Below are 288,358 nucleotides of genomic sequence, written 5' to 3' on the forward strand. Positions count from 1 at the left end.
ACACACACACGCACGCACTTGCAAACACATACAAATACATACACAAAAATAAGTATTGTTTTTAAAGGAAGAAAGAAAATTTAGCAGAATGAAGTTAAAACTGAACCTGAAAGAAATAGGAGTCTGCCTATTGAGAAAGAGAAGGAAGGACAGGCGCCGGGAAGTTTCTTGACAGAGGAGCGCTCTATCACAAAGAGAAAGTGAATAGAGGGCCCCAAAGAGGCAGAGCATGTCCAGAGCAGAGAGGCTGCAGCTCGAGGTATGAAGGAAGAATTCCAAATGTAAAGCCAGACAGATGGTCATGCACAAGCTGTGACAGGCCACGGAGAGGCAACGTCTTTCAAGCAGACACTGAAGGGGGACCCTGAAACAGGACTGAGCTCCATTCTGCACAAAGGTACTCACAGGTCCCTATTCTGGAGGGCAAAAGGGGCTATGAGAACACACCTGTGCCAATCAACACTCCATCCTCCATTTTCCACCCACACCCAAGCCCCCTAAACAGATAGATGCCTTGATACTTCAAGGGATGCATACCCAGTTAAGTAGAAACTAAGATTCATGTGTGCAGTTTTAAACATTTTCTGAGATCCTAGTGCAACTTTGATTTTCGGAATCCGAAAGGGAGACACCCTCGAAAGCCAACTGTACTACCAGCCTGCGTGACAGAAGCCAATGGATGAGCAGAGTGTGAGGGGACAACAGCATGTCATCCTAGCACTCGGCAGGCAGAGGAGGGAATGATGGTAAGACTGAGGCCACCCTGGGCTATCTATGTAGGCAGATGTCTGGGGCAGGGAGTGGAGGGAGCCGATGCATAGGTCTATGTTTTGACATCCAAATATCAATGTCTTTGGAAAAGTGAATTGGTGGTATTCAAAGCCGACCCTCCCCCCACCCCTTTCCACGGACCTCTTGACCAAAGTTGAGTGAACAGGACTCCCTTAGCCTTCCCCTCTGCCGACAGCCAACCTCCACACCCCCACTCCCATCCTCTCAGCCCCTGGAGATGGAGGAGTCCCCAGGTGCGCTTTCCTGCCGACACCCTCAGGGCTCTTGTGGTGGGGAGGGTCCTGGGAAAAAGCTGCCAGGCTAAAAGAGAAGGGATTAATCTGTCCCCTAGACAGGGCCAGCCTCAGCTGCCTGAAGGCCTCCCCTCTCCAAGGTTCCCAGACATTCCTCTTGAGTACGCTGACTTTTATACAGCACTGTTGGAAAACACACACACAGAATTTTAGTTAATTGGGCAGCAGCAGCCTCCTTCATAGCAACAGGTCTAGTCTACTAATGTGATAAATAATAAATAGGGAAAAGCACATTCATTTTTTTAGCCACAAAGGGCAGTTACTCCCATATTTATTCTTTTTGTTGTTGTTGTTGTTGTTGTTTTTCTTTTGGTTTTTCGAGACAGGGTTTCTCTGTGTAGCTTTGCGCCTTTCCTGGATCTCGCTCTGTAGACCAGGCTGGCCTCAAACTCACAAAGATCCGCCTGCCTCTGCCTCCCGAGTGCTCCCATATTTATTCTTTAAGTAAATTATTACTCCTTTATTTATTTATTTTTTTTAATGAAAATGAAGAGGAGAAAACTACTCTCCTACGCACATCCATCCTTCCATAGGGCATTGCTGAGGTGCATGGGCCACTAAATGTTGAGGGTAATGTTGTCATTGAAGACACCAAGTTTAGCCCTGTTCCCTCCTCTTCATTGCTACCCGTACCCCCTCTCTCTTCTAAAAACATCTCAGAAGAGACTTCTCAGTGATTTTTTTTCCCTATGCCTCTCTCATTACTTTTCTCTGAGAATGGGCAATTGTGATCCCAAAGATTCTGGAAGCTATGTTTCTATACAATCTAACAAACCCTGATAGGAGCCCACAGTTCTACAGGGCAGAAATCCCAGCAGTCTCTGCTGGATCCTGTGTTCTGGGTCTCATAGCAAGACACCAAAATTCCACTGCCAGCCTAGGGCCTGGGGAGAGAGTCCCTTCCAAGCTCATTCAAATTGTCAGCAACATTTCTTTCAGTGCAGCTACAATCCTGTTACCTAGTAGCTGTGGGAGAGGGGTCACCCAGGACTGCTCTGCTGGTATTGCAGGTATCTCCAGGCTAGGAAGGGCACATCCAGCCTTCCCTCCCGCTAGTCTCTCCGACTTGCCCTTTTTCGAACTGTCAATAAACTTTTGCTTTTAATGTACTTGTGATTGGATTAGACCCACCCAGATAACCTCATTTTGATTAAATCTGCTTGAACTGATTAGTGACCTCAAGCACATCTGTAAACTGTTTTTGTTACTTAGTGGAATAAATAGGGGTTTCCAGGCCCTTGGATTAGGACAGGAAAGCTGATGGGTAGAGGGCATGTGAGAATTTTTCCTGTCACAAGGATATGAGGGCATATACAAGAATAGGGGGTACAGGGTAGAAGGATCCCCGCCTCTGCAGCTTCATTTAGGCTTCCCAGCCTGGCAAGCCCTGATCCCACCTGGGCCGCTCATACACAAAGCAGACAGAGCTGGATGTCTCCCCCTCCCCAACATGGGTCCTGGGCTAGTCCTGGCTAGTCCTGGGAATGTCTAATACATAAGCCCAGCAGTCACGCTGGAAAAGGGATGGGACAGAGAAGGGACATCATTCTTTGTCTTTCAAAGAGGCTATTTCGGGCCAATGAGGTGGCTCGCTGGCTAAACGCACTTGCTGGAGGGAACTGTCCCTGTGAGTTGTCCCCTCACTTCCACACAGGCCCATACACTTACATGAGCACGCGTAGGAATGCATAAATATCATTAAACTAAAAGACGATATTTCTCCTTCCACAACCTCATCCCGTAGAGCGGCGGTTCTCAACCTTCCTAATGCTACCACCCTTTCATACAGCTCCTCATGTGGTGGTGACCCCCCCACCATAAAAGTATTTTCGTGGCAACTTCATAACTGTGATTTTACTACAGTTATGAATTGCAATGTAAATACCTGATATGCCTCCCCAGTGAAAGGGTCATCGGACAACCCCAGGGGTTGTGACCCACAGGTTGAGAACCTAGCCTGCTCTGGACAAAGGGTTCTTGCGTGATGGCTAGTACATCCCACTCACCTCCCTCCATCCTTGTTTTCTTGTTTGTTTTTGTTTTTACATTTGTGTGTGTGTGTGTGTGTGTGTGCGCGCGCGTGTGTGTGCGCGCGCGCGCGCACAACTCGCATGCACCCAAGTGTGAGCGTCAGACAACTTGTGGGAGTGAGTTCTCTCCTTCTACCGCGTGGGTCCCAGGGGTCAAACTCAGGTTCTCAGGCCTGGCAAACACCTTCACTCCCTGAGCTATCTCCCAGGGCCTGTTAGGTTTTGAAACAAAAAGGTAACTATCCCGGGCTAGCATTCAACTACCCATCCACTAGAGGATGACCTTGAATCTCCGTTTTTTCTGTCCCTATCTTCTGAGTGCTGGGGTTATAGATACGTGCCATGTGCTGCCCGGTTCATGGGGTGTCAAGGTTGGAACCTAGAGTTTTCTGCTTGTGTGGCAAACACGCTACCAAGTGAGCTGTAGCTCAAGCCCCCTCTACAGTTTTTTTTTTTTTTTGTTGTTGTTGTTGTTGTTGTTGTTGTTGTTTTGTTCTTTAAATAGCTTTGCTCCATAACCTAGGCTGGCCTTGAACTGTCTGTGGACCCAGGATGCACACTCCTTTCGCCTCAAGCTCCTGAGTGCTAGACTGCAGGGCTGTGCCATCTCACTATGCTCTTTTTTAAAGCCTGTGTTCTCTCACACCAGTAATGGAGACTCTCTCTACCATCCATGTCGCCATCCCTTCCCCTGTCTTCCACACCTTTGAAAACCTTTCTTCTCCATGAGCAGGTACGACTGGTCCACTCCCCACCCCAAATGCCTCGATTTCTATTTCTCTCCACAGGTTTTTTTCTTCTGCCGTACAGTAGCCATCCACACAGAGCGTTCAGTCAAAGACAGCAATGGTGAATGAGTCATCTGCGCTTTTTAAAATCATCTATTATCCTAAAATATCAGTACCGCAGGCCCCTATCTAATTATAGGATCCATTCATCCATACACTCATTTATCCATCCTTGGGGATCCAAAGATAAATATGAACAGGATAAACATTTTTCCTAGACTGTTAAAGAATCCGTGCTTATTAGGGAAACTGGGACATTTCCTTCCTTTGGGATAAGGTTTGCCAGCCCCAAAACATCTTTTAAAAACCAACATCTAGAAGTACGAGCTTCGGTCAAATTTAATCGTTAAGACTCTAGGTCTGCCAATCCCCAAAGTGGCCGAATTCCTTTCTTTTGTGAGAAACAGCATTCTCATTGTGTCCCACTCAAAGAGACACTTAAGTTTGCTTCCCACCAGGTTTGAAGCTGGTGCCTAATGTGGCTGAAAATGCTTTGAGTCCAGAGAGGGAATCTAATGCCCCAGGGCTGTGGGCTGAATGGCTGCCTTGTTACCAAGGGGCCTTCTTTGTCTGCCCGGGATCTCAAATGACATGTTTGGACACAAAGCCTCTTAGGTAGAAACGACTACATTTGCCAGAGCTCCTAATTTAGACCTTGGTTTATTATTTCAGAGTCTTTTTTTTTTCTTCTTCTTCTCCATGATTAGATTCAGTGAGATTTTACAGCCGAATCACGACCCTCATTTTTAAAATGTGTCTATTGTGGTGTTTATTAGTATTCTTGCTCCCTCCTCCACCCCCACCTTCAAGTTTCCTCTGACAGAGAACTGTCTGGGCCTCCGGTGAAGATTTCACCTTCCTGCTGTCAAGGTCCTTTTCTTAACCCCCCTGAGATATTTATCAAGAGGTCTTTTAAATCTTTCTGTGTGACAGGAGCAGGCAGGAGCCCCTTGATGGGGTGGGTGGTGGGGGGAAGGCAGACGCCTTGGGGAGCTGTGGGAGAGAGGCCACTTACCTAATAACTTGTCTCAGGCCAACAGATTAAGAGGTTCCTGAGCCACGGCAAGGTTTGGACCGAGGGACCCAGGAATACAGGAGTCACAATCTTTTCATCTGAGATGTTGTCCGTGTTCCCCACTCAACAACATTTAATTGTTTTGTTGTTGTTGTTTATTAACTGTTCTGTGATCGTGACGCTCCGGCCTCTGAGGTCTCATGGATTGCAATTTCAGCAGAAAATAGTTAAAGATTATGTCACCCTTTATCACCTTTTTTTTTTTTTTTTTTTTTTATCACCGGCACCCTTTACCAACAACTAAAAGGCTGAGATGTTAGTTCTCAAACCCAGGCTAACTGAGGTGCCCATTGACATATCAAAGCTGATGCTGGCCACCAGGTTCTCCCAGCATCCCTCGGTCCCCACCTGTTACAGGGTCCTTGTGGCAGGCATACCCTGCCCCTTACCCTAAACTTCTCCAGCCTAGGGACTGGGCTGGGCTTCCCCCCGCCCCCCTTTCCTGTATAGCCTACCCGTTTTGCCTACATGGTCCTTTTCGTCTCTTGGTCTCCTAGCCTCTTGGCTTCTGGCTCTCCCCTCTCCCCTCTCCCCTCTCCCCTCACAGGGCCTGGCTCAGTTTGCTGGTCATATTCAGTCCAGACTCTCCCTGATGCCTTTACCTCTGGCCATGCCCTTTCCCTTTCTCCATCATATCTGCTATAACTTTCTCCTCCACTAGACCCAGGAGCAGTCATGTCCCCCTTTATTTTTTTTTCTTTATTCACCCACTCAACAACCATGCTAACTCTTTTGTTGTTGTTTATTAAATAATCTGTGATCTTGTTGCTCTGGCCTCTGAGTTTTCCCTGACGGCAGAAAGATATCTTTCCCAGTGTTATTTATTAAGCGGCACTGTTTACCGTGCGAGAAAAGCCACGAGGTACAACAAAACCCACTGTAAGAGAAGGGAACAGAAGTGGGGGGCTTAGGCCTATGGAGAGATTGTGCAGGAAGAAAGGGAAGGGATAGGTGGAACCCCCTTTTTATAGGTTTCCCCTGCACATGCGCATATGGGCTTATAGAGCTACACCACGCATGTGCATAGATTGCGTGATCACACAGCGCACAAGTTACGTAATCACGCAGTGCATAGATTACCTAGGATGTAAAGTCCTGGGATGACTAAGCATCTTGCCAGCACTTTCGTGGTCATGGGGGAGTGGCTAGGAATTCTAACACCCAGGGATAGCCCACTCTTGGAAGTAGCATCTAGGCCGCCTTTCACAAGTACACTAACCAATATAGATCCCATACTGGAAGCCACCTTCTCTATCTGGTTCTCACACTCCAGGGGACCACGTTCCTCAGCTCATCCCCCAAGTTCCAGGTGACTAGTGACAGCCCCCATGTGAGGGCACTCAAACCTGCCTTTCCTGAGCCCATCCACCCTCCTCAGCCCACCTCGCCTGCCCTTCCTGTGAAAACCACCCACCACCAGCTCTCCAGGGGGCCCCAGGTGGTACTGTATGGCAAGCCGTGCCTCCTGTTGCTAGGAAACCGCCAGCAGAAGAGGATTCCTTCCTTGTTTCCCTAGAACCCCACAGATCCCAGGCTGACTTCAAATTGATTCTGTAGCCAGAAGATGTCTGTCTTTGTTCTCTGTGGCTGTGATAAAACACCATGACCAAAAGCAACTTAAAGAGGAAAGAGTTTATTTGGCTTACACATCCCCATTACGGTCCATCGTGAAGGGAAGTGAGTGAAACATGAGGACCTGAATTTAACTGCCAGAAACCGGGTGTTGGAAAGCAAGTTTATCAAGCAGTAGAACTGTCATCCTTAGCCACAAACAAGCTGAGAAGTCTGTTCCGTCTGGGGCCACAGAGCCACACGGGGAGGCAGAAGAGCTGAAACTGAACCTTGTTTGTTTCGTTGCTACTGAAGGGCAACCCAACTCTGATCTTTTGGTCTCGTTGCCTGCTTCTTACACCTGCCACTTTATAAGGTGGCTTTTCCTCTGTTTTGTTCCAAAAATACCTTCACTGTCCACCAAATTGTGTCTGGATTTAAGAGATGGAGATTTGGGGTGTCATGTGTCCTTCTCCCTCCCATTAACATGGCAGCCATTAACCACCTTCATCAGAAGCAGCGGAGACTCTCAAGATTGAGCTTGGTAGCAGTCCATCATTGGAGGGGAGGTCACTAAACCCCCATCTGAGAGTCAGCACCCCCCTGCTGCCCCCTCCCAACTGTAGCTCACTCTGTCCCAACTTGGGTGGTCTTGGCAGGTGCTAGAGGAGCCATCCTCAACTTGTGGGTCACGACCCCTTTTGGGGGCCCCGAACAACCCTTTCACAGGGGTCGACTAGGACCATCAGAAAACACAAGTATTTACACTACAATTCATAACAGTATCAAAATTACAGTTATAAAGTAGCAATGAAATAATTGTATGGTTGGGGGGTCACCACAGGAGGAACTGTATTAAAGGGTTGCAGCATTAGGAAGGTTGAGAACCACTGTGATAAAGCATATATAGGAAGAAAGGCTACCTGAGGGAGGAACTCCTGTTATCCTGCCATGAGGAAGTCCTCCTGCACGTTGAGGCAAGGCTTTCCAGGGGTGGCTGCTTTGGAGTCCCTGAAACTCCTAAAGTAAGCCAAACTCACTGGTTCACCATACTAGAGTCATGAAGAATTCTTTGGGTCTATGTCCCACCCTCCGACCCCGTTCCCCGAAATTCCCTACCTGCCCTGGAGTAAGTGGATACTGTTGTAGAATATTATTTTAAGGTGTGTTAAATTTTTTCATGTTGCATTTGTTTAACTCTGTGAAGCTGTGTTACTGTGCCTGTCTAAAACACCTGGTGGTCTAATAAAGAACTGAATGGCCAATAGCAAGGCAGGAGAAAGGATAGGCGGGGCTGACGGGGAGAGAGAATATATAGAAGGAGAAATCTGGGTGAAAAAAGAAGTAGCCAGAAGGAGAAGGACTCCAGGGGTCAGCCACCCAGCTGCACAGCAAGTAAGAGTAAGACTTACAGAAGTAAGAGAGCGGGAAAAGCCCAGAGGCAAAAGGTAGACGGAATAAGTTAAGGAAAGCTGGCTAGCAACAAGACAAGCTAAAGCCGAGCATTTATAATTAAGAATAAGCGTCCGTGTGTGATCTATTTGGGAGCTGGGTGGCAGGCCCCCCAAAAGAGTAATAAAACAACCAACAACAGGATGCTTGTTTACATTTTTCAGGAAAAGTACACTCAGTGCCTCTAATGGTAATTCAAAACATCAGTGGCTTCTCCAAACATCAGTGTTCTCTGAACTGTGAGCAGTGGGGCATCCTGAGCATGACATGGCCTCTGAATCCAGAGTTCATATTCTAATCCAGGCTCGATGGCTATAACAAGAGGAAGACTGCAACTCACGTAGAGGGCTGCCAAGATGGCTCAGCGGGTAAAGGAGCTTGCCACAAAGCCCAAGGACCTGAGTTCCATCCCCACATTGGTGGAAAGAGAGAACTGACTCCCACAAGTTGTTCTCTGACCTTGATACATGGTCCCACCAAGCACAACTAAGTAAATGCAATTAAAAAAAAGGATCCAGACAGAAAAACTGGAGGAGATCTTCAAGGATTTCCCAGGATAGAAGATTCTGATTGAGATGTTGAAGGATGGGAGTATTTGGGCAAGGAGAGGATAAGGGGGTGGTGGGATAGCTCAGCATGAAAAATAACATACTCCATAAGCTTGACAACCTGGGTTCAACTTCCCGAACCCACGAGAAGAGCTGGATGTGGTGGCACGTCCATGATGCCAGCACTCCTACAGCAAGATGGAAGCCAAGACTGGAAAACTAGCCGGAAATCACAGGCTGGCCAGTGGGAGTGTTTCATAGCTGGGTCTTCATTGTGATTTGCATACGTGGAGGGAGTGCCTTCCAAAGTTGCAAATTTTATCTTTTTAATCTTGGGAAGCATGGCAGTTGGCTTTTAACTGGTGAACCTGTTATGAAAGTAAAAGTGTTTAGAGAAAGTCAGTTAACTGGAAATTATAGGTGGTATAATTTACAATAGAAATAGACAGTTTAGAGCAAAGAACAAGAGCTCATTTCTAATTTGTGAACAAGGATTGGGAGAGAAGGAAAAAAAAAAAAAAAGAAAGGAAGGAAGAACAGTGGAAAAATCCAGAAACACAGAGAAAGTTGGCTTGCTACCAGGCTGCGTGAGGGAGAACACGCACGCAGTGCTTACGAAGCACGTCGAGCCTCCTTCTGAGTTAGTGCCCCGTCTTCTCTTTTTGCCATTTCCTATGCGGTTTTACATGTATCACATTCCCAAGAATGGCATAAGAGATGCCAGAAGTTTTGTTGAATAGAACCGAGAGGAACATGTACCCCAGCTCTAATGAGAGCCCTGGCCAGCTTCCCTCGAGATGAGAAAATGCTTGCTTTAGCCAAGTACAGGAAGGTCTCATCCATTTTCTTGGGTAACATTGGAAAATAAGTTTCTTCATGAAAGTAAGACTTCAGCCACATCTATCAGGGTGGCTATTTGGAAAACAAACAAAAAATCGCAAGTATTCATAAGGCTGTGGGAAAATCCTTGGTGGGAATGCTGGGAAATGCTGATTAGGAAATAATTAGTAGTGGCCTCATTGAAAAGCCACTCTCACGTTAGGTATTTCAGAGGGATGGATTACGGGGGTGGGGAGGTGGATTGGGAGAAGGTGGCCATCTTGCCTCATGTATTACAAGAGTGCAGGAACCACTGGACCATGGTTCGTAACAGGCAAAATCTGGAATATCCTCAATGTCTGGCAGCAGGGGACTGCCCGAGGAGGCTGTCACATGTTCATAAAGCAGAATAAGACACACCAGAGGCAGCACCACAGGGACAACGGTGGAGCAATGCTGAGCAAAGAAGACGTGGCATAGTGCGACCCTATCCGTATACAATTCCCAACCACACAACTGAACATTAAGGGGGAAGGGAAGCGTTCACTGTGGAGCTCAAGGTGCCGTGAGCTGGTTTCAGGGCAACTGTGGGCTGTATATATACAGTGTGTAGGGTAGGGTCTTGTCATGCAGGCAATCGGACTCCTAACAGCTCTCATCTTAAAGGGAATATACACCACGGATGATCTCAAATGTGGTTTTGAGCAAAGGAGACTTGACCTGGTATGACTCTGCCTCTGTAAAGTTCCCCAAATGGAGCAGAAGAGATAGCTCAGCCATTAAGAGCACTTGCTGCTCGTCCGGGGAACCTGAGGTAAGTTCTCAGCTCCTATACCAGCCAGCTCACAACTGCCTTCCATTCCCGCGTCAGGGGATCCAGTGCCACCTCCCGGCCACCTCACGGACCTTTACACACAGTGCGCGCACTGACAGACATAGAGATACATACTTCTGAAAGTCTCAGTAACAGATCTAAGCATTATTTAGGTTCATCCCTAGGAGGGAAGCGACTGTGAATCTTAAGATAATGGGAAAGGGGACAGGTGGGCAGTTTCTTTAAAAATTAGCATTGTCAGCATGGGAATAGTGGCACATGCATTTAATCCCACCACTCAGGAGGCAGAGGCAGGAGAATCTCTATGAGTTCAAGGCCAGCCTGGTCTACAAAGCAAGTTCCAGGAAAGCCAGGGCTACACAGTGAAACCCTGTCTGGAAAAAAAAAGAAACCAATAATAACAATAAATAAAAATTACTATTTTCATATGACCTAGCAGATCCACTTCCCAATCTCTACCCAGGAGAAATCAAGGCAGGGATTCGCACAGGTACTTGTGGTGTACTGTAGCAAGTCTTTCTCTGTACCACCACCTCCCAAATAATGACGCGGAGACTTCTTATCAGTTATGGAAGCTTGACCTTAGTTTAGGCTTGTTTCTAACTAGCTCTTATAACTTAAATGAACCCATTTCTATTCATTTACGTGCTGCCACGTGGCTTGTGGCTTTTACCTCTCCTTCAGTATGCCCTGCTTCCTCTGCATCCAGCTGGTGACCTCGCCTTTTCTTCCTCTCAGAGTCCTCTCTGTCCCCAGAAGTCCCACCTAACCTCTTCCTGCCTGGCTATTGGCCGTTCAGCTCTTTGTTAAACCAGTCCTAATGACATGTCCTCACACAGTGTAAAGGAATCTTCCACAACAGTGTACGGCAGGTCTGTCTTCTGTCATTGCTGTCTCTAGTCTACTGTATGAGAACATGACAGTCTCTTTGTGCTCTCTGCTGCTGACTAACATGTAAGATGTCTTGGGATTTACCTGTTATAAAGAGTGGCTCAGTAGTTCCTAGACTCTGGTAACACACAGACAAGATGGTTGATTTCTACTTCAAATCCACAGCCTTGTATTAAAATACCTAAGGTGTGTGAGTTCAAGGCCAGCCTGGTCTACAGAGTGAAATCCAGGACAGGCACCAAAACAACACAGAGAAAACCTGTCGATTTTCGCCAAGCAGTGATGGCACACACCTTTAATCCCAGCACTCAGGAGGCAGAGGCAGGCGGATCTCTGTGAGTTCGAGGCCAGCCTGGGCTACAGAGTGAGTTCCAGGAAAGGCTTCAAAGCTGTGCAGAGAAACCCTTTCTCAAAACAACAACAACAAAAATACCTAAGGTGGGTGTTGCTTTCTGAATTGTTCTTACGCCAATTCCAAATCAATGTTTCCCTAAGTTTCTAATGACTGGACTCATGCATTAATCATGAAGGAGAACTAACTAAAAGCACAAATTTCAGGGTCTCAAACCCAAAGCCTCACAAATCAGACAACCCTGGGAACATATAGAGGACTTTTTTTTTTAAAACACATTGGTATTTTGCCTGCGCGTGTGTGCGTGCGTGCGTGCGTGCGTGCGTGCGTGCGTGCGTGCGTGCGTGTGTGTGTGTGTGTGTGTGGTGGCTGTTGGATCCCCTGGAACTGGAGTTAAAGACAGTTGTGATCTACCTTGTGGGTGCAGGGAATTGAACCTGGATCCTCTGGAAGAGCAGCCAGTGCTGCTGAACCATCTCTCCAGAACATGAGGCCCTTTTTTTTTTTTTTAAGTGCCCTAATTAACTCCATGCCCCAAGAAGTTTAGGAAATGCCATCTTTCTTACATCCATGTTACATTCACTGCTATCTTTTCTGAAATTTTTGTTTTGGTTTGGTTTGGTTTTTGGTTTTTGGTTTGTTTTTTTTTTTTCGAGACAGGGTTTCTCTGTGTAATTTTGGTGCCTGTCCTAGATCTCACTTTGTAGACCAGGCTAGCCTCGAACTCACAGAGATCTGCTGTGGGGTGTTCTGTATGTTAAATGTGTTGCTCTGATTGGTTAATAAATAAAACACTGATTGGCCAGTAGCCAGGCAGGAAGTATAGGCGGGACAAGGAGAGAGGAGAATTCTGGGAAGTGGAAGGCTGAGGCAGAGAGATGCTGCCAGCCGCCGTCATGAGAAGATGTTAAGATACTGGTAAGCCACGAGCCACATGGCAACTTATAGATTAATAGAAATGGGTTGATTTAAGATATAAGAACTAGATAGCAAGAAGCCTGCCACGGCCATGCAGTTTATAAGTAATATAAGTCTCTGTGTGTTTACTTGGTTGGGTCTGAGCAGCTGCGGGACTGGCGGGTGACAGAGATTTGTCCTGACCGTGGGCCAGGCAGGACCAGAAAAACTCTAGCTACAGAGATCCGCCTAGTTCTGCCTCCCGAGTGCTGGGATTAAAGGCATGTGCCACCACCGCCCGGCTCTTTTCTGAAATTTTATTTTATCTATTAACTCACTTCTAAGCATGTGCTCACCATTGGTCTCCAACCGGCTGTTTAGCCCAGGCTGGTCTCAAACTCAAAGCTCTCCTGCCCTAATGCCTCAAGTGCTAAAGCTGAATGAAGGACTGTGCTTCCACACTAGGCTTTTGGACTCTCTTTCTTGCCCTTCTCTCTCTTCTTTCCTTTGGAAAGGTCCCCTTTATTGCAGGCTGGCTCACAGCTGAGGATGACCTTGAACTCATGCGTTTCCTGATTCCACCTCCTAAATTCTGTGATTACAGATGTTTTCCACCAAACCCTATTTATGTGGTGCTGGGCTTGAACCCAGGACTTCACACATGCTAGGCAAGTGCTCTACCAACTGAGCCACATCTCAGCCCATGGCCTGTTTTCTTTATTCCCATCAACTTGTCTTTAAAATGTCTGTGTCTGCTGCCTCAGTTTCCCTGACTTCTACTCAGTCACCTGCTGTGGGATGGTCTGTATGTCAGATGTGTTGTTGATTGGTCAATAAATAAATCACTGATTAGCCAGTGGCCAGGCAGGAAGTATAGGCGGGACAAGGAGGAGAATAAAGCTGGGAAGTGGAAGGCTGAGTCAGAGACACTGCCAGCCGCCACCATGACAACTAGCATGTGAAGATGCCGGTAAGCCACGAGCCACGTGGCAAGGTATAGATTTATAGAAATGGATTAATTTAAGCTGTAAGAACAGTTAGCAAGAAGCCTGCCACGCCATACAGTTTGTAACCAATATAAGTCTCTGTGTTTACTTGGTCGGGTCTGAGCGGCTGTGGGACTGGCAGGTGAGAGAGATTTGTCCTGACTGTGGGCCAGACAGGAAAACTCTAGCTACAGTCACCTGCCTTACCTTCATTATTCTCATCAGCTCCACTAAGATCCTAGAAGATTCCCTACTTTGACCTCTCCGTGCCCTTCACTCTCTTTCACATTTTGGCAGCTTATGCCTTTACTATCTCTTTCCCTGGTTTTGGGGGTAATTTCTATTTCAGATCCTTACCTTTCTTGTCCACTCACTCTCCTGTGTCCTATCAAAAAAAAATCATACACACACACACACACACACACACACACACACACACACACACACAGAGCGTATGACTATGATCTATAATGTGTGAGTGTGGAAATGCATGTCCCTCAGTGTTTGTGGTCTGAGGACAACCTTCGGGAGTCGGCTCTCCTCCTCCTATGCTTTTAATGCAGGATTTCTCTTGTTTCTGATGTGCTGCGTACTTCAGGCTAGCTGACCCATAAGCCCACAAGTTTCCAGGCTACTCTAGGAGTCTTGGCCACACTAAGATAGCAGATGTATACCCAACTTTTCTCTGTAGGACCTGAGGACTCAGCCTGGGTCATCAGGCTTGCATAGCAAAGGTTTTTTTTTTTACCCTCTGAGCAATTTCACTCACCCGCTTCATCCTACTTCTCCTTTGCTATCTTACAGTCCGGCTATCCTCAGGGTTCTCTTCCTGGGGTTTTCCCTTTCCGGACTGATGTAGACGACTAGCTTAGGAGCATACCCCTGAAAGAGGTAAGTCTGGAGTACGATTGTCCATCCAGCAGGCTTTCTTTTCATGCTGTCCTCTGACTCTGATTCTCCCTATAGTAACTGACAGTGGGTCACCATTGTGAGTAGAAATGAGAGGTCTGTACCCAGCACACCGAGGCTTGGAAGCAAGCTTTAAATTTTGCTGATCAAATTTGACTCTGAGGAGATGTCCATCCTCCTCCTGGGATAAATGTCATTAATCCACCCAAGTGATTATGTATCACTCCTGAGACACATTCTGACAAGAGCATGGATAGAGCTGGGTGTGGAAGTGCACTCCTGTCTAATCCCAGCACTTGCGAGGCAGAGGCAGGAGGATACCTCCAAGTTCTAGGCTAGCCTGATCTACATAGTAAGTTCCAGGCCGGCCAGGGCTGCATAGCGAGACCCCATCTCAAGCATGCATGCAAGCAAACAAACAAAGCATGGCTGGGCAGTCTAGTCACCATGCAGACATCATAGAGCATCCTTATGCAATGTAAGAGAGCTGCGACATACCAGGCAGCATAGTTTTTGTGGAACCACTTTTGTGAATGTAGTCCATTACTGACCAAAAAACATTGGTATGCAACACGTGATTGTAACATGTGATTCTGACTCTCTCTCTAGAACCCCAAGTCTACAGATTAACTTCTTTTGTTTTTTTTTGTTTTTTGTTTTTTTGGTTTTTCGAGACAGGGTTTCTCCGTGTAGCTTTGCGCCTTTCCTGGGACTCACTTGGTAGCCCAGGCTGGCCTCGAACTCACAGAGATCCGCCTGGCTCTGCCTCCCGGGTGGTGGGATTAAAGGCGTGCGCCACCACCGCCCGGCCCAGATTAACTTCTTACACCCTCTCTTTTTGGGTGTTTCATCCACACTTCAGATTCAACCCAATCAAAAATAGAATAATCACATTTCCTCTCAAGCCTGCCCTTCCCTGGCATTCCTTGCTCTGGCATCCCTGGCATCCCTCCCTGTCTCTGCTCCACCATGTCTGGGTGAGGCTCTGGCCTCCTCCTTACAACTGCAGCTCTGGTCAGGCCATCCCTACTGCATTCCCACACCACTGCAATTAGCTGTGGTGTGTGGAGGATGCACAAGGGATGCCAGGGATTTGAACCCAGGCTGTCTCACTTTAACAGCAAATGCTCTTAGCCACTGAACCATCTCCTTGGCCCCTGCAATAACCAGTTCTTCAGACTTACTCTCGCCTCTCTGCACCTCAGAAGGGCAAACTGTAATCCTTGTTTGCCATTGACTTTCCTTCCTGGCAATAGCTCTAAATGTCAGTCAGCCCTGCGCTCACAAGGCATGAGTCGTCATGGCAACAGAATAGGCCCAGACTCATGCCACCATATGACCCAGTTCCTGTCTTACAGTTTTCCCACCCTCAGCTTCTTCCATGATACTTACAGTCATCCTGACTCAGTGGGATGGCAAGCCTCCACATTCTCACACTTTTTTTTTCTCCTTCTTGGTAGCCTATCTGTCCTTGCCAAAGGAAACTGCATGATTCTCAAGTCCCATTTCCAATGTCTCATTGGTTAATCCCACATCACTCTCTACCCACGGTTAACGGCACCCTGCTCAGATCCAACTTATTTGTCTGTACCTCGGATGGCCTTTGCACAAACAGCTGACAGCTTGGCTTGAAGGAGGCTGTGGGCAGCGTAATCGTGCAGAGTGTCCTGTCCAATGGCGGAACTGTACATCTCAGCAGCTAGCGCGGTGCCTTGAGCGGAGAGACACAATGTTCGCTAAGTGGACATGTCGTGCAGATTAGGCAACCGAGTTTAGAAAGGGGCAGGAATGATTTCGGACTCAATAAATTGAATGCAATCACACCTACGAACATCGTCTCTGTGTAAAAATTTACTGGAGGAGTTGGGAATGTATTTTGAGGCAGAATAATGTTGTTCTGTGCTCTTTGCCTATTTGGCATATCCCACAAAGGGAAATACAGTGTCAGGGAAGCTGATGTTCACTGTGAGTTTTTCATTTTGTCACCTCCTTGGCACAGGGAATTCCAACTGTTTAAGACAGGAACACATTATGGATACATTTCTAATATTTCTAATGCAGCTTTCATGACTTTGTATTGTTGGCTTTTTTTTTTTTTTTTTTTTTTTTTTTTTTTTTGCTCTTTACTGTTTTTACTCTTTGGGGGGCCCACCACGCAGCTCCCAAAAAAATACACACAGAGACTTACCATGACTTATAAATGCCTAGCCTTAGCTTGGCTTGTTTCTTGCCAGCTTTTCTTAAATTATCCTGTCTTTGGCCTCTGAGGTTTTTACCTTTCTCTATTTCTGTATATTTTTTCTTTCCTTCTTAGTCCATGTCTGGCTGTGTGACTGGGTGGCTGGCCCCTTCTTTTCTTGCTCCTTGATTCTTCTCCTTTCAGATTTCTCCTACTTTTTATTCTCTCTACCTGCCAGCCCCGCCTATCCTATCTCCTGATTTGATACTGGCCATTCAGTTCTTTATTAGTCCAGTCAGGTGTTTTAGACAGGCACAGTAACACAGCTTCACAGTTAAACAAATGCAACATAAAAGAATGTAACACATCTTTGCATCATTAAAATAAACATTCCACAACATAAACAAATGTAACACAAAAGAATATTCCACGATAACATTGGGTTATTATTATTGCTTGCTACAAGCCGCAAAAATATATGAAGTGGGATTTCAGCTGACTATGACAAACTAATACCTGGAAGAAGCCAAGGGCCTTCTAGAGGTCAAGCTGAGGAGTCTTGGTGATATTGGCTTTTGATTGTTAGCTGTTTCCTGCTATGAATTTCTCGTGTTTTTGTAGCTTTTCCATCATCTATTGGGCACCATTTCCCTTCTAATAAAGAAATATTTAAATAACCTTCTGTACAGTAACGCAGCCTGGATCCCTAATTTCAGGCCTTTCTGTCATTATCGTCATTAGCAGCATCTGGCCAGGACCATCCCCAGATGGATGAAAGTATCTTACCTGAGATACCTCACAGATTCTCGCAGAACAGACTTAAGCATCCAGACTATCTGTTTGAGAAGGCCTGGTAGATGTGCTAATTAAGCTTAACTTTCTCCTTTCCAAAGTCTTATCTCTAGTTTTAGAACCACCCTTAACAATTAACTCAGAACTAAAGGGTTCCCACTTACAGGTACATCCAGCTGTGAGGGAAGTTGCCTAGCCAAGTTGCCTAGCAACAGAGCACACTTACCAGAAACAGCAGGAACAGAGATAGCTTGGAGAGATAAGGGCCAAAGAGATAAAAGGCAGTTTTATTTTCAGAGGAAGAGATGGAGAAGAGAAAAGAGAATGGGAGAACTAGATGGATGAGAACTGGAGAGGAATGAACTAGATGGGGAAGAACTAGATTGAAGGGCTAGAAGAGAGTATTAGAAGAACGAGATGGAAGATGAGGAAGAGCCAGATGGGGAAGAACAAGATGAGAAAGAAGGAGATGGGAGAGGAGCTAAGATGGGAAAGAGCTAGATGGATGAGAACCTAGATGGGGCAGAACTAGGATGAGAGAATTAAGATAGAATTTAGAGGGATCAGCAGATAAATGTAGAGAGAAATCAGGCACGAAAGGAGCTGAAAATGAGAGCAGAACTGAAGCTGTATAGAGAGAACTGACACAGAATAATAAAGTGTATGGACTAAGGAGCTTTGTGTATGTAGATTCATTTCTTATCAACAAAGATTAGATTATCAGCTGGTTGTAGATTCTTCCCAAACCCTGGGAGAGGACTATGGAGAAGCTGGGCCCCAATAGTCCCCGTTAAATGCTTAAAATTTCTTTCTCAGGGCTGGAGAGATGACTCAGTGGTTAAGAGCACTGGCTGCTCTTCCAGAGGTATTGTGGATTTTTGTTTAACTAGGCAAAGATTATGTTGCCAAATATTACTTTAACTATGTAAAGATATGTTACTTTTGTTTATGCTGCATTTGTTTAATGATGTAAAAATGTGTTGCTTTGCCTGCCTAAGGCACCATTGGCCTAATAAAAAGCTGAATGGCCAATAGCTAGGCAGTACAGGGATCAGTGGGGCTGGTGGGCAGAGAAGACAAGTGGGAGAAGGAATCTAGGCTTGAGAGAATGAGAAGAGAGAATGAGGGAGATGCCTGGGGCCAGCCAGCCGGGCAGCTTCCAGACAAACAGGCATGGAATAGGACATACAGAAGGAAAGAAAGGTAAAAAGCCCGGAGGCAGAACATAGATTGTTATGGAATATTCCTTTACACTGTATGAAGATGTGTCACTGTGATTGGTTTAATGAAGAGCCGAGTGGCCAATATCCAGGCAGGAAGAGGTTAGGCGGGACTTTTGGGGACAGAGAAGGGGAAGAAAGGCGGGGGTCGCCAATCAGACCAGAGAAAGCAGCATAAGTATGTAGAGATGAGGTAAGAAGTCATGTGACAGAATGTAGATTAAAATAAATGGGTTAATTTAAGTTATAAGAGCTAGTGGGACAAGCCTAAGCTAAGGCCAAGTTTCCATAATTAATAATTAATAAGTCTCTGTGTTGTTATTCGGGTACTGGCAGTATAGAGAAAGACTTGCTACAGTAGATGAAGAGAAACAGGTTAAAATAAGTTATAAGAGCTAGTGGGACAAGCATAAGATAAGGTCAAGCATTAATAATTAATAATAAGTCTCCGAGTCTTGATTTGGGAGCTGGTTGGTGGCCAAAACAAAGCCTGTTACACAGAGGACCTGGGTTCAATTCCCAGCACCCACATGACAGCTCACCACTGTCTGTAATTGCAGCTCCAGGAGTCCTGACATCTTCACACAGACCCACACGCAGGCAAAAACAGCAAAGCACACTAAAAAAAAAAAAATTCTTTCTCCTAAGTCTGACAGTTTCCTTAAAAAACAGGGTTGCTCACTGTACCTACCTCACAAGTATTCGACATGGTGACATTTCAGACGAGCTATTATGTTTCTTTCCAGCTATACCGTCAGAAGGACATGGCTCTGTCTCTAGGTTAACCCGCAGGGCCCACACACCACAAACCAGTCCATGTCTACTTTAACCACACATTAGGCTCATTTGAGGAAGCTGTCCAGAGAATATAAACCACAGCCTTTGAGGAAGGGAGTCTCAACTGTATTTTTAAAATCCTCTTGATGATTGTAATACACATCCAGAGTCCAGAACACTGCTGGTCATGATGCACACCTGCGACCCTAGCATTTGAGAGGCAGAGAGAGGAGAACTGTGAACGTTCAGGACATAGCAAGCAAGACCCTGCATCAACTCGCACTGCCCTCCCCACCCCCACCAACCCTAACCCATTTACAGTGTTAGTCACTTTATTTTGTTTTCATGTTTTTCAGCAACACGTCATAGAGGTTCCTCCCTATTTTAATATATAAGAATGGGCTCTTTGAACAGCTGCAAAATATCCAAGTGGACGGATATAACTTGAGGGGTCCACGGTCTTTAGTGGTACTCAATAATCCTGTTTCTACAAATGCTGCTGAAACAAATACTCACTAGTTGTGCTAGCTGGCTTTGGCCTTTTGACACAAGCCAGGGTCACCTGGGAAGAGGAACTTTAGTTGAGAAAATGCCTCCATCAGATTGACCTGTAGGCAAGCCTGTGGGCTGTCATCTTGAACACGATTGACGATTGATGTGAGAGGGCCCAGCCCACTGTAGGCGGTGCCACCCCTGGGCAGGTGGTCTTGGGTTGTACAAGAAAGCAAGGTGAGCAAGCCATGCATAGGAAGCAAGCCTGTAAGCAATGTTCCAGGTTGCTGTCCTGCCTTGGTTTCCTTAAATGATTTGGACTGTGTCTAGGGCAGGTAAGCCAAATAAAACCCTTTCCTCGCCGGGCAGTGGTGGTGCATGCCTTTAATCTCAGCACTCGGGAGGCAGAATCAGGCGGATCTTTGTGAGTTCGAGGCCAGCCTGGTCTCCAAAGCGAGTTCCAGGAAAGGTGCAAAGCTACACAGAGAAACCCTATTTCGAAAAACCAAAAAACAACAACAACAACAACAACAAAACCAAAAAACAAACAAACAAACAAAAACAACAACAACAAAAACATCTTTCCTTCAGAGTTACTTTGGGCATGGTCTTCATCACAGTAATAGAAAGCCGACTAGAGCTGGACAGTTGTGGCACTTGCCTTTAATCCCCAGCACTCGGGAGGTAGAGACAGGCAAATCTCTCTGTAAGTTCGAGGCCAGCCTGGTCTACAAAGCGAGTTACAGAAAAGGGGCAAAGCTACACAAAGAAACCCTGTCTTGAAAACAAAACAAAAGAAACAAACAAAAAAGAAATAAAAATAATTGTAGTTTCAATAAATATATTTAATTTGCTATTTGTAGTTATGATAAATATTTGATAGTTATTACTAAGCTGCCCTGTGAGGACTTAGTATTAATACAAGTTTGGGAAAGATTTTTTTTTGGAAAGGGAAAATGTGGTTACATGTTAGAGACACATGTACTAGGCCACAGTTCCTGTACTTGGGTCTAAATTTCAAAAAGTGAGTAGAGAATGCAAACATGGATCATCCATTGTAGCCAAGGCTCCCAGCGTCCTTCTCCATAGCAATTGTTGGCTGGAAGTTCCCAGTGCCTCTCCTGACAACCAGGATTCTTGTTCTTTCTGGTCACTGTTCACAAAAAGACAGCCGTCTGTGCACTCTGCTGTGGTTCAGGAGGAAGATGAAGCCACATTTTGAAGCCCTTTGTAGACATATCCAGACTAGAAGCGTTGTTTTAGAAGCCAGGCCAAAGGCGAGCGGCATGGGGGGGGGGGGGGACGGGGACGGACGGACGACTTGGAGGCTTCTGCCTCTGGAGGAGCGTCTCATTTGTGAAGACAAGAACCAAAGAGTGGAAACTTTAGACACAATTATGTTCTCTAAGATGGGAAGAACTTTCCAGCCCTGGAGAATCTTTACTTTGAGGCTCCGCCAGGAGCTGAAGACAATGCAATCAAGCATTGGATTGGAAACACACTCTTCTACAAAGGCGAAGGATTCTTGAAGCAAAAAAAAAAAAAAAAAAACCAGACACTCTATGGGGAGGACTTTGCTTTTACGTAATGGGAGACTTTATTGTACAGCTTTCTGTTCTGCTTCTGTTTTAAATCCTTGGTCCTCCTCCAAGTCTGAAAGACAGAAGTAGAAACAAAGATAGACGCATGAGCTACAGAGAGAGGCAGAATTCTACCTTTCTCTCTCCCCGCTCTCTCTCTCAGGAGTTTTTGTTGTTGTTGTAGGGGATCTTTGCACAAATCCTAATTGGTCTTAATAAAAACCTGGAGCCAGATATCAGGGTGAAAGCTGAAAGATCAGAGAAACAGAGCAAGCCACAGCCACCACCTCTTACCTCACCAGCTCCTCAACCTGAAGAAAAAGAAAAAAAACCAAAACTCAGAGTTCCTGTCTCCTCCCATTTTATATTTCTTTCTCTGCCCAGCCATATCACTTCCTGTCTCCACCTCCCTAGTGCTAAGATTAAAAGCCTGTGACTCCCAAGTGCTGAAATTAAAGGTGTGTGCCACCACTGCCTGGCTCCTGTTTTTCTTTTAGACTGGATTAATCTCTGTGGCCTTGAACTCACAGAAATCCAGACAGATCTCTGCCTCCGGAGTGCCAGGATAAAAGGTGTGTGCCGCCACTGCCTGACCTCTGTGGCTAACTCTGTGGCTGGCTCTGTCCTCTGATCTTCAGGCAAGCTTTATTTCCTAGATTACAAACACTATATCACCCCAGGGAATTGTTGTTTTGTTTGTTGGGTTTGTTTTGTGTTTTGGTTTGAGATATGACTTGGTTGATCCCTTATTGGTGGGAACTCATTGTGGAGGCCACACTGGCCTCGAACTCACAGCAAAACTCTTGCTTTAGCTTCCCAAATACTGAGATTATACACGTGCACACCCCATTTTGGCCAGATTTTCTTTTGACTATGGCATGATTTTGTTGTTGTTGTTTTGTTTTGTTTTTGCTGTATTTCTTTGCTGTCTATCTGGTATTTTGTTTGTTTGTTCGAGACGAAGTCTCACTACTGTGTAGCCCTGGATGACCTGGAACTTCCTATATAGACCAGGCCGACCTCAAACAGAGATCCGGATCTTCCTGCTTCCGCTTCCTGAGTGTTGTGACTAGAAGTATGACAATGGCATGTTTTTATAAAAGCTGTCAGAACTTCCTGAGAGAAACAAACCATTTAAAAAAAAAAGAAAGAAAGAAAAAAGAAAAGATGATTGTCATGCATGGTGAGTTCTCAGAGATTTCTCTATTTCTTGGAGAAATTCAAGCATCTGTCTTTGAATAGTCTGTCAGTCGAATGTCTTTTTTTTTTTGTTTTTGTTTTTCGAGACAGAGTTTCTCTGTGTAGCTTTGCGCCTTTCCTGGGACTCACTTGGTAGCCCAGGCTGGCCTCGAACTCACAGAGATCCACCTGGCTCTGCCTCCCGAGTGCTGGGATTAAAGGCGTGCGCCACCACCGCCCGGCCGAATGTCTTTGAGAGAAGACAAAGTAGGAGATTCCCAAGAGGGAGTCAGAAGTGGTCATTTATTTTTCAGTACCATGAGCGGCTTGTGGACTTAAGAGTCCCAAACAGTGCTGCAGGCTTGGAAAGTGCTCCTAGGCTTCTAGGCCTGAAGAGTGCTTGCCTAGCATGGATCCCATACACACCCCAGCATGCACATGGAGCCCAGAGGACAAACTGAGAAATTCAGTTCTCTCTGTCCTCCATGAGGGTCTCCAGGCTCAAACTCAAAGTCTTCAGGCTTTGCAGCAAGCACTTTACCCACTGAGTCTCTCTGACCCACGCTTTTCATGATGACTAGTTAGGATAACAAATCTCATTCAAAGGGGAAGGGGCTTTAACCACACGGTGAGCGAGGACCAACTGACTGACCAGTCATTAAACTCTAGCTGCTCAGCTAGGACAGATCCAAGCAGCTGTGGATTATGTGAAGTCAAAGCCAAGGTTTGAGGCCGAACTTTCTAGAAGATCTTGAAGAGATCCAAGCAATGCACAAATTCCCCACCGCACTCTCATAAACATCCTGAGTAGTCATACATGCTGTATCCCAGGCTGGGAGCGCTTCCCAGGTCTGGATACTTCCGAGGTCATGTATCTACAAGCTTGTATAGCTCAGGCCTAGTTCTGAAGCCTGTCCTCTTAAGGACACTCGGCTGTCTCCTGCCTGTAAAAACACAAAGAGATCACCACGCAGATGGAGCTGGCAGTCCGTCTGTGCTGGTTGATAGTGAAGTACACTATTCTTGGGGTGTCTTGTTGCTAACTCTATGTTAGCCATGTTTTGGTTTTTGTGGGTTTTTTTTTGTTTGTTTGTTTGTTTGTGTTTTTTTGGTGTTTTTGTTTGTTTTTGAGACAGGCTTTCTCTGTGTAGCCCTGGCTGTCTTGTAACTTGCTCCATAGATCAGGCTGGCCTTGAACTCAGAGATCCAACAGCCTCAGCCTCTGAATGCCGAGATTAAAGGTGTGTGCTACCACCGCTGGTCACTAACAGTGTTTTTATCTTTGTATCTCCTGCTGTGTTGATATGATGTGGGAAGGGGCTTCTAGATGAACAACTAAACTTCCCTTATGGAGTATTGAAGTTCTAAAGAATTAGGAATTACAGGGGCCCCTCCGGATGACACAGCAGGTAAAGGTGATTTCTGAGAGGCCTGCCAACCTGAGTTTGATCCCAGGAACCCATGTGGTACAAGGAGAGAACCAATTCACACGATTTGACCTTTGACCTGTACCTGTGCTTCTTGGCATACTTGGCACTTACACACACACACACACACACACACACACACACACACACACACACACGAGAGAGAGAGAGAGAGAGAGAGAGAGAGAGAGAGAGAGAGAGAGAGAGAGAAATAAATCAGTAATAGCAGTACTAGGGAGATGTCTCAGTCATTAAGTGTCTCCTGCTGCAAAGGTATGAGGACCTGAGTTTAGAACCACAGTGCCTGTGTCAAAAGTGGGCAGAGTGGCACAGGTCTGTAATCCCAGCACTGGTGAGGCCAAGACAGGCAGATCCCTAGAGTCCACTGGCCAGCCAGACTAGCTCAAATGGTGAGTCCAAGGTTCAGAGGAAGACAATGGCCTCAAAAGAATGAGGAAGAAAAAGGGGAATTAGGAAGATACTGAGTGTTAACCTCTGGCCTCTGTTGGAGCCCACCGAGGTTTCCTAGTGGCTGTACCCAGCAGGTCTGCATAAGAAAATGATTGGGCCACGGGCCTGGGTACCAGGTGTTTGGAAGGGTCTATATTTGGTTGTATCTAGCAGGGGGAGATCTCTTTGCCTCACTCCTTGGCATTGTTATAAAAAGCCCTTTTGAATAAAGTTCTGGGCTGGTGGGTTTTGACCCAGGCCCTCCCGAGGCTATTCTGTGTTTCTGTCTTTCCTCTCGTCATCTAGGTATCTCTAGCTAAATATTTCCCACTTCTCCCTGCTCAAGAGTACCATGGACATAAAAGTGGGGGCTGGTCCCCCACAGGCCTCTATATGCCCTTGCACAGTTATGCACCCACACTCCAATACACACATGTACATGTACACATACACACACACTACACACACTCACACACAATTAGGAATAAGCCCATGAGTGTGCCTTTAACATGTAAATCTGTAAGTCTCAAGGCTGCAGCTGCACCTGCCCCTTATCCAACTTGTAGTTGGTTGGTTTTTTTTTTTTTAATCTCTTGGCTCTTGGCTCTTTGGGGGCCTGCCACCCAGCTCCCAAATAAATCGCACATGGAGACTTATTACTACTTATTGTTAGCATTCTGGCCCGCCCCTTGGGGACCCACCCAGTGTCCTGTTGTCATCTTACATAAAGTCCCCTTAAGAGAAAACCTCTCCCCCTTCTTCCTCTTCTCTCTCTCTTTCTCCATGAGGTAGGGCACACCTCCACTCTCCCTCTTTCTCTCACTCTCTCTCCTCTCTATTCCCTCTCCCCTCCCCCCTTAATCATAAAACTTTCCACATGGATGCTGTGTCTGCATGGTATGAGTAACTTTCCACCATGCCGCGCCTCCACCTGCCACGGCTGCATGGTGTGTCTCCCTCACCCACCGGGCACCGTGGCTCAAACCCTCCAAGACCCTTTGAGAGCCATTTCACAACACTTAAGAGTGCCTGACCTTAACTTGGCTTGTTTCTTGCCAGCTTTTCTGAACCTAAATTATCCCATCTATCTTTTGCTTCTGTTCTTCTACCTTTCTCTATTTCTGTATATCTTTTCTTTCCTTCTTATTCTGCATCTGGCTGTGTGGCTAGGTGGCTGGCCCCTTCTTATCTCACTCCTTCCTCATCTCTCTATCTGCTCTCCGCCTGCCAGCCCCGCCTATCCTTTCTCCTAACTTGCTATTGGCTGTTCAGCTCTTTATTAGACCAATCAGGTGTTTCAGGCAGGCAAAGTAACACAGCTTCACAGAGTTAAATAAATGCAACATAAAAGAATGCAACACATCTTTGCATCATTAAACAAATATTCTATAGCATAAACAAATGTAACATGCCAGGCAGTTTTATCCCAGCACTCAGGAGGCAGAGGCAGGTAGATCTCTGTGAGTTTGAGGCCAGCCTGGTCTACATACGAAGAAAGTTCCAGGACAGCCAGAGCTGTTACACAGAGAAACCCTGTTTCAGGGGAAAAAAAGAAAAAACAAAACAAAAAAACAAACAAATCTTACACATCTTAAAATAATATTCTACAACACAACTCTGAAGCCAGTGTTTCGTCTACCCTAATTTATCCGAGGGCCAGGTACCAGCTAGCTATCACTTCCACAACCCAATGCCTGCTGAAATTACTCAAATACTCTGACTCAAAAGCTGGTTGCTCTGACCTGCCTTGCTTTACACCTTAGAAAACCCAAATAAAGGCCTGCCTCCACATTCCCATCCCCTGGAGTTATCTGTTCCTGTAGCCAGGGGTGGCATTGTTACCTGACAGCAGGAATTTGTGGCATACAAAGCCACTCATTACAATCAAGACAGGCAAGGCTTCTTCACTTAAGCCCAAACTGGCCGACTTCCACTCTCACTGAAAGGAGAGCAGAGAGGGAAAGGCCGGCTGCTATTCTCAGGACCAAGGAAATGGCAGACGCTTGCCGACTTTTCCGAGTACATCTACGTTTGGTGATTGTCTGGTGGTCATGGGCCCATATTTTTCTTTTCTTTATTTATCCTATTATTTATTTATTTGTTTATGTGCTTATTTAGGGACAAAGTCTTACTATGTAGCTCAGGCTGGCCTCTAATTCACTTCAATCCACTGCCCCAGCCTGACCAAAACTGAGATTCCAGGAATGTGCCATAAGGCCTGGTTTCGGTTTTTCTTGTGTGCAAGCGTTCCAGCATGGAGGTTTGCAGGCTGAGAGCCGTGACTCATCTCAGGAACTGTGGAGTATCTCCTGTTGACATCATCCTCTTTCACAAACTTCCGGGCCGATGGTTTGTGGGGCCGTTAATGATAAGGCTGGGGGGCTGTCCTGGCTTGAGCTGCCCAGAAAGCACAGAGTAGGGTACTCATACCAGCACCAGTGGACAATGATGAGGTTCAGCTTGCAGCATACTGGGCGTGATGGTTCATGCCTGTTAATCCTGGCTCACACAATGCTGAGCGGGAGCATCACCCTGAGTTATACAGGTCAGCCTGGGCTACAATGTGAGGTTCTGTGGTAAAAACAAAAACTGTATTATAGTCTTCGACAAAACGTGTGAGTGTGCATGCATTTTGTGTGTGTGTGTGTGTATGTGTGTGTGTGTACAGGTTGCATGCATGTGTGTGAGCACAGGTGTGGAGATCCAAGGCTGATATCAACTGTCTTTCCTCCATCTATGTTTTCTGAGATCGGCTAGGATCCCTGGCTTCAGAGATCCACCTGTCTCCACCCCACAATGCTCCCACACACCCAGTTATTTATGTGGGTTCTGGGGATCTGAACTCAGGTCCCCAGATTTATAGGGCAGACACTTTACCAACTGAGTCATCTCCCTGGCTCTTGGGCACAGCATTTTAAATGATCGCCGAGTCTCCGTGTAAAGCTTGGAAGAATTTGACCCCAGGGTTAAGGAGCGAAGGGAACAGACCCGATTTAAAGAAGGATGCCAAGCCTTTTATGTCACGTTAGGCACCCATCAGATATTATCTGTAGGTTACAGTGAAAAGCCAGTGTTTATCAAAGGGCTCCTTCAGGTTCTGAGAAGTAACCAAGGCAACTGTTGCCATAACCCACATCAGAGGGCTTATCTCCTGCAGGCCAGTGGGAAGTCGATAATGTATTGCCCAGCTGTGGGGCCTCCAAAATTAGGAATTTTCAGGTCAGGAAAGAGCAAATGCTGTGATTTAGCTTTGACAGGTTGATCCTGAAGTTGGTTCTGGGGCGGCTTACCACGAGCGTTTCATGGCACAAGGATTTTCTGGTTAATAGTTTTCCCTGCTTTCATCGGGTGATTGATTGTGTGACTGCCTTGAGCCACACTGTTTTAACTTGGTTTAGTCATATAGGCTCCCTTGTCTGTAAACTTTCTAGCCTTGTGACTTTATCTACTATTTTATCACAAAACTATTGAAAGTATGCTTTCAGTGGGTTTCAAGGTAAGGGCCCAGAGTTAGGCCTTTTGTCCCCTTCAAGTGGTCCCTAGCTCTTTCAACATAGTACACCCCATTATCAACCCATGGGTACAAATTTATAAACCTACAGGTACATGGACTGAAGATGTAGCTCCGTTGGTAGAATGCTTGATGGGCATACACAAAACTCTGGGTTCAATCCCAGACATGCATAAACTGGATAGAGAGCACACATGTAATTCCAGCTTTCAGGAGGGAGAGGTAGTAAGATCAGAAGTTCAAAGTCATGTCCAGCTACATGGTGATTTCAAGGCCAGTTGGACTACCTGAGACCCTGGGCTGGGGAGCAGGGTGGGGGTGGTGGTTGTTGCTTTAAGAAGAAAAGAATTAAATATTGTCTGGCTTGATGATGTGTGCTTTTAACCTCAGCATTTGGGAGGCAGAGATAGTAGGATTTCTTTGAGTTTGGAGCCAGCCCGGTCTACATGATGAATTCCAGGCTCCTGAGGGATACATAATGAGATTCTAGAGTCTAGAGACTAGACATCCAGATGTAATTCAGGAGGAACTGATTTAGGAGGCTTCCACTAGAACAGAACTGGTGCTTTCTGTAAGTCCCCTTTGATTGGGCCACAGCAATGCTTTCATAGCATCTTGCACAGTTCTGCCTGTTTCCATTCATCTGGGAACCTGTGAACTCTGAAAGCATGAAAATAATCTTGTGTGGTATGTGTACCTGTCTGCGGTGTTTGTGGGCGTGTGTGTGTGTGTGTGTGTGTGTGTGTGTGTGTGTGTGTGTGTGCAGGTGTGCTCACTCATTCATGCACCTATGGGCACCAAAGGTCAATGTCAAGTGTCTTCCTCTATGACTCTCTATCTTGGTTTTGTTTCCAAGACAGGGTTTTTCTGTCCTGGAACTTGCTCTGTAGACCAGGCTGGCCTCGAACTCAGAGATCTGCCTGCCTCTGCCTCCTGAGTGCCGGGATTAAAAGGATGGGCCACCACCACTCACCCCTTTTTTTTTTTTTTTTTAATTTTGTTATTTGTAGGAGTGTGCATGTGTGTGGGTACATACATGCCATAGCATGCACGTGGAAGTCAGAGGACAGCCCACGGGAAGCAATCCTGTTCTTCTACGGTGCGGCTCCTAGTGATTGAAAGCAGTTTGTCAGGCTTGGCAGCAAGCACGTTTGCCCAGGAAGCCATTTTACTGTTCTACCTTGTTTCTTTATATTGTTTGTTTTATTTGTTTGGGTTGTTTTTAAGATTTATTTATTTTATGCTGGGTGGTGTTGGTGCACACCTTTAATTCCAGCACTTGGGAGGTAGAGGTAGGTGTATCTGAATTCCTGGCTGATCCATATGCTCTCCTGTCTCCATCATACTGGAAGCATGGGCTTACGTGCACTACCATGCCTGGCTTTCTAAGTGGGTGTTAGGAATCCAAATTCATGTCTCCATGAATTTGCTCAGCAGTCAGTTTACCCACTGAGCCATTGATTCAGCCCTAATGGTTCCTTAAAGAGCTAGGGATATGGCTGGCTGATAGAATGCTTGCCTAGCATAAACAAGACCCTGAGTTGGAGCCCCAACACTAGAAAAAAAGAAGTCATTTTAAATATGAAGCTATACCTATTAAAGTTTTTGTTTGTTTGGTTTTTTTCCTCAGTCAACATCTTGGTTGATTCTCAGGACTGCAGAAGTCCAGAACATTTCAGGGACCTGTTACAAAGCAGATTCTCAGTTCCTAGCAACGTTTGCTTTTCTCATGTTTCCTAGCAATAACAAATTTTAATGGCACACATAGACACCCATGTAGATGTAACCAACCGTCTTATTAAATAAGAAACACAGAGCCGATTCAGAGAAGAAATGGGCTAAATATAAGAGTAAGAGCTAGACAGTGACAGGCCTGAGCTAATGGCCAAGCAGTTTAAATAATGTAAGAGTTTGTGTGTTTATTTTATAAGTGGGCTCTGGGACTGGCGGGACTTGGTGGCGGGAGCTGGAGAGAAATTCTCCAGCTACACACCCAGAATGGACATGACTCCTGGCTGCCCTTGTAGGGCAAGCATGGTCCATGGACTAAATCAGGGCCAGCAGGATGGATGGATTGATGTGAGATCCCTATGGCTTATGACCCTTTGCTTTGTTCTTCTTCTTTTTTTTTTTTTTTCTCTGTTTTGTTGTTTGTTTGTCCCTTCCTCACATCCTCACAGGTCACTGGAAGGACTGGACCCTAAAGATTTTCAGAAGCAGGTTGCTATTGTTCAGTTTGTCTGATTTGTTAAGCAACGGTTATTTTGGATTTTCGTTCACTCACAGCCAAACCAAACCATGACTAATTCAGTGGCAAATGGTGTACATGAAGGGATCGAGGGGGTGGCCCTTAGTGACAAGATTCATGGCTGCATGAATTAACCAAGACTGCATCACTCGGGCAATGAAAGGCACGCTTTTTTTTGTTTGTTTGTTTGGTTTTTCGAGACAGGGTTTCTCCGTGTAGCTTTGCGCCTTTCCTGGAACTCCCTCTGTAGCCCAGGCTGGCCTCGAACTCACAGAGATCTGCCTGGCTCTGCCTCCCGAGTGCTGGGATTAAAGGCATGCGCCACCACCGCCCGGCTCAAAAGCCATGCTTTTTAAAGTGCATGGTTTTACTAAGTTCACATCAGTTCTTCTGTGGGCAGAGAGATTAAAGGTCCACAGGGACACCTCTAAGCTGAAGCCTTCCCCCACTGGCCCGAGAGCTTCTTTCCGTCCTGCCCCGCCGCCTGGTCTGGCTCAGTGAGTCAAAGGTAAATACAATAGACAGTGCAGATTTTACTTGTTATTTCAATAAGTTTTGTGGTCATCATTTTCCTTTAGATATTTATTTTATTTCACCTATGTAGGAGGGTTTTGCATGTATGTTTATATGGGCATGAAGTGTCAGAGTCCGCATGGTAATGAGCCACCATGTCGGTGCCGGGAACCGCACTTGAGTCCTCCGGAAGAGCAACGAGTGCTCTTAACCCCTGAGCCAAGTCTCCCATGTTGATTGTAATTTATTTACAGTGATGATGAGGTCAAAGTTCAGGGAGAGGCTGAGGGCTGTCCCTCCAGAATTCATGGTTTGAAACTCTACCCCTTAGTATGTGTGGAGATAAGGCCTTCTGAAGTAATTGAAGTTAAATGATAACAGTGACGTCCTCATATAGTGTGACAAGCATCCTTACAAGAAGAGGAAGACACCAGGGATTGCACAAACAGAGCAAAGGCCATGGAGAAACCATGCCTGTCCACTCCTTGACCCGGGACTTCAAGCTTCCAGAGCTGTGATAAAGTCAATTCTGTTACTTAGGTATTTATTTTGTGTAGAAACCTCAGCTTGAGGATACAGGGACCACATAATTCTATCCTAGACATAATCCTGACCTCTCCTCTGACAATACTAGGATCTTGGTCCCAGCAGCCAACCTACTTCTTCGTGGAGTCTGTTGTAACCCCTGACCCTACTGGGCACAGCTCCCAAGATCTTGCATTACCACAATGAAGACAAGTCTCCCACTAGCCCAAGGCTGGATCCTGTAATTTAGGGGCTGGGGGTGGGGGTGGGCTGGAGATAGATCTCAGCTGGTTGAGTGCTTGCCTACTATGCATGAAGCCCTGGATTTGATCCCCAGCACTGTATGAAACTGGGCATGGAGGTGCATACTGGTAACCCAGCACTTAAGAGGTTAGAGGCAAGGGAATCATTAGGGACTTAGTGAGTTCAAGACCAATTTGAGCTACTTAGAAGAAAGATAGGAAGGAAGGAAGGAAGGAAGGAAGGAAGGAAGGAAGGAAGGAAGAAAGGGAGGAAGGGAGGGAGGGAGAGAATGAGAGAGAAAAAAAACCCAAGTAATAATACCTGATTTAGGAAGATGGCATAAGATGAAAGGGTTAAGATCAGCAGTCCAAGGTCATCCTTAGCTACATATAGAACTTGAGGCTAACCTGAGCTAACTGGGCCAAGTGAATGGCTTGTCTCAAACAATGAATGGCTAAGCCAGGTGTGGTGGCACACACCTTTAATCCCAGCAGTCAGGAGTCAGAGGCAGGTGGATCTCTGAGTTTGAGGCCAGCCTGGTCTACAGAGAGAGTTCCAGGATAGCTAGGGTGACAGAGAAACTGTCTCAAAAAAAAAAAAAGAGAAAGAAAGAAAGAAAGAAAGAAAGAGAGAAAGAAAGAAAGGAAAAGAAAAATGAAAAAGAAAAAGAGGGACTAAAAATTGAATTCAGTTGGTAGAATGCTTGTCTAGCATGAGCATGAGGCCCTGGGTTCAGTCCTCAACAGCACATAAAGCCAGATGCGGTGGCACATGCCTCTAATCCTGGTACTCAGGAGGCGGAGGGAGAAGGATGAGGCATTTAAGGTCATCTTCAGCTACATAATGAGTTTGGGGCCATCCTGGGCTAACTCAGACTCTATCTCAAAAGGGGCAGGGGAAGGGTAGCCCAGCATGGTACTGCAGGCCTATAATCTCATACTTGGGAGGCAGAGGCAGGTAGATCTCAATGAGTTCAAGGCCAGTCTGGTTTACATAGTTAGTTCCAGACCAGTCAAAGCTACATATTGAGACAAATCTGGCCATGGGGGAGAGGCAGCAAGGACGTTGGGGACATGGCTCAGTTGGTAAATTGCTTGTCATGTAAGCCCAAGGACCTGAGTTTGGATCTCCAGTGTCCACATAAAAAGCCAACACACCTTCTCCCTCCACCTCCTGAAGCACACAGCTGTAATCCCAGGGTTGGAGAAAAAGATAGGAGGAACCCTGATGCTCCCTGGCAAGCCAACCTCGCTGAACCGGTAAACCCAAGGTTCCGTGAGAGACCTGTCTCAAAAAGGTAGGTGGAGCCGGGCGGTGGTGGCGCACGCCTTTAATCCCAGCACTCGAGAGGCAGAGGTAGGTGGACCTCTGTGAGTTCGAGGCCAGCCTACAGAGTGAGATCCAGAGAAACCCTGTCTTGAAAAACATAAAAAAAAAAAAAAAAAAAAAGTAGGTAGAGAGTGATTGAGGGAGAGGCCTGATGTTGATCACATGCTCAAACACAAAATGTGCAAACATGTGTGTGTGTGGGCACACACACACACACAAACACACACTTTAAACGGCAGGTGATTTACACATCAGAACCAGTCTGCCCTGTTCTGGACTAACAGTATTTTGGAAATTTATTCACTTTGGAATTTGTATATTTACACAGCCAGGCTCCAGAAGGAGCAGGGTGAAGTGTTGTTGGCTTTGTGACCTAATCTTGCCTCAATCCTTCACCTCAGCCTCTCAAATGCTGGATTACAGGCATGCTCCACCAAACTCACACCATGCTTGGCTCCATGCATCGTCGAATCACTGATTCCCTGTTGCTGCAGCCATGGACACCATGACCAAAACTATTTATAGGAAGAAGCCTTGGGCTCACAGAGGGACAGTCTGTAATGGCAGGGAGACGTGGCAGCAGGCAGCCAAAGCAAGAGTCCTAGAGAGCACATCTCTCCCTACAAACAGAAAGAACAAATTGAAAGTGAGGTCAAACTATAAACTCAAAGCCTGTCTCCAGTGACGTCATTCCTCCAGCGAGGCTCTATCCACTTACACTTCCTTCCTTTAACCTCCCCAAACATCACAACCCACCGGGACCAGGTATTCAAATTCACGAGCCTATAGAGGACATTTCTCATTCCAACCACCATCCCCAGGGCTTTTGTTTGTTTGAGACGAAGTCTTAACTATGCTGCCTAAGTTGAATGGAGCCCTGGAGCCCTGGAGCCCTGGACTCCTGGGCTCCAGCTTCTTCCATAGCTGGGACTGCAGGCAGGGACCACCATGCCAGGCTTGAAAGGGTTTTTGAATGATGGAAAATGTCAAACGTATACAAAATTCTAAAGCACATTCTGCCGAGATGTCATGTATTATCACCCAGCTTCATCAATAATGGACTCAAGGCAACATGCCGGACTCCCTGCTTCCCTTTATCCCCCCAAATTATTTTGAAGCAAAAACTCAGACCAGGTTGTTTCATCTGCAGATATTTTGGCATGAGTCTCTAAAAGACAAGAAATAGTACCCATCTTTGTTTACTTCTTGGTTGGGTTTTTGTCAGCTTGATTTACGGGATTATCTCTATCAGGTTGGCCAGTGGGCAAGCCTGTGGGTGGTTTTCTTGATTGATGATTGAGGCGGAAAAGCCCAGCCCACTGTGGGTGGTGCCATCACTGGGCAGATAGAGCACTACAAGAAAACAGGGTGAGCAAGCCAGTAAGCAGCAGCCCTCCAGGGCCTCTGCTTCGGTTCTTGCCTCTAGGTTCCTACTTAAGTTCCTACCTTGACTTCCTTTCATGATGGAGTGTCTGTGACCTGAGAGTCGTAAGCTGAAATAAATCCTTTCTAACCCTAAGTTGTTTTTGGTCAGTGTTCATCACAGCAGCAGAGAAGCCCAGCTAGGACAGTTTGCTTCTTTGGGTTGCCATGGCCTGTGAGCTGTGTGAGAAGCTGGCTTTAACCTCTTGCTTTTGTTTCCATGGAGCCAGGGCTGGGGCCAGCTTCAAGCAACCTGCTCAGAGAACTCAGCACTCAGGAGGGTTCTCTGCTTGGTTTAACGCTCTGAAGTTGCTAGCTTTAGAGTTTTAACTTTGGAACAAGGGCTTTGCATTTTCAGGGTTTTTGTTTGTTTGTTTGGTTGGTTGGTTGGTTGGTTTTGTTTGTTTTTTTTTTTTTTTTTTTTTTTTGGTTTTTCGAGACAGGGTTTTCTGTGTAGCTTTGTGCCTTTCCTGGAACTCACTTTGTAGCCCAGGCTGGCCTCGAACTCACAGAGATCTGCCTGCCTCTGCCTCCTGAGTGCTGGGATTAAAGGCGTGCACCACCAATGCCCGGCTGCATTTTCAGTTTTTAAGATTGTATTTTACCCAGCACTTGGGAGGCAGAGGCAGGCGGATCTCTGTGAGTTTGAAGCCAGCCTGGTCTACAGAGCGAGTTCCAGGACAGCCAGGGTTGTTACACAGAGAAACCCTGTCTCAAAAACCAAACCAAACCAAAACAAACCAAAAAAACAAACCAAACAAACAAAAAGATTATATTTTAATTTTTGGGGTGTGTGTGTGTGTGTGTGTGTGTGTGTGTGTGTGTGTGTGTGTGTGTTGGGCAGATACATGCCACAGCATGTCAGGGGACAACTTGTGGTAGTTAGTTCTCTCCTTCTACCATGTGGGTCCTAGTGATGAAACTTAGTCCGGCTAGGTGGCAAGCACCTTTCCCTGCCTGAACTACCTCACTACCTCTTTATTTTCATCCTGCCCTGGACTTCAAAAGTCGTATTTCTGGTTCTGGCTGTAGCTACTCATGAAGTAAACATGTAACAGGCTCTCTATGCAAGGAAATTAGCACACTCTGGGTCTTTACTGCCCATCCTTCAGCAACCCCTAACTCAGGGGTGGTAGCATTGTTCTTCTAAAATGGCTGGATCTGAAACTCAGGGATCAGACTGGGGATGCAGCTCAGCAGAAAAGAATAGTGTAGCACAAAGCCCTGGGTTCCGCCTGGGCACCACATAAACCAGGTGCAATCATGCCCACCTATACTCCCAGCATTAGGAAGGTAGAGGCAGGGGAACCGAGTTCAAGGCCAAGTTCCGCTACACAGTAAGTTCAAGGCCAGCCTGGGATCCAAGAGATCAAATCTGAAAATTAAGTATTTGAAATATAGAACCTGGTATCATCTTTGTCTCCTTCCTCTCCTTCAGCCTCCCATGCCCCTACCATGCTAGTGACTGCCACATCTGGCCAGCTTCTGTGTGAGATGAGCAGGGAGGGCGAGTGTTTTGAGCTGCCTTTGCAAGGCAGGCTTTGTATTTGCTCAGGTTTCAGCTCGCTTGGGTGGCCTCCAGGGTTGTGACTTCATTTTGGATCCTTCAGGTCCTGGTGGCTTCTTTGGGAAGCGACTCCAGGAAACGTGGTGAGTTTATGGGGGAAGTAAAACAGGGAACACAACAGAGACATGAGCGTGTGTTCCTGATGGCTTATCTCTTTACACAACTGGGGGGCGGGGGATGGTGTTCATCCTGTACAGTAACTCCTGAGAGACTGTTATAGGGGACTCACAGAGAATTGTCCACTAGACGGAGAGGAAGCCAGAGGATGTATCCACCCACTCCCGTGTCCTGTTTGGTTTATTGGGGTTTTGCTGGGTGGTGCTGGGGATTCGTAACTGCTAAGCGCACATCCTACCACTGGGCTACCCCACCAGTCCCCTGAAGCCTGTGCATTTGTGTTGCTCCAGGGAACTTAGCTCTACAACCGTCCATTTGTGTGCATGCTAGCCAGGCACACATCTGCAGCCAAGGAAGAGCGGCAGGCTGGGAGGCAGAGGGCCTGAGGCAAGAAGCCGTTGGGTAGGCTGGTGATGTAGTTCAGTTGGTAGTTACTTACCTAGCACTTGTGAAGCCCAGGATTTGACTCCCAGAACCCCACTAGCTGGGTGTAAGGGTGTGTGCACAATTCCAGCATTTGTGAGATGGAGACAAGAGGGTCATCCTTGGCTACATAGCAAATTTGAGGATGGCCCAGGCTACATGAAACCCTGTCTCAAAAACTAAAATCAAACAAAAACAGAAGGCATTGGACACAGGGGACCTGTCTCTCATAGGTCTGAGGAAGCTCCTGTGGGCTGAAGAGCTATGGGCAATCTGCATCTTCTACAGAAGGATGGATGGCAAATGTAAGACAACCCCATCTCTTTCCTAGAACTCTTTGAAGTCATAACTTCATGGTTTTTTCCCTGTCAGCATCCCGGGTAGAGCCAGCAAGTCTCCATCATTTGGCTGTTTCCTCATCATTCACGTTTGCCTCTTGTCGGTCTGAACAGTGGGATCGAGGAGGTAAGGACGTAGTTTAGACATCCATAGGGAGATTTTCTTTTTGGACTAGAGAATATTTCCCTATCTAGAAAAGGACCTATTGTGTTTAGCCCCAGGAAATTCCTCCACGAGTCTAAAACACCCATGAGATCTTTGTAGGACAATATGGAGGAAATGGTAATACTGTTCACTCCTTTGTCTCGCTAAGGATGTCTGAGCCATTCCAGCATCCCACTTCCTTTCATAAAGAAGAAGTTGGCATTTGGTTTTATTAGATTTATTCACACTCAAAGCAGGTACCATTGTTGACTGGAATAGTCTGCGTTTATCAGAAAGCAAGAATACAAGGAACCTGTTTGGGGGTTTTTAAATGGTAGTTTTGTGTTGATTTGGTTTGAAGACAGCATCTCTTTCTGTTTCTTTTTTCTGTATTTATTTATTTGTTTATACTGAGACAGGGTCTGTCTAATGTAGGTCTGGCTGACCAGGCTGGCCTCAGACTCCCAGAAATTCATGTGCCTCTGCTCCCGAGTGCCGGGATTAAAAGCATGTTCCTGACTTTAGAAAAAAATTAATTACATTTATGTATTTGCTTTTTTTTTAAGTATTATTTATTTGTATTTGCGCCCCACCCCTACCCCCATAGTGGGAATGTGGATTTCAGGGGACAGCTTCGGAGAGTCATTCTTTCTTCATATCTTGTGGGTTCCAGGGATCAAACTCAGGTCAATGTAAAAGACAAAGCTTCGTGTTTATTATGCAGTACCAGGGACTGAACCAGGGATGCCATGCAAGTAGGAACTGCTCTCACAGACATGCATCATCAGCCCTAAGATTTTTGTTTTTGCTACCAAGTGTGTTTTCTTTCTCTCTGTGTGGGTGCCTGTGGAGGCCAGCAGAGAGACACACACACACACACACACACACACACACACACACACACACACACACACGTGCCCGGAGCTGGAGTTAACAGGGGATTGTGAGCTATGGATGAGGGTGCTGAGAACCAAACCCCGGTCCTGTACTAGAGCAGCAAACCCTCTAACCACCAAGGCACCTCTCCAGGCCCCTGTGCTTCTTTTGGGGTTGAACTATCTAAGAGTTTTGTCAGACAGCAAAGTAGCTGTGGCAGAGGAACAAGGACAGAAACCTTCGGGAAGGTGTCACCGCTCCGAGTTCATAAAACACACGCTGGGATGAAATTGCTGGACCTGTGATAGGCATTCCAACCGTGCCCCCACGGTCGTGCATGTCGCATGCTCGGTGGGACACTTAGTCATCTCCGCCTAGTCATTTCTGGGTCATACGTCCATGCCCCATGGTTACGCGGTCACGTAGTCGCGGACGTGACCTTGTGATCTCTGCGAGTGGACCTGTGTCCGCAGGTGCAGGTGCATTCTGGCCTTTATAAGGCGGCGCCATGTGTCCCCCCCATCTCACTTTCTGCACCTCTGTATCTGTGTTTCCTCTCCTCCAGCCCTGGCGCTCTCTCTCTCTCTCTCTCTCTCTCTCTCTCTCTCTCTCTCTCTCTCTCTCTCCCCTCCTCCTAATAAAGCTCTGAAAGGTACCACTGGGTTCTGTTGTAATCGTGACCTTTCCACGCAGTGACCAGCCACCAGTGCCATTTTCCTTTCAACCTGTCCTCAGCTAGGGTGGCTGCTCAAACCTGTGCTCATCCATGCTGGTCTTTATTAAGCTGAAATGCTCTGGGTATACTGTGCGATGCCTCTGGAGTTCCAGATGGGTTGCACATACACAAATAATTTGTACTTTGAGCTGATGGCTTTCTAATGAGCAATATAAATGTCACCCCAACAACAAGAAATTGAAGGCATCTCATTTCTGGGATGCTGCTGGATTTTTTGCTTGGTTAAATTCAATTTTCAGCTATATAACTCATGACACCACTAAGAGACCCAAATTGTATGACATATTGGGCAGGACAGCCATGTAAAATATTCCATCATGCATTTATATTTTTTATTACATTTATTGGGGGAGGGGAGCATGCCACAGTGTGTGTGTGTGTGTGTGTGTGTGTGTGTGTGTGTGTGTGTGTGTGTAGACAATTTGAGGGAACCAGTTTTCTTCTTCTCCATGTGAATTCTGGGATCAAACTCAGCTCTCCTGGCTTAGCATCATGTACTCTCAGACAGTGAGTCGTCTTACTGGCCCCCATCAGGCTTTTTTTCTTTTTTTCAAGACAAGGTTTCTCTGTGTAACAGCCCTGGCTGTACTGGCACTCACTTGGTAGACCAGGCTGGCTCCAGAGATCCACTTGCCTCTGCCTCTGGAGTGCTGGGATTAAAGGCGTGTACCTACCAGCACCCAGCTCCGGCTTGATTTTCTTAGCGATGGGACTGACCATTCGACAGCTCAGGGCAATGAGAGGTGAACAGAAACTTTAGGAAGCTTCTGGGAAAGTTTTCCATTTCCTGATGAAAGGGAATAACTGGTACTCCTAAATTTTCCCGTTGTCCCCTGTTCAAGCGGTGATGTGACTCCTCCAGCTTGTGATGTGTGCATCTCCAGCAGCTCCCGTCCATCATGAGGGGGTTCTGGGCCCTGCCCTGGGCAACAGCCCCGGCTGTGTGCTGGCTCCTTTAACTCGGCTTGTGTTGCCTTCTGGAGTGAGTCACACTGTTGCTGACTTGATGTGAGAAATGTAGAGGGGCTTGAATGACCTAACACTGTAAATGTCCCGGAGACTGTCCTAGACTTTAATGTCACCGGCTTCTAAATAGCTCCAGACGGTGTTGCAAGCTGCTCACCAGGGCAGCCTGCAGACTCCCCGACACAGGCCGGACCTCTGTGTTTAGAGAGGGATTACAAACCTCTGAACTGGTCTGGTGGGCCTCACGCCTACCCCCCTGGCCCTTCTGAGCCCTTTTGAATCAAACCTTGTCATTTAAGAAAGAGAAGACAAGCAAATATATAGGGTTAAAATGAAAAAAAAAAAAATTTTTTTCCCCCCCGCTAGGGTTTTTAAGCCAAGTCCTGAGGTTAAGACTTGTTAGTGGGGCCCACCTGCTATCCTTTTAAGTAGATAAAAGACTACATCCTCCATCACCCTTCCACTCTCTTCCAGTCCACTCCCCCCACCGCAAACCCTATAATTAAAAAGGCTCTTTTCAGACGGGGCTACAATTCAAGCACCATCATTATGAAAGCCCTGCCCCGTTTCTGTGGTTACTGACAACCCCCTTTGTGTGGATCTCATTAAATCAAACCAGGGATTCCTGATTAGAGGGATGTGTGTGTGTGATAATTTCTAGCAAGAGAAAGCCATGTTGATCTAAGAAATAATGTTACAAATACAGGTATGACACCACTTTGGATTAGAAAGTAATATTATTTCTCTTGCTGGAGCCGCTAACTAATCAACCATGAGAAATTGATAATGGTTTTTGTCTCCATACCCTTTCTCTGTCTTGGCAGCATTCTCTGTCACCCTCGAAAGGGAGACACATAGCTTTCTCTGAAAAGCTATTTTATGGCCGGGCCTTTACGGAGATAACTGAAACTCTACTTTCATCCTGTGCATCTTGGGTTGTTAGGAGTAATCTACTTCTCATAAAGAAAATGACTCTTGGCCAGCCCATAAGCAATAGCAGATTTTCCTTAAACCTTGAAAAGTAAGATGTGGGCTGGGGAGACAATCCAGCAGGTCAAGGCACTTACCACTAAACCTGAAAAATTGAGTTCCGTTCCCGCTACCCACATGGCAGAGGGAGAGGACTTCCCATAAGTTGTTCTCTGACTTCCACCTGTGCAAAGTGGCACGTGTACACACACACACACACACACACACACACACACACACGCACACACACGCACACAGGCATGAATGCACACACACGTACAAAATCAACTGTAATTTAAACTTCTAAATTGACCTAACAGGTGAGATGCTCTCACATTTTAACCTAGGCCCAGCTTGTGCTAGCTGCTATTATATTTTCCCACCTTAAATTTTGCCCTCCCAGAATTTCTAATATCTTCTTCTTATTTTTTTTTTCTCGTCTCTGAAACCAAATACCTGGAAGAAGCAGCTTAAGGAGGAACAGTTTCTTTTGGCTCGTGGTTCAAGAGACAATAGGGGCTGGAGAGATGGCTCAGAGGTTAAGAGCACCGACTGCTCTTCCAGAGGTCCTGAGTTCAATTCCCAGCAACCACATGGTGGCTCACAACCATCTGTAATGAGATCTGGCGCCCTCTTCTGTATACATAATAAATAAATAAATCTTTAAAAAAAAAAAAAAAAAGAGACAATAGTAGGATGTATTGCAGGGAGGGGGTGAAGTGCTGGGCTGTTCCACATTGGCAGCAGAGCTCAGGGAACAGGCTACTTACATCTTGGTGGTAGCAGACAGAATGCAGAAAGCTCTGGTTGGAAACAGAGTCACCGACAACCTTTAAGACCTGCCCTCCGGGACCTAGGTCGGCCCCATGTTCCAGTTTTCATGACTATCCAAAACATTGTCACTGGCTTGGGACCAAGTGTTTGAACACCTGAACTTGTGAAGGACATATCAAATCGAAACCTGGATGTGACATGGTGGTGCACACCTTGAAACCCACTGGGGTAGAGTCGAAAAGATCTCGGTGAATTCAGGGCCAGCCTGGTCTACAAAGTGAGTTCCAGGACAGCCAAGACTGTTAACGCAGAGAAACTGTCTCGAGAAAAAGAAAAAAAGAGAAAGAAAGAAAAAAAAACCTTTTTTTTTTTTTTTAAGGACCCTTCCTTATCATAAAATTCCCAATGCCCTGCCTACTTCAGACAAAGGATATTTGTCTAAACCAACCTTGCATTCTAATTTCTCTCAGTCTTTGTTCTCTTGAATCAGGGCTCTTTCTTGTCTCTGAACCTAGTCTTAGTGGCTGATCAAATCGCTAGATGACTTCATTTTTTAAAAAAGATTTATTTATTTTATGTATATGAGGGCTCTATCGGCATGTATGACCCTGTGCCCAAAGAGGGCATCAGACCCCACTATAGATGGTTGTGAGCCACCCTGTGGTTGCTGGGAATTGAACTCAGGACCTCTGGAAGAGCGGCCAGTGCCGTCTCTCCAGCCCCTAGAGGACTTCATTTAAACACTTAATCTCCATAGACCCACCGCTCTTTTTTTTCCAGAGCTGAGGACTGAACCCAGGGCCTTGCGCTTGCTAGGCAATGGCTCTACCACTGAGCTAAATCCCCAACCCTGACCCACTGCTCTTTAAGGGGTCTTTGTGCCCCTCTCTCTGCTTAATTCATGCCTATTTCTAATTTGCACCCATTTGCTTCAGTCAGTCACAGGAGGCCATGTGAAAAAAGAAGGAAATAGCCTGTGGGAGGATGATAAGTGGGGCTGAGGGCAGAGCTCAGGGGTAGAGCATTTACCTAGCATCAGTTAGACCCTGAGTTTGGTCCCTAAGCCCTGAGACTGAGGGTGAGGGGGATGCCAGGTGTGATTGATGATGGTTTACATCCATGATCTCAGCACTCGGGGAGCTGAGGCAGGGAATTGCAAAGAGTTCAAAGCCAGCTTGGGCTACACAGTGAATTTCATTGACTGCAGAGTAAACACTGTCACACACACACACACACACACACACACACACACACACACACACACGTTTGCACATATTTCGCTGTGCACCTTATTACAGAACACCCTTTCTTGTTGTAACATAGTCCATGAAGGAAGCTATGGGAGAATTCTGAGCCTGTGAGAAAACTCCAAGTAAACCAGAGTCTTGTAACCTCTGTTCCTCCATAGCATGGATCTGTGTCATGCCCCTCTCAGGTGTAGTAAATAGGAGTGGGTTTACTTTAGATTACCGATCGTCTTTCCTGTTATTATTCAAAATGATGCTTTCAAGCATGAGTTGTCCTCCTGACTTATACAGTCAGGAGGACAACTAAACTCACGTGACCTTGCCCTTGTGGTTGTATACAACATGAACTGAAGTGAACTTTGCTCGCATGACCTTGCCTAACTCTTAGAATACCCTCAGAATATAAATTGTCTGATGCTCTGAATAAAGATGGCTATTGCATGAGACTTTAGTCTGACTCATTTTTAGGCTCCACTCTCCCAGGTTCAGGCTACCCAATAGAGCATTAACAGTTTCTCTTGTCTTCTTCTTCTTTTTAATTGTATGCCACACGTATGCAGGACCCACAGCAGCCAGAAGAGAGCATCAGATCTCTCTGAGGTTGTTAATGAATTTACAGACAGTTGTGAGCTGCCAAGTAGGTGCTGAGAACCGAACCTAGGTCACCTGCCAAGAGCGATAACTGCTCTTAAAGGCTGAGCCATCTGTTCAGCAGTACTCCCCACTTTTTGAGACAGGGTCTTGGTGTGTCTCAGGCTAACTGGAACTCACTGTCTAGTCCTGGCTGGATTGGAATCTGGGACTGTTGACGAGATTACAGATACAGGCCACCATGCCCATGCCCTGCCGCTCCCCTGTCTTTCCTGGGCACCATGCTTCAAGGTGTCCTGGTTCTGGGTGGCCCCCAGCCCTGGCACCATGCTTGGTAAAAATGCCCTATGGTGAACACATCCTCCTTCTCCATCACAGGGAGCAGCTAGAAGTACAGATGCCTGAACAGGGCAAAGGTGGTGCAGGCCAAGGCTTCCAGGACTTGGGAGGCTTAGGCAAGAGGATTGCGTATTGGAGGCCAGCCTGAACCACACAGTGAAACACTGTCTTTAAAAAGAAAAAAGATGGGGCTGGAGAGATGGCTCAGAGGTTAAGAGCACCGGCTGTTGTTCCAGAGGTCCTGAGTTCAATTCCCAGCAACCACATGGTGGCTCACAACCATCTGGTGTGTAGGCATACATGCTGGAACTATGCAGATATAATAAATAAATAAATTAAAAATAAAATAAAATAAAAGAAAAAGAAAAAATGAAAAACAAACAAACAATATGAAACAAACAAACAAAAAACACAAAAAGATGATTACAAAAATGACAAAGGCTGCCGGGTGGCGGTAGCGCATGCCTTTAATCCCAGCACTTGGGAGGCAGAGCCAGGCGGATCTCTGTGAGTTCGAGGCCAGCCTGGGCTACAGAGTGAGTTCCAGGAAAAGCGCCAAAACTACATGGAGAAACTCTGTCTTGAAAAACCAAAAAAAAAAAAAAAAAAAAAAAAGACCCAAGGGCTAAAGAGATGGCTGCATGGTTAATAGCATTTACTGTTCTTTGGATGATTCAAGTGTCAGATCCCAGAACCTCCATCAGGTGGTCCACAATCCGTATGATTCTAGCTCCAGAAAATCCAATACCTCTATCCTGCTCAGACACATGCATATACATACATACATACATGGAATTTAAAAAACGGATCTTGCTGGATGAAGTGCCACCCATGTTTAATCCCAGCACTTGGGAGGCAGTTTGAGGCCAGCCTGGCCTACAGAGTGAGCTTCAGGACAGCCAGAGCTACAGAGAGAAACCCTGTTTTGAACCAAAATATATAAATAAATAAATATTGAGAAAAAAGGGGGGTAGCATTTCCCAATATTTTCAAGGCCGAGGCAAGTGGGTTTCTGCAATTCTGTGGCCAGCATGGTCTATATAATGAGTTCCAGGCTAGCCAGGGCTACACAGTAAGACCCTGTCTCAAAAAAAGAAATGGAATAAAATTTTACACAGATGCCCGAGAACCTGCTGCAGCTGTTAAGACCTGATCAGTTACACTGTGCAGAAGGCTAGCCTCCTGGTGGAGTCATCTTCTGACAGAGATAAATAAAGCAAGCTTTACCTCATGAACCAGAAATATCTTTTCCCTGAAGAAGATGGTGAAGACCTCAGGAGACGTTGGGAGGTGCAGGACTGGAGGGGACAGAGAAGGAGGGGGAAGAGGGGGAAGAAACAGGGTTGCCAGAGCACATAGTCCTGTGAGATTGCAAGTGATTAGCCTGGTAACAATGAATATTTATGAGAGTAGCACTGGCTGTTTTGCAGGCCTTCATTTGAATAATCATGAATATGTTTCCATGTATTTGCACCTAATGGGGTGCTTTTCAGTCCTTAAAGAGCCAGGGAGAGAGTGGGAGCAGGGAGACAGGGAATGCAGTGGGGTCATCACCCCCCAGACACCTTTATCTGAGGTACTGCCCTCATCCCTGCCACACTGTTCACATAGAACTAGGCTGGAAAATGTCTAAAATCATGTGCCCGGTGCCTAGCAATGCCCCGTGGATACTGGCTGCAGCATCTTCTGAACCTCTTTTTTTGCCCGGGAAGACAAGGGCATCGGGATGCTGCTGTCTCCCGGTTCGGTCCTTCTGAATTTCAGGGAGGTTAAATGACTTTTCCGAGTTCACAAGGCTGTCTGATGTGAGTCCAGGCCATTGCTCAGGTCTCTTCCAAGGGCCTGGGTTGAGCACGTCCCCTTTGCTGGGGTGGTCAGTCCTGGCTTGTATCTATTGTCCCGTCATGTAGCAATGAACTGCCTGCCCCTGGCACACTCAGAACAGTTGGATGTTAAACCCTTCGGTTTATTTGTTCAGTGGTTTGAGGGAAGGATCATTTATTTCTTTCACCTGCAGTCCTGTATTAGTTTTCTGGTAGCTGTGACAGAAGCTACTTATTATGAGAAGTCATGACAAGAGGAAGAGGAGGCAGTTAGTCTCATTGCATCCACAGTTGGGAAGCCAGGAGAGATGAACACTGGTGCTCAGTTTGCGGGGGTTTTTTTTTTTTTCCCCTCTTTATTCAGTCTGTGATCCCCGACCCCCAGCCCCTGAGACGGGACCACTCACACATTCAGGGTGCATCTTTCCTTCTCCACTTTCTGGAAACACACCCAGAGATGTATTCCATAGTCATTCTATACCCCATCACGTTGGCAATCGGGGTTAAGGATATACGATACCAATAAGGGGTGATAGTTGTTTTGAAGGGATTGATAGCAGGAAGGCAGGGTGGCGAGGGCAAGGAAGACAGAAACATGGGAACAGGGCTGTGTTCCCGTGGGCGAGCAGCTGAGGGCAGAGGAGGAGAGCTGTGGTCTATGCAGTCTACGCGTACTGGAAAGGAAAGGCACATGAGAAACCCTCCCACAAGAGGTATAAGCCAGAGGGGAGCCAACTCAGTTATTTTCTACAAACCATCCAGGCATCACTTTGGGGGCAGGGCTTGCCCAGAAGAGGTGAGATCACCCTATCTTGTGCCTGCAGCTGGCCAGTGGGAGTCCAAACTGCTGTTCTAGCCTTTTCTGGTGCTGCTGAGGTCGAGCAAGCCCAGTAGCTGTTCCAGACTCCCAACCCTACTCCAAACTGGGCTGTAAGGCGAGGGAGGGGTGTAGGCCAGAGCCTAGCACAGATGCAGCCCAGCACGTGGGAACTATTATTAGGCAATCCCGACGGGCGGAAGCGAATGGCAATGGACTTGCCGGCACTGGATGGGGGAGGCAAGCGGGTGACTCAGCTGTCCCTGCATCCTTCCTGTGCCAGGCCACACCTGCCACATCAGCCTGCCCCTCCTGCCTGGGAAAGTTCTGCATAGGAGTTGCAAAAGCAGGATTCCAACCTCGAGTTTATTTTCCCAGATCCCACATTAACCCATCCCCCGCCCCCCCCCCCCCCGCTTCTGATTTACATTTTTCTTCTTGGCTATAGTGATACCTTCAATTACATCATTGCTTCCTCTTCCTTGGGCAGCAGCCTTTGTCTTTTAAGGATCCTTTGGCTTTCATGGACCTTGTACACTAGGTTTTTTAGCAATTCACCTGTAAGGAGCCATATCTCCAACCTTGTCTCTGAGTGCATTCCTTCCATGGTTATCTTAGTCTAGATGACCCCATCTGGGCTCATCCAGAGGTCCATGTATTTGAGGGTTTACAGTTACTTCAGGTCAATTTGTTTTTACCTGAAAAAGTAACATTTCATTTTCCTAAAGTGTGAATTGTCAGGGCACCGATACAGAAGAGTCCATGAAATACTAACTGTAGAGGCACACGCTTTTAATCCCAGCACTTGGGAGGCAGAGGCAGGAGGGTCTCTATAAGTTTGAGGCCAGCCTGGGCTACAGAGTGAGTGCCAGGACCACCGTGTAACAGTCCTGGCTGTCCTCAACTCCCTTTGTGGACCAGGTTGGCCTAGAACTCGTAGAGAGTCGCCTGCCTCTGCCTCCGAGTGCTGGACTTAAAGGCATGCGCCACCACTGCCCGGCCCACATCGACATTTTTACTTGGGTTCTGAGAATCTGAATTCATCTTGTCAGGCTTGTATGGTAAGTACTTTGACCCGCTATGTCATCTCCCTGGTGTCAATCACCTTCTTCGTTCTTATTCTTTCTTTCTTTCTTTCTTTCTTTCTTTCTTTCTTTCTTTCTTTCTTTCTTTCTTTCTTTCTTTCTTTCTTCCTTCCTTCCTTCCTTTCTTCCTTCCTTCCTTCCTCTCTCTCTGTTTCTCTTTCTCTCTTTCCTTCCTTCCTTTTTTAAAAATTTTTTAATTTTTTTTTTTCTTTTGGAGACTGGATGTCTTGTATCCCAGACTGGCCTCAAACATGTTGTGTAGTTGAAAATAACTTTGACCCGTCCGTAAACATCCTGCCTCCATCTCTCAAATCCTAGGATTACAGATATGTGCCAGCATGTTCTATACCTGAGATTTTGTTTTGTTTTGTTTGGGGTTTGGGACTTTTTGTTTGTTTGTTTGTTTGGTGTGTGTGTGTGTGTGTGTGTGTGTGTGTGTGTGTGTGTGTGTGTGTGTGTGTGTGTGATAGACCTATGACGTGTGTGTGTGCATAAATATGTGAAAATGTTCATATGTGGGGAGTGTGCTGGCATGTGTGCACATACAAGGATAACCTCCAGTGTCTGTACATTCCTTCCCCGTTGTCTGAAAAAGGGTCTCTTTGCTGTTCCCCCCAGTGTATGCCAAGCTGGCTGAGCCACAAGCTTGTGTGGGTTCTCCTTTCCATCTCGCATCTCTTGGTCGGAGCGCTGGGGTTACAGATGCACGACTGTGCCGGGCTTTCAGTAGCTTCCGGGGATTCAGACCAAGGTCTTCATGTTTGCTTGGTACCCCCTGAGCTATCTCCCCAGACCTGTTTTTGCCTTTTCTTTTTAAATTTTATTGTATTTATTTGTATCACACATAACTGTATTTACTGGGGAGCACCCAGGCATGCCACAAAACACATGAAGGTCCGTGGACAACTTGGGGGAGTCGGTCCTCTTTCTGCTACATAAGGATCAAACTCAGGTGGTGGGTGTCGGCAGCACATCCTCTCCTACTGAGCTGACCCCCACCCTGGTCCTGGTTTATTTAGAATGTTTCCTGTAGCTCAGAAACTTTTGCCTTTCCTGCCTTCGCCTCTCTGAGACACATGCCACTGTTGGGAAGGGAACAATCTGGATGTCCCACAAAGAAACGCTGAACAAAAGGGAAGCCATCCAGCAAAGCAATTTCTTTTCTTTTTTTTTTTTTTGAGCTGAGGATCGAACCCCGGGCCTTGCGCTTGCTAGGCAAGCGCTCTACCACTGAGCTAAATCCCCAACCTGAAGTAATTTCTTTTTGCAAAAGTGGGTGTACCACAACACAAGCCTTGACTGGGTCCCCACTGTTCCAACTCCTGGAAGCCATGGGCCCTGTTGGGCAGCTGTTGGGGATGGGGGAGGGGAGGGCAGCTGCAAACTGATTCAAGATGGCTCCGTCTTGGTTCTTGCAAACTACCGGGTTTCACTGGCTGTTCAGAAAAGGAGCTAGGGCTAGAAAGACAGCTCTGTGGGTAAAGGCCGTTGCTCCAACAAGCCTGACAACCGAGTACAGCTCCCAGAGCCCTTGTAAAGAGGAAGAGGGAGAATAGACAGCGTCACACACCTTTAATCCCAGTGTAGATGTAGTTCTGAACGGTTTTATTAAATAAGAAACACAGAGCCAAATGCAGAGTTAAAAGCCCAAGAGGTCAGAGCAGCAGCCAAGAGCTGAGACCAAGACCGCCTTCTTACCCCTCAATGTCGTCCTTCCCCTCCGAAAGAGACCTACTTCCTGTGTGTCTATCTTTTTATTGACTTTCTGTTCTGCCTTCTCATTGGTTGTAAACCCAACCACATGACCTCCTTGTCACTGCCTGTCTATAAAGACCTCCAGGCTCTATGGTTGGTATTGAGATTAAAGGTGTGTCTCTCCATGCTGGTGGTGTTCTTGAACACACAGAGATCTGCCTGTCATGTGATCGGGGATTAAGGGCATGTGCTAACACTGCCAGACTTCTGCTAAATGGCTTGTTATTAGCTCTGACCCCCCCAGGCAACTTCATTTATTAACATACAAATAAAATCACATTTCAGCACAAATAAAATATCACCATATCCCAGCACTGGAAAGGCAAAGGGAGAAGAGCTCTGTGAGTCTGAGGCTAACCTGGTCTACATATGGAGTTCTAGGAGGGTAAAAAAGAAAAAAGGAAACAAAGAAATAATGATATATTAAAGAGAAATTAATGGATTCACAACAGGCCCAGTGAAAAATAGCCCAGTATAAGGAATATCTAAACCACAGTTCCAACTGGCCTAGCCATCTTTTTGTTGTTGTTGTTGTTGTTCCTTTTTCTTTTTTTCTTTTTGGTTTTTCGAGATAAGGTTTCTCTGTGAAACAGCCCTGGCTGTCTTGGAACTCACTCTGTAGACTAGGCTGGCCTCGAACTCACAGAGATCCGCCTGCCTCTGCCTGCTGAGGGCTGGGATTAAGGTGTGCACCGAGGAAGCCAAAGGAGGATGTCAGGTCCCCTGGAACTGGAGCTATAGACAGTTCTGAGCCACCATGTGGGTGCTGAGAATTGAACCCGGGTCCTCTGCTAGAGCAGCCAGTGCTCTTAACCACTGAGCCATCTCTTCAGTTCCTTAAAGGAGATTTTTAAGGCGGGGGGAATCACACCATCCATGGCATTTATTTCTGTAAAGGCTGATGCTGTGTAGTGTCCCACCTACCCCCACCCCCATCCCCAACCCACTCCTCCAGGAATGAAAGAAGAAAAACAAAACTTGGCTTCCTTCTGGAATAAGACTCCTAAAACTTCGCATGGTGGCAAGAAACTAACAAATCTAAAGGGGTGATTTGGGGGGCTTTTACCCCCTCTCTGGCTCCCTGCCTTGGGGAAAGTGGCCATGAGAAGAATACCTTGAGTCACAGGAGTTATAAAGCTGGCTAACTACCCATGAATGATTGGGAGAAGATTCCAAAGTCCTCCCTAAGTAACCGAGTCAGAGCTGACAATACTCAGTTGTCAGAACACTGGGCGAGGCTGTCCTACTTATCACCTCAATGCCTGCAAGTGTTTTAAAGGCTAGCTGTCGAGGACAGTATCCCGAGATCATAGTTCTGTCACAGCTTAGAAGAACAGAGGGGCTCCATGCCAGAAATGCAGGGCTTCTAGGTGAGACTATTCAGCAAGACAAGATGGGAGAGGAAAGGGGTACCCAAATCATTTATTTCCAGGGCCAGTTTTCTGGCTCTATTCTGACTTGTGTTGGTTGTAAACTGTCATTTGCCAGAGTTCACTAGTTCGGCATGATCTGGTAGAAGACCAGAAAGCAATATGTGTGTGTCCTTGGGAATCCCCACGGCAATTGAGACATTTCTGAGGAGACAGTGGAGGCTAGAAGGGAATGTGGCATGGATTGCCTGGTTATTGCTGACACCTCGGCCAGTGTGGCTTGCCTTCTGCAGTCTACCTTCAATCCTCGACACTTGTGGATGCTTACCCTTGGCCAAGCCTCATGAGGCCCAACGCTAGGTGACGGGAATTCAGAGCAACAGATCTAAGAGACCACGTCTGCACCCTCACAGCATTTGCCTTGAAATGAGAGAGAGAGGAATTGAACAGAGACTGTTTCTTGGGTTTCTATGTTTAACAAAAACAACAACAAAAACCCAAGGTGACCAGTTCAATCAGAACTTCAAATAAACAATAAGTGATTTTTTTTAGTATAAGTATGTTCAAAGTTTGTTGAGACAGGATCTGTGGAAGTCATGCTGGCCTTAAAGCACTTTGTAGCCAAGGATAACCTTGGACTTCTGATTCTCCTGCCTCTACAAGCACGGGCTACCACACCCAGTTTATGTGGCGATGGGGATTGAACCCAGAGATTTGTGCATGCCAGGCAAACACCCTACCAACTGAGCTACATCCCTAGTATGCTTCTAGCTCTTGGGTGCTTGGATAGTGTACATGCATCAACAGGCCCAGCTTCTTGTTCTATTTGGCTTTGTTGTGTAATGCTTGGCCCTGGAGCCTCCTCTGTGCTGAAGATGTGCAGCTGAGCTACATTCTCAGCCCACATTTACCATATGAACTCTGGTTACCTAAGGGCTATGTAATGAAGAGCAGTTGGGTAAAAAGTGTATGATAGTTAAGGAGTCAGTGTAAAAACTCAGGGAGGATGCTGGACACGGTGGACTTTAGTCCCATCAGGAGGCAGAGGCAGAGGCAGGCAGATCTCTGTGGAGGCTAGCCTGGTCTACTAACCCTGTCTTAAAAAACTAAATACAGAAGAAGAAGAAGGACAACAAAGAACTCAGGTGGGGAAAATGGCTTCCTTAAGATACATTGACTTGGAGGCTGGGTGTGGTGGTGAATGACTTTAATTCCAGTACTTGGGAGGCAGAGGCAGGCAGATCTCTGAGTTCAAGGCTAGCCTGGTCTACAGAGTGAGTTCCAGGACCGCGAGGGCTATACAGAGAAACCTCGTTTTGAAAATCAAACCAAAAAAAAAAAACAAAAAACAAAAAACCCAAAAAACCCAAAAAACATTGACTTGGCGAGGAACAGGGCAAGGGTGCTAAGGAAACTGCCAGAAGAAATGTGCTCTCACCCCTTGAGTGTGAAGGGAAGAGATGGGAATGACCTTGAGTGACGGGTTGTGGTGGAGCAAGAGGCCCTTTTGGACCTCCTGAGTTGTGTAGTGGGGGAACATATATATGTTACTTGGCACCTTACCCGTGTAGGATTAGAACAGAGATCATATCTAAAAATTCAGATTTTGGGAGTCATCCAATTACATCTGAAGCCCCGAGAGCAAACGCATTCCTTTAAGAAATGCAGATTTAGGAATGAGGAGAGCCAAAGATAGAACCTGGAGCACAGTCTGTATTTCAGAGAGGAATGCAGAAAATGAGCCAAGAAGAGAGGCTGAGCGGGAAGAGCCTGTGGAAGGAGCGAAGATGTCACCGAAGCTAAGAAACGGGAGGTGTGAGAGAGGCTTCCACAGTCTCGCAGCGTCCACCAGATAATTCTTCATCAAGGAAGGTAGCCATCACCAGCCAGAGGTTTATCTCAGGTGCCAAGGGAGAGGGCTGCATTCCTTTCCATTAAAAAAAAAAAGTTTTATTTTAATTATGTGTACATTGGCCGGGCGGTGGTGGCGCACGCCTTTAATCCCAGCACTCGGGAGGCAGAGCCAGGCGGATCTCTGTGAGTTCGAGGCCAGCCTGGGCTACCAAGTGAGTTCCAGGAAAGGCGCAAAGCTACACAGAGAAACCCTGTCTCGAAAAACTAAACAAAACAAAAAAAAATTATGTGTACATTGTGTGTGTGTGTGTGTGTGTGTGTGTGTGTGTGTTGTACACATGAGTAGAGTGCCAAGGGGGGCCAGAAGGTAGGTGTGGATTTCCTGGAGCTGGAGTTATAGGTGGTGATGAATGCTTGAAACAAAACAGTACATGCTCTTAACCTCTGAGTCGTCTCATCAGCCACGGTAATTTGTGTTGAGAACACAGGCGTCAGAAGGACCAGTTACAAGGGTAGACTTATAACTGGTGGGCAGCATCAGCCAAGGCTTATAGAAAATTCCCTTTGCCAGTATCCTAAGGATTGTACAAGGTACAGGATAGGAGTACTTAAGGGTAGCTTAACAGGTGAATATACTCTCTATCTATCTACTTATCTATCTATCTATCTATCTATCTATCTATCTATCTATCTATCTATCTCTATCTCTATATTAATATGTTATAGTCAAGTTGACCTAGTATCTAGGACAAACATACTCAAAGGTGAGAAGCTTGACATGATGGCTCATGTCTGGAGCACTTGGGAAGCTGAGGCAGAAGGATTGGTATGAATTCAAGGACTCTGATTCACAAAACAAAAACAAACAGCTGGCGGATGGAGCTCAAAAGGTGGAGTGCTTGCTTGGCATTCGTGATGTCCTGGGTTCGATCCAAGCACTGTGCAAAACCAGGTGTGGTGACTCATATCACATCTGTAAGCTAGCACTCCGTCGGGGGAGGCAGAAGCTGAGACTCTTCGTGTGTCTGGGCCGAGGATGTTATGGTGGGTCAGTACTTTTCTCAGTGCTAGGATGAGATGGTTGATAAAAAAAACGCAAACAAAGAAAGAAACAAAAAAGAAAAAACTGCTGGCCCTCAGCTGACTTCCTCCTTTTCACTTTCTTTGGTCCAGGCCTCAGCCCACAAAACAACCTGCCCACCTTTCGTGAGTATTCCCAACTCCAGTTAGTCCTCTCTAGAAACACCCTCACAGATGTACCAAGACACGCGTCTCATCAGAACCCCTGCCCCAGTTTCTATCTGTTTTTTTTTTTTTTTGGGGGGGGGGGTAGGGGGACGTGCAGAGTCTCATGAAGTTCAGGCCGGCCCCAAACTTGCTGTGTAGGTGAGCATTTCATCCTCTTGTGTCCACCTCCCAACTGCAGGGATTACAGACTGCACCATGGTACCCAGTGAGTCTAAAGGATTCCAAATTCAGTCACGTTGACGACGACGAAGATTGACCACCAGCCATGCTGATGGTCAGCCTTCCAGGATCCAGACTCACCGACGACTCCAACCTCTGGGAGTCTATGAGGGAAATTCTAGGTTGGGGTTGTAGGGTAAGACGATCCGTCTCAACTGTGGGTGGTACCATCCCATGGATTATGGTCCTGGGGCATAAAAAGGAGGAACATGAGCTGAGGACCAGAGTTGCTCTCTGCCTCCTGCCTCGGGCTCTGCTGCCATGTTCTCCACCATGACAGACTACCCTCACACGGAGCCAACAGAAACTTTTCTCTTTTTATTGCCACAGAAAAGAGATTTAGGGCGGCTCGGGAAGTGCCTTGGAGGCTGCACTTGGGGCTCAAACATGTCTCTCCTTGTAAATGGGTTTCTTGTGAGAGTCCTAGAAAATTGTAGGTTTACAGCTGGGAAAACCCATTTGGTCTTACACATGGTTCATTACTGTGTTAATTTTTATTTTTTTATTTTATTTTTATTTTTTGTAAACAGGCTCTCACTGGCTGACCTATAACCCAATCTCACAGGCTGGCCTCAAACTCACATTGATCTGCCTGCCTCTGTCTCCTAAGTGCTGGGATTAAAGGTGTATGCTACCACGTGTGGCTCTTATTCTTTTTGAAACAAGGTCACTTGCTGTACCCGGGTCCATCCCTTTGGCTAGGCTGGTTGACCATGGAGCCTCAGAGAGCCTCTTCTCTGTCCCCGCCCCCACCAGCCTTGAGATTACAGACTCAGCTTTTCCCCGGGTGCTGGGGAACCAAACTCAGGTCCCTCATGCTGTGTGGCAGACACTTTGCAGTCTCAGCTATTCCCCCATGTCTGATTACTATCTACTGCTTCCAACATCACCCCAGCCCACAGTGAGACCCCAGGAAAAACAGAACAAAAAAGTCCAGAAGTAGCCAATGTTTCCTTAAGAAAACCTCAAAACAGACTTCAAATATTTATTAAAAAGTTTAGCAGAAAATTATAAAGGATTTGATCATCTTCCCCATCCATCCATCCATCCATCCATCCACCTATCTATCTTTTTTCGAGATAATGTTTCTCTTTGTGTAGTCCTGGCTGTCCTAGAACTCACTCTGTAGACCAGGCTGGCCTGGAACTCACAGAGATCCACCTACCTCTACTTCCCAAGTGCTGGAATTAAAGACATGCGCCACCACCACTACCTAGCTTTCATCTTTTATCTTTAAATACTAGCAGAAAACAAAACAAAACCTCTATAGGTGCTAGTCTAATGCTCCAAATGACTACTTTAAAATGTCAAGCTAATTGTGATTGCATGGAGTTGTGGAGAGCGGGGTGTGTGGAGGGGGATCCAATGTGACCCATCATGTCATCATCTCTGTCCTTAACAGGCTTCTTGTCTCATGGTGACAGAGTTATAGAAAATTTACATACCATGTAAAAAGGCAAATTAGTGGGTCTAGAGAGATGGCTCAGCAGTTAAAAGCACCAGCTGCTTTTCCAGAGGACCCAGGTTTGATTCCCAGGACCCACACGGCCGCATACAACCATCCCGTTTCAGGGGATCTGATACCGTCTTTTGGCCTCCAGAGGAACCAGGCACATACTTGGTGCAGAGACATACTTGTAGACAAAACACATGAAATAAAATTACAGAAGAAAAAAAAAAAAGGGACTTAGGAGTGAGTGTATGTTAGGAGTTCCTCAAACCTGAGAAACCAGGGAGGGCTTCCGTGAATGACATACATTTAGACCTAAAGCTACGCAGGTGTGTTAGTCAGACAAAAGTGGAGAAGGCCAGAGACTCTTTCAGAAAGAGGCAACGATGACATGTGTAGACTTGACAGCACGTGGAAGTAGGTCACATTCAAAGAACGGAATGTTCGCCAAGCCTGGTTCTTACAGTGTTCAGTGGATGAGGCAGGGGAGGCCCTGTAATGGGTTACAGGATGGAAGCCCTCCTAAGTTATGTTTACAGTCTAATGAGGAGCGGTGCAAAGGTCTGAGCAGAGGGATGGGGGGATGGTGTCCTTAGAAAGACTCCTAGAGCATCAGCGTGGAGGCTGCTCTGGAAGCTGGCCAGGCTGGAGATGAGGAGAGCTGGTAGTGATCATATCTAAACTGACTGGAGGGGCTGGAGGTTGAAGGTGGGCAACGGACATGGACAGTCGGATTGTAATCAACAGGGTGGGGATGGAGGTGGCGTAGGGATTCTCACAGCGTCTGGTGATGGAGTGGATAAGGGTGAAGGATGGATACAGCCAGTGAGAGCTGTTTCTGAGACTGTATGCCTTGAACTATAATTATCTGGAAAAGGAGGATCGATCCAACAACCTCTGGATCACATCTGTGGGGGAGTGCTCAAGGCAGGATTAGAAAGAAGTTCACCCCCAGTGCCAGCCATGGGGAAAGGCCTCAAGGACAGGGCTCTGGAACTAGATGAATCTTGGAACGAGGTGGGGTCAAATGCACCCAGAGGGCCGAGTCTTCCCAGTACTCGTTACTCTGACTTTGGTTTCCCCGGGGAATGTATTCTATACCCTCTTGCCAGACAGTTCCCAAGGACTGTCATTAACCAGAGATGGAGGCAATTTGCAGTGAGGGACCGGAAGTCAGAATTCCCGGAAGTGTCTAGAGAGATGGCTCAGGGGCTCCAAGTGTCAGCTGTGTAAGCCTGAAGGTCCAAGTTCCTGCACCTTAGAACCTACATAGAAAGCTGGATATTGTGATGTGTATGTGTAAGGCCAGCATGGGCACTCAGGTCTCCTCCTCCCCACACATTCTCGGCAGCTAGAGGCTAGAAGTGTACACCCTGAGGAAAACAAAACCCGACGGCATCCACGCCAGTGGCAGAAGACCTTAGTTTTACTGAGAACACATTTACTTTTCGGTGCTTGAGGATCTAATGAATTCACGCCACCCACGGGATGCACAGAACACTGTGGCATCCGCCGATGGTATGGACGGATGCAGGGGGCAGGTAGGAGGTTAAGATGAAGATACAACACAGTGGCCAGGCATGGTCTTCACTGCAGGAGATTCACCCATAAGATCCCCTCCAGGAAGGAACTAAGACTCCAAGACTTGAAATCTGGGAACACCAAGGTTTTTTGATGTTGGTAGAGGACGGGGGTGGGGGGGTGGGGTGTCATATCCACGGATGGAGCCCCATGGCGTTTTCTTCCCTCAGATGCTTTCCACACTTTCTCATTCCCTCCTCCTAGACTCAGTAGTTGGAAACAAGCTGGAGCATGGGTTGTCACGGGAGTCAGAAGCAAAGGGTCAGAGGAGCATCTTTCGTTCTCAGCAGAGTTCTTCCCACCACCATTTCTGAACAGAACTCTTAACTTTCCCTCAAGCCCCATACTTCTGACTCTCTTGATTCTTCAAGGTAGAGCTTACAGACATCACCTCTGCTCTCTCCTTTGAATAAGGCTAGCTGTCTTTACCAGATAGGCAGAGTTAAGAATTAATGTATTTAGTCACTCCTCAGGACCTGAGGCCATTCAAACATTTAGGAGCCCCCTAAAGTGCTGCCCACTAGGAAGGAGCCCCCCCCCCCAGGTCTTCTAGTCAAAGGCCTTTACTGGGGGTGGGGGGTGGGGGGTGTTCTGGGCTGAAGCTCGGGAAAGGGAAGGAGGTGTTCCCACAGAAAGTCTGAGATCACAAACAAAGACTACGTATGGAATCTGTTTTTCAGTCCAGTTCTGGCGGATAACAATGAAAAACTGGCGATGACTTCTTTTAGGGGTATGTTCTTGAAAAATACATATGAAAAGAAAAATCTCCATTCTATCAAGTTTGCTGTTCTTAATAAGAAATGCTCCCCGACTTGGATGTGACCATCTACACATCTGCTACAAATCAGTCAATTACTCTTCTAGGGTTAAATATTGTAATGATTCCTTTAAAAACAGGCTAGCAAATGTTACATGTTAAACCCTCTACAAATTACACATACCTAGGCCTATCTTGGTTTTGAGCTTAAGAAAAAAAAAAAGAAGGGCAGCTCAAAACCTTCAGCCACAATTGAGGAGTGAGCCTGCAAGGCCTCTGACGGGGAGATAAAGAACAGGCTTCTCTCCACGCCCCCCTCCCTCCAGGAACACACCTTTTGTGTGCTCTGCCTAACCGAGGAATCTCCCAATTTCACAGTGGAAGGAGGGAAAGCATGGGGCTACAGGCTCTTACAGAGCTGGCTTCCAACCACAAAAGATTAAATAAAAACAAAAAGCCAAAAACGAAGCTGGGATTCTCCGATCCACCGGAGGGAACACAGGGCTTTCCGTGTTAGCAATAACACCATCAATAACAAAAATCCCAAAGGGCTTGGGATTCCTTTGGTTTCTATTTGGCATGAGAAGGGTATGTTTTCTTTGTCCTGTCCTTATCTACTGTACTCAGATAATCGTTTTACTTCATTCTTATAGTCAGATTACTACTTTATTGTTGCTCAGAGCAGAACGGTATACAAAGTAGTCTTACATATGTAGAATGTTAGAATGTACCTTTTTGTAGGGGTTGTTTTGGAAGAGTGGTCGTGCCTCCCACCCCCAACTCAGAAGCTGTCTCTGTAGCTGTGAAACTCAATGATTTTGCAAAATGGGTTCAAACGGGTGCTTTGTTTTTTAACTATCAGTTTATCTGGCCAAAGAGGTTTCTCTGAAGCCCTCATTGTAAAAATAGAAACGAGAGAATCTGCTAGAAATTGTTATCTTTTACTTTTTGGTTGTTTCTGGTTTAAAAGCTAGACACAACGCTAGCTCCTGTCTTTTGTGCAAATGATGAGTGGGGCCGTGTAACCAAATTCCCCCAGCCAAGGGTTGACCAAGAGACTGGGCTTGACAGAGCCCCGCTCACAAAGTCTTTGGCATTACAAATCCGTGGGGCAGCTGCACAGCTGGAGTCCCAGGATAAGCAAGTTAGACTTTGGTTTAGGGGGCACAACTCTTGTAACCATTTAAATGCGGTTTCCCTAAGCTTTCAGGGCTATGGAGGGAGTGGGGGAGGGGCAAGAGAGCCACTTTAAGTACAAAAGATTTCAAACCAACCCATGACCTTCCTCGGACATCTGCACGATCAAATTCCATATATTGTAACAGGGCGCCAGCCTATCAGGATCTCCGATTAGCAGGTCCTTGTATGCTCTTCAATGCACATAATTTTTTTTTTTTTTTTTTTTTTTACATGCAGATTAACAACGGCCTACCTTCAGAAGAAGGAAAAGGCTTCCTCTCAAATGAAATCAAGTCCAGGCAAGGGTGAAACTCAACACACAGAGTGTGTGTTGGGTGGCATTGTTCTCTGGCTCCAAGAGGATGAGAGTTTCAATTTCATCATCTTGTAACACTGGCAAACAAGATGCTGTGGTTGGCAAAATCTGCCGACTGCCTAGGTCTTCCCAAACCTGGGCCGAGACGCGCTGCAACGCGTGCATCATGGCACAGGCACAGGCTGAAACTAAAGAACTCTCATGTGAGACAATAATTCAACTCATTTGCATGAAAAGTCTCAAAGAGCAGAAGATCTTTTACAGTGTCCATCCTACGGCGCCCTAGCACAGAGAACAATGGCTTCCTCAACGGAAGCTAATGCAAGGGAACACTGAGATTTCAAAGGAAAACCTCCTCTGTCCGCTTTGCAGACATTCACCAGTCTGTTTTAAAATAAAGCACCCGGGAGTGCTTCTGCTGGGAGTCTTCACGGCTCCTCCACTGATAGTTTTGTCTTCAGAGTACAAGCAAACAAGAGAGAGCCTTTTTAGGAGGTAATGGTGGCAGGTTTTTTTTTTTTTTTTCAGATCCTTCCATTTTGTCCGACTCCCAGTCAGCACAATTAGCTCGACATGGAGGTTTCTCTTGTTCTAAAAAAAAAAAAAAAAAAAAAAAAAAAGAACCCTTTCATGGCGTGCTCGACTGTGCACAATATGGGCACCAGGACACAGGGCTGGAAAACAGCACACTTCATCTGGCATAGAAGGAATCGCTCTCTCTCTCCCTCTCAGACGGGTGACGATCATCTCCCTTCCTGGCCTTTGGCTGGGTTTCTGCGTGTATCTTTTTGCCCGTGTTCTGTAAGCCATGACCACCTGCTGTATGTACAACTTGTGCTTGTTAACATTCGTGCACCATTTCCCTTATAGAACTTAAAAGACCCAGCTATTACATCGTGTTTACTCAGTATCATTCCCCCAGTTTAAAAAAAAAAAAAAACACCACCACCCTACATGAACCGAACGTGCCATGCTTCAATCTGGCCCCAGTGGCTTTTTCTCTGAAAGCAAAAACGTGTGTCTTTTACACCAGGGCTTTCTTCCCACCCCAGGGGTGTCTTCCATTCTTTTGTGGCTCAGTTTAAGGCAAAAAGGGCTCCAAACCACTAACCAGCAGAAGGGAGCCCTTTCTTCCACCTCCTGGGAGAATCTCAGATTGAATTTATCTGAAGATAGCTTGCTCTCTTCTTACTTATTTGCCACCATTACGAGGAGGACAGCACAACCACCACCTTGGCTTCAAGATCCCGGGTGGAGAGGCTCACGGGCATTTTTTTTTTTTTTTTTTTCCAACCATCTTTGGCGAGGCCTTGCTTCCTTCCACTCCAGTAAGTCGCGGCTTGGGGCCATGGAAAAGGACTGGGTGAGAGTCTCAAGTGTCCGTTTGCAAAAGACAGCCAAACAGCCCCCCGCTCGGCCCCGTCCCCAGCACCGCCACCAGCCCCTCCGGGCCGGGCCGGGCCGGGCCGCAGCGCGCGCCCGCAGCCGTCTACCCGGGGGGACGAGGCGCCGCCGGGCCGGTGGGGCGTCGCGGCCGCGGGCTTCGCGCTCCGCCGCCCGGCTCGGGCTCCCTTCCCCCACGGCGCCCCCTCCCCCTCGCCGCGCTCCCTTTTGTTCGCTCGCCGCCCGCCCGCCCGCCCGCCCGCCTGCCCGGGCGGCCCGAGCGCTAGGCCCCGGCGTGGCCCGGGCCGAGCCACCGCCACCGCCGCCGCCGCCGCCGCCGCCGCCGCGCGGCCTAGAGCCCGCGCCCGGGAGCGGGGGCCGGCGTCCGGGCGCACGGCGAGGCCGCGGCGGCGGGGGAGCCCCAGGGTGGCGAGGCCCGGCTCCCGCTCTCGCACACAGACCCCCGGCGGCGGGGAGGCGCGACACGCCCGTAGCATGGAAGCCGCCGCCGCCGCCGTCGTCGCCGCCGCCGCCGCTCGCACGGCAGCGGGCGCAGCAGCAGCAGCAGCCGCCGGCGGCGGCGCGCGGAGCAGAGGTCGCCCGAGCCGCGGCCCGGACGCTCGGGCTTGAGCGCTGCGGAGGCCCGCCCGGCCAGGGGGTGGGTGTGCGCTGGGGACAGGGGGCCGCGGGGGTCCGGGCGGACGTGGGCGGGAGAGGGGGGCGCCGGGCCCCGCGTGCCACCCCGCGGGTCACGGCGAGCGCGCGAGGCTCAGGCCATCCCTCGGCCTGAGCTGCGGCGGCCTGTCCCACCCTGGCCTTGGGGACGGCCGGCCTTCGCGCCCAGCCAAGCTTCTGGAGGGGGGGGCCCCCCGAGGCCAGGCCGGTGTTGCTAGGCCCCACCGGCTCCAGAGGGGGCCACGTGAGCGCGGGCTCGCCTCCCCCCGCCAGAGCTGGTTGTGCACAGATGATATTTTTTTTTTTTTATCCCCAAGGCCTGGGTGCCCCCTCTTTCCCTACTGCCCCTGGACTGGTCCCCCAGCGCCCCACACCTCACCAGTGTACTACCCAGAGGTGAAGGGATTTGGACTTCTCCCCCCCCACCCCCCCAGGTGCTTGAAAGAAGAGAAGGTTGGAGGAGGAGGAGGAGGAGACTGGGGGGGCTGCTGCTGGTGGTGGTGGTGGTGGTGGTGGTGGTGACAGGGCTGGGAGAGAGAGGAGAAGGACGGAAGGGAGGAGGGGGCTGGGTGGGGTGGGGGGTGACAGGCAGAGAAGAGCCCTGGTCAACAAACCAGCACCACACTCTGCTTAGGAGGCCAGGCCGGCTCGTGCAGCCGACGCATCCCGTGTGAGGAGGACACACAACATAGATGGCTTTTCTTGGGGGCTCTTTGTCAGCCACCAACACAGAGAACACACACTTGACACACACGTACACAAAGATCTGAGCCAGGTTGTGGGAGGTAAGTGGGGGAGAAGAGAAGGAGGGGGTAAACAGTGTCTGCGGTGGGCTTCAGGGTGGAGGGGAGGGGGGGGATGAGCCCCGAGAGGCGGTGGGGGGCTCGTGAGGTGAGCATTTCCAGGGTTCTGTGCTCGTGTGGAGGGGGCACACACAATGACCTTTCCCTCCTCAGGAAGCCCTAAAAGGGAGAGGCAACTCCCCCCACCCCCCCCACCCCCCAGCCAGCTCCCAACCCTGTGCTGATGATTTTCAGGGACTTGTTGGCAACTCAACGAGGGTTGCCATAGCTTTTTTATGTAGGGTGACCAGAACCGGCTGAAACTGGTTTGAGGCAGATCAGCTCCTGAACACAATGCAGTCACTGAGCTACTACAGTGGGATAGCAGCTTCCTCCCTTCATGGCAGCCAAAAGCAGAGGACCTTGCAGGAAGGTACCATCCCAACACAGTATGTAAACGCACACGTAGACCCCACACAGCACTGGTACGTGACTAATGGAACCCTAGAAGAGCCTGTGTAGAGATGATGGGAGAAAGGTGCAGCTTTGCAGGGTCTCAGAGGAGTTGGGCTTTTCCTGCCTTTTTTCTTTTGCTTAAGGGATGGACAAGGAGCTGAGATTTATGACCCTTATTAAAGAAAAAAAAAAGTATGTGCCTTATTAGGGTGGGGACACTTGGTTTGAACAGTCTCTCTCTCTTTCTCTCTCTCTCCGTGTGTTTTTAAGGAAACAACCAGAATGAACTGATGGGTTTGTAATGGCAGTTTGTTGCTACTTTGCATGCCTTTTTTTCTCTTGCAGCCTATGTTCTGTTTTGTGCTTTTCCTTGTAGACGCTACTAAAGGGTGTTGGGGATACTTGGGACTATTATGAAGGCCAAAAGGTAACAATATTGTTCTAGGACACGAGCATAAATGCGTTCCAGTGATGCTGTCAGCCATACATGCTGTCTTTTTTTTTTTTTTTTCTCCCTTGTAGGCCTGTTGACTGGGGCTGCTTTTAACCCTTTCCTATTTGCAGAGAATGCAACCGTGTGACAGTAACTGAGCACTGGTCCAAAGTCTTTTCAAAAGGTCAAGGTTCACAAGGTGAGATATGCTATTTTTAGCATGAATTTAAATATTAATTTGCACATCCATTCTGACACAGACCGACAGTGGATTGGTACCCTGGAGATGAGTGGGGTTCAGAGTGGAGACCACATACCTTTCACATTATCCATGTTTAACGGGTCCCACTGACTTTTTTGATGGTGTTGGTATCAAGGAGCCATCTGAATGCCTTCATTAAATCGCATGTGCCTGGGCATCTGAAAGACGCAGGCCTGGAAAGGCATGTCTAGAGGGTGGTAGGCGGCTGGGCCTTGTGGAGAATGCACTGTTTTTTGCATAGAAGCAGTCCACATGGCACATTTTGCCCACGATTGTAAAAAAAAAAAAGGAAGAGCTTCATCAAATCGAAGTAGTCCAGCCAGCTTTTTAGGATTGGAGGAGCCTGGAGGTAGATTCGTCTTTTGTTCATCCATCACCTCTCCTCTTTCCATGCTCTCCGTGTTGACCTGAAAGGTTTTCCAGTCAAGTGGTGGAATGTCTTTTATTGATTTGGGGGGCTGTCGACAGTGAGTTTGCCATGGGATTATTTGTGGCATACATTTCAGTGTGGAATACTAGCGAAGGACTAGGAGGAACCCAGGTCTGTCTGGTTTTATCTGTGTAAAAATGACTGTTAGCTTGCAGCTGTACGGTAGTGGGTGGTAGAAAATGTCTAATGCTTTACTGCAGTTAGAATTGGGCCGGCAAAAAAAAAAATGGAGACTGGAGAGGAGAGGAGAGGAGAGGAGAGGAGGGCAGCAAATTAGCGAGGAACAAAGACTGTGGGAGCTTCCAGGAGAACACTAAACATTTTGCCTTGGGGGTTCCTTGTGCAAAGAGCTGCAACTTCCCCAAACAGGAAACCAGTCACACCAGTCAGGTCCAGTGTGAGCTCAGCAGCAGAGCTGGTTCTGTCTTTCTTTCTGCTGGTTTGGTAAAAGGGCAGTCAAGAGGAGCCCCTGGGAGACCTGATTGCAAATACATTTTCTCTCTTTGAAGTGCGTATCATGTCCTCTCTGGCTTCAGCAGACTAGTCTAGTCAGAAATGCGAAGGATCTTAGAATTGGTGAAGTTGTATGCTGGCAGTGGCGGGCAGTCTGTCAGCAGTGAAGGGCATTAAGTATCCAGGGGTTTTTATTGTTGGAATTTTTAGGGGCGGCGGGGGAGGGGGGGGGACGGGACACTGCAGAGAGTCGCCTGTGTGCTAGCACTGTCAGAAAAGGGGGAGACTAGAGTGCATGGCTAGCTCGGAATATTTTATGTAGTATTTAATAGAGATAAATGTGATCTCAGACGGATATACCAGCAAATAGCTTCCACGATGAACAAGGTTCTTTGCAAATCACTGTGCTAAAATTGGTTTTCAATTCTACCTCATTTTCGACTGCCAGAGTTCTGCAGACAATTGTGGTAGAAATAATGCTTGTCGAGCATATTCCAATCTATACTGCATGCTGTGTTGGCCCCTGCATTTCTGGTGCCAACGAAAACTCAGATGGCTAATGTGATAAGCCTTAATTAGCTTAATACAATAAGCTATTCTATCATTTAGTCCTTCATTCCTGTCTTTCTAGGGGCAGGGGTTTTTATTTAACTTTCACAGCTCGCCCCTTGCAATGACCGTTTCTTGAGAATGTGTTTTAAAAGCCCTTTTTAGGTACGGCATGTCATGGAATGTTCTGGTCTGGTGTACTCTCTTGGTGGTTTTAGCTTTGTTCTTTCCCCTCCCCCCCAGAAGTCTCTCCTGAAAATAGCATTTGTTTTGCATTTAGGCCAGTCTTTCCAGCTGCAAATGCTGTTGGAGGCTGGGGAGCTGGTTCTCCGCAGCAATCATGAGCTCATCTTGGATTGGAGCTGGCCTCAGGTGTTGATCTCACGCTGGGCTGTAACAAGGTAGCAGGCCCACATCTCTGGGGGGGAGAGGGACCCAGGGACCCAGAGACCCAGAGCGTTCTGGAGAATAAGCAAGGGCATGTTCATTCCTGGGAGAGCCAGGAGGGAACACGATGGCACCCATACTGGAGCTACAGCTGGCGCCTGCTTGCTGTTTCCTGAGGCGGTCTCTGAGGCGGACCTTCGGGCCTTCCCTGTCTGCAGCAGGAATGTGCGGGTTTGTGAGAGCACACTGGAAAGAGAGTGTAACTGGGCGGTGAACACTTGCCTGTTTTCATCCCTTGCCTGATGTTGACTCATATTTTCCATGTTAAGGAGCACTCAATGCAAGGTTGCTGCCTTTTTTTTTTTTTAAACAGCTCACACTAACCTGGTTCAGGATTTCATTCTTTGTTCATAGACTCCCTTTCTCACTGTCCTTCCCTCCTGCCCTTCCTCCTCTCCTCTCCTCTTTTCTCTAACACCCTCACCTACCTTGGAGACAGAGTTTTGATATATAGCCCAGGCTGCCCTCAAACTTCAGCCTTCTACCTGGACTCTTGAGTGTTGAGATTACAGACATGGGCCACCACACTTAGCCCAGCCCTGTGGCTCATTTTTAAGAACAGTCTAGGAAGGAGGTAGACCCCATTTAAGTGGGTTTTTTTTTGTGTGTGTGTGTGTGGTGTTTTTTTTGGCTTACACTTTTGGCTAGGCTGAGTTACAGTGTTAGGATTTGGTCCCTGCCCCCCTGTCTTTGAAATCCTTCTTGAGCTTCTGTGTTCTGTGGGTTTTGAGTAACCTTGCCCATGTCCTTGGTAGAGCTCAGCCTTGCTAAGGACAGCTGGTGCAGAAGTTGCCCTGATGTGGAACCTTAAAAAGGAATGGTAGTACAAGGTGACAGGGATCTGAAGGACATTTGGGGCTGCTCCTTCCTCAGCCCCTAGAGATCTTTCCTTCACAAACGGCCAGAACTGAAACAGCAGCTCTCACAGACAGCAGCACAGAAGCCCGTATGATGGTGTTAAGTATGTTTTAGGGATGATCACTAATGAAGGTGTGGATTTAAGATGTTTAATTTACACCCAGTGACATTTGCTTGGGTGTACAGTGTGTTAGGTTTTGACATGTATGCAGAGCCACCTCTGAGTTGACATAATCCATTCGGAATGACCCCGTCATGCTGAACTTGTTGCTGCCCCTGAGAGCACCTCTTCCCACCCGAGCCCCTGGTAGCCACAGTCGGTGTCCCTGCAGTTCTCTGCTTCCCTGGCCATGTTGTTTGAGTTCCCCAGGATGCCCCCAAATGGCGTCTTCACTTGGCAGGATGCACCCAAAGTGCATCCTTATTGCATTGTGTATTGATTCTTGGTTCTTTTTCCTGCTGAGTACTATTCTGCTGTGTGGATATACCACAGTTTGTTCATCCTTTCTCTGGTTGAGGAACAGTATTGTTTCCAGTTTCAGGTGATTGTAGGAAAAACAACCGCAAGTATCTGGGTACAGGTTTTTGTATCAGCATTTTTTATTTTATTCTGTTGTAAATAGTTGGCAGTATTTGGTACATGCGTATGAATTTGAAGTGAAGGGAATCAATTCAGCTCACTGTGTCGTACAGAACTGACCTTGACAGCTGCAGTTAAGACTTTGCAGAGACTAGAGCTGGTGGCCATGAAGACACTGGAGAGATGCTCCTGATAACAGACCGCTCTAATGGGATGACATGCTTTGTCACCCGGAACTAATCGGAGTTAGCCAAAATGGACACAGAAAGCTGCAAGTAGTGAAACGGCCTTTTATTTCCTCCGGCAATTGTTTTTCCTCTCGAGACGAGTTTGGCAGTTTCACTTGTTTGCAGTGAAACACCACACACTAACAGAACTGAAATTCTGGAAAGTGATACCGCAGATCTCTGTTGAAATCTTGATTGTCTATGGTTTTCTTCAAAAACGCCGGGAGTGTCTACCATTTGAAGTCACGGCTCCCTTGTAGGGAGGTGAAAGGACTTGGGCCCTGTCATGGCAATGATGGAGTGGAGAGATTTGAAAACAAGTCCTTCATTTTATTATTTTATTTTTTGAGACAGTCACCCTCGTTTATAGCCCAGACTGTCCTGGAACTCATTTTGTAACTGAGGCTGGTCTCTAATCCTTAGTGCTAGATTTCTTTCTTTCTTTCTGTTTGGGTTAAAATCATTTGAGTTCGTGAGGGAGGGAGGGAGAGCTGAGGATCAGATCACCCTTTGGGTCAGGCAGAATAGGCAGAGGCAACGGTGGTGCTGAGGGAGATGAGCCCAGGACGTGTCAGCTGTGCAGGTGTGAGGAGGGTTCCTGCCACCAGGTGCCAGAGGCTTGATGGTTTTTTGAGCAGCAGACAGACATCTTGCCGTGTTCTGGGAATGCTGAGGAAAGAGTAGGAAGTGGTCCACAGAGCTGTCACAGAACTGTGACTGGCCAGCCACCATTACTGTCTGGGAGAAGCCCTGAAGAGGGGGCTTCACAGTGGAACCTGGAAAGCCCATGAATGTGTGAGGCTGGCCAGGAAGAGCATGTACGCAATGGAGCAGTGATAAGGTACAGAGAGAGCCTGATAGGTGTATGGTATTGATGCCCATGAGGCAGAAAAGGGCAAGCAAGACAGATGAGGATCTTTCTGTGATCTGGACACAAGTATTAGCAGAAAGTTTTAGCCTTCATCCCCGAAGTCTCGTGGGAATACCTGGAAATGGAATGGAAGCTGTAGGCTAGAGGCAGGGAGATCAAATGGGTCACCTGCAGCAGTTTAGGGAGAAAACCTGTGTCTTTACATTGGAGGCTAGGTACATTGCTTATGAGAACGGAGTGGAGGGGTAGTTATGCAGGGGTCAGTGGCATGTGGTGGTACCTGATGGGACAGGAAGGCTGACGGAGGGTCCTGGAGGTGACATGTAGGTTTCTTGGCAGCTGGTCCTCTCTGTTCTGAGGTGACCATGTCAGAGGCAGAAGAGTGGTGCTGAAGAACCCTGATCTGTTAAGTTCAGGTTTGGGCACGGTTGCCTGGGACAGGGCCCTCTGCCTCTTAGCTCTTTTGGTGTGGCTAACTGGGCTAGAGGTCAGACTGGGCGGATGGCAGCATCACAGCCCTCAGTGGAGGAACCAGTTTGAAGATTACCTGTGGGTGCCTAAAACTCAGCGTACCGAACCTTCTGTGTGGTTGGTTTTTCCTATTCATATATACTTGTGAGGAAATGAGGCAGTTCTGGGCACAAAGTGGAAACGAGAAGGAATAGAGAGATGCTTTTGTCTTTATGTGCTCTGAAAACGAGAAAGGTAAAGTGAGTTGAAAGCAATGAGAATAAGAGATTGACAGTAGTTTCTAATAACAGGGCAACATTTATAACATACTGTAATAAAGATTATTTAAAGCAGGAATTGTTTATTTTCTGGAATTCTCGCTTTAATATTTTCAGACTTGTTGACCTTTGTAACTGCAACCTTGGAAAGTGAAGTCACAGATAAGGGGAGACTATTCTCCTTAGCATAGAACAGTTGGTAACAGAAGACAGGTGTGAACAGTTTGGGACTCCCTAAGATAATGGCGTGGGCATTAAAAGCCAAGAGAATTTAAAATGCGCTGTTTCAGAAAGTTGAGGTGTAGTTCAGGGGTAGCTTGTATGGGGGCGGGGGGGGGGGGCGCGGCGGCTCTTGGATTTCGTCTTTAGCACTGCTAAGGAAACTGTTGGAGAGAGAACATTTTTAGGGAGGTACAAAACAGTTTCCACAGTTAACATCTGCAAGCACCCAAGTATCTGGTGGGGTCTTTGTTGTTATTTGTTTGTTTGTTTTTGAGACAGGGTCTCACTCTGTAGCTCTGGCCTCCAACTCAGAGATCTGCCTGCCTCTGCCTCTTGAGTTCTGGGATTAAAGGTGTGCGCCTCTACGCCCTGCTTTTATCCTGTGAGTTTTAAACTTAGATGATTTTAACTAATGCTGAGGCAATGAGATGAGCCATCCCATTGGATAGTGAGGAAACTGAGGCAAAGACTTTGGCTAAAGGAACCAAGATCATGAGTGGTGTTAGAGGTAGGATTTGGGACATGCTCCCTGTTTTCTACTACATGGATAGTACTGGGGTATGATGGCTCAAAGGAGGGTCCCCAGAGATGGCAGGTACCACAGGCAGAGCTCCTGAGCTGCTGAGGCTGGTGGGTGACTGTCTCCTGAGCTGCTGAGGCTGGTGGGTGACTGTCCTCTGAGCTGCAGAGGCTGGTGGGTGACTGTCCCCTGAGCTGCTGAGGCTGGTGGATGCCTGTTCCCTGAGCTGCAGAGCCTGGTGGGTGACTGACCCCTGAGGCTGCAGTGATGAGTTCGAAGATACACCAAGAGCCTTCTCAGCACACCCAGAGGAGAATATGTTCTCTGTACCAGAGCTGGCTCTAGAAATAGCACATTGGAAGGACGGAAGTTCTCCTGGGCACAAATTGGAAGCAAGAAGGAATAGAGAGATGCTTTTGTCTTTATGTGCTCTGAAAATAAGAGAAAAGCAAAGTAAATTGAAAGCGAGATGAGAATAATGCAACCATAAATAAACATAGCATAAAGAATCATCTTTTTCAGGCAGGACATTTGAGAGGGAAGAGCAAATTCTGTTTGATCGACATTTGCAGACAGAAACATAATTTTAGAGAAATGCCCAGTGGCTTTCTTTTTTTTTTTTTTTTTTTTTTTTTTTTGGTTTTTCGAGACAGGGTTTCTCTGTGTAGCTTTGCGCCTTTCCTGGAACTCACTTGGTAGCCCAGGCTGGCCTCGAACTCATAGAGATCCGCCTGGCTCTGCCTCCCGAGTGCTGGGATTAAAGGCGTGCGCCACCACCGCCCGGCACCCAGTGGCTTTCTTAGCTGTCACATGCCTACCCACTAAGGCTGCTGTCTGCTTGATGGTCTTTCGGCCCCCACACCGGTGTGTATGGTTTTCACTAAAGTTGATTGTTACGCCTTTACACAATTAGAACTTCCTGGCATATAGAACAGTCCTGGAGACCTAAAGATAAACAGGTGTTTGCTCAACTTCAGCCTTTTCCTTTTGAGATACAGACTCATTTTGGAGGCTGATTCTTGGGGCTAGTAATTGGCATTGTTTTTTGTGATTTCTGTTCGAAGGGATAGATTATACCGATCTGAATGCTATGACAAGAGTGTTGACAAGCTACATAGGTTGGATCATTCAAAGCTCACTGCTTTAACAGATCTCGTGGCTGGACATAGTTCAGATGTAATTTATAATTTTTGCCTCATTTTTTCAGTTAACCCAAATGGAGGGTGGGCTTATCAGGTAGTTCAGAGTAGATAGGGATCCAGAACCCAGTGTCTGGACCCTCACCTAAGACTCTCCTTCCACCATGACTTTCTACTGTATCCCAGGTTTTTATATTTTGGTGCTATATAATTTGGCTCACATTTGAAATTTGTGTTAGATGAACCTGAAAACATGAGTAATAAACTTAAGCCTCCTGGGGACTCTGCTGAGCTGAAGTTTAACAATTCTGATTATGTTTACATACTAGGACCAGGAGATTAAGTGGGGATGGTAATGCTTAATGTTTGGTTACTTCTGGGTGGGAAGCCATGGAAGTGTTTAGTTGCCTTTGTCAAAATCTCTGGGATGTCCTATTTGTGTAACTCTCTGTAATACAGACCTGTGTTCCGTCCTTATGAGCTGTGGGATCTGGAGCTGCTTACTCCAACTCCAAACCAGACTTTCCCCGAGCGTGGTTGTGTACCTTACAACAGAGTGCTTGGTAAAGGCATGCACCGAGTCCTTCCCCAAATTGTGGCGGGGATTCTGTGTTCCCTGGTCTTCCCATTTGAGGACAATGCCATTGTTTTGTACTATTTTGGAGAAGCTTGTGTTTCTGTACTATCTTACCTCATTTGCAAGTACACATTTAATTTTGACGATGAAAATTCAGAGGATATGTGTCATCTGCTTGTGCCTAGGGCTTCAGCTACAGCTGCCTCAGAGATGGTTCAGAACGGGTAAAACATAGGCAAGGGGATGGTGTGCATGGCCCAGCTTGGTTGGACTTTCTTCTTAGTTGGAGTTAACCCTTTGGTATCACCTCTCTTCCCTCATGGAACAACTCAACTAATTCATTAACTGTGGTCAGGACTTCTGTTTCACCTTGAAACAGAGCAAAACTTGTGCACGAGAATTTGCCAGCTTTGCTGGGTGTGGGGTCTCAGGCCTTTAGTTCAAGTGTTTGTCGGGGAGAGGCAGGCTGATTTCTAGGAGTTCCGGCCAGCCAAGGTTACATAGTGAGGCCCTGTCTCTAATAACCAAATATTCCAGTTTAGCAAATGTCTTCCTCTGGCATTCTCTTCATGTATTTATATGACAGCAACTACATGTTCATGTTTGCACATGAACCATAAATATAAGATACACTTGGAAATTTGGCCTGGTGTGCCTGCCTGTAACCCTAACACTAGGGGCTGAGGTAAGTAGACTGGGCCCAAGGTCATCCTCTGTTACATATGGAGTTCAAGAATAGCCTGGATTACTTGAAAGAGACAGAAAGAGGTACATGGTTTAAAGACTTAAAGGAAATGTGAACTATCTCATTAATTTTTTTTATTGGTTATATGGTGAGCGAATAATATTTGGTTAAATACCCTCATACATTCCGCACACAGTCTGCCACATCCCACGACCTGGTGTTGAGTTTCATTTTACCCCTTCTCTCTTTTTTTCCTCTCAAAAGTACTACTATTAGGAAATTTAAAACTACATATGGTTCTCATGTTTCTTTTGGACAGGATGGTCTAGGATGTTGGGTGGACATCTGTCAAAATAGCTTTAGTGGTGTATGTAACTCCTGGGGCCATCCATCATTCATGCTGGTTTAGTGGCCCTTTGGTTGGAAGACAGTAAGTACAATGACTGTGTTAGTGTCCCCTTGTGAGAGAAGTCTTCTCTTTCCTAGATGGAGCTAGCTTTTCTCCCCCTGCGTTCGTTCCTGATCTCTCTTGGTCACAGGGTCTGCACAGCTACCCCTCAGTGTGAGTTCCCGAATGGGAACGAAAGCATGGCTTGTAGGTTCCTAGGTGTGTGCTTCATGCTTTAGACTAATGTCCTGGAAGATGTACTTGCCATTCCTGTGAAGACTCAGCAGGAGAGTGACTAGCTAGGATTGTACTATTCTGCTGGGTGTGGTGGCGAACGCCTTTAATCCCAGCACTTGGGAGGCAGGTGCATTTTTGTGAGTTTGAGGCCAGCCTGGTCTACAGTGTGAGTTCTAGGACAGCCAGAGTTACATAGTAAGACCCTGTCTCAAAACAAAAACAAAAACAAAAACAAAAACAAAACAAAACAAAACAAAACAAAAAAACAAAAAGCAAACCCCAAAAAGATTGCCCAATTTTAAGTGATGGATGGGTAGATTTGAACCAGGTCAAGTCGTCCTCTATTCAGCACAACCTCCCCTACCCCATGCACCACTTCCTCCTGTTTTTGCATGTAAAATCTCTGCTTGCTCATGGTGGTCTGTGTCTGTCACCCATGGCTGGGTGCCTGTCTAGTTGTCTAAATCACTTGTCACACTTGAACTAATACACAAGTCATGGAGGGATCTTGTTACAATGTTTGCATTGCTTGATTGAACCCAGGGCTTGCGCTTACTTCCCTAGCATTCACTCGAGGAACTGAACTCTATCCTCAACCCCTTTTTTGTTCTTGTGTTTTTGAGACTGACTTCTAGTCTGAGTTGGCCTTGAACTTGTGGCAACCTGCCGCGTCCTCCTGAGTGCTGAAACTGTAGCCCCCACGCCCAGCTCCCCTTTAGCCCTTCGGCACCTGTAGTCTAATAAGGTGTCCTAGGGCCGTCAGGGCTCAGGTCCGCACATGAGCAATGCCGGCCAGTTCAGTTGACTCAGTGATTTGGGATCTAGCAAGAGATGGGAATTCAGTCTATAATCAGTCACCATTTTTGTCTCTATACCTGACAAGGAATTGAAGTGATTGATGACTTCTAAGAGCGAGTTATAAGAGAGCCACCGCACAGCAGCTTTGGAAGTGACTGACACTCCTTTCCAGCACATGGTAAAGGGCTGTCAGCAGTGAGTCCTGGGGACAGCTCTCTTGGGAAGGTCACTCCGCAGTCCCAGCCAGCCAGGAGATTGAGCTGTAGGAAGGGGCAGATGTATGACTGAGCTGTGAGAGACTGGACTAGTGGCTTCTTACTTTGGGAAGGCACCCCGATGAACTCTGAGATAGTAATACGGTAGTGTCCCATGAGGAAGTTTACCCCATCTCTACAAAAGCCTGCCTTAACACACAAATCATAATGCAGTTTATATCGTGTTGGACATTTGGCCACAGTTCGATGAAATATGAACCTGGGGCTTTGACACTGATTTATTAGTTGTTGGCTGATCCTGCCATCTCCTAGTGTAGCTCACAGGCTTGATCCTTGCATGGTGGGAGTCTCTTCTGGGCTGGTGGGTTGGGCTGCTGTGGGGTTGCAGTTTGCTGCAATGGGACTGGACTGGGGTTTGGTGGAATGGGGACAAGGCTGGGTAGCCTTGGAGAAAGGAGAGGAATTTTGAATATCAGAACCATGGACAAATTCAGAATGTAGCTGGAACAAGTTAAGCCCAAGTTGAAGTATGCCAAGAATCAGGGTGAGCTAGGAGCCAAAGACCAGGAGTCAGCCCACAGAGGACTTCAGAAAGCACGTCATCGATGGTGGTCACAGTGCATTTAAACAAGCAAGAACGTGGGGATACAGAGTGGATGGTGACATCAGAGTGCGGGACGGAAGGGATTGGCCTAAGTCGTGCTAAGAGGAGAGGCTCCCCAGTGCCAATGACTGACTAGGTGAGGGAGGGAGTCTTAGGAAGGACCATATCACAGACTACAGCCTCCATGTGGGTGGTGACAGGATACTGGTGTGGCGGAAGTGGGCATGTGGACAGAGAGCAGCAGCAGTTTCTTGGAGGGGGTGCTTCATGGTGGAAGACATTGAAAGACCTGATGGTTTGCTGTTTGTGTGGCCTAGGGCTCATACGACAAGGACACAGTTTTTGAGGTAACAGAATGAAGGGAGTTCTTTTAAGGCAGAGGCAGAGGTGAGCCCAGGAAGTCACCTGCTGTCCTGATAGAACTAAGTTTTCTTCTTTCTAATACACATGGCCAAATATGACTGTTGTTCAGCCCTGTTTCCATGGCCTCATTTATTTGCTTATTTATTTTTGAGGTAAGCTTGCTATGTAGCCCTGGTTGGCTTGGTACTCACCATATACCTTAGACTGGCCATGAACTTGTGACAGTGCTCCTGCCGCAGCTTTCTAGAATTATAGCTGTCTGCCATCATGCCTGGTTCTGTGTCCTCATTTGAAATGTAAGTGGGCGTCACCTGTACTCGTTCAGTTCTCCTTTCGCTTGTCAAGACCAAGCATCCAGCTGTCCCTGTCCGATGTGTCTGTGGGGCAGGGCCACTGCCTGCTCTAAATGACCAACAGTTTTCAGTGGACTTGTGAGACTTCTTCCCATCCTCCAGGACTGCTGTGGTAGGAGACATAATGGTGCAGCCGCTGGTCTGGGTTAGTTAGCATGCTCATGCTCTCCCTCTTGTCCTCCTCCCTCCCCCTCCACTGCCCTCTTCCCTTTCTCCCGATGCTTTTTGTAGTTAGCCTTCTCTTGTCTTAGTTATGTAACCCCTGCTACAGTTAAGATTCAGTGCCTTTGTTTAGACACTGGCAAAACAATTATGTGAATGGGTCAAGTGGTGAGAAATGAGCTACATGTGTTCATTAAAGTTTGCAAGCTGGGGAAGAAAGTGTTCCATTTATAGTCTTTTTAAAAAGTTTAATCTATGTCTATGTGTATCTCTGTGGCTTTGTGCACATGCAACGTGGTGCCTGTAGAGGCCAGAAGAGGGCATTGGGGCTGCAGTTACAGCCTGTAATGTAACATGGGTACTGGGGCAGAGCTCTGGTCCTCTGGAAGAGCAATAGGCACTTTTAACCACTGAGTCATCTTTTTAGTCACCAGGTGCTCTTTTAAAATATTTTTTATTTATGAAGTTGGACAGATGGCTCAGTGTTTAAGAGTACTGTCTGCTTGCTCTTCCAGAGGACCCAGGTTCAATTCCCAGCACCCACATGGTGTCTCACAACTGTTTGTAAGTCCGGACTCAGGGGATCTGACACTCTCTGGCCTCTGTGGACACTAGGCATACATGTGGTGTGTGTGTGTGTGTGTGTGTGTGTGTGTGTGTGTGTGTTGATACGGAGTGGGGTCTGGGGGGGTATGTAGGGCTCTGTGTGTGTGTGTGTGTGTGTGTGTGTGTGTGTGTGTGTGTTGAAATGGAGTAGGGTTCTGGGGGGGTATGTAGGGCTCTGTGTGTGTGTGTGTGTGTGTGTGTGTGTGTATACGGAGTGGGGGTCTGGGGAGGTCTGTAGGGCTGCGTGTGTGTGTGTGTGTGTGTGTGTGTGTGTGTGTGTGTGTGTGTTGATACGGAGTGGGGTCTGGGGAGGTCTGTAGGGCTGTGTGTGTGTGTTGATACGGAGTGGGGTCTGGGGAGGTCTGTAGGGCTCTGTGTGTGTGTGTGTGTGTGTGTGTGTGTGTGTGTGTGTGTGTTACGGAGTGGGGTCTGGGGAGGTCTGTAGGGCTGTGTGTGTGTGTTGATACGGAGTGGGGGTCTGGGGAGGTCTGTAGGGCTGTGCGTTCCACAGCAGGCTTGTGAAGATCAGAGGACAACGTTGTGATACTGGTTCTCCCATGGGTTCCCTTCATGGGTTCTAGGCTTTTGGGTCTACTGAACCATCTCACTGGCCTCCTAGGAGGTCCTCTTACTAATGTGTAGGAGGGACATTGTGGCTGGCTGCTGGAGTTTCTAGTGGTAGGAGAAGATTTTCCTGGTTCACTAAGTCAGTTCTTACCTCCAGCATAGAGCTGTTGTGTGATAGCTCTGACTTTGGCTTTTATAACTTCCTGTGGGGCATGGTGGCACACACCTCTAATCCCAGCACTCGGGAGGCAGAGGCAGGTGGATCTCATTGAATTCCAGGCCAGCCTGGGCTACAAAGTGAGTTCCAGGACAGCTGGGGCTCAGTTACACAGAGAAACCCTGTCTTCAAAACAAAACAAAACAAAACAAAACAAAGAAAGGATGAAAGACAAGAGGTGACTTACGTCATGTTGGGAAGATGCAATTAGAAAACCGGTTGGAGCCACTTGACTTCCGAGTCGTTAGGGGGCGCAGCGTCTCTGAGGGGTGTCTTTCTGTTGCATGCTTAAGGAATTGAGGCTCAGCAGCAGCATGGATGAGACCAGCTGTTCTGATCATAGCCCCACTCTTCACCTTCGCTCAGGAGCTGGGGTGCCTGAGCTCTTTAGTTTGGAACCTGAGTCTACATGAAGCTGGGTGATGGCTCAATGCCTGTAAATCACGGCAGTCTAAAGAGTGAGAGAGAACGGCAGGCATTTCCTGGGCTAGAGTGTGAGACTCCCAAAACAAAAACAAAACCACAACTACAGAAACCAGAACCAAAGGAGTCTGTTGTCTCTTACCCCACAGTAGGGCAGATGTGGCGGCTCCCAGGGTAAAGCACTTGCCCCCAAACAGCCTATGTGAGTTCAGTCCCCAGTGGAAGGAGAGGACTGACTCCCACAAGTTGTTCTCCTGCCTTCGTGTGTGCCTGCCACATACACAATAAATAAGTAAATTAATAATAATAATAATAATAATAATAATAATAATAATAATAATAAAAACTGTAGGAAGCATTTAACCTGAGTGTTTGCTCCACAAGCGCATGGCTCATGTCCTCAGATGCTGGACGTAGGAGATGTGAATCACTGAAGGAATTGTGTGAACCTATGTTTAGGGTCTTGCACAGGCACATCAATGTCCATTTGAGCCCTTAGATAGTCATTCATATGTACGCATGCCTGGAATCCTCATACACAGTATCTGGTAAAGTCCATGTCTGACGGTCTGGTAGGCTTAGTTTGGGGGAGTAACAAGTACTTAGTTCTGCACTTGACATAGTAGCGATTGGCCTCCCATGGTTTTTATTGAGATGGGTCAGAATTAAAGTTGTTCCTCTAATCCTGAGCATTAGGATATATCCTTGACTCCAGCTGGAGTTTCAAATTGAGCTGTAGTGTCTTTGATTACACTGTGCTCCAGTTTCAGGTCATTGAGGGTAGGAAAAATCTTCCTCTGTTGTGCTTCTTAGAAGACTTTGCCAAGGTGCCTATTTGTTAAGGGGGCTTAAGGACACTCTTTGTTACCCCCCCCCGGATTGCTGGGACTTTGGTAGCATCTGCCTTCATATTGACTGTTGAGAGCACCAGCATTGTGGCTTAGTTTGTTCTGGGACTCTGCTAGAATCCCCAGACTGGCCTTTTGTCTTTTTCTGTCTTTGTTTTCCAGTGAGGTCTAACTCTGCCAACTGTGGGTCACCCAGCCTGGCCATTGAACTTGCAGTAACTCACATTTAGACAGTGCTGTGTTCTGGGTATTGTGGTGAGCACTTACTTGGTTTCTTTTGTTGCAGTTGTTTAGATTTATTTTATGAGTATGGCTTTTTGCCTGCATGTAAGTGCACAGTGGGTGTGCAGACAGAGGCCAGAAGAGTGTCAGATGGCCTGGAACTGGAGTGACAGATGGTTGTGAGCCACCCCGTCAGTGCCGGGAACTGAGCCTGGCCCTCCTTCCAGAGCAGCCGCTGTCCTTGACCACTGAGCCATCTCTCAGGAACCCACTTGCTTGGTTTCAGTTAACTCACAAAAACTCTCTTTAAAAAGAGAATACTCTTTGACTAGTTCTTTGAGAACTTCATATAATATATTTTGATCATATTTACCCCACTCCTCCCAGATTTAACCCTATGCCTCTAAACATACATAATAACTCCTTGGAGTTAGTTATTCTTATCTCTCTTTTACATTTGTGAAGTTTTTTTGTTTTTGTTTTTGTTTTTGTTTTTGTTTTTTATTCTTGAGACAGGGCCTTGCAATGTAGCCTAGGCCAGTCTTGAACTTCCAGTGATTCTCCTGCCTCAGCATCCAAGTGCTTGGATTATGAGTATGCAACACTGTTTCTGACTTGAGGAGTGAAATCTTAAAGGATGATGTGACAAGACTGGGGTGTAGCACAGTGGTAGAGTGCCGGCAGATCATGTGCAAGGCCCTGGGCTGGTCCTCGGCACTGTGAGAACCCCCAAAGGGACACTCTGCTCTGTCTGTTAGCTTTCCTCACCTGTCAACCTTACCACACACGTTGGAGTCTTACAACACAGATGCCTTGTTTTGGGCAGTACTTAGAGAGCCAGCTAAATGAAAGTTTTATTTTATTTTAGTTTTTGGAGACAGGATCTCACTATATATCCCTGGCTGGTTTTAGAACTCGTTATGTAGACCTGGCTGGTGTTGAATTTAGTTAAAAAGATCTGCCTGCCTCTGCCTTGAGTGCTGGATTAAAGAGTATACTACCATCTCCAGCCTCATGGGGTTTTAAATAATCACTTCTGTGGCATTGAACTGCAGGCAAAATCCTTTTAGAAAAACTGAATGTTTATTACTGAACTTATTTTTTAAGATCATTTTTATTGTTTTTAATTATATGCATGTGTCTGGGAACCTGAGTGCAGCTGCCCTTGGAGGCCAAAGGCATCAGATCCCTGGAGCTGGAGTTTTCGGCTGTTGTGAGCCATCTGACAGGGGTATGAGACTCGAACTTGGGTCCTCTGCGAAAGCAGTTAACCACTGAGCCATCTCTCCAGCCCCATTACTCTTTAGTAGTTGAAGATGTGGTCACTTGCTTATTGATGACGTTGTCCAGGTGTTCCTGAAGGGAAAGCATGAAATTGTTAGAGAAATGGGCAGGCAGTGCTTCCATCTCACTCTAAATACAGAATTTACCCCTGCTCCCTAAAACCAGCTCCCATAGAGAATCATTGTTTAAGCAGTATGTCTGTCCTGTCCTCTCTCCCTCTGCGTGCGTGCGTGCGTGCGTGTGTGTGTGTGTGTGTGTGTGTGTGTGTGTGTGTGTGTTTAACCCAACATTCCCCAATTCCTTTTAAAGATTATTTTTATGTGCATGGGTGTTTGGCCTACATGTACACCACATGCATGCAGTGTCTATGGAGGCCAGAAAAAGGCATCAGAACTGGAGATGCCATGTGGGTGCTGGGAATTGAACCCTGGTCCTCTGGAAGAGCAGCCAGTGCTCTTAACCACTGAGCCATCTCTCCAGCACCTCTGCTAATTCCTTGATGCTAGATCCCTTTGTGGGGTAGTTTGAGTAATTGGTGGCATGTGACAGCAGGAACATTGTGATGACGTTAACACAGAGAGATGACTTGGCTTCTGACGAAAACTGGGGGGCCTCATCTGTCTCCCCTTCAACAACAGCAGCCGATGAAGTGCTGTAGATCCTCCTCTGCTCACCCCCAAGTCTGTTTCTACCTACTTCAGGAAGTATTCGGCACATGGCGTCTAACTTTTGGGATGCTCTTAGTCGTGTTTACAGATGAAAGCGTGCAGGAGCCCACGGAAGTGGGTATTGGATCCCCTGGAACTGGAATTTACAGGTGGTTATAAGCTACCTGTGGGTACTGGTAACCAAATTCTGGTCCTCTGCAAGAGCAGCAAGTGCTGTTAACCCCTGAGTCATCTCTCCAGCTCCAGGAGTCTCCCATATTTAACAAAACAATTTTTAAATTGCATTTCTATGTATTTAGTTTGTGTGCCTGAGCTACTGTGTGAATATGGAGGCCAAAGGACAAGTCGGTTGGTGATGGCGAATGCCTTTACCTGACGAGATGCCTCACTGGCCCCGCCTCCGCATTTTTTAGTGTTAGGAATCTCAAAAATGTTTGCAAGTATTTTAAATTTAAGATTTAAAAATTGTCACGTTGTAAAAGCATACAAGAAGAAACAGCAAATGTGAGCACCTTGGGGGCATTTGAGGAGAAGAGGCTTCTAGACAGGACTTGGGACTTAGATACAGAAATTTGGAAGGTCTATTCAGGTGAGAAGGGGAAGTTTCTTTGAAGCTCTCATTTCTGTACTCAAAATATCACTTCTAATTTAGGAGATCTATATTTCACCTCCAAGTAGAATTGTGGAGAAGCCACTGAAAAGCATGGCATTTATAGACAGCAGGGATTGCATCTGGAGTCTGTGTGTGTGTGTGTGTGTGTGTGTGTGTGTGTGTGTGTGTGTGTGTGCGCTGCCTCCTGCCTAGGAGTGTGCTGGGGCCGCTTTTGACTTCGTCAGGAAATACTGGAATTCACTAAATATTAGGTTTTATCAACTCAAAGGCAGTTCCTGTCGTAGTATAAAGAAACTTAGGGAAGGTCTCCTTACTTCATTGTAGAGCCCGCTTTAGTACCCACTTGAAGAGTGTCTGTATGGACCTGGCTTTGGAAGGAGAGGCGGAAGAGTGCTGCCGGTTCAAGGCTGAGAGATGGCTCAGCTGCCCTGTATGGTTACAGACCTGAGTTTGGATCCCTGTCATCCACATTAAAAAGTAAAATTGCTGGGCACCGTAGTGCAAGCCTGTAGTAGTCCCAGTGTGGGAAGCAGAGCCGGGAAGATACCAGGGCTCAGTGGCCAGCCAGCATAGCTGAATTAGTGAGTTCCAGGTTCAGTGAGAGACTGTCTCAAAAAATAAGGTGGACAGTGATTGATGCTCGAGGAAGACATGACCTCTCACCTCCACACTCGTGCCTATACACATGAACCCCCAGACACATAGGCAAGTACACACACAAACACATGCACACAGTCTTAATGAATTTTTCTGAAGTTTCTTTATGGAAACAGGTCTAGCCCAGACCCTTTCAGTGGGCTAAAACTCATGGAGGAACAGAAAGAATGTGGTCCATCTGTAGAAATAGAGCTTGTACAGAAGTACCTTCAGCAGAAGGCTGTGATTGTAGGAAATTGAAAGTCCCACCTGCTTCCCTTTATTTAGTAAGAGTTTGGAAACACAAAATTACATTTATATGAATGAGCTTCCTGTTTTGTTTTGAGTCTGAGTCTTAAATTCATGGCAATCCTTCTGCCTGAGCATCTTGAGTGCCACCACATCTGGCTGTTTTTCTTTTTTCCCCCCAGTTTTCTAAGAATACAAAAGGAATGTGAAGGAGCTTAGCACTTGTGATGTATGTGTTTACAAATGGCTCACAGGAGACTGGGTGTGGTACCTTTCATCCCAGCAGAGGCAGGCTAGTCTTTGAGTGTGAAGTCAGCATGGTCTACAAGGGAGTACCAGGCTAGCCAGAGCTACTTAGTTAGATCATGTCTCAAAAACAAAACAAAACAAAGAAAATGATTCTGATGTCCTGTAGCTCAGGTTAAAACACTTGACTGATGGGTCTGTGGGATTCGTCTGAGTCAGTCCTAACACCATGAAAACAAAATGGTTAAGATGGTAAAGGTTTCTGGGCGTGGTGGCTCCCGCCTTTAATCCCGCTGGGGAGTTGGAGGCAGGTGGATATCTGTAAGTTCAAGGCCAGCCTGGTCTACATAGTGAGTTCCAGACAGCCAGAGCTACATATGAAACCCTATCTTGGGGAGGGGATGGGACACAAAAGCCAAAACCAAAAAGAAATAGAAAGAAAAAAAAAAATATATATATATAGTAAATATTATTTGTATTTTACTCTAGCTTTTTGTTTTTTTCTTCTCATTTTACTGATGGTAATTTACATAATTTTTAGTTTTTCTATGTTACAAATTACTGCTCCTCAAATATTTCTGTGTAGATGTTCTCCAGTTTGATTTTAAACATTGCCCTTGTATCACAAGATCAATGGCTTGTTGTCTCGATGTGTCAAATAGGGTCCTTGCTGCCCGGTTTTCTTTGGGAGTAACTAAGAAAAGAGCATTTTTCCTCTTCCTGGATTTTAAGAATTTATTGGTTCTAGAGGCTGCCGGGGGAGAAACTACACCATCATAATCTTCTTAACTGAGGATTTTCTTTAATTAGCTGATGAACTCGGTGAGTCTGGGCAGGCCCTGCCCCGTGCACTTCTTACTAGTCGTATGCCAGGCATGTGCAGGTGTGGTCTTTCAGGTAAGGTAGTTCATGGAGGCAGGATAAAGGATGCTTGAGGGGGCACAGTTACCAGGTACCCATGGCTGGGCTGCGGGTCGTATTCCACGGCTGTTAGTGAAGGACCTGGGGCCTGGGGCAGACCCTGGACTTGACTCAACTGTCTTCCATGCTGTAGTTTGGTATTAGTACGTTCTTGTCCTGTCCCCGCTCACCCCAGTACTGGGGATTGAACCTGGGGCCATGAGTATAGGAAGGAGCATAAGGCTCTGCCACTTACCTGTGTTTCCAGAGAGCTAGCATGCTCGCGAGCATGCTCTCTTTCCCTCTCTCTCCTCCTCTCTTCAATTTTTGAGACAGGAGTTTCTCTAAGTTGTATGGGGTGGCCTTGGACTCACTCAATAGCCCAGGCTAGCCTCAGACATGATCCTCTTTCTCCTGAATGGCTGAGATTTCAGGCCCAGCTGTAAACACCACCCCTCTCCTCTTCCTTTGGAAGATCAGCAAAAACAAACACTGAACTGCTGAGCCGTCTCTGACCCCTCAGCTGTAAATTCTTAATTCTGTATTTGAGTTTTTCCTGCAGACTGTTCCCCTTGAAGTGCTAACCTGAGGGAAATCTTACCCTTTAAATTCATTGTTTTCTACAGGAAAACACTGGCTAGGTATTTTGGGACACTGTTTCTTCAGTGAGTAGATATTGCCTGTCCAAGAACCTTTGTCTCAAAGCCAGTCAGCGCAGTTCTATTTCTGAATGCAGCAGAGAAAGAAAACACGTCAGCACGGTGCTGACCCTGCCACTCATGGGCTTTGGGTGGGTGCTGTGGTCTGAAGGGAAGGGAACTGTGTAGGACCTTCATCTTCCACCTGGGGTGTGACCCAGGGCCAGCAATGCCCAATTCCCGCAGTCTGCTCAGGCAGGCCTGCTCAGGACCGCTGCTGTGGTTCCCAGGTGTCTGGGTCCTGGTGTTGGAGACAGGCTTGGGGAGGTGCTGTGGTTGTACCACTTCCTGAGGAAGTGACTGAGGCCCCAGGCTGGGGAAAGCTTTATCCCTGAGTTCCCCTGGGGCTGGTGGGGAGTAGAAATAATATGCAAATAGCTCTCTTTGAAGCCAGAGCTTGGAAGGCCCCCTTCAAAGCCTCTGATTGGTCAATGCTTGGTTTTAATTATCTCTGCGCTGCTAGTCTACTTTGAGACAATAGAAAGAACAGCACTTTGTGTCTTTCTGTAAAGGAGTGTATGCTCTGATACAATGTTGAAAATGGAGTATTTTAAAAGAAACCAACTTAGTTGGCTAATAGCACACAGCCCCCGCAGAGTATTTTCTGTAAGCAGAGTCTGGGGGAAGCCACAGGGCGGCTCATTAGAGGGAAATCAAGCATTTTGAGACTTGGATGTGCCTTTTAGAAACTACAAATCAAAGTCAAATTTTAAATCGATAGACTCCATGTAGAAGAATAGTCAATGAACTCTAGGCTCTCTGCTACACAATTTCTGATTTTTAAAGTTAATATGAAGTTAACTTTTCATTTAGAGTTTTGTTTTCTTGCTTCAGTGTGTGGAGGATCTTACCTTGCTTCCCTAATTTTTCCTGTCTTTCCCAAGCATACTAGGTAGACCTGCTTAGTGGTTAGTGCGTTTGAGTTGAAAGCTGCAAGGTTAGCTAGGTAAAGGTGGATGAAGTCACCATGGCTACCACGAGGAAAGAGGCACTTGTGGACCCCAGCTGCAGCAAGTTGTTTATCCGTGTAGCATGTATCCACATCCCTTATAGTTTCTGTAAAATGCAGTTAGAAAAAAAACAGCACTTACATTAACTGGTACATTTTCCTTAAAAGGAAATTGTTCCAGAAGTGAAGCAGGTCCATAAGAAAGGCAATGTGCTAGCTAAATTAAGTACCTGTCCCTCTTAACTCCCAGCACCTGGGCCATCCAATTGTGTATGTGAGTAGGTGCACACATGCCACTGCATGCGTGTGGCGGTCAGTGGACAGTTGTGGGAGCTAGTGTTCTCTTTGTGCCTGCCGTGTGGCTCTTGGGGATTGCTTGGTTTTGACTTTAATATGTAGCTGAGGTCTATCAGCAGGTCTCTAGGTCTGCAGTAATGATTGTGAGAAATTTAAGATCTAAGATAGGGAAACAAGCTGCCAGCCACTGGGTTTCAAAAAACTATATGATGGCCAGGTGGTGGTGGCGTATGCCTTTAATCCCAGCACTTGGAAGGCAGAGGCAGGCGGATCTCTGTGAGTTCAGGGCCAGCTTGGGCAACAGAGTGAGTTCCAGGAAAGGCGCAAAGCTACACAGAGAAACCCTGTCTTGAAAAAACAAAACAAAAAACAAACTGTATATGTGTGTGCTGTATGATCATTTGTGTGTGGCTGAAGTTTTCATGTGTCCTGCCTGGTCTGCAGCCGCTCAGATCCAAGTAAACACACAGATGCTTATATTATTTACAAACTGCTGCTTGGCCATTTAATCTTAAGTGTAAGACTAGCTCTTACACTTAAATTCAGCCCATTTCTGTTAATCAGTATGTTGCCACGTGTTCCGTGGCTTTACCTGTGTGCCATTACATGCTGCTCCCTAGATGGCGGGCTGGCATCTCCTGATTCAGTCCTCTTCCCAGAATTCTCCTCTCTGCTTATCCTGCCTATACTGCCTGCCTGGCTCCTGGCCAATCAGCATTTTATTTATCAACTAATCAGAGCAACATATTTACAGCATACAGAGCGACATCACCATCATTTGTGTGTGCCAAGCACATCACTGTGACTGTGCCCTGCTCTGTCATTCTCTTCCTTCCCTTGGTGTGTGTGTGAGAGGGGGGGGCGGGGGTGTGGGTGTGTGGTGGAGGTGGTGGTGGAGCGGCAGGCTCTCTCACTGAATCTAGGCTAGCGGCCATAAAGCCACAGCGATTCTCCTGTCCCTGCCCTCCGTGGCACTAGGGTTACAGACATGAGAACAACCACATGTGACTTTTCCCAGGGGTTTTGAGGATTTGAACTTGAGTCCTCATGCTCATACAGCAAGTAGTCTTACGTCTATTGAGTCATTTCTTAAGACCTCCAGCTACTGTTCTGTGAGCCCCTGTCCTCCAACTTGTCTTTCCCCTCTTCCTTCCCTTTCCCTCCCCTCTTCCCATGAGCTAAATGTCGCCTCTCTTTCCCTTTAAAAGGGACCTAGGACTCCTGTGCTTATAAACATGGAAAAAAAATCACAGATAAAGTGAATCATACTTTATAGCCAAGCTTAAAAATATGTCTCAAATTGGGTGCAGTGGTGCATGCCTTTAATCTCAGCACTCAGGAGGCAGAGGCAGGCAGATCTCTGTGAGTTCGAGGCCAGCCTGGTCTACAGAGCAAGTTCAGGAACAGAGCTATGTGGAGAGACCTTGTTTCAAAAAAAACAAAAACGAAAATATGTGTCATGGTCTATTTTTGAAAATGTTTTAAGAGTTTCCTATTGGGCATCAGTTTGACTAGAGATACCTTAAAAGGCTAGCTGCCGTTCCCACACTCGCCCCTTTCCTGGTACTGGCGATGAAACCCAGCCCTTCTGTCAAGCTTCTCTTGACATGGACGTAGTTCATTATTTAGGACATTTCCCTCTGGCTAAGATCTTGAGGAGGGAGAAGGCTCTACTTCCTATAGGCCAGCCTTTTCACTCTGAAGTCCAGAGCACACTGTCCCTTGGGATGGCTTTCTTCAAGCTGTTCCTTGAGACATGCTAAGCATAAATGTTGGATTTGTTTGTTTGGTTTTTGGTGTGATGCTGGGATTTTAAACCCAGGTCCTCATGCATGCTAGGCAAACGCCCAACCACTAAGCTATTTTCTTATCCTTAAAGGTCATGATTTACGGGTGAGCTAAGTATTTTAAGGTATCCACTTCCCTAATCTTTCATTTTACCACACGAGTTAAAAGTATAAATCTGGATTTTAAAGCAAACGTGTGAAAGTCAGCACTGTTTGCTAAAGGTTGTTTTTTGACACGTCCTTACTTTTGGAAGGACTCTGAGGAAAGGTTCCTTGGGGTTCTTTGAAAAGGCTCAGGCTCTGAGTCTACCAGGTGCTCTCAGGTAACTGCAGGTTTCGGATCCCCATGGAAGGGTGTGGACGGCATGGTGAAGCATTCTGACATCCGAACTGTGCCTGTGACGCATTGTTGACATGTCAAAGTGGCTGTGATGTAATTCTAGCACTCGGGGCTGAGCTGGGAGGACTGCATTTGATCTGAGGCTAGGCACTGAAATGGAGAGAGCCTGTTTCAAGTACAAAGCAACAACACGGAGCTTGTGATGTTGAGAGTTACGTAGGCATGCATATACACGCTCATGCATGTGCAAAGCTCTCTATCCCAGATGTTACCACAGCTTCTCTCACGTGAATTAGCGTCCCCCGGGCCTTCTGCTGGGTTTGGAGTGCTGGCAAGGAACATAGCACACAATTACAGTGGAAGAGAGCTCCCTCCTGCAGTGCTGCGCGGGTGTGGAATTGAGAGTGGACTAACAGAACAGCTGTGGTCATTGGCTAGGTGGGCCTAAACGGGGGCAGGGTCACCCTGGCTGCAGCAGAATGAAGAGGTGGGATTTGGGTCCTGCCGCAAGCGGGTGAGAGGATCATGCGTGGCTCGTGGTTTCTGCAGTGCTCCACGCACATGGCATCGTAAGGGCAGGCTTGCCAGATAACTGCAAGCATGTCGTCGCCGCTTACCGACTCAGCACTTCCTGATTTGTACTTCAAAGAGGAAAAACCTCCCAAAAATTAGAAGTTTCTGTGGGCTGCTTTAGACACCAGCGACCATTTCCCTATTATTAAGTTAATGATTAGCTTTTAGAAATGAGGTAATCGGGGAAACTTCATCCAGTTTTGGGCCCAAGTGCTTACTACTAAATATGTTGATATTGCTTGACCTAACGCTGCCTGTGAAATGGCTTGTGAATGTGAAATGATATTTTGTATATGTCTGAAGGGTTTGCCTCGTGCTGCTGTTGGTGGCATAAGCCAGAGAGCTGTGTCCATGGGGAGAATGACTCCTGCCTTTACTTAACTGTAACTCCCTTGGGTGATACCTGAATTTTCTCGTCCTTCAGGAACACTAAGAACATGTGCTGGGCGGTGGTGGCACACGCCTTTAATCCCAGCACTTGGGAGGCAGAGCCAGGATCTCTGTGAGTTCAAGGCCAGTCTGGTCTACAGAGTGAGTTCTAAGACAGCCAGGACTGTTTCACAGAGAAACCCTGTCTTGGAAAACCAAAAAAGAAAATGTTTCTTGGGCTAGGTGGCTTTTCCTGGCCTGTGACCGTAGTCTTTGGGAGTAGATAGAGGAACCCCTGTTAGACTCCAACACAGAGGAGGAAAGTGCTCAGCAGTCTGTCTCTCAGCGCCTGCTTGGTGCTCTGCTGGCCTGGCCTGGCCTCTCAGCCCCTAAGTCTTGACTGTTGATTTATTTTTCTTCTTTGCTGTATCGCCCTGACTGGCCCGAAACTCACTGTGTAGACTAGGCTAGCTTTGCACTGTGGCCTCCTGAGTGCTAGACTACAGGTGTTTACTATACCCACCTAGCCCTGTGCGCAGAAGTATACACGAGTGATTTTCATCTTGCCATTGAGAATGGAAAGAATTCCTCAGTCTAGGAGTTTAAATAGTAGAATGATGAGTACTGTTCTTACTGCTCCAGCCAGGAACCCCTTGCTTATTTTGGGTATTACAGGTGTATCTTGTGGGTGTAGGCATACCAGCCTCCTTATTCCTCCCCAAAATCATTGACCCCTGTTGTTCAAATCTTAGATGGTTTTTTATTAAAAAACCCAGAGCCAGATATCAGGGTGAAAGCTGAAAGATCAGAGAAGCAGAACAGCCAACCACTAGTTCTTACCTCTACGAAATCCTCAACCTAAAGAGAGTGAGTTCCTGTTTCCTCACGCCTTATATACCTTTCTCTGCCCTGTCATATTATTTCTTGGGATTAAAGACATATGTGCTTCCCAAGCAAAGGCATGAGATCTCAAGTGCTGGGATTAAAGGTGTATGCCACCACTGCCTGGCTCTGTTTCTCTCCTATACTGGATCAGTCTCACGTAGCCCATTGTGGCCTTGAACTCAAAGAGATCCAGATCTCTGCACCCCGAGTGATAGAGTGATAGGATTAAAGGTGTGTGGCACCACTGCCTGACCTCTGTGTCTAATCTAGACCCCTGTTGGAGCTTTGATCTCTCTCTTACCTTTTCATTAGAAGCTAACTCCTTGGTAGGTTTTCAGGCATTCCTTGGAATTTTATAAACAGAGCTGGCCTACTATCTGTTTTTTGGTTTTTTTTTTTTTTTTCCTAGTTCCTTACTTGGGTTATTTTAGAAATTAACATATATTCCAAGGTTTTGATAACCCCTTGAATCCTAGGAGTTTGTGGCCTTTTAAGTGTTATATAACTCAGTATTGGAGAAAAGGACTTGTGCATGTCAAAGAAATTGCCTTCCCTTTCCCCTTCCTTCTCCCTCTGTCTGCATGGCTTGAGGCTATTGGCAGAGGCTTCTGTTTGGGTCTCTCTATAAGTGACTGTGTGGTTTGACCCAAACCGGCGTGCACACCTTGGCCCATCCATGGGGTGCCAGACACAGAAGGTATCGGTGGCTCACTGCTGAGCGGTAGCCACGTCTTCTCCTGGAGGAGACTTGGCTGCAGACTAGCAGACCTGTCTGGAAGGTGGTATTCCCCTGTCCTTGTTAGGTCACTGTTGCTGTGATGAAACACCTGACCTGAAGCAAGTCGGGGAGGAAAGAGTTGAATTGGCTTACTCCTCCATAGCACTGTCCATCATGAAGGAAGTCAGGACAGGAACTCAAGCAGGGCAGGATTCCAGAGACGGGAGCTGATGCAGAGGCCATGGAGGGGTGCTGCTTACACTTGCTCATCATGGCTTGCTCAGCCTGCTTTCTTATAGAACCCAGGACCATCTCTGCCCAGGGGTGGCCTTACCCACAATAGGCTGGGCCCTTCCCCATCAATCACTAGTGAAAATGCCCAACAGCCTTGCCTGCAGCCCAGTCTTATAGAGGCATTTTCTTAATTGAGATTCCCATCTCTCAAATGACTAGCTTGTGTCAAGTTGTCATAAAACTAGCCAGCACACTTCCAAACCACAGCTTACCCTGAGATGCCCTTAGGAGTGAAAGGTCAGATAGATTTGCTAAGCATCTCACCCCCCAGCTCTTTTCTGCCCATCAGACTGCACATTGACACAGTAGAAGATCCAGAGCGCGTGGGAAGACTTGGGCAAGAGCATTAAGAAGGCAGAGGCTGCAGGGCTGGGGAGAGACGGCTCAGCAGGTAAAAGCACTTGCTGCTCTTGTAAATGACCTGGGTCCAGTTCCCAGCATCTGCGTCAAGCAGCTCACAACTGCCTCTGACTCCTGTTACTGGGGATCCTATATCCTCTTCTGACCTCTGAGGGTACCCGCATACACATGGCACACAAACATACTCAGGCCCCCCCACACAAACTAAAATAAATCTTAGAGGAGGAGGAGGAGGAGGAGGAGGAGGAGGAGGAGGAGGAGGAGGAGGAGGAGGAGGAGGAGGAGAATGAGGAAATCTTGTGCTAAAAAATCCAGTTGAAACCCTGGGCCTTGGCTCCTCAGTGCCTGTATATAGGAGACACTTTGGAACTGGCAGGTGACGTGGTGGGTGGTGCTGACTCTGGCCTGAGGTTGGCCCCCTGTGTCTCTTCCTCTTTGTGCATATGTCAGCATGTGTTTCTAACATCTTCGCTTCCTTCCTTCTTTTTTGTGTGTTAGGCAGTCAGATCTGGGGGGCTCATGCTTTCCAGGTATCACCCCACTGTGGGTCTGCACCCTTCGCTCCTGCAGTCCTCAGTGTTAATCCAGTGTAAGCTGACCTCCCCCTTCTGTCTCACGTGTCAGTGGTGGTTTTGGGTTTTAGGGTTTTTTGCCTAGGGTTGCTCCGTGTGGCTCAGCTGCTTTTGAACCCTCAGTCCATCTGCCGCAGCCTTCTCAGTGCTAAGTTTCAAGTTTGTGCCACTTGGTTGGAAAAACATGGTCCTCTTTATTTTTTGTGTTGTTAAGGATGGAAACCAGCTCCTCCCGTGTGAGGCAAATGAGCTATCACTGAGCGATGTCTCTAGTCCTGGCTGTTTTCTGTTTATATATTTATTTTTTTCTTTTGAGACAGTCTTATTGTGTAGCTGTGGCTGGCTGGGAACTTGCTGTGTAGACCAGGGCGGCCTCAAACTTAATCCACTGGTCTCTGCCTCCTGAGTGCTAAAGGGTTTTTTTTGTTTGTTTGTTTTTGTTTGTTTGTTTTTGTTTTTTTTTTTCGAGACAGGGTTTCTCTGTGTAGCTTTGTGCCTTTCCTGGAACTCGTTTTGGAGACCAAGCTGGCCTCGAACTCACAGAGATCCACCTGCCTCTGCCTCCCGAGTGCTGGGATTAAAGGCGTGCCCGCCCCCCCCCCCCCCCCCCCGGCGTTGTTTGGTTTTTTATTAAACTTTTTTTTTTTTTTTGAGACAGGGTTTCTCTGTGTAGGTTTGGCTGTCCTGGAACTGCTCTATAGTGTAAGATGGCCTTGAACTCAGAGATCCTCCTGCCTCTGCCTCCAGAGTGCTGGGATTAAAGGTGTGTGCACCACCACCATCGGGCTTCTTTTAGATTTTTGCAATGCTGAGGATTGAACCCAGAACCTTGAACAGTTAACAAGTGCTGTATTGCTGAGATACAGCCCCAGCCCAGTTTAAAAAAACCTTTTTTTTATTGTAGTCAAATATACATTGCATAAAATTCATGATATTTAACCATTCATAAGAATATAGTTCAATTATGTGATACAAGCTACTCACAATAAACTTTTTTTTGTCATATTAACAAACAGACCATATTGAACTAAACAGTCCATCATCCTCCCTTCTCCTTCTCCCCGAGCCTCTGTGGGGGTTCCTGTAACCAGCTAGACTCCACCTGTATCTGGGATGAAAAGGTAGGAAGGCAAAGAGTGAGCTGTATCCACCCACCTACCCATCCATCAACCTGTGCCCTTTGACCTTAGTGGGAATATGGCTTTACAGATCCCTTCCTGTGCTTTTCTTTTGTTCCTCACTGATTTGGCTGTAAACCACCTCAAGTTAAATACCTCTTCTAAAGGTATTTAACAGTAATAAAAAATGACGCTGATGCATGCTTTATATCAGTATTTAAAGCATAAGTAAATTGAAAGGACCTGGAGCAGATTGCAACTAGTCTGGTGGTGATGTCACAGGCTCTGGACGGGAGGAGGAGGCTGCCATACGCAGCAGATGATGGCCATGACGAAGCAGAATTGTGAGGGAAGAGACCCCAGTGCTGTGTGGCTGGTTATCCAGGGCTGGCAGCCTGGCCTTTGTTCTAGGATCAGGTCTTCGGTTGTAAGGTTTTTTTCTCTTTCTTTTCTGCTTTTCCCCTAGGACTTGAGCTAGGTTGGATTTCCCCTTTGATTTGGGCTTGGTCTAAAAGGGATTCTTATTAACATTTCATTATGTGGGCTTTAGATTTGGAAAGTTTAACACCAGTGTACTCCTGTGTCTGAACTAATAGATGATTTCTAAACTGTGCAGTTTATCTGGGATATAAGTAAGGTAAAACACTTCGATCTTACAGCTTTCCCCTCTTCCCACCTCCTTCCCTTTATAACCCCCCAAACCCCCTTAGTAACTGGGTTGTAAATGCCTTGAAGGGGGCGGTATATATATATATATATATATATATATATATATATATATATATATATATATAATCTTTTCTACATATTCATGAAATTTGATTTTGCAGCCTGAAATCTCTATTTCTGAGGTGTGTCGGGTGCTTAACATTGTCTGACAAATAACAGAATTTGTTGTCAGTTTTAAGACAACACTCAGATGCTCAGGGAGTTATAGGGGTGAATTATTCACAGGTTGGATTTGCATTTGTGTTTTGGATGAATGAGACTCAAGAGCAGTCTTTTAATCTTTAAGTGTTTTACATGGAAGGAAGACACAAAAGTTAAGCTTGTTAGGTATCTTTTCAACACATTTTTTTGGTAGGAATAATGCATGTATGGATATTAAAAAATGAATAAACATTCCATTCATAATCCCCATAGGTAGTGAGTGTGAACTTTTTGATCTATTTTGTTATTGGCTTGTCATTCTTCTGTTTGGACTTGGTTTGATGTCCATGTGGTAAGCCTGGACTGATGAGGAAGACCTGGACACTGTCCTCTGTCTCCTACTGTGTGTCCTGGAATAAGAGGCCTCCTCTGCCTGATGCATTAAGTAAGAGTCACAGGGACAATGATAGCTGTAGTCTCCCTGCCAGCTTGGTCTTATGACCTGGGGCAAGAGCACAAATGGAGAGCAGATGGCTAAATATTTAAACGGTGAAATTAAATATTTAAAACGGACATTTAAATATTTAAAAGGTATATACCATATACCTAAATATTTAAAAGGTTTAAATCATGCTCTGTTGCCTGGGCCTGGTGTCCACTCAGGACTAAAATGCCTTTCCAAGCAGCTCCCTCCATGCCAGTGTCTAACTACAGTGTCTAACTTAGGCTTGGCCAGCATGCCTGGATTCCCATGAGCTGGAATGGCAGTGGGATCAGCCGGGCAGGCCCCTGAGAGCACTGCTGTCTGAGCCGAAGCCTTCCAGGGAGCCTGGATAGCTATTCTCCATCTGGATAACTTCCCGTGTTTTCCCCTTGTGCTCCACCCCCGGCTGCCTTCTACATGCTGAGCTCCAGTCCAGCCAGGGCTACATGAGACTCTGTCTCAAAAGCAAAACAAACGAAATACCCCCCCAAACAAATTACCCCCCCAAAACCCCGCCCCAATGAAAACAGAATTGGACAAATAGAGTAAACTGAGCTTGAGATGGATGGATTGTCCAGAGCATGGGTGCGGTGTGGGGATCTCTTTGTCCGGGCAAAGTTTCCATGTGTGCTTGGTTGTGGGGACAACTTGACACCAGACACCCCTTCCCGCTGTGTGCGGGACAGGTCCGGGCCAGCGAGGGCTGTGTCATGTGCTGTGTTGCTTTGTTGCTGGGCTGTCAGGTTGCCAGGTTGGGCAGATTGTTACGCCCAGATCGTGGGGACACCCAGAAGACCACCGCGGACACCAAATCCCATGTGTAAAAGCAAAGAGCCTTTATTCAAGCTCAAGCTTGGACCTTCCATGTGTGTTCAAGGCAGCAGTAAGTTCGGAGAGTGCAGAGCCCAGGCAGGGTGGAGTTTTTATCATAGTAGGGGTTTCAGGTGAGGAGATCAGCATTCAGGACCCTGATTGACTAGGGGCGTCTTGGTAAAAGGGAATTGGGTGTGTACTTGGGCTAAAGGACACCCAGTGATATCTTATAATGGTTGGAACAGAATGTTTGCAATGTCAGGTACTTTCCCCTCAGATGCTGGCCCTCCCTGGGTGAGGTCAGCTTATGGCTTTTCTTGGGGACCCTATATTACCTGCCAGTAGCCTGTCATGGCAGCTGTGTGGTCAAGCTGTTTTGCGCCCCCCCCCCCCCACAGATGAAGAATACAAGATGCCCAGATGAACTAGGGGACACACTTAATACAAAGGCTGCTTATCTGAAGCTCCCATGTTGTTGGGCCTCCTGCATCTTCTCTGCTGGCACCTAATAGGTATTCTGTACCCCATAGTAGGTTTCTCCACCAACACAGTAAGCCAGAACAAGCCGAATTAAAAAGTTCATGTGGCGGTTGGGGGCTATGATGCATCCTCCACAAGCTGGGTTTGTGCCCATCATGGTAGACTGGGTCTTGAGCAGCTAGTAGCCTAGGGGAAGAGCCACCGCCATGGCCCAGAATGCCCCCATGGCCCAGAATGCCCCCATGGCCCAGAATGCCCCCATGGCCCAGAATGCCCCCATGGCCCAGAATGCCCCCATGGCCCAGAATGCGGAATCTGGGCTTTCTGGGCGATTCTCTGAGAGGGTGGGGTTTGGAGAGAGAGAGAACTGGAGATTCCACACAAACAGCACCATGTTGACCCCTTCAAGTTGGCTTTGGCTGGGAAGCTATCCTTTTAATTAATTTCTGTGATACCTTCCTTCCTGTACTTTTTATTTTCTAGAATATTCTAAGCTAGCTGTATTCAATTGTTGATTTTCATGCATTTTTTATTCCTTTTTTTTTTTTTTTTTTTTGAGATAGGGTTTCTCTGTGTAACAGCCCTGGCTATTCTAGAACTTGCTCTGTAGACCAGGCTGGCCTTGTGGAGATTCACCTGCCTCTGCCTCCAAGTGCTGGGATTAAAGGCGTGCTCCACCACCATTGGCCACTTATTTTTCCCCTTATTGTCTGTGTTATTTACTTTTCTATTCCTTGATAAAACATCACGACCAAGGCAGCTTATAAAAGGAAAGGTTTATTTTGGGCTTATAGCTCCAGAAGGATAAGAGTCCATCATCCTCACGGGATGGGAAGCATTGTAGCAGGCAGCCTGGGGTTGGAAGCTGAGAGCTATGGACTCATCTTGAATCACAAACAGGAAGTGGGGAGCGAACTCAAAATGATGGAGTCCTTTAAACTCTCAAAGTCTGCCCTCAGTGATGTATTTCTTCCAACTAGGCCACACACCTCCTGGGCCTTTCCAAACAGTGTCACTAAATGCCAGAGCTTATGGGGAACATTTCATTCAAATCACTACACTGTCCATATTTCTCTTCCCTCTGATAGACCTTGGTTTCTCTGACCCTGTCCTCACGCCCAACCCACCCTTTTATCTTTTATTTCGTTATGAATGCTTATTTCTAGAGGTTCCTTCAGAGCTCCTGTTTTCTCCAGGGTACTGTTAGGTGCAGTAGTGATCACCTTAGAGCCACGTTTGTTCCCTCCTTTTTCCTACCTTTTGCTTTTCATTTATTTCCATCTCATCTTCACTGGAGGCTCCCTCCTGTTGATCTGTGAAAACCTGCTGGGAGCTTCACCTGCGGGTGGGGCCTGTCCTGTGGTGGAGGGCTTCTCTGTGGTTCCCCAGGAACTGGCCCCTCCCACCTGGAAGACCTAGGATCTCTTCACCAGACCTGTGTCTCCTAGGACCTAGGAGACATTTTAGATTCCTGCCATGCAACCTAAAATTGGGCTTTTGTGGAGGAATGGACGGTGACTTTCCATGTTCTTTCTCATCTCTTTCTCTTGTAGGGCCTCCTTGGCGTTGGTGGCCCAAAGAGGTCCCCCTCTCTCTGCATGGGTGTAGAAATGGGCTGCCTAGTGGAGTCCCTTCCATCCAGCCCAGCTCTCAGCCCCACTCACTTCCTCCTTCCATGCTTTGTTTTCCTCTGCTGACTCTGAGGCCTTCGCTCTACTTTGGGAGATCAGAGACTCAGCATCCTCTACCTGTGCTGCCTCTCTGAGCTCTGGCTGGGGTGAAGCAGGTGCTTCCTGATCTCTTCCCACACTTTACCCATGCTCATGACTCCATTTTATTACCGTGGCATTCAGCACCTAGAATATATTCTGATAACACCTGCTTAGACTTAATTCACGTACTATACAATACATCATTAAAGTGTGTGTTCAGTGGTTTTCAGCACATTCTTCATCACTGGGTCAATAATAGGACATTTTGATGATTACCTCATGAGGAAAACCTGTGCTTTTCACTCCCACTGGTTCTCCCAAGGCCCTGCCCCTAAGCAATTACTTAAAAAAATTACTTACTATTTTTATTTCTTGTGGTGCTGGGAATAGAACCTCACATAATTGGTAAGTGCTGTGCCCCTAAGCTATATCCACAGCCCCTGATTACTTGTTTATATTTTTCTATTTTATTTTGTTTTTGTTTTTTGAAACAGGTTCTCATTATGTAAGACCTGGCTGGTCTGGAACTTACTTGCTGTGTAGACCAGGATGACCTTGGACTCAGAGATCCACATGCTACCTCCTGAGTGCTGGGATTAAGGGCGTGTGCTGCCACACCCAGCCTTGTTTATATCTTTAAACAGCAACAACATTTTTAAGTATATGTATCTTGCATGCGTGCACTCTATGAACTGTGTTCATGTATGGTGCCGTTGGAGGCCAGAGAGGTCATCTGATGTATTGGAACTAGAGCTTCAGACAGTTGTGAGCTGCATGTGGGTGCTGGGAATTGAACCAGGTCCTCTGGAAGAGCAGCTCTTAACTACTGAGCCATCTTGTCAACCCCTTGTTTATATCTTTAAAAATACTTTCAATATTTTTATAGGGTTTCAGGAGGAACAAGAAAGGAACACGTGAGTTCATTCCTCTGTTTCTGACCTTGAGGTATCATAGTGGTAAGAGGAGATGCAAAATTAATCAGCTGTTACTTAGACAGTTTGGAAACCATTTTTTTTCTCTGTCTTCTCTGCCTTCGCCTCTCTCCCTTTATTTTCCTTTCCTATCTCCTTTCTACTGCTTCCCTTGGTTAAAGTGTGTGTGTGTGTGTGTGTGTGTGTGTGTGTGTGTGTGTGTGTGTGTTTTGCTTTCATTTATGTCTGTGTACTATATATGTGCTTGGTACCTGAGGAAATCAGAAGACAGCATCTGATCCCTGGGACTGAAGTTCCGTACAGACAGCTGTAAGCCACCATGTGGGTTCTGGGAATTAAATCCTAGGTCCTCTGAAAGAGTAAGAGCAGCAGTGTTCTTAACCACTGAGCCATCTCTCCAGTCCCATTCCTTTAACTTTTTTTTTTTTTAAAGGCAGAGCCCTGGATGGCCTGGAAGGAACTTGGTATGTAGACCAGGGTGGCCTCAAACTCAGAGAGAGCTAGCGGCCTGCCTCTGCCTTCCATACTTGGCCTCAATTAATCTTTTGAGACAAGGTCTCATGTTGTATCAGCTCACCTTGAACCACTGTGTGTTTATTTAGTCAAGACTGCTGTGAACTCTTGCCCACATGTCCCCTTCCACAGCTTTGCAGACACACAGTGCAGCTAGGCCTGGCTTTAGACGTGGCTGCATATTTCCATGGCCTTTTGCCCACCGTTCTTGGGAAAGAATGTTGTGGTTTTAACTTTACTCGACCTAGAGGTCCTTGCTCTTTCAAGCTCCCTCGCCTAACTATTTATAACACCCATATTGCTTAAGAGTTAACCAAAGTCCATGCCTTCTGTGGATTTCCTTTATTTTTACCCTCATGTCCTTTTGGTTTCTGGAGCTGTCTAATCTCAAATCTCTGCAGGCTCCTCTGGGCTTGTCCAATTTGATGACCCTGACAGTTTTGAGGAACGGTCAGGGATTTTGTGAGTGTCCCTTGGTGGCATTTGTCTGATGCTCAGGCTAGATGCTGTGCTTCTGGGAGATAAATGTGCCATTCTTACCCAAATACACTGTAAACATGACTGTCCTACCTGATGGTGACCTTGGTGACCTTGCAAGGTAGTGTTGACAGGTATCTACACTGTAAAATTCCCCCTTCCCCCTTTTTCCTCTTTCTATACTGAACTTTTGGGAAGATAAGTGGGTAACTGTTTTCTGTAAGTGGGTTTCATTATTTATGTTATTTATTTATTGGTAGTTTTGTTTGTTTCTTGTTTTATCTTTGAGACAGGGTTTCACTGTGTAGCCCTGGCTGGCTTGGAACTTGCTTTGTAGAACTTGCTTTCGGGAGGTGGTGTGTTTAAGTACTCTATAAAATGTGAATGAGTATATTGCCTGCATGTGTGTCTGTACACATGTGTGCCTGTTACTGCAACTTGTGGGACATTTGTCTATTCTGGAGGAATATGCCTCTGTGAATTCGTGCTTTAATCGTGGTTCAGGGGCTGCAGAGACTGGAGCTCTGCTGGGCCTACTGCCTGAGTTTGTAGTTCAAGTTCAACTGGCCTTGAACTCAGAGCCTCTGCCTCCTGGATGCCAGTATTAAAGGCTATCACTACTGTGCCTAGTGTTTTGTTTTTATTTTTTGATAGTGCTGGGTATGGAACCTAAGTTCTTCCACAGGCTTGTAATTCTGCACAGGAGATAAGTCAACTTTAAAAAATTATCATTGTTTGTGATCGTGATGTCCATATGTGTGTCTGTGCCGTGGGTGGGTGGGTCAGCGGACTACAGAGAACAACTTCGAGAAGCCAGTTCTCTCTTTTTCACCATGGGATCAAGGGGTTGAGCGCAGGTCAGCTGGTCAGGCTTGCACAGTGTGCCTGCCCCTTGTGCCCTTTGACCTTCTGAGCTAGTCTCTCCTCATTGACTTTCATTCTGCTTCTTCAGTCACTCAGGTCACGTGGGCGCACAGCTTCTTACTGCATCCCGGGGCTGTAAGCTGCTGTTGCCTTTTGTGTTCTCTATGTAGGTATTTTTTTTTTTTTTTTTTTAAATTCGGGAGGTGGTGTGTTTAAGTACTCTATAAAATGTGAATGATTATATTGCCTGCATGTGTGTCTGTACACATGTGTGCCTGTTACTGCAACTTGTGGGACATTTGTCTATTCTGGAGGAATATGCCTCTATGAATTCGTGCTTTAATCGTGGTTCAGGGGCTGCAGAGACGGGAGCTCTGCTGGGCCCACTGCCTGAGCATCCTTATCCATTTCTCTGGTCCTTTGTGTTGCAGCCTCTTTCTGATCCCTGCTGAGGCTCACATGGACATTCCCCTGGCCTCATTTCCAGATCACAGCCATGGCAGTCATGCTCTAGGATGTGGTCCTGACTGTAGGCCTGGGTCTTTCTGTGGTTATGGTATGGATGAAAAGGGTAGCAGCCCTGAAATTCTCTGACCACTGGTCTTTACTGTTTGGGTTTTTATTTGCTGTCTTTTGTGTATGTGTTTGATCATCACAGGTTCCTTCAAAGACCATCACCCATCTCTATATTCCAGTTACAGTCACCCTGTTTTTTTTTTTTTTTTTTTTTTTTTTTACCGTGTGTGTGTGTGTGTGTGTGTGTGTGTGTGTGTGTGTGTGCCTGCACGTGTATACGTGTCCCGTGTGTGCCTGGTGCCTGTGGAGGTCAGAAGTTGGATCTTGTGAAAATGGAGTCACAGATGGTCATTAGCTGTCATGTGCTCAGCGTTCTCTGTAAGAGCGGGCTGCTCTTGACCACTGAACCATCTTTTTAGCCCCCTTGTTTATTTACTTACTTGTTTAGGGACAGAGTCTTGCTGTGTGGCCCAGGTTAGCCTCAAACTTTCATTTTGCCACAGCCACCTTAGTTCTGGGATTACAGTGTGGGCTACCATGCCCAGTTTATCTTTCAAAAAAAAAAATCCTTATTTTTTTAAGTAAAAAAATTTGGTCAGAGCTGGGCGGTAGTGGTGTATGCCTTTAATCACAGGCAGAAGCAGGTGGATCTCTGTGAGTTCAAGGCCAGCCTGGTCTACAGAGTGAGTTCCAGGACAGGCTCCAAAGCTATACAGAGAAACCTTGTTTCAAAAAACCAAAAAATAAAAAAAAATTTGGTCAGGAAGTCAAGGAGCGAAGCGGGTCCTGGAGTGGACTCTTCCTGGAAGGGGTACCATGCCCTCCACCTGCCTGTGATGCATTGGTAGCTGGGACATTCAGCGTTCATTCCCTTTCCTAGGGTTTGTCTGCAGATGCTCGAGGCTGCACTGCTCTGAGAGGTGATGGGAGTGTAGACTGGTACTCTCTGTAGAACCACAGAATGAAGGAAGCGGAAATGCATCGGGTTCATTCCCTGAACAAGTAATCCTCAGCTAGTAAGGCAAGGCCAGGAGAAAGTTTTAACTTTTACAAGAACTACATTTATTTATTCATTTTTTGATTTTATGTGTGGGCACATTGTGGGGTGTGGAGGTCCAAGGACAATTGGCAGGATTTGGTTCTCTCTTTCTACCATGTGGGGTCTGGGCATTGGATTCAGGTCCTCAGACTTGTAGGGCGAATGCCTTTACCCACTGAGCCATCTCACCAGCCCGAGTTTAAACAAATAATGATATGGAAATTGAAATATAAGGCATCCTTTGTGGCCTTCAGCATTAGCTAATCAGTATTTGTAGGTTGGGGTTCAAGATGCACTGAAAATAACTGATGTACACTGGCAGCAGCGAACATTTTTGTAGCCTCTTGTGAAGTCATTTTGGCATTTGTGTTTATGGGTCTGGAGAGATGGCTGACGGTGCAGCCCAAATCAGGGAGCTGTTGGCATTCCTCTCAGGGAGATTCATAATGTTCAGTAGCATAAGAGAGGCTGTAAATGAAAGCTGATGGACTCAGAAGAAGTCAGCATCGCTCTTATAATCTCTGTGTCTTTGTGAAAGCCTCGAAACGTCTTTCAGAAGCAGAACCACGCTAGTTCCCGAAAGCCTGCTTGAGGGCTCAGATGTTTCCTAGAGAAGGGAAACGTCACTGGCACAGCACAAGTAGGGCCTGAAGGGGGAGCGGGTTTGGGGTCCACAGGAGCTGCTGATGTGAGCAAGAGAGTGTGGTATAATGTCAGACGGGCTGTTGGTAGCATGGCTCTTGGTTAGAGCTAGGGCTGACCACAGAAAGGTGTGAGAGCCTGTGAGATTGCTGTGACGTGTAGGGTGCAGAGGTTGCCTTGGAACAGGAGAGAGAGGTAGCTAGGAGACTGAACAGATCTTGGAAGTGGGAGAGAGCAAGTTTCCAGGAAGTTAGTTAAAACTAAACAGGCCTCTGGTGGTGGTGTTAAGCTACAGGAGGAAAGCATTCCTGGAAGATAGAATTCTACAGAAAGGCTATAAGCAGCCAGAAAGATCAGGGGCAGTCTGAACAGGGACGAGAGAACATGCGCACACTTTGAATTCATCTCTTCAAGTTGTTTTGAGTGGCATTGGAGGTCACACGACGCTCCCCCCCCCCCCCCCCCCCAGGCTAGGTCCTTGGGTTCTGTAATGCCCATGTGAACTTTGCTGGTGGACACCCGGGTTAGTCAGCTCTGTACTGCTTGATGAAATACCCGAGAAACCCACAGAATAGGAACAAGGCTTGTTTTGGCTTGTGGTTTAAGAGGTTTTTCTCTCCGGACCCTATTAGTTCCGGCCTATGAGGAGGAGGAGGGACTTTACGGCAGGAGGCATTGGGGCAAATCTCTAACCCCATTGTGACTAGGAAGCAGACAAAGAGGCTGTCTTGTCCTCTCAAGGACACATCCCAATGACCTAGTTACTCCAGCTAGTACCCTCCTGAGGTTTCCCTGCACCTCTGAAGAGTGCCCCAGCTGGGGTGAGTCCTTTAGTATCCTAAAGTTTCTTCTACCACGTGGGGAAGAATCCTCCGACCCTTGCAATCTAAGCGGTTATATTCCTAATCTTAAAATCCCCAAATCACAGAACTTCAAAAGAACTTGCAGTGTATTTATGATGCTCAATGCTTTAGGGTTGAGAGCATTTAATAATTTGAGTTTCCAGATTAGGAATGTGCAGCTTGTGTTCAGTGACAGGATGTACTTGTTGAGAAGACGGTTGTGTTGTTTTGATGGTCAGTGTGACTGGAGTTGAGAAGTGCTTAGCAACCTCTGCGTATGTCTCTGGGGGAGTTTCCAGAGAAGACTAAATGGGCAGCAGCATCTTGAGGCGGGAATCACAGGTGAAGTGAGAGGAGGAAGGGGAGAGCCCACTAATACAGGCCTCCTCCCTCTGCCTCCTAGGTACCGAGAGGTAGGTAGCCTCTTCAACATGCTTCTGCTGCCAAGGACCTAGAGTGAATGGAGTCCAGGATTGTGGACTAAAACACACTGTGTGCAGAACTAAATCTTTCCTGTCTTCATCACAGAGATCCAAAGTCTGCTGAACCCAGGGACATTCCGGGAGGTGTTAGGGGACCACCCTGGTCACCAGCTGGTTATAGTGTGTAGTGCAGCCAGATCACACAGCCTAGAGGTTTCTGTTTGAGCTGGGGTCTGTTGTAGCCCAGACTGGCCCAGAGTTTGCAATCATGCTTCAGATCTTTGCAGGCTGGGACTTTTGTTTTTTTAATTTTAGAATAATTTTTTTCTTATAGAAAAGTTGTAAAATTAGAGTTTCCAGCTGGGTGGGGATGGTGCATGGAGAGGTAGGCAGATCTCTGGTGAGTTCAAGGCCAGCCTGGTCTACAGAGTGAGTTCCAGGACAGCCAGGACTGTTATAGGGAAACCTTGTCTCGAAAAACAAACAAACAAGTTTCCATTGTATCCTTTACTCAGTTTACCCTAAAGTGTCTTGTGTTAATTATCGTACATTTAGTAACAGCAGAAGAATGTCATTGTATAGTCCTGCTAGCTATACTCCGGCCTTTATTCAAATTTCACTAGTTTTCCACCAACCAGAGGACAGCATCTGTACTGGGTCCCCTTTGCAGCCTCCTGGTGTACAGTCAGGGGTTGGTTTTCCAGGTGGCTTGATCACTCTACTGGGGTCATGCATGTGATATAGCCAGGGTTCCCTCTCCTACTCATTCTTGATTGATTTTTGTTTGCTTGTTTTCCACGACAGGGTTTCTCTGTGTAGCCCTGGTTGTCTTGGAACTCATTCTGTAGACCAGGCTGTCCTCAAACTCAACAGAGATCCACCTGCCTCTGCCTCCCAAGTGCTATTAAAGGCCTGTGCCACCAACGCCTGGCTTGATTTTTTTTCTTTTTCTTTTTTAATTTTCGGGGTATACACTGTATACTATTCAGCTACTTAGGTCTGACAGATGTGTAGAAGCCTGTTTCCATTACTGTGTCTGGGATATAAAACACTTTGTCATTCCCTCCTTCCCCAAATTCTTAGACTGGGTTTTCTGGAGAGTGGATTGCCAAGGGCTGGGAGGTTGTGGGATTTACCTATGTTGAGGTTCAGCCAGAGACAACAAGGACACGGGACAAGGGGCCAAGTCCTGAGTTGTCAGGTAAGGCTGGGAGCTCTCTTTGCTAACAGGTCTGGTGATAGAAAGAGAAGGAGGAGGTTCGCTGGAGGACTGACTGAAAAACCAAGCCCGAAGGGACAGACATCCTTTGACATTTGACTAGAGGGAGGAAGTGCTTGGGGAGAGGTCTTGCCTGGTGACTTCTTTGAGTTAACAGTAGGAAGACTGGGGGTGGAGTCCGGAAAAGGGAAAGATCAGAAACAGTCTTTATTCTGTCTGGGTCAGGGTGTGTTAATATGGAAGATCTTTACCCAAGAGCTGGAAAAAAGCACAAGAGGGAGGCCTCCCTTGCCTGTGCTTCCAGTGGAGGAGGGGAGAGCCCCGTTAGAGAGGGCACAAGGGCCCAGCATTGGTGACCTCTGGGGTGGGCTAACGTTTGTCTGGGCCTTTGCTTCTGTGGAAGGCATTTTCCTTGCTGTTCCTGAATGGGTAAGGCAGGGCTTGTTTGTAGAGCCTTGAGGGAAAAGTGTAGCTAACTGCAGGTAGGACTTGGGATGGGTGTGTGCCTGCGTTTCCCAAGGTTGTGAGCAGTGGCTTTAGTGAGCAGTCCCTGTGTGTGTTTCCAGAGCAGTTTGAAGATCATGTCTGTCAGGTTTAAATCAGGAATATGGTAACTAAGGAAAAAAGCACACTGCCTAGGCAGTTGGTATCAAGTGATTTGTGGCCAAAACAGTGTGCTTCCTCAGAGGCTGGGAGAAGCTGACTGCGCCGACCTGGTGTCGGGGGTGGAATCAGAGACCCAAGTCAGATAGAAGCAAGAGGTTGACTGGAGTAAAAGGTGTGATTTCTTTCGTTTTTTTGGTTGAAGACGTCATGTGGTTATCTCTGAAAATCCTCAAGTGAAAAGAGATCGGTGGTGGAGGAGGAGCTAACGTTTTCCTCATGGAGGGGGAGAAGGGAGGAGTGTAGAGAATGTGGGTACACTGTTCAGTTCGGGGAGGAGTTGGGTCAGTGTGAAACCTTGCATAATATAAGCATGTGCTGTTAAGAACATTTTGCATCTGAAGGAGAATGATAAAGTCATGTGCTAGGTCCGTTACTCTAGTTTAGTTGCTTTGAAAATTCAATGGAATAAAGAAACATCACGACCACGCAGGGCTAGGAAACGACAGCAGGAGAGTGATGCCCGTGTGATCACAGTTGTTTCCTGGGGAGTTGGTGGAACGCTGGGGACAAGCACGTCAGCTTTCCTCTCTTTAAGCAGCACAGTTGAGGTTTATAACAGTCACTGATTTTCATTAAGGGGAATGTCAGTCTTTTCATCATATGGGGAATCTGACATGGCTCCTGGTCAGGCTAATTTTCGTATTTATTTTATATTTCATTTATTTTTGTGTGTGGGTGTGCTCATGGAGGTCAGAGGACAACCTGTAGGTGCTGATTCTCTTCTCATGCTGTGCTGGCTCCAGGACTGAACTATGGGTGTTCAGGCTTGGTAGAAGGTACCTTTATCCACTGAGTCCCTTCTCCAGCCCCTGTCATGTTTTTATGTTAAGGTAGAACTGTGGCTGGATCTAGGCTTGCATCTTTTCTCACGGGACTAGTGTGATTGCGATTTAGTGGTGGGTTGTCCCGAGCCTTAGCCTTGACTTTCTCTTGCTTTGGCCTGCCCCTCCCCTTCTTTTTGCTTCTTTCCTTCCTTCCTTTGATTGATGAGTTTATTTTTGAGATAGGGTCTCACTATGTGACCCTGGTGGTCTGGAGCTCACAGAGACCCACTCGTCTCTGTCTCTCAAGTTCTGAGATTAAGGGAGTGAGTGAATTGCTCTGTTTGTTTTGAGCCTGGGTCTCTGGTGCTAGGCTGGCCTGATCTCTCTGTCTCCCGCCTTTAGTGGCGGTGGTGGGGATTGTAAGCAGGTTCCATCGTGCTCCAAACACTTTCTAGTTGAAATTACAAAGCAGCTTTTATTACAGATAAAATAGGCTTTTTAAAAAATTGAACAGATTTTTATTGTTAAGTATAAGAAGTATGATTAAGGGCTAAGTAGGTTTTTTTTTGAAGTTTTTCTTTTAACTTGTTAACTCTTAGGTTGTACCAAAAAAGATAGGAGATTTTCCTGTAATTCCAAAGGCTTTAGTAAGAAAGGAAACATGGGACTGGAGAGATGGCTCAGAGGTTAAGAGCACTGGCTGCTCTTCCAGGGGTCCTGAGATCAATTCCCAGCAACTACATGGCGGCTCACAACCATCAATAGTGAGATCTGGTGCCCTCTTCTGACACACAAGCATACTGTATACATAATAAATAAATAAATAAAAGGAAACATGTTTCTTCCTCTGTGTCGCAGGAGGAAGCAGAATGGTCACTGGGCAGTCTTTAAATTCTTTCTTTTTTTCAATGTAAACCTGCCTCCCTTTTTTTTTTCTTGGCATTATATATTAAGTACATTATGCTATTAGTACATTATGGGTATTTATAAATGACCATTGGTCTTTTTTGTTTGTTTGTTTTTTGTTCTGTGTAGTTTTGGTGCCTGTCCTGGAACTTGCTTTGTAGACCAGGCTGGCCTCGAACTCACAGAGATCCTCCTGCCTCTGCCTCCCAAGTGCTGGAATTAAAGGTGTGCGCCACCACTGCCCAGCCTTTTTTTTGTTTTTGTTTTTTTTTTTTTTTTTTTGAGACAAGGTTTCACTGTGAAACTCTAGCTGGCCTCAAACTCAGAGAGACCCACCTGCCTCTGCCTCCCACTGGGATTAAAGGAATGCACTACCATGTCCAGCCTGATCATTGGTCGTTTTAAAGAAAGAATCTTCCTTAAAAAGGAACTCACTCATAAGCATACACATGTAAATAAATGTAATAAAAGTTAAAAGGACTGAGATTTGTTTTTAAACTGATTTTAAGCAAAAGAATTTTTTTTTGAAGGTAGTAATGCTTAGTCAGGGTGGAAGTGAAGGAAGCTGAGACGAGGCATCCTCTTTGTGTTCAGAGTAACAAGCAGTTTCCTCTCTAAGCAGGTAGGTTATTTGCTTTTGCCTTCCATAATATAGGAGGGGTCGGGTGATAGGACGAGTGATTGTGGGTATGAAACATTTCTATCAACCAAAAAAGAGGTGTGAAGTTACAGAGCGGTGTTTCTTACATTAGTTATACAACCCAGGGAGGTGAGCCTGCCCGCCACACGGTCTCAGGTTTCAGGTGCTGATGGACTGCCGCTGGACTTAGCTTAGCCGCAGGCCTGCTGAAGGTGAGCCGTTGGTGACTGAGCTTTAAATCTGCAGATTGCCCAACTGTTTCTCCATGTGTTCTTTTACTGTTCCCAGGAGAAGAGGGCGAACTGTGTGTGGGGAGAGCAGGGGACAGGAAGCTGTGGCTGGTTCCAGTGGACGGGACCTTCTTGGCCCCGGGGATGTGTGTGTTGCAGACAGACACAGTCTTTTCTGAGGCTGTCAGACCTTAGCTGTGCTTGAGGTCAATGTGCAGGGAAGCATGGGGAGTGTGGGGGCCACAAGCTACCGATGACTAGATGATCTAGTCCTGTGCAGTGTGTGAGGCAGGTCCCTTAGGTATAACAGGAGACGGTCATGATGGACAAATTTGATTCTTAAAAAGACGCTTAAGAACACCTGCCACAGTGCTTCTGAGCACCTGCCAGACTCAAGTTTGGTTTCTCATAGTGACCTTTTGTCATTTCTTGTCATTTTCTGTCCTGGGCCTGTCACCAGTGGGTAATTGAATTATCTGTCTCCTGCTGTTGTTGTTTCTGAACTGATTGCCCTCTGACGGACAGTGTGCAACTGTGATGTCTTTTGATTACGTCATCTTGAAGAAAGAGTGAGACACAGATCTCATGTTCCTGTGAAGAAAGCCTAGAGATACTTAGGACCTAGCTACCACTGGGGGTGACTCCAGACTGAGTCCCAGCTTTTATATCTTTTAAAGATCTGCCTTTCAACTACGGTGCTAGGTGAAAGGGGTGGTACGTGATTCTGGGCCCCTGCTTTTTTTCTTTAATGGTGCTGGGTGGGTATCAACCCTAGCGTGCTACCACTGAGCCCCAGCCTGATTCTGTGTACTGAGCTTTCAAAAAATGGAGACCTACAACATGGAGCCGCCTGGTTAGCAGCTTTATTATGGGTGTTGAGTCCACAGCAGCAGTGTGATGCTTGGGGTGGAGGTGGTTACATGCGGGGGCTGTTCTCAGGTGGGTGGGTTTTTGTAAGTGGCTGTTATAGCCGGCAGGTTGCTTTACATGCCCTCCATTTTGCTGTTTGAATGCTTGATGCCATTTGGAAAAAGGAAATCACATCTACAGGCCTTGTTCCTGTGGGTGACTTCTCAAGAGACATTTCATGTCAGGCTCACTCTTGGAGTGTTTGTATTCTGTTTCTTGGGTGCATGTGTTGGAGATAGTGTGTTGCTGGGGATGTGTCATTGTTTGTCTGGTCCACCAGTAAAAATACAGGGACCTCAAATATATATAGTTTGCCCCAAGGTAAGGAGATCACCAGGAGAAAAGTTCCTGCAACTTTCCCAGCTGTGTGTGTAACGGTTGAACTTGTATTTGTCTCTTCCTCAACAGTCTTAGTGGCCTTTAGATCTGTCCCTGGAGTGGTAATATGATGAGAACGTGCATCTCATCAAGCATGCATGACCTTTTATAGATTGTGTAAGAAAACAGTTAAGTACTTGAATAAAGTGTGAAAGACGGATCTTAGAGAGCAGTAGGGCAGGTTGAAGAGAGGAACAGTATGGTGAATACTGAAGAGCGAGGAGTCCAGGGCGTATACCTTCTAGTCCTCCAGGCCATTGCCCATCACGGGGTTCCCGAACCAGCCTCAGCCTGTTCCCTTTTGACTCCTTTCTTTTTCCTGCTTTTCCCCCCTCCTTTCTGTTTTCCTTCTCTTCTTGGCTGCTGGCCCTTACTTCTGCAGGAAGGGCCAGATCCAATGAATCTGTTACTTCCTGGGGTCCTGAGCTAGTGAGTGCCAGAACTGAGCCCACACATTCTGTTACAAATCTATCTTTGGCCTCTGGTGTATGGCTTGTTCATTCTTTAGCATTTATGATGTAAAGATGTGTGACACATTGCCTGTCCTCAGGATGACAGAGGACAGGACAAGTGTACACACAGTGGCTATACCAGAAAGTTACAGAGCCCCAAAGTGGAACTGTCCAAGTTCAGAGGTGGGGGACCCCCTGTCCCCACTCTTTTTCCTCTGCCAGTGCGTTTCCTAAAGAAAGACTCCAGCACTGCATCTCTATAATGGCTTGACTTGATCTTTTTTCCTCTAAACCCCCTCCGTCCTACCCCAGAATACCCTGTATTCTTTTTCAATACAGTAGGTAAGCTAGAGTTAAAAATGGATGGAATTACTTCCTTAGAGATTAAAAAGAAGACAATCCCAGATGAACTTAGTGAACACCTGTGGTAGGTTTATGTGGCATTTCATTCTTCTGTGGATAAAGTTTGAAATCTGTAGTTGTTTTTATTGTACTCTTCAGTTAGTGTAGCATCCCAAAGCTGATGGTGACTGAAGTGATCAGATTGTGCTAGTAGAGTTAAATGTTATCAAGATGAAAATATTTGGAGAAGTAGCTTTTTATGAAAACTGGGATGGATCTGGTGATAAATGGCTTTTTTGGGTGTTACACTAAATGGATTTTCTGTGCTACTCTGCTGAGATCTATTGGTGAAATTATTAAGGCCACTCCACGTAGTTAAAAGGAGATTTATTTAATGGCGTAACTTACAAATTAAGGGATAGGTAGGTCGCGGGGAAGGTGTACCGCAGTCCAGCGGTGTTCTCTGGAGCTCTGCTTGGCCCACCTCCACCATCCAGGGTCCTGGAACAGAGTGAGAGTGCAGCCCATCCAGATCTCAGGTCCACGTGCCTCTCTTGGCCCTGCCTTGTAGGTGTGACAGTTGCCAAAGTCTCAATGGAGGTTAGAACTTCCAAATCAAAGCTGGAATGGCTACCCACTACAGAGATCTGCTGGTGATCCTGTGCATACTCTGGAGCACATCCCTTTGCATCTGTGATTGTGTTAGTTTACACTTAACTTTCTGGCTGTCACTGACTCACATTTCTGTGGTTATACAAGGTGGAGTTGCTGTTGTGAACACTTGGTAATCAGCCTGTGTTAGTTGAACTGACTTCATTATTAGTGTTAATTGCTGATGAGATTTTTTTCCCTTCCTTTAACAGAACATCTGATCAAATTCATGACCATGGGGGATATGAAGACCCCAGACTTTGATGACCTCTTGGCAGCATTTGATATACCAGATATGGTCGATCCCAAAGCAGCGATTGAGTCTGGACACGATGACCATGAAAGCCACATTAAGCAGAACGCTCATGTGGATGACGACTCTCATACCCCATCTTCCTCAGATGTTGGCGTGAGTGTGATTGTGAAGAATGTTCGGAACATCGACTCCTCTGAGGGAGCTGAAAAAGACGGCCACAATTCCACAGGCAACGGCCTACATAACGGGTTTCTCACAGCACCTTCTCTTGACAGCTATGGTAAGGAGGGAGCGAAGTCCTTGAAAGGAGACACACCTACCTCAGAGGTGACTCTTAAAGACCCAGCGTTCAGCCAGTTCAGCCCTATCTCCAGTGCTGAAGAGTTTGATGATGACGAGAAAATAGAGGTGGATGACCCACCCGAGAAGGAGGAGACACAGTCCACTTTCAGATCAAATGTACTGACTGGCTCAGCTCCCCAGCAGGACTACGAGAAGCTAAAGTCTCTTGGAGGGGAAAACACAGGCAAGACTGGAATCTCTACATCAGGCCATGCAGAGAAAAACAAAGTCAAAAGAGAGACAGAAACAAATTCCATAGCCCTGAGTGTTTACGAGCCTTTTAAGGTCAGAAAAACAGAAGATAAGTTGAAGGAGACCTCCGAGAAGATGCTTGAAAACAGGGTCCTTGATGGGAAGCTGAGCTCTGAGAAGGACAGCACCCTCGCTGCCGTCACATCTTCCAAAGCCAAGTCGGCCTCCAAGCTGTCTTCGTGCATCGCGGCCATCGCAGCCCTGAGTGCTAAGAAGGCTGCTTCCGATTCCTGCAAAGAACCTGTGGCCAACTCAAGGGAAGCTTCTCCTTTACCAAAGGAAGTGAACGACAGTCCCAAAGCTGCCGACAAGTCTCCTGAGTCCCAGAATCTCATTGATGGCACCAAGAAAGCCTCCCTGAAGCCATCAGATAGTCCCAGGAGCATATCCAGTGAGAACAGCAGCAAAGGATCCCCATCTTCTCCTGTGGGGTCTACCCCAGCAATCCCCAAAGTCCGTATCAAGACCATCAAGACATCTTCTGGGGAGATCAAGAGGACAGTGACTAGAGTGTTGCCAGAAGTGGACCTGGACGCTGGGAAGAAGCCTTCGGAGCAGGCGGCCTCTGTGATGGCATCTGTGACGTCACTTCTCTCGTCTTCAGCATCAGCCGCTGTCCTTTCCTCTCCCCCCAGGGCCCCTCTGCAGACGGCCATGGTGACCAGTGCAGTTTCCTCTGCAGAGCTGACCCCGAAACAGGTCACCATCAAGCCCGTGGCTACTGCTTTCCTTCCTGTGTCTGCTGTCAAGACGGCAGGGTCTCAAGTCATCAACCTGAAGCTCGCTAACAACACGACAGTGAAAGCCACAGTCATATCTGCTGCCTCTGTTCAGAGTGCCAGCAGTGCCATCATCAAAGCTGCCAATGCCATCCAGCAGCAAACCGTCGTGGTGCCAGCATCCAGCCTGGCCAATGCCAAACTCGTGCCAAAGACTGTGCACCTTGCCAACCTTAACCTTCTGCCTCAGGGTGCCCAGGCCACCTCTGAACTCCGCCAAGTGCTAACCAAACCTCAGCAACAAATAAAGCAGGCAATAATCAATGCAGCGGCCTCACAGCCACCTAAAAAGGTGTCTCGAGTCCAGGTGGTGTCATCTTTGCAGAGTTCTGTGGTGGAGGCTTTCAACAAGGTGCTGAGCAGTGTCAATCCAGTCCCTGTTTACATCCCCAACCTCAGTCCTCCCGCCAATGCAGGGATCACGTTGCCGATGCGGGGGTATAAGTGCTTGGAGTGCGGGGACTCCTTTGCCCTGGAGAAGAGCCTGACCCAGCACTATGACAGGCGGAGTGTGCGCATCGAAGTAACGTGCAACCATTGTACAAAGAACCTTGTTTTTTACAACAAATGCAGCCTCCTTTCCCATGCCCGAGGGCATAAGGAGAAAGGCGTGGTGATGCAGTGCTCCCACTTAATTCTCAAACCAGTCCCAGCAGACCAGATGATAGTGTCTCCGTCCAGCAATACTCCTTCTTCTACTCTGCAGAGCTCTGTGGGAGCTGGCACACACACTGTAACAAAAATCCAGTCTGGCATAACTGGGGCGGTTATTTCAGCGCCCCCAAGCACACCCATCAGCCCAGCTATGCCCCTAGATGAAGATCCCTCCAAGCTCTGTAGACACAGTCTCAAATGTTTGGAGTGTAATGAAGTCTTCCAGGATGAGACATCTCTGGCTACACACTTCCAGCATGCAGCAGATACAAGTGGACAAGTAGAGTATCATTTAAATTTGGGTGTTTCGGTGATGAGTCTGTAGCCACGAGTGCTCCATCAGATACCTTGAATATGGTGTGGCAGCACAGTTGCCTGGAGGTGTGTGTGTGTGTATGTGTGTATGTGTGTATGAGTGTATGTGTGCGCAAGCAAGCTTGGGGAAGGCAAAGGATTGTTTTCATAGGATAGGTGCAGTGTTGAAATACAAGGGTGATTCTGTTAGCCAGGGTAGGAAGGGTGTGCTCTGGTTGAATTAAGTAATTGTTCAGGCATTGGAATATAGTGAAGTCTGAGATTTACTGTAAATGTAGAGGGTCAGTCCATCGTATTAAGTGTTTATAGTTTGGATTACATTGGCATGGTATGAGTTTTTACTCACGGTTTTAGAATTTTGACAGTTACTGGTATATATAACACTGAAATGATTTATAAACACATCTACTGGGGACCGACTCTAAGGCACGTTTGCTTAGGGAGTATGGTTCAAAAGCGTGTTCAGTAATGTTCATGGCAGTGGGTTTTAACTATAAACTGCAAACCATCTGGCCCAGTAAACCTTTGTGTCTTTGCAGCTTTTTTGAGATAAAGTACAGGCTGCTGTTGGTGAAATACATTTTATAATTTGCATCAACTCCTTGTCTTTCTCATTTACTTTCTCCATGAAGCAACATTTGCCTACTATATAGCCTCATAGCGAGCATTCCTAACATGCTGAGTGAAATAATTCCCAAGTAGAGAGAACATGGTATATATATAGTTGGGTGGGAAAAGTTGTATGGCTCGAAGTGGGGGGGTGGTGGTGGCTAGGTTGAGCTCCCGTCTGAGGCATCTCAAACTCCTTGTCATGGAGGTCCAGTGGTAGGTGGGCTTCCCTGTGTTTCCCCCAGTATTTTGTTACCTTGGAACCCTGTGCTGTGGTCAGAAGCCTGATATTACTGTCTGTGTAGTTCTTCAATGTCAACTGCTGACTTAAACCATTTGTAGCATTGTGAGTTTAGGCAAAGAAAGATGATAATACCTGTTTTGTTGTTGTTTTGTATTTCCCCACTCTGTGTTTTCTGTCTGGTTGAAGTAGAAGCAATGCATTTTGACCACATTTTTGTAGGTTGGGTGTTTCATGTATCCCGGAAGAGGGTGAGTTGCCATCCATACCAGCTGTTGCTCTCAGAGAACGACCTAGTGATGATAGTTGGGTTCTGTCCATGCACACACCCCTATCTTGTCACCAATTCCCCCTAAGGGCAGTCTTCCCTCGTCATGAAAATAAAAGCCCCAAAGCCATTTCCTGAGTGGTTTGTGCTGTTGTCTGTCAGTGGGCAGGGAGTGGTGGGCTGGGTCCTGGCCCAGAGTTTGCACGCTGTCATGGTTGTGGGTTCTTAGCTCGGAGCCTCCGTCAGTCAGTTAGGTCATTTCTTCGGGACCTGGAAGGACACAGGTGGAGTAGCATCCCGTGCTGCCCAGCTTTTGTTCTCAGACAAAAATTTTCAGGATTGACATTCGGGATAGGGTCAAACAGAGGTAAAGGACTCTGCCCTGAGAAGAGATGTCTCCTGTTACTCGGTCATCATTTTCTTGTGTTTTGCTGGGACAAGTAAAACCTGCTGATGATGTACATCACCTGCAATCCAAGGGAATGAGTCATGGCAGCTGTACATTAAGTAAAACATCTATACTCTTTCTCCAGTTCTGCCAGGCCTGCCAGGCCACCCACCCAGCTCTTACTAAATAAAAACCAGGGGGTGTTTCTGTAGTAAGCCTTTGCTAGCTGTCGAACCAGATCTTCAGGGCTGGTGTCTCAGCGCTGCCCTGCGTTAAACTCTCCTCCTGGCACTCATTCCTTGTCTTGTGCCAATCATGGTCCACAAGACCTCGGGTCTCCTGTGATGCACAAACAGCTGGTCAGCAGCTGGGTCCCGGGCTAGCTTTGCAAGGAATGGCTCTTCTCCTTGCGTCTAGTTTGAGCCACGTGGAGAGTTTTCTGAACCTGGAAAAACACTATGGCCTTATAATGTAGGGGGCGCTCGGGTGGCCCTCCACCAGCACCTCCATAGCAGCAGAAGGCAGGGCTGCAGTATTCAAGAAGGGATCATAGTTTGTATCCGTCGTTAACCTTGACAGCCACGGGAATTTTAGTCTCAGTTCAGGAACTACCTACCTATTGAAATAGTATCCTCTTTGAGAATGGTACCTCAAATTCTTTTTCTTAGAAGTTTTGGATGTTGAATCAGGATACCTCTAGTATCAAAAGCTTTTGCAAGCCAATTTCCTGTTCTCTGCTGTGTCCATGGATTCAAAACCTACTTTCGGTTTCCATTTTCCCATGAATCTCCACACTCCGGGTTACTCCTTGGTGGATTAAGAAACAGGGTTTCTGCACAGTTGTAGAAACTCCCTTGTGCTCATGTCCTAGCATGCCCTCTGGAGCAGGTTCCCAGTGCCATCAAAGTCTGTGCTCCCAGCTCTTGGCTCCCTCGAGATGGGTGGGCCCCAGTGTTGGGTCGTTAGTCCTGGGGTGACCCTGCTGGCTCTGTTAGATTCTGAAGGTTTGAAGGTGGCCTCAGGGGCCCTTGACCAGCAAGGCAGCTTTTCAGTTTGGGTTAGCTGGGCCTGGAGAAGGGCCACTGTTTCATTGGTAGCAGGGTCTTATTTCTTTTATTATTTCGAGATAATTGTAGATTCACGTAAGAAATCAGAGAAGTTCTGTGCGTGCCCTTCATTCAGTTCCTGATGGTAACAGCTCACCCACAAAATCGTAGAACAGTAGTATCACAGTCAAGACACTGACATCAGCTGGTCAGGCAGCACAATAACTCTCCCCTCATGAGATGAGCTCCCACTGCTACTCCGCTGTGTTCCAGCCCTGCCTGGCAACGGCTGCCTGTTTGGATTTCGATAATTTTGCCAAGTCACAAACATTGAAATAAGGAAGCCATGCGGTATGTAAGTGGATTGGCCTTTTTCACTCAGCCCAGCTCCCTGGAAATGCATCTAGGTTGTTGCCTGTATCTGTACAGATGCTCTTTGGCTTAGGATGATGAGTTTTGTTCTCATAAGTAAACCCATCATAAGCTGAAAGTCTAAGAAGATGTCCAAGACAAGACCAAGTATCCTAGCTTTGAAACACTGTGGAGTGTCAGCTGTTGGCCTTTGTGACTGTGTGGTTCTGTGGCCGCTGTTGGCCTTTGTGACTGTGTGGTTCTGTGGCCGCTGTTGGCCTTTGTGACTGTGTGGTTCTGTGGCCGCTGTTGGCTTTTGTGACTGTGTGGTTCTGTGGCCGCTGTTGGCTTTTGTGACTGTGTGGTTCTGTGGCCGCTGTTGGCTTTTGTGACTGTGTGGTTCTGTGGCCGCTGTTGGCCTTTGTGACTGTGTGGTTCTGTGGCTGACTGCCCAGCACTGAACAGACTGTAGCTTGAGCCTGGGGAAGGTCAGGATTCCAAGTGTGCTTTTTCTGGGTGTATTACTTTCCCACGTCAATATTCTGAGCCAATCACAGCTAGCTTGGGACCCTCTGTAGCCCATTCTGGTTTATGGCTGTGTAGTAGTGTAAGCATGTGGTTGTACCATAGTTCTGTTTTTTTAATTACAAAAACGTTGGGTTGGAGAGAGGGCTTAGCAGTTAAGAGCACTTGCATAGGATCTTGATCTGCTTCTCAACCACATGGAGGCTCACATCTATTAACTCTAGTTCTAGGGCATCTGATGCCCTCTTCTGATCTCTGTGAGTACTGCACACATGTGCTCATATACACATGCATGCTGAACACTGATACACATTAAAGTTAAATATTTAAAAAATGGGCTCAGCAGTGGGTTGCACACGTCTTTAATCCCAGCATGGCAGAGGCAGAGGCAGGCGGAGCTCTGTGAGTTCAAGGCCAGTATGGTCTACAAAGCGAGTTCCAGGACAGCTAGGGCTGTTACACAGAGAAACTCTGTCTTGAAAGAAAAAAAAAAAGGGAAAAAATTTTAAAAGTGTGTTGTGTTCATGTGCATCTGTACGTGTGTTCATGTACATGTGTTTTCATGTGTGCACGTACATGTGTGTGCATGTGTGTACGTGTGTGTACATGTGTGTGTGCATGTGTGTACGTGTGTGTGCATGTGTGTGCCGTCAAGGGGTTGACATCATGTTTTCTTTTATTGCTCTCCACCTTATCGCTTAAACTTTTTTTTCAAACATTTATTTCTTTTGTATGTTGGAGTGCTTTGTGTACATATGTGTGTGTGTACCCCATGCATGCCTGGTACCCATGTGGGTGCTGGGGATTGAACCTAGGTCCACTGCAAGAGCAACAAGTGCTCTTAACCACTGAACCCTCTCTCCAGACCCTCCACCTGATACCTTGTATTTATTTTTTGAGGCTGGTTCTCTGTATGTAGCCCTGCCTGTCCTGGAACTTGCTATGTACACCATCTCGAACTCACAGAGATCCACCTGCCTCTGCCTCTTGAATGCAAGGATTAAAAACATGTGCCCCATGCTAGGCACCCTAAAGGTTTTTAGTTCTGTGTTTAACCTTTGTGTCTGTGATCCGCTTTGAGTGTCGGTAGGGGCTTGACTGTGTGGTGGGGTTCAGTTTTTGGCCCATGCAAGGCCCCTTCTCTGGTACCACATGTGGAAAGGCTGTCTTTCCTTCTGGGAACAGTGTGCACCTTTGTCCGATGTGCTTCTGATCCGTGTGTCCGTTCCTCTCCCCATGCACCCGGGTTTGCCGCTCATGGTGCATACTCTCATCAATAGAGTAGACGCTTCTTTCATGATTCTGCCTCTCTGCCAGGGTCACCTCATTTGCATCTACACAGAAATCATGTCAGCGCTATGATAGGAGATTTGTTAAAAGGAGTCTGAGGGGAGAATTGGCATCATGGCGTTCTGAGTCTTTGAGGCCCCAAACACAGCCTCACCCCATTTATTTAGGGCTTTAATTGCCTTGTGCTTTCCAGCATGTGAATTCTGTTCATGTTTTGATAGATTGCGGTTGCTTGATCAATTGATCAGTCAGTCAGTTGTTTGTGGTACTGGGAATGAAACTCGGAGGTCCCGATGTACTTGAAGTACATCCCCAGCTGAAATTTATTATTTTCAAACAATGTAATTTTGGTGTGCACAAATTCATTGATAGTACGTAGAGTGATGAATGTTGTTTATTATTGTGTATGTTGTGGTTCTCTTGAGCTTACTGGGTTCGGAGTTTGAGGGTTTCAGCTACTGATTTCCCAGGTATGGGAACAGCCACGCCCCATGGAGTGGGTGCACCTGGTCAAGCTGTGTGATCCTTTTGCTGTACTGTGATATTACTTTATTTATTTATGCCTTCACAAATTTATTTATTTATTTATTTATTTATTTATTTATTTATTTATTTATTTATTTATTGTTTTTTTGAGACAGGGTTTCTCTGTGTGGTTTTGGTGCCTGTCCTGGATCTCGCTCTGTATACCAGGCTGGCCTCGAACTCACAGAGATCTGCCTGCCTCTGCCTCCCAAGTGCTGGGATTAAAGGCTTGTGCCACCACTGCCCGGTGTGATGTTACTTTATTGAGATTCTTTTGCATCTATATTCATGTATGTTTACCACCCCCTGCCCTCTGCTGTCCTTGTCTGGCTTGGGGTAGGTTGCTCATAGCTTTGTAGAGTGAACTGAGAAGTTTCTTCTTCCCCTGTGTTCCATATGAGAGTGAGTAGAATTGGAGTTAGTGTCTCTTTAAATGCTTGGTAGGTTCTCCATTGAAACCGTCTGGGCCTGGAGATTTCTTTGGACACTTTCCATTCTCACAGGATTGGTGAAGGGGCTCCTGTTCCTCTTGCCTCCCCCTCTTCTGGCTGTATCTGGGCCGGGCCTTTGGCACAGTTTCAGGAGGTGGGAATTTGGCATGGCCTGGTAGCTACACTATTTCCTGGGGGCTTGGTACTCACTCACCTAGGTTTCTGTGCTGCCCCTGGCTGCTGCTTCCATGTTCTCTGGACACCAGAGAGCAGGCTTTGGGGTGTGGGGGGTGTGTGGGGGTGTTCTTCAGCTCCAGTCCACAGATGTGGATGCTCCCAGCCTGTTCTTTATCGCAGCTCCCTGGCCAGGCTGCTTTCTTGCTCTCTCCTTAGTCTGCCATAGTTGTTCTTTGTGCTCCATTTTCCTGGAAGCAGAAGTTGTTCCACTTTTCTTTTACCTTTTTTGTTTGTTTGTTTGTTTTGAGACAGATCTTGCTTTGTAGTCCAGGCTGGCCTTGAACTCAGGATCCCTTGCTCCCCGGTTCTGAGATTGCAGGCATGCACCAGCACATCTGCTCCCTGTCCCCTTTTGTTTTTGTGTTTTCGAGACAGGATCCCTCTGTTATGTAGCTTTGGCTGTCCTGGAACTCACTGTCCTTTCTTTAATGTGAGATCTGGAAGTGTTCACCTTCTGTTCCACCTGAGCCTTCCCAACAGCTCTTAGAGGTGAGACTAGGTTCTTGTTGGGACTATTTTTTAATTGTTTTTTGATTAGCACATAAAGAAATGAATTCACTGTGTGGCTTTTTCATGTACATCATTCTGAGTTGGGTCCCCATCCCCCCCCCCCCCCCCCCCCCCCAAGGCACAGTTTCTCTGTGTATCCCTGGCTGTCCTGGAACTCACTCTGTAGACCAGGCTGGCCTTGAACTCACAGAGATCCGCCTGCCTTTGCCTCCTGAGTGCTGGGATTAAAGGCGTGCGCCACCACTGCCTGGCACTCCGTTGTGTTTTTATTTATTCTTTGCTCGTTCTCCTCCTGTGCTGGCCCACTTCCTCCTGGCAGATGGCTCCCTTCTTCTTTCATGTCTTGCACATTCCATTTGGATTTTCTCTTTGACTGGCCATTCCCCACCCAGTGTCAGTTTCTTCCCGCTCAGCCCCATCTTTCAGAGGAGAGACAACTTCCTCTCTTCCCTCTCTCTCATGGCTTGTAAACGCCCCCCAGCCTTTCTCCTGAAACCTCAGCCATGCTGAGTAGCTCGGCCCTGGTTCCCCTCACTCTCTTTCTTCCCAGCGCTGGGGACGGAACCAGAGCCTCCTCCATGTTAGGAAGTCTCTCTACCCTGGTGCCACACCCTTTGCCACAGGTTTCCTTTCTTTTTATCTTTCCTCTTTTGCTTTTTGTCTCACGTGTATTTTCAGAACAGACCTTCCATTTCCTGTGCTTCTCTGAACCCAGCAAGGCTTTTTTCTGAGACTGCTGCTGTGGCTGGACTGGCCACAGCTCTCTCCACTGACTCCCGCTTCAGTGTTAAACCTTTGGGGACCGTGCCCATGTCACTTGGCTGACATTTGCTGAGTTTGTCTCTCTTGTCCTTCCCATGTTTTAGGAACGCTCTATAGGAAAATTACAGTCACCCCAGGGCAGCAGAACATCTCTGTTGGGAGCTGGCGCCATGTTCAGCCATGCCCCGGTAGTCTCTGGAAATAGCTGGCTTGCCATACAGAGCTTATACAGGCTTCTTTGCCTCACACTGCTCACGTCTGTGCCTGTGTCATGGGGTCTTACCATATGCTGACAGGTGATGTGGTCCAGGAATCCCAGCAGTTGCTTGGGTGGGTTCTGCACCTGAGGGAGAGGATAGTCTCTTCACTGCAGCATGGAACCAAGCAGTGTAACAGAAATGGAGCTGTGGGTAGGCTACACAACTTACTTATGCACTAACGTGCACTTGAGATACACACTTGTGCTCACGTCACACTCAGTCACACTCTTGCACTCATGCCCATTCACAGATTCACAATCCTTCTTGCACTTACACAGACTCATAAACTCACTTATGTATTCACAAACACTCACAGGCTACAGTTTGGGGCTCTTTTTCACTGTCTGATTCACTGTTTCACTGAAACAGCAAATACCTGTTTCAGGCGCCTTGAACAAGGCGGTGGGTAGAGAGGCCAGAGAAGCGCTCCTGCTGGTGAAATGTTCAAGTGCGGATATCTGCAGGTTTAGTAATTGATGCTGAGATGCCCTGGAATGCCACGCCTCACCTCTTAGTCAAACATGGCTAAATTTAGTCAACTGCAGGCTGGAAATGCATAGTGTGAGCTCTTAGTTGTGAAAACATCTTTTCTTTCTATAGGTTCCACATTAGCTGTAAAATCAGAGACTTAGCGGGCTCTTCGGTATACTCCTTTATTTGGCAATTGGAAACAACAGATGTCTAATTAGTGGCAGAGCTGGGACTTGGGGCAAGAGTTGTTCATTGCCAGCTCACTGTCTCTCCTTTATGTTGCTTCCCTAGGACACAGAAGCTTAGGACTTTCAGTGGGGACCTGAGGAGCCCAAGAGTAGACCCTTGGGCTCATAACTACCTTGGCCTCAGGAGTACAGCAGGTGAAGGAGGAGTGTCAACTTGGTCCTCACTTTCAGAAACTGATTACTCATTTCAGTTTCAAGAACTTTCTGGGCACTAACATCTTTCTTTTGAATACTTCAGTTACATTGTGTATATGGTGTTTGTTGTGTACCATGTGCATGCTTGGTGCCCACAGTGGTTGGAAGAGAACATAGGACCCCCTGGAACTGGAGCCACTAATGGTTGGTTGTAAGCGGACGTGGGAGCTTTTAACTGTTGAGCTACCTCTCCAGCCCCTCTGAGCAATTACAAAATTTATTGTGTGTTTTGGAGCTGGTGAGATGGCTCAGCAGAGAAATGTGCCTGTCACATCGAGCTGGAGGATCCAGTTTCATCCCTGGAACCTACATACTGGAAGGAGAGAGCCAGCCCCACAATTGTCTCTGGTCTCCACGTGAATGCCTCTGTTCCTCTGTCTGTGTGTGTGTGTGTGTGTGTGTGTGTGTGTGTGTGTGTGTATGTATGTTTGTGCACATGTGCACGCAGATGTAGCACCCCCTGGCCAGAACGCCCCTGGAGCTGGAGGTACGCTCGCTTGTGAGCTGCCCCTGATAGGGGTTCTGGGATCTGGTCCTCATCCAGAGCAGTGTGTGCTCTTAACTGCCGAGCCCTCTCCTCAGTCCGCTTTCTGGGAATCTTTCACCTGGCATCCTATACAACAAATTCTTTTGAACAGTATCTGCCTGTTCTCATTTCTAGATAAACTTCTCAAGAGCTTTCTTGGAGAAGTCGTGGAGCATCCCACCCACCCATCATCATCAGAAGACTAAGTTTCCTTTCCTCCACTCCTTTCCACCCTCTTCCCTGAGCACGTTGGAGACTAAACCCAAGGCCTGAGGCACACTAGGCAGGTGCCTCACGGCCGAGCTGTACTCACAGCCTTTGGCTTTTATTCTTAGACAGGCTCTTGCTGTTACCACGATGGCCTCGGACTCGTCACGATCCTCTTGCCCAAATGCAGGGACTACAGATGTGGGCCACTGGCTTTCAGCTGAGACTTTTGGCACTGCTCCCCAAACTGCTAACTTTGTCTTGTTTGAGCCAGTCCTGCCTCAGTTTACATGGTAGTGTCACCAGTTCTTAACAGATCTGTGTTCTCTAAAGTAATCGTGTGAGTAGTTTGTATGTGTCTGCCGTACAGCGTCCTGTGAATATCTTCATTTGCTCAGCCCTTGCTAGGGGCCCTGACTGTGGCAAGGGATTTGGAAGCGACTGTGTTAACTAACTAGCTCTGGGAACAAAGGGTTCATGCAGTCAGTCTGTGACACATGCTTTGTGTCACTCCCATTTAAGTGAGACCTGAAGTAAAGCTGTTTTCTCTTCTCTTCTAATTGTGAAACTGTGAAAGCCAGGAAAGAAACTGCTATGCTTTATTATGGCCATTAGAAACGTCGTCTTACTGTCGTGCAGTTTATGGAACTGTGTTAAAGGGCGCAGTAATTGACTTAGCATCTGGGCCCCACTGAGCTGCAGTGGTCTGGCTTTGGATCTAGTTGATTTACCAGTGAGTGGGTGCTTTGTGTAGTTAGTTGTATTCTCTAGCTTCTCTCGCCTTCCCCTTTTACTTTTCTCAGGCTGCATTTCTCCCTAAAAGAACAAATTGAAACAAAGAATTGTTTTTCTTGATGCCCAGGTAATTCCTCACTTATGCAAAGAGGGTGCTGAGTCCCACAGTCCAGCTTAACAGGACATCCGGCCCCACCCCCTCCTCCAGCCTGTGATGTTATGCCAGCTGTCAATTTTAGGCCTCTGGCTGCTGGCCCACAGGCTCAGGAAGGACTGTGACCTTTTCAGCTCCCCTTCCTAGTCATCTAGTGCTGCTTTACTATTGACAAGTAGAATTAATTGAAAAATCATTCCCTGAGCAAATGAAATTGCCCCAGAGAAGAAATTAGCCGCTTCACCTGAGCATCAAAACCGTTATGCACGTTCTGATGGCATTAAGCCTGATGTCCAGAGACATAAATCCATGTGCATGCAGTTCTTCTGTTTGTTCTCTGTGTGAGCCACACACCGCTGGGTTTGGCTGCTGCTTCTCCTACTGAGTTGCTGAGCAGCCTTAATTTGTGCCAATTAGGAGAACTTTCTTTGACTTAAACAAAAAGGGAGGGAAAGTCAGACCACAAAGAATCCGGATGCTCTCCTGTGCTCAGTGTGCCCTCTGAGCCCAGACAATGTGCATTTTGTCATGAATTTAGAGCATCCCAGAGAGCTGGTGGAATCCCCCCCTTGGTGCTGACGAAGCCCATCTCCATTGTCTGCAGCAAGGACAGTTATGCAATCTGGGGCCCCCTGCACAGTTCAGGAAACAGTGTCATCTGAGTTCAGAAACATGGGTACTGTGCAAGCATCAAGGAGAGAGAGTGCTTACGACCACAGTGGAGTGGAGGCGAGGCACGCACCAGTAAGCCAAGAGAGAAACCCTGGAGTAGTGTGGGGTGTGTGCACAGATGCGTGTGCACCTGTGTAAAATGAAGGTAAGATCCCTGCACATCCGCTGTGACCAGTGACACCATATCCTCCCTTTTCAAGAGCTCCAGGATCGATGCCTTTGGAGGCTGGAGTCCTTACACTTTCTTCTTTACTTCTGGGTGTGACGTGGGTGGGGAGCCTCATCTGGTGGCTGTGCTGGTTGGGAAAGAGGGGGTTGTGATAATGGTGATGGTGATGAGCATAATAAGTTGTGCATTTTATATGTATTGTAAAGAGCAACCACTCATTATTACTTCTTGATGGATGATAATGTTAAGGGCTTTTTTGTTTGTTTTGGTTTTAGCTTTTACTCAACACGTGCCCCTTGTTCTTCTAGATTTTCTTTTCTTTCGGCTTTGTGTTATTACAAAAGTAGTATGATCACGTTGTAGATATGGGAGAAGCTATGGGGAAAGAAAAACTAATTTCTTACCTTAACATAACCGGGTCATCTTCTTTGACATTCAGGTTTATTTGTTCATGTTTCTCAACTCTGTATTTTTTGTGGTTGTTCCATTCACATGACCCCATCCCACTCTTTCCACTGCCCCACCACCAGAGCCTGATTGAATCCTGGTTCTTGCCGTTAGCAGTGGGGCATAGAACATATTTCTTACGTCATTAAGTCTTATTTCCACCTCTGTAAAACGAAGGTATTATTGACTTCATAGATTATGAGAAATAAATGTTATGATGTGTTTAAATCTATATAAAATTCCTAATGTATTTAAAGGACTTAATTCACTGCTTGGCTCATGGTGAATTGAAACCAATCCGTATCTATATTTATATCTATATACATACATGAGTATGTGTGTGTATATACCTACGAATGTGTGCGTATGTGTATGTGTAGACATATATGTATAATGTTTTTTGACTTCTCTTAGAATTGAAAGTATGAGTTTTCTTTCCAGTGAGTGCACACTAAGATGCCGCCATGATTCTCAGGTGGGAAATGGCTTGTGGAGAAGGAGGAAGACTAGTTCATGGAGGAGTGATTGCCACTGACTGTACTGATAGCAGGCCCTTGTAACCAGTGACTGTTGACTGGTTGTGTTGTTGCATGCTTTAACCTTTGAAGGATGTGTTCCTAGGAGTGACGTCTTTTAGTGACCTTAACCTCATCAACACTGCCTGTAATGCTCTTATTTTGTGATTACAATAAACGTTTTATGGGATAAAACTTGTATTTTAGTCCTTTCAGGAGAAAAGCCAAGAGATAATTTTCTTTCTTTCTTACTTTCTTTTTGTTTTTTCGAGACAGGGTTTCACTATGTAGTTCTGGCTGTCCTGCAACTTGCTCTGTAGACCAGGATGGCCTTGAACTCACAGAGATCTGCCTGCCTCTGCCTCCCGAGTGCTGGGATTAAAGGTGTGCACCACCACCATCTGGCAAGAAATAATTTTCAAGTGAGTTTTCTTTTTCTCTTAGTATAAATCATTTCAAAACTTAAATTTTTGGGCTTAATTTGAAATAACTGAAGAATTAAAAATATGTTTTAAGCTGCTGTCAATCTGAGTATTTTTAATCTCAGAAAAATCTATAGTTTGACACTTACTTTGACTTCAATACAGATGGTTTATTTAGAGTGTGCAAGAGGTAGTTGTTTCTGCACAAATGTCCGAAAAGTGTATTGATTTTAGCTCACACTCTGTTGGATTTGTTTTGAGGATGGTAGTTTATATTGACTGAGGGTTTTTTTTTTATGTTTTAGAAATATATTTATACTTATATTTAAGAGAATGAAAAATAGAGTATTTGAGGGGTTTTTGATAATTAAACATTTTTCTTCAAGGAAGGTTTCAGTCTTTATTTTAATACAGTCAGATTTTAAGCTTTGTAAAATTCCTTGTACTCTGCAAATTTCAATTTAATGTCCAAATTTATTTATCTGAGCTTGAGTTTTTCTATTTTAATTATAAATCATGTTATGGGCAGTTCATCCATTTGAAGGCCAACTTAGGTACAAAAAGAAAACTAGTCCCTAAGCCATACAGGGAAGAAACTGGATCAACCTGGGTGAATTTCTGGTGTCCTGAGGCAAGTTCTGGATTGTGGGAAGTACAGCTCCTGTCGGGCCCGGGCTCGGAGATGTGTTGGTCTGCCAATACAGTTTGCAAGAGGACCTTTGCTCTGGACAAGATGCAGGAGAAGCAGGCCTGGAAGCAGTTAAAGCTGCTGGCGTTTTCTTTAGCTCACACTTTGGCATGAGTCTGCCTCCATAATGCTGATCACGTTTATTTTACAGGGTGAAAAATTTCCATTAAACATGTTTGCTCTTCCCTTGGGCTTTAGAGTCATTGATAGCCGTGTTTAAAATGAGACGCGTAACTACTGTACAGCTTAACTAAGGTACTTGCCTATAGCCATGCTTAGCAGGACCAATCGTGTTTCCCCCTTTGGTTTATCTAGAAGACTTGCACTATCTGCCAGATGCTGCTTCCTAACCAGTGCAGTTATGCTTCACACCAGAGAATCCATCAGCACAAATCTCCCTACTCCTGCCCCGAGTGCGGGGCCATCTGCAGGTCGGTGCACTTCCAGACCCACGTCACCAAGAACTGTCTGCACTACACACGGAGAGTTGGTTTTCGGTCAGTATGTCGTTCACTTCTGTGCAAGTTGTTCACTGGTCACCGCACTACGATTTGAAGGGCCTGTGCACACACCTAGTTCTCAGGGCTGTCTGGTGATACTACAGCTCACAGATCTCTGGGAACTTAGCTCATTTGTGGTAGAGTTGATCCGTTTGAATCCAAGTTTAATGTCATGCCATTATCCATACAGATGAGGATAAACTGGGCGATCCTTTCAGGTAAATGTGCATGTTATGGAGCTCGGCCATGACTGACAGCCTGCACAACCCTCTTCCCCCACCCCTGTACATGTGTTGTTGCCCTCCCCTTATTTATCCTCCGCAGGAATACCATGCATCTCTGCACCTCTTAGTAGTTCCCTTCTAATAAATATGAACATGATGAATTGCCGTAACCACACGGAAGGGTCAGGTGAACATTTTTCTCTCATCAGTCTTCGGAGCCTCCCCTCCAGAAGTCCTTCCCTTCTGCCTCCTCCACCTCAGTTCCGGCCCTTTCATCTTTTCACTGGCCCTGGAGATTCCCAGATGTGTATTCTTTGACATCTGGCAACTTTAATGTTAATTTATCCAGTGTTAGGGGATGATGTGCTTTGCTCTCAAACTTCGTTACCTTCTGAAATGTGCTCCTGTCCCATTACACTTGACCGGATGGAAACCCCTCAAGGGACTGTGTCATGGGTGACGTGTCTTTGTTTTGCTTTGTTTCACTGTGGCATGTGTTTATCTTACCATGTTTGGTTAGACTGTTAATGTGCAGTGGTTTTGCTTAGTCGTAATTTGTCACACGGTTTATAAAAGTGAGGTAGCATTGGTGTGTTTGATGATTTTACTTCATTTTAGTTTATGTCCCGAGATATGTTCTGCCCAATTGTTTTTCTTTTTCTTCCTCCTCCTCTTAGGATTTATTTCTTTTTATTTTTGGTGTGGGTATTTTGCCTGCATGTGTGCATGTCTGTTCGCCATGTATGTGTGTTGCCTGAGGAAGTCAGAAGAGGACCTCAGTTCTCTTGAAACTTGAGTTACAAATGGTTGTTAGTTGCTGTGTGGGTGCTTGGAATCGAACCCTTGAGGAAGAGCCAATGCTCTGAACTGCTGAGCCTTCTCTCCAGCTCCCCTCTGCTCAGTTTTCTAACACTAAAATATGAGGCAGATTCCTGTTTTTATTCTTATACCTTCAAATTTATAGTGTGCAAATGCCTTATGGTTTGAGATCTAACCTGGTAGGAAACTAGAAAACAAGAAACCAAGGTTTTTCCTTTGTGCCAGATTTTCTTGTCATGATTTGTGTGGAATTCCTGTGTCCTCTCTCCTTTTTGTACTCTGTAACTTGGGTGATGACCTGCCGCCAGCCCTCAGAGATGTGACAGTTAAACAAGATGGTCCGCAGAGCTATGCAGAATAGTACTTTGTTCTTACCACATGCCTGGGAACTGTGAGTGGATGGATTCTGCCCACAGCCAGGGAAAGCAGCAGTGAGACTTGGACGCTTGCTGCTCTTCTCTGCTATGTGTTCCCACAGAATTCCTCTCAGTGAAAACAAAGTTAGAGCGGAAGGAACAGAGGACAGCCTCTGCACTCTGAGTCAGTCCTGGTGTCTTTCCTAAGTTAAGACAGACGTCTCACAAGCAGGCTGGGAGAAGATCGCTCTGCCCTTCCTTTGCCCCGGGCAGACTTGCTTAAATTGGTGCTTTCAATTTTACATTTTAGATTTTATCAAGTTTTTATTAACCGTGGATTTTCTAGGCTAGACTTGAGGGTATACAGACTGTGAGAAACATCATGCTCGGGCGTTTTCTATATTTGCTTTTGATACAGGGTCCTGCTATGACACCCTGGCTGTCTTGGAACTTGCTGTGTGGACAAGGCTGGCCTCACTCCTGAGCCTCCAGAGCTGGGATTACCAATAAGCATCACTGTGCCCATCTCCCATGCTTGTTTGTTGTGAAGTTTAGTTCATGCTGACTTCTTTGGAAAAGATATAAAAACTCAAACATTTTCCCTGCCCATCTCCCTTGTGTGTGTGTGTGTGTGTGTGTGTGTGTGTGTGTGTGTGTGTGTGTGTGTGAAAAGTCTTATACTGTAGCCCAGGCTAGCCTGAAACAGTTCGGCCTGGGGTTAGACACCAGTGCTCATACCCAGTCCTCCTGCTGTTTTAAATAATGGGGTAGTTCCTGACTGGTCTTGGCAGCCTGTTGGTCCTGCCCTGTTTCTCTCTGTCTCTCTGTCTCTCTCCTCTCTGTCGTCTCTCTCTTGTCTCTGTAGTTAATCGTTGTAGGTATGATCTTTCTGTAGCCAGGGAAGATTTTCTGAGGGCTCCCACTCCTGCCTCTGTTCCTTCCTAGGCAGGTGCTTGCCTATCTTTTCATCCTGTTGTGTCTCTTAAATACGGCTATGCCTGGAGCCTCCTTAACTTGTGAATGTCAATTATGAATAAAAGTCAAATACTTTTCTGAATTTTCCTACCTCCTGATACGTACATTTAAGGAGACATTATTGTCAGATTGTATAGTGTAAACACTTTTTAATTAAAAATGAATAATAAAGAGAGCTGGGCGTGGTGGCGCATGCCTGTCACCCCAGAGCCTGTGAGGTAGATGTTCGGCAGCATTGTGGTAGTGTAAGGTGTCTGAAATCCGTGTTCCATGTGCCTGCTTCATCTGCCGTTGTCGTGACCTCTGCTGCCCTCTCTCTGCTTTCTTTTGGTTTCTGTGGTCCCCTTTAGACTGAGTCCCTGTCACATCTGCTGCCAACTCAAAAACCTCATTTTACTGTTGGCAGCCTGGGAAGCTTTTCTCTTGCTCCAGTGGCTCTGGAACATGGGGACCATTAGTGCACTTCTCTTGGCTTTAGATAGATTCTGGTCCTGTGTTTGGTGGGAAGCTGTGTGTGGTCTGCAATGTAGCCCACCCTTGGGCAGCATTTGGGTGGCACCGGGACAGGTGGAAACGTCAGACCCCAGATTCTAGCATCTGTCTGTGGTCATACTTGCCTGGGTGTGTTAGATCTCCCCAGATGGGAGTCCTCCCTAAGGCCAGGAACCAGGGGAGCTGGCAGGACTCTGACTGTGACCTCATCCCCCCTTACCTTGTAGTCACTAGTTTCTAGGGGAAGGTGGGACTAAAATGATCTGTCCAGTTCTTAGTTTACAAATGAGTCACGGCAGACAGGCGCATTAGGCGGCCCAGGAGACTTTCAGTGTGCTTGGCCGACTCCTGTATTGAGAGAAGTTCCCTGTCAGTAGGACATCGAATCTTTCTTGTTCTCTACTTACAGTGTTTTAGTTTCTGTGTTGGTGACCACTGTGCCTTAAGACAATAAAACAGAATACACCTTGATTTTTCTAAAGATGCCTACAAAGCCTTCTAAGTTCTGTGCTCTGTAGAATACACACCCTCTGTGTGGCTTTACAGGGGTTATCTCCATGAGTCCAGGTGTGCCTCTAAGCCTAGAAGGGCAGGAGTGTCTGTCTGACATGGTGTCCAGGAGGACAGGGCTCTGTCAGCAGATTTCTTCCCCAGGTGACTTGCTTATACATGATTAGGTGCATGTGTGTTCAGTCACAAGCGAGGCATGCTCTCTCAGACAGTTTCCAAGAGCCATGGTGAACATTCTTAAATGTTTTCCATATGTGAATCAAGAAGAAAGACTCCATCGTCAAATGGAGATGTTACAAGTATTGCTGTGAGTCCTTGTGACAAGATGAGCTGGGGGTGGGGCTAGTTTTGAGGTTGTTTCTATGGGATTAGGTTTGAGCAGCGAATGAGCTAATTGTCGTACTTAGACATTCAGAAGCTTGGAGTCAGTCGTTTTTAGAGATGCTGATTTTTCAGAAGCTTGTGTTGATGTAGTTTAAAGGCCAAATACAAGCACAGTCAGGTTGTCGTCCAGCAGACAGACACACAGGTGGCTGACTTCCACCACCTTCTGGGTCACTGTGCAGCGAGAATATATTGCCCATACCAGTGTATGCTAGGAGACCATGGGCCATGCCCTCTCCATGTGCCCCTCTCTGTCCCTCTGTTGAGGGCATGTAGGTGCAGATCCCAAGACCTCTCCCATTGGAAAGGTCTCCCATGTGGTATGAAGACAGGTGGGAACATCAGACCCTAGTGGCAGTCCAGTACATGAACGTCCTTCCCCAGTTCAGGATCCCTGTTCTTTCTGGGTCCCCTCACGGTCTGTTGGCCTTACTATATATCCTTCCTCAAAATGTTGAAGATGCTCCAGACACTGACCATCTGTACATTAATTTTCTTCATGATCTTTCCTCTTAAACACACAAAATTAACTTTACTCTGTTGCAAGCAGAGAAGTACTTTCCAAAAGCCACGCGAAACCTCTGTGGGCTGTGAGATGTGTTCGTTTCGCCCTGTCACGCAGTGATGTCCCTCACGGTGTTCCGTAGTCTGTGCTAACGACAGTGTTGTTTCTCTAACAGATGTGTACATTGCAATGTTGTGTACTCTGACGTGGCCGCACTGAAGTCTCACATTCAAGGCTCTCACTGTGAAGTCTTCTACAAGTGCCCTATCTGTCCAATGGCGTTTAAGTCCGCCCCAAGTACACACTCCCACGCCTACACGCAGCATCCTGGCGTCAAGATAGGAGAACCCAAGTAAGTCACCCATGGCTGAGTTTCACTCTGCTGCCGTAGTGCCATTTAGAGGAGGTTGTCATTGCAGTGCATCAAACGTAAGGTCTGAACATGTGTCGGTCGGCTGTGTTGACTGGATGTGTGGTGTTCTGCTGGTAGCTCACCAAGTCACTGTACTTTCTCCAGGTAAAGCCTTTGTCCCAAATGGTCACCTGTTATTCATGCTTTTAGCATTGATTTCTCCTCAACAAATGAATACTTATCCATTTTATTCCGAGGATGATTTTTAACAAATAAGTTTTAGGAGAATTATCAAACATAAAAACAGAAAACCCAAACGATGTCATGGTCCATGCTGTCATTTGTTTATTGTAGGACACACTTTCCCCAGCAGTATTCAAAAGGTGAACTCAGCTTGAGACACTAGTTACTGAATTAACCTTATAGCTAGGGCAAGCCATTGATTAGTGGAAGTAAATCTAATTTTACTTAATGTTGTTCTTGCTTTAGGGCTGGTAAACAGATAGGGCTACCTGCCTGTCTGCTGCAGGGGTCAGTCAGCAACGGAGAGGGGGCAGTGTGGGTGCAGGGGCAGCTCAGAGTTCCGCCAGCTGCCAGTTGTGAGGCCTGTGAGGCCTGTGAGGGATTGTTACCTGTCTCCACCTCTCCTGTAAATGCAGGTCATGCTTGTGTCCCAGGGTTGGAGTGAGATTAGAATAAGGTGATGTGGCTGATATTTGTGGCCTGAGGTGTCTGTTTGGGGTGGAGAGGAACTCTGTAAGCATTGTTTCTGTATTTACTCACTCCTCTTTGTGTACACACAGTGTACCACCTGGTGGTGGTCATGTTATTCCTGATTCCTGTGGCCATGTGCAGTGTGATGACTAGAGGCTAGGTTGGCTTGTCCAGTGTTTAGTGCTTTTTCATCTGCAACTTCATTATCAAAGATCCCTGAGGGAAAGAGGTGGAGATATGCAGTGTAATACCTGTACTTCTTTATATGTCCTTTTTAAAAAAAAATTTGGGGAAATACTATTGAATATATACAAATGACTTTACTAAAACAACGCTGAAATCTACTTATTCAAATAGGTCTTTTCCTTGATGTTTTGTGTATTGATCTTCAAAGGGAGGCAAATTACAAATTAGAGGATTCGAATTCCACTGGATGTCTTCACACAGAGACAAGGATTAGTGAGATTAATGAATGTGTCTCCAGCGTTCATGATGGGAAAACTTGTGCATACTGACAAACAGCCTTTGCCTCGTGATGAATATAGCCCCTTGATTCTTTACTCAAATAAGGAACATATCCTGTCTGTACAGTAGTTGTAAACTGAAAAGAGAGGATAGTAGATTATTAAGATAAGTTAAGACAATATTGCTCACATTTGAGTACAGTAGGTCTAGAATTTTCATAGCTTTACTTAAAAGAAGCCCTTTACAGGGTGCAGTGGTCCCTTGCCCTTTATCCACAATTTTAATTTCTGAAATTTCCATTAACCAAAATCAGCCGTGGTCTGAAATTATTAAATGGACAATTCCTGAAGTAAACAAGTTGTAGGTCTAGATTATGTACTACTCTTCATAGTATCATGGAATGTCTTAGTGTCCTGCTTCATCATGACACCCGCACCCTTTGTCCAGTGTTTCTATACTGTATGTGCTACCTGCCTATTAGCCAGTTAGTGACCAGCTTGGTTATCTGATTGACAGTTGTAGTACTGTGCACAGTACTGTGTGCAGGTAGCCCTGAGTGCACTTCACAGTACCCCCAAAGTGAGAGTAGTAGTACCAGCCCCACCTAGAGAGGCAGAAAAGTGCCTCCCTTAAGTAAAGACGCTAAAGTTCTAGACTGGTAAAGAAACAGGGAAACAATCCAGTGCTAAAATCCATGGTGAGAGCAGATGTTCTACCCGTGAACCGGTGAAGGAGAGAAGTGAAGTCAGCCATGATTATCTGTCACACCCAACCAGGAGAAGTGACAAGCGGAAGTGCCGTTGAGATGGTAAAGGCACCAGATTAGAGTGTTCAGTGTTTCTGTGGCTTCCGGACCCCACTGGGGGGTCTTAGGATGGATCCCCACAGATAAAAGGGAAATTGTCTGGTCCAGTTCATTATTCTTATAACCCACTCTCCCTTTTATCCCTGGGAGTAACAGGACATTATGACCTGATACTTCAGCATGTTCTTCCCTGTGCAAAAGCACGCTCCTAAAAGTCACGAGCACACAGCTCCTGCTCAGGGTAGTGGTGCTGATCACCTGGCCAGCCAGTTCACAGACTGTATTCAGATCGTCCCAGTTGCCTAGACACCTAGACAATGTCTTTATCCTTGCTTTCCAAGATGCTGACCAAACCCCCACCCCACCCCCCATGCAAAAAAAAAAAAAAAAAAAAAAAAAAGAAGAAGCAACCTTCCATTCTGGGATGGCCTTCTCTGTCTGTTCTGCTTTATCGCAGTCAGCCCAGGACCTGCTCTCATCATCGGGAATCTTGCAGAAATGACGCTGTGTGTCTTCTGGGTGGGCCACATGGGCACCGTCGGGGCTTAGCCGGTAGTCACCTCTCCCGATAGCGCTGCTGTCAGCTTTCATTGACCTGTTGGTTTCTGCCACATCTCTGTCACCTCTTCCCCCTTCACGTTCTTTAGTATTTTTTGTTTGTCCTGCTTTTTGAGATGAGATCCTGCTGTGTAGCCAGGATAGCCTGGAACTTTCCCCTTTCTGCCTTTGCTGTGACTATTGAAGCTTATCAGTGCTCTGCGCTCATTAGTGTTTCATGGGAAGGTTTTTTTGATAACATATCAACAACTTGTTCCTCAATTTCCTCAACAAAGGCTAAGTTACTCATTGTCTTTGGTTTTATATTTTTCCCCAAGAGAATGTACCATGAAGAAAATGGTCGTTATACCTGTTTTTTTTTAAGATTTATTTTTAATTTGTGTGTGTGTGTGTGTGTGTGTGTGTGTGTGTGTGTATGTGTATGTGTGTAATGTGCATGCACATGTGTGTGGATACATGCATTATCAGAGGTGTTGAATCTTCCTGGAGCTGGAGTTAAGGAACTGAACACTAGTCCTTTAGAAGAGCAGTATAAGCTCTTGATAACTGAGCCATGCCCCCATGCCTGGTTTTATGAAATATTGAGAAAGAGAATCATAAGTGAATAATCAGTCCAACTAATAAATCTCAGTGCTTCTCTTAAAGCTCTTCTCCCCTTCACCAATTTTTCATGTATTTTTTTAAATTAATTTTTTAAACAGACATACAAAGTGAGAGGTCTCATTATGGCATTTCCATATAGAAACCATTATGAGGCTATTCCCCCCCCCACCCCCCCGAGCTGAGGACCAAACCTGAGGCCTTGTGCTTGCTAGGCAAGTGCTCTACCACTGAGCTAAATCCCCGACCTTGAGGCTATTCTGTTTGAAAGATTTATTTTTAATTGTGTGTGTGTGTGTGTGTGTGTGTGTGTGTGTGTGTGTTCATACACATGAGTACAGGAAACCAGAGATCCCTGAAGCTGGAGTTAATAGGTAGTTGTGAGCTGCCTGACATGGGACCATGATGAGACCAAACTTGGGTCCCCTGCAAGTGCATTCCGTACTCACAACGGCTGAGTCGTCCTGCAGCCCAGTCCTTTTCTTTCCTCAAATGCTTGTCCTTTGATTATAGGAAAGCCATAAAAGAAAGATAAGCAGAATAACAGCATGCACATACTATCCATCCCTAGAGGTAATGATAATTTTATGCTTAGCAATGTGATCTTGAGGCTGGAGAGATGGCTCTAAGGTTACGAACACTTCCTGCTCTTTTAGAGGGCCTGAGTTCAGTTAGTAGCACTCATGTCTAGAGGCTCCCAACTGCCTGTAGTTCCAGCTCCCAGGGATCCAGCACCCTCTTCTGACCTCCAAGGATGCCTGCATATATGTGGCATTTACGTATACACACCCCAAAATAAAATAATTCATTAATAACAAAGAAATGTGCCCATATCATAATATACTGCCTTGTTTTAATTTTCCTGAAAATCTTTATAAGCAATTTCTTTTAAAAATGACCTTCTGTGGTTGCTCTATGTGAGGTTTTAGTTCACTGGACATTGAGCAGTTTCAAACAGTAAGGAAATGAGCATCCCTGGGTACCTGTTGCTGTGATGGTGAAGCATCCCTGGGTGCTTGTTGCTGTGATGGTGAAGCATCCCTGGGTGCTTGTTGCTGTGATGGTGAAGCATCCCTGGGTACCTGTTGTTGTGATGGTGAAGCATACCTGGGTACCTGTTGCTGTGATGGTGAAACACTGGGCTGTGTTAGGAAAGCCTGTCAGCAATGAGCTGGATCTTTCTCCCCATCTTCAGTTGAAGGTGAAAAGTGACTAATTTAGCAAGACCTTGGAAAAACATGTGGCCTTCTGGTTACATTTGAAAGTTTTCTGTGAGAGTTAAAGATAAAGTCACAGCGTTAAAGCTATAATTTTAAAAGAAATCAAATTATTTATTTATTTATAAATAGTCTTGCTGTTTAGCCAGAATGATATTTGCAGTGTACTGAGCTGGTCTTTAGTTCATAGAAACTTCTCTGCCTCCTCTTCCCAAGTGCTGGGATGAAAGGCATATACCACCATGCTGGCCTAAATGACAGTTTTATTTATTTTTTGACAGCATTGCCCAGTGGAGTGTGGAGCTCTGTGAGGAGCTGTCTTAAGAACATACTCAGGAGATACAGATGGGCGTATGGGGCCCCCTTCACTCACTTCGCTGTGCGGCGTTTAAGTTAGACGTCTACACTTCCCCTGCTTTCCTCTTCAGTCAGCTTACCGCCTTTTCTCAGCTGCTCCCTAGGCTTCCTGTTCCTGGTCCACAGTTCTTCAAAGGGGCCAGGTTCCACAGGCCTCCCTAAGGACCAGGATGACCTAGAGCAGTTGCTAAGGAAGAGGGTCTGCTGTGTCCCAGCTGCATACACCCCAGTGCCACCAAACACCTGTCCCCGAACTTCAGGAGAGGTCTAAGTGGGTGGGAGAGGTTTGTTTAGGAGATTCCAGTCTGCTGAACAGTAAGGAGGTGGCTTTGGATAAGGCGTTTGGTATGGAACAGTGTCTAGTATCCGGGTACTAAAAACCATTTTTAGGAAGCTTGGGTTTTCCTGTGCTGTGTGTTTTTGTCTTTTTATCTCTGTAATTGTGTACTGGTGTATAGTTTTCTGTGTTAAAATTGGTGTAGAAAGGTTGATATTCAAGTGTGAAATTGCTGATTTTAAATGTAAATTCGAGGCAGGTTGTCCAGGTATTAGAGTTTGGGTGTCTTCAGTTCATTAATCAAATTCTTTTCCTAGTTAGGGCACCACATTGAGCTGTATTGTTTTATTTGACCTTACAAAAAAATTGCCCCCACATCTTTTTTCAGGTTAGGATGCCACTGTTTAGATGTGTTGCCTTTTTCAAAAGAAGGGAAGGAGGGAGGGAGAGAGAGAAATTTTGATTGTTTCTTGCTGTGTGTACCAGTACTGAGAGGTTTTGTACAAACGCCCATCGTAGCCTTGTGAGGCAGAAAATGGTCACCGAGATTTCTAAACAAATGTTGCTGAATGTGTCTTAGTCGGAGCTGAAGCCTTATGTGTGTGATTGAGTGATGCCAGTTGTCTTGAAAAGTTTGTATCACAGCTAAAATGTTCTTTTGTTTGTGTTCTTTCAATGGCTTCTACCTCCCGAGTTCCTTAGATGCTAAGCCATAGCTCCTTTGACTGAGACGAGGCTGACTGACTGTATCTCGCTGCGCTTCTTCTGTTCTAGAATAATCTATAAGTGTTCCATGTGCGACACTGTGTTCACCCTGCAGACCTTGCTGTACCGCCACTTTGACCAGCACACTGAGAACCAGAAGGTGTCTGTTTTCAAGTGTCCAGACTGTTCTCTTTTATATGCACAGAAGCAACTTATGATGGACCATATCAAGGTGTGTGTGCGCGTCTCTCCTCCGTCTAAGTGAACTGCAGATACATGCATGGTTGTAGGGCTCTGGCTGAGCTGCAGGTTTCTGTAAAGCATGCTGCTATCTAGGGAAAGAGATGGGCACTGGCCCATGCCACAGTCTGTCCTTGTGTTCAGTTAGCTTTGGGGTGCCCTTTTTCCAGGAGTCAACGACTGCTGACAAAGTGTGCATGCTCTGGTTTAAAAGAATAATAAAGTTATTAGAGCTCTTTTTTATTTACGTGAAAATGATGACTGTGAAGTTTTCTTTAAAAAAATAAGGTTTATTTTTGTTTTAGTTTGTGATATATGTCTGTGTGTGATATATGTACATGGGAGTGTGCTTGGAGACCAGACTTCAGATTCTCCTGGATCTGGAACAGGCAGTTGTGTATGGTGTGGCGTGGGTGCTGGGAATTGAACTCAGGTCTTATGCAGGTGTAGTGTGTGCTCTTAATCTTAACAGCTTCTGTAGTTTTCTATTTTGAGAACTCTGTCATATGGGATTAATAAATAAAAGTTTGAATGAGTTATGCTAATTTATACAAATACTGGTACATTAAAAAAAAATCAAGGTTTAGCCTTGAAATTATATAAGCACTTAAATTTGCATTATATTTTATTTAGTCTTTCATTTTTTTCACCCTATAAAGATAGCATGTAATTTGGTCATGATGGCACACACTTTCAATTGATGGTAGAGGCAGGAGGATCCCCGTGAATTCTAGGCTAGCCAGGGCTGCATAGTTACACCTTATTTTTCTTTTTTAATTTTAATTTTGTTATGTGTACGTATGTTTTGTCTGCATGTATGTATGTGCACTCTATTTGTGCCTGAGGTCAGAAGAGGGCATCTGTTTCCCTGAAACTGGAGTTATAGATGGTTGTGAGCCACCATGTGGGTGCTAGGAACCAAACCCAGGTCCTCTGCAAGAGAGTAGTAAGTGCTCTTAAGCACTGAGTTGCTGGTTTTAAATATTTAGGGTAGATTGGGTGTTGGACCTGATGTGGGTGTTGGTGTAAGTGTCTTGTTTGGATTCTTGTATCCACCCCTCTAAAGAGGCACCATGCTCCATTTTCAGTCTCAAAGGCTGGTACGTAATTAGAGCTTTCTTTCTTTTGAAATGGACAGGGTCTTACGATGATACTCTCGCTTGCCTAGAATTTACTATGTAAGTCATGCTGACCTTGATTTCCCAGAAATCTTCCCACCTCTGCCTCCTAAGCGATGGAATTAAAGGCTGGTGCTGGCCCTGTTCAAGTCTAGCTTCTTACTCTCCCCCTGTGAATGGAAGGCAGGCATGGAGGGAGGAAGTGGCCTCTTCCAAGCTGCTTATTGGCTTTCTGGAATGTAGTCTTGCATCAGGAAGTGGTGTGTGTGGTGGTATAGGGGATTCTTCTTGTAGTAGTGAATGTGGATGATACAGTCCCCAAGGAATAGAGATTGAGGAAGAATGGTATAATCCTGTGTCCATAGGAGGAAGGATTGTTTTTAGTTATCCCAACCTTTACCAGCCTATATGATAAGAAAACAGTGGGACTGTTTTCATTTTAAGCACATTCTGGTGTCTTAAACTCCTGTTACATTATGCTTGGTAGGTAAGAATAAATACAATGTTTTAGAGGCACCTTTATGTTTAAAATGATGCGTCTCTTGCTCCATGTTTATCTTGCCTGGTACCTGTGATGCAGTCAGGAAGGAGGAGAACTGGAATAGGGATGTTGGAGAGAGTGGTGCTTTCTCTCTCTCTCTCTTTCTGCCTTGCTCACTCTCTTGCTGTCTTTCTCTGTCACACACACACACACACACACACATTCTCTTTCACACACACTCTCTCACATACACACTCTCTCACACACACTCTCTCACACACTCTCTCACATACACACATTCTCTCACATACACACATTCTCTCACATACACACATTCTCTCACACAGTTTCTCACATACACATACACATTCTCACTCTCACACACACATTCTGTCTCACACACACACACATTCTCTCTCTCTCTCACATGCACACACATTCTCTCTCTCTCTCTCTCTCTCTCTCTCTCTCTCTCTCTCTCTCTCACTCACTCTCACTCACTCCCATGCTGTTAGGTGGCCCTTTATTACCTGATTCATAGCGTGTGTCCATTCCCCCAGGATACGTATTTATTTACTTTGTAGGTCCTTACCCTCCATATATTGACATTCGCTGTCTGTCAAACCTTTAACTTATAGTCATCCTGGTTAGCTGTTCTCTACAGGAACTAAGGGAAAATCATTTCTGAAAGAATTAAGTTGTATTAGTATTTTTTAAAAATGCTTCTGGGGATCAAATGTGGGCCTTGCATATGCTAGGCATATTTGTATTCCTTTCATTGCATTACTATTATTTGCAATGTGTAAATAAATGCACAATAAATAACTTAGAAACCTGCATTTCAGCACATATCTGCTCTTGTCTTGGCGGAATCCCCATTTCTTGGTGATTTCTGTCCCCAGGGTTATTTTACAGAGGAGACATACATCCCTGCCCTCTCTTCCATTTGCCTTGAAGCTTACAGAAAGTTTGAGGCTTGAGGATTTGTTCCTTGTGTTTTAAATGGTTAGAAATGTTAAAAACCCAGGGGCTAGAGAGGGAGTGCAGTTGTTAATGGAGGGAGGACACCTGGGGTTGACCTCTGGTCTCCTCATGGACACACACACACGGACACACACACGGACACACACACACACACACACACACACACACACACACACACACACACACCAGGTAAGTTATGTACTGAGGCACAAACTAGCTGCCCTCTGTGCACACAGAAGTCTGTCATGTGCATGGAGAAAAGCAGGTGTGACCATAGGGAAACTGTCTGCCCTGTTTTCCCCTGCTCTCAGGGCCTGGTCTGACATTGCTCTCAGCCCCTTGGATGGGCCAGTTGATGCTTGTATGCATGGAGAGCTGTGGCCTCTCCTGGTGAGAAACCACACAACTCCCTTTTCCTCCTGGGAAGGACATTGTGCAGGAAGGCCACTCAGGCTATGCTGTTTAGCTAAGCCCTCTCTTAAGAAAGCATCCTGAGGAGTTAGAATGATGGATGTCCTCCTTGACAACTCAGGAGGAACTTGGGGCCAAGCCTTCCACAGAGCCAGTCTGTTGACCACGAGGACCTGGGTGCCAGAGCTCCTGAGGGACAGCTTCTGTGAATGTACTCTTGTAGGCACAGGGCTTCCGAGACAAGCCACCAACCTGCCCCCTTATCAGGAGGAAGGCCCCAGTCACAGATAACCTGTGTCTTGAAGCACAGACTCATTGCCTTTAGTATACAGACAACAAAACCCAAAGTCTTTAGAATCAGTTGTATCAGTAGGTCCTAGTGGCACTGGCCCATCACCTGAGTCGCAAGTTCAAGGCTTGCCTGAGCTATTGAGTGAATACAAGGCCAGACTGGGCAACTTGGTGAAATTGTCTCAGAATAAAAAGTACAGAGGTGCGTATCTCAGTATGGAGTGCTTGTCTGGAAAGCTCGCAGCCCTGGATGCAATGTTTAGGACTGCAAGGGGCAAAGAAAGAATCATTGTGCTGACTTTATCTCACCCACGTTTGAAATCCTGTGGGTTGAGGATGTCAGTTTGCTGACTGTTGTGTTAATGATAATAAACAGCCACACAGTCGTTAAAGGCTTTTCGGGTACCTCCTGGGTACACTCCTCTAGTAAAAGTGACTGAGAGGTGAAAAGTCCCCCAAGCCCTGGCAGTACCCGTACCTACAGGTTACAAGTATTCCAAGAGTATGAAAAGCAGTATGTCTTGCTGGATCCTGGGCCTTGGGTACCTTTTTGCACATCAGCCTGCGTACAGAGCTCTGCAGGAAGCAGGAAGGTAAAGCCATCTCCAGAAATGGTCAGCCACACAGAGGACTTGCTCTTGGCCAGCCAGGAGGGGGGCACTAATATGTTCCAGTACAGGGGCCTGTCTTCAGAGACTCTTAAAATGGCACTGATGGATAAGCCCTGAAAAATTATTTGGAACTATGGCCAGTAAGATGGCTCAGTGTGTAAAGGCATCTGACAGCCTGAGTTTGATCTTAGGAGCACCCTGAATTCCATGTGGTGGAATGAGATGCTCAACTCCCAACAGATCCCTGACTTCCACATGTGCGCTCTGCCACGTGTGCACCCACGCACATAGATACACACACACAAAATAAAGAAATGTCAAAAACATAGCTTAGAGCAGTCATTTAAGTTGTTTGTTATGCTTCTTTATGGGGCTGGTGAAATCACTCAATGGGTAAAGGTACCTGCTGCCCTCCTGATGGCCTGAGTCTCATCCCTAGGACCTACCTTCACACATGTGCCGTGACATATGAGCCCCCCAACAAGTAAACAAGTTGATGTTCCTTTACACCTCCCCGCCCCGACACTTTTTTTTTGAGACAGGGTCTCACTATATCATCCTGGCTTGCCTAGAATTTGCTATGTAGACCAGGCTAGTCGCAAATTCACAGACATCTGCCTGCCTCTACTTCCTGAGTGCTGGGTCTAAAGTTGTACACCACCACGCTCAGCTCTAGTGTTTTTAAATTCATCTTGATTTATTTAATTTTTTTTGTGATGAGAGTTTCACTGTGTAGCCCAGGCTGGCCTGGAACTTGCTGTGTTGTATAGCCGAGGCTGGCCTGGAACTTGCTGTGTAGAGATCTTTCTGACTCTGCCTCCTGAGTGCTAGGGTTACAGGTGTGTGCCACCATGTCTGACCACTCCTTTATGCTTTTAAAAATGTATGTTTTCAGTTTAGGATATATTTTCTGAATGATTGTCATTCTGTTGAAACGGTGTGATTTGTGATAGGCATTTCTTTTCTTTTTATAATGCAGTCTATGCATGGAACATTGAAAAGTATTGAAGGGCCTCCAAACTTGGGTATAAACTTGCCTTTGAGCATTAAGCCTGCATCTCAGAATTCAGCAAACCACAGCAGAGAGGATGCCAAGGCCATGAATGGGAAAGAGAAATTGGAAAAGAAGACTCCATCTCCTGCAAAGAAATCCACAGAGTCTAAGAAGATGGCCAGTCTCGGGTGGACGTGTTGGGAGTGTGACCGTCTGTTCACACAGAGGGATGTGTATCTCTCTCACATGAGGAAGGAGCATGGGAAGGTCAGTGAGAGTGACGGCCATGCTCCGGCAGCAGGAGGAGCATCTGTGCTGGCGAGCCTCTGAGATTCAGTCTGTGGCTCTGTCAGGAGTTAGGATTAGTGTGACCTCCATGTCTGTGTGCCTTACTTCCTGTATCTGTGGGTCGGACATTCCCAAACCCTCCCAATCTCAACCGCTTCCCTTGCGTACTCAGCGGTAGGAGTAGCTTGTCCGTCAGGTCTGTTGGTGACTGGAGCTAAGGCAGGGATCAGAGTGTGCCGGTTAGCTCTGGGACCAGCAAGGAGAGAAGGGTGGAGAGGCGGTGGTGGTGCCGGTGCTGCTGGGGGCCTTGCACATCACCTGTCCTTCCTCGAGTCTGTGTACAAGGACCAGCCTCACCCCTTACGAAGCTTTGCAGTCCGACTCCTCAGTCGCCAGATGACTGCGCTCTCTCTTTTATGATTTGTTTGTTTTTACTTCGTGTGTATGGGTGTTTGCCGGCATGTCTGTGCACCACGTGTGTGCAGGGTTCACAGAGGGCGTTCACTCATTCCCTCTTGTGAGCTGTGAGTGCTGGGAATTGAACTGAAGCTTCGTGAGAGCAGCCAGAGCTCTGACTGCTGAGTCATCTCTTCAGCCCACGGTCTCTTTTTAAAATAATAAATACACATTTCTCACTGATAAGAGTGTTTAAAAAACCACCCAAAAGGGCCAGTGAGATGACTCAGCAGGTAAAACACTTACTCTGAGTCTGCTGACCCGAGTTCAATCCCCAGGACCCACATAATAGAAGGAGAGAGCAGACTCCTGCAAGTTGCCTGTTGACTGCCATACTGTGGACACATGCATGTGCATGCACACATAGAACAAATCAGTGTAAATATTAGACTTAGGAACATAAGCAGAATTACTTTTGATATTACCTATTACTGTATTTGGATAGCATATCAGGCGGTGTTCACATTTTCTGATTGCTTATCAGAATCTTTATTACATTTAGTTATTGTATGACTCCATGTCAGGATTCTCTCAGTTTTAATTTTGAATGTGCTATTGGATTATTGTGAAAATTAAATTGTTTTTGTGTTTTTGAGACAGGGTTTCTCTGTGTAGCCCTGACTGTCCTGGAACTCACTCTGTAGACCAGGCTGGCCTTGAACTCACAGAGATCTACCTGCCTTTATCTCCCGAGTGCTGGGATTAAAGGCATGCGCCACCGGGTAAAAATTGAGTTGTCTAACTGATGGGTTATCTCTGTCGTACTGGATTTGAAGTCTTTGTGTGCGTGTGTCTTCCATGTGTGAGTGTGGGTACGTAGGTGCTGTGGCTGGTGTAGAGGTCAGAGGACAACCGTGGGTGTTGGTCCCTCCTTCCCCCTTGTTGAGACAGTCTCTTGTCCACCGCTGCGTACACCTCACTAACTGGCCCATGAACTTCCCGGAGTTCTCCTGGCCCCGCCCCCATCCAGCTCACTGTAGGAGTGCTGTGTATGTACTACAGGTGGAGCTCTCCATGGGTTCTGGGGGTCCAGACTCAGGTCCGGTGCTTGTTCGGCAAGTGCTCTGTCCACCGAGCCATCTCCCGAGCCTCAGGGTGAAATCTGTAGATCAGAATAGGGCCTGGGTACTTTATTATTTTTATATCACATTTATGAGGAATATAGCTTGTCTCACTTTTGATGATTCTAAAACTGATTTGTGGGTTCAAAGGCATAATATTTTTAAAGGCAAAACATCACCTTATTGCTTTAACTTTTATCTTGCTATGTCCTTGGGAAACTATATAAAGATATGCAGGAATTGATTAGCAACTAGTTTATACTCGACCTTGGAGAAGTTATTGATATGGGGTATTAGTCACATTTATTAATCAATCTCATTTATTTATACTGTTTATTTGAGCCACTCATAAAACAACCGTGTTACTTTTTGACCACCCAAATGCTATAACTTTTTACCCATCACAGGGATTCCCAGTTGTTCACAGCATTTCTATTGCATTCCGTTGAGGACATTGTGTCTCTAGATGAAGTAAGCGTTCATTGTGGGATGTGTCCAGCTTCTTCTAGGCAGCTATGCATTCTTGTGTAGTGTTCTCACTGGCAGCAGAGGACATCTTCTTTCTAATTTTCCTCCTGAGAACATTTTCTAAGGTAAAGATTGGACCATGTCTCTTTCTTTCATAAAGCGTTGTGTTCCCGTCATTCTCAAGAGTCGAGTCTTGGTTCAGTGCCTTCCTGGGTCTGTTCCTTCGGCAGCCCTGTTGTGTCTTCACAAGTTGCACTCTGGGCAAAGTGTTTAGTGTTCTGAACACTGATCATTTGTTTCTGGATCTCTTCAGGTGATAACCTAGTAGTGTGAGACCACACTACTCTTGGTGGCTAACTTCTTATCCTTCGGGTCTCAGCACCTCATCTAGAAATTCCTTCTCAGTCTCTAATACCAAATAATTCTTGAATGCTTCTGTGGCAGCTCTTACTTCGCTCCTCTGTTGCATTGCAGGCACTCTGGTACCCACCTCACAGGAGGTGGAAAATCTTTCTCACATTAATGAATGTGAGTGAGCTCTGACTTGGAAGGCATCTCACCCCTTTTAGACTTAACTTTCTCTTTGAGTTATACATGCTGTCATCATCTCCAAGCATCCTGTGTTGTAGGAACCTAGAAGGAGTTGTGTGTGAGGTGACAAGCAGCTTTCAGTCCCTTTAGGCACAGATGAGCCGAGGCTCTGAAATATGCTGTTCTTATATGGGGACAGTGTTTGGAAAGGCTTCAGGGGAACACAGTTGTCGCCCCTGTCTGGCCAGAAGCATCCAAGTTTGCTAGTTCACCTGATGAAATGCCATTGTACATTGCAAGGACCAGCCACCCTGCAGGTATACTTGACTCCAGGACTACAGTTAAGACTGGAAAGTAAATGTTTGCATGTGTGGGATAAGTTTTCAGTAGCCCAGGCAGTAGTGCCGGCCACAGTACAGTCACTGCTTGGCTGTTGGTGCTGATAGCATGGTTATTTTAACAAGGTTTGGGGAAGAGACCTAAGTTAGGGGTATCCTCAACTGGTATAATTATGTCACAATAATCTGCTCTGTGTGTGTGTGTGTGTGTGTGTGTGTGTGTGTGTGTGTGATGTGAGCACCCACATTTTGTGACGTGTGTGAATATCAGAGGGACAGCCTTGTAGAGCTTCTTCCCCTTCTACCTTTACAAGGTGTTTTACTTTTTGTGCTGTGATAAAATACTCTGACCAAGGCAATGTATGGAAATAAAGGTATATCCTAGCCCCGTCATGGCACATAAAGTCAGGGCAGACAAGCCAGTAAGAGCTCACAGCAGCTGGTCACCTCACCCCATACTTGAGAAGCAGAGGGTGATGAATGCTCACTTCCGTTCAGCTTCTTTTCTCTGTTTATACAGTCCAGGATCCTAGCGGGGAATGACGCCACCCACAGTGGGCAGACCGTCTTCCCACCTTAAGTAATGCAATGAGGACAGTCCATCTCGGGCTTGCCCAGAGGCCCCATCTCCCAGGTGATTCTGGATTCTTCAGTTGACAGTTAACACTATTACCCTTGGGTTTAGGCATTGACCTCAGGTAGTCAGGTTTGCATGGCCAACATCTTTACCCACAAGCCACTCTGCTGGCCCAGATAGTATATATTAAAGGTTTAATAAAAAACTTGTAAACTCACTGAATTATTACTTTAGTTGTTTTAAAAATCTTTAAAGTATTTTATTTTTGAAAGGATAAATAGTTAAAAAGAAGATGGTCACAGGAATTCCTCAGACAGTCAGTTAAAAGGCGGGCCAATTGCCGAGGTTGGCATCATCATTCAGTGTGGCTGGATTTAACACGCTCTTTGGTGATGAACTCTTTTCCTTTTGAAAATTTGGTTATAATTGTGTTTGTATGTGTGTGGGAGGAGGAGGTTTGTTATAGGGGCCAGAGAGCCTGTGGAGGTATGTGTGTGTTGTGGGGGACTTCTTACCCGTGCTACAGAAAACTTGTGGGGGTCAGTGTGTGTGTGTGTGTGTGTGTGTGTGTGTGTGTGTGGTTGTTAGCCGTGTGTGTGTGTGTGTGTGTGTGTGTGTGTGTGTGTGTGTTAGCCATGCCCCAGTGAGCCTGTGGAGGTCAGTGTGTGTGTGTGTGTGTGTGTGTGTGTGTGTGTGTGTGTATGTATGTGTGTGTGTGGTTGTTAGCCGTGTGTGTGTGTGGTTGTTAGCCGTGTGTGTGTGGTTGTTAGCCGTGTGTGTGTGTGTGTGTGTGTGTGTGTGTGTGTGTGTTAGCCATGCCCCAGTGAGCCTGTGGAGGTCAGTGTGTGTGTGTGTGTGTGTGTGTGTGTGTGTGTGTGTGTGTGTGATTGTTAGCCATGCCACAGTGAGCCTGTGGAGGTCAGTGTGTGTGTGTGTGTAGGGTGTGTGTGTGTGTGTGTGTGTGTGTGTGTGTGTGTGTAGGGGGGGTGTTATCCATGCCACAGCCAGACTGTGGGGGTCAGAAGAGAACTTTCTGGAGTCCACTCTCCTTCCACCTTTTTGTGAGTTGTGGGAGTCCAGCTTGGGTCTTCAGGCTTGCGTGGCAAGTACCCTTCCCTGCTGAGTCATCTCGCTGGAACCCAGTCGTGAACGTTTGGTGGTGAGTCCTTCTTTGTCTTATAATGCGGTACATTGCAGAGTATCTCTGAAGTCACTAATTGAAGTATTTCTCTTTGGATCAGCACTTCCTGTGTGGAAAGGGGCTTTTGTGGTAGTCACAAGCACAGAGTTGAAGTACAGGTTTGTGAATCTAAATAGTTTTTTAATCATACAGCTCCTTTCATGTTTGGGGTCTCTGTACTCTTTGCTGTAAAATTTGCTGGTCAGTGTCATTTACCTAAAGATCTCCAAGCTATGAGTCCTTCCTCAATTTCAGGTGGGTTATGTATCTCCTGGTGTTTTCTTTTAGTTGCTCTGTATGGTCTGTCTAGGGACTTCAAATTAATATCTACTAAATGAGATCATGTCTGGGGTCATTCTTACAGATCAACTATTTATTATGCAGTTATAAGAGCTAATGCTATATAACACAAAAAGTAAGTTGTCTTTATTTATTTAAATCTTTAAGATTAAAGTGTGGTCTATGATAATTGTCATTTTCTCATTGATTGTCTGGTAATACAAATACAAAGGAACAGTTACTAACTTGTTGATAGGAAGATTCTGAAATGGGCAGGTATGGATCACGGGACTCAGGTCTCAGATGGCGCTAAGAGCCTTAGAGTTTGGCTGTGTGGACATGGTTCTGTTTTCTCCAACTTGGAAGGGGCCTAGCAGACTTGGGGTTGAATGGTGTTCTACACCAACCAGCAGTGTGGCTTTGTAGAATAGTAACTACCCGACTCCCCTTTGTGTGGCCTGCGGAATAGAAGCAGCAGTGGTCACCCACAAGGCTCTTCTGAGACTGATGACATGACATTTCATGTCTTGAATGGTGCGGTACTATAGCTATTGTTTCTTTGAACCCTATATTAATTAAAAATGATTAACTTTGTGTCTCTGTGTGTACTGTGGCATAGAGGGGATGGGGGATGTCCAAAGACAGCTTGCAGGAGTCAGTTCTCTTCTTCTACCACGTGAGGTCCAGGGGTTGAACTCTGGTCATCAGGCTTAATTGCAGGTGCCTTTACCCGTTGAGCTACCCTGCCAACCCTAGGATCCTTGACCCCTCCCCTGAAACGGTCTTGCTATGTATCTCAGCTCTATGTCCTGGGCTAATAGGTGTGCACCAACACACCAGCATTAGAGGTTTAAAAATTGAAGTTTACACAAAAGGATCTTTCCATGATAAATGTTTTTTTCTACCCTTTATCATTTCTGAGAAAGGTCTCACATAGGTCTTCATCTTGATGGGTAGCCAAGGATGACCTTGAACTCCTGATCCTCTTGCCTTAACTTCCAGAGTCCTGGGATTACAGGCATGACTGCCCAATTGGTTTATGCAGTGTTGGGGATTGAACCCAGGCTTTGTGCTGAGGTACATCTCCAGCCCTAAACTGTGCTTCATGTACTTTATAAATTTGTAACATTTACAAATTTCCATTTTAAAATTATTTTAGACTTGCAAAAATTGGGTAAAACTTCCATTTGTCCAGTATCCGGCTTGACCACTGTTACCATTTTTGTAATTAGAGAGCGTGATAGAAACTTGGGTAGACGTCATCACTGATAAAGTGTGGTCAACAGACCTTCAGACGTAGTCTAGTCCTACAGACATCCCCTTCTCATCCTGTACCTAGTCTCGGTCTTCGGTTTGTGTTCCATTGCTTGGTCTTCCGACTCGGCTCCATCTGTGACCATTTGTGCCATCCTCGTGATGATTTAATATGATGTCCTATAACTTGGGCTTGTCTGGTGTTTCCCTTGGGATTTGCTATTTGGTTTGGGTAAGGATGTCACGGAAGTGACATTGTCCTTCTCAGTGCCTCCTGTGAGGAGGTACCGGTGGCTCTACTCACTCGGTTTGTCCACCCACTCGGTTTGTCCACCCTAAACACTTGGGTGTTGAGATGACTGCCAATAGCCATTTTCCCATTGTAACAAATGTGCTTTGTGGGGAGCTGACTTGGGATTATGCTAATACCCTTTTCCGGTCATTTTTGTACCTTCTGCTGTGATCATCTGCCTACTTCATGTTGGCCACAGAGGCCATTGCCAGGTTTGCCTCGTGGGGACTTCCTTCTGTCATTGTTTTTACATTTACTCATGGGGGGAGACTCTCTAGTTAGAGTAAACTCAGTTTTTATCAAGAGCTGTGTGGGCTTATGCCTGATAATTTTCCAGTGAGTTAGAATCCACTGCTGTTACCCGCTCCTTGTGGCCCTAGATGTCGTGGCTTCCAGGGACAAGCCTGTCCCAGGAGCGTCCCCTCTGTCATGGTCTGTGCTTTCTTCCCTGCCCTGCAGCCGGCCAGCCAGTGGGCGCCTGGACCCTTTCACAAAGAATGACAGCAGCATGCTTTACTTTTTATTATTTTTTATGTGTATGAATGTTTTGCCTGCATGTATGTCTGTGTACCACTTGTGTGCTGGGTTCACAGAGGCCAAAAGAGGGTGTCAGATGCCCTGGAACTAACGTTACATACAGTTGTGAGCCACCCTGTGGGTGCTGAGAACCGAACCTGGGTCCGCTGCAGGAACAGCCAGTGCTCTTAACCACTGAACCGTCTCTCCTGTCTTTACATGGGTTCTGGGAACCTGAGCTCAGGTCCTCACACCTGCACACAAGCACTTCACCCTGAGGTGTCTCACCAGCCCTGGAAGGAGTTTTAAATAAAGACATTGAGTCAAATAAGGACCACAGCATGCACATGGTTTTGAGGGAAAGTAGGTGTTGCTTACAGCTAACTAAAAGGAGATATGATTGGCAGAATTGGCAGCATATTATTTATTCCTGGGAGGAAAAGAGTCATTGTTATTACATGGGATTTAAAGTGTGGCATGAGGCTCACCCCTGTAGTTCAGCACTTAGGAGGCAGAAGAATCAATGCAAGGTGGAGGCCAGCCTGGTCTGAGTAGTGAGTTCAAGTCAACCAAGGTCACACAGTGAGGCTCTGTCTCGAGAAAACAAACCAAGATGGTTGGTTCTTTGAGCCCTACTATCTCAGTAATGTAGGTGTTAGTGAGGACATTGGAGACATCCCCATCCCTTATTCTCATATTAACAATCAAGTTCTCAGTAGAAAGCATTTCTTTTCACAGTTGATCTAACCTGTGGATGGAAACATCTTCTAGGAAGAAGTCATTGTGTCAGCGGGAGAGCTGCAGGAAGAGCCGGGGCTCGGGGCCTCCTGTTGGAGCCCTGCCTTACCTGCTCCTCAAGGCAGGTCTCCATGGGAGGGGAGCACAGGTGGCCGGTGTTTAACACTCCCAGGTGATTCCAGTGAATAGCCAGGGTTTAAAACACCCAAGGTCCTCCACGCAACGTCCCTCATCGCCAGGGCTCTTGCTCATGTGATTGTCATAGCACTAGGCACTTTTGCTGAATTATATTCAGGGAATGTTGATCCCAAGCACATTTGCTCCCAAAGTTCCACCTTGCATTTCCTCCTGATGGTGAATTGGGAAAACCAAGCCCACAGAAGTAGGACATTTCAAAAACAGTGAGTAGAGGAGTAGCTGGACTTGAGTCTGATGCAGTCTACTGTCTGATTATAGGTGATCATGGGATGTTTAATGTTGTTCCCTAAGGGTATAAACCCCAGTTTAAGGTGAAGCTAAAGATGGCATCACCAATTTATTTATTTATTAATTTGGGTTGAGACAGGGTTTCTCTGTGTAGCTTTGGAGCCTGTCCTGGAACTCACTCTGTAGCCCAGGCTGGCCTCGAACTCACAGAGATCCGCCTGGCTCTGTCTCCCGAGTGCTGGGATTAAAGGTGTGCACCACCGACGCCCGGCTTCCAGATTTTATTTTTATGTGTATGTGCATGCATGCATCTATAGGCAGACATGTGCTACTGTGCATGTGTGGAAGTCAGAGGACAACTTGTGGGAATCTGTTTTCTCTTTCTACCCCGTGGGGCCCAGGAGCTGAACTCAGAACATAGGTTTGATGGCAGTGCCTTTACCCACTGAGCCATCCTGCCGAAATGCTGCAGATTTCACCTCCTGCTCTTTCTGTACTGGGTGTGGGTGATGTGTAATACTTAGCATTTTTCAGTCTTTTGTGGAATAGACTTTCAGTTGTAGCTAAAAGAAGGAGTAATCAGAGAATGGTAGGTGGGTGCTGGGGCCTTATCAGAGCTGAGGCAGCACATGCTGCCTTGAGCCTTTGAAAATGATGGTTGTATGTTTTCCAGCGTGCAACAGCCATGTCCAGACTTACATAATCCTTTACAGACTTCACACTTGCCACTCTCGTGTATGTGTGTGTGTGTGTGTGTGTTTGTTGTATGTGTACACGCACACGCCTGTCTGCATGCATGTACATGTGCATGTGGGTATTAAGTATATATATGACTTTTTAAAAGTCATCTATCTAACCTGGGTCCCACTCACATTTGTGAAAGGGACAGGGCACAGTTCCTCTCTCAAGCTTTATTAAATGTGGATATAAATAATTTGGCCAGATGGTTAACAGGTATAGTTTATACTGTTCCCACAAGGCATGAATTACTTTAATGTAAATGCAGGACAAAAATAGTTTGTTTTTTTTTCTTCTTCCCAACTTACGTTTAAATTGTGAGGATGTTGACTTTCAGCCAAAATCATGTTATCTTAACAACAGGATAAAAATTCAGTTTTTCTTGTCCTTTGATTTAGAATATGTTATCACTCAAAGGTTAGGAGGAATGCATTTAAACTAAGTGCACAGGCCGGGGTTCTGAGTGTGGCATAGTGGTAGATAGGCTGGACATGGACTCCAGGTCCGTGTCCATGCCCACGTCAGCAAAAATGCAAGAATGTAACAGCAGGATGGTTGCTGCGGCTCAGCTCTGTCCCTGCTTAGCTATGGAACAGCTACTACTGATGGGCCATAGGTTTCCAGACACATAAATTGGTTTGGACATTAATGCTTTGTGCTAGAAATATGTATCTTATAGTAATATTCATAATATTCATTATAGCTACAGACCTTGATATTTTATTATAATTTTGTTTAGAACATTTTACAGTATATGTAATTTTATGGTTAATGTAATGTTTATAAGAATTGTTATAATTTATATAATTGTATTTTATTGGAGGATAATTTTATGGAAGTCCCCACTTTTTAATATAAGGATATAAATGCCTTGCAAAGATGGTATTGACAATTTTTAGCTTAAAGAGCACAAAATACACATCCAGTCTGGATTTTGATAACTTGACTAAGTTAAAGGGAGAATACTTACAGGGGCAGGACCCAAGGCTGGTCAAGGACTGTGGGCAGCAGTTACTCTAATCTGGGACTTGACGCTGGGCTGTTTTTGCAGACGGAGAGCTTGGGGAAAGCTCAGAACACCCTGTCCTGCAGCAGAGAAGGTCTGTGGGCAGGTTTCTAGCCGACCACGGTGAGCAGGAGCAGATGCAGATGCAGATGCGCAGGCTACATCTTGGTGGTGGGTTATCTCCTCACTGATGTTGAGTAGCTGTGGACCAGTTAGGAAGGGCGTCTGCTGTATCTGGTTTCTAACCCCTGGTGGATTTTTTTTAAGCTTTTAAAGTTGGGATACAAAAGCAAGAGTTTCATTCTGGCGTTTTATGTTGGTGTTCATCCCTTCTCCCTGCTCCCCTCTTTGCCCTCCTGCCCCTCAGCGGTGCCCCTGTCCACTTGCCCTCCTGTCCCTCAGTGGCGCCCCTGTCCACTTGCCCTCCTGCCCCTCAGCGGTGCCCCTGTCCACTTGCCCTCCTGCCCCTCAGCTGTGCCCCTGTCCACTTGCCCTCCTGCCCCTCAGCGGTGCCCCTGTCCACTGCCCTCCTGCCCCTCAGCGGTGCCCCTGTCCACTGCCCTCCTGCCCCTCAGCGGTGCCCCTGTCCACTTGCCCTCCTGCCCCTCAGCGGTGCCCCTGTCCACTGCCCTCCTGCCCCTCAGCGGTGCCCCTGTCCACTGCCCTCCTGCCCCTCAGCGGTGCCCCTGTCCACTGCCCTCCTGCCCCTCAGCGGTGCCCCTGTCCACTGCCCTCCTGCCCCTCAGCGGTGCCCCTGTCCACAGTTGCTCCTCTTCTGCCGCCATGGCACGTGTTAGTTACGTACTTCTCCCCTGTCTCTCTTCTTCCTTTCTCTTCTGTTCCTTTACCTCAAGCGCTCTCCCTGTGCTCCCACAGCTTTCTACTTTCCTGACCTACACACCCTCACACATAGACTGAAATTTGGGATCACCTATGAGAGAACACTTGTGATTTTTGTCTTTCCAGGTCTGGCTCCTTTTTTTTTTTAGCATAACCATTTCCCATTCCATTAGTTTGGCTGCAAACTAATTTCATTTTTCTTTACAGTAGAATAAAATTCCATATGTACATGTACCATTTCCTTTATCTCCTCATCTGTTCGTGGACACCTATGCTGTTTCCATTTCTTAGCTGTTGTGAATAATACCAGGAGTAAACATGGCTATGTTAGTATCTCTGTGATGGCCCTTCCTATCCTTTGGATGTGTGCCCCAGAGTGGTGTAACTGGGTCAGATAGTCTGGTTCTGTTTTTAGTCTTCGGAGGAGCCTCCATATGGACTTAGGTAGTGGCTGCACCAACTTACATCCCACACCCTTGCCAGCATTTATTGCCATTCATTTTCTGGGAGTTAGGCTTTCTGATGGGGCGTTTACTCCAGCTTTCCCTAGTCATTTCCTTGAGATGCTGGCAGGTTATGTCATCACCAGGGAGCCCACGGTTGTGTCTGTAGTTGCCAGGGAGCCTTGGGTGCGATATCCTGCTGTTCTCAGCTGGGCCCAAGGCTTTTCTGGGTTGTTTGCAGTTGTGCTGAATAGCACAGCAGGGTGTCAGTTAACTGGGAGATCTCCTGGAGACTCACACCGGGTTTTAGAAAGGCCTGTCTTTCCTAGCAGCTGCCCAGGATGTATTTGGATGTTGAATGGATTGCGGCCATCCTGGGTATGGTTTTGAGTAGTTTCTAGAGAAAGTTTGAGAACCCTAGAGACATGCACCAGGCAGCCCCGGCCTAGCAGCATTGGCACTGTCTTTCGGATGGTGTGGTTGTTGGTGTTGGGGCTAGGGCTGGGGCGCCAGGCAGGACACCAGTGGGAGCTCCTCATTGGTCACTGTGATATTTATACTCACATCTTCCCTTTTGCTTGCCCGACCTTTCTTTCCCAAGAACTCTGCCATAGGAAATAGGTGAGTTGACAGTGGCAAGAGAAGCTATGTGGGGTGATTACCTATCTCTTCATTTGCAGAGCTTGGAAAGCTGTCCCAGTAGGAAGGGGGTTTTGGAGTATGACTTCAGTTTTCAGTATAATTTTCTCTGGTGCTGGAGATGGAACCGGGCCCTTGAGTTATGTTGGGATTATCAGCCCGAATCTGGAAAGCCCCAAGCTTGCCTATGTATTACTGCACTGATTCTAAACAAAGGGAAGGATACAGAAAGGGGCTCTGAGCGCTGAGGTCTAGCTCAGTGGTAGAACACTTGGCCTGGTTTGCACAGGGCCCTGGATTCAATCTCCAGAGCACTCCTGCCCCCACCACCAAGAGTCCAACTGTTGAATGCCTTCACCTAGGAGGAGAAGCTAGAAGATTGGGAACACTGAATTGAAAGAAAAGGAAATGACAAGCAAATGACCAATTTCTGCTTGTAAAATACACTGATTATTCTGGGAGGCATAGACAAACAAAATGAACTGGATCTCTCAGGAAGCATGAAGTTATTTGAGAATGTGGCACAGATAAGCCCATGGCTCTCATTCCACTTCCTGTTTGTAGCCAGAGGAGCTGTGTGTCAGACAGGGGATTTACCGTTGGGATGAACTGTGTCTGGTAAGATGTCTGCTGGAGCCGTAGGAGAGGCATTTCCTGTAAACTCGTGTGAGTTTGTTGCAAACAACATTGAGTGGAGTTAGGCCTCTATTTCTTAGCACTCATTTGTGTCCTAAAGGAAAGGATATGGCTTTATTTGCTGATTATGGGTGGTTTCTGATGACATTGTGTTGAGGGTATATATCAAAGTGCATTGCATGGGTTATTGAGCATAAAGCCCCCGCATCCAAGGATGAGCAGCCAAGTTATAACACAAAGCAGTAAAGCAGAGATGTTGAGCCCCAGTCATCAAGTCAGTACCTTGTTCTTGAAAGTATAATTGGGGGTCCCAGTAGGATCCCCCAAAGAACTAGTCCCTTGTGATTGGACCTCAGTGTAGTGGCCCCTCCGTATCCGTGGGAATTGGTCCTGGAACAGATTCTGCTGCTTCCGCCAAAACACAAAGATGCTCTAGGCCCTAGGTAATGTGATGCAGTAACTGTGTTTGACGAGCCTCACCTGTGAGGGTTGAATAGCCTCAGGGTGACTGAAAAGGGTCACCAGTGGAATAGCATGCAAATTGTTGTTATGCTAATGGTGTTATACTATTGCTTAGGAATATTGGCAAGACAAAAGGGCCTGCACTTGTTCAGTAGGAACAGTGCTCCCCTCCCCCGACCCTCAAATTTTGAATTCTGTGGTAGGTTGGTTCAGAGTTACAGAACCTTCTGTTTGGGAGCCATAGCCAAAGAGCCCATTGTGAATTCCCCTGGCAGATCCCAGAGTGCTCTCTAGCCACCCAGTGGAGCTGCCAGAGCAATTCTGTAGGTCCTGGCACTTCCGCATGTGTGAAGCCCAGCTGAGGCCTGGGCGTGTGGACCTTGCCTTCAGTTGTATCAGTGACAGAGGGTTGCTTGTAGCCTCCTGACACACACCATTGTCTTCATCATCTTTAGTTTATTAACTACTTTAGTTCCTTCACCCAGGAATTGGCTCAGAGCTCACTGTGGCCACCAGCAAGCTCCCATTTTCCTGTGTCGCTGCTGTAGCCTTGGGGGCCTGGGATGACCTCCCTGGTTATGTCTGCATTCTCTTGGTAGATCACAGTGTGCTCAAGGGCAGGGAGCAGCCTTGGATTAAAATTAGAGCTCAGTAGATGTGGGAGGGAGCAGTCCAGATGTACAGCTGTTGTCTTTCCAGTGTTTGAAGCTGGTGAAGCTGGTTTAGACTCTCGGTTTGGCCAAAGTCTATGACCATGGCCATCTGTCCCCTGATTCGGTAGCTTTAGATTTGCGACTTTAATTTTATCTTTCTGTTGGACAGACTGAGGCTTTGGCTAGAACTGGCTGAAAGGGCCTTGATGGGACAGTATGGGCTCACTTGGCAGAACCACACAATTCAGCTTTAGGTGGCATCTTTGCACGTGAAGTACAAGAGCGCACATGGCACTCCCTGAAGAGTCTGCACCCTTTGAGACATGCAAGCAGTAGCTGCTTAAAAGTGGGAGCTTTCACCACAATGAGTAAGATGTTTACAGACTTCCAGACTTGCCTGCTGAGGTGCCCGCAGGGCTGATGGAGAAACAGGTTTCCTCCCCAGGCTTTCCTGTTTATTTCTAGTATGCTCAGGAGGTGGAGGGTGTCTGGATTCTGGGCGGGTGCTGGTGCCCAGACAGGCATCCTGCCATAGTCTGCTCTGGGTCAGCGTTCAGGCAGGGCTTGCTGGCGTAAGAACAGTTCTTATTAAAAACACCACCCACAGTCAGGCACTGAGTTCAGCTCCCTGGCACAGACAGCTGTTTGTTTTCAGCCCTGCTTCCGTCATATGTAGCCAGTGGCTTCAGCTTCCTGGTGGCCTGGTTCCTTGAGCTTGGCTGTTGCTGTCTCTATGCTGTGCCCCATGCTGGGAGCTTATATAGCAAGGTCTTGGCTTCTCATTCTGCCAGATAACATATACCAGTACCTCCCCTTTCACCCAACCTCACGTGCACCCTGTCCCTGAGATCCCTGCGATGTAGAGTATGGCAGCAGGCCCCATGGAGTGTAGATGGAGAGTCTAGTCTTTGTGCCTAGAAGAGCTCACTGTTAACTGTGCTGATGTGGGAGACGGTTGTCCGCTCTGTTGTGTCCCAGGATTGGGGTTCTGCTGCAGTTCAAGAGGTTCACGTGAACTTGTCTAAGACTGCAACCATAATTTGTCATTTCTTCTGGAAAATGCTCTTCAGTCCAACTGGCAGAGCAGTTTGTAACTCTGTAGCATTTAGCACACACACTTCTGCCTGTAGATGGACACTACATTGGGAATCTGATGAGCTGATGTGTCAGTGGGGATGTGTCAGTGATGAGCTACTCTGGGCCAGGGTTGATTTAACAGGGATTTCTTAAAATTATTATTATTATTTTTTTTTAGTGGCACTCACTGGTCCCTGGGAGGTCATAGATTCCTACTTAGCTTTATTCTATAAATAGGGACAACTTTAGACCCAGGAGCAAAGGAGGGATAAAGTGACCACCTGCTAGGAAAGGGTAAAGAAGTGGGACCTGTGGATAGGCTCAGGCATCGAGGGAGGTTCGGCATACCAAGGGGATGTCTGGCATGTATCCCAGGGTGACTCGGGGGAGGAAAAGGGAGCCCCATGGAGCCTCACCCCTGCAAAGCCTAGTAGTTCCTTTACAGGAGTCTACAGGAGCTGCGGCACAGCCATCACAGAGAAGTCTCACACAGGGCATGTGACGCTGGCCAGGACTACCTCCAGGGTTCCTGTTTCTTTACCCAGCATGCTGGTTGATTGTACCAGCAGTTCTTCATAAAACAGTCATTTGGACAGTTGGGAAAACTCTACACGTGTAGGCTTTGAGCACATCCTATGGGCGTGGCCTATCGCTGACCAGTTTTAATGTTTACTTTGGGACAGTCAAGTTTACTTGCTTGTTTACTTTTTAAAGTTATTAACAGATTTCTTACAAATCATCTGATTTTAAAATGGTGATTGTCTTTAGAAGGAATGATTCCTTTCTCTTCTGGTTTGAAATGAACACTATTAGAAGTCTACATCTTTAGACATATAAAAGTCTATTTAGATCATTTTTAATTAAAAAGGATGAAAATTATTGTATGAAGAGTTATGTTAGAAGGCAAATAGGAAATGGAGATGTAGAGTGTGTACCTGGTGTGCCAAAGGCCCTGGGTTCAGTCTAGGACCACATAAACTGGCCTTGGCACACACTTGTAGTCCCAGTTTGAGTTGGATGCAGTAGGATCAAAAGTTCAGGGTCTAGCTACACTGTGAGTTCAGGCTTGGTTGGTCTCCAGGAGACCCTGACTTGAAGAAAAGAAAGGAAGGAAGGGGAGACGGACAGGCGGTTTGTCTGTGATTCTTTCCAGCAGTTCCTCTTTGAAGATGGGTTCTCTGAGAATAGACATAGGACACATGTTCCCCATCTGTAGGCAGACGCTGTAGAAACAAAAGGCAGCTCAGAGATAGGACCAGCCCCTGTGGAGAGGGGCAATAAGGCTGGGAGTGAGCAGATGATGGGCAGTGGAGACAGACCTCACCGTCATGTGGTATGAGCAAACATCGAGAGTTCAGAAAGCACACAGCACAGCACATGGCTGGAGACCTGTCTGTGGCCCCGGCCACATCCATTCTTTTAGTGTTCACCTGCAAGAGCCCTGTGAGGAAGTGGTAGTTCTATATCCAATGGGAGGGCCTCCTGAGAAGGGTTTGTGTGGAAAGATGGACTCAAGCTGATGGCAGGAGGGTAGAAGCCCAGGAGTTCCCTGACAGGGTAGAGAAGGGATTTCTTTAGTCTTGGAAGAGGAACCCCAAGCCCTTCTGTGTGCAGCCACTGTTGAGCAGGAGAAGATGCAGGGAGCCGAGGCAGGCATTGGTGGTTCTACTGCCCCGGTGCCCAGGGCTTCCCTGGAAGTGAGTCCTTCTCTCAGCTAAGTGTCTGGTAGTGCCCTGATGCCCTGAGCTTGGATGCTGTGGGCCTGCGTGCTTCTGTTCTTTCTACTCCGGATGTGGCCTTTTGTTATTGCACATTTATCAGCATTTGGATTGCAGTTTTTCAATTGTACAATGTCATCAGCAGACCAGAGTTTTATACTTACTTATTTTGTAGGTATGTGTGTGTCGGGGGGAAGGTGTTTGCATGTACATATGCCGCAGTGGATATGGAAGCCAGAGGACAACTTGCCTGGGTTCTTGCCCCCCCCCCCCCCCCCCCATTTGAAGGCTGCTACTTTCGTAATCTAGATCACTTTCAAAGATACACCTAGCCTGGGACTCTGTTTAGAGTGTGCTAGCATGAAACAATAAAAGCACCCCCTTGTGTTGCAAGTAAGTTTGCGTTACTTTGTTCTAACTTGGAGGTCACAACTTGTGCCCAGGTCAGGGCTGGCACCTGTCCTCAATAAGACAATTAAAAGAGCCAAGTTAAAGGGAGAAGCAGACAGTGATTTATTTGTTCAATGTCGCCACTCTGGGAAGAAGAACAAAGGGATCCAGTGAACTCCCCGAGTTTGTCTTTGGAGGTCCTGAAGTGAGGTCAGAGTTTAAATAGAGGGCCGAAGATAGGAACTTCTAAGCAGTCCTGGAGGTGTGGTCCCACCCACCACCGACCTGCCATTATCGGGGCTTCAGTCTTACTTTATAAGGTGGTCTGATAAATTGTTAGAACTGTATAAAATCTTTGGGAGACAAACTACCCCTCTGGCGGGTTCCTTTTCCTTCTTCCAGCCGGAGATTCCGGAGAAATTCCCATGGTGGATGACATTCCATCATTCAGGAGTCTGCCGTTCACATTGAAAGACCAATATCTCCATAGAACACCCTCGATTTTGCTGGCCCCTTACTTTACCCAGATTAATTAGCCACTTTGTTGAGTAGGTTTGGTTCTGCAGGGCATTTTCTATTGAATGTGAGATAATGGTCTAAGTCAAGGACCAGGAACCCACATTTCTCATTTCCGTAGTCTGTGGAAGCACGCTCCTGACATTTACATCTCACTGCTGCTCCTCAGTCTGCGTGCAGAATCCAGTGGTTACCGTGGGAACGTTATGGCCTGAAAAGCCTGATATGAACTTGGCTAACCTGTAGTCTGAATTCACACTGTTCTCAGATGTTTCCCCAGCATTGCTCAATTTGACCTGCAGAAACCTGGGTATTGTGATTAATTATAACACCCTAATTATATTTCTCAAAGCTTCCATGTGTGGGCAGTTGTTCTGAGTACATCAAACATACTATCTTGGTCTATTCTTGGAAATGACGGAATTGGAACAGAAAAAAATGACACCATTTGCCAGGGTATCAATGTCTCCCTGTGAGGGTTTAAGGGTTTATGACCATGTTCCAAATATTAGGGGAAGGCTGTTGCTTGTTTGTGGAAAGGTCATTTGCCCAGTGAGCAAGGGTCACAGGGTCACAGCAGGCTTATTTCCTATCATTTGGCATTAGTAACTGGAGGTAACATTATGTAGCGGGGCCCAACAAGAAAAATCAATTTTTTTTTATTTTTATTTTTTGTCTTTCAAGACAGGGTTTCTCTGTGTAACCTTGGCTGTCCTGGTACTCGCTCCGTAGGCCAGGTTGGCCTCGAACTCACAGAGATCCACCTGCCTCTGCCTCCCGAGTGCTGGGATTAAAGGTGTGTGTCACCACCGCCTGGCTCAAAAAACAAATTTTAATACCCACACAGCATTAGTTTTCACTTATCCAGGTATCAACCTTAAAACTGAACAATACTTGTAATACTTGCTCACTTAGGTATGTCAACAATTTCAAGTGGATTTAAAAATGAGCTACCAAGGTTTTATCTATGTAAATCTCAGTGCCTTTCTTGTAGAAATCCTCATTTATTTTGTAGAAAACTTCATTTTTAGGAAATATACTAGATTTTAGACTTAAAAAAGAGACCAGTTTGGATTTGTCAGCATATACCACAGGTTGAGTAAGGGATTATCTAAAATGTTAAGGACCAGAAGCATGTTTCAGATTTGGATTTTTATCTTATTCTATTTTTTACTTTGGAGTATTTGCATAGACTTTCTTGGTTGGTTTTTCAGATTGGAGATGCTCAATCTTTTTTTCTTACTTATTTATTTATTTTTCTATTAGCAGCTTGATACAGCATACATTCTTATCCTAATAGTGAAATATTTCATTGAGGCTTGCCCAGTAAACCAAAACTTATTATAAGCCACAGTCATCCTAGGGTCCGCCCTGCTATATAGCCTCTCTGGTTCTGTGGGTTGCAGTCTGATTGTTCTTTGCTTTATATCTAGAATCCACTTATGAGTGAGTACATACCATGTTTGTCCTTCTGGGTTTGGGTTACCTCACCCAGGATGATATTTTCTAGTTCCATCCGTTTGCCTGCAAATTTCATGCTGTCATTGTTTTCTCTGCTGAGTAGTACTCCATTGTGTATATGTACCACATTTTCTTAATCCATTCTTCAGTTGAGGGGCATCTAGGTTGTTTCCAGGTTCTGGCTATTACGAATAGTGCTGCTGTGAACATAGGTGAGCATGTATCTTAGTGGTATGATTGAGCATTCCCTTGGGTATATGCCCAAGAGTGGTATGGCTGGGTCTTGAGGTAGATCGATTCCCAATTTTCTGAGAAACCACCATACTGATTTCCACAGTGGTTGTACAAATTTGCATTCCCACCAACAGTGGAGGAGTGATCCCTTTGCTCCGCATCCTCTCCAACATTGACTGTCATCAGTGTTTTTGATCATAGCCATTCTGACAGGTGTAAGGTGGTGAGATGCTCAATCTTTTTCTTTCCCTCTTGAGTACTTATGCATTCTGGGATTGTACAAATAGGCCATTTCCATGTCATTTTTCTTATATGTGTACCACTTACTTCTGTTCAGTAAGCATTTACCATATTGCATAGTACCCGCTATGAATAGTATAAGGCATGAAAACTAAAATAGTTTGTAGAGGGGAGGCATCTCGGAGGAATCACAGACAGTATGAAAAAGTAAGTATTCGGTGAGATACTTTGAATTCAGGTTCCAGCCAGGAGTTTGCTTGTTGAGTCCCCATGAACATGGTGAGCCATAAAATACCAGCCTGCTGTTAATGAGGACAGGATTAAAAATTAAAATCCATAATGATCATTAGAGGAGAAGTATTGGACTTGTAGCTAAGTGCAAGGAAGCAGAGTTGAGGGCTGCATCTCGTTGGAGATGGGTGGGGGTTAGGAAACTCCAGGGTAGGCTCCTCAGAGGAAAGACTTCCCACAGCATCTTTGAAGGATGTGTGGGAGGAATGTGATTGGTTGTCAAGAGCGTGTGGGTGTGGCACAGGCACAAACGGGCTGGTGGCTGTCAGCAAGGAGTGCTTGGGCATGGGGTGCCTGAAAGTGTGTGTGTGTGTGTGTGTGTGTGTGTGTGTGTGTGTGTGTGTGTGTGTGTGTAGAGGGGGCAAGTCCCAGGGCCTCATTCTTTAGAACTGCAGAGCACAGCACATGCGGTTTAGGCAGAGGAGAGCCCAGCTGTGCAGTTTGTAGAGGGAAGTACAGTGACTGCAGAGAGCTGATTGTTAGTCCGGAAAGGTTTTCAGGGGCCTCTGGGAACCTGTGCCAAGGAAGGGTGGTGCACCACTGTCTCCAGGAGCCAGGAGTGAAGCTTGGGTTTTGCCCTGCACTTAAGAGACGGTCCTGGAAGGACTCCCGAATCTGAATTCACACCCTTGGCCTCTTCTGTTCCAAGGGTGATGGTGTCCATGTCTTCAGCCCCTCTGTGGACTGTTCAAGGACCTCAAAACCTTACCCACTCTCATTTACATCTTCAGTTTTCCCCAAACATTTACAAAATCATAAAGCAGCTACAGTGTCTCATAATGTAACAGCAGAACAAAAATCCTAACTTCCTAGCTGCCTTTTTTCTCTTTGTCTCTGTCTTGAACATGACTTACATGTCACAGAGAGGGGCAGGTAGTCAGGTGTCATTTTCAAATGCACGGCTTATTATTCACATAAGAAGAAACACTTCACAGCAAATAAATTTAACACACTGAAGTTAATGCCACCAGTGCCCTTGGCAGAACTCACTGACAGACAGCGGATGAGTTAGCACACAACTGGTTCTAGTCCCATCTCCCCGTGCACAGCAAACCACCATGTCCCCATTCACCGGTCGGGAAGGACAGTGTGTGGATGCTGGCTTTGTATCAGGTGTCCTTGGAGAGCAGTGGAGCTAGCTGGTCAGGCCAACAGTGTGTCAGAGATGGGCAGGCAGGAGATCCTGGTGTGAGACTGGTCGCTGGAAGGGTCCCTCATTGCTAGAGTGCCAAGCACCCCTGCAGTGAGGTGTGTTGGAGACCAGCAGAGACCGGTGTCTGCTGAGCTTCCCGGGCCTGGGTTTTTACAGCCCTTCTGAGGCTTATCTTGCCCTTGCAGGCTTTTCTGCCTTTGTTCCCAATTGGTGCAGGCTGCCTGTTCCTAGGGCCTTGCTGGTTATACCCTGGCACTGAATTCATTAACCCTGTTGTGTTTATGGGATGATGCACCCACCTAAGCGTGTTCAGTGCTTTGCTTTATGGATAAGCTTGCCGTCAGCACATTGGGCAGGAGCGCCTCCATCTTGTGAGCCCCCCTCCTTTTCCGTTCTAAGTATTTACTAATGTCCCTTCACAACCAGTCTCCTCCAAGTCAGTTCTTCTCCTCATAAGCTCCATCCTTCCAGTAGGCCTGACCCTGTGGTTCCATCAGCGCTGACCTGTGGGTCTCCCGTGGCTTTCTTGACTTCAGTTTCCCCATGATTATGTCTTGTCCAAGGCAGTTGTCTGGCCTACAGGATGCTGTTTTCTCTTGGTTTCTTCCTCATTGCGGGCCCCTGCGTAGTCCTTCCTGTCCAGTACGAATGATGATGTGTCTTTACTCTCAGGAGGTTCTTTTAAAAAGCATGTGTGTGTTTTGCATTCATGTGCACAGGCATGAGTGTGGCGGTCTGAGGACCACGTGTGGGAGTCTTTGCGTTCCTTCCACCACGTCGGTTCTGGGAATTGAACTCAGGTTGTTAGGCCCTGCCACCATCATCGTTACAGACCCTCTGAAGGTTCTCTTTCTTTTTTGACTTTCTTTTTATTTATTCTTTGTGTCTTTTACATCATGCATCTCGATCCCATTCATTTCCTCGTACCTTCGTATCTGCTCTCTGCTCATGCAATCCCCCCACCCCCAAATAAAATAAAATTTAAGAGAAAAAAGAAAAAAAAAAAAACGAAAAAAGGGAAGACCTCATCATGGAGGCTGCAGCGTGACACAGCGAGTCACGCAGTAAACCCTTTTGTCCATGTATCTTTTCTTGAATGGTTGTTGCCAAGAGTCATTGGTTGCTCAGAAGGTTCTTATCCAGCCAGTAGATTAGATCCTATTGATCCCAGATGTGACTCCCTGATTTGGCTCTCTCTCCTATATCCCAGACTTGACCGACCACCTCTTTCACATCTATTTAGATTGTCGACGGGCCTTCCATAGTCTATCTAAAACATTTCAACCCAGCCCCTCGCGAACATCCAGCAGACGCTCTACCACTGAGCTGCATCCCCCAGTGTAACTTGGGTCCTCTTTGTTCCTAACTCCACTTTTCTCCAGACCGTCCTTAGTGTCTAACTGGGAATTCTCTGCTGCCGGGTGCCCGTGCCAAAGAGTATGGAAGGATGCTTAACTCATCCCCTCTCCATTGTCCACATTCAGCCTCCCCACAAAGGCTCCCCACAGCTCTCCACCTTTGAGAAAGAACTCTGCTAAATTCAATCATCTTCCCTTTCTTCCGTCACTGTCCAAGCCAAGGACCATCTTCTCTTCCTTGGAGCCTTGCAGACGGCTCAGGTTTCACACATGGCAGCCAAAATGACCCACTTACCATAAGTTAGTCACGTGACCCTCACCACGGAGCCCAGGCCTTCCGGTCTGTTCAGTGATCTTCCTTTCCCCTCCCCTCATCTGTAGAGAACTGCATGAAGGATCTGATTGGGCAGTTCCCAGATGGTCTGAGTATAGGGTTGGGCGGTCAGCCTTCCTTAGCATCCAGGGAAACGGAAACCCATTTCACCAATACGGGCAGCACTAGAGGGCTGGAGGAGGGGGCACAAGCACCCACTTACGTTGTTAACGGGATCTGAGGATGTTTTGTGAAGGAATCCCAAAAAACCTCGATGCTTTTCATAGCTCATCTGGTCCTTTTATGTATAATAAAATCAAAAGAAGCCAATGCGAGCCAGAGGATCTGGGGGTGCCATCTTAGGGATGGGAGTTTCCCTTGGGGACTGAAGGCTGGTATGGAGGATCTGTCTGCCCCTCTGTCTCAGCCTTCCTACCTCCCTGCTTCTCAGCTCACCCTGCCTCTTGCAGTCTCTATAGCCATGTCTGGCTTGCTCACACTTCTGACATCTGAACACTTGGTCCTGATTGTCACCCTGTAGGGCTTACTGGTATGTTCCTAGTGAATACACACGGATTATTGGCATAGTTAATATGACCCAAGTATTTCTGAAAAACAAGCCTCCGATGATGAGTAACTGGCAGCTTCTGTCTCTAGAGAGCTTATGGAGGATAAAAGCACCCAAGTACTCCTTTAAGGAAACCCAAAACATTAGGGATTAGATACACCGGCAAGTAAACATCATATGTATTAGCTGAAAATTTTTGCCTTGGACCTAATGTTTATAACAGCTTTATTCATCATTTCCTCCAAACTGGCAGTGTTGATGTCATCAACTGGTAAATGGGTCAGTGAACTAGGGTATAGGTATAAGTGGACATTTCTCTGATGTGAAAAGGAATACACAGGCGAGTTAACCGTGTATTGTGCTGGGTGCCTGGTATGCTGTGGGGTGGCCCACTTCATGACGGGTGCACAAAGCAAGCCGTTCGTATAGAAAAGAGGGTGTGGGCTGGGCAGACAAAGGGCTTGGGGGACTCTGGAGAGTAATGTACCTCTTCTGTACCGTGATTGGTATGGCCTGACTCAACTGTATCCATGTTTTTTTTAATATTTATTTGAATGTGTGTGTGTGTGTGTGTGTGTGTGTGTGTGTGTGTGTGTCCGTCCACTGAGGCCAGAAGAGGACATCAGATCCCCTGGAACTAAGTTACAAGTAGTTGTGAGCTACCTAATTTCGATGCACTCTCAACCGCTGACCCATTTCTCCAGCTCTCACATCCTGTTATTTTTGAGACAGTCTTACATAGTCCATGCTGGCCTTGAACTCCATCTTTTGCCTCTCAAATGCTGGGATTAGAAGTGTGAGCTATAATGTTTAGGGCTCTATAATAAATATAAGTAAAACTTTACCTTAATAAACTTTACCTAACTTACAGTGATTTTTTTTTTTTTGAGGCAATAGATCAAAAAAGGTTTGATTTACACGTATACTGTATCACATGGTTGAAAACTGAAGAGGGAGGAATTCAGCAGGGTCTTCCTCCTGCCCCTACACCCTAGGTCTCTTACATACCTTAAGTTTCTTTATAAAAGCGCCATGTCCTTCCGTCTCTGTGGTTTCACTTTCTGTGTCCTGTTACCTGTGGTCAACTGCAGCATGAGAGCGTTAGGTTGACAATTCTAGATGTGAACAGCTCGTAAGCAGCATGATGAAATCCTGTCCTGTCCACCCAGGAACTGCATCATCCCTTTGTCTAGTGTGGCCTCCATAGCTGCTGCCCACCAGGAGTCACTCAGTGCCACACACTGCCCTGGTGATCAGACTGCGGTGCTGATGTTTAACTGACCCTTGTTTTGGTAATGCTGTGTAGGAAGCTGCGGTTCAGACAAGCCGTAGAAAGGCCATAACACGCTCTTTCAATGCAAAGCTGGAAGTACTGTGAACTCTTTGAGGCTTAAGCACACTCACAGAACTGTGAGGAGCATGCGTTGTAGCAGTTGTTTGTCGGTTCATTTCTTACCATAAATTTAACCCAGGAGGGTATGTACAGCCTGCCCCCGCCCCCGGTGTGCTCTGAGAAAAGAGCACCACCCACACAGGCTTCCGTACTGTCCAGATATCAGGCGTCCTTCGGGGGACTTGCAATGTTCATGGTAATAAAGTGCTGGGGTGGAAGTGTGCAGGGGAGACCTACCATATAACTGGACCAGACCCTAAGTGAACAGGTTCAGCATTTAGAAGTTAACTTAGGAGGGGCTGCTGCTCTGAGGTTTCTTGGAAAGCATTTTGATTGAGTTGACGGCATGTGCCACTGTGGCTGGGGAACAACTGGGCACCCTTTCGTCAGTTGGCATTCTGCTATTTCTTTTTTCTTTCTTTTTTTTTTTTTTTGTTTTTCGAGACAGGGTTTCTCTGTGTAGCTTTGTGCCTTTCCTGGAACTCACTTGGTAGCCCAGGCTGTCCTTGAACTCACAGAGATCCACCTGGCTCTGCCTCCCGAGTGCTGGGATTAAAGGCGTGCACCACCACCACCCGGCAATTTCTGCTGTTTCTTGATGGCTGTCAAGGGGGCTTCTTGAACGCGGGCAGAGCATGGGCCTTGCCCTGTTTTCATTAAATTCTAAACCCTCGTTTTCATTTAATCCTGAGAGGAGTTTTGGTCACCCTGTGCTCAAAGCCCTCAGGAAATAGGGGAGTAGCTGTTTCCGGAGATGAGCCTGTATGTACCACCACACTCGGTTTGCGTGGCGCTGAGGAGTGAACTCAGGACTTTGTGCATGCCAGTGAGCACTCCTCTAGCTGAGCTCCACCCCCAGCCCCGTCTGCCATTTTGAAGTACAGTTCAGTTTTCTGTGTTTTCCTAACCTCGCAGGTTTCTAGCTCTGTGAAAATGGACTCAGCAGGGCTGCTTCTCACTTACTGTCCCCTGAGGGTGTCCCCACTGGCTTCTCTTCAAGAGTTTGCTTTGCCGGGCAGTGGTGGCGCACGCCTTTAATCCCAGCACTCGGGAGGCAGAGGCAGGTGGATCTCTGTGAGTTCGAGGCCAGCCTGGTCTCCAAAGCGAGTTCCAGGAAAGGCGCAAAGCTACACAGAGAAACCCTGTCTCGAAAAACCAAAAAAAAAAAGAGTTTGCTTTGGTGTTAATATATTGGGGTGCTGATATATTGGTGTGATGGGGGAGAACACATTAAACCCATCCCGCAGAAAGAGTCCGGTCCCCTCTCCCTGTGCCCTCCTGCTGTGCCACGCTGTCACGTGTGCTTCTGCTCTGAGTCTGTTCCTTGACAGAGCTGTCTTTTAGAAAGCAGTCTTGTGTCGTCTTAGCTCCAAGTTCATCTGATACGTACAAGATTAATAGGGCGATCAGGCCTTGCCTTTTTAAATACTACTCTGAAACAACTATTTGTTGATGATTCTGTGCTTAAAGCTTTCTTCTGAAGTGGACACTTGTTGCTTCTTATTCTGTGACTGTATAAGTAGAGATTACTAATGGTTTGCTCTGTGTAATCAAATATCGCTGTGGTACATGCCTGTAATCCCAGAACTCAGGAGAATGAGGCAGGGGAAATGTGCATCTGAGGTCAGCCCAGATTACATAGCAAGAACTTGTCTCAAAAGAAAACAAGAATTATGGGGGAAAGGCCTTGGGAGATATCTTAGTTACTTTTCTGTTACTGTGACAAAATACCATGACCACGGCAACTTATAAAAGAAAGCGTTTAATTGGACTTTTGGTTTAGAATTTGGTCTTGGGTTAGACTCAATAATGGCAGGAAACAGGAACAGCTGAGAGCTCACATCCTGATCCATAAATAGGAGACAGAGAAAGACGTGCTGGGAATGGCACCTGAAACCCTAAAACTCACCCCAGTGATAGCCAAGCCTTCCAGTCCTCGCCAAACAGTTCCACCAATCGGGGACCAAGTATTCAAACAAGTATTCCAAGTGGCCCGTGGGAGCCATTCTCAGACCACCACAGGAGAGATGGCAGTTTGTCTCAGAGGCCACTAGTGCATGGCTAGTTCTTTATTGTCTCCCTATAAAATATTGATACTTTTATTGTTAATACGGAGATGAGAATTCTTTGCCTGGGTCCAAGACTCTTCTGAACACTTGCCAACCCTCTTTGCTTTATTTAAAAAGCTGGGCATGGTAGTGAACATTTTTAACCCTAGCACCTGGGAGGCCGAAGCAGGAGGATAACTGTGAGTTCAGGGCCAGCCTGAGCTACAGAGCTTATTTCATAAATAAAACAAGCCTGTTTCCCCAGTCTTTTTAAATGAACCGCGGACATGTAACTGTGCTAATGAGACAGAGAATGAAGGAGAATTTTGTGCGTCTCTTTAGTTGTTCTGTGTTTAGTCTCTCTTAGGTGCAGTGTTTCCACAGCACCCCACAAGGAAGACATGCTTGTGACCTTAGTTCACAGTTGGGGGAGTGTCTGCTTGGGGCCACACAGTGAATCACAGAGACAGGGGACCAGCCCCTCTGTGGTTCTGTAGAGTCAGACTCTCGCCAGTTAAGTGGGTTTGCCTGTCAGTTCACATACAGCCGATGATTAAGTTTAAACAGGTATTTCTTCATCCTTTGTTCTGCTGAAAGTAGCGTCTCTCACATGAGAACTGATTCTACACAGCCTGACATAATGAAGGCTGAGCCACATTGGCTCCGTTCTGGGGAATGGCAGCCCTTGTGATGTGGCAGTGTTTGCTTTGGACCGCTTGGTTCTCGTCAGGCCCGAGACTGCCTTTTCAGCTCAGCTTCCAGTTTGCTTCAAGGGTCCTGCACAGAGGGACATCTAACTAGCACAACTGTGTCCCTAGTCAAAGTGGGAAGCTTTTGTGTGTGTGCGCGTGCGTGCGTTTGTGTGTGTGTGTGTGTGTGTGTGTGTGTGTGTGTGTGTGTGTGTGTTTAGTACTTGGAATTGAACTGAGACCTCACATGTTAGACAAGCATTCTACCTCTGAATTCTATATCCTCAGCCTGGAAACTTCTATGAAAAGAGTTATTTTTACCAGTAGTTTTAAAGTATCTTTATCAAGTATAATAGCTCATATGTAAACATTCTCTCATATATGTTAAGGGGCAGACTTAAAGTACCCTTCAGGGTTCCATGTTCCCAAGATGACCACATACACCACGCAAGGGTCTTGTGGTTGCTTAATTGTTGAAGAGCAAAGGTTTTAAATGTTTAAAATCAGTCAGTGATTTAGTATGGCTCATTGAAAAGGACAAAATTCCCCATTCACAACAAATCAGGTGATGGTTTTACTTGATGTTGAAGTAGTTGAGGTTTCACATATTGTCTACTTTTAAAAACAATAATTTTCATGAAAATAATATTTCTATAACGAATACCTGGATATTTGAGTTAGATAAAAATTGTAAGTATTTAGAGGGTGAAAAATTCTACCCTCCTAAAGTAAGCTGCTTCCTGGATGACCCAGTACTGCACTGTAATTGCTTTTTTTTAAATGTGTATGAGTGTTCTGCCTGAGTGTATGTCTGTACCATATGTATGCAGTGCCAAGAGACCAGAAGAGGGTGGGCATCAGGTCCCCTGGGACTGCCGTTACAGACAGCTACGAGCTGCCCTGTGGGTGCTGGGAATTGAACCCTGGTCCTCTTAACCACCCAGTGGTTCTTAACCACTGAGCCATCAGCTCAACAGCTCTGTAATTAGATATTTCCAAAGAACTGCATAGTTTTGTTAGTTTTTCACTGTCTTAGGGCTGCCGGAGCTCAGCGGCAGAAGAATCACTTAACACGCGTGTGTCCAGCACTGAGCAGCAGTGCTGCGGAATGCCAGTTTAAGTACAGTAGGTGACTTTGCCTCCCGTCTAAAGGGCCCTTTCTTCTCTCCTGCGCAGCAAATGAAGAAGCACCCTTGCCGCGAGTGTGACAAGTCCTTCAGCTCCTCCCACAGCCTATGCCGCCACAACCGCATCAAGCACAAAGGCATCAGGAAAGTGTATGCCTGCTCGTAAGTCTCACATCCGCGGGGGACTCCGAGAAGGGACTGTAGTCACAGAGCTTCTCGGGTTTCCCGTTTACTTTGATTCCTGCTCTGCTCTGGCGTCCAGGCTCTGCCGTCTTACCTGTATCCCACTTCGGGGTGTTTGTTTCCAGGGTCACATGTGAAGTGAGCAGCTTTCTTCACCCACGCTTACACTGTATTCTGTTACTAAGTGGGACAGGTTTGTGTTAGAGTGTGGCGGGTGCACGGGGGATGAGACACCTCTTAGGTAGTGACTGGACCGTGCTGCCGTGTAGATTTGGGGTTGATTTACTCCGGTGCAGTGGAAGGCCGTGAGCCCTCTGACTGCAGTCTGCCACCTAAGTTAGAGAAGCTCTGACTGCTGGCTGAGATCAAACAAGTGTGAGGGACTGAGGGGCCAGTGTGAATCACCACCAGGAGTCAGTCCTAAATTGCCTCTTTGTATGAGGTGACCCGGCTGTGGCTATTGCTAGTGGGGAATCTGTGCCACCCACCCAACCCACATGCGCAGAGTGAGTGCATAGGGCAAAGCTCTGCTCATAAGAGACCGCAGAGGGGCTGGAGGGATGGCTCAGCACTCAGGAGCGCTTGTTGTTCCTGCAGAGGGCTCGAGTTTGATTCCTGGTGCCTTTACAACCATTATAACTCCAGTTCCAAGGAACCCAGTACCCTCTTCTGAATTCCTCAGTCACCAAGCGCACATGCGGTGTACGTACATACGTGCAGGCAAAACCCTCACACATAAAAAGTAAAATGAACAAATCTAATTGAGAGAGAGAGAGAGAGAGAGAGAGAGAGAGAGAGAGAGAGCGCGCGCGCTAGTGTGGAACACAGTTGATTGTGGTCAGAGTCAGGCCCTGTGGGCTTCATGGTGAGGACACACATGATGTTAGCCATCAGATTAATGGGAATTTTCTGTGCCTTGGGTATTTAGGGAACATTTTGTAAGTAGGAAATCAAAGTGGGGAGTGCTGGGTGAGATGAAAACATTCCATCCAGTCTGTGTGTTGACACTAAGAGCATCAGGTACATGGTGTCCCAGGTTGAGAAGATGGAAAAGCGGCTGCCTGGCATGGGCCCTCCACGTTCCCTTTTCTGTTGGTTTGCTCTGTTTCTTCTTTTCTGTTTTTTGCCCCTTTTACTGAAAGGCAGTAAAATGGAGAGATTTTTTCCCCCCCAGCTAGTTTACTACCAGCCACAAATGTCATGAGGGGACCAGTGAGGTGCCTCAGGGAGTGCAGGCGCTCCATAAGCTGACAGTGCAAGTTCAAATCCCCAGGACACCGCACTAAGGGTGGAAGAGGAGAACTGACTCCACAGGTTGTCCCTGGCCCCACACACGTGCATTGGCATGCACAGGCACCGCGCGTGCGCGCGCACACACACACACACACACACACACACACACACACACACACACACGAACACGCATCTACGCCCTCACGTGCACACACACTCACAGGAAAAGCCTTTCATGCTTGAGAACATTTGCTGTCAGGCTGGCTCTTGCTGCCACCCCACCCCACAGAGGCTCTCTTAAGATGGAGTCACCAGCATCTGGGGACTGTCATTAAGATATCCCCAGATGCCTTTTCAGGGTAACAAATGTGGTTCTAAAGACAGGAGAGAAGATATTACCCTTCACAATGCAGTAGGTTTTATGTTTGTTTGTTTTTTGGAGGGCTGCATTTAGACAGGGTCGCACCCTTTAGCCTAGGTTGGCTCAAACTCGTAGTACTTCTGTCTCTGCCTTCCTGCTTTTAGAATTATAGGCGTGGACCAGCACATTGGGTTGTTTCAATACTGTTCTTGAGGTCTGACATAGCATCCATAATCACTGTGGTCATTAACTTGTTTAAACTTGTTTTTGGACTGTTTTCTTAGGAAAATAGTAAATTAAAACCTTTCCAGGAGATCATCTTTGTAGTGTACAAAATTTAAGTAATGTACCTCTGATGAATAGCCTGCTTTCTGAATTTTAATCTCCCAAATGAATAAAGCATTTCCAGGTACAAACAAGTTGCATTTGTACTCTGAGGAATCTAGGCTAACATTCCAGTTTTGAAATGCAGAGGGGCCAGGGGTTCTGAAGGGACCACCTGCAGCCCGAGGTATCTCTTACGTAAATTCTGAGGGCTGCTCTGAGTCACTGGAAAGAAAACTCAGAGAATTTAGTATTCTCCAGTTTTGTTTTGTTTTGTTTTGTTTTTAAGATTGAGGCCATCTAGAAGTACAAATTAAATACTGCTTTAGCCAAATCTAGAAAAACAAATACCTGCCTGCACTAAAGTAGGCTGTTCCTGTGACGACCCAAAAGTCAACAGAGGCCTGGAGAAATGTCTCAGCAGTTAAGAGTTCTCGCTGTTCTTCCACAAGCCCCCGTAACTCCAGCTCCAGGCTGTACCTGCACACCTGTGGCCTGCACACATACACAGAAATCTTATTTTGAATCAACCTCTTTTGTAGAAGTCTAGGGGTAGGCCCTTTTCACAATAGGGAGTGGGGGTCACAGTGGTGTTTTATGTGGAGGCCCCAGTGGCAGTCTGTCTTTCTGGGCCTCCTGCACGTGCTGCTAGCCAGGTCCCTCTGCAGAGAGCACTACGTGGCAGCCATAGCTCCCGTCTTGATCTTGTGCTCGCAGACACTGCCCCGACTCCCGGCGGACGTTCACGAAGCGGCTGATGCTGGAGAAGCACATACAGCTGATGCACGGGATCAAGGATCCTGACGTGAAAGAACTGACTGACGACACCAACGAGGAAGAAGCCGAGATAAAGGAAGACGACGCCAAGGTCAGACATCGCAGCTCGGTTCTTTCACTGTGACCTGTGCCGATGCGTGTCCCCTGTTCATTCTCACCTACATCTTGGGTAGTCATAGCTTAAGTTCAGCCTGTCAAGACTACAGCTCCCAACTGCTCCTGAAAAGGAACCTTTTCTAAGTTTCTTCTGTATCCTTCCAGATACAGCACACAGGATCTCCTCATATAACTCACAAAATTTACACATTGACTTGGGGAGGTTATCTCCTCATCAAAGAAATGGTATTAAGCAGATGCTTTTCACTGGCTGTGCCAGCCGTGGCATGTGTTCAGAGTGACTCTTTGATTCTCTTTGGAATAGTAAAAGATCAAGTCCCACAACCACACCTCTTCTCTGTGTGGGTGGTGAACCCCGGTCCGCTGACACTGTGTATACACAGGAGCCCATGCACAGGCATTGAGTGTTCTGCTCGCTGTTAGAGTTACGGAAAGCACCACAGAGCAGTCACTGCTGGCTTTGATGTCATGATAAGTCTAGAATGTACATGGGCTAAAGCAGTTTCTCAAGACATGCATTAGTGGTTAATCATCGTGCATGCCCCTCATCCAGACAGAGTTAGGTAGGTGTGGCATTAGGGCAGGTCTTCCCCACAGGAAGTTAAGTGTGTGTAGATGTAGCTGCAGGTGTAGGCCATCAGAGCGGTGCCCTAGTACAGAGGAAGTGGAGGCATTAGGGATTTAGACAGCCAGGGGAAAGGAAAAAGGCAACTCCAGAGGGGACATGGTGTGACAAGGAGGACCAGAAGGACAGTTGCCAGGGGCAGCAGCAGGTGCTGGGTCCATGGAGTCTTGTAGTCATCCTCTCTGGTCATAATGAAAGCATGTGCCCCATGTTCTCTCCCGTGAGGTGCTCCACTCTGCCTCTCTTGTCCCAAGTCGTCTCTACTTCCTGTCTCAGTAAGCACACAGGCCTTGCTCCCACCTGGGCTTTTAGCACTCAGCTTCTGGTGTCTGAACCAGACCCCTGTCCACATATCACCATCACCATGGCCCTCCATGACCATGCCGTATCATCACCTGACCCCTCCCAGCATTTCTCACATGAACCCTTTCCATGCCTTAGCTTTGTCTGCCGAGGTGTGGAAGGCCTGGGGTGCTGCTCCCCTGTAGCCCATGATCATGAGCTCCTCAGTCACTGCTGTGCAGTGGCTCCTGGAAGCGCAGAAATGCTTTCTTCGGGGTGGGGTGGGTTTGGGGGGGAAGCTGCAGTGTGCATTCACACCGTTAAGGCCCCCAACTCCCCTGCGTCCAGTGCCTGCTCTCCCAGCGGCTGCAGCATTGCTGCCCGCCCCAGAGCCCACCACCTTCAGCTCTATCTTTTTTTTTTTGTCTTCGTTCCCCCTAACAAAGGTCCCCAGTCCCAAGCGGAAGTTGGAGGAACCGGTTTTAGAGTTCAGGCCTCCCAGGGGTGCCATCACTCAGCCACTGAAAAAGCTGAAAATCAACGTCTTTAAGGTTCACAAGTGTGCCGTGTGTGGCTTCACCACCGAGAACCTGCTGCAGTTCCACGAACACATTCCTCAGCACAAGTCGGACGGCTCCTCCTACCAGTGCCGCGAGTGCGGCCTCTGCTACACGTCCCACGTCTCCCTGTCCAGACACCTCTTCATCGTGCACAAGCTGAAGGAGCCTCAGCCCGTGTCCAAGCAGAACGGGGCCGGCGAAGACAGCCTGCAGGAGAACAAGCCTGGCCCCGAGGACGAGGCTGCCGAGGACGCGGCGTCAGACCGGAAGTGCAAAGTGTGCGCCAAGACTTTTGAAACGGAAGCTGCCTTAAACACGCACATGCGGACACACGGCATGGCCTTCATCAAATCCAAAAGAATGAGTTCAGCCGAGAAATAGCCACAGCTCCTCCGCAGGAAAAGCCCTCGCCACACAGGGACTGAAAACAAGACTTTTTTTGTTACCAAAAGTTTGCAGTATAACAGAGTTAACAGTTCTGTCTAGGCTGTCGCAATATATTCTCTGTCCTGTCCCCTCACCTCCTCAGATGTACCCCTCCCCGTAAGTATTAAGGCAGTATTTGAGTTTTAAAGAGTTTGTATATATTTAAATAACTTTTTATACTCTTTGTTACATGTTTGTATCAGTATTTGGTGGAAAATGTTTTGAGTTTTTGGGGTTTTTTTTTTGTTTTGTTTTTTTGTGTTAGAGTTTTCCTTTTTTGTACCGTTTCTTTAAAACAGAGTTCTTCGTAACAGGGGCAGTTCCTGAATTCAAACCAACCATTTTGTATGTTACCAATTTGAATGAGTTCAGTAATTACAGGCTAACATGCCTTTTTTAGGGTTTTTAATTTTTAGGACTCACCACATACATTTTAGGTGATTGTGGTCTCACAGCACTAGCAGCTCTTAAGTGTCTTAGCACCACACTCAGTGTGCCTGCTCCTAGCAACAGGGCTCCGAGGACAACGGCACCCTGGGGAGGGCCTGGCCTGAACCCTCCCAGACAGCATCTGAAGCAGCCCTGCAGATCCCTTCTTCCTCCAGAGTGAGTAAAAGAGGCCAGGAATCTGGTAGGAGGCGTCCTTAACCCATCTGGAAGAATGAGGAAGAAGGGATCCATAGGGAGAGCCAACAGCTGGCCATGTTTCTGGGTGAATTTGCAAGGCTGATCCACAGAGCCTGAGGAGACCGGCTAGGAAAAGGCCAGCCTACTGTCAAAATTGAAAGCCGTAGTTAGACCTGTAGCTCTCTAGTCGGGCTTTGTCATGTAACTCACTAACTATTACAGAGACACGTATTCCAAGAACATCAAGTCTTTCTCTGGCTCTTGATAGGAACATAAAGGCACGGTTGACCTAACCCTTTGCTGTCTACACAGTTGGTGTTTCCTGTTCTGGGTGCTACTGCCAAATGTCCTGGTCCTTAGAGTTGGGATGCACAACTTTACCACCGACCTAGCAATGCAGCAGCCTGTACTCTGCAATTGGCCCTAGAGAAGCACTGAGCCACCAGGCTTCTAGAGTCACGTCAGTCCCTCTCATGGCCACCGGACTGGAGCACCGGAGAGGTGCTCTCCGTCACTTCCCTGTAGTTCTCTGGGAAAGCTATCTATTTCGGTTATTGTTTTGTGTTTTCTGTTGCATTTTATATCTTGTATTTATCTTCAGATAGGTTTTGTACTTTTTTGTTCTGTTTTCCTAAGCAAAGAAATTCATTTGTGTATATAGATACTTGCATGCTAGACTGTAGTCAACGTTCAGTTCCTTGGAAGGTCTTGCTGCTGTCGGGTGTGCGCACTACATCCATTGTGACTGTATTCAACCCATTTCACGTGTAAATAAACGAGGAACATCTGGCCCTTGAGCTTCTTCAAGAGAGTTATTGGTGGGTCTCTGACATCAGGAAGTTTGGGAAGTGACTCTTTACCGGGACAGGCTACAGAATATTGCAGAATTCTTTCCACTCTGAAGAATGGCTCGCTCGTTCTCATCAGTGGCCAGCTAGCTACTCTGCCACTTTCTGTTGACTCCGTCGGTACAATCCAAGGGTGTGACAGTATTCCTCAACTTGAAATTTAATTGCTGTTCCTTGTTGCATCTGTATTGCTCCCAGTTGTGTTCATGCACTTTCACGTGTCCCTGCATTTGAACCTTGCAATAAGCCTGCGTGGTGGCCACGCAGGTCTGTCCAGCCTACAGTTGAGGAAGCTGAGCTCAGGCTCAGCTCTTCGCCTGAGCCCTCACAGCTGGTAAGTGGCTTTGCATATTAGAACCCAAATATTTTGCTCTCAATCTAGTACTTGCTCTTTGTGGTTATGTACATATTGACAAATATTCATTTATTCAACAAATAAAGTTATGTGCGAAATACAACAGTCAAACTTTCGTGTGGGGCACTATGGCTTTTTAGAAATTTTATTTTTACTTTTGTCCTTGTGTGTGTCCATGTGAAGGTCGCGCACAGGTGCTGCAGAGGCCAGAGATTTCAGGTCCATGAAGCTGGAGTTACAGGTGGCTGCACACCGATAACCTAGGGGAACCAGACAGCCGGTCTGCAGGAGCAGTATGAGCTTGGAAGCCCCGAGCCACCTCTCCAGTCCTGCGCTGTGTTATAAGATAACCGGAAGTATTTCTGCTTTTTAATAACCAGAATAGTTTGACACGGTGGAATTGATATCTGTTAAATGTTTCGTTTTGAAGGGTTACAAGAATGACTTTTTAAAACTCCCAGGGGTTCAAAACGGAGAAACCAGAATCCTGGTCACAAGCCCATCACTCAAGTGCTGCACCCTGCAGGGAAATCTAAATCTGGCCAGTCAGCACCTCTGAGAAAGATCCGTGAACTAAAGGATAGGTCTTGGGGAAGTTTCCCAGAATGCAGCAGGGATTAGGAGCTGGAGTTTGTGGTAGTCAGGGAAGAAGTCAAGAAGGACACAACGAGAGGATCCCGTGTTGGTTTAATAGACGTTCCAAGGGGGAATAGGGACCCGGAAAAGTCAGAATGGACCATCCTTTACATCCTTGCATCAATTAAATCACGCACATTTGAGTTAACACAGAATGCTGACCAAGAATCCATATACTGGAACTCAGTCCCATTCATCATTCATGAAGTGTGGGTGTTTGAGAGAGAAGACACACACAGCAAGTAAATGACTTGTCCAAGGTTTTTTTTTTTTTCTCCTTATTTCCAGTGTCCACTGTGAGTAGACTGAAGGAAGTATGCTCCCTAATACTTGACCCCATTTTCTCACTGGGACAGAAATGGAAAGGGCAAAGTGCATTTAAATGCACTGGCCTAGAAGTAACACTAAAAGCAGTGAGTCATCTAAGTCATCGACCAAAACCAGTCCTGTGGTCCCCAGAGGTAGGAAGAGCAATCTCCCTGTGTACTCAGAGGCAGCATGACAGCCATGACAGGAATCATTGCCAGAGCCTTGGTGCTAGCTCGGGCTAAGGACTGGACACAGCTGGGCAGAAGCCTCCATTGGTTGTGAGCCAAATTCCTGAAGTAGGGAGGAGAGGGGTTCCTGCAATGAGACACAGAAAAAAGGAACTACATCAGAAAGTTCAAACGGAGGTGATTTCAGGATTTCTCCTGGCTACTAAAGGATGAATTTGAGTTTTAGGTAGGCATTTAAGACAGGGTTGTGTCTAGTTGGGCAACTTAGTTTTATCAGTTATAATAACTGCGATACCCAAGGAAGAACAGCAGCAAAATGATCCAGAACACGAAAAGGAAACGCGTAGGCTTGGTCCACATGGCCACATTCTCAGCAGATTCCTCCATCCTCCCACAGTATGAAGACAACTGTATACTCCTGCCATGGCTTAGTCACCATTTCACCAGCATCTCTGGGCTTGTGTGACCCCATCTCAGTATCTGACCAACAGTGAGATTTCTAGTGGACAACTCGGGGCAACTAATGTGAACATAAAACAGATTAATAGACTCACGCTGTGAGCACCTAAGAAAAATGCCCACTTGGAAGGGGAAATAAAGAAAATGTGCTGAAGAGCTAGCTCACTCTGACTCCTAGAGCTTTTAGCCCAGGAAGATGGTCTGCAAATACACAGTGTGCCAGCTGCACGGGGCTTCTCTTGCTGTGGTGCGTGCAGAGCAGGCTACAGATGGTAGCTGCGAACCTCAGGTCCTCTGGAAAGACCTTGACTCCCCTTCAAGCACAGTTTGACCTTGCTTAAGTGCCTCTTTCAACCTGCTTCTCCTTGGTGCCCCACCCCACCCCCACCATTAGTCTCACACTGAGTCAATCGTGAGCATAATGGTGTGATTACATAACCTGCAGATGCACAAACCACGAATGGGGATTCAAAGCCACCACAATGGAAAACCACTAAACCACAGGGGAAGACAGCAAGAGGAAGACAGTGAAATAGAACTCCCAAGCCAGAAAACAACTGACCTGCTGTAACCTCAAGTTCTTAACCACTACTGCTGCTTTGTAGGCAAACTGATTATATTCTCCAATGAAGCAGCATGCTGAGTGGCTTTTTTAAAAGCTCAGCTGTGTGCTGCTTACAGGAGAATTGCCTTTACAGGTGCACAAAGATTGGAAGTGATGGGTATTCATTCAGGAGAAATGAGAGAGGGGTGGGGATACTTAGCACAGACAAAGTCAAAAACTAAAGAGACAAAGACATTCTATAATAAAAAAAAAAGTTCATCAGCAGAGTGTTCCAGTTGTAAATGTAAATGCACCCCTGACTCTGAGCCCCTATGGATATTAATGAAATGGCAAAAGATTTGGAGGGAAAGATACTATATTATAAACATATCAGGGGACTTTCATGCCTCATGGTCAACAAGGACCATTCCCAGACCAACTGATTAGGAAAACATTGGACTTTAGTTACACTTTGGACCAAATGGACCTAAAAAAAAGACATCTACCATACATTCCATCCAGCACCAACAGAATACATATCCTTTTGAATACTCAGGAGACAATCTCCAGGACAGTTATGATATTAGTTACAGAACAAGTCTGAGCAAGTTTAGAAGGACTGAAAACGGTAAGTGTCTTTCCTGACTACAATGTATGAATTAGAAGTCTTGAAATGTTCAGTTAGAAATTAAAAGAGAAATCAAGAAATTGGACACATGAAAATGAAAGCAAAACCTGTGGCACACAGTAAGAGCAGTTGGAGGAGGGAAGTGTAGATCAATACATGCAGCTCTACTGTTACGAAGAACTTCTGGACTAGCCAGTAATTCTATAGGTATCACCACCCCCATAACGCTCATTCTCAACACATGGGCCTTGGTCCATGTGGCTTGGACATGAGGCTGATTTGAAACATGGTTACTGTCAGCCTTCCCTGAGTGTTTTCTTTTTATATCCACTTCAACCCTCTTCGCAGCCCTGGTTTCTGGTGACTGTTTTAGTATGCACTCAAAACATCACACCTGTAAGCCCAGAACTTGGAAGGCCAAGGCAAGAAGAAAGCTATTCGTTTTTAAGCTGATCTGGGCTATGTCATGATTTCAAAGTCAGCCTGTGCTATACAGAGTGAGACCCTGTCTCAAACAAAACCCAAAACCCCTCAATATATTATGTGATGAAACTTTTTTTTTTTTTTTTTTTTTTGGTTTTTCGAGACAGAGTTTCTCTGTGTAGCTTTGCGCCTTTTCCTGGAACTCTCTTGGTAGCCCAGGCTGGCCTCGAACTCACAGAGATCCGCCTGGCTCTGCCTCCCGAGTGCTGGGATTAAAGGCGTGTGCCACCACCGCCCGGTGATGAAACTTTTATAACCAGCTTCCCCCACTTTTGTCCTGGGCATCTGCTCACTTCCATTCTCTGTCTTCTTGGAAAGGGAAGCTCTGGGGTATCCAACACAGATCTTGTTTTAGTTGTCCCCCAGCAGAATGCAGCATTCTAGAAAAGCTTTCACTTTAATGATATTTTAAAATCTTATTTTAGCATTAAGATTGGTTGCATCTATATGTATGAATTTGTGCCCATGAGCCCTGTGCCAGTGGAAACCAGAAGAAGATGTAGGACCCCTGTAGCTAGAGTCATATGGGGGTTGAAAGCCATCTGATGTGGTTGCTGAGAATCAAACTCAGGTCCTCTGCAGGAGCAGAATATGTTCTTCTTAACCACAGAGACTTCTCCCCAGTCCTGGAAAGGTTTAACTCTAAGAGAATTCAGAAAGGGACATCTACAAAGATGTTCACTGGAACAAGGGATTGTAGCTAGAGTTTTCCTTCCTTGCCCACAGTCAGGACAAATCTTTGTCACCCACCAGTCCCACAGCCGCTCAGACCCAACCAAGTAAACACAGAGACTTATATTGGTTACAAACTGTATGGCCATGGTAGGCTTCTTGCTAACTGTTCTTATAGCTTAAATTAATCCATTTCCATAAATCTATACCTTGCCACGCGGCTCATGGCTTACCGGCATCTTCACATGCTGCTTGTCATGGCGGCGGCTGGCAGTGATTCCTTCTGCCTTCCTGTTCTTTCTTTTCTCCTCTCTGTTAGTCCCGCCTATACTTCCTGCCTAGCCACTGGCCAATCAGTGTTTTATTTATTGACCGATCAGAGCAATTTGACATACAGACCATCCCACAGCAAGGGATGTTGAGGCACTTAGGGACTAGCCAAATGCAGACCTACCGTCAGGAGTGAGAAGACTAAGCAGTTTTGGGTAAACAGCCATGGAACAGAGCCCCTCAGTAGTAGGCATGGCAGGAGCAGGCCATGTCCATTGCCAGAACCAAGGCACAGAAGAGGACAGACGCAGTGGTCCGAGGCTACCTGTATTCTTCCCAGCATGTATCGCATCTTTCCAGGTAAGGTAAAGATGGACAGAGCCATCAGCTCGCCAGGTTTGTCCTGGAATTACACCCTTCCTTGCCCCAAGTGGATATTTTTACTTGAGGAAATAGAACAGTGCTTCCCAGAAAAACATCCTTTGCCAGCTTCTAAATTCAGTTCATAAGGCTAGCTCGGAGTCACGACACGACAGTTTATATTACTCGTATATTACACTGTTTAAAGGATTACACTCTTTCTGCAGCAAGTTGTTTATCCTGGAGCTTTTCTCAGAGTTGTACAGTGCACTGCCATGACACATCTGTCTCCAAACACAGGAACAACCACCACGTTTACAAGACTACGTGGGAAAATACTGCATTTGGAGTCCCCTGTGACAGATAATGCCTCTCTCAGTTCTAGAAACTGTAGGCTTAGTCCAAGCTATTCTCTGATCTTCATGTCATGTGAGGCTTAATCAGACCAGTTATTTCTGAGACTATCGTGTGTGGCAGAGAACAGGGCAGGCACAGGTCTGCTGATAGGAGGGAATGATGTCAGACTGATAAGAGCCCACAAAGTAGATCTGCGTTAGGGAGCCTGCTGTTGTATGGATGGATCTTGGCAGGAGACAGCTGTGGACTACTCCTATGGAGGCCAGAAGATCCCTCACCTGGCCCTCATTCTATTCTGACTCTCCTGTAGAAGCAGGGGTATTTTAAATGTATCCATGCTGGTGGCTGTGACTGGGGTGGCTGCTCTTGTTTGGCTGGAGGGAAAGAGGCTGGTCACCTCTAAGGGACCCGTGAGCTGGGGTTGGAGAGACGGCTCAATGGTTAAGAGTGTGTGCTTTTGTAGAGGACTGGTTTGTAGAGGACTGCTGGTTTGGCTCCCAGCAGATATGTTGGATGGCTTAATAAACACCAGCTCCGGGGGACCTAGCATCTTCTCCTGGACCCCATGGGCACCTGCACTTGAATGTGCATAGTCACACACAGACACAGACACACATGTATTTTTAAAGTAAAATTAAATTCATCAAGGGATCTTTGGAGCCATCTTGGATGTGCACATTGTGGGACAGTGAAATTTAAACTCTGCTGCCCTCTGAATATGACATCCACCAAGCGACATACCCATGCTGGCTATTTTAGAAGAGACTCTTCAGGATAACTGGAAGTGAAATTGATCCCCATCTCCTTCCCCCACATCCTGTCACTTGGAAGGGCCTCATCGCCCACTGCTTCCTCCCACCCCACCCCCCTCCTTCGCACACACATCCTCACATTCCCATCCCACGGCTGGCTGTTCGTTCTCTCCTCTGCAATGCTGTCCCACAGTGATTCCCAGGAAAGCGGCCCATAGCTTTCTATTTAGCTCAGAAGAGCTCGGCTATGAGAGCTTGTTCTGTTTCCCTGGCTAAAACGTGAGCCTGCCAGTGGACAGTTGCGGTGCCCTCCTGAAATCCCAGCACTCAGGAAGGAGAGACAGGAAGATCATGAGTCGAGGGTAGCCTGGGCCATTTAGCAAGATCTTGTTTTGAAGAATGTCTGACTGACTGACTGACTGACTGACTGAATGAATGAATGAATGAAGCATGCCGGTCAGCCGCCCACACACCTGCTACACGAACCTCCCTCTTTGTGTTGTGTTCTTTTTCTCCACAGCATCCCCCCCTGCCTGATGCTAGTTGTCTCTTTGCTGACTGACTGTCACACTCTGGATGAGCCTTCTCGGCTTTTCCACAGCTCTGCTTGTTTCCTACTGCACAGTCCCATTTCTTCTCATGTCCCCACCTCAGGGCAGTAGGGACTAGCTACACTTCGTCCATCACATTGACATGTACTTATGTCAGCAAACACAGAGCCTTGTTTTGCCCATCCCACCCCCAGATGATGATGCCCTGTGGCCTTCCATTTGGCATAGCCAGCTTTAGAAGGAAATGACCTTGGCATTCAGAACATTGGTCAGCTGATGGCTGCTGCCTCAGGAAATGATGAAGGCCTGTTGGCAGGAAAGGAAGGCAATATTTATTTTCCGGTCCTATTTTTGTGTCCAGCATGGTGTCGTGCCTAAATCAGGGGCCTAAAATATCCTTGTGAAATGACTGAGTTTCTTTAAACCTCGACTAGTGATAATTTTTATTTTTTTTTAGGAGTTGGGAGAAACATTAGAAGGACCTTAAACCATTAATTATCCAAAAGTAAGGTTTCACTTGTTTGTTGAGACTGTCTGGTGTAGCTAGGCTGGCCTTGAACATCTGATCCACCTTCCTTTATCTTCTCAGGGCTGGGATTCCAGGCGTGTGCCACCATGCCTGGTTTGTGTCATGCTGGGGATTCAGCCAGGACCTCTCGTATGCTAGGCAAGCGGTCTCCCAACTCACCTGCAGCCTCAGCCCCAGTCATTCTGATTTTTGATGAGTGTATACCAGCAACTGTTTTATGAATAAATCCAAGGTTCAGAAACATTTCTGTTTAACCATTCATAACTATTCAAGTTAGCTAAGCCTCGTTTGTTTGCTTGTTGGTGTCGTTTCCAATTCCCTCTTCACATTTTGGCGTGGGGGCACAGGACTTGGTACTGAATCCGGGACTTCGTTCTGGCATAGAAGGCAAACAGTCTATCATGACCCCAGCCTTCCATACACTTTGAAATAAGACAAAACCAAAACCAGTCGGCATGGAAAACTAACTGTGATGTGAGGCTCAGGACAGGAGAGTTTAAAAGTTCATGTGTCCTGAACGCTATCTTCGTTCTACAAACGCTTACGGGAGGCCAGTGATTACATGATGTTTACAGACGGCAGAACTGAGCTAGCTCCTGACGGGCCTGCATCGCGAGCTCGTGATCCCAGTTACTTGGGAGAATGAGGACGGTGGATGGCAATTCAAGGACTGCTTAGTGCTGTGGGATGTTCTGTATGGCAAATGTGTTGCTAATTAGTCAATAAATAAAACACTGATTGGCCATTGGCTAGGCAGGAAGTGTAGGCGGGACAAGGAGGAGAATAAACCTGGGAAGTGGAAGGCTGAGTCAGAGAGACACTGCCAGCCGCCACCATGACAAACAGCATGTGAAGATGCCGGTAAGCCATGAGCCATGAGGCAAGGTATAGATTAATGGAAATGGATTAATTTAAGCTGTAAGAACAGTTAGCAAGAAGCCTGCCATGGCCATACAGTTTGTAACCAATATAAGTCTCTGTGTTTACTTGGTCGGGTCTGAGCGGCTGTGGGACTGACAGGTGACAGAGATTTGTCCTGACCGTGGGCCAGGCAGGAAAACTCTAGCTACAAATGGCGTCCAACGTGGTGGCAAGAGTTTCCACCTAAAAACTGAGAAAAAAGATTCTAAAATGGAGCTAAAAACAGTTCCTAATTGTCTCTCTCAAATGAGCGGCAGCTGCCGGTTTGAGCTACTGGTGGGTTCCTAGCCTACACCGTATGGCGGGAATGAGGCCTCTGCAAGTGGCACATTAAGCTGCATGGTGGATTTAGACTTTGCAGGTACAAAACAAAAAAAGAGGTTTCTGGACTACATGCTGCTTGGATAAAAGCATAGACCCACGATAGCTCCCAGAGCTGGTGATAAATGTACCGTACCACTGCCATGTTGGGAAGCTGAGGTGGGCGGAGCCAGCAGCCACAGCTGCTGCAGTTTAAAGCAATAGATTTACAATAAGACAGATTCAGATGTAATAGGCATGTAAAAATGTACGTAGGCTTGAAAGAGAGAAAAAGGAATATATACAGTTATATAAAGAAATAAAGAGTTTTTAAAAATAAAGTCTTCAAAGAGACAGTAAAGGTAGTATATAAAATAAGCCACGTAAAGATGGATATTACACAGAGAATCTGGATTGTGTTGTCTTTGAGATTCTTAACTGCAGAGAGATATTTGATTGTAAAGGAAGCTGAGTTAAACCAATATGCATATTTTAAAGATATCTTGACTTCAAAATTTGGATGTAAAGATATGTTATTTTGGAAAGGAGACTCTGCTTTTGTTCCCACAGAAAGTCAGAGGCTATGGATTTGTTTAAGATTAAGATACATCAGGTTTGACCAGCCAAGAACCCCTGAAAGGTCTCCGATGACACCATGGCCCAGATGATCCAACATCCAGAACGGTTTGAAGGCAACTGGCTCAGACGATACAGCCTCATGGACTATTCCATAATCCTAAAATTTTCTTTGTGTCCCCATAAGATACAGTGCCCCCCTCCAGCAGGAAGTAGTAAGAGAAGCTACGCCCAAATTCCCAAATTATATGTAATTTTACTTTGTTAAGGTTAAAACCTTCTTTTTTGAAAAAATAGGGGAAGTGCTGTGGGATGTTCTGTATGGCAAATGTGTTGCTAATTAGTCAATAAATAAAACACTGATTGGCCATTGGCTAGGCAGGAAGTGTAGGCGTGACAAGGAGGAGAATAAACCTGGGAAGTGGAAGGCTGAGTCAGAGAGACACTGCCAGCCGCCACCATGACAAACAGCATGTTAAGATGCAGGTAAGCCACGAGCCATGTGGCAAGGTATAGATTAATTTAAGCTGTAAGAACAGTTAGCAAGAAGCCTGCCATGGCCATACAGTTTGTAACCAATATAAGTCTCTGTGTTTACTTGTTCTGGTCTGAGTGGCTGTAGGACTGGCAGGTGAGAGAGATTTGTCCTGACTGTGGGCCAGGCAGAAAAACTCTAGCTACAGCTTAGGCTACAGAGTGGGTTCCAAACCAGTCAGGGCACCTTGGTAAGCCCATGTCTCAATATAAAAAGCAAAATGAGGGCCCACCAGTAGAGTGCTTGCCCAACATGTATGAAACCCTAGGTTCAATCCCCAGAACCATGCCCCCACCCCCACCCCCAAAAAAAGAATTTAAAAAATTGAGCTAGCACCAGACAGAGCTAAACCTTGTCATGCGGACTAAGGAGCGTGCAAAGCCAGTGTGTGGTACAGGAAGTGGCTATTCTGGTGGGAGGGAGCCCAGGCGGGTTTCCTAAAGCAGCCAAGAGTGACTTAAAGAATAAATAGAGACGGGGCGGGGAGATAGCTCAGAGGGTGACATGTTTGTCACAGAAGCCTGACAACCTGAGTCTGAGTCCTGGAACCCACATAAAGGTGAAAGGAAAAGACAGACTCCACCGAAGTTGCCTGCTGACCTCCACATGTGTGCACACTGTGAATACACAGATCACACACACACACACACACACACACACACACACACACACAACTTTAATTTTTTTTTTTTTTTTTAAGTTTTCAGACAGGGTTTCACTACGTAGCCAGGCTGGCCTTGAACTCACAGATCCACCTGCCTCTGCCTCCCCAGTGCTGGTGTTAAGAATGTGCACAACCATGTCCAGACATAAACACTATACTTTAAAATTTTTTATTTTATTTTATGTGCATTGGTGTTTTGCCTGCATGTATGCCTCTGAGGAGGCTGAGGGGAAGGATTCCCCAATAGGGTGGCCCAAGAGAACACAGGAACCCAAAGAAGAACAGGGGAGACAGTGTGTGTGTGTGTATGTGTACACGTGTGTGCATGTAACCTTTTGAGGCTGGCCGAGCAGCCTGGGATGCTAGAGGATGTTGTAAACATGTAGCAGGATGTGCAACTGAGTCTTGACTACCCACACATGTACTCAGGCAGTGTAAATAGGTGTGCAGACATGCCACTCTTCACGTGGACATGCAGCAGCTACTATTTAAAGACAGCCTTTCTCGAGTGAGAATATTTACCTTGTGACCCACACATTTTGTTTTCTTAAAGCCCAATCAACACTCAGCATCACTTCCTTTCCCGGATGTGTGTTCTGAATCTTCATGTGTGGGTGGGTGTGTGCATCTGCCGGGAGCAAGAACTCCTTCCTGTGGGCTCTTGAGTCATGCCCAGGCTGACACTGCTTTCAGAGTCCAGTAAATCCATTAAGAGTTGTACAGCCTTTCCTGATGATCACGGAGCAGCCCTGCTTTGCTTAACATCCAGCCAATCATTTTACAGGTTGGATTTATCATCCCTCTTGGTCAAAATCCAAATATTGCTACTTCACGTCATCAACATGTTTTGTTTTTAAGCCCAGAGAGATATACCAGACCACCTAGCCAGAGAGAGCCCGAATCTTATTCTCGTGAGCTGGACATGTTAATCTGCATAACTAAAGGAAGCCAGGTGGCCACCGGCGCCACATCCACAGCTCTGTCTCACTCGACAATAAAAAATTGTGTATAAACTGGTTTCCATGGTTTATCTGTCCGCTTTGCAGGTGGCTGAGGAGATGCGGTTTGTCTCTTCGCTTGTTAAGGAGTGCGAGGCGTCACATTTACCCCCAACACATTACAGACAAGGGCTTCATAAATATTAGGCTCTTTGTCCAAGAAAGAGGTCGGTCCTGACAGATTGAGAAATGATGGCCTTCACTTTGCTAGCCTGCCTGCACTTCATACTACCTTTTGTTTCTCCTGCAAGAAATATTTCTCTCAAGTGCATGCAAGATACTGATGAATTCCTTTCTGATCTGAATTCACCGAAGCCCAAAGAATACGCTCTGAGAAGTAAGTAGGTCTCCCTGTCCTTCTCGGTAGCCGAGCAAAGAGCAGTCTGCCATATTTGCTAGACTAACCCATGACAAGCAGGAAAGAGTAGAGAAACCCGAGACAGGGGGAGAGTTGTCACTGCAGAGGGCTGTACAGTCAGTCTAGAAATGCTATTGTAATGAGAAGAGTGTTCCTAAATACTGTGTGCTTTACTAATGAAATCAATAGCATTTTATTTTGCACCACATGCCTGGGTTTATTTCCTTTTTGAGACATTTGATCTGCTTCTGATAGTGAGTTGCTTTCCCCTTTACTGAAACCAGCTCATCTGTGCTGTGCTGATAGCAGCAGATTCTAAGGTGTGTGATGGAAAAATGCATGGGCTCCAGTGAGCAATGAGACCTCTTTGCGTGTTCCTTGTCTGGCCTTCAGATATTTGCAATTTGTTTTTTTTGTGTGTTTCTCAAAATTATATGCGTACCTTTCTGCCCGACAAAGGCTGAAATCAAGGATACCTTCGCTAGGAGTGAGATTCATTGTTGTTGCTGATGGAAATCATGAACAAGAAAAATGCAAAAGCTCTTTTTTAAAGCCAGCTAGGCTAACAGAGGCCTTTCCGTTTCCATTTAGAACACACAGCCGCTTTGTTCTGTGTTTAAAACCACCTGTATCCTAAGAGAGAAGAAAAACAGAGCATTTGGATAAGTCAAAATGCCATAACACTTGAAACGACTCCTGTTCTCCACAGGGTCACATAACCTAGGGTTTGATGAAATGGTGGCAAAACGTAAAGCCAGTTCCTTCCACAGCTATTTTGAAATCGATTGTGTTTCATAACCAGACTTGGTGAGAGTAATAGGGCTGTTGTGACTGCACCAGGCAACTGGCCAAGGGGCTCCAGACGGTGTGACAGCAGGCACAGATTCTGGTATTGAGATGGCAGCAGATAGTCATAAACAGTCACAGCCACGTGCACACTGTCCACCTTGCAAGTTTCTCTACCCATGTTCTGCCTGTAGGCACCTGGAAATTGAACATTTTCATTAAAATCGAGATTTCTCAGGCTAGGGAGATAACTCAGTTCTAAGGTAGTGTACTCTGCAGCTAGACCAAAGTTCGATTCCCAGCACCCACACAAGAAAGGTGAGTGTAGGGGCCACACTTGTAATTCCTAGGCTGGAGGGGCAGAGACAGGTAGATTCTTGAGGTTCAATGGATGGCCATTCTACCCCATCAGTGAGTCCCAGGCCAGTGAGAGATCTGTTCCCCAAATCCAGATGGATGACTCTGGAGGGACAACTCTAAGGTAGACCTTTGGTCTCCATATTTAAGTACACATGTACACCTGCATACACATGAAATCACCACACCCCAATATGAATGGGCAGATGGCTGTCAGTTTACTGCAATGGATAAATTTGTCTGTCTGTAGTTACACAGTTGCTTTGACATCTGTCTGAGATTTTTGAGCACAGAATGTGCTGTTTACCTTGGTTCTCATTAGGATTCTCCTGGTGGACATATGGAAGGAGAAATCAGAAGAGTGAAGAGTGAGCACTTTGACATAAGTAGTAGATACCCTTTAGAAACTTGTATAGGAATTGTCCCTTTTGGTCCCTTTATGAGAGGGGAGAGCTATTGCTGCCTAGTTTGTGAAGGAGGAAATAGAGTCACAGAGATGCCAAGGGTTTGTGTGAAATACGTGGTAGAATTAGGGGTTGAACCCTGTGTCATCTGATTCCAAAGCCCTTCCTTCCCCTGTCTCTGTCCACATATATGTTCCTAAACACATAAATACAACCTTCTCAGTCTGTGTGATGTTACTTATACATATGTTTGGAGGGCTGACTGTTTGGCATTGGATAAGCAGTTGGTGTGCTTAGCCCTGGGGAAAACTGTTTGTCCTGCCCCACATTCCTGCATTGCCTGCAGTTCTTTGTGTAGGGTTCAGACCACTTTAGTGTGTCTATTGGCATCATCCCTGCTCATCTCATCTTTAGGCAGTCCTGCTGGCGAGACTTCATGTGTGCAGCTTCTGACATTACTAGGAGGCACAATCTCATAGCAAACTCCCCGACCCTCTGGCTATTACAATCTTCCCGCCCTACTTCCACAATAATCCCCGAGCTTTAGCTTTGGGAGTTGTGTTGTAGATGTAGCTGTTGGGTCTGGGCTCCACAACTTCGCATTTTGATTGTGTGTGTGTGTTTAATGGTTTCCTTCTATTGCAAAGAGAAGTTCCTTGATGAGGGTGAAGACTACACTTATCTGTGGGTATAAAGACAAATATTTAGTATGTACTCTGTTGATTTAGTAAAGTGGTGGTTCTAGGTTCTCCTCTAAGATCCATGACGTCACTGGCCCTGAGGAGTTGGCTGAGTTTCCAGTACCAGGTACGGTTTTCCTCTTTTTGAGCAGGTATTAAGTCCAATTAGAGAGCTGTTGGTTACTGCAAAGATACATGCCACAACTGCATCCTGAGGGTTATCATGCCATGCTGGTTGATACTGTGGTTCACAGCCATCGTAGCTGGGTAGGACTGATGGTTATTTGCTTCCTTTGGAAGCTTACAGGGTGCCTTCTGATGCCATGAAAGATAGTCCTCCAGGAGGAGGCTTTCAAATTACCAAATCCTTACCTTTGATCATTGCCTAAAATAAGCAACCAGAAAAGAAACAAGGAAAGACCAAGACAAAATGCAGCCACACAAAAAGGAATGGGAGGTACATCTATCAATACTGATCCAGCCAGAGAAATGGCATCAAGAGGGAATAAAGTACCTAAATTTAAACCAATTAAGGTAATTAAGGCTGTCTGCTGCTTAAATGCATGCAGTGCAAATGTTAAGGAAGGTATGAGAATGAGAGCATCCACCTGTAGTTTGGGGTGGCATGGCGGTGGTGGGGAGGGTGAGGTACAGCTGGGGCCACACTAGATTTCAAATAATTGGTCCTGGTTATTTGTTTCAAGTAGATATCTGTGAGAACATGGGTGTTTCTGTTATTCTTTATGCCTTTTGTTGTATAATTATGTTCTAAAACACCTTCTCTAACCCAAAGCACAAAGATGGTAATGGGCTTGGGTTGTGTGGGGCTGGATAACACGCCATGGCCTGAGGAGATGGTAAGGGAAGAAGACCCTTGATATCTGTGTGGAGATGCTTGGCTAGTCTAGAAAAGAAAAGGTGGTGATTTAGAGAGACTGAGTGGGAAGGATGGATTAAAGGGCATACTCTTTTTCTTTTAGCAGCCTGGCACATGTAGGCAAGTGCTTTACCACTGGGCTACACACCCAGCCTACTCTAATCTGTGATTGGGAAGCTATTGGCTTGGACTGTGGCAATCCCTGCCACACCTGGCTTCTCCTTCACAGTCGGGTACATCACCTGGGGAGGCAGAGTCAGCGGGTTAGAGAGGGACTGAGCAGTTCCTGCAGCTCGGGACTTGTTTACTTTTCAATACCAAACAAACAAACAAAAAAATGTGAAATACTCTTTGGTGATCAATCTGTTACTGGATTCAGTACACAAGTTGCTCAAGTCGCAAGCAAATGAATGCAGTTTTGTCACACATTCTGTTTCAACTTCGTATTACTTATTAAGGCAAATGAAATAACCACCAATATTCGTGCTGGCATTACACCTGTTGGTGAGCAGAAACCATATGGCATGGCTACAAGAGATAACGAGAAACTCATTTAAGTAGTCTGTGAGAACTAGTTGTCTACATTCAGGGTTTATACTCAGGGGTATTATGGATTTCATTTTTGTTTGTAACCTGTGGTGTTACAGATTGAATTGTGTTTCTTCAAATTCATATATTAAAGTCCTACCCACAACATCACAATGTGTCATTGTGTGTGGAGATGGGGAAAGGTGTCTTTAAGGAGACAATGAAGCTAAAATGAGATAAACAGAGTCCAAGTCCAATGCCAGGTTAGGACACAGGCCTGCTTGGAAGAAAGACTGTGTGAAGATATGTGCTGTATATCTGGGCCCATTTGAACCAAGGAGATTAGCCTCAGAAGAAACCAGCTCTGCCCACAATGCCATCCCTGATGTACCAATTTGCAGAACTATGAGGAAAAGTATGCCTGCTGGTGAAGGTGCTGTGTGGCACCTGCTGGTAAGGGTATCATGTGGCATTTGTTATGGCAGCCCTTGCAAACTAATCATGTGCCACATGCCCTTTGTTGTTTTTTTTTTTTTTTTAGATTTATTTATTTATTATGTATACACCATGTATGCCTGCAGGCCAGAAGAGGGCACCAGATCTCATTACAGATGGTTGTGAGCCACCATGTGGTTGCTGGGAATTGAACTCAGGACCTTTGGAAGAGCAGTCAGTGCTCTTAACCTCTGAGCCATTTCTCCAGCCCCATGCCACGTGTCCTTTGTATCAGTATAATGATAATATGCCTTCTTGAAAGATGTAGGTTGAATTGTGTCTTCACAAAAAATATGTTTATAGTCCGGGAGATAGCTTAGTTAATAAAATGCTTTCCTTGAAGGACCTATGTTCAGTAGTCCATGCTTATAACCCCAGTGCTGAGGAGGCCAAGAGAGAGATCTCTGGCTGGGCTCTTTGCCCGGCTAGTCCAGTCTATTTGTCAAGTTCCAGGTTAATGAGAGACCTTGTCCCAAACAAGGTGGACAGTGCCCAAGGACAATCAAGGTTGGCCTCTGGCCTTTCCCCACATGCAAATGCATTCACACACCTGTGCACCTGCACACACGTGAACATGCATGCACACACAAAAATACCCCTGCTTACACCTTGACTTTTAATTTTTATGCGTGTGACTCTACTTAGAAATAGTGTCTATGTTGTAAATATAGTCAAATAATGTAACAGTCAAACAGTGAGGTTCGAGTAGGTCCTGATACAGTGACCATTGTCCTTAAAAGAGAGAGTCTGGACACAGACACATACAGGAAAGAACAGTACGTAATGGCAGGGGTGCCAGCAATCAGCAGCTAGCAGATGCCTGGAATGGACTCCCCAGGGCCTCTGAAATGAGCTGCCCTGTCCTTGCTTCAGACTTCTAGGCTCCAGGAGCAGAGGATGGATTTCTAAGCTTTAAGCTACTCTGGGTGTGGGGACTGTTAAGACAGCTATGGAACAGGAAGACAGATGCTAATACAGACTGCTCTGACCTCCCAAACACACTCTGCAGAATTAAATCATGTGTTTATCACCTGGAGAGGAAGAACAGAAGCCCACATATCTCTAGTGAGGGGCCCGGGCCTAAAATACAGTGGCGCTGCTTGCGGCCTTTTCTCAAAGTCCGAGCTTGCCCATTCCTGATGCTGTCCACGGCCGAGGCCTTGAGTGGAAGCTATACCACGTGTACACCCCAGACTTCCGACCTCGCCTCCCTGTCGTTTCTCCAGACAGAGTTGGGGGTGGGGGTTAGGCAGAAGTTCCCAAGCAATCTGCAGTACTTTTCTTGTCTGGCTTCTGATCATCTCATCCTCACAGCTTTCCAAAACAGCACTTTACCTCTAAAACATTTCGTAACCCTGCACATCCCCGGGCCCTGCCTCAAGTTTCTTAGCCTGCGCTATGACAGGATGCCCAGCTTCCCATTTGGATTCCATTGTCTCTTTGGCTTCATCATTCATTTTCTGTAGTCACTGTTTTATCTGGTCTGTATGCCTCAACTCTTTCCTAGACACCCAGCCCCCCAGGGGACCCTTGTCAGAGGAGGCAGTCCATAGTAGACACTATGAAGGGCGGCACCAATCTGAGCTAGGACTCTGGGAAGAAGCCTGCTGAAGTCTACCACAGCATGGGCATTTTTGTTGTTGTGTTGTTTGTTTGCGTGTGTGTGTGTGTGTGTGTGTGTGTGTGTGTGTGTGTGTGTGTGTGGTGCTGGGGCTTGAAGCTAGGGCCTTTCATCTGCTAGGCAAGAACTCTACCAATGAAGGTATGGTCCAGCCAATCTATCTGACTATTCTGAGTTTGGATAGTGCCTATTTTACCTACCCAGCTGTCTATTGGGAAGGGTTTTGTTTATTTGTTTTTGCTCAGGACCAACACCACAGAAACCAATAAAACATCTTACTAGAAAGAAGGTGATATAGTAGATCCCATAGAAAGTTCTAGGTTCTGTGACTATCAAACATCCATGCAAGACTGAAGGCTTGGCTTGGTGGCAGAATGCTTATTCAGCTCATGAAAGTCTTTGGGTTCAATTCCCAACCTCCCCCCCCCCCACAACCAAAAGTTCTGCACAAAATAATAACAAAGCATTCATACTGTGGTGGGATAGTGTGCTCCATCCTGAAAGATATCTGCATCCTAGGTGAGCATGGTGATGCATGCTGCAGTTCCCCACACTTTGGGGATAAAGGCATGTGTCTGTAATCCCAGGTAGTTAGGGAATGGAGGCAGGAGGATGAGGTCTTAGGCCATTGAGAGAAACCTTGTCAAAAATAGCTCAGTAGTAGGGTGCATCCTCACTTGTACCAGGCCCTGGGCTTGATCCCAGAACTGTGAGAAAACAAACCCAGAAACTGCATTTTAATATCCACACGTCATCACCACTGCAGGAGAAGGAAGCATCTGCCAGTTAGCACAGCTGGTTGAAACATATTGCTTTTAGTCATTTGGACATGAAAGCTCAGAACAAGTGTGGTGATGTGCAGCATTGTGCCCTTCGTCCTGATCCGTTCCTCCCTCCCTGTGACACAGCATTTTAATCTGGCCCGTGCCTATGTCCTGGTGTCACTTAAGTTTTCGATGGCATCTCAGTAGGGTGGAGGCCAGAGAAGGGCAGTTTGTCTGTGTGAGCCCATGATCAGAAAGGAGCGGGATGCATTTGAAAACCGGAGCAGCTTAGCTGGGAAAACCATCAAAGCGATGAGGAGAGGAAGCAAGAATGGAAGCCAATGGGACTCCAGGACATGTGCCTTGCAGATGCTACCCCAAGGGCTTAAAGCTCAGTAGGGTTATCCATCCTGTTGCCTTCCTTGCTGCTCTTACAATTCCAGACCCTTACACTTCAGGGCACAAAGCTTGGGAGATTCTGTGATAGGAAACATAATTTGAAAACCACTCTAGTCTAGCTGTAATGAACACATCTGGTATTCTGGGATTCAGGGAAAACCTCCGAATAATCTTTTGGAGCTGGATTTGGGCATTTGGACTAACCTTGTCAAAGTTTGATTCAATTGGGCCAACATCCACAAAGCGCTTTCTCTAAGATGTACACTGGCTAACACAGGGCCCAATCTCACCCTCATGGGAGACAGACAGGACACAGTGACATATCTTTCAGTGTGACACACTGAGCAAGAGTCTGGATTGTTTCCTGGGAGAGATAGCTTTCTAGTCCAGACTTGAAGGATGACTCGGTTATTTCCAGCGGACTGGGAGGAGGCACTGCCCAAGCTGGAAGGTCGACAAGTGTTAGCCCAGGGCACCTCTAGACTGGAGCAGAGGGAATGTTCTGGCTGTGGCTGGCAGGATGAGGCCAGAGGGCAAGTCAGGGCATGAAGGGCCCCTTGAAGTCCTGCTCAGGAGTCCAACAGGAATCTTAGTGGCCAGGGAAGTCACACAAGGCTGCATATTAGTATCACCTGGGAAATATTCTTGTCCAAGCATCACCCTTGACCTCCATTGACCTCCTCATGCCTTAGTCTCTTCCCACAAATAAATGAATAGAGTGTAACTAAAAAAAAAAAAAAAAACATCTGGAGCTAGAATAAAGACAAAGAAAAGGGGCTAGGACATATGCTTGCCTAGCCTGTAAGAAGGCCTTATTGAAACCTTGTTTATTTAAAGGGAAGGACAAAAGGAAGGAAGGAAGGAAGGTAGGCAAGCCACATTTAAGACACCGATGTCAGCATTGTGAGAAGACCCTGGATTCTGCAGGCTGTGCCTGGAGTCCCGTGGAGTGTGTGTGTGTGTGTGTGTGTGTGTGTGTGTGTGTGTGTGTGTGTGTACCTGCGTGTGCATATGTGCATGTGTGTCTCTCTGTGTGTGCATGTGTTCACTTATCCACCCAGGAGTACAATCACCCTCCATCTTCAAAATGAAGTCAAAAGCTGCTTGCAAAATGGAGTCTCTCGGGTCAAGGCACATCCTGGGAAAACATCATTTTACACAATGCGGAGTAACTTAGAATGGGACATAGCTTGGTCTCAAGGAACAGATAAGTCATAGTGAGAAGCAAAGAAAGGAGATGTACTCAGTGTAGCCACTCTGGGAAGAGGAGCGAAGTGGTCCAGCGGCCTGCTCTCCCTCTGCCCCCGCAGCCTGTCTTCAGGGTCCTCATACAAAGTTTAGGTTTAAATGGAAGGTAAACGGTGTGCGCAGCTCAGGGTCTTGGTCAAATGGTCCTGCTCACCGTTTCCCTGCTGTAGACCAGCAAGGTGGTCTAACGAGCTCCCAGCTGTGGGAAATCTCTTTCCAGGAGACAAGCTCCCTGTGGCTGTTGCTCAGCTCAGCCTTTTCCTTCTCCTAGCATGAGTTCCCTGGGAAAACTCTGATTTCTCACAGTCCATTGTCTCAGTTGTCTGGTCGCTGAAGGGAGGGGCACAAGCGTCTCCTAATATTTTAGAGATGGGACCACATGTCAGAAGTTTTTTTTTTTAATTTAAAATTTAAAAACTGATTATATGTGTATGGGTGTTTGGCCTGCATGTCTCTGCACCCCATGCACGCAGTGCAAGAGGAGGCCAGAAGAGGACTTCGGACGCTCTGGAACTAGAATTACAGACAATCACAAGCTGCCATGTGGGTGCAAGGAGTTGAACGCGGGTCCTCTGGACCCCGGTGCTCTTAGCTGTGGAGCCACCTCTCCAATGCCACAGACATGGACTTGGTGTTTCATTCCTTCGAGGACAGTTACAATCTTCTGTCTTCACAGTCCTTAAAATCCTGAGGGGAGGGTCCAGCTGGGGCCTGGGCTGCACACATCCCTCACTGTCCTCAACAAAGGGAAGGAGTGTGCATAGGCCACAGCACAGAACTCCCCGGGGTAAACACAGAGAGGAATGATAGTGAATGAAACAAATCTGTGTGCTACATGAACTAAATCACTGGAGCCGATGGGCTGACGAGGAATAAAATAAGCAGATAAACGTGATCGAAGTGATGAAAGAATACTGGTAATACAAAGTTACGCATATGCATGTGTGTGTAAAGTCGAGAACCATTGGATATTAAAGAGAGTGAAAATATTGCAGTTGATCCATAGTCCATAGAGTAAATATTGAGATGGATAGAGATGAAGAAAATTTGGTGAGCTAGCTCAATTAAATAGGCCTCTCAAAATAGAACAAGAAAAGATGAATATATGGAAAATGGAAAAAAAAAAGAAGGGGGCTGGAGAGATGGCTCAGCAGCTAAGAGCACTGGCTGCTCTTCCAGAGGACCCAGGTTCAATTCCCAGCAAGCACATGGCAGCTCACAACTGTCTGTAACTCCAGTTTCAGGGGATCTGACACCCTCACACAGACATACATGCAGACAAAACACCAATGCACATAAAATAAAGTAAATTAAAAAAAGAAAAAGAAAAAAGAAAAGAAAAACGAAGAGACGGGGATTAAAATGACTACGCTCAGATGATAATAGGAACCAGATATAGAAATTCAACAAAGGGAAGGAAAGAATATTAACAAGTAACAGCCATGCTTTCTCTGGAATGAAAGGGGGATGAGGCTCACACAACACTGGACAAGATATGTAAAAGAAATCTACCCCAGTGTGTCCAGACAGAGCTGAAATTAAGATTATCATGAACAATGAGAAGGGGCGGGTGAGATGGATCAGAGGTTAAGAACACTTGCTGGTCTTTCAGAAAACCAGAATTCCTCACAACTGCCTGTAACTCCAGTTTCAGGGGATCAGAAGCCCCCTTCTGACTTCTGCTGAAACCCACACACATAGTTACAGGTACAAGCTCCCAACTAAGCTTTTCACATGGGCTCTGGGCATTCAAACTCAAGTCCTCATAATTCATTTCCAAGTGGCATAAGGAAATAATTTTACACACTTCTGCTTTGGAATTCAGTGTACGACTCGGTGGGGAAGCTTGGAAGCAACGTTCTTAGTGGCAACCTGGACAGGTTGGGATCCTATAGCGAGTGCCTTTCCACCCGGGCCCCCGAGGGAAGATTCCGAGGCCAGTACTGCAAGCTTCATTTACTGCAGGTGAGTGGAGGGGACCCGTGTGCTCTCAGCATGTAAGACACACATCGTAACGTGACTCCATCAATTGCTTTTCCTAACTGAAACCACAAAAAGACACTAAGAGGCCTCATCAGAAGCGGTGATCCTCTGCTTCTTTGAGACAAGAGCTCTCTGTGTAGAAAAGGTTGACCGGGAACTTGCAAACCTAGCCCTACTTTGAACTGTGAACTCTTGATCCTCTAGGCCTGTGGTTGTCAACCTTCCTAATGCTATGGCCCATTAAAACAGTTCCTCATGTTGTGGGTTCTCCCCTCCACACATACACACACCATAAAATTATTTTCATTGCTTCTTCATAGCTGTCATTTTGCTACTGTTTCGTAATGTAAATTTCTGATGCGCAGGGTATATGATATGGGACCCCTGTGAAAGGGTTGTTCAGCGCCCTCCCTGCCCTGCGCCCACCAAAGGGTTGCAACCCACAGATTGAGAAATGCTGCTCTGGGCTGTCTCTCTCAGGTGTTGAGATTTTTAGGCATCTACCCTCATGCCCAGCTGAAACGTTATTTTAATAGTTAGTTTAATATATTCAACCTCTTTGGAATGAGTGACATAGGACGCCCTTGTCAAAAACCATGTAGGCTTGTCCAGATATTCCTCCCTCCACACTGGAAGAGACCTCCTGGCTGACCTTTAAGTGGAGGACCCAAGGTCAAAGGTGGCCAGCAATTTGAAGAGCAATCTTCCATCTTTGGGCTTATTGGTAGGTCTCTCTGCCCATCTCAGTTTACTCCATTGGGGTCCTGTCGGGGGATCTCTGCCATTTTTCAGCTTTCAGAGTTCTTACCCCCCCTAACCCTGCAAGTTTCAACTTTATATCCTTTCTACCAAGGAAGCAGCCATTTGCTCGGTGGAGTGTGGATCAAACCAAGAGGGTCAGAACCTAGTGGCTGAGCTTGAACCCCTGAATGCATCAATTTCTGGAGCAGCACCTGGAGTCCAGTTACCTGTAGCCCTGGCCCCAGAAATGGAGCTCTGAATGTGAATTTGAGTGATCCAAGCAGACGAGCTGTAGTTTTTGAATACCCACTAACCCAGCTGACTAACATTTTCGGGCTCACTCTATCTTTTTAAAATAATATAAAATTTTAGTATTTTTGAGAATTTCATAATTCATACATTCATATATTAAAACAACATATTTCAATCCCCCCAACTCTTCTCAGATCCACCTCCCATCCCCACCCTCTCCCAACTTAGTGTCCTTTAAAAAAAATTCTTTTTAAATAGCTCACCGTTTACAATTGGTTTGACTTACCTTTAAAGCATATCAATCCTCTGACTGCTCAGATAGAAACCTAGGCATCACGCAACCTTTTATTAAATACAAAATTGATTTGACATGTGTCACACACAGCTGAGATAAAATGACATTGCTGTCTGGCTGGAAAGCACAGTCTGAAGTGGAAGGAAACGGGCTTCTTGTCCCTGGTGCTCTACGAGCCTTCCAGCAGTTAGCCATGGAGACGGGGGTGTGGTTCCTGGGCCTCATTTGCCCCACTGAAGGTCTGGATGGCTCTTTAAGGGTCATTTTCAGACGAATGGTTTTGCTATCAGAGTAGGTCAGGCCTACACCGTCATATACATTGTATGCTTTGAAGAACTTGCTCAGAAATTGGTATTTATGATTTGGCCTATCTTTATTAAGATGGGCATTCTAGTTGTTGACTTGGCTTTTTAGAAATAAAAATCTTGACTTGATATATGTGCCATGTTATTCAGAAACTGCAAGTTGACCACTGTTTAGACAATTCTAGGGGAGCCAGTTTTTATGACCGTTAATATGGAGGAGGAATGCACTGCTGGGGTAAATTATCCAAAACCATTGACCTTTAATCTGGAGGAGGGACGTGTCCAGTAAGTTATCCAAAACTTCTTAAATTGTGACATTGAACCTGGGTGCGTGTTCAACCTAATTTAGGTACATCTGATAAGCTACATTCACCTGGACCATCCTGTATTGGCAAGAGCCTGTCTTGAGAAGTCAGAATCCTTTTTTCTTTCAACAGATTTCCTTCTGTCCTTCTCCCCTCCTGCCTGCTGTAGGATAGGGTAGTGACAGCCTTCCTGAGAAACAATCATGCCTGTGGTGGCTTATGACTGTAATCCCAGCACTTGGGAGACTGAGGCAGGAGGATTAGGAAAGCAAGGATTTCTTGAATTACGTTAGGCCTGGCCTCAGAAGACAAAACAAGGACCTGATTAGATGACTCTGTGTGGAAAGTGACTGCTTCAGAATCCCGAAGACCCATGGGGGGATTCTCCAGCACCCATGTAAATGCTGGGTGAGGTCTATTACCTCAGCTCCTGGGTGGTGTGCGTGTGTGTGCAATATGTGTGTCCTATCTAGCCAGTCTAGCCCAAACTGATGAGCTCCAGGCTCAACCCTAACTCAAAAAATAAGGTGGAGCGTGAGCAGAGAAGGACAATCTGTATCAATATCTGCCCTGCTTGCCCATTTGAGCACATGCGCGCGCGCACACACACACACACACACACACACACACACACACAGAGGCATGTGTGTATACTGTAAGCACTAACATTAAAGGGCATTGTGGCATTGTGTTTCCCAGGATGGAGCAGACTATAGTGTGGGTGTGTGTGTCCCTGACTCTTGCGGTGAAGAGGATGTGACCGTGATGTCTCAGCTGGGTAAGTATGGAAAAAAACACAAACTGCTGTCTCAGCATGAAGTTTGAAAATTCCAACGGCTTAGAGACAAAAAAGGCGGCACCTTCAGGACCTCCAGGGCCTCCAGGACCACACCGGCTCTTCATCTTGGTCAGTCAGCCTAACTAGGAATAACAGAGGGGAGGAAAGTTGGGAACAGAGGTGGTGGGCTGGTGGTGGAGAGGCCTGGGGAAGGAAGAGAAAGACAACAGCCAGTAGATAACTGCTGGATCTTGATGTAATAAAGACGGAAAGTGAAACGGTCTCCCCACAGCTGCCTCATTAGGCCTGGAGACAGGAGTGGGCGGTGTCTGGTTTCCATACTGTGAATTCTCTGCTCTGCCCATGTGGCTGCCAACTGTTGGGTCAGGAAGCCATTTGGAACTTGGATTGGGTGAGGCCAATAGGTTGCAGTGGATTAGCTCTGAGAGCCCAGCCTTTGGGCCTGGTTGTCACTTCCCAGCTGTGTGACCCCGAGCAAATCATTTAATCTCCCCCGAGCATCAGTCTCCTGTCTCTGTAGCAGGGGACAGACAGCTTCTGAAGTTCAGGGGCTCCTAACGTCCTACCTCACAATCATGTCTGACATTTGGCCATGCAGAGGAAGACATTTTAGCCCATGGAAACTAGTTTGATCTTTTATAAGTCTTTCACAATTGTCCAAGCAAGCGCTTTAAAGCCTAAAATTTGTTTTTATCACTAGTGATTGATATTAATTTTGGTCATTTATAAAAGAACTAACAGCTCATGACTAAGTTCTCCTTCAAAGTGTTGATAGCGCAGCTATTTTTAGTGACTTTAACTTGTCCTCTAAGTTTATAACAACACTCACAGCTTTGGGCGCATTATCTATCTAGCCTGGTGTTTCATGTGCTGTTTAAAGACAAACAAGACCGACCAACCAACCAACCAACCAAACAGACAAACAAACAAAAAACCAGGCCTGTGGTCATATGTCCGCAACCCCAGCACTCCAGAAGATAAGGGCGGAGTGTCATGAATCTGAGATCAGCCTGGGCTACAGAGCAAGATATTTTTGTATCAAAAAGAAGAGCTGGTGACCTATCTCAGAGGCCTAGCCCTCGCTCAGCAGCTGTGAAACCCTGGGTTCTAGCCCCAGTACTACAAATCAAATAAAAAAAATGTTATAAATCAAAGTCACATTTGGGTTCTTGATGGAGAAGTGATGCATAGCCTAAAAACAAAGACAGGTGTAGGTACTATGACATTAGCCTTTCAAATGAGTAATCAAGGCCCCAAGTGTAACTATTTACCTGGCTTAGGAGATTTATCAGTTACTCCAGTTTTTCTAGCTAATGCTAAGCTGGCTAGCCAGAGCTGACTAAATGGGATGAAACGATGATAAAAAAAAGATATTTTGAGACACTCATTTTCAGAGAGACATGAAGAAGGCGCTCTGCGAGAAACCAGAAGAACCGGCCCAGGCTAGGGTGAGCCGAGCTGACATGGGGCAGGCAGTGCTGGGGAAATTAGAATTGGACAGCAGAACCTCTCTCCAGCTTTGGCACAGACAGGGCTTGAGATCAGAGCTTCTTTGCCCTGGGGAACATTTCCCCATCTGGAAAGGATTTGTCAGTTATTTCTTAGAGCCTTTTGATGGAATTGCTAGTATCTCCCCTCCAGATGTGGGGGCAAGCAGTTCAGGAATGCCAGGTGGCTGCTGTTGGCACAGGTTCTGCTCGCTGGAGCAGAAGAGGAGCAGCCGGGGCAGACAGGCCAAGGCAGGATGATCAAAGCATTGCTGGGGGGCGGGGGGGGGGGGGAGAGAGAGAGAGAGAGAGAAATAGACAGACAGAGACAGAGAGGCACGGTGAGAGAGAGAGAGATATCGAAAGACAGAGAGAGACCGGGAGAGAAACCCTGGATAGGTAGGAGGGACGGACGACCAGCAGCCAGAGGCTGGAGGACCTGCTGCACAGTGGTTTCCATGGGATGTTAGAGCATTTCAACTAACAGACGGTGCGTGATGTGATAGTTAACTTCCATTGTCACCTCCGAGTGTCTGGGAGGGTGTGTCTAGAGGTTATAGGAGGACTCATCCTGAATGTGAGTCTTTGGTCTAATGTGTGGCTCGGGGTGTAGACTGAATAATAGAGGGGAAAGGAGGAAGTAAGATGAGTGCCTGCATTCTCTTTTTCCGGGCCCACAGACATGTGAGCAAGCAGCCTCACGCTCCCTCTGTCACAGCTGTGAGGGACTGTATCAAGCCATGAGCCAAAATCGTTCCTTTCTGCCTTCAGTTACTTATTGCCAGATGTTTGGTTATGGTAATGAGAAAAGGAATGAATGTGCATGGCTTCCTGAGAAGGAAATGATGTCATCCCAGGGTAGACAGAGTCCAGACTAAAGCTAGATTAAAAAAAAAAAAAGATAGAAAATTCATTGCAAATCTCTTATTGTATTCATTTCTCAAGGCTCTTATCACCAGACTGTGGTGCTTCAGATGACTTCAGAAAAATTTTATTTTCTCACAGTTCTGGAGAGCAGACATCTGAAATCAAGTGTTGATGAGGTTGATCTCTTCTGGAACCACCTAGGAGAGTCTAGCATAGGCCTCTCCCTGAGCTGGGACCTGCCAGCAGTTCTCAATGCTCATTTGCTTACAGACAGACCTTGCCTCCTTGGCTTGGAGACAAACCACGTTTCTTTGGCCTATAGACACACCATGTCTCTTTGGGTTGTAGATACACAGTACCTCCTCGGCTTGCAAACACACCATGCTCTGTTTAACACCAGGGCCAGCAAATTTGATCTGCCATCAACAATTTGGAGCTACACATTTCCATTCTCAGGGGCTCACTCTAAGTCTGTCCTTCAGAAATGTGCTGACATTTTATGATGCTCACACTGTTTGAGATCTGAACTGCCTGGCTTCAAGGCTCACCAGGCTTTCCCATCATTACCCTCTTTGACGGTTGGCTGACTTCGAACCCCCTCACCTGTTAAAAGAATCAAGCCGACCTGTGGGGCTCAGCCAAGGCTAGTTTCCCCTCGCCTCTCCCAGCGCTGACTGAGAAACTGGAGTCATCTAGGATCCAAGAGGAAATTTTTTTTTTTTTGTCCAGTAATCTTTTATTGAAACATTGTCTCTTGTTGCTTCTTAGTTACTGAAGCATTCCACTGCGCCACTGCTGATGTCACTATCGAGTCATAAGAGTGGCAGCCACACACACTGCAGCCCCCAGGATCATCTTCTTCTTTTTTAATTTAATTTCTTTATATTTTATGTACCAGTGTTCTGCATATATACTCGCAGGCCAGAAGAAGGCATCAGACCCTATTACAGATGGTTGTGAGCCACCATGTGGCTGCCGGGAATTGAACTCAGGACCTCTGGAAGAGCAGTCGGTGCTCTTAACCGTTGAGCCATCTCTCCAGCCTATCTATCCCAGGATCTTCTTCATAGTTCCTGAAAGTTCTTTGACTAAAAACTGGTGAGGCATCTGCAGGGAACTATGGACAACCTCATCAAGAGCGTTATTTCCAACGTGCTTCCTGTTTTCTGGTCCTTTCTGTTTCCGTGGCTTCCTGTGAGCTTTGATGGTGGGGCAGAGGTAGAAGGTACAACCTTATCTGGGTCTGTTTGTTCTGAGTAGTCAGTTTCATCCTCATCCTCAGACCTTTCCAGTCACTGGTTGCTATGACAATGCCATCAGCAGCTTTTTTCTTTCTTTCTTTCTTTCTTTTTTTTTTTTTTTTTTTTGCTACTGCTGCTGCTGGGAATTGAACCTTGGGTTCCCTGGAAGAACATCATGCTCTCTCACAGCCACCTCTCCAGCCTCCTGAAACTGTATTCTTCACTAGTATGTTCAATGTGATGAACGTATCCGAGGCAAATTCTCCCATGTGTAAGATAAGGTGGACACTTCTCGTAGGTTGGTAAGAGTTACAAATAGTGATGGAACCATGCCTCATGTCTTGTAGGCACTCAGTGAACTGTGGTGTTTGTGGCTGTTAATAATTGGTATTACCACTATTTGAACCCATGTGTCTTCAACGTTGGCCCAGGTCCTGATTCTGAGTGTGGCCCTGGGGAGTTGCAAGAGTCTAGATTCCAGATCACTCCCAGACTTCCAGTTCCGAAGCCTCTAGGGAGAGGGCCAATAGTTGTCCCTTCACACTCTGGGTCACTCTGAGTCTCACTAACATTTGAGACAGAACACTAATCTCACCAGTAAGATCGTTACGTATCAATTCTTCCAAGGATTCATCAGCCCTGTCCTAAGCCGGTGTTTCTGAGCTTCGGTTTTGAATGGTGCCCATCCCAGAGTGGCTGTCTTCCGTTGTTTTTTTTTTGTTTGTTTGTTTTTTTGTTTTTTTGTTTTTCGAGACAGGGTTTCTCTGTGTAGCTTTGCGCCTCTCCTGGAACTCACTTGGTAGCCCAGGCTGGCCTCGAACTCACAGAGATCCGCCTGGCTCTGCCTCCCGAGTGCTGGGATTAAAGGCGTGCGCCACCGCCGCCCGGCCCTTCCGTTGTTTTGTTCCATCTTTTATAGAATATTTTTGTCTCTCTTGTAGAGACTTGCTCACAAATAGACTGGAGTCCGTCCCAGCCCCTTCTTAGATTTAGCATTCCCAGGGCTGTGGGCCAGAAGGGATGTGAGAGATCAATGGACTGAGAGTTCAGAAGAGTCTGGTCCATTTCTGCTTGGGTCAAATGCCTAGTAGTTCTGTGGTGTGCTGGTTGGTTTTCTGTGTCAATTTGACACAAGCTAGAGTCATCAGAGAGGAAGGAGCTTCAGCTAAGGAAATGCCTCCATGAGATCCAGCTGTAAGGCATTTTCTCATTTAGTGATCAATGTGGGAGGGCCCAGCCCATGGTGGGTGTGGGTGGTGCCATGCCTGGGCTGGTGGTCCTGGGTTCTATAAGAAAGCAGGCTGAGCAAGCCATGGGAAGCAAGCCAGTAAGCAGCATCCTTTCATGGCCTCTGCATCAGCTCCTGCCTCCAGGATCCTGCCCTGTTTGAGTTCCTGTCCTGACTTCCTTCAGTGATGAGCAGCAATGCTGAAGTGTGAGCCCAATAAACCCTTTCCTCCCCAACTTGTATTTTGGTCATGGTGTTTGTCACAGCAATAGAAACCCTAACGTGGCTTTCAGCGTCTTTTTATGTTTTAAGCATTTATTTTTTTTAAGGTGTGTGTGTGTGTGTGTGTGTGTGTGTGTGTGTGTGTGTGTGTGTATGCATGCACAGGTGCCTGTGGAGGCCAAATGAAGGTGTGAGATTCCCTAGAACCGGACTTAGAGGACGTTGTGGACTGTCTGATGTGATGGTGGGAACTGCCTCTGGTCCTCTGGAAGAACAGTGTTCACTTTCAATCCCTGACACATGTCTCTTCCCCCTTTTGGGATCTTTGTTTCTTATTTTCCCTCCCACTATTCATAAAGCAGATAAATTTGGTTTTTGGTATTCATGGTGGATTGGTTTTAAGACCCCCAGGAGACTGAAATCCACAGATGCTCAAGCCTTTATATAAAATTTCATAGTGTTTGCATAGAACGTACACAATCCTCCTGGGCACCATTAACCATCTCTAGCTTATTTATAACACCCAATGAAAGGCTATGCACATAGTTATTTTATAGTCATACTGTATCGTTTAAAGAATAATGATGAAAAGTCTGTACATGTTCGGTATAGACGCAACTTAAAAATACCGTCAGCCTTGGAAAGCCAATGCACGTTAAAATGCCAGCTTTGTGTTTCAATGAGAGGAATACACTCGGAAAGGTCTAATGCAGTAACATGGCTTCTTCTTCTCTCTTGGCAGATATGCTAAGGTTCAGAAATACTTCATTTTTGGCACCTTCCCTCTCCCTCTTTACAAAAAACTCTTCCTCCTCATCTTGTGAAAGTGTGGCCAGATGCGCTGCTGGGGTGTTTCGGCTGGATACGTTTGCCTCCGTGTGTCTGTAAGTATGGGCATCAGAGGTACCCAGCTGGGGGTGATGTCAGTGTCCTCTCATCAACCTCTCTCACCAACTGCATTTAGTGTTGGATTTAATTCACTGAATGATGACTGGCCAATGCAGTCTGGGTTCAAAGTTCAGTGATCTGAGTTTGGTGTCCACACCAGTATTCCTGCATTGAAACTTAATCCCGAATGTGATGGAGTCAGGTGGGGCCTTGGGTAGGTAACTAGGCCCTGATGCACCACCCTTACAGATGAAATTAGTGTCCTCTTAAAAGGTACCCGGGGAGGTACCTCACCCCTTCTACCATGCGAAGTCAACTAGAAACCCAAAGTCTGCTGCTGGTGACTTGATTTGGGGACTCCCAGCTTCAGTCATCATCATCATCATCATCATCATCATCATCATCATCATCATCATAAGTTACCAGCCCACAGCATTTTGTTACAGCATCCTGTGTTGACTAAAATACAGGGAGATACCATTAAACAAGGAAAATGAAAGCACTCCAGGGCACAGACCAGGCCCCAACTTCAGTGGGGTCCAGGACCACCAGCAAATGCATCCATCTGCAGTCGGTCCTGAGCTGAAAACCCCTTTCTCTGCTTGGAAGCCTGGCCTCTCCCCTGACTGTTGCACCGAAGTGCCCTTTACCTTTCTGTATTTTGATTATTTCTTGGCACACATTGAAAAGAAGTATAAGTCTAGGTCTTGATAACTGAACCATTTGTTTATAGTGCCTTAGCAGGGATGTCCATACATGCTACATTATTAGCTCCTCACCAGGATCAAAGCCATCCTTGTGAATATAGATGTTTAAGTCATGTCTTTTTTAAAAACCGGGGAGGAAGGTTTCTTTTCCCCTGAGATTATTTGTTACTTGTATTTTTCTTTTGTAAAATTTCCACCCTCTTCTCTGTCTGTCTGTCTGTCTGTCTGTCTCTCTCTCTCTCTCTGTTGAGCTTTTCTTTTTTTTTGTTGTTGTTTTTTTTCAAGTTCATCATCTTTATATGGGCTATTTATCCTGAGATATACTGCTACAAATGTTTTTCTCAGTGTTTTGGTTTTGTTTTGTCTGTTTATAATAATTTTCACTCCACTTGAGCCCAAATGCTGAAAAGTGATACTTACGATAATTTTCTAAGCGGAGAGTGAGTGAAATTTATTCATCTTTTCTGTTGTGATTTTTCCCCCATTACTTTTATTCTTAGAATTTTTAAAAGATGTATTTTTTTAAAAAAAATTATGTGTATGTGTATGCCTGTGTGAGATTATGTGGACCATAGGTGTGTAGGTGTCATGGAAGGAGTGGGCATTAGATCACCTGAACTGGAGTTACAGGAGGTTGAGAGCCCCCATTGCGGGTGCTGGGAAAATGGAACCTGGTTCTTTGCAAGAACAATGTGCATTCTTATCTCCTGAACTTTCTTCAGCCCCTTTTCTTAAGTTGTTAAGTATTCCTATGTGTGTTTTTCTTTTGGAGACAGCATGTTTCTTTGTATATTAGCTAGCCTTGAACTCAGGAGCCTCCCGACTCAGCCTCTTATATGCTGGGGTTACAGGAGTGCCTCCATGTCCAGTTGGTGATTTTGTCTCGCATGGCATTGTTTTCTTGGCATCTTTGGTGCTATGTGAAGGCCTGGCCAGGTGTCTTCTTTCTGCAGGTTCATCACCTTGCTAGGCCTTGTCCTTCCTGTGGTGGGGACTGTTTACATGGTGGCCAGGAACTGGGGCTTGGACCTCAGGCCATCACCTGCACATGGGACTTCGGCAGGCTGTGAGAATCTGCCTTTGAGAAATGTGGAGAGCGATGGGCAAAGAAGCAGGAGCCCACAGACCAATTGCCAAGTTCATCTCTCCCCGCCACGACCCCTGAGCAGAGGAAAAAGTAAGCATTTTAAACTAGGACCACCCCAGAGAAATGACCTAGAGAAGTGTGTGGTTGGAAAATAATTCCTCCGGTTTGGATTCTAGTGAATGCCCAGCAGCTCCTAAATGTCAGCAGAGGCTGGATCTCCACTGTTTACAATTCAGTCTTTGTTTACCACCAGGGTGCTAAGGCAAGGCGAAGTCACTAACAATGATGAATTATGTCGGGTACAATTATCCAGTGTGTTTTTGTGCTGACCAAAGCCTGGGTCAGTCGAGAGTTAAGGGGCTCACTGTAGTTATGCCCCTGGGAACAGATTTTATGATCAAGGCTATTTTTAGTTCTATAGATTTATGTAAATTCATGTACAACTGCCAGGGGTGAATGTGCAAGCAAAGCTAATCAATGTATCTGAGTCCGAAATAGATGACTCAACCCCAATGTAACAAAATGATGATTTGATTGGGCCCTCGACGTTATGCTTTGGTGAATAATGAAGAATATTAGTTTCAAGGGCCATGGTGACATACTCCTTTAATGCTAAAATTCAAGAGGCAGAGGCAGAGGCAGAAGAATCTTCTGTGGTTTTGAAGCCAGCCAGGACCAGTACATATTATGACTCAGAGAGAGAGAGAGAGAGAGAGAGAGAGAGAGAGAGAGAGAGAGAGAGAGAGAATATCAACTTCATTTCGACCTGCTTATATGGAAGGGAAAAACATAGATATATAGATGATAGATAGGTGATAATTATCTATCTATCTATCTATCTATCTATCTATCTATCTATCTATCTTTCTATCTATCTTCTATCTTCATCTATTATCTACCTATCGACTATCTATCTACTTACCTACATACTTACCATCTTCACACCATTCAAAAATTACCTGTTCATGCAAATACCTTTCATCTATATGGAGTAATTTTCAACCAATTCCCCTCAGGTTTTCAAAATGGTCTTTCCTTGCTCTAAAAGGGGCTTAAAAAAAAAACTCAAAAATCTCAGGGAGTTGGCAGGGTAAAGATGAATATGTAATTAAGTAGCTTCAAGGAGTATGTCCCACATGGGAAGCATAGCAATGATTTTTCTCTGATCTTATTTGAATTTTACACAAAATCAGCATTGACAGTGACTTAATTATAGTAACAGTTGACATAAACCCCAATATCAAAAAAGCAATAAAAGACAGAGCTAGTCTGAAAGGGTGCTCAGCAGGCATAGAGTTCTGGGGACCAGTTCCCATGCTGAATGGGGTGCAGATCTGCCTGCAGGGGGGCAATGTCAGTCTACACATAGTATCAGCACAGAGCCCTGGAGGTAAGCCCACTCTGTTGGTTATATTACAACCCCATCACATGTCACGATGGGCTTTCCCAGGTTCCAGAAGCCTATGGTGGCCTCTTGTGATGTGGCTGTCGATCTTTCTCTGCACCTGGCTGTCCTATAGACAGGTCCAAGTTCAGCACGGTAGAGAGAAGAGGTGCTTAGCTATTCCCAGTCAAAGCTGCCTTGACTTCTAACCCTGACCTCGGTCCGATTGTTTGGTCTTTCTGAACCTCGACTTCCACCTATATAAAATAAGAGACAGCATGGGGTAAGGTGATGGAGTTTGGTGCAATAGTATGTGCTTGCCTCCTAAATTCCCCCTTTCCCTAGTCTCTGTAGTTTAGCTGGAAGAGAGAAAAGAAGGCCTGTGCCAAGACCTCCTGCTGGGCTGCCCCGATCTTGCTGAGCAAGGCCCAGCTGTGTTCCAGAGGCTCTGTCTCACTGTAGTGAACTGACAGACAGCACACCTCCACCGCTTTCAACAATGCCAGGCTGGACCTCAGATGCCCATCTTAGGACCCATCTCTGACGTAAAGCAGATATATGTATTAAGTATCAGGCATCAGCATGGCCTTTAGGTTCCTCCCCTAAACTGAGATCCCCCTGATCTGCATGAATTTTCTTGGCATTTACTCTGCCTGCCTATCTATCTATCTATCTATCTATCTATCTATCTATCTATCTATCTATCATCTATCTATCTATCTATCTATCTATCTATCATCTATCTATCTATCTATCTATCTATCTACCCTCTTATATATTACATCCTGACTACAGTTTCCCCTCCCTCCTTTCCTTCCAGTTGCCTGCCCCCCACCTCTCCCAGATCTACTCCTCCCTTCAGAAAAGAGCAGGCCTCCCAGGAATATCAACCGAACACGGCATAACAAGTTGCCGTAAGACTAGGCACATTCTTTCATTTCAAGGCTCCAGGAGGCAACCCAGTAAGATGTCCCTGGGTGCCTGAACTCGGGCAACACAAGGCATCATGGAATGCCAATGTCAGGTCAAGAATAGTAGGGGGAGTCAAGGTCCAAAGGACAGGTACAAGAGCCCAGAGACAGATCTTGAGGGGACTGTGGGAAGCCTGAGTTGAGCACTCCAGTTTTTGAGCCAGAGTCTGAGGTCTCTGCATGCGTTTTGGGTTACCTTAGGGTGGTGTCTGGATGGGTCTGGTTTACATGAGGGCTGGTAATAGCTCCTCCTTTTCTCAGGGTTTCTAGGAGCCGTGGATGGAGCTCTACAGTGCTTTTCTTGGCAAAAGAACATGCCGGCCATCTGTACCCCAGAGCTGCCAGAAGGCACCTGCCAGACACTGAACGGGATCCGAGTCCTGAGTCTCCTTTGGATTGTCTCGGGACACACCAGTCAGATGACCGCTTGGCTGTCTTTGGGTATGGGGAGCTGACCGGCTTCTTCTCCGGCACCCATGGGAAAGAGAGCCCCTTCTATGTGGGCTAGTGGTGGGCCATGGGATGGGACCCTGACAGCTGTCTCAGAAACAGCCAGCCTTCCTTCTGTTCTAGTGACACACTGAGACTTCCTATGCCAAGTTTCCCAGGGCTGCAATCACTGCCACTTCCCTCGGTAGAAATCAGGTACCCGGTGATATTTGGCCATTGTGTGCTCCCTCTGTCTACTAAGACAGGAAGTAGCTTTCCCCCCATTACTGAAGACCAGGCAAGTATAACCAAATGTGGTACATCCATGGAAAATCACCATTTCTGGACATTGCCACACCCTGAAGTCCCTCATCCACACTTCAATGTCCATCATCCTGTAACAAAGGTCATCTCTCAGCAAGGGACCAAGCAGGTGAATCAGAACTAGAGACCGGGTCACCGAGGGCAGTTACAGGGAGACTCTGAGATGATGGGCACCTGCCCTCATGCTGTGAGAGTCCCAGAGGACTCTGGGCATCATAAGAGCACAAAGGAGCACACAGCCCGGGTGACGGGGGCCTCCGTCACCCCTGACATTGTTCCTACAGCTCAATGCAAACAGATGTTGATAGCATACCTCTTGCTTTTTTTCTCAAAGTGAAGTCCTCTGGTTTCCTTCGGCTGAACTAAACGACGTTGCTTTTCTACGTATCTGTTATAGATAACGTGCTTGAATGGAGGGCCAGAGTGCCGGCAAACCCGCTCTACTTCTACTCTCGGAGTGGCCCGTTCTACGTTGGGGTGGATACGTTTTTCCTGATCAGGTGACGAGGTCGACGTGTAGTCTCTGCTGTGATGCTTGTGAAGAGATGCGGGTGTGGGGGAGGGTTGTCAGTCTCCCCTTCCCGGGAAAAGGCAATTGGCACTCATTAATTCACCTGGGGCTCGGCTTCTGGTTATTTCTGGATAGGGCTGTTGTCACAGCGGCCCTCTGGGGTGTCTTCAGCTTCGTCCATGAGTTAAAATGATGCTGAAAAATGGCCTTTTATGAAAGTTGAATTTTGAAAATGTTTTTGTTATCTTTTATTTATTTGTGTGTGCATGTATGTGTCCGTATGTATTATGTTGGTATGTGTGTGCCATGACATATGTGTGCTGGTCAGAGGAGATCTCACAGAAGGTAGTTTTCTTGTTACCGTGTGGGTTCCGGGAGTTGAACTCCGGTCATCGGGTTTGGCGGCAGGCACACCACTCCGCTGAGCCATCTCGACAGCCCACACCTGTTGATTATGTTTGTTAAAATCATTCATTTCAGTGGTTCTCAAGCTCTAGGAAGTGGTGTAGATTCAGACTAAAATTTCCAGTTCTCACTCCAGCAAAATGTGAAGGAAAAGACATAACAAAACAGTGTGAGGCTCACAGAGTCACACTCTCTTAAAGGATTGACCTAAAATTTCCCAATCTCTTTCTTAATTTTGTAACTTCTTAAAACTATTAAGAGTTTGATAAATGGCACAAGAAGCCACTGGGTAACGTAGGGTCCACCGGGTGGCCCAGGGCAGGGTTGTAAATACCGAATGTCTGGGAATATTGCAAGCAGAGAGAGATACCTTCTGCTGATATGGACTGTGGATGGTGAGCCTCTTATTCCTGGAATAATTCCTGCTGGGGATGCAGGCTCACAGGCCCCTCCCCAGATGCGCAGGGTGAGACCAGCAGTGCAGGGTATCACGGCCCTCCAGATGATCCTGATGCACACTCGGGTCTGTGAAGCACAGGGTAAACCTGGGTGTTGGAGCGGAGGAGCGCAGAGGCAGTGGGAGGGCACAGTGGGTCAGAGACGAAGAAAGACGTTTCTCTTTGCTTTGTCTCTTGGTTTCCATTCCTCAGCTTCATTCTGTGATTGCCTGCTTCCCTCTAGTTTTTATTTTATTTTGTTATTATTTGTTTTTTTAAGACTGGGTTTCTCTGTGTAGCCCTGGCTGTCCTAGAACTTTTTTGGTAGACCAGGCTGGACTCGAACTCTCAGAGATCCACCTGCCTCTGCCTCCTAAGTGCTGGGTTTATGTTATTACTTCAGATGGTTCCCATATTCTTTCATTTCAAATTTACACATATGTGATGTGTGCATCTGTGGTGTATATGTGTGTGTGCATGGCTCACTGGGGAGTAGGATCATGGGGTAACAGTCTTCCTCTGCAAGCAGGATGATCTGAGTTAAACTCTCCTCTACCCATGTAAGAAGCCAGGCAGGGGATGGATACACTGGCCTCTATATGAGTACCTGCACCGCACGTGTGCACACACACACACACACACACACACCATATACATACATACCACACACATATACATACATGTATATACCACACACACCACACATATACACATACATACACACCACACATACAAACACACACACCACACATACAAACACACACACCCCACACATATATACCCACACACCATATGCATACATTATACACATACACATGCATACACATATACAAACACACATATACCACACACACACATCACGCATATACACATACATAACACAACTCACATGAACACACACCAACACACACATCATACCACACACGTGCATTCCACATACATACACTATACACACATATATTTCACACACACAACATATACAACACATATATAACATACACTACCTACACAATGTACACCACACACCACATACACAAAACACATATACCACACATATTTATTTAATTTTTATGTATATGGGTACAGTTTTTGCCTGCATGTTTGCCTGCATACCACACATGTGCCTGCTGCCCAGGAGAGCCAGGAAAGGGTGTCAGGTCCCCTGTCTGTAACTGGAGTTACAGACAGTTGTGAGCTGCCCTATGGGTGCTGGGAATTGAACCCAGGTCCTCTGGAAGAGCAGCTGGTACCCTTAACCACTGAGCCATCTCTTCAGCCCTTCACATTTACTCTAAAAATTATTTTTTTAAAAAAATATGTTTGAGTGTTTTGCCTGCATATATATTCATGTACCATGTGTGTGCCTTGTGCCTGAGGAGGCCAGAAGAGGGCATCAGATCCCCTGGAACTGGAGTTACAGATGGTGTGGACCGCCTTGTGGATGCTGGGAATTGAACCTGGGTCTTCTGGAAGAGCAGTTAGTTTTGTTAACGGCTGAGCCATCGTTCCAGCTCCCACTTCCCACAGTTACTATTGAATAATGGAGTATCATCGTCATTTTTGCAGATAATAAATTCAAGGTCCAGAAACAAAATGGTTTGCCCATACTATTAAGGTCAGAATCAGAACTTAAGAATACAAGTTGAGTATCCCTGGAAATCCGAAACCCAAAATATGTCAAAATCTGCATCTTTTTAAGTGCTAACAAAATACCCTAAGTGGGAAATTCTATAGGTTATAGGTCCCAGACAAAACGTAGGTGTGCCAAAAATATTGTCTGCAATCATCTTCAGGCCTATAACCTGTAGAACTTGTTCTTAGTCTCGGGCCTCATCTCCAATACCTCATTAGATGTGTGCAAGCATTCCCAAATGCTAACCCACACCGGGGTCCACACATTTCGGATTAGGGCTACTCTGCTGTAGTTGTTTCATGGGTCTCATGTCTGACCCTTGATCACCAATACTTATCACTGATACACAGAAAAAACAGGGTTCCAGTTACCCTGGAGGAGAGCTGGGCCACTCTTTTGAAATCCTTTCCTACCTCTTGGGTTAGCGTCATACTAATCTGTGACAAGTGATTTCCCCTTCCCCAGTCCATTCAGGACTCTGGGACTCACAGCCTGTTTCCCCTCGTTTTAGTGGCCCCTCCTCGTGGGCTAAACAGTACATTCCCACACATGGAACAAGAGCCAGCTCTGCTTAGCAAAGGCTGCCTGCCAGTGGGTGCCAGGCACTCTGAGAAGAAAGAATGGCCCAGATTCATCCTTTCCTGAGATGAAGAGGAGGCCAGAATCAGAATTGGCTGCCCTACTTCCAGCTCTCAGGGCTTTCATTTAGATGTCTTTTATGCATTTGGTTCCTATTATAAGGAATCCAGCTTGCTGCTTTTCAAAGGAAGTCGAAGAGGCATTCCCCAACCCACCAGGATCCCTTCCAAGTAGGGCCCAACACAGGCATCCTTGCTGTGCAACAGGAAACACATTTGCTATTCCGAGGAATCCCATAAGGATCAGAGGGCTGAATGCCAAAAGGTGAAGGAACTCACAGTCCTGCTCACCACCAAGCTGTAACTCAAAGCTGACGTTTGGGTGGTGAATTGACTATGAGAACGTGCCTGTTAAGAAATCTATGATCTTCCTGTAATCCCTGTACTTGAGAGGTAGAAGCAGGAAGATCAAGGGTTCGAGGTCATCTTCAGCTACATCAGGGGTTTGAGGCCATTGGGAGCTATGTGAGACCATGTCTCAAAATCAAAGAAACAAAACTGGAATTCTGTGTTCTTCAGCAGCCCGATTAGTAATCTGAGTGTCACTTTACCTGCTTGGAAAAACAGGAATAATAATGTTTCCTCGATGGGCAGTGGTGGCGCACGCCTTTAATCCCAGCACTCGGGAGGCAGAGACAGGCGGATCTCTGTGAGTTCGAGGCCAGCCTGGTCTACAGAGTGAGTTCCAGGACAGGATCCAAAGCTACACAGAGAAACCCTGTCTCGAACCCTCCTCCCCCCAAAAAAAAGAAGAAAAAAGGTTCCCTCTTGCTCCTGGTAGGATTCAAACATCCGTTTACCTGTTTACTCAACAAATGTTTATTTAGAGGAAGTTGGGTATGGTCGGAGAACTGAGACAATCTTGTTAGGGAAAGCATTTTGAAAATGGTGTGGTGCTATAGCATTGGGAGTCCTTCACGGCTTTACTTTAAAAGGCCAATAGGGCTGTGGAGATGGCTCTGTGTGGAAGAGTACTTGAGCTCCTGCAAGCCTGAGGAGTCGAGTTCAAATCCCTAGCATACATCAAAAATCTGGGCATGACTGCCATGTGCCCCAGCATTGTGGGGCAGAGAGGGCAGATCCCGGGAGCCCACTAGCCAGCCAGTCTACCCCAAATAGTGAGCTTCTAGTTCAGTGGGAGACTCTTCTCAAGGCCATAAGGGGGGTAGTGACAGAGGAAGACGCTGATTTCTTTGCCTGACTTCTGCACGAGTAGCATGGGCGCATGTATTTACATATTAACATGCATGAACCATACAACCAGAGAGACAGAAACAGAAAGAGAGAGACAAATGCGCGCGCGCACACACACACACACACACACACACACACACACACACACACACACAGAGAGAGAGAGAGAGAGAGAGAGAGAGAGAGAGAGCACAGCATGGCAGATATTGGTATTGTTAGCCCAATATTCGTGACCTTTCATCCTCCAAGTCAGTGGTTCTCAACCTTCCTAATGCTGTGACCCTTTAATACAGCTCCTCTTGTGGTGGTGACCCCCAACCATAAAATTATTTCATTGCTACTCCATAACTATGATTTTGCTACTATCTTAAATATCTGATATACAGGATATCTGTATATCAGATATCATGGGGATATGTGATCTCCATGAAAGGGTTGTTTGATCCCCAAGTGGTCGCAGCCCACAGGTTGAGAACCCCTGCTCCAGGTGCTTGGGTCTGTGGATGGACCACATTACCAGCTCCAATCAACAAGTTATACCTCGTATTGCCACTAGCCTTCTGTTGAAACCCTCTAAAATTTATGCCAACAGCTTTCATGTGCCACTTTAGGCTAGAACATTGAGTTGTTGGGTTGAGACACTCCAGTGCTCTCTTGTTTCGTTGCTGTGGTCATTTGTAAGCACTCATTGTCCCGTTAGCCCATAGTGAGGAAGACTCTGAGACTTGGCCAACAGGCTATGAATATACTGTATGAGAAAAACAGAACCAAAGTGAAACAAAACACAGAATCAAAAGTCTGCTGCTTTAAGGCGTGGGGCTACCTTGTCATTGCAGCATCCCTTAGCCTGTCCTGACTGAGACAACCGAGGCAGCTCACTGATGAACTCTATTATTGCTAACTGACTTCTGAGGCTACTCTCTTCTCTCTCTTAGTGGTTGGTTAAGTGCAAGGTCATTTCTAAAGATGCACCGGAACACAAACACGGGAATAACCCCTAAAGTCATGCTCAGATACTTTCTCAAACGTTTTACAAGGTAGGTTAACTTATGTAATATTTCAATTCATTATTGGCTATGAAATAGGTATTTCTCAATGTTTAACCTTGTTTAGAAAGAGTCTTTGAAAGAAATAGTTTTCTTCCTTAATTATGTTTGCATTTGACTGGCTTAAAATAGTTCAACTTCCATGATGGCAAAGGTCATGGAAAGCTGGTATCTTCCATCAGCAAACACATTCTCAGCTGGCTGGAAGTCGAGTTCCATAGATGTCCTATCCATTTCCATGGGATCTGTGTTCTGCAGAAGAGGTATAGCTGCAAGTGATCCTGGAAGTCAGCGTGCCAGTCTGATGATAAAAATAACACATGACAAAGAACAGTGTTAGGTGAGGCTTGGGTCGTGGTTGTGCTTCCTTATTAGGCAATATGTGGTTGGTTGAAGCAGAAGTACTTCTGATATTGGTTTAGAGTACAGAATAGTGATGGCAGTGATGTAATGAGAGAGTTGGAATTAAAGGGAGAGGACACCTGAGCTCCCGCTCTCCAGTCCCTCCCTTTTCTCAGACATGGCTGGACTGAACCAGAACCCAGCTCCCTGCATTCCATCTTGCTATACTACACTATAGAGTGTTCCCTAGAGAAATAGAACAAATAGGATGAATTTATATATATACATATATATTCACATATATGATAATATATATATCACATGTCATATATCAAAAGAATTTACTAAACCCACTCTCAGTGCAATAGTAACTATAGTTGTCTCACACCTGAGAGGCTGAGAACCAGGCAGTTGCTCAGACCACAAGGCTGGTGACTTAGCAGTCCCAAATTGGTGCTGAGAACTGGAGAGCCACTGGTCTTCAGCCTATGAAGGAAACCCGGAAATGTGGGTTCAGCTGTCAGTGAAGGAATCAGCAGCAGCAGCAGCAGCAGCACCAGGGTGAATTAACTCGGCAGCAAGAGGGAAGGCCAAGTGGACTGAAGGCAAACACTATGTCTTCTGGCATCCTTTGTATCTGGACTGCCGCCAGAAGGTGCCACCTACATTTGGGGTGGGTCTTCCCACATGGGTTAAGGCAGTCAGGACAATTCTCGAGTTGAAGCTCCCTTACTCAAGTGATTCTAATTTGTAATGAATGGATATTAAAACTAACCACCACTCTGTCAGGAAACAGTTAAAATGATCCCCAGGGCTGGGGAAATGGGCGTGGGCAGGAACAGATACCATGGTTCCACTGCTGGCCTATATCCTGGCTTAACTATGCACCAGTTAATGCGACTGTCCCAGCCTTTCTGTACTTAGGTTTTTTGCGGGGTGTTTACCCACCAACCCCCACAGTTTCCCAGAGTTTTCTTGAGTATGAGCAATCAGGAAATATTAGATAGAAGGATTTAGAATGTGGAGATAAACAGATAGAAAATAAACAATAGCAATCAAGAGGGCCTGGAACCTATTCCTGTCTCTGCCCCAGGGTATTGATAGAGATGCCAAGGGGTGGAGCAAAAGACCTCCCCCCAGCACAGCCATGTGCAGACCATCTCAGACACCTGCACTCAGGCCTGTGGTCCTAATCATCCTCTCTATGCAGACCTGCTGGGTAAAGCCACGAGGAACCTGAAAATGGGCTCCTGCAGTTTTCTTATCTATAAAATGAAATTAGGGACTGGGCATGTAGATCAGCTGGTACAATACTTGCCTCAAATGCCTGAAGACCTGGGTTCAGTCTCAAGCACCACATAAATCTGGAGTGATAGTTTCTGCCTGGAGTCCTAGCACTCTGGAGAAGGAGCCAGGAGGACTGGAAGTTCAAGACCATCCTCAGCTACATGGAGAACTTGAGGCTAGCCTGGGCTTCCTGAGACTCTGTCTTAAAAAAAAAAAAAAAGAAAAGAAAAGAAAAGGAAAAAAAAAAGAAATCAAGGTGGTGGTAGTGAAACTAGTGTCACTTTGTAGGATTCTTGAGAGATGAGAAAATGTACACGAAGAACTTGGAAAGGTTCAGGATAGACAGTAAGCCCCCAGTGAGTACACACATCATCACAGCTCTTGCTGGTACCCAAGGCTTTTCTGCCTTTCTCTCTGTAAGCGAAGAAAGAGGAGGGGCTAGGAGTAGACCAGCACTGCTTCTTTTCACTGTGGTTTGTGGTTTCTTCTGAGCTTTATCCATGCAGCCCCCCTCCTCCTGGTGACAGGGGTGGGGGATGGGAGGGGAAATGCAGGATTTCCGAGTCTTTCGAGTATGAGGCTCTGGTTGAGCAACCTGTCCTGCCTGAGGTTTGCTGGAATGGAGGGCTCGCCACCCCGGCCCCAGGTTCAGAACAGCTTAGTTCAGGGTGAGGGAACCAGGAGCGTGGAAAGCTTGTTTTGGAACAGAACAACTTGGGAAATGGGAGAAAGTTTTTTCCGGGCAGAGAGAGCCATGGTTGGGGGGCACAAGGGCACTGGGTGGGAGCGGGTGATGATGATATGACTTGTGAGCAAGATAAAGTGTGGAACCCTGGAATCTGGCCCCTGGCAGTGGGAACGGGGACATGGGAACTCAAAGGCAGGTGAATTTCCCAACCTGAGTAATAAGGCTGAGCAGACATGGTGGCGTTGTTGAGACAAAGAACTCTGGAAGTGTAGGGATTTGAGTCAGAGCGAGGAGGATGACTCCAACTTGAGCCAAAACTTTATTGAAAAATGGAGGTGGGTGGTACTAACCTCATCCTGGCCTTGCCCATCCCAAGATCCTCAGGGACAGGATAATCATGCCCCTGGCAATTAGGATGTTCTCATTTATGAATTCAGAACTCGTTGTTCCTATTCATTTAGGATTTATCCCTTCAAGAGGACAGGTGACAAGCTGGGCATGGTAGGGCACACTTATAACCCCAGCACTCGGAAGATGGAAGTTGGGAGATCAGGAGTTCAAGGCTAGCCTTGACTACCTAGTGAATTTGAGGCCAGCCTGGGCTATATAAGAAAAAAAAAAGTACAGGAGACAAGATAGCTAAGACGGCTTCATTATTAACTCATCACAGGCCACTGTGTATCGGGCGTGGTTTTAAGATCTGATGATTCAACATTTTATTAACCCAACAAAAATAAAATCCTTCCAGTGGAGGTTACATTCTAGTAAATGCAGATACATAATAAATAAATAATCTATCATTAAAATGCAGTATGCAAATAAACACAGAATAGACCAGTGATCTGAGAGCCATAAAGTGAGAATTGGGAGACAGAAGTGGGGTGGGCTGACCTCCTGAAGGGGAACAAGGGAATGTGACTTTCGCCCAGGATCTTGATAGAAGCAAAGGAATGTTCCACACAAAGAAAATGCTAGAAGCCAAGAGCAATCCATTCAGGGGTAACAGAGTGCAAAAGCCCCGAGGACAGAGTGTGGTTGGAGTGGCTGGGGAAGCTGAGGAGCCCCCCTCCCCCCAAGCTCTTTGCTGGCAGATGGGGTGTGGAAGTTGGGGGTGTGGGGAGAACAGCCGGGGTGAGGTCATGGAGGGCGAAGGTGAAGGACTAGACCCAGGGGCAACCACGCTCTCCGCTCTCTCCACGTTCTTCTGAGGTTATTCCAGGACAGAACCCTCTAGAGAGCACCAGCAGGAGAGGCATGGGGTCAGATGTGCAGGCTACAAGCATTCCTCTGCCTGCCAGGCAGCAAGGGCACTGGAATGGAGCAGGGGTGGGACATCAGGAGGTGGGCTGGAAGCTACTGCTTCATAAGAAAACCCAAGCTGGGCGGTGGTGGCGCACACCTTTAATCCCAGCACTCGGGAGGCAGAGGCAGGTGGATCTCTGTGAGTTCCAGGACAGCCAGGGCTGCATAGTGAGACCCTATCTGGAAAAAAAAATAATAATAAGAAGAAAATCCACCCACTCGCCCACCTTCTGGATGTAAACTGGATCGGATATTGTCAAATGGGAAGTAGAGGAGATGTTCTGGGGTCTTAGTGCTGCCTGATCTCTCCAACTAGGAGTCACACTTAAAAGTTCATAGCTAGGGGGCAGGGAGGTGGCTTAGTTGACTTAGACACCATCCTGTTCTGCATGTGGCCTTTTCATTTAATGTCACAGCCCCAGCATATTCTCTATTGACAGGACCCAAACCACTGACGTGACCTATGGGGCTTTGTATATATGGACCATTGTGTATTTAAGTTGACCCCACTGATGGATATGGAGGAAGTTTCCAAGATTTTTGCTTTCTTAGATTAGAAGGTGATATATATGGCAGATCTGGATGGGAAGATTTGGGTGGGCAGGATGGGATGGGCAGGTCTGAGTGGGGAAGTTTTGGTGGGCATGCTTATAGGGTAAATCCCTGCAAATGGAGTTGGTACATGTATGATTTTTCTTGTTTATCCATCTTACCCACCAGATATGCACATGTCTGCTTCTCACACTTCTGTGACGCAGGCCAAGATCTTTCATTCTCTTAGAAACCAGGACAAAAATGTAGCACAGGTATAATTCTGTGGCATCGAAGACATTTCACTCTATTCCCTTATTTACCTCACAGGATTCTCCCAGGATCTTAGGAGGCAGTGACCATCACCCTCTTTGTATGGGGGAGGAAAGAAACAAAATTGAAATGACCTTCACACATGTGAATGGTTTAGGCAAAACTTAAACTTGCCTTTCTGGTTTAGTTCCCTAGCCCACCTAATTCAGGATTGCCACCCACCCACCCAGAGGCTCAACCTCACTCCCAACTATGGCCCACTGGCTTGAAGACTTCATTTTAACACCATCCTCTGGAGGGATTGCCAAGGGGTGGAGATGCTAGAATCAGGGTGGGTGGGGTAGCATGTGCCCTCCCAAAGCATGTGTCTTAAGCCCAGCTTCTGAAAGGTGCAGGGGCTGATTCTCTCCCAGAGAGGAGGAAGAGACACGTGACAGGAAGGGAATCCAGGCAGGTTGGAGACAGAGGCCTGCAGTAGCAGCTGCAGGGACTTCCGTCTGCTAGCAAGCTTGGCTGGCCTCAGGCTGCAGGCCTCAGGGAGACTGGCTCCAAAGCAAATGCAGGTGAGCAGATCTGGGACACAGTTCCCTGCTTTTCCTCGGTGACACTGCTCAGTAATTCCATCCCTGTGCCTTGAGTGCTCTCGGGGTACTGTGTGTATATGGAGGATGCTGTCATTGCAGGGAAGGGAAGGCAACAGGCCTGTTCCCCGGGTGACCGGAAGAACAGGTTAGTCCTCCACTGTTGTGGGCATCTTTAAGTGGGGCTGTGCCAAGACCTGCCAGCTTCCATCTGTCATACCTCACCCAGTCCTGGGCTCTTATCCATTTGTTTGGAGGGGCTGTGGGACCACAGGCTCTGCTCTACTTGAGTGAAAACCACCCTAACTTTCTAAATGTATTCTTTGTCTGTCTGTCTGTCTATCTTTCTATCTATCTGTCTGTCTGTCTATCTGTCCACCCATCTGTCTGTCTATCCTGTGGCACTGGGGATCTCACCCAATGTTTTGTCCATACTAAGCACTTGTTCTACCACTGAGCCACACTGTAGCTAAAAATATCTCTTAAAAAGAGGACTCCTGGGGCTGGGGATGTGGTCAGTGTTACCTAAGTGACCGACTCCCCAGGGACCCAAGTAAAATGCCTGGTAGGCATGGCAGCCCCAGAAGATGGCGACAGGGGATTCTCAGAGCAAGCCGGCTACCTAGACCAACTGAATCAGCAAGCTCTGGGTTTGATTGAGATATCTTGTCTCCATAGATAAAGTGGAAGAGTGATAAAGGACAACTCCCTTACAATCTTGGGCCTCCACATCAGTCACACAAGTGCACATTGACCCTGACTCACGTGTGCCCACACACATGCAAAAACATATTGTACACACATGCACACCTCATACACACGTGAAAAATGGAAAACCATAAAAGAGGGCTTCTGTGGGGACATGGTGGAGCACGCCTGAAATCACAGCACCAGGAGGGCAGAGGCAGGAGGATCAAGAGTTTGAGATCATCCTGGAATACATACAAAAGAGTCTGTCTGCAGAACCCAGCCAACCAATTAACAAGGGCTCTGACTTTAGCCCCACCCCATGCCACAATCGTGCATCCCTTCCAACCATGCCTTCTCTTCCGACTTTCCATATGTGTGGTCCACTCTGCAGATACCGGACACAGGGGTCAACCTAGAGATACTACGTACTCAAAGAAGCAGCTAGCGTCTTGATAATTTTATGTTGATTAATATTCTTTAATGATCATATTTTGAGTCTATCAGCTAAAGAAACAATATTTAAGTTCGTTGTAGTTGATTTTTCTTTAGCTTTAGAAGTGTAGCAACTGGGAAATGCCTGGTGAGTGGCAGATTGTCTTATTGTATTTCTTTTGCATCCCACTGATCTGGACCATGTATGTGGTAGTTTGAATGTAATTGCCCACCCCCTGTAAACTCAGAGGGAGTGGCACTATTAGGAGGTGTGGCTTTGTTGGAGTGGGTGTGGCCTTGTTGGAGGAAGTGTGTCATTGTAGGGGCAGGCTTTGAGGTTTCCTGTGCTCAGGATACTGCCCAATTTTCAGTCAACTTCCTGTGGCCTGCATATCAAGATGTAGCCAGGACCACATCTGCCTGCATTCGGCCATGCTCCCCGCCATGATGATAATGGGTTGAACCTCTGAAACTATAAGCTGCCAAGAGTTGCTGTGGTCATGGTGTCTCTTCACAGCAATAGAAACCTAACTAAGACAGTGTATATATGTATTTTTTACTTTTCCTTGTTTCTTTATTTGGGACAGGGTCTCATGTAGTCCAGACTGGCCTCTCTCTCACAGCATAGTCAAGGATGGTCTTGAACTTCTGATCCTGCTGAGTTGTGGGATTACAGGCCTGTACTAACATAACATATCCAGTTTATGTCGAACCAGGGATCAAACCCCAGGGCTCTGTGCACGGTACAAAAGGACTCTACCCACTGAGTCACGTGCCCAGTCCTGGACCCTGTGTATTAATCATCAGTCTGTAGCTGTGTCAAATCCTGATTAGAAGGATGAAAAAGTGTACAGCCAAGAAGGAAGAAAGGAAGAGGAGGGAAGGAGGGAGGAAAGAAGTTTCTGTCTCATGAGGCACATGGGAAGAACATGAGCTGTACCCATCTTACGGATGAGTGACTGTGGACGAGTCTCTCTGACTTCTCTGGGCTGTAATTTGAGATGGAATAAGAGCTACCGGCCGGGTGGTGGTGGCGGCGGCGGCGGCGGCGCACGCCTTTAATCCCAGCACTCGGGAGGCAGAGGCAGGCGGATCTCTGTGAGTTCGAGGCCAGCCTGGGCTACAGAGCGAGTTCCAGGACAGGCTCCAAAGCAACACAGAGAAACACTGTCTCGAAAAAAACAAAAAAAGAACAACCGGACAGGACTATCTCAAGTTTTAGGAATCCCCGAAAGCTTCCGTTTCGATGGTGACATAAATGGCTTTCGCAGCCAGCAGTGGTGCTCCTGCCTTTGTGGCAGCCCACGGTGGGCCGCTCAGCAAGACTGTGGGCCCTTGAGGCTGCCCACCGGTGTCACGGGTTTCTGAAAGCATCCCTCCCGTCTCCTGTGTGCCCGCGGAGGTGAGTCCACGGCACCTTCCCGGCGTCATCGTCTCTCCCGTATCTCTCCGCCAGGTTGCAGCTTCTTCATCTGTACTCAGTGTGCTTGCTGGTTGGACTCTTCTCCTTGGTTCCCTGGGGACCTGTCTGGGAGGTTCCGCAGTTCCACTGGGATAACTGCCGGCAAGTCTGGTGGACGAACCTGCTGCTGCTGAATAACTTCGTGTCTGTTCAGAACGCCGTGAGTTCCCAAGAGCCGATTTGCAAAGGGCATATGGGTGGACACAGGGTGTCTCAGTCACATGGTCTGGCCAGTTTCCCAAGGGCCAACCTAAGCCCCATCTCCGTGGGGGTTTTAGGGGTATGGCACCGGCTGGTGTAGGGGTCCTTGTTATAAGTAAGAAAGGGCTGCAGTGGTGTTAATGAGAGTAGACTGTGTGGGTCTCGGGGCAGCTCCCCTCTCCAAATGATCCTGAACCAGTCCACGTCACCACAGCAGAAAGGACAGTTTCTTTGCCTTCACACAGGGGGGCTATGCTGGGGTGAGACATCACAGCAATGCCCCATCCCCACCCCCACTCCACCTTGGTGAACCCTGAATCAATTTCAGGCCCGTCTGGATAGAGCTGGTTCAGAGCTACAGGATCTATGCCTACATAATCCAAATCTTCATAATTATTCCAGTTTGTTTTCTATCGTTGTGATGAAAACACATTGGCCAAAAACAACCTGGGAAGGAAAAAGAGTTTATTTGGCTTAGACATCCTGGGTCACGGTCCCATCACTGAGAGAAATCAGGGCCAGGATCTCAGGGCAGGAACCAAAGCAGAGACTATGGACGCTTGGTTGCTCCCCATTACTTGCTCAGCCTGCTTTCTTATATAACCCAGGACCACCTGCCTAAGGGAGGCACCACCCACAGTGGAGCTGGGCCCTCCCACATCCATCATCAATCACGAAAATGTTTCCCAGGCTAGAGAGATGGTTCAGTGATTAAGAGCACCGGCTGCTCTTCCAGAGGTCCTGAGTTCAATTCCCAGCAGCCACATGGTGACTCACAACCATCTGTAATGGCACCTGATGCTATCATCTAGCATGTAGGTGTCCATGCAGATAGAGTACTCATATGCATAAAATAAATAAATCTAAAAAAAATGTTCCCACAGACATACCTACAGGTCAATATACTGTAGGCATTACCTCAGTTTAAGTTCCCTCTTCCCAGAAGATGCTGCCTTCTATCAAGTTGACAAAACAACAACAATAATAATACACATCTAGCAGGACAATAATGAACTTGGAGTGAAAGAAAATGAGGTAGCTATAACTCGGTCATGTCCTTAAGTCCTCCTGTGGACTGAATGGCAGGTCCCTAATTCTCCCTGTAACCACTCATTCATGAGATGGCTAAGCCCAGTAGTCTTGACAGGGCACCGTCCATGCTGACCTCTTGCAGGTGAGCGCACGTCTGTGATAGGGTCCCAGGAGACAGGTGGGGTATTTTCCTGGATGCAGACTAGCTTGGGCCATTAAAAAATCAGGGGCAAGGACAGGAGCCAGTTGCCTCTTTGAGTGGAAGCCTACCTTAGATTTTTAGAAGCAAGGTGCCATGGCTCTGAAGCCTGACCGTTCATATTTTCTCCATGGCGAAGGTGTCTTTTGTTTTTTTTTTCTTTTTGGTTTTTCGAGGCAGAGTTTCTCTGTGTAGCTTTGTGCCTTTCCTGGAACTCACTTGGTAGCCCAGGCTGGCCTCGAACTCACAGAGATCCGCCTGGCTCTGCCTCCTGAATGTGCTGTGATTAAAGGCGTGTGCCACCACCACCGCCTGGCTTCAAAGTTGTTTTTTTAACTGTGGACAAAGCTTCCCTCTATCCTGAGGAAGTTTGGGCTCCTTTGGGCCCTGGGATCCGAAATGACAGGAAAATTGCCCCTAGGAATTTTCTTATGTGAGATAAAACGTCCACAATGGCTGGCTTCATTTACCGCAAGCATGGAGAGCGGGTGCCCCCCCCCCCCTCGTGGCTTTGGCCAGGCATCCATGTTGGTTCTAGTGGGAACTCTGAGTGTGAGTCAAATATTTGCTTTCAAAAGAACACAATTTCTCCACCTAGAGCTGGGAGTGGGAACCAGGCAAGGGAAAGGACCTCTCTGGCTTCTTGGAATTCCAGTCACACCATAAGGACAGCCACCTCCTGCATTCCTGAATCATGACCCCAGTCCGTTCCCATGGCTGTCCTAGGAGACAAGCTATGTTGGTTTTTAGAAACAAGAGAGAAATGTGTCTGAATCTCCATGAGACCTGTCATCAGGCTTGGTCCAAAGGCTGATTTGAGGAAGGACAGAGGGTATCTAGTTCCTCTTCCCATGGAAGCTGCCCCGCCCACCTGCTCAACAGGCCAAACTGCAGACACTCTACAGCCCCGGTACATGGAAGGGAGGAGTCACATTTACTTCTTCTTTTTTCCCAGTGCCACGGCTGGACTTGGTACCTCGCCAGCGACTTCCAGTTCCACCTCCTGACGCCGCTGATCTTCTTCGTCCGTGGAAAGTGGGTCTGAGATGTCCCTCCCCTCCCCTCCATGAGTCCTTTGGCCTGGACCTCTCAGATATGTTCCAGCCTTGTAGAAAGCAGCTCTTTACAATGTAGGAAATTAACTTTCCAGATCGGGAGGCACCGCTCCCTCTTCCTTCCACATCTTCTGGCAGCCACGTATAAATCAGCATGTTTTCCCAGATTTATCACCGGTGTGTGGAATACCCAGTGCTCAGCATTTTCCATCCCAGCTGTTCACATAAACATATCCACATATTGACACAGCCTGCATACCTGTCAGTGGCAGGATTTATATTCCATTTTTATGGTTGGGTATCTAGATGGTGCCCAATTTTTCATGATTATAAATGGCACTGTGATGACTGCCTTTGAACACTCCACTTTTCCTTGTAGCTCTTTCCATGGGGACATATTTCTATGTAGAATCACCAGGTTAAAGGGTGGCAGGGATTCCTAAGTGTTTGTTACATACTCGCAAATTGCTCCCTGGGAAGAGGGGAGTAATTTACACTGCCCTTAGCCATGCGTCAATGTACCTGCCACCCCACAGCCCATATCTATCACCTTAATTGTGTTAGTTTTAGAAACGCTTTACAGTCTCAGTAATTCGCGGGGAGATTTATAGTGTGCCATTTAAAAAAGAAATTTATTATTCCTCCTTGTTAAAATATGTGTTCAATTTAGGAAACATTAGGATTAAGAGGAAGGAAAATATTTACCCCAGTCCATCACTCATGGCAAACTAGGTTCACTGTCAAGATTCTGGTGCTGTCCTTTTGATTTTTTTTTCCTGCTCAATTTTTTTAAAAGACGAAAGCATGCTCCTCCACAGCTTTTAAAAGTAGTTTTACTATATTATTTCCTGATTGTAAACATAACTGTAATGTCTGCCTAACATTTAATCTCCTGAATGAACCATAATTTACTTGTACCTTCTCCCATTGTTATATCCTTGGATTGTTTCCAATTTTATGCTTTCATAAATAACTTCTCATGAATATTTTCGTGACAACCATTTGTCTCCAACTCCAATGTTTCTTCCGAATGCATATCCTGAGGGGGAAATCAGTGGGTCATAGGGCATGAATGTCTTGAAAGCTCTTGAGTCACAATGGGAAACTGCTTTTAAAAGACGGAGACATGAGTGTCCACATTTCTGTGGCACAGCAAATCCTTACAGTCCCCATCTGCCCAATTCTGTTCCGAGTCACCAGACAGTGCCCCACTTAGAGCCGGTGTCCTCAGGCCTTTTCCTTGCCGCAGAATCCTGCAGTATATGACAGCGGGGACTCCTTCGTGTACAACCCCTGAGAGTGCAGGAATTGATGTGCGTAGCCACCTGTGGAACAGAAGATATTGGGGAAATCTTTTTTTCCTTCATCCCCTTAGACAGTTCTGAGGCATATTACGTAAAGCTGTAGAACATGCTGGAAGAATTGAGTGTTGGTTACCTCAACAGCTTACCTTGTATTGGCTCTCTCTGCCTTCCTGCTTCTCTTCTCCACTCCCATGCGAGCCTCCCACGTCGACTTTGTCTCAGGCTTATGCTGGCGAGGAAAGCTGGGCTCTTTTCCCTGTTCTGTTCTCCCTCCCCTTCCCTGGAGTGGGTGGCTGTGTCCTATCTGTGTCCCATCCTGCCTTGAACAGACCACTCCACTTCTAAGTCAACCACCACTCATGTCCATTTAGTGCTCCGTAGATGACAAGCAATGTTTCCAAGAATGGTCTCCTTTGGAGCCACAGTCCAAGCTTCTGGGCAGGGCAGGCAAGGATGCTCTTCCTATCCCTGTCTAGAAGAGAAACCCAAGTTCAAGGTCCTGTCCACGGTCTCACTGCTGGTCAGTGGTCAAGATCAGGCAGTTCAGGAAGGAACTTCCAGCCAGCCCAGCTTCCTCTGCTCCACTGAAGTCCCCCCTTTCTCCCTTGAAAGCAAGGCCCCAGGGCTCTTGGGATGGTAGCACCTCATTCATGCTATGGGGAAGGCAACTGAAAGGCATTCTCCCCTGCCCTCTCATCTACAGAAATAAACATGTCCTTGTCCTCCTTGGGGCCCTGCTGTTCCTGACATCTTTCGTGACCACTGCTCTGCTCACGTTGGCTTATAAACTCCCAGTGGCGTCCCCATCAGCAGCCAGGTAACACAGTTCCAACCTGGTCCTCTTGGTCCCTTGCGTGACCTCACCAGGGCCAGGGTATCCCAGAGAGGTCTGCGGAGTCATCAGGCTGTTCGTCCTATGCCCATCAACGTATGGGAAAATTGGGTTATACACCTTTGATCCGGAAGAAAGTTCTGAATTTCCCAACCTTTCAGCTTGTAGGTGTGGGTCCTCTAACATGTATTTGACTCAAGGAAATGCTTCTCAGAGGACAGGAGCACCCCCATGTGGCTGAAATGGGATTCTCCCTTAGTGTAGCAAGTATCTTGCTGGATGGGGAAACTGAACCCATGATGAAGTTGGGGTTACCTTTTCAAGGTCATACAGCAGCTAAAGGCTAGCACAGGTGTTATTTGAACTTAGGATCCACCTCTCAAAGCTCCTTTGCCTCCACAATAAGCTACTTCTGATCCTGCCATAGAAGTCCGTGTATAAACAGGAGCTAGACGCTTCTCAATACAGCAGTCAGCACCGCATGCGTGAAAATCAGGCGAGCCATTGGGAAGCTCAGATTCGTCCCAAAGCCACCTGGCTGCAGCCTTTTATTTGCTGACTTCAGACCAGCCACACCTGAGCCCGTGGTTCTGCTGTTCTCTGTCTAGAACGATCTTCCATCAGCGTCTGGGGTCTGTCAAGGTTGCTCCCGTCCGTCTTTCCAGATGTCCATGCAAATGTCATATTTTCCAAAGCAGCCCTTCCTGACCTCCCAATAAAATCATAAGCCTAGCTGGGTGGCGGTGGTGGTGCACGCCTTTAATCCCAGCACCCGGGAGGCAGAGCCAGGGGGATCTCTGTGAGTTCGAGGCCAGCCTGGTCTATAGAGTGAGATCCAGGACAGGAACCAAAACTGCACAGAGAAACCCTGTCTCAAAAAACAAAACAAAACAAACAACCCCAAAAAACCATAAGCCTAGAGGGGCTGGAAAGATAGCTCAGTCAGCGCCTGCAAGCTATCCGAAACTCCTCTGTCTCTGTCTGTCTCTGTCTCTGTCTGTCTCTGTGTCTCTGTCTGTCTCTGTGTCTCTGTCTCTGTCTCTGTGTCTCTGTCTCTGTGTCTCTGTCTCTGTGTCTCTGTCTGTCTGTCTCTCTCTCTCTTACACACACACACACACACACACACACACACACACACACACACACCATGGCCCAGAACTAAATGTAAGTGCAAGTGACTTCACTGCAAGCCTCCTGGGTAGGAGAGCATGTGCCCTCCCTAACACCGTCAGCTTCTGTGGGTGCCCTGGCGGCAGGGGAGGCAGCTTACTTATGTGTAGCCCCGTGGTTCCTACTTCTAGGGGCTTATTAGAGCCCCTTGGGGAGAATTTATTTGTTGGGATTTTTTTTGGTTTTCTATTTTCTTTTTCTTTTTAGTTTCTCACTCTGTAGCTCAGGCTGGCCTCAAACATACTGAGCAATGCAGGCTGGCCTTGAACTCACGATCCTCTTACCTCAGTCTCCTGACTGCTGGGCTGAGGTGTGTACCACCACTGCAGCTTTTAGGTCCAACAGAGGCTTCCAGTCTTAACTTGGACCAATTGTTTAGACTTCCTGGTGCTGGCGCCCAGGGAAATGATGTTTTAAAGAGTTCCTAGTCAGAGCTGGAGAACCACCCACTGATCTTCCAGCAACTTCCTCTCCTCTGATCATCCCTGTGTGGACATTGAGGGGGCCTTAGCTGAGTGCATCTTCCAGCCTCCTTGGGAAACAGTGAAAGCTTCCCATCAGACATTCTCGAGCTTGTCTGTACTTTAGAGTGCCAGGGAACTTAGATAATCCTCAGCCCTGGGTCCCATGTCCAGATTCAGATTTCATAGGTCTTGGTGTCAGCTGGACATCTGTGATGGACACTGTGGGCAGGGCTTTTCAAACTTGAAGGACAATGAGATCACTTGGAGGGTGTGTTACCATGCATGTTCTCTGCCAGCTTCCTCCTCATCAGTGTTCTTGGGGGGAGGCATGAGTGTGGCTTCCTAATAGGTTCTCAGGTTTAACAGGCTGCAGCTGGTAGTGCCAGGGGACGTAACTTGGCAATCACAGCATTGAATAGTGTTCCTCCTCCTCCTCCTCCTCCTCCTCCTCCTCCTCCTCCTCCTCCCCCTCCTCCTCCCCCCTTCTTCTTCTTCTTCTTCTTCTTCTTCTTCTTCTTCTTCTTCTTCTTCTTCTTTTTTGGTTTTTCGAGACAAGGTTTCTCTGTGTAGCTTTGTGACTTTCCTGGAACTCACTTGGTAGTCCAGGCTGGCCTCGAACTCACAGAGATCCGCCGGCCTCTGCCTCCCGAGTGCTGGGATTAAAGGCGTGCACCACTTCTTCTTCTTCTTCTTCTTCTTCTTCTTCTTCTTCTTCTTCTTCTTCTTCTTCTTCTTCTTCTTCTCCTCCTCCTCCTCCTCCTCCTCCTCCTCCTCCTCCTCCTCCCCCCCCTCCTCCTCTTCCTGCTTCCTCTCTTCCTTTCTTTCTTTCTTTCTTTCTTTCTTTCTTTCTTTCTTTCTTTCTTTCTTTCTTTCTTTCTTTCTTTCTTCTTTTGGAAACAGGGTCTGTCAATGCAGCCCCAGCTGTCCTGAAACTAGCTATATAGACCAGGCTGGCTCAGAACTCACAAAGATCTGCCTGTCTCTCCCTCCCAAGTGCTGGGATTAAGTCTTCACCATCACGTCCCAGCTTTCAAATGTCTCCAGCTCGTTTGGAACTCTCCTACTCTCATAGATCCTTCTGGGCACTACATTCACCCCTAGAGGCAGTGGATCAGCCACCACGAAGAAGGATTTAAAACAAATGAAATCATCACATGTCGTTGAGATCTGGGTACGGAGCCCAAGGGAATTTAGAATTTAAACAAGCCAGCTGTGACCCAAGGCCCTAGAGTCTAGGGCCTAGGTGGTCACTGTGTATGGATCATTATTGCATTATTGAGAAATCTGGCTCTAGACTTGTGGATCACCCTAGAGGACGTTCCCTTTTCCTCAACCAGCTCAAAACTGAGCTTCTGCCTTGCTTCTTGTTTGTTTCCAGTGAAAATGAGACTGCGCTGTATTTCTCAGAGTATTACACCAAGCCCTACTGCCGGTGCGGCCCGTTCCTTGTGGGCCTCTTCCTGAGCATGTTCATGCATTCGGACCACCCTACAAGCGTTCTCAAAACTACGGTATGTTGTCCCCTTTCCTCCCCATAAGGGCCTCAGTCTGGCTGGGATTGGCGTGGCCTCTTTCACCTGGCTCTTCCAAGTGGAGGTGGAGCCAGGCTGCTGGATTCATTACTCTGATGCAGTGTGTTGTACATCCCTGCTAAACCGTGAGGAGGACTTTTCTTCCAGCCAGAGTCTAGTCCTCCTTTCTGAGCTAAAGGACCAAGAATCCAATTGCACTATAGGGGCACAATTTTTGCCCCTCTAAGGGCTCTGTATGACCTTCATTGGCCTTGGTTTTGTCATAGACAGTTCAGAAATGAGACTCTGGTCCTTGGGAAAACTTATATGACTGACAGCAACAGGAAGAAATAGAATTTTCAGGGTGTGGCAGCTCATACCTTTAATCCAAGCATTCAGGAGGCAGAGGCAAGTGGATCTCTGTGAGTTAGAGCAAGTTCCAGGACAGCCAAGACTGCACAGAGACACTCTCTTTTGAGAAACCAATCCTCCCCTAATCCCAAAACAAAACAAACAAACAAAACCCCAAAACCAAACCAAACAAACAAACAAACAAAAAAACAAAAAAATTACCCCAACAAACAAGCAAGCAAACAGAAAGATTCATCAGGACAAGTGGCTGTATAGAAGAGTGTATCTTTTACATGTCAGCATTTTGATGTTCTGGAAATGCACTATCTGGCTGTAAAATATAACACAGAGCCATCAAAGAGACCCTTGAACACAGCCCAGGTGACATGAGGCTCCAGGGAGCACAGGGTATTTATTAGCAAAGGGGAGAAGGTAAGACAAAGGGAAGCATTGGGGAACCATGTCAAGGGCAGTGTTGGGGTCGGGAGCATGCAGCTAGAGATACAGACTGAGCTGGAGAAACAAAACTGAATGCTGGGAAGCAGGAGAACTCTGGTTCCCACCAGAGGAAGCCAAGCATGCGGTAGCTGCTGGGGATGAGACAGGTAGGCAAGGAGCGGAGGACAGCATGGGTTCAGCTGTATTTCTTGAGATTGCAGACTTTTTGACATTAAGATTTAGCAAAGGGTGAGGGGCTAAGACTAACTTAGTTCAAACTAAAAGAGTAGGAACTCTCCCCCCCCACCCCCCCGACAGTTTCCTCTCCTTCTCTACAGCCGAGGACAGGTAGTTGAACTCCAAGTAGGTCTCAGAGACAAGAGGGTAGACAAGCTTCTTACTTCAGCTTGGTCATCATGGCAGCTTCCGAGCTAGAGCATAGAGAAGCAAGAGAGCCTTGGAAGATAGGTCTGGGTCTGAAGAGATTAAGACATGTAGCATAAAATCCAGGACTTAAACCAAGCCAGGGGATGGAGGCATCCTTTTGATTAAGGGGCAGAGTGGGACGTGAGGAGCAGAGGGAGTGTTGGAGCGGAAAGTTCTCTTCTAACTGATTCTAAACTGATTATATATTTGTGGGAAATTGTAAAAACAAAACAAAACAGTGAGAGAGACCCTGAACATCCTTCAGGCTATGGATCAGGCACCATGCCAGGGAACCCTGGTACAGGGTGTTTACCCACCAACCCCACAGTCCACAGAGTTTTCTTGAGTGCAAACAGCAGGAAATATTAGATAGAAGGATTTAGATTGCGGAGATAAACAGATAGAAAATAAAGGATAGCCTCGAGAAGGCCTGGAACCTTTTCCAACAGGCCCCAACTGTCTCTGCCCCAGGGTATTTATAGAGATGCCAAGGGGTGGAGCAAAAGACCTCCCCCCAGCACAGCCAAGTGCAGACCATCTCAGACACCTGCACTCAGGCCTATGGTCCTAATCATCCTCTCTATGTGGACCTGCTTGGTAAAGCCCCAAGGAACCTGAAAATGGGCTCTCACACCATGGTATATTATCATCCCCAGGAACTGACATTGCTCAACTCCTGGACCTTAGACTGCTAGTCTCCCCTGTACATTTTTGTGTGTATGTGTGTGTAGTTCTGGAAATTGCTGTCCTGTGTAGAGATTTGTACATGTCACTGCAATCAAGGAGCAGGGCTCTTCTGTCACCATAAGCCCTTGATCCCTCACCCCAATCCTCCCTGCTTGTCTCTGAATAGACTGAGGTGTATTAAAAACTAAATGTGTGAGAATAGCAGAGAGACTATCAGGATGGGAAGGTGTCCAGAGGGAGGGAAGATGGGGTGTGTGTGGATTAGTAGGGAGCAAATTTGATCCAAGCACATTATGTATGTGCATGAAAGTGATCTAATGACAGTTGAACGTGCAGAGTCATTGTGTCACTCAATGGGCTATTATTTTCTACAGTTACTTTTTGGTTTTTGAGATCTGGTCTCCCTGTGTAGCCCAGTTGGCTTTGAACTCACAGTTCTCCTGCCTTGGTCTCCTGAGCAACAGGATTATAGGTATATGCTACCACACCCAGCTCAGCTCATCCCTTTACAGGTACACACTCCCTTCACCGGCATTGTTCCTAACCCCTGCCTACCACTAAGCTGATGTTTTGTCTTAGTGAAATCTGTAGTGATTGAGGTTTACACCCAGAGATCTCAAGTGACAGAAATGGCCCCAAAGAAGCGAGCATATGCAAAAGGATGCAGCGATTCACGAGCTGTGGACTGCCCCTTGTTCCCCTCAGGTGCAGGCCACGCTGGGCTGGACTTTCTCTCTGCTGACCCTGTTTGCAGTTGTCTTGTTGGCATACGTAGTGGATGACACCTCCCCCACCTCTTCCATGGCTGCTGCCGTCTACCAGGCCCTCCATCGGACCCTGTGGGCAGCCGCTGTAGGCTGGGTCATCTTTGCCTGTCAGGAAGGCTATGGAGGTAGGAGGGGGCCACTGGCTCTGCTCTTGGGCTCACACCCTGTTCCAGAGGGTGACAAAGTTAAAAGACAAAAAGACAAAGTGTGCACCCAGAGGTAGGGAGGGATGATTGATACCAACGCAGAAAGAACACTTTGTTTCTATCCTTGGGGTAAATAACGCTCCATCTATTATTTTTTGTGTTGGTTTATGTACCTTATAAGGTAGGTCCTAAAAGAAAGGTTTGGGTTTCCCCATAAAGCTAGATAAGAGGCTAGACAAGAACTCTGAAAAAACAGTGAGAAAATGAGGTAGTATAGTAACAGAGGACTGATCACACCCACCTTAGGCCTCAGTTTCTGTCTGAGGGGAAGAGGTTAAAGAGTCACTAAGACCCCTTCCATAACCACAGGGAATATTTTTGTGCCATTGGCTTTTGCTGGGCAGAGGGGGCAAGCAGATGTCGGGCATATATAGAAAGAAAAGAATTTTCTCCCGATTAGAGAGAGAACCATGTTCAAGACTCCTGGCATTTCCTTCCCCCACGTCTCTATTTGGCCCGAGGTAGGGAAGAGGTAAAGAGGTACCACCGAACACCACTCAGGCACCACCTGGAAAAATCTCTGTTTCCAAACTTCCTTGAATCCTGAAAGCCATGGAGCAGAGCCCAGGGGTGGAGGGGGGTGGGTGGGGAGTGGGCAGGACAGCTGTGTACTCTAGGGACATCATTGGATGAGTTTAGTATTAGCCTCAGCCAACATGGTGGGACCCCGTGGCTTAGAAAACAAGTGGCCCCAACTTGCTGATTGGACACGCATCTTCCAGGCCTCGTGGAAGCAGTCACCAAAGGGACCCCAGGTGTTACCAGGGTTTGGGGGCTGGGCTGAGTGTTTCCAAGTTTAGTCACTGAATTGCATAAATGTGTTCGTATACTTGTTTTGTGCCAGACGATGTTCTATGCATTTGAGGTCCAGCAATAGATAAGAGAGAATTCTTCTCTTGCAAGGCATTGCAGTAGAGTGGGGCAGGGGGCGGCCAGGGGTTGTCTAGAGACACAACAGGGGCCTGCGGGGGCTGGAGAGATGACTCAGCGGTTGAGAGTGCTTGCTGCTGAAGGACCCAGGTTTGGCTCCAGCACTCACGCTGGCCAGCTCACATAACCACTTCTAGCTCTAGCTTTGGGGGATCCAACACCCTCTTCTGGCCTCCAAGAGACACATGCACATGTACACACACACACACACAGTGCACACATATACACACACATACAACATATACACACACACACACACACACACACACACCACCCACCACACATGCACACACGCTCTTTTAAAAAGAGAATACTGCACTGTGTCAGGTAGCACCACAGACGGGCTTGCGACTCTGTGACTCTGTCCCTCTTCCCACCAGGTCTGGTGACTCGTGTGCTTTCTTGCGGCCTCTGGCGTCTCCCGGCTAGCATCAGTTACGCTTGCTACCTCGTCCACCCCATAGTGATCATCCTCTATAACGGACTGCAGGAGACCCTTCTTCACTATACTGACACCAACATGGTGAGCGAGGGCCTGGCCTTGGGTCCTGCCTCAGCTCCACTACTTGCTCTTCTTGAGTAGCAGAGGCAACAGATGGCTTTGTTAGGAGCTGGCTTTTGCTGCTCTTTTCTAGAGTTGCTCTGCTCCAGGATTTAGCTGAAGGAGGGAGGGGAGAGCTTCAGTCCAGGGTAAACTGTCCTGATGTTTGGGGCCGTGTATTCCTGGCTTTGCCTCATGGCATGGGGGCACTGTACTCTCAGAGCCAAACATGGGGGGACCGATGGAGTAAGCTGTCCACTGTGCCCTCTTTGTCCACAGTTCTATCTTTTCTCTGGACACTGTGTGCTGACCTTCCTCTGTGGGCTGGCCCTGACGCTGTTCATCGAGCGGCCATGGCAGGAGCTGAAGTGGGGCCTGTGGGGACCAGTGCCTGCTGGGCCATGAGCGTTCCGACTGAAACACTGGAGAACCGCAGCCCACCTGTGGTCCTTGGAAGGAGCGTGAATCTGATTTTGTGAACATTTACTGTGTACGATGTGTGTAGATAACCTGTGTTCACTATAAAAAGTGCTGTGAGCCACAGAAATATGAAGTAGGAATTCAGTTGATGGTAGCAAAAAGAACTCTTCCAGAGGATAAAGCCAAGACTCAAGGAGTCTTGGTGATACTGCTTTTGTATGTATTAGCTGTCTCCTACAGTGAATTTCTTGTGTGCTATTATAGCTTTTCCATTTGATTGATAATTTATTAGGCACAATTTCCCCTATTGGGGTATTTGGATAAGATTCCCAGGCTTTCGTTCTCCTGTTTATCATTAGACCAAGAAGTTTGCCTTTCTATCATTATCTCCATGAGCAAGTATCTGGCCAGGGCCATCTCCGGACAAAAGCATTTTGTCTGAGACATCTCTCAAACATCCAAGGGCAGACTGCAGATAAGCATTCAGACCACCCGCTAGCCTCCTGAAGTAAGGTAAATATCCACCAAGGCCAGGCGGATGTTAGGTACAAAGCTTTGTTCCTGTGTAAATTAAGCTTAAACCCTCCTTTCTCCCATAGCCCAAGTTCCCCTTTGACAAAAGCCCAGAACAAAAGGGCTTTTACAAACCAGGTACATCAAGCTGTGACACAGGCTGTCCAGCTACTGAGTTCACTTCCCCCATCCTGCCAGAAAACAGCACAGCTGAGATTAGACTGAGACAGGTATGGCTCCAAAGGGGGAAAAAGGCAGTTTTATTTTACTCATGACTTAGTGACCTACAACTCCTAACATTTTAATAACCACTTCTAAGAATATAGTTTGAGCACATAAATTCCCCTTTTTGACCTATTAACTGATTTTAGCCCTTAGTTGACCCCACCTCCTTTAATCACTCCCCTTTTGGGTTGCAAATGATAGCTGACAATTACTACTCTTTGTGTGGATCCTATCATGTCTCTGTTTGACCCTGAAAGAATTCAAGCCATTTGACCTTGCTTCAGCTGGAATATTGCTGATTGCACAGGTATACAACTGTAGACCTCAGAGACTTGGAAAGAGCTGAGATGGAGAACCGAGAGGGGGCAGGACTAAGATGGGAGAACCAAGATAGGACATAAAGAGAACAGCAGAGAAGTGTTGAGAGAATCGGGCAAGAAAGGAGCTAAGTAAGAGAGCAGAAGAGAAGCCGTGTAGAGAGAGAACTGACTCAGAAGAATAACGTGAATGGACTAAAGAGTTTCGTGTACGTGGATTCATTAGAGAATCCCTCGGATTAATTTTTGCCGCTGGTAGCATCTCTTCTGGAACTCTGGGAAAAGACTATAAAGGGCTGGACCCCTACAGTCTTCTATAAAAGCAATTCTATCATCATTTTTTTTGTACTTATACAACAACCTCTCCCTCCCTTCCTTTCCCTTCTCCCTCCCTCCCTCTCTCCCTCCTTCCCTCTCCCTTTCTCTCTTGACTTGGATTTGATTTTCTGTACTGCTGACCATAGTGTTAAAGTATTAAAATGGAGGCCAGGCCCAAACCATAAAAAGCCACACAGTTGGAGTTTTCGTTCTACATGACCTTAGCTTTGCTTGATTTGAAAACCTAAGCAAACCGTAAGTTGAACTACTTCTTATACATTTGCATATTAAAGAAAACAAAACTTAAATGCAACCAATCAGAAGTAGACAAACAACTTACATAACTGGAAACTCTCCAATGGGAGGAGACCAAATAAACAGCTGTGGAACTGTAACCAATCACGTTGGCTTGGCTTCCATGCCGCCCTGATGAGTTCCCATGCAAAGTGCCTGGACCACACTGGGTTTGGAGCTGCCTAGTACCAATTAGTGCTTGCTCAAATATACTCTAAAGCTTTTTTTTTTTTGTGCCTCAGTTTACATTTTAGCATCAGGCAATTACCCAACGTAGTACATGTATCATCATTTAGGTCTTAAAGCTCATGTGGTTTATAATGCTGTTATCCTCACCAAAATTGTTTCATATAGCTTTCTATATGCGTTATTGTAGAAACAACTAGCTTTGTCCACGTATTGTTATGATGCCCGATGGATTTATAACTTTACCTTGAGTCCTTAGGGTGCTGTGACCCACTAGCATTTATGACTCATAAGACTTTGTCAACACAGGCTTTTAAAAGTCATCTTTCCTAAAACACGGTTCCTATTATGAGCTGAATTGTGTACATTCCCCTGTTGAGGTTCTAGTCCCCCATACCTCAAAATGTCGCCTTTTTAGAGAGATTTCCAAGGTACTTATGTTAAATGAGGTCTATGAGGCTTCAGGCCCCAGTTTAATGCCTAGTGTTCTTATAAAAGACACACACAGACAGACACACATACTTACAACACTCACATAAACACACATACACACAGAGGGAAAATGATGTGAAGACACTGCACACACACACACACACACACACACACACACACACACACACACACACAGAGGAAAGATGATGTAAAGACACTAGATGAAGATTGTTATGCCCAGATTGCAGGGACCCCCAAAAAGACCACCACGGAGACCGAATACCGCATGTAAAAGCAAAGAACCTTTATTTCAAGCTCCAGAGTTTGGTCCCTCTGTCTGTCTGACACAGAGGTGAGAGCATAGAGCCCTGAGCTCAGGTGGGGCAGAGTTTTTTTTTTAATCATAGCAGAGGTTGGGGTGAGGGGATTTCCAGGGTCCAGGACCCTGATTGGCTGACAATTGTCTAGGGGTATCTGTAAAACAAAAAACAGGTGTGTGCTAGACTCAAGGACATCTGGCCACCTTATCTAATGGTTGGAATGTTTGGGATGTCAGGTACTTCCTCACCCCTGGGTGGATCCCTGGGTGGTATCAGCTTAAGGCTTTTCCTGGATCTGGGTGTTGCCTGCCAGTAAGCCTGTCACAGAATCTGTGCCTAGGCCCCTAAGCCTGTCATGGCTGCTGTGTGGTCAAGCTGTTTTGGGGCTCCTCCGCAAAGATGACCGTTTTCCATCTCGGGAAGGACCAAACAAACCCACGGTGGACATCTGGCTGCCAGCACAGCATGTGACAGATGAACATTTCTGTTGTTTCAAGCCGCTTAGCTGGAGTATTTTGTTATAGCAGCCCTAGGAAGCTATTGTGGCCCCCTTAATGTACAGAGGGTACATTTCAGGAGTCCCCCAGTAGATGGCTGAAGCTGTAGACTATCAACCTCTGTATGTTGTGTTTTTCTGTATTCATATATACCTATGATAAAGTATAATTTGTAAGAAAGAAACAATAACTAATAGTAATTCATAGTAGGATAATTACAATATACTGCAATATAGTAATTTTATAACTATGATAGCAATAAAAGTTTTGTGAACGTGGCCCCTCCTCTCTTGAAAGTACTTTGTTCTGTATTTTTGACTGTCTGAATTGCCAGCATCATTACTCTTGGGCTTTGGGGTTGTTATTAATCACAATCGAGATTACCTAAACAAGAACTCTGTGGCACTGAGATTTCAATCTGCTCCTAAGTGGAAAACAGGGAGGCACTGACCTTCGGACCAAGGGGTGATTCGTCTTAGCGGAGAATACTAATAGAGACTTCATCACACAACTCCACATGGGGAGTGATGGAAAACAGAAAGCGTGGCCTGGCCTAGAGGTTAAGAGCACTGGCTGTTCTTCCAGAGGTCCTGAGTTCAATTCCCAGCATCCATAGGGTGGCTCACAACCATCTGTAATGAGAGCTTCTGGCCTGCAGGCATACATGCAGACAGAATACTGTACACAAAATAAATAAATCTTAAAAAAAAAAAGGAAAAAAAAAAAGAAAGCAGAAAGTGTTTTTGAAAGTTCCTTCTTAACATGTTCAGACAGTGGCTAACTGTGAATAACTGAGATCTGGGAATACAACACATCAGGGAATGTGGACTGCTGATGTGTAAGTACCAGGCAAAACTAACTGGGAAAGAAGGTGCAAGGATTATGTCCCTAATTACGTCACCAGCCTGCAATGGTGTCCTAGCCTAAAGAGCGGGTGTGCCCTCTGTGCCCTCTCTCTTTTCCACACTCTCTCCTTCCGTTCTCTTCCCTCCGCATGGTCTCTGTCTCTCTGTCTCTGTCTCTGTCTCTCTCCCCCCTCTCCCAATAAAGCTCTAGAAAGGTAACCATGGCTTGTGATTTTTCCACCAACCAGCACTCTCCTCCGTCAGCTTGGCTGACAAGCGCCGCCACTTAACCATTTGTGAACGGCTTCTGTCTCATCCTCCTCCGTTTCTAGCAAGGAGGTAGATGGAGGGGATACTTGCCAGGTCCAATGGAGAATCTGGGTCCCCAGGTTGCCGGCTTTGAGTCTTTTTCTAGGTGTGTAACATGGCGTTAATACTGTTTATAATGCAGCTGCCTTTGTTTACTTAGTAAAAGACACCAGGTGTCTTATACTTCAAGGCCTAATTACAGGATGCTTTGCCATAGGCGTTGTCACCAGATGTCTTAAGTGCTAAGGAGGAATCTACACTTAACTGTACTTCGTACTTTGAGCTGTGATGATTACTAAGATTACTTAGTGATGAACTAAGAATGATGGGAAGAGTGTGGGGTCCACAGAGACCCCAGCTTGTGGCTTGTTTTCATCTTGACTCAAGGTCAGAGCATCTGAGCTCCCCCCCCCCCATGCAACGCTGCATAATAGGATGTTTTGGTCAAAGGCGTGGTCACCAGGTGTCTTATACTTCAAGGCCTAATTACAGGATGCTTTGCCATAGGCGTGGTCACCAGATGTCTTAAGTGCTAAGGAGGAATCTACACTTAACTGTACTTCGTACTTTGAGCTGTGATGTCCTTGAAAGTGGGAGGTCTTTTTGCCCCCCCTTGCTTTTGGATATTTAAAGGCTGTGAGTAATAAACTCAGGGTCTGTGGTATTGACCCAGAGCCCTCCTGAAGCTATCCTGTGTCTCTGTCTTCTTCTTCATCTACGTCTGTATTTCATAGATATCACTTCTCAATTCCACACTCCCCCTTCCAGAACCGTTCAGCTGGTTGAGCAGGACTCAACAGAAGAGCAAGCCAGTAAGTAGCATTCCTCTATGACCTCTGCATCAGTTCCCGTCTCCAGGTTCCTGTCTTAAATTCTGCCCCGACTTGCCCCTGGGATGAAGTGTGACCTGAGAGAATTGCCAGCTGAAATAAACCCTTTTCTTCCCCAAAAACAAACAAGTAAGCAACAAAACCAAACACCAAGAGCGACAGGGCTACAAAGTGCTCACATCTGTACATTTCTTTCTTTTGTCTAGCAGATATGTAAGGAAAACCATTGCTCAGTGGGAGGACTAAAAACCACCAAATCCTCCGATAAGACATGATGGCTGATGTTGGCCTTTTCCCAGCAGTGTGGGAACGAAGCACAGCTTCCTGAGGCCTGTTCCCTTCTGTTGGCAGAATCTGGCCTGCACCAGGGAAAAGTCCAGCTTCATCTGGGCGTTTCTTTCTCCTCTGTGATGCAGCTGCCCAATTGGCTTTTAGGCCGCTCTGACCTTCAGCAAGTTCCTCGAGTGCCCCCTGGTGGCTTCACAGGCATCTGCACCCTCAAGCTTTTTAAGTTTATATTTAGTTTCCCTTTTTTGGAGGGGGGGGTGAAGGTGGGGGAAGGGATTCCCCTCGCTAACTCCTCTCATGTCCCTTCCACTCCCTATCGACTTTATTACCTCATCTTTGTTTTTATTACAGACATACATATACACAACACACACACACACACACACACACACACACACACACACTCACTCACACATATAACCTGCTAAGACCACTTAGTGTTACTTGTATGTGTATGTTTTTAGGGCTGACCACTTGGGGTTGGACAGTCTATCAGGAGGCTAGTCCCTGGGGAAGACTGATTCTCTCTTTCTCAGCAGCCCTTAATTGCCTGAAGCTCTTCATCTAGAGGGGGGGCTTCGTGAGATTTTTCCCATTCATGATGGAATGGGTAGTGTTACACATGGTGGAGGTCTTCTTTAGGTGACCATATTGTCAAGATTTAATGGGTGCATCTTTCCTGTCACGCACAGAAGATGCTATCTTGCAGCAGAGGCTCCCTGAACCTTTTAACTTCATAAGGCCACACAGGAGCGCTGGAGGGCTGGGGGCATAGATGGGTAACTAACTGCCAATGTGGCTGGACTCCCGTGGGAAATGACCCATCTGCCAACATGTTCTGCAGCTCAACAGCCAAATGCTTCTAGTTGTGGGAGGCTCTAGACACAGGACCCATGAGAATAGATTTCTAGTGACTAACACAGCCTTGCAAGACCTGTATAATAAATAAAGAAACTTAATTTTATAATAAAAACTTAACTTTATAATAAATAAAGAAACTTAATTTTGGATTTTGTTTCTATTTGAAAATACAAAATCTACAGAATATTTGAAATTATTTGAATCCTGAAGCAGCTATGTTAAAGAACTATGGTATTTATGAGACAATTAAAAATTGATAATCAGTAGGTATTGATATTGAGGGCTTAACATTTTCTGTAATAATGGTGTTGTGGTTATGTTTATTTGAAAAGCCTTTATTTTTAGATACATATTGAGATATTTATGGATAAAACTATATAATAAAATCTGATTTCTGCCTCCAAATACTACTGGAAAGAACTGGCATAGGGACAGCACATCAGCAAGATCAGTTGTGTATCTGGTTTTCGAAGCTCGTCAGTGGATTTATGGGACTTCATTATACATTTTCTCCAATTTTAGATGTGTTTGAAACTCATGTAGTAACAAAACCCCAAATTTATAGGAATAGTACTTTCAAAGTGGAGGGTCAGTGTGTGGATGCTTCTGCCAGTCCTTTAAGTTCTGAAATCTGTGTTTTGTTTTGTTTTGTTTTGTTTTTTTTTCACCACCTACCCACCATTTATGGAGAAAAACAGACGAGATGTGGGCAATGCTTCCAAACCCTGGTGGTGTCCCACAGCATCTCCACAGCTACCTGTGAGCTGGGCTAGCTTGCTGCTTAGACTCCAGGGTCCATTCAGAGTGCAAATGATCCCAGCAGGTGCCACAAACTGAAAAGCGTTCTCTGCCTCATCTCTACTACCCACGCTTGCTCAGCTAGGCACCGAAGCCGTGTATTAATGTCCTCACGTGTGTTCTCATCCGCTTTCTGTTGCCGTAACCGATACCAGGACCAAAAGCAATTCAGGGAGCAAATGGTTTATTTCTGTTCACACTTCCAGCTAACTGTCCATCATTGATAGAAGCCAGGGCAGGAGCTTAAGGTGTGAGTTGAAGCAGGAACCATGCAAGAAAGCTACCCAGGCATGATGGCACCATGCACAGTGGGCTGGGCCTCCCCACATTAATTACCAATCAAGAAAATGCCCTACAGACATGTCCACAGCCAATCTGATCTAGACAACTCTTTAATGAAGTTTCTCTCTTCCCTAAATGTATAAAGTGGACAATAAAAACCAACGGGCACAATGTGTTTAATAAAGTCACGCACCTTTCACTTATTCTGATGGAGACTCATTGTCTTTGGATGCAGTAAGAAAGTTGAGGCACAGGTGACCACTGCTGTCCCTCTGTCTTAGTTACTTTTCTGCTGCTGTGATAAGACACCGTGGCCAGGGCAACTTATGAAAGAGACTGTTTAATCGGGCTGATGGTTTCAGAGGGTGAGAGTCCGTGATGCTGGGATGAGGGAGCAAGGGGATCCATGGAACCCCTGTGGCCAAGAACTCGATTAGATGTAACCCATTCCCGGTACTGGAAGGCTCATTTGATGACAAGAGATGCCCGGGTGAGGCTCTGACTCACCATTGTTTGGCTGTTTCATTTAGATTGCCTTCACATATGGATATATTTTAGGAAGCTTCTGCTGTATTATGTTTCCACACCACCCCTCAAATGGGCCTTCATTTTAGATGTCTCTCCCCTCTGGATCCTCCCACTCTAAATCCCCCATCCCCCATCTGTAACTATCTGTTCTACTTTCTAGGGACATTTATCTTTCCCTCCTAGTCCCTTACTCTGTACCTTAACCTCTGGAGTTATATTAATTGTAGCTTGATTATCACTGATTTAACAGCTAATATCCACATATAAATGAGTACATACCATATTTGTCTTTCAGGGTCTGGGTTACCTCACTCAGGATGATTTTTTTTCTTCTAATTCTATCCATTTACCTGCAAATTTCATGATTTATTTTTTTTAAACAGCTGAGTAATATTCCATTGTGTAAATGTATCACATTTCTTTCTCCATTAATCTGTTGAGAGACAGCTACAGTGTTTCAATTTCTGGCTACTCTGAATAAAGCAGCAATGAACATGATTGAGCAGATGTCTCTGTGGTGGGATGAAGCATCCCTTGGGTATATGTCCAAGAGTGGTGGTATATTGAGGTAGATTGATTTCCATCTTCCTGAGGAACCACCACACTGATTTCCATACTAGCTGTACTAATTTGCACTCCCACAAGCAATAGATGAGTGTTCCCCTTACTTCACATCCACACCAGCATGAGCTGTCACTTGTTTTATTGATCTTGGCCATTTTGATGGGTGTAAGATTTGCATTCCCCTGATGACTAAGGATGCTGAACATTTCTTTAAGTGTTTCTCAGTCATTTGCATTTCCTCTTTTGAAAATTCTCTGTTTAGATATTAACCCCATTTTTAACTGAGTTATTTGTTTTCTTGATATCTAGTTGGGTTGATTGTGATTCTAGGTGCTGACATCTGATCTTGTCTGTGTTGCGTGGGTGTTGTGTTCCTTGGTTTTTGTTGTCCCCTCTGGTTCTTAGGATGGTGTGGTGGCTGTGTGTTGCCTGGTTGGGAATTCTTCTAGGTCCTAATATGTGTGGCCACTGGGGGTTCCAGGTAATGTGTTTGTAGACGTTGGAAGCTGACACTTAGGCATGGGGATGGGCTGGGGGTGGGTAGGTCTGTAGGAGGAAGGAAAGCAGAATGTTCTACCAGGAGCTGCTTAGTCCCCGGGGAATAGGGACAGAGGGAGGAAAGGCCACAACAGGTAGTCTGTTACAGAGCTCAGGATGAAACCGGGGGTTGGATATGGGGGAGAAAAGGATATGGGGAAAATGAAGATGTGGAGTTCTCCTATCTGCTTCGTTGGCCTACTTGTTTCTTTGGCAGGCTCGGCTGGCACATTCCCGGGGAATGTCTGCTGGAGTTGGGGGGCTGGGATAACAGGATGAGTGGGGAGGAAGACTGGAGGAAAACATCTGTGTAGACCACTGGAGATGGGGGCAGGGAAGGAGGGAAGGCCACAGCAAGTAGTTTGCTATTCAGCTGGGGGTGAGACTGGGGGATTGGATTTGGAGGAGAGGAGGGAGAAGTGAAGCTCTGTGGTTAGCCTACCTGCTTCCCTGGCCAGAATGACTGGCAGGTTCCCAGGGAATGGCTGCTGGAGTTGGGGGCTGGGATAATGGGAGGGTTGGAGGAGAACAGTGGAGGAGAAGGTCTACATCTGAAAGCTAAGTTTTTCACCGATCATTTGTGTTGCACATACTTTTTCCTGGTCTGTGGCAACTTAGCATATGATGTTTTTCATAGGTAAGTTTTATATTTTAGACATTGTGGCTCATTCCTGTAATACTATTTTGGAGGCTAAAGTAGAGAGATTGTTTTAAGTTTCAGGCCAACTGTTTGGTTGGAACCTCTAGCCCATTCCTGCTTGATCCAGAAAGCTCCATTCCTCCCTCCCTCCCTCTCTCTCCAAACCATGCCCTCTCAGAGAATCTCCAACAAAGGAAAGGCACCAAAAAGTCCAGTTCTGCATTCTTCGTGGCTATAACAGCTCCTTCGTGAAGTTGCTAGCCACCCAAGTCCCTGCAGAAAGCCTTCAGCCTTTGACCATACTTGGGCATAAACCCAGCTTCTAGCTCACACATCATCACCCCCTCGCCTACAACCTATATAAACTCCCTGCTTTAGTTTGGGTGTGTGACTTCTCCAGCCTGGATCTCTGGGACTGGAGAACTCACCCAGGAGTTGCTTTGCTCAATAAAACTTGTTCTTCTACTTTTTCAATTCGGCTTGATCTGGCTTACTGCCTTGGTGGAGAAACCTATTATTGGGGTACAGAAAAGCATGAGTTAAATTGTGAGTTTCAGGTCAGCCTTTGCTACAGTCTCAAGAGACAAACACTCCACCAAATGTTTTATATTTTAAAGATTTTTATTATTTTTAATTATGTGTGTGTGTGTGTGTGTGTGTGTGTGTGTGTGTGTGTGTGTGTATTTGTATGTGAATGCAGGTGGCTATAGAGGACTGGGCTGCAGGGATTGATCCCTGGGAGCTGGAATTGCAGGCAGTTGTGATCTGCCCAATGTGGGTGCTGGTAACCAAACTCACGTCCTCTGCAAGAGCAGTGCATGCTCTTAACTACTGAGCCGCCTCTCCAGCTCCCAATTTTATGTTTTGATGTAGGCAAAAGAATCAGTTGTCTCCTTTCGGTTTGTACTTTTAAGGATCTTGTTCATGTAAACCACAGAAATACTCTTTCAGATGTTGTCCTCAGAGAACAAAGGCTCCAGTGAGGATTGCTATGCCATCCGAAGTTCTTGGAGCTCTTCACAGTGTGTCTGTAAGGTCAGGACCATTTCCAGTAGGGAAGAGAGAGACAGAGCTTTGGTAAGGCCTCAAGGCAGTTTTTGGTATCCTTCAGCATGGAGATGTCATGGAGGTATGAAACAGCCTCTACACAGGAGAGCTCATTACCCCATCCTCAAAGAATTAATTAGCCAGCGCAAATGCCAGGGTGCCCAGGCTGGGGGGGTTGTGTTAAGGCATGATGCTAACAATCCCTGTGGTCACCAGATTGGGAACACTCAGTACGAGGCCTTAAAGAAGGGGGACTCGGCAGTGTCTGTGGGGCCGTCAGAACTGAGACAAGCACACCCCTTCTGTGGGGAACTCGACAAACGTCCCCCAGCCAAGTGTGACTGGTCTGACAGGAAAAGCCTGAGTCTGCCAGACATGTTAATATCTGTCCTGCTCACGACAGAAGGAAGAGATGGCCCGGCAGCACTTGATAATTAGACCCCATTTCTGAGCCGATGAACCCACTACGCTATATATATTATGTGATATTTTAAATGTACACTGTATTTCCTGGTCCCAAGCAAATTGTCAATTACCTTCCGTGTTCATTAAAAATTCCACGCTATCTTTATGGCTAGGGATTAAGTACACCCAGGTCTCCTCTTCTGTAAAAATGCAGACCTTGACAAGCGGGAGTGTGTTTGTTGCTAGAGCTTGGGGCGGAGGCATCTATCTCCAAAAGAGCTTTTAGGAACCAGGTTTCCAGGAGAGACTTCTAGTAATCATCATGTGCTAGGACTTAAGTATCTATCCTTTCTTTCTTTCTTTCTTTCTTTCTTTCTTTCTTTCTTTCTTTCTTTCTTTCTTTCTTTCTTTCTTTCTTTCTCTTTCTTTCTCTCTCTCCCTCCCTCCCTCCCTCCCTCCCTCCCTCCCGGATTCCTTCCTTCCTTCCTTTCGCTTCTTAAGGAATTCCCCGGATAATTGTGTTTCTGGATTACTGGGTGTTCCAATTTGCTGTAGCTCACATCTGAACTCGTGACTCTTACGTGAAACTAGCGGTAGCTTCAAGACAAGGGCTGCCGCCAGCTCACAATGAGCGTTCACATGCCCACACTGACCCCCGGAATCTGGGGAGCCACAGTCAGGCTTTGAAGCCGCCAGGTATCCTTGTAGCTTGGTATTTCTCCCAGAGCGACTTCATCCAGGAACTTGAGGCACCGGTTCTCTGGAAGGTTTTATTCGTTTGTGAACGCGGGTGATAGAGTGCTCATTCACTCTTCCGTGTGTCCCGTAGACACTTATTCTCAGTGTGCGCCAGGCGCGGTGCTCAGCTGCATGGCTATCACAGGGAGAACGTCAAATGCCCGCTTTCTTTGACCTTACGGCGACCTGGGTGGGGATTATAGCAATCACACCCCAAACACCTAATCATATCCTAGGGCAGAGCTGTGACGGTGTGGCCCTAACCGGGAACCAGAGATGGCATTTCTGAGAAACTCGATTCAGTTGGCACCAAGTGAGCAAGAGTGTTGTAAAGACGAGGATGAGAGTACTCAGGTGTGCTCCTTTGAACGTAATTGGCTCCCATAACGTCATAGGGAGTGGCGCGACTAGAAGGCGTGGCCTTGCTGGAGTGGGCGTGGTTTTGTTGGAGAAGTCAGCAGAGCGGCAATTCCTAACCTTCGACAGGCCGTGTGTGCAAACTGAAATTTCAGAGCAGACTCCAGTTCTGTGGCTGGCTCTTCTACATCAGAGGGTCTCAAAGTATTCGTTTTTGGGTTTGTGAAAGTCAGAGGCTTTTAAAATTCTGTGGTTATAGCTATTGGTCTCGACTATCTTAAAAACTAAAATGCAGAAATTAAAAAACACTCACAGATTCATCTAAGCACACACACATATCTATAATGCTAACATTAATTTTTTTTAAAATTTCTATATGGCCTGCATGTGTATCTATGCACCACATGTGTACAGTGCCTGCAGAGACCAGAAGAGGGTGTGAGATCCCCTGGAACTGGAATGGCAGATGGTTGTGAGCTGCCATATAGATGCTTGGAACTGGACCCCGGACCCCTGGGAGAGTAACCAGGGCTCTTAACCACTAAGTCATCTCTCCATCTCCACATGCTAACATTTTTGTGAAAAATACTATTTTCATTAAAAATATTTTAATTAAAAATTTCACATACAATTTTTATTTTTATTTATTTATTTATTTATTTATTTATTTATTTATTTATTTATTTATTTATTTATTTATTTATTTATTTATTTTTCCAGACAGGGTTTCTCTGTGTAGCCCTGGCTGTCCTAGAACTCCCTTTGTAGACCAGGCTGGCCTCAAAGTCACAGAGATCCTCCTGATTCTGCCTCCTGAGTGCTGGGATTAAAGGCGTGCGCCACCACCTCCTGGACTCATTTACTGCAGGAAGAAGCTTCTCCGATGAGGACTGAGCAGTGCACTGCTCTACCAGTATGACAGTGTGGCATTAGGAGTCATGTTATGGCTATGTCCCTATAGCAGAATAATAATAGCAGGTTTTCCCATGGGCCCATGACCTATCTGGTCTCAGGTTCTTGACTTTAGCAGTGTCAGACGTGGGTTCCACCTCATAGAAGGGACCTGAAACCTAATGATTTTTTTTAAAGTGGTTGTGACTCCTGTAACATTTGTGGCACTATCATGCTATTGTAGGCAGGTCACTGCTATAGGTCACAGTGTTTGTAGCTGGGTGATACTGATGATCACCTTTCTCTTCCGGTAGCCTGCAGAGTATCTCCCGTTACCGTGAATGCTGAGCGGTAGGTGTGAAACTTTTAGCTGGGCATCAACTCAACTTCTTCGTGTCTTATGACCTAAGTGTCGTCTTTAGCAATAGGACCTTACCAATACCTTGGCACTGGCCTGTGATGTTTGTGGGATGGGGGTCCTTGGGATTTTTTTGGCCAATAATTCAGCAAGATGTAACCCATTCCGCACACTTGGTGGCATAAGATGTCTAGTTGGGGCATTGTCTGTCCTTTGCTATAGTGACTCCATTTTTATTTCGTATATGTATGTGCTTTAAAAAGCTTCTCCATTAGTAGGTTTCCCAAAGATCTATGGTGTCACTTGTTTCTCCCATATTCCTTTCTTTACCCTGCTCCCCCATCTCCCTCCCCATTTAATTTCCTAGTCTAGTTCCCTTTATCTTTCCATAGCACTATACTCGATTTTCCTTTCCTGGGGATCTTCTCTCCTCCTGGCCCCTTACTAGGTCCCTAATCTCTGTGGTTATTTAGATCATAGCACACATATCAAAAGCTAACATCTACATATGAGAGAAAACATGCAATATTGTTTGCTCGGGCCTGGGTTGTCTCGCTCAGCATCATTGTTTCTAGACCTGCCTACTTACCTGCAAATTTCATTTTTCCTTAACAGCTGAGTAATGCTCCATTGTGTAGATGTACCTCATTTTCACTGTCTATTCATCGGTTGAGGGACATCTAGGTTGTTCCCAATTTCTGGCTATTATGAATGGAGCAGCAATGGACATGGATGGGCAAGTGTCTCGGTGGTAAGATACAGAATCCTTAGGGTATATGCCCGAGAGTGACATCGCTGGGTATTGAGGTAGATCGACTCTCAGTTTCTTGAGGAACCACCACACTGATTTCCATAGTGACCATACAGGCTTGCACTCCCCACAACGGTGAATGATGAATAAATGTTCCCACCCTTATTTTCAAAACTAGAAACACTAGTAAGCAATGAGTATAAAATCTCTTCAATATCAGCTTAGTGGAAGACATTTCTTAAACCTGTTGCTGCTTTTCCTCTGTTGCAATATCACACATAGATAGTTTCTCGAAAACACTACTGTATACTTAGGAGTGAAGGAGAGAACAAAACACAAGTGTCCTAATTATATTACACAATGGATGTCTTTGTCTTATTATGAAAATAGTTTTGACTTTGTAGGTCCCTTGAAAGGCTCGCAGGGGCCTCTGGGAGATACTCAGACCACACTTTGGGAATCCCTGCTCCAAGCTGATATGCAAATTAACAGAAGAATAGTCTTGCCTGTTGTCGTACTGAAAACAGGCACCCTGGATGGGGACACTCCAATGGTGTTGCAGCAGGAGCTTGTATTTCACAATGCTGGCGGACAAGACAAAGAGCACAGGGATGAGACCATGGACGCACCTCTGGGAGTTAAAAAGAAAACAGGAAATTTCACTGGATAACACTGAGAGTCTCCATGGATGCCAAAGCAGGCTGTGCATAAGTGAGCCATGGTGACCGTGTAAGGAGTCCGGAGAAGATACAGAAAGACAAGCCAGAAGGCAGGCGGCGACAGGCCATAGCAGCCCAGGCATGTGCTGTGTGATGTGACCACCAGGAAAGGGTGTTCTCTTGTTCTAAGTCCAGTTTGGAATGGGAAAGACCTTCGTCAGTTCTATCAGTTTACAGAGAGACACTGAAGCCTGGAAAGGCTGCCACCTGTTCAAGTTCTCTCACTGGCTTTTCCGCTAGTCTTGAGCAGAACAGTGGAACAAAACAAAGCTTGCTCTTTCCCACTCTCCCTTTCTTTCCATCCATGTACTCTCTCCCTCCCCCCGTAGTATTTTCTTACTTCCCAGACTCCCTCTCAGCTGTAAGAGGGAAGATAAGGCTATGAAAACCAGTGGGTACTCAGTGATTTTTCTTATCTCCTCTGTGCCAAAAATACGGACAGAGCACCCACTGGCTGAAACAGCCAGAGAGGCACATAAAAACCACTGTTGGGTTCTGAGCTCAGACAACCACAAGGGGGCAGCACCTGAGAGTGCTTGGAGGGCTGCCTGAGCGCAAAAGCAGTTTTCTAGGCTAGCTTGTTAGCTTGGGGTAAAAAAAAAAAAAAAAAAAAAACGACAAAGGAAATGGTGGTTTCCTTTCAGATGGCAAGCCTGCCTGGACGTGTAGAAATGCCTGAGGGAGGTCTGCGCTCAAGCCTTTTGGAAATAGGTCTATGGTTTCTAGTTGGTTGTGTTCAGCAGAAACCCTGCTTTTAGTAACTTTTACTGTCTGCTGTTCTAGGAATCTTGAAACATAGCCTTGGGTTTTATTGAGTTACTAGTTTTTGTTTGTTTGCTTGCTTCAGGCACAGTTTCACGCAGTACCCCAGGCTGACTTTGAACTCCTGGCATTCCTCCTGCCTCGGATTTTTGAATGCTGTAATTACATGTGTGAACCACTACGCCTGGCTGATTTTGTGTGTAGATACACGTGTGTGTGTGTGTGTGTGTGTGTGTGTGTGTGTGTGTGTGTGTGTTGGGGGAGTTTAGAGGACTATCTTGGGTGTTATTCCTTAGGTACTGTCTTCCTTGCTTTTTAATCTTTTGTGTCTGTCTGTATGTGTGCATGAGTGTGAGTGTGCACGTGGGTAGTGCCTGGAAGTCAGTCTTAGGTATTGATTCTCAAGAGTTGTCCACCTTGCTTTTTGAGACAGGCTCTCTTGGTTTTGGGCCTGCTGATCAGGCTAGGCTGGCCGGCCAGGGAACCCCAGGGATCGGTACATCAGTGTCTACGTCCCCAGTGCAGGGATTCCAAGTGCACACCACCACACTTGGCTTTTTAATAGGAGTATTGGAGATCAAATTCAACTCCTCACACTTGTGTGGCAAGACTTTTACTGACTGAGCTCTCTCTCTAGCCCCACTGTGCCTTTTTGAGAAAGGCTCTGTCACTGGGGTCGAGTAGGTTAGGCTGCCTGGCCACTCAGTCCAGAGATCTGTCTCCAGCTCCCCAGAGCTGGGATTATAAATACAGCTGTTTTTATGTGGGCCGTGGGTATTGAATTCAAGCTCTCAAGCAGGCTTGGCTAGCGATTTACTGTCTGAGTCGTCTCCTCAACCCTTTATTTTTTTAATTTTGAAGATAAAGTCAGTATCGGGGCCTGATAGTCCATCCTGGCAGTTCAGGAGACTGAGGCATGAGGACAGCAAGTCCAGGCCCTTCCTGGGCTGTAGTGTGAGTTCAAGGCCAACTGGGAAGGTGAGGGAGACTCATCTCAAAAGGACAAGGAAGAAGAGGGCTTTGTGTATAGCTGTGTGGGATAGTGCCTGCCTGGCATGCTCTAGGTGGCAGGGCTATCCCGCCATTTGACATTCTAACACAATGCTATCAGTTATAAAATTCACACTGAAGAACTACTCAACTGAACCTCAGTCTCTCTCTCTCTCTCTCTCTCTCTCTCTCTCTCTCTCTCTCTCCCTCTCCTTCCCTCTCTCTCTCTTTCTTACATACACAGACACACAAAATCACAAGACCTTGTACTGTTTAAGTGTGGGAATTTGTCTTGGACTGCGTTCACAGGGCACATGGAGCTCATGGGCCTCACGTTGGGCATGCCTACTAGACCTTTGTTTCTTGGTTCCATTCCTAGTACTACAAAAAGGGAGGAGAGGAAAAGAAGGTAAGGGCAGCTCATCAGACTTGACCTTGAAGTCTCTGGATCTTTAATGCCTGATACATCAGTCACATGTCCTTTGTGCCCCTCCCCACACCAGCTGAGGGACAATATTCTCTGCCTGATGGAGATCCCCTCTGAAGTCGCTAACACCCCTGGATCACAGCACGGCTGGGAGAACTGCTCAGTCCCAGCTTCTGGGAACCCCAATAAAAATCATTCTGCTGGCAGCCCACATATATCACAAAGCTGTGGACAAACATGGAATCTGTACCCACTTCCGGAGCTGAGCAAGGCTAGTGTGACTCCTGGGACCTACCGCCTGGAGATCAGATGCTTAAGACTTGCCTTTGAGCATCCTGGGGCTCTCTCTCTGGAAGCTTCCCTGGTGTGTGTTGGGATCTTGAGATGCACTCTGGTATTAATAGTGAAGGTCACTTGGGAATGACTATGAGTCAAGAATGTAGAGCTACTCAGGGATCATTGGCTAAGGCAGAGCTCAGGGAGAGGTTGAAGAAAGAGTGGTCTAGGCAAGTCATTATGGCTGGTGTGGGTCCAGCCCCAGCAGCACATCACCTGAGAACTCATTAGAAAATCCACTTCTTTTATGCCCTTCACTCTGGCGTCTGAATCCTAGGCTAGGGTTGAACCCTTCCAGGTAATTCTTAATTCCAGTAAAGTTGTACTTGAAATGTGAAGGGCTGCTGAGCCAGCGAAGTCTGGAGAGTAGGGAGATGATAGAATGTTGGGGGGAAAAAAGTAGCAACACAGAGAGGAAAAAAAATTGATAAGCGGACATAGAAAGATCTTCTTCTGCCCCAGCCCGAGGCTGGGAAATGACAGCTGCTGCCCCAAGGTATTAGCAGAGACTCAGTGTCTATGCACTTTCCACTCTGCTGTGTCAAATTTATTTGGCTAAAAACAACTCTTGTGGTTGTGACCTTTTATTCAGCTAATATTACTCCCTTCAATGCCTCCAAAGCACACAGAAGAAGCGGAGGGCCGATGAAAATCCTCACCTGCTCCATCCCGAAGCCTTCCCAAACACTGTGTACTTTTTGGAGGGTTTCTTTTTTATTGGGATTTCAGATTACTGAAAGGTTATCTGTCTCCTGTTCCCACAGGGATCACAAGAAAACAGATGAGAACAGGTTGCCATGCATGGTGTGTGCCTTAACAGGCCACGCCCACCTGACTTCAGTGAGTGCAGCCAGCAAGGGGAGGGGGTGGTCTAAGTCCTTCTTCAGAGCTAGAGAGGCTCGTGTGGCGGGCAGGGCAGCAGCTTCCACCAGAGTGAGAGGTGATGCTCTGGCACCGTCCAAATTGTTTATTCTCCCCAGGTTTGGGTGGCTTGCTTGCTGGAACTATAGGGGACTGCCTCATGCCTCTGTTTCCCTTTCTTGGAAACGATAACCTCAGAGCCTTAGTGTGACAGTTATAATGACCATTCTAGCATCTTCAGCCCTCTGGCTTCCCTCCACCAGCATCTCTGCTTTTGGGTTTCTTTTCTGTGATTCATGCATTTTATATTGTTCCATAACTTTCATTTTCTTTTCATATGGTAAGCCTGCTTGCCTTCCTTCCTTCCTTCCTTCCTTCCTTCCTTCCTTCCTTCCTTCCTCCCTCCCTCCCTCCCTCCCTCCCTCCCTCCCTCCCTCCCTCCCTCCTTTCTTTCTTTCTTTCTTTCTTTCTTTCTTTCTTTCTTTCTTTCTTTCTTTCTTTCTTTCTTTCTCCTTTTTGAGACTAGGTTTCTCTGTGTGACCCTGGCTGTCCCGAGCTCACTGTATAGACCAGGCTGGCCTCAGAGGTCCACCTGCCTCTGCTCCATGAATGCTGAGATTAAAGGTGTGTGCCACCACATCCAGCTTAGATTTCTTTTCTGTTTTAGAGAGGGTCTCAGGTAGCTTAGGTAGGGCTAGAAATTGCTGTGTAGTGGAGGATGACCCTGGACTTTTGATCTTCTACCTCACCTCATAAGTGCTGGAGTTATAGGCATGCGCCATTAGACTCCATATATGCAGATTAAACACAAGGCTTCCCACATGCAAGGCCAGCAGCACCTTACCTGCTGAGCTACATCCCCTGCCCACAACACTACATTTTCATAATTTTATTTGAAACACAATTACAAAGAAGCTGTATCAATTTAAATAGTGGAAAAAGTAAGTTCCTTTTGGCAACAATAGAAGTCCATGTGATAAGAAGGATTAGTCTAGGGGTTGGGGATTTAGCTCAGTGGTAGAGTGCTTGCCTAGCAAGCACAAGGCCCTGGGTTTGGTCCTCAGCACTGAACTAAAAAAAAAAAAAAAAGAAGGGTTAGTCTAGATTGTTGTGTGGATATTTGTTCACACAGCACCTAAGATATCTAAAAACAATCACATTCTCTAAGTCACACAACGAGAGATGGAATGCAGCTCAATGAACATGCTTCTTCAGTTCCGGGACATTTTATTCTTTTCTATTGGTTTCCCCTAGATATCGTGTTCTTCTTTATGAATGACACATTAGAGAATAGAAATCAGCTAGAACCTACGGAGAATAGTAAATGTCAACACATTGTTAAGCTGCTCCATCTCCACTAAAGGAGACCACAAACAAAGCCTTTAAAAATGTATTTGTGCCCTGTTAGCTTGGTTAATAAGCAGCGTATAATATTACAATCTAGGAATCAACTTTCTTTTTTTGTGAAAATATTTGAACCGTTTTCTTACGTCATTTGTCATTTCTGTCATGATTACCTTATATATATTATACCTTATAGTCACTGATAGAGTGACGTAGTCGGGGGAACTCACCTATTAGGGAAGCTGTAATTTGAGGAGACCCAGGGATGTGAAAAGTTCTCGGTAGGATGCAGAATGATGGGAGCTCAGGGGTTGGTGGATGTAACATAATGATGGGAACTCAGGGGTTGGTGGATGTAACAGAATGATGGGAGCGGATGGGCCTCAAGATGGTGTTATGAAATGAACACTGAAGATTTGGCTCCATATAGTGCACCTTCTGTATATTCAAAACAGACCCATCTAATGACATGAAACCTTGCGTTCTCATTATTGAAACAGAATTCTAATAATAAAGAGGACATCTGCTAAAACATGCATAGGGCTGGGTTTTCATCACAACATGTATGTAACGAGCAGCTGCACCAGGTCTTTCTCTATAGAGCTAAGGAAACTGAGCAGATAGGATGTGATGTGACCATGAATGCTTCACTCCACCAGTGTCTGTCCTGGGCTGTTCCAGCCCCTCTGGGCGAGTGCTTAGAGACAAAGGTGCCCTCATGGTTCTCATGGGTTCTTAACTGCAGAGTTGGGATGAACGCTTGCAAAGTTTTCAAGCCACAGACATTCTGGTTCCCCAGGGGACAAATGTTTGCTCTATTAAAGATGGGTCATGGATAAATGTGGGGGCGGGACAGAAAGTGACAAGCTGTACGTTTTTGACTCTTTAAGAGAACCACTTGAACTGAGCCTCAGTTTCCTGAGGTATGAAGTGTTCACCCTGTACCAGACAGTGTTATCTAGTTTAATCCCCACAGTGACACTTAGAAACAGGTAATAAACAATTGCTCCTCATCGCTTATAGGTTTTTCCTCGTACTTTATAGTTGAGAGAAATTGTAACAGACCTGGCAAAAATGAAGATATTCTCATGAGGCACTATTGTCTCTCAATTTGACTGTCAGATTATTCAAACAACAGGAGCCTCCCCCAGGAATCTCAGCCTGGGAGAAGGAAAGAGATTTCCAACAGTTCCAACAACTTGCTTGCTGGAGGAAATGGAAACTCAGATAATGATGGGTCAGCTGTGGGCGGGAACGCATCTTGACTGCATCTGCTCAGATGCCCATATCCTTAGCCTTCTATTTAAACTTTGATCTTACCCCAGGATCCTGAACAGTGTTTCTCAATTTGTGAGTCACGACCCCTTGGGGGGCCACATATCAGATATTTACATTGTGATTCATAACAGTAGCAAAATGACAGTTATGAAGTAGCAACGAGATAATTTTAGGGTTGGGGGTCACCACCACATGAGGAACTGTATTAAAGGGTCACAGCGTTAGGAAGGTGGAGGACTGCTGATCCGGAAGATGGACTTGGAGAGTTTGCTGGATCCCTTTGTCTGTCTTCCCACTGTGGCTGCATTGAATACTTCTGATTTGACTCTCTTAATCGACTTACTGAGGGCGGGTGGCTGGACCTGACTCGAGGCACAAGTTGTGACACCCAAGCTCAGGAACAAAATGGTGCTTAGAGGAGTTGAGTGAATTCCCCAGGATCTCAGACGGGGTGACTAGCAGACCTGGGATTCCCTCCAGGCAGTCTGCCCAGAGGCCCTGTTCTTAGCACTGCCTGGCGCTAGTGGTTTTCTTTCAAAAGGAATGAGGCAACATCTGTAAGAATCTGCTGTAGCTTGAACTTGAAATGCCCCTCACCGACTCGTGGCTTCAATTCTTGTTCTCTGTCTGGTGGCATTAAACCATGGAACCTTTAGGAGGTGGAGCCTGGACCTAGAAGGTCCTTACAGGTGGATGGATCTTTGAAACTTAATACCTGGCCCCGGTTTTGATGGTTCCCTCTGCTTCCTGGTCGTTCGTGATGTAAGGCACCTCCTGCTGCCATGAACTACCCCCATCTCCCATGCTTTCCACACCATGATGGACTGAACCCCTCAAAAACCATGAACCAGAATAAATCCCCCCCATATGTTGTTTCTGACAGATACCTTGTCACCGCAACACAAAAGCCAGTGACATGGGACCTTTCAAAGAGCGTAAGTCACCCCATTCATGGAAGACAGGAGGCTGTATCTTTTAAGCCCGCAGGGAGCCTCCCCTTTCCATCACCCCTTTTCCAGTTTCTGTTTCCATTTAAGATGCCCGATGAGGTTCATTAAACAAAGTGGGCAAGTTAGAAAAAGCGAACTGGAAATCAGCTCTTACAAACACGAAGCACCCACTCACAAGCAGAAGCCAGAAATGGGGGAGCCTGATGTAGAGGCCAGGAAGACCCGGGAATGAGGTGGGTCCCGCTTTCTCACTGCAGCCACAGACAGCCCACTGTGAGCCCCACCCAGAAGCAGGCTCTGATGCTGGAGGGACAGATACTAACTTATCCCAGAGGCCGAGGGATGGAAAGGCTTGGTGGAAAAGGCGCTTGCTGTGTAAGCAGCAGGACCAGAGTTCAGATCCCCAGAACCCACACAGAGCCGGATGTGGTAGCTGGCCTTTGTCATCTCAGTGTGTCTACACTGTGGTGAGTAGCAGACAGGGGAACCTTGAAGGCCAGCTGGCTCGCCCTGATGTGCATAGCCGTGAACAAAAGACCCTGCTTCAAAGAAGGGGTAAGTAAGGACTATCTGAAGGCTGTCCTGTGACTTCTGTGCATGAACTGTGGCACTTGGAGAGTATGCTGGAAGCAAAAGGAAAAAAAAAAATCCAACACGAACAACAGAAAATAAAGCCACTCATAATTCTACTACCCACCTTGGGGGGAAAGATGCTGTGTAACATGTATACATAATTTCATTTCCCCCCATGTACACACTCATTTTATGACAGGGCAAGACAGTGCAGAGATGCCTCCATCTTCTCTTCTTGCCGAGGCCATGTCAGGTTTTACTAGAATTTTGTCTCCTTGGTGGAGAATTCTGTGGAAAATGACCCAACTCTATTCTAGGAAGCCGAGGCCAAGATGCCCCAGCTAAGCTAGCTTCTGTTAAACTGCCTGCCTGTGCAAGCATCCCCATCCAGAGAAACACTTATCTTAGTTAAATTGCTTCCATGTGCAAGCCTCTGCCTGCAGCTGTAGAATGGGATAGCAGGATGTGGGGTTTGCCTTTAAAAGCCCCCCTTGGTCTAACTGCTTCGGGCTACGCTTAGGTCCTGAATACCTGAGTGTAGTCCCAGCCCGCGGGAATAAAGACTTTGAATTGTTTATAAACTGTGTCTGAGTGGTCATCTCTGGTGGGCACCCCATAATAATTTTCTCCCCTAAACAAAACTGAATGTCCACTTACATTTGATCCCAGAGTCATTCCGTTACCCTTACCATAGCAATACTTCAGTTGATTTTCAACTTATAACTCCTTTGGTGTTACTGCTCTTGTTGGCGGCGTGAACCTGGGAGAGTGGAGCCTACAGATGAGGCAGGCTAAAGTCTCATGCAATAGTCAGCTTTATTCAGGGCTTCAGATAATTTATAGTCTGAGGGCATTCTGTGGATAAGCAAGGTCACGTGAGCAAAGTTCACCTGAGTTTGTTTGTGTTGTGTACAGTCACAAGGGCAAGGTCACGTGAGTTTAGGCTTATACAGTCAGGAGGACAACTCATGCTTGGAAACGCCATAATCTAAGGTAAACTTACTCCCATTTACTACTCCTGAGAGGGGCATGACAGCACATTCTAAGAACAGATCCATGCCATGGTGGAACAGAGGTTACAGGACTCTTGTTTAATTGGAGTTTTCTCACAACTTCTCAGAAATCTCCTCACACAGCTTCATTCATGGACAGTGTTCTGACACTTTTGGTATTTAAAAAATAGGCTTATGAATTCACATTAACTTAAAAACCTTTCTTAACAACAGCATACATTTAAGAAAACCGAAAGCTGACGTCTTAACAAAAGGCCTTTAACATAGTGTGCTCACTAGTTTTCTTGACACAAACTAGAGTCATCTGAAAGGAGGGAACCTCAACTGAGAAAATACCTCCATAAGATTAGGCTGTAGACAGTGTCGATCCCACTGGTGGAGAATAAGACCACTACCACAGTTTAAAGCAAAATTTGAAGCAAGCTTTAATTCAATACTGGCCAAGTTGTTGGACTCTCTGGCCAGCCATCTCTGGGTCCCCAGGAAATGTCCATGAGTCATGCCTTGCAGAGGCTTAAAAAGGCAACCCACCAGGCCTCTGGTCCAACCAGGGGCAAGCATACATCCTGACGCATTTCCTGCCCATGTGTCTCCTGCCCATATGTGATCAAGCACATCCATTGCAGGTACAAATCGGCAGGACAAACTTGTTTAGGGGAGTGAAAACATAAAATACCCTCCAGCGTTTAACTTTGGTTCTTACAACAGGCCTGTAGTGATTGCTAGGCCCAGTCCTGGGCTGGTGGTCCTGGGTTCTAGAAGAAAGTAGGCTGAGCAGACCGTGGGAAGCAAGCCAGTAAGCATCTCTCCTCCATGGCCTCTGCATCAGCTCCTGCCTCCAGGTTCCTTTCCTGTTTGAGTTCCTGTCCTGACTTCCTTCAGTGACGAACTGTGATGTGGAAGTGTAAGTCAAATAAACCCTTTCCTCCTCAAGATGCTTTGGGTCATGGTGTTTCATCACAGCAATAGCAACCCTAACTAAGAAATATGGTTTAGCAGAAATTCATGTTTGGGCTAGGAAAATGGCTCAGCAGTTAGGAGGAGTGGGTGCTTGTTATTGAGGACAAGGGTGTGGTTCCCAGCACCCATATGGCGGCTCACAACCATCTATAACTCCAACTCCAGGGGATCCAGCATCCTCTCTGGCTTCTACAGGCTGTGCATGCATGGGGTACACCAACATACATATAGGCAAACACTCATACACATAAAATAAAAATAAAAATCTTTAAAAAGAAATTCATATTTATAATACATGGTTCTGTGTAAAGTCTTAGTATTTCCCAACTCGGCAACTAGAGGTGAATAGGTTTTACTGTGTGCCACCCAGGTGGAGCCTGTGTGAGGCTGGTACCTCAGAATGGCAGGCATGCTGGGTTGTCTGTTTGCTGACTCTACTGTTCCCAACCAAGGTGTAATCTTTTTAAGAATGCAGCTCCCAGCATTTTCTCTGGCCATGAAGCATGCTAACATTTTTTCTATGTCTCTTCTCCTCTCTTTCCTCCTTCCTTTTTTCTTTCTCTCTTTTCTCTTTCTCTCTTTTGTATACTGCAAGGGAGCAGCGGGCTGGACAGAAGAGTACCTCCTTCTTGTCATGTTTTCTTTGCGTGGAAAATCTGCCTTGGGGAGAGAAATTCCATTTCCTTTCACTCGACTTAGAAACGAGCCAACTCCTCTCTAACATGGCTTGTTTGAGTTCTCACAACAAAATAAGATTGTGTGTGTGTGTGTGTGTGTGTGTGTGTGTGTGTGTGTGTGTGTGTGAGAGAGAGAGAGAGAGAGAGAGAGAGAGAGAGAGAGAGAGAGAGAGAGAGAGAGAGAGAGAGAGAGATATGGGGGGAGTAATGACTGTATTAGGGAGAGAGTGAATTTGTTAATGAGTTAAGCAGACGGAGGACCTACCACTCACTCAGTGATCTGCTAATTGCTTTAGACAGATTATTAACTTCATTCAGTCTGAAGTCACCCTATTATTTAATTAATGGAGCTGAGGAGAGTGAGACTCAGGTTAGCTCCCTTGCTCATGGAAAACAGTGAGAAGGTTTGAACCAAGGCCTGCTGATTCCCAGACTTTGCCCTTCCTCGGCTTCCTTCCAGGATTGTGAGGCAATCCCGGGCAGCAGATTCCAGGCCTGAGACCAAGGTGTCCTGCCAAGCTTTGTAAGGAATGGACAGGGCCTGTGGTCACTTGCTTTGTCCTCTTCTTAGAACCTGTCCTTGTCTGCAGGATGTAGTGGGTCCTTCCTCACCTCTCTTGCAGAGTGCTCCCAGAGAGTCTCTCCCTCGGGGGCCTAATCCTCATCTGCATTCCCTGGAGAGAGCCTAGAGTCATTGACAGCCTGACCCCTGGGCCACGTCCAGTCAGTAGACACTTGGAGTACACTTGAACTCAATCTCCCTATCCCGGCTTTCTAATGAGGGTGGGAAGTACTAAGAGTCTTCAGTGCAGTGAACCCAGGGCCTGTCCTTGGTCCAGGACACCAGACTGCAGTGGCTGGGCCCAGGATTGACCCCACATCTGGGAAGGGACTAGGAACAGACTGTGAGATGCAGGGTCCCGTTAGTGATGCTGTTTTAGAAAGGAAGTCAGGGGCTGTGGAGATGGCTTAGTGGCTGACAACTGGCTGTAACTCTAGTTCTAGAAGACCTGATGCCCTCTTCTGTCCTCCAGGGGCACCAGGCACACTTGAGGTTCACTTACATACACAATGCAGGCAAAGCACATATTCACATAGAATAAATACTGTTTCCGTCACTATTCTGTTTCTGAGAAGAGACACCATGACCGAGGTAGCTCTTAAAAGAGAAAGCATTTAATTTGGGGCTGGCTTACAGTTTCAGAGATTTAGTCCATTATCATCATGGCGGGAGCATGGCAGCATGCAGGCAGGTGCTGGAGCAGTACCTGAGAGCTATATCCTGATCTGTGGGTCGGAAGAGAGACTCTAGGTTTGATAGGGGCTTTTGAAACCTCAAAGCCCACCCCCCAGTGACATACTTTCTCCAATAAGACCAAATCTCCTAATCCTTTTAATCCTTTTAAAAATAGTGCTACTCCTTGGTGACCAAGACTTCAGATGAGCTTCTGGGAGCATTCTTATTCAAACTACCACAAATATATCTTAAAAAAGGGAAAGAAGTGAGTTGGAATTTGCCTGGCCCTGAGACATGGTACATGACTATTTAACTTGTTATGTAGAACAGACTGGCCTCAAATTTGTGAAGAACTGTTGGGAGCCAGACTGATCCAAGACTTTCTCAGGGACCAGTCTGGACTACAGACCTCCCACCCACCCCATTCTTCTCCCACCAATGAAAAGAAGACAAAGAAGGAATGATTCTTTCGGCTTTTGTTTTAGTGGGGTTCCATCCGTTGTTGCTGTATGCCTGGGAGAAGCATCATGGGGTCTCGTGGCAGAAACAGATATTCACTTCATTGTATATAGGGTAGAGAGATAAGAAGGAGCCCGGGGCAAGATGTCTCCCAAAACCAACCCTAATGACCTTTTTTTTGGTGATGCCACACAATCCTAAGGTTTTCAGAAGCCTCCTAAAAAGCGTACCACCAGTTGGAGACCAAGCATTCAGCTTCTAGGGGACACTTCATATTCAAAGGTGTTAGGGGCGAATCACATCTGCCAGGCCCTGCCTCTAAAAATGGCCAAAGTACTCTAAAGATGCTCCAAAGACCTGGGGATTTGGAAAATTCGAATTTTAGGGCAACACAATTCAAACAGAACACTTTCAAAACTTTAGATTTCTAAGTAAGATGCTTTTAGAGTCTTTTTGAAACTATGTGTCCTATTTCTAAGACCCGTGTAGAAAAGGAAACCTTTCTTAAGACAAAAAAAAAAAAAAAAAAAAAAAAAAAAAAAAAAATAGGGCAGCTACTGTCTACCAGCTAGTTTCCATTCAGGATGTTAAATTGCACAGCTGCCCCTCATTCTACGGGATGTGTCGCCAGGCTTGGCGTAGGGACTGAATGTGCTCTGTGGTCGTCGCCAGGCTTGGCGTAGGGACTGAATGTGCTCTGTGGTTCCATCTCCACGTCTGTTATGTTGCAATGAGTTTCAAATACGCGGTAGAGACAGTAAGTAGCTCTGGTGGAAATTGGTCCCTTGTCCCTCTGGCCCAGCTCTGTGGGAGGCTCCACGATTGCAGAAGGAAAGTACTTTTGCTCGCCTCCCACACCTGTGGACCCACCTCACTCTTCAGCCTGAGGGTCAGGCTGTGTCAGGGCCCCTGAAGGAGGTAGTCACGTGGGTTCCACAAGCTCTCGCATGTGCTATACCAATTGCTAACCATATCTGTTGTTGGTCTGATGACTAAGTGGCACCAGGAAGGCTTGTGGCATGGGATGACTGGAGAGCCGATGGGAGGGCAGCCCCCCAAAGAAGGCCAAGAGTGACTCAGTTTGATGCACCACACGGTGACCAGAGGACCGTGTGGAGGGGACAAGCTGTCACTCCTCGGTCTTCCTAGTTGGAAGGGTTGGCATATGGCCTGCTTCTGGGCAGCAATGACATTTCCTTTGGCTTGTCCTGTCAATCACACCACAGGGAATATGAATTCTCTCTTGTATCGTTCTGCTGGCTGACATTTCCCCAGCAATGGCCTTTTCTGAAAACTCCGGTCAAGGAGCTACAGAGGTCTAAAGAGAGACAAACGGGGAGAGAAAGGGCAGGGGCCCCATGGGTGACGGGGGAGGAAGCTCCATTCTGAGTAAGGGCACATGGCCTCATGTGGCCTAACTAAGACCTAGGAATTTTAAGGGTCAAAGTGAAGAGTACAGCCACATCTCACCTCTGTCCTTATGTGTTGGAACACAGCCCAAGTATGGAGTCAGGCCAGGACATCTCTGAGCGCTTGTGAGAAAACTCCAAGAAACCAAGACAACAAATGTGGAGTCGTTCTGGGATTATATTTTCATGTCCCTCCAAGGTGTATCGGAGAGGAGAGGGTTACTTCATCTTATTCGTGACAACTGCCTCCAGTTATGTGTTTATACGCCTCCATGGAAAAACATGTTTTTGTCACATGTGGCTTGCCTTGTGATTATACACTTTACTCATGTGACTCTCCTTAAGCCTCAGAGTATAAATTGTCTGATGCTCTGAATAAAGTTGTTTTTTGTGTGAGGCTTTAGCCCGCCACATTTTTAGGCTCCATTCTTCCAGGTTTCATCGCCAACAGATGGATTCTCTCTTGTCTTGACCTTTCAATTATAATCACTATTTATTTTGCTTAATCTCATTTACAAATTATATATTACATACAAGGACATTTATACATACAGTTATGCACTACTACATGACAATGTTTCAGTTAGCAACAGGTCATGAATTGTGTAAATAATATTGGTGCTATAAGATAGTATTGCATATCGACACCCTAAGAAAATGACACAAAATTCTTCTGGTGGAGAATAGTTTACATTAGGGTAGAGGGCTTCTCATTTTTAGCTTTCAAGGCTATATGCCTATTCAGTGATACCAGGTGCACTGGAGATGTATCCAACTGTCCCCTGGTTCTGTTTTCTGTTTATTTCACAAAGCAAGAGATGGGGCCAAGGACCCCGGGCATGCAAAGAAGCACTTTAAACACTAGGATTCACCAGAAGCACCATCAGCCCTTCCTGACCTTTTTTTTTTTTTTTTTTTTTTTTTTAAGAGACAGATTCTCACTATGGAGCTCTGGATGGCCTGGAACTTTCTATGGAAACAGGTTGACCAGAAACTCACAAAGATCTGCCTGCCTCTGCTTCCCAAGTGCTGGGATTAAAGGCGTGCACCACCACTCCTGGCTTCCATGACTTGTTGACCTGCTTCTCCTGAGTCCTGGAGGATGTCTGGCTTCTCTGAGAAAGTCTGTAGCTTCTCTGAGATTCCTCTTGATGTTTGCATCCACGTCTCTTTATCTCCAGTGTCCATGTCCTTTTGTTGGGTCTGTCTCAGTTATCTCCCTGGTTTCTGTAGAGCCTCCCTCCATCTGGTCTGTGCTGTGGGATGTTCGTTCTGTGGGATGTTAAATGTGTTGCTCTGATTGGTTAATAAATAAAACACTGATTGGCCAGTAGCCAGGCAGGAAGTATAGGCCGGACAAGGAGAGAGGAGAATTCTAGGAAGGGAAGGCTGAGGCTGCCAGCCACAATGAGAAGATGCTAAGATACTGGTAAGCCATGAGCCACGTGGCAACTTATAGAATAATAGAAATGGGTTAATTTAAGATATAAGAACAGTTAGCAAGAAGCCTGCCACAGCCATACAGTTTGTAAGCAATATAAGTCTCTGTGTGTTTACTTGGTTAGGTCTGAGCGCTGTGGGACTGGCGGGTGAGAGAGATTTGTCCTGACCATGGGCCAGGCAGGACCAAGAAAACTCTAGCTACAGGTCTGTGCTGAGGAAAGTGTCTTTCTGAAATTTACATGTTATAAGCTGAAGTTCCTTGACAAGAAAAGCCACGCCCATGGTAGGAAACCACAAAACTTATTATGAGTAGAGCAGCTTGATTGTACAGTTTACCTCAGGCTATATTTAGTCTGCCTGAAAGCTACTTACTACTCACTTCTGGGATGGACACCACATCCTACTGACTATCAGGTGAAACCTTTGGAAGGCATTCTTAGCAGACCACTGGCTTCTGCCAACCCAAAGCTAAGACTGTCTTCAGTTAGCATCTGAAGCTTAGGGCAGAGATGCCCCTACTTGGCAGTAACCTGCCTATTTGATGTTTCCAGTACATTTGGAAAATGCCTTGATTTATAACTGTCTTTTGTTCTTAAACAGCAAAAACTTCATGAAACTGCTTCCACATTAGAATATGCTATTCAGGGACCTTGGCTCTGTGTCCCCGGCCATGGTCTCTCCTATTTGGCTCAAGAATAAACTTACTCCCTGATAGGTTTTCTGTACCCCGACAATAGGTTTCTCTACCAATGCAGTCAGCCAAATTAAAAAGTAAAAGACCAGGTTTATTTGGACAAAGCCCTCCCAAGGCAAATCCTCCAACCCCCAGAGATCTAGCGGAGGGGGCGAGGGGGAAGGAGGTAAGAGAAAAAAAATCACAAGGCTAGTCTAAAAGAGGGGCCTTAAATACCCTGTAGGCTCAGGGGTGATGGTGTGTCCTCCACAAGCTGGGTTTGTGCCTAAGTATGGTATGCTTTTAGGAGGGGGTCTTGAGCAGCTAGCAGCTTCGTGGGGGAGGATCCGCCACCACCGCCACCTTGGAACTGGACTTTTTGGTGGTTTTTCTGAGAGGGCAGGGTTTGGCCAGATCAAGCAAGAGTGAGCTGGCGTTTCCAGCTGAACCAGGAAGGATGGTCCATAGGAGGCCATAAAATTAGTAGTAACTAAGCCTCAATGCTTACAAAAGAGCCACTGGGTCCCAAAGCCTCAAATTTGGGATCCTGACTTCTGGCTACTTTTTTTTTTTTTTTTTTTTTTTTTTTTTTTTTTTTTTTTGCTATTTATGGCTAATTTAAATGATAAATCCCAGAACTTCAAGACTTGATTTTCTTCAAAACATTCACATTGGCTCTGTGATGGTATGGAGTCTAATGAGCGATAGGGATGGTATGGGCTTTCACTTGCTCTGTAAATCGGTGACCTCTGAGAGCAAGGCTTCGTGCAGCTGATGAGCAGGAGCCCACCGGTAAGGGATGGGGTGGACCTCACTCACATTCCCAAGCAGAGACTGACAACAGTACGTTACATTCCCTTCCATATTTCATGTCAATTCTTTGGCTTTTCTCTCCATTAGAAGAGTCACTTTGAAGACCATGCAAGGCCCTGTGGTCAAAATTGCCTGCCATGGAGTACCTGGCCGGGTTGTGACTGGATTTTGCTCTTCTGATCTCAAGAGGGACTCTGTACTGTTGGGGCTGCTTAATTTAGATCAGTGGTTTGTGTTTCTAACAGCAGTGAAAAAGACTTGTAAAGTTCAAACTCATTTAGCAATGGATGAGGAGGTGGAAGCTCTGTGATAATTTATTGTAAGTGACTTTTCCATGCCGGCTGCACACAATGATCAAATTCACCACTCACGGATGCCCACATGGAGGGCTTGATCTCATTTTATTCTTTAAGTTACATTTATTTATCATTTATTTGGTGTGTGGGTGGGCATGCAAGTGCTATGGTGTCCTGTGTGGCTTAGAATCTTGTTCTGGGGACAGAGGATCTTGGTGTCACAGGCCAATCATAACACACAGCAAGTCTCAGTTAAGGTTGACTGCTAGATACTTCTTGTGAGAGTTGACCCTCTCCTTCCCTGATGTAGGTTCAGGGATTAAACTCAGTTCATCGGGTTCTGTGGCTTAAACTCAGTTCATCGGGTTCTGTGGCTTAAACTCAGTTCATCGGGTTCTGTGGCAAACACCTTTACCTGATGAGCCTTCTCTCTAGCTCCTAAACTCCTAATTTCATTTCAATTCATCTATCTATCTATCTATCTATCTATCTATCTATCTATCTATCTATCTATCTACCTACCTACCTACCTACCTACCTACCTACCTATCTATCTGAGACAGGGTCTCTCTGTAGCACTGGCTGTCCTGGAACTTGATATGTAGGCCAGGCTGGTCTTGAATTCATAGAGATCTGCCTACCTCTGCCTCTTGAGTTCTAGGATCAAAGGCACATGCCACCATACCTACAGCGTATCTCCTAATTAAAAACAAAACAAAACTATGATCTGAACCTGAGAAGCCTGCCCGTGTTGCTCACCTGGTTGAATGACCTGGCTTGTCTCTCCAAAGTTCAAATGTTGAAATTTAAACCGACAGGAACTCAGAATTTGACTACATTGGACATGGAGTCTTTGGACTCGCACTGAAGCAGAGTGGCTCAATTTCAAAAGGCCTGCATCCTTACAAAAGGGTACACTTGGGTACAGAGACCTATTTGCACACAGGAGGATGCCTGGTGTCTTAGTCACTGTTTTATCACTGTGAAGAGACACCATGACCAAGGCAATGCTTACAAAGAAAGCATGTAATTGGGGGCTTGCTTACTTTTCAGAGGTGAGTCCATGATCATCATGGCAGAGATCATGCCAGCAGGCAGACAGGCATGGTGCTGGAGAAGTAGCTGAGAGCTACGTCCTGATCCACAGGCAGCAGGCAGGGGAAATACTGGGCCTGGTTTGAGCTTTTTAAAACCTCAAAGCATACCTCCAGTGACACACTTCCTCCAACAAGGTCACACCTCCTCCAACAAGGTCATATCTCCTAATCCTTCCCAAATAGTGCCACTCTCTGGTGACTAAACACTTAAATATATGAGCCTATGGGGGCATTCCATTATTCCAACCACTACACCTGAGTTGATGAAAGTGGAGACCAATATTTAAAAAGATGTGTCAGCACCTGGTCAGGAACCAGAGACAGGCCTGAGACCAACTCTCCCCTCCACCCCCAGAAGGAACCAGCCTCGCAGCACCATGATCTCAGGTGTCTAGTCCCCAGAGCCGTAAGCCATCACATCTCTAATTCAGACCACCCCATAAGTGGTGCTCGTGAATGACAAACCTGTCAGATCCGTCTACTTGACCACGAAGCCAGAAAGCAAACTGAGGTGGGGTCCCCGTGGCTCCCTTCAGACTGTGAGGGCAAGGTGAAGCTCATGTCTGCTGGTGTCTGACAGAGCACCAAACAACGCTCTGAAAGACATCTCTGAGGGATTAGAAGAAAGGCCGAAGGGAGACAGGTCCACTGACCCTGGCGGATTTGGTTTTTGTACCTTCTGGTCTCCTGGCGCTGGCTGTGAGAAAAGACAGGAAAGATGCATGGTTGCCGCCAGGTTGGAAGATCGATGCCACGCCGTGGGACCGGCATGAGGGCACTGTCTTCTATATAGCAACCTCCCTGCCTCCACACACACGTGCTCCAGGTTTCCAGACAAGCAGGTCGCTGTGATCAGAGTCTCCACTGCTCTCTGCCAGCTGGACCTGTTCACTGTTTGCAACAGTTGGTCCCTGTTAACCCGCATGCTTCAATCCAGACACGCTCTCTCTGACTGATAGCCCCTCACCAGGCTTCCTGGAGACGAACGGAGTTAGAATGTTGCTGCTCTACTTGTCAGGTAAGTAGTTGAAAGAGTGTAGTGGTCCGGAGGCCTCTAAGGGGCATAAATGATGGACAACATGTCATTTTACAAAATGACAACAAGGCTAAGCTGGTCAGGGGAAGAGCCTTGTTGAGGCCGTGTGTGGCTTAGAATCTTGCTCTAGGGACAGATGATCTTTGATCATCCCAAGGAAGGTGTCACAGGTCAGTCACAACACACAGCAAGTCTCAGTTAAGGTTGACTGCTAGAATAGAAAAGCATATTTCTTCCTCCCTCCCTCCCCTATCTCTTTTTTCTTTTGAGACAGGGACTCCTTGCTATGGAGACCAGGCTCTCTGGTACTCTGTTGTCCAAGGTGACCTTGAATGTAAGATCTCCCCACTACAGCCTTCCAAATACTGGAATCACAGCCGTGTGACACTGAGCCTGGGTTAAGTGTTTTCTAAAGAACCCTACGTCACCCAGCAGAGTTCAGGACAGAGAGCTTAAAATATAGATGGTTGTTTATTTATATGCAGCTCATTCGGTAAAAGCAAATCATTAACAATATCTGCTCACATCGTTCTGGGGAGCAGAATATTTGTCGGAGGTGGGGAGTGTAAACAAACATATGTTCCCATCTCTGAATTTCACTTAACATTGCCCATCTGGGAGAGACTTCTCATTGCATCTAATTTGGAAGTTTTGAATTTGAATATATGAACACAGACTTACTAAAAAAAATTAAAAAATGCAATTGAAGTTAATTTTTTAGAAAGATTGCCTGTGTATTCAAAATACATCAATTGTTCCCTATACCAACATTCCCCCTCCAAGCTTCTTTCTCTGTCATTCTCGTCCTTGTCCTCGCCATTCCTGTGCCCAAGGGGCATCCACTTTCTGGGCTGTGCTAAAGGATGCCAGGTTTCAACTCATCTGGTATCAATTACTTGTTGAACAATTGCTGAAGGCTCAATCCCACATTAGAGGGTGTGATAAATAGGTGAGATGAGACACAGCCGTTGCCTGAGGGTGTGATGAATAGGTGAGATAAGACAGCCGTGGCCTGCAGGGTTTATTGAGGCAACATGTAGACCTAATAACACGAGAATTAATGACTGCAATAAAGAATCAACCTCTTCTGGCAAGAAGAGTCCCTTTAGTTCTGGCTCTCCAGAGGTAATGTCTAAGCCCTCACATTGCCATACACAATGGCAGTGTAGTCCCCGGGCTGTGGTTACACTAGAGTCTAATAATGTGATTCAATTTGATGCTTTGGGTCACACAGCGTCAGCTTAACCTGGTGGTGGGGATGGGGGAGGCTGGAGCTTGACCTCAGCCACATGGGCAAGTGAAAATGCTGTGATGGAATCCCCATAAAAACTCTGGAGTCCAAGCTTGGCTGAGCTGTCCTGGTTGACGATACTTTGTATATTGTCCCAGAGAGAGCTTAGAAGACAGAACTACCATCCCAGGTAAGAACAAGGGACATCTCAGGAGACTCTACTAGACTTTTGTAGGTGGAGTTTCCTGTCCTGACCACCTGCTCCCAAATAACTGACACAGAGGCTTAATATTGCTTATAAATACTTGGCCGATAGCTCAGGCTTGTTACTAGCTAACTCTTACACTTAAATTAATATTTCTTATCTATGCTTTGCCACATGGCTCATGGATTGTTACCTCATTTTCTACATGTCCTGCTTCCTCTTCGATATCTGGCTGGTGTTTCCCTGACTCTGACCTTCTTTATCCCAGTATCCTCAGTTTGATTGTCCCACTAACTTGATTCTGCCTTGCTATAGGCCAATCAGCTTCTTTATTAACCAATGAGAGTAATGCATATTCACAGTGTACAGAAGGATTATTCCACAGCAGACTTTCCTTCACCATAATTGCTGCCCAGGGAAGACGGGGGAGATCTACATTCTGTTAGAAATGGCTGCTAATGGAGGTGGTGGTACAGGTTGATTCCAGGCAGACAGCTAAGTAGCATACTGGCCTGCTGGGCTAGGGGTTGAGATTAATGTACTTCCTCACCAAGACTTCTCCAGGTTGCCTGTTGTTTTCCGGAGCCCAGCAATTTGCTGCTCTGTAGTGTTTCCACTATTGGTAATCACGGTAACTAAGAAGCCAATAACCTACAATAGTATGTGCTCTGATTTATTCTTCCTAAAGTCAGATTTCTTTCTTGATTCAGAAGGAAAAAGATAGGAAATTGTATGTTGAATTAAATGTTTATGTAACTGTCCACTTTCCAGGATGGAGATGTAGCTCAGTGGTTAGGTACCTCCCTAGAATGTGTGATGCTCTGAGCTTGATCCTCGGTAACACACACACACACACACACACACACACACACACACACACCACATTCACACATGCACCCTGAAATGTTTATGGATCTGTCTTAGTAAGTGTTTCTATTGCTGTGATAAAACACCAGGACCAAAAGCAACTTGGAAGGAAAGGATTTATTTCACCTCACATGCTCTGATCACAGACCATCGTGAAGGGAAGTCAGGGCAGGAACTCAAGCAGGGCAAGAACCTGAGGCAAGAACTGGAGCAGAAGCCATGGAAGAAGATTGTGAACTGGATTGCTCAGGATGGCTTGCTCAGCCTGATTTCTTATTAAAACTCAGCGTCATCAGCCCAAGGGTGGTACAGTCCCCAGTGAGCTGGGCCCTCTCATATCAATCATCAATCAAGAAAACTTGCCCCAGGCTTGCCCCCAGGCCAATCTGGTGGTGGTGTCTTCTCAGTTGAGGGTTTGTCTTCCTAAATGATTCTAGCTCATGTCAAATTGACATAAAATGAGCCAGCACATACCCAAGTGTACAACTAATTGTTGGAACGTTGTTTGCTTTTTTGCTGGAGGGTACAACTGCCCGGGGAGGACTCGATCCTTCCAGCCTGGAGAAACATGCTCAGATAAGGCACCCTTCCAAGCTCTGCCTCCTGTTCTGGAAAACGCAAGGAGCCTGCACCCCGGATATTTGCATCTTCCCAGAACCTTCTCCATCCTGTGGGAATGATGGCTTGTTTGGGGAACAGCTCCCAGTACAGTCCTCCCTCCTGCTCATGGGGCTTTGCAGGGGGCGCTCCATCCCTTCCTGTTAGCCCCGGCTCCACAGAAGCCACACACATCCCAAGCCAGCTAGGACCATAGAGTTTCTCCTTGGAATTAAGTGACTCCCTTCCTCTCGGGGAGCGAAGCTGGAAAAGTTGGAGTACCTGAACTTCTGGCTGCTAGACACTGGCCCCATGGGAAAACCCAGGGTGACCGAAGGAAGTAGATGTGTTTGGAAGATGAAAGATAAAGACAGAAGAGGAAATCCTGAAGGCTCAACCACCTTGCCTTCCCTTAGAACAGTGCTTCTCAACTTCCTCAAAGCTGTGACCCTTTAATACTTCATGTGGTGGTCACCCCCAACCGTAAAATTATTTTCGTTGCTACTTCATAACTGTCATTTTGCTACTGTTATGAATTGTAGATATTTGACACACAGGCTGTCTATTATGTGACCCCTGTGGGGGCTGTGACCCACAGGTTGAGAACTGCTGCCTAGAGGGTGGTTAAAAACCAGAGGATTCTGTCTCCCTTTGTGCCGAATCAGGTGCCTGTTATGTGTCACACAAAGACTCTGGCAATTCTTGACTTGGATTATTTCTAAAGAGACAAATCTGTCCAGCTATGCGAATGCATGACAAAATTATTGTTAAATGGTCCTAAGCTCAGGGATAGGACTAACAGAGAGATATTTGACCCAGAATATATAACTAGAGCACAAGAAAACTTCAGCAAACCATCCAAAGGTGGAAAAAAAATGCTCCAAGCGAGTATGTTTGCTAGTGATCGTATGAGAAGCCTTGGACCTGGTAGGCCATATTCCCAATGGAGTGTGAAACGGTGGATGGAAACAGGGCTCCTGCTGTCAAGCTGAGGTGTGCGTGTATGCACGTGTGTATGTGGTGTGTGTGTGTGTGTGTGTGTGTGTGTGTGTATGTGTGGTGTGTGTGTGTGTGTGTGTGCATGTGTGTGTGTGTGCATGTGTGTGTGGGTGTTTGAGGGGTTTTTCCTGGAAACTTTGAACCTATTACTACTAGTTCATTATAAAGATTAACATTTGCCTCAAAGGGGAAAAATATTGCTATTAATGCAAGAAGGTAATTAAACCTCATGGAATCTGTGTGAAGGGGTGAGCAGCTGCTTAACCACCCCCGAAATTGCAAGGAAGAGGAGGAAAGATGGGCTGATTCTTGTGAACTGACTATGTAGAGGAGGTGGCTCTTTCTTTATGGCAGGTGTGGGCATGGGCAGTGGGAGGTATGGAAGGTGCCAGTGTTATGAGGACATTTCTTTCCTTTTCTTTTGAGACAGGGCCTTTCTATGTATGTATCCCTGACTGTTATAGAACTCACTATGTAGACCAGGCTGGCCTCACACTCAAGGAGAGATTCACCTGCCTCTGCTTCCTGAAATCTAGGGTCACAGGGATGTGCTCCCCCACATCTGGCTGCAAGGACGTTTCTTAAGGCCCTTGGGCTACCACTCATCAGTAAAAGCCGTTCCTATAGCACATCTCAGCTCAGATGGGGGTGGCCAGAGGACCGTGGCTCCTGGGACAGCTCAGCCCTGTGGCCCTGCTCGGGAAAACCAGGATACAGTCTGTCAGGTGGCCAGCGACTCTCTCCTGACCTCATGGGATATTAGTTTTAATGAACTCACAGCCCTGATGGGCTGACACTTCTGGCAAGAACACATTTTGGCAAATGGGAGATTGCTAATAAAATTAAGTCACATTGTGCACTGTGCGGCATCTGTTCCTTAGCCAAGGGACCAGCTCCAGAGTAACTCAAGCAACTTCTCAGGCATCAGTCTTTGTGGGTGGTCAGACAGGGAGTGTCACAGCCCATCCCTCGGTCTACTGCCAGCACCCATTTCTGTTCTCACTAGTCCAACAAAGCCCACCCATTCGATTACACAGACATTTGCAATTGGCTTAAGCTTTCTTGGTAGACAGAAATTTCATTTTGTCCCGCTTAAACCAAGGTGGACTTTCTTATGGACATCAAGGCGTGACTCCAGGATAGGGATGAGTTTGTTCTGAGAACTCAAGGATCATGGAACGCACATGTGGTCAGGATTCACTCCATCGCTCATCTTTGTCTCATGTATCCCTTCAGGGCGCTTTCTTCTGATTCATCTCTATGAACATGGTCTATTCTCTCTTGGAAATAGGACTGCAGGTGGACTCAGCCACCAAGGGTCCCAGACTCCAGAATACTCATGAAAGACCTACTGTGCAAGGTGAGGTTGTTACCCACCTCTGTGTGGAGTCCTCAAGGCCACGGGATAAGCACCGCAGCTAGCCAGTTGTGGTCAGGCAACTAGGTTCTGGATGGTGTCCTGATCCAATTGCAGTACGGTGGCTGCTTTTGTAGACATGTGGCTGGTGAGCAGATAGGCCAGTTGTAGGAAAAGGGCAGGACTGAGAACACAGTCTTAAGGATGTCAACTACACTGCCTGACTGGCCAGCACCCCTGGTCCCTGTAAGTTCCATGCTGCCTGCTTTACATTGCTGAGAAATTGCTCTTAGTGGAGGTGGTGATGCCATTAGCCTCCAAGCAAGGCGGCCACCACCTTCATCAGCAAAGCTGTACCTACTTGCAAGGGACCCTCAAGACTGGGCCTGTTGATGCCCATGTTCCCTCACAGAAGGAGGTTGTGGAGTGGGTCACTGAACCCTCACTTGGGATTTCAGTCACTCCCTTCAGGACCTTCTGGCCACTTATATGTGATTCTGCCTTAATTATACACGGCCGTCTTGTCTAGGGAGATGCTAGAGTTCATGGACCGTGGAAGGCCCACTGAAGTGGACACTGTGCAGCTACAAGGAAGTCGCAATCCATGCTGGGATGAGACTCTCCGTTGGTTTGGCTGCTTTGGTACCACCCATGCTCCTGTAAGCAGCCGCTCCCTGTGCTATGTAAGTAAGCCCAGTAGAGAGAGCCATTGGTTTCCCGAGTTGGGCTTTGGCAGAATTGCACTCTGGTCTGCCATTGGTGCCTTGTAAGGATCAGGTAGCTGTTTGTTTACATTGCCCTAGAAAAAGTTCCTGCAACAGGAGGGAGCTCTCTGCACGTGACCCTTTTCCTCACTAGTCCCATGCTTTGACAGTAAGGTATCAGAGGAAAAATATCTGTGAGGGAGACATTCTGGAGAGTTCTTCCTGTCCCGATCTTTATCACACGCATGCATTTCTTCTATTGTTTCCCAGCTTTCTGGGGACCAGGGACTCACACCATACCCGAAGTCCTGTTTCTCTTTCTGACTGTGGATTGTTACATCGCTCATCCTTCTAAAGTGACGGCTTCTGCCTGTGTGTTCTGGTTCTTCCTTCTGGGGGTCTAATGTTATCCTCTCCGACTGGCTTAAGCCAGTTGTAAATCCACCCTTACCCCTGCTGATGCCTGTCTTCTGATTCAAAGCCTAAGCAGCTTCCACCCCCTTTACCCTCCCGTTCCCACTGTGCTATTACATTGCAATCTTCCCGCTCTATTGTCAAGGCGTCTCTCTTATGTGCTGTTATTTGCCAAGGATCTTCTTAAAAAGCTGTGTTCACTACTGGAAACTTTGCTTTAGGCCTCCATTCTCAGCCCCGTGAAGAACAGGTTCATGACTGCTGATTCTGCAAAGAACATTTCTATTCATGATTCTCACCTTGCGCCTTTTCCATTGCACTCATGATTACATGCAATTTTCAGTCCGTGAAAATGTCCTTAGTTCTGTGACTGAGAACAGGGCTCCGTGCACGTTCTGACTTCTTCCTCTCTAACTTCTGACTCAGCCTCCGTCCAGGGTCCACACATCGCTGCAGTTAAAGGCAAGAGAAGCCCCGATCCGGGGATCTGCTGCTGGCTGATTTGGGGCTCAAGTTCTGACTACTGTTTCCTGCCTTAGAGCTGAGTTAGCGACTGATTCCTTTTGTGGGAACTAGTTTAAGTAAGTTCCCACTCCTAAATTAATCTCCTAGAGCTCTGACAGGTGGATGAGTTGCTGCCCTGCTGCGTGCTGCTGGTCAGCCAGCAACCAGTTCCGGATCACCCGCTCCAGTCTCCGCGCTAGCCTCCCTGCCTGCTTGGACGCTCTGTTCTTCCGGGTAGCCTTACCAGATCCCAGGAAGGGGTCTCAGGTACACACCTGCTGTTCTCTTTTCTACCACTGGGGGTGGTAGGTATGTCTATACTGAGTATCTCCCAAGGTCCGTCCACCCATAGGGTCTGAAGACACCAAAGGTATCCTGCTCCTGCAGGTAGAGTTACATTCAGATATACATCTTCTTGAGTAATTTCTACGTTTTTAAAAGCCAAAAAAAATATTATGGAATTAAAGAGAATTAAAAAATAGGAGTGGGTTTAGTGCACAGGCTAGAACATATGCTTTATACACAGGTCCTCATTGTTCTCTTACAGGGAAGGAGTCTGTTTTCATATCCCTGGAATCTAGACTTGATCTCCTCCTTATTCCCATTCTACCCCAACTCCACCCTGTGCCTAACCTTGTGGAGAAGCGGTAGCTCTCTATATGTGGCCATAGCCAGTTACAGTCAAATTATTACAGGTACTTTTTAAAAAGCAACTTCATTGGCTGGTGATATATCTCAGTGAATAAAAGTGCGTGCTGTGCAGGGTTGATGATATGAGTCTCATCTCAGAGACTCACAAAAAGTCAGATGTGTGTGTGTGTGTGTGTGGGGGGGGACTGGAGAGATGGCTCAGAGGTTGCTCTTCCAGAGGTCCTGAGTTCAATTTCCAGCAACTACATGGTGGCTCACAACCATCTGTAACAGGGTCTGGTGTCCTCTTCTGGTGTGTATATACATAATAAATAAAGAAATCTTTAAAAAAAAAAGTCAGATGTAGTGGCTCATATCTGCAATCCCAGTACCCCTGTGGCAAGATGGAAAGTGGAGACAGGGGAATAACTCTTCTAGAAGCTCCTGGGCCAGCCACCTTGGAGCATACTGCACAGCAAAAATAAGAAAGACCTTGCCTCAACAACCTGCTGGGAGAGAACTGACCCCTCAAGTTACTTTTCACACACTCACCATGGCAGCATGTACACCCTCTCCTGGTGATGATAAATCAACCTTTAAAAAAGGATTTAGAAAAGCAGACTGAGATTACAATTTTAAAGACACACACACACACACACACACACACACACACACACACACAGAATGGTTCTTTTGTGTGATCCCAATCACAAATTCAAAAATTTATGACAAATAGGGCCTTAGAAATGCAATCTCAGGTTAACCCTGCAACTCTTGTCTAGGGAGGGCTAACACAAAACTGTGCTCTAACACCAGCATGGATCTGTTTCCCATTGCGTTGAAATGTGAGCAGAGTAGTGTTAGCTTGCTATGAAGTTAACATTGCCAAGATAAATCTTACTCATAATAGTTCATTTTTTTCAGTACGTAGAAAGGAAAGACATTACTGTATCAATGGCAATACATTTCTAGGTTAGTAAGAATTAAGAATGTTTTCTAGTTGAGCATGAATGCTAGCAACTTTGCCAGTTCCTACAGTTAAATTTAACACACACACACACACACACACACACACACACATACACACAACATATATAATGATAACCTGAGGTTATCACATTATTTTTAATATTATCATATTAAAAAGCAGGCAAATTGGATCTTTGTTATTTGAGAGGGAGAGAGAGAGGAGAGAGAGAGAGAGAGAGAGAGAGAGAGAGAGAGAGAGAGAGAGAGAGAGAGAGAGAGAGAAAGAGAGGAAAGTTGACTCAGCAGTTAAGAGCACTGACTGTTCTTTCAGAGGACCCAGGTTTGATTCCCAGCACCCACATGGCAGCTCCCAACCATCTGTTACTCCAGTCCCAGGGCATCTGAACCCTCTTCTGGCCATGGGCACCAGGCATACACATGGAGCACAGACATTTATGCAGTCAAATCACTCATACACATACAATTTAAAAAAAATAAAAAAGAAAAAATAAACCCCACGAGTGTGCATGGTGTGTTCTTTCATGGACTGGGACAGCAGCTTTAGGGGCTGAGCAACGGCTTAGTGGTCACGAGCGTGTGTTGCTCTTGCTAAGGATCAAGTAGATTCCCAGGACCTCCATCGGATGGCTCACAACTCCAGCTCCAGGGACCCCATATCCCTCTTCCAGACTCTATGAGCACCTGCACTCACACTGCACATAGCCCCCGCCCCCAGGTGTGGTTAAAACTAAAATAAATCTTAAAAAGCCAAGATTTACTGAGACATAGTTTATATACCATACAAGTCATCCATTTAAGAGTACAATCAGGGGCTGTCAATGTGCTCATAGAGTTGGGAAACAACACAATTTTAGAAAAAATTTTGTCACCTCTGAAAGAAAGGCCACACCCTTTAGCTGTCCGTGTGTCTCCGTTGTCCGTGTGTCCCCCTCCCCCCACTTTCCAGCTATCTCAATCTCGCCTTTGAAGAGATAACAACACTGTTGCTATAGATTCAGCCATCCTATATGTTCCTATAAATGGACTCATACAATATATCCATGACTGGCTTATTTTGCTTAGCATGATGCTTTCAAGTTTTACCTGTACTTGAGCTTATGCCAATATTGTATTTCTTTTTCATTGTCAAAGACTGTTTCCTTGTGTGGATGGATACACCATAATTCTCTACTCTGCTCATTGATGGACAGTGAATTTTGGATTATCTCCACTCTTTGGTGTTATAAATAGTACTGGCTTTAACACAGAGAGCTTTTTGCTTGGATATATGTGTTATGGCTTGGATTGGAAATCTCTGAGAGTTCATGTATTGGGAGTTTGGCTGCCAAGTAATGGGCTTTTGAACAAATTTGGATCTTAAGGGTTCTAACCTATTTATGGTTTAATCCCGGATGGATTTGCAATATGATGACATTATTTGGAGATGGGACCTAGTTGGAGGCAGCGGTTCATTGGGAAGTGTACCTTTGAAAGATATCGTTTGTGCCCTGTCCCCTTCATATTTTATTTTCTGTGTTTCTTGGCTGCCATGGTAAAAGCACATTCCCACACATTCATGCTGTCATGATTCTCTGCCTCCATCAAGAAAATACATCAATAGAACCTTCTGACCATGGGCTGACATCTCTGGAACTGTGAAGCAAAATCAATCTTCCTTTCTTAAGCTGTGCTTATGTTAGGCATCTCTTAGGGGTTTAGGGATAGAAACAATGAGTTAGCATCTCTGTTTAATCTTTTGAAAAACTGGTAAATTGGTAGACAGTTTCCCAAAATGGCTTCACCGTTTTATATTTCCATGAGCAGTGGGCAGTTTTCCTGACCCAAGGATGGCCCTCCCATGCCGTTCCTTTTCTTGATTCTCTCTGGTGAACTAGCTAGTTGCTATGTTTTGAATATCTATGCCTCTTGAAAATTCCTTTCAAGACTCAGTCCCCAGTGCCACAGTGCTGAGGGTGGAGCCTTTAGAAGTTGATTAGGTCACGATGGCTCTGCCCTGATGGATGGGATCAGGGTCCTTATAAAAGGACTGGAGGGAGTCTGCATGCTCTCTTTGTCCTCTCAGGCAATCTGCCCCTCTCACCATGTGGTGGTCTAGGAAGCACAGAAAGTCTGGATCAGACATTCACTCTGCTGGTGTCTTCATTCCAGAATCCTAAACTTCCAGAACTAGCTACAGATGGTTCCACGTTCTTGGCCACGCCCACCCGGAGGGGGCGCTTGGTCAAGCTGAACTTGGGCAGGGTGATTTGCTTATGGTCATTTGTCCTACACTCTTCACTTTCTTACGGAGCTTTGGCAGATTTTTCTTGAATAGATGGGTTTTCTTCATTTAGCGTAGTCCTTGGACACTTTACAGAGACTTTAATCAGTCTCTTCATATAAATCTCATCAGTTTTGTTCCTGTCGCTAGGAACTGGACTACAGACCTCCATATGCTACTGTCTAGTCATGTAGGCTCTTACCCTCCTAGTAAAGACCACAGCCTCCGGATTTCCGATGACAAGAAACACAACCTATGAGACAGCAATGTTTTGCTGTTGTTGTTTTTGTTTGTTTGTTTTCTCTCCCCAGAAGCTTTGGTTTGAAACGCAAGTGTCTGTGAATCTTGGCTGCCGGCTCTACTTCGGTCTGTCTGTGTTTTCGTCTCCTCCAGACCCACTGGAATGCACTAAACACTTACATGTGTGTGTGTGCTCATGCACGTGTATTTAAGATATTGCACCTTCAATATAATTTTTTTATATGTCTCCATTACTCCTTGAGTCTTTTATAAATGTGGGTACCTTTGTATCTGGGGCATAAATGTTCAGAATCGAGACTTCATCTTGGTGGATTTTTTCTGTGATAAATATGTAATGTCCATCCCGATCTCTTTCGATTGATTTTAGTTTGAAGTCCATTTTATTAGATATTAGGATAGCTACACCAGCTTGCTTCTTAAGTCCATTTGCTTGGAAAGTTTTTTCCCAGCCCTTTACTCTGAGGTAGTGTCTGTCTTTGAAGTTTAGGTCGCCTTGACTTTTTTTTTTTTTGGTTTTTTTGAGACAGGGTTTCCCTGTGTAGCTTTGCACCTTTCCTGGAACTCACTTGGTAGCCCAGGTCTCCTTGATTCTTAAGATTTTCATTCTCAATGCCGGTATTGAAGCCCAGAGTCAAATGTTTTACCATTGGGTTATACCCGAAACCCCGATTCACAGGCTTTTAGAGGACCAGGGCTATGATTTAAAAAAGAAACTGTAACCTCTAGAGCTTTCCAGAGTGCTTATCCTTTGAATAAATGATGTAAATGACATCTTGTTCCTACCTCCCTTCTAACATCTTAATTTTGGAGGATGCAATCTCATTAAAATGATCTGCTCCACCCAAATTCCAATATGAGCAACGTCTTTCTGCTGTCCCGATGACTTACCCATCCTGCATAGACGGGTCCTACACTGAATCTTCATGCTCTAAAGCTCTTTTCTACCTCAGGGCTTTTGTAATTGCTGATCCCATGCCCAGGATGTCCTTCTCTTAGGGAGTAGAATATCCGTTTCCTCATCAACTGTAACATTTGAAGTGGTTGAAATCACCTTTATTACTATTATTATTATTACTGTCTTCCTATTAGAATTAAACATCATGCAAGCATGTGAAGAGCTGAGTCCTCCGGTTCTAGAACAACGTGAGCAATGAGGACACACGAATACACACTTGTAGCAAAGTGTAATAAATCCTTTATTGGAAACTTGGAATTGCTGTTTGCAGGGTCAGATTTTTCAGTCACTGAATTGTCATATTCCTATATATATATATATATAGTATAGTGGTTTTGGTCACACCTCTATGTCTTGATCTCTCTCTCTCTCTCTCTCTCTCTCTCTCTCTCTCTCTCTCTTTCTCTTTAAAATTTTCAAGACAGGGTTTCTCTGTGTCCTAGCTGTCTTGGAACTTGCTTTGTAGACCAGGCTGGCCTCGAACTCACAGAGATCCACCTGCCTCTGCCTCCCAAGCGCTGGGATTAAAGGTGTGCGCCACCACCGCCTGGCTGTCTTGATCTCTTAATACTGCCATTCGAACCCCCTAAAATACTGTCCTAATATCGTCAGCTATACAAGAATTAGCCCTCTTACCCACTTTGGGAACAAGGGAGTCTTGCAAAGTCTGAGACTCAGGTGGTGGACTTTTGACTTCTAAGGTCAAAGGTGCCATTCAGATCTAAGATCAAAGGCACGTGAATGGGGAAACCACCTAGAATCTTCCATTTGTCTTTGAACCTCCTTCAAAGTTTTTGGAGCTAAGGCATGAGGAGGGGGATTGGAGGGGACAGTGAAGGTTAGAAGGATTGTCCTGACATTTGCTACCTTCCAGCTGAGTCCCCAAACCGGAACAAGCTATAAAATACCTGTCCTTTCCCAGACTCACAGTACATGAAAGTGCATCATTTAGATCCGCGGGTGTCCACAGTTCAGCTAGTGCCCCCAAGCACAGCAGCGGAGGGCAATACGATATAGATGGGGTTAGGACATTGTCCAGGAGAGCACACAGACAGAATGGGCCTACTCAAAGAATACTAGGGTTTCCAGTGAAGTCACTAATGATGCCGATGGATGGGAAGGCCAGATGCCCCAACAGGACCTCAGGCACTCCAATGAGGCAGCAAGGACATAATCCAGTGACTCACATGAAATAGATGAAAGGGTGTAATAAAACAGGCTACACTTCAAAGGACAAATGAGCACGTCTGGTACAAAGAGTTCCTGCCCCAAGTCCATCCCTGAACCTCCCTGCCACCCGGGAGCAAAGGGCAGGGTACGGAGGGAGTTTCAAAGTCACTTCACTCTAACCCAGCTTTAGAACTGGTAGTTATTATAGCTGACTGTTGCTACCCAGACAGGAGACTTAAGACTAAGTAACCGGGAGAGAAGCTAACCTCTGCGTCTGTGGGAGGCTGTGGTTGGGAAACTTGCCAGAGTGCATTTGAGACTACAATATTGCCTCTACAGAAAAAGAAACTGTGGCCTGAGTGGTAAGGTGAGTGTCTCAAGGTGACTCCAATCTGTGTGGACGTGGGTCGTGTTCCCTGGGCTGCTGCCTTCTAGTATCAGTCAGATTCATGCAGGAAGTACTGAGAATCAGCAATGTATCAAGTGTAGGAAAATGCCTTCTTGGCTTCTAAACAACAACAGTAACAACAGCAACAACAACGACAGACTCCATTAATCCTAGCATTCGAGGGGTAGAGGCAGGTGGAGCTCTGTGAGTTTGAGGCCAGCCTGCTCTACATCATGAGTTCTAGGACAGCCAGGGGCTACAGAGTGAAACGCTGTCTCGCTCTCTCTCTCTCTCTCTTTTTTTTTTTTTTTTTTTTGGTTTTTCGAGACAGGGTTTCTCTGTGTAGTTTTGGTTCCTGTCCTGAATCTTGATCTGTAGACCAAGCTGGCCTCAAACTCACAGAGATCTGCCTGTCTCTGCCCCCAGAATGCTGTGAATAAAGCGTGCACCACCACTGCCCGGCGTCTTTTTTAAAAAAGGCAATTTAAACTTTGATGCCAAATTGGAAGAGCTCTTAGTTGTTTCATTGTAATCAAGTAGCACGGGACATAAAAAGCGTCCTTTGCGCCTTAATGCCGTCTTCCATTCCACCCTCACCCCTTGCTTTTTCTAACATTGTCAGAACGGGAGGTAATCAGAGCTTGGGTAGACGAGGGTGGTAATTTGAGCAATGGCTTACTTTGACAAGAACACTTCGGTAAGGGAGGGGCTGTGGAGGAGGGAGAGGAAGCCCAAAGCACTCCTCCCCCTTGGTATGACACCCTGGATCTCTGTGTATTTCTTCTGAGACGTATCCCTGTAGAGGAAGGAGAAGGTAGAGAATGACTCAGAAGGCTGGCGTCTGGCATCATTAGCCAGGTGCTTCTGACTCAGACCTGAGATGATCAGCCTCCATCCTACCCCGTTGGCTCCGGTGCTTCTACTCAGGCTGACTCAAGTCCCAGTCATTCATTAGATGCCATCCTGTTAGTATTCCACGTAAGAATGAATCTCATCTCTCTGCATCGGGGTCGCCAGAGCAGGACCCACAGTTTCTGTTGGTGCTTGTGACTTCGAGCTGCTTCTGGTTCTACCATCCTCAGTGTGTAGGTACCAGCTTGAACCTGACAACCGGAAGCAGAACTCACCCGAGGCTGGGTCTGCTTATGTGGTCCCTGTGGTCCCAAAGGGAGTAAGAGCCGAGAAGATAGTAGATTAACAGTGAGCTTGGGTTTGCTGGACCTGAGTTCAGGTTCTAGCTTGGCTGTCTCATAGCCTATCATTTTGGACAAGTTGGGTTGTGAACTCAAAATTATCTCTTATATAAGAAATAGGTATTTTATAAGAATATAATTGATACAAACAAAAAGATAAACTTGACTGATACAGAATTGCCTGTTTCTGTAATTCATCCTACTAAAAAAAAGCTGCAGGGAGTTGCTCCAGGTTTCTAAACTAGAGGATGTACCTTGGTTTCTAAACTAGAGGATGTAACTTGGTTTCTAAACTAGAGGATGTACCTTGATTTCTAAACTAGAGGATGCACCTTGGTTTCTAAACTAGAGGATGCACCTTGGTTTCTAAACTAGAGGATGCACCTTGGTTTCTAAACTAGAGGATGCACCTTGATCATGGCCTATCTAGTTTATCTGCTTCTCTATATGGTGATCAAGTTTGCACACTACAGATTTGATTGGTTCTAAGGACTGCCATTCATCTTTGAATTCTTAGTGAGGGCAGATCATTTAACGCAGTGGTTTGTAACCTTCCTAACGCTATGGCCCTTTAATACCATTCTTGATGTCGTGGTGCCCGCCCCCCACCATAAAATTAATTTGTTGCTACTTCATAACTGTAATTTTGCTACCGATATGAACTGTAATGAAAATATTTGATATGCAGGATATGGGACCACAAAGGAGTCATGACCCACAGGTTGGGAAATACGGATTTGATGCATCAAGGAGAGCTGAACCCGAGGGGAGTGGGGGAATAATTTAAAAAGGGTATGTGATGTCAGCCTGTGTTTGTGGAGTTTTACAAGGAGAACCCACATGCCTATTCCATAGAAAAAGGGGGAATAAAGCAACATTGTGTTTTGATTTAAAACATATTAATGCAAATTCAAAACACAAAATAAACCAAAGAAACTACTTTAACTATGAGGACCTAGATAAGTGGAAGGATTTTTGCTTTTTACTCCTTAGCTATGCTGGAGGTCCCTAGGTAGTGGCCGCAAAGCTACTAGAATTTCATTTCTGTCCCTGGGTCCCTGCAGGACACAGGCCCACAGGGATGCAGAGCCTGTATGTGAGCTCACAGCACAATTGGGGATGGGGAAATTAAGTGCTAGGAGGGCAGAGTGGAGCTAGAGAGAGCCTGGGCCCCAGAACACTGGACTGGAGGCTCTTCAGGTGCTTGTCGGTATTCTGAAACCTCATTTGGTGCTAATGGCTTCCTTTATAAGAGCAAATAAATCTGACAAAAATGGAAGTCCAGGAGCAACACAGTTTGCTCAAGACTGAACTCCAGTTTCATGCTTGCTGCAGCCCTGTGAGTGTGCCCTGCCCTGCAGACACAGAGGGAGGCTGGCGGGATGGGTTTCTTTCTGCTCTTCTAAAGGCAGACTGTCACTTACAACCAGAGGCAAGCTCAACATCACGGGACATCCTTTTTAACAGGTGGTTATTCCCTGCTCTCTTTATACTAGTGTATTTGGGAGTGTTCCATCAAATTGCATTAGGGGCCTTCTGACTGCCCAGTTTGCCAGAGAAGCCATTGGTAGAAGCTTGATCCTGGTGGATCCAATCTCTTAGAAGTATTAGATATTAAAGTTCTGAATAGGACAGTTGGCCAATTGCTGGGTGGTTCAGGTTGGGAAAGCACCATGGTTCAACATATATAGATGGATTATTTGGCTTGAAATGTGGGATTTAATAGTGCGACATGAAAAAAATGCTTCAGTTCCAGTGGTTATTTTAGATGTAACTGCTCCAAGCTTAGTCTAACTGGGGTCCTTCCATTCTGGGTTGGGCCAACTGTGTGGCACTGAGAAGTCATTTCTGGGCAGATTTCCTACAGCCTTCCCCACCATCCCATTCCTTTGTCATAGCTACCAACTCCCTCTGCCATTCCCTGGGAACCTGGCCAGGGAAGGAGATAGACAATATTCACTGTCCCTCCTCACCTCCAAATCCAATCCCTTAGTCTCTGTAACAGACCACCTACTGTGACCTCTCCTCCCTCACTGCCCCCATTCCCAGGGGACTAAGCAGATCCTGGTGCACACCCTGCTTTCCTACCTCCGGTGGACTCTCTCAGCCTCCATCTTCTAGTTTATTTCCATTCTGAAGTATGAGCTCCAAATACTTAGAAGCATATTCTATCCAGGAACCTCAAGCCAGGATCCCAGAAGCATTCTATATCAGGCAACACACAGCCACTATACCATCCTAAGAATCAGAGAGGGCAGCAGGGATGAGACCACATATCAGCACCTAGAATCATCCCAAACCCAGATGCCTAGATGTCAGCATAAAAGCACAATCAACAACATCCAGGACAGTACGTCTCCACTGGAGCACAGCAACTCTACTCAGTAGGCCTTGAGAAATGTAACATACCTGAAGCACAAGACAAGGGCTTCAGAATAGCCTTAATGAATATGTTAGAGGTCCTTAGGAGGCTATGAAAAAATCATTAATGAAATATATGAAAAAAAAACAGTGGAATGAAATGAAGAAAACAGTTCAAGATATAAAAGTGGAAACAGAATCAATTAAGAAAATCCAAACTGAGGGAAAATTGGAAATGAAAAGTTTAGGGACTTGAACAAGAACCTTAGAGACGAGCCTTACCAACAAAGTCTCAGGCACTGAAGACAAGATAGAAACGGATTCCTCAGTCAAAGGAAATATTAAATCTAAAACAATCCAGGCACAAACATCCAGGAAATCAGGGACACTATGAAAAGACCAAATCTATTAATAATAGGAATAGAGGAGGGAGAAGAAACCCAGATCAAAGGCACAGAAATATCTTCAACAAAATCATAGAAGAAAATTTACCTAACCTAGAGGAGATGCTTATAAAGGTACAAGATGCATACAGAACACCAAATAGATTGAAAAAGAAAAGAAAATCTCCTTGGCACATAATAACCAAAACACTAAATACACAGAACAAAGAAAAAATATTAAGCTCTGCAAAGGAAAAATACCAATTAATATTTAAATGCAGACATATTAGAATGACACCTGATTTTTTAACAGACTCTAAAAGCCAGAAGGGCCGGCATGGATGAAAGTTCTACAAACTGTAAGAGACCACGGATACCAGCCCAGGCTACTATATTCAACAAAATGTTCAATCACAACAGATGGAGAAAAGATATTTCATGATAAAACCAAATTTAAGCAGTATCTGTCTACAAATCCAGCTCAACAGAAGGCTTGAGAAGGAAAGTTTCAACTTCAAGGGGTTAACCACACCCAAGAAAACACAAGGAATAAATAATACTAGACCAGCAAATCCAAGGGAGGGGGGAAACCCACACCATAACAACAAAATAATGGGAATCAACAAACGTTGCTCACTGATAACCCTCAACATCAATGGTCTCAATTCCCCAATAAAAAGACATAGATTAACAGACTGGATGTGAAAACCGGATCCATTCTTCTGCTGCATCCAAGAAACACACCTTAACATCAAGGATAGACATCACCTCAGGGTAAAAGGATGGATAAAGATATCCTAAGTAAATGAACCCAAGAAACAAGATGGTATAGCATTTTAGAATTTGACAAAACAGACTGCAAACCAAAACTAATCAGAAGAGATAGGAAAGGACACTATATTCTCATCAAAGGGAAAATCCACCAAGAGGATACTGCAGTTCTAAACATGTGTGCACCAAACACAAGGGTACCCATGTTCATAAAAGACACACTACTACAGCTCAAATCACATATCGATACTCACACAGTGATAGTGGGAGACTTCAATACCTTATTCACTGAACACGAAGAACTTGAGTTGGTGTGTAATAGGGAACACAGAGTCCCAACCAGACATCTCTTGTCACCAAATAAAGCTTTCAGTATGAGGAATGGGTAATATATTTTTTCATATTTATTTATTTATTTATTTATTTATTTATTTATTTATTTATTTATTTTTCTATTATCAGCTTGATACCGTATAAATTCTTATCCTAATATTGAAATATTTCATTGAGGCTTGCCCAGTCATTGAGTAAAACTAAAACTTATTATAAGCCACAGTCATCCTAGGGTCCCCCTTGCTATATAGCCTCCCTGGTTCTGTGGGTTGCAGTCTGATTGTTCTTTGCTTTATATCTAGTATCCACTTATGAGTGAGTACATACCATGTTTGTCCTTCTGGGTTTGGGTTACCTCACTCAGGATGATGTTTTCTAGTTCCATGCATTTGCCTGCAAATTTCATACTGTCATTGTTTTTCTCTGCTGAGTAGTACTCCATTGTGTATATGTACCACATTTCTTTAATCCACGAGGAATGGGTTATATTTAATCAAGTTATTTCCTGAAGGGGTCTCATGGGAACATCTAAATAGCCCAGGCTATTGCCAAGACTATTGGTTGCTCTTTACAAACTGATGATAAGGCCCTGTTGCTGAAGACAACACCCATACAACTCATTGAATATGGAGGAGTTGAGCTGGCACCTACCTAGAGCCTTCAACCCTGTGGACTAATGTTCATGGTACTGGAAGGTACTTTGCATGCTACCAAAGGATAAACATGAACACCAACCCAGTTACGAACCCTTTGCT

At 46.3% G+C, this 288,358-nt stretch overlaps 2 protein-coding genes across 3 annotated transcripts; both read left to right on the top strand.

The window, feature by feature from the left end:
• The first annotated feature begins 61,289 nt into the window (after nt 1-61,289).
• Nucleotides 61,290-174,388, top strand: Znf532 (zinc finger protein 532). 2 transcript variants are annotated; one of them, XM_059246770.1, is made up of 12 exons: nt 61,290-61,490; nt 61,790-61,920; nt 62,320-62,370; nt 62,466-62,575; nt 108,459-110,809; nt 124,052-124,233; nt 128,677-128,853; nt 134,621-134,783; nt 139,667-139,948; nt 168,128-168,240; nt 170,897-171,047; nt 172,427-174,388. In XM_059246770.1, exons 5-12 carry the CDS (start codon nt 108,476-108,478, stop codon nt 172,919-172,921), a joined length of 3,897 nt encoding a protein of 1,298 aa, XP_059102753.1. In that variant the 5' UTR covers nt 61,290-61,490; nt 61,790-61,920; nt 62,320-62,370; nt 62,466-62,575; nt 108,459-108,475; the 3' UTR covers nt 172,922-174,388. The 2 variants fall into 2 exon arrangements, with proteins under 2 accessions (XP_059102753.1, XP_059102754.1); XM_059246771.1 differs by lacking the exons at nt 124,052-124,233; nt 128,677-128,853; nt 134,621-134,783; nt 139,667-139,948 and having other exon boundaries at nt 61,790-62,370.
• Nucleotides 174,389-185,717: 11,329 nt separating this feature from the next.
• Nucleotides 185,718-235,531, top strand: LOC131896189 (O-acyltransferase like protein-like). Its single transcript, XM_059246779.1, has 15 exons — nt 185,718-185,865; nt 195,871-196,010; nt 198,626-198,704; nt 204,513-204,654; nt 206,319-206,542; nt 209,069-209,248; nt 209,958-210,060; nt 215,314-215,415; nt 223,007-223,172; nt 225,400-225,479; nt 227,507-227,620; nt 230,648-230,780; nt 233,388-233,574; nt 234,966-235,108; nt 235,406-235,531. The coding sequence occupies exons 1-15, from the start codon at nt 185,718-185,720 to the stop codon at nt 235,529-235,531; spliced, it is 2,067 nt and encodes a 688-aa protein (XP_059102762.1).
• The last annotated feature ends 52,827 nt before the right edge of the window (nt 235,532-288,358 follow it).

This window comes from Peromyscus eremicus, chromosome 19, assembly GCF_949786415.1.
Source record: "Peromyscus eremicus chromosome 19, PerEre_H2_v1, whole genome shotgun sequence".
NCBI lineage: Eukaryota > Metazoa > Chordata > Mammalia > Rodentia > Cricetidae > Peromyscus > Peromyscus eremicus.

Bases quoted from the DNA above. Each gene is read 5' to 3' on its own strand.
- Znf532 (XM_059246770.1), top strand. From the start codon at position 108,476: ATGACCATGGGGGATATGAAGACCCCAGACTTTGATGACCTCTTGGCA. The intron at 124,234-128,676 runs GTCAGTATGTCG...TTTCTCTAACAG, and splicing joins ACACGGAGAGTTGGTTTTCG to ATGTGTACATTGCAATGTTG. The intron at 139,949-168,127 runs GTCAGTGAGAGT...TCTCCTGCGCAG, and splicing joins TGAGGAAGGAGCATGGGAAG to CAAATGAAGAAGCACCCTTG.
- LOC131896189 (XM_059246779.1), top strand. From the start codon at position 185,718: ATGATGGCCTTCACTTTGCTAGCCTGCCTGCACTTCATACTACCTTTT. The intron at 196,011-198,625 runs GTGAGTGGAGGG...TGTGTTTCCCAG, and splicing joins GCAAGCTTCATTTACTGCAG to GATGGAGCAGACTATAGTGT. The intron at 225,480-227,506 runs GTGGGTCTGAGA...TCTCATCTACAG, and splicing joins ATCTTCTTCGTCCGTGGAAA to AAATAAACATGTCCTTGTCC.